This window comes from Ranitomeya imitator, chromosome 7 (assembly GCF_032444005.1).
Source record: "Ranitomeya imitator isolate aRanImi1 chromosome 7, aRanImi1.pri, whole genome shotgun sequence".
NCBI classification, from domain to species: Eukaryota; Metazoa; Chordata; class Amphibia; order Anura; family Dendrobatidae; genus Ranitomeya; species Ranitomeya imitator.
In genome coordinates, this window is record NC_091288.1 from 219,122,459 (window position 1) to 219,379,926 (window position 257,468).

General features: G+C 49.2%; 4 protein-coding genes across 5 annotated transcripts; 3 read left to right on the plus strand and 1 right to left on the minus strand.

The window, feature by feature from the left end:
• Positions 1-1,852: 1,852 nt before the first annotated feature.
• LOC138646049 (up-regulator of cell proliferation-like) lies at positions 1,853-11,030 on the minus strand. Its single transcript, XM_069735520.1, has 2 exons — positions 10,657-11,030; positions 1,853-6,561 (listed from the first exon to the last, which is right to left on the minus strand). The coding sequence occupies exons 1-2, from the start codon at positions 10,937-10,939 to the stop codon at positions 1,853-1,855; spliced, it is 4,992 nt and encodes a 1,663-aa protein (XP_069591621.1). The 5' UTR covers positions 10,940-11,030.
• A 20,864-nt stretch (positions 11,031-31,894) lies between these two features.
• On the plus strand, positions 31,895-52,694 carry LOC138646050 (uncharacterized). The gene is made up of 5 exons (XM_069735521.1): positions 31,895-32,872; positions 40,583-40,621; positions 41,295-41,477; positions 42,139-42,270; positions 52,092-52,694. The coding sequence occupies exons 1-5, from the start codon at positions 32,596-32,598 to the stop codon at positions 52,367-52,369; spliced, it is 909 nt and encodes a 302-aa protein (XP_069591622.1). The 5' UTR covers positions 31,895-32,595; the 3' UTR covers positions 52,370-52,694.
• A 14,873-nt stretch (positions 52,695-67,567) lies between these two features.
• LOC138645608 (uncharacterized) lies at positions 67,568-201,532 on the plus strand. The gene is made up of 6 exons (XM_069735038.1): positions 67,568-67,665; positions 90,846-91,141; positions 107,032-107,070; positions 107,750-107,932; positions 108,557-108,688; positions 200,919-201,532. Exons 2-6 carry the CDS (start codon positions 90,865-90,867, stop codon positions 201,194-201,196), a joined length of 909 nt encoding a protein of 302 aa, XP_069591139.1. The 5' UTR covers positions 67,568-67,665; positions 90,846-90,864; the 3' UTR covers positions 201,197-201,532.
• Positions 201,533-216,096: 14,564 nt separating this feature from the next.
• On the plus strand, positions 216,097-231,880 carry LOC138645609 (uncharacterized). 2 transcript variants are annotated; one of them, XM_069735039.1, is made up of 9 exons: positions 216,097-216,200; positions 218,645-218,958; positions 221,818-221,856; positions 223,237-223,416; positions 223,798-223,980; positions 224,198-224,338; positions 224,688-224,870; positions 225,053-225,166; positions 231,207-231,880. In XM_069735039.1, exons 2-9 carry the CDS (start codon positions 218,673-218,675, stop codon positions 231,473-231,475), a joined length of 1,395 nt encoding a protein of 464 aa, XP_069591140.1. In that variant the 5' UTR covers positions 216,097-216,200; positions 218,645-218,672; the 3' UTR covers positions 231,476-231,880. The 2 variants fall into 2 exon arrangements, with proteins under 2 accessions (XP_069591140.1, XP_069591141.1); XM_069735040.1 differs by lacking the exon at positions 218,645-218,958.
• Positions 231,881-257,468: the final 25,588 nt, after the last annotated feature.

Below are 257,468 nucleotides of genomic sequence, written 5' to 3' on the forward strand. Positions count from 1 at the left end.
GCGGATCTAGTTCATATGGGGTCGTTCTCACCTCGTATTTAGCTGTTCATGATTAAGGAAACCTCAGCTTTGCTACATCTGTCAGCCAGGGAGGCCTGCTCATGGGTCGGCACTAAAAAGCAACCCACCATGTTTAGTTACGGCCCTCTGATCGCAGCCTGGGCTCAGTTCAGAGTTCCCGTTCTCTCTTTTCCCCCCCCCCATGATAGTAGCCACAGTGTCACGTGGAGAGCAGCAGTAAGTCTAAACCACACCTTCCATGCTTGTCCTATCCCACCACACAGAAAATGGAGAGAAGGCATGGCTTCAGCTTACCGCTGCTCTCCACATTGCATTGGGGCCGAGGAAACAACCAGAGGGCACCAAGGACGGGAGAAAGCTACTAGTCAGGCCCAGAGTAGAGGATCCCTTTAGGCAATATCTTTATTATAAGGGTGTGGTATATTCAGATGTGTGTGGCTAAGCTGCCGCCGATGTAGGAATCAAAACGATGACTAATGGCGCAACTTCAGATAAAACTAATGTCAAGTGCGGTTTTCTGCTTGGGCATTGACGTAAAATGCTTGGTGATTTCTCAATGCCAACATCTTCTTCTATTCTGGATGGCCAGACCTTTAACCATCCAGTATTCGCTCATAAGAGCTTTAGTCCTAAATCCAATTTTGAAGACTGCGAAAAATTGTTGCATGGACCCAAAATAGAAATTGAAGCCAGAACATTAGTGTGAACAGCTCCAAAGGCGGAATCCCTTCCTCACCAAATTATGGCTAAGGATACGGAGAGTATCCTCCAACACTTGGAAGAAAATACATTTTAAAAAAAGAAATTATTTGGGGTTTAGGATACTGTGCCAAGCTTCAAATAACACAAACAGTGGTCACCGACCACCAAGTTCTTAAGAATGAAAAGGATGCATGAAATGAGAGTTCTTAATTATGCATTTAATACATTGGTGGGAAACCTTACATCATAGCAACATATTACAGGGTAACACCAGAAACCTTAGACAACCATCATAAAGCTTAGAACTGCATTTACTATTTTAGCAAAAATACAGAAGAGCTCTGGCTCCACGAAGGAGAAGATGTGATTAGGGGAAAGTTAAAGGTTTGGTGGAAGCTCAGATCATGTCCTGCCCCGGTATCACATTCAGAGCACCATGAGAAGAGCTGGAGGCACCAACACTGATCTTCTGACAGGGTCTTCTCCCAGCTGGGACCAGACCATTGGAGAAAGCTTGAACTTAACACAGAAGTAATAAGGAGCCTCAGAACCCCTTGATCGATGGTCACATCATTGGTCAATAACAGAACTGAGATGACTGTTTAGCAAAGAATAATCCAGGAGAAGAGTTAATGAATTCCGAGTCCAGAGGATGGCTTCATCCTGGGCTGCGAGGCAATAATACCAGCGGGTTTGTAGGATGGTCCCGTGTCCTCATCACAACATTCTTTCAGTGAGACCGATGGAGCCTAGGGAAAAAAAAAAAAAAAAGGGATGAAGTCAGTTCTTGGATTACTACATAGGAGCTCTCATTATTAGCAGTTGGATGAGCTTGATATAAAAAAGGAAAACAGGAGAGATGACTTCGTATAGAGGGCAAGACTAGGCTTAATTATCTATTGCTTTGATTTAATTGCTGGGCGGAGCCATGAGCCTGTGAGTCCTACTGTCCCCACCCACACACTGCCGATCACTCATCCGAGAGCAGCCATACATGTGACGGGTCAGCAGGACTCACAGGCTCACTAGTGGTCCTGACTGCAATTTATACTGTACATACAAGTGGATTCACCTGATTAAAGTAGTTTTTTGGCTGCGGAAACTACTTACAGTTCTTGTGTTGCTGATCCTAGGAGATATTAAAGGTTTCCTTTAAGCTGTTGAGGGCATCTTCTTGGGTCATTACCTTCCAGTCATCAGGCAGTCTTGCTGGTTCCGCATAAAATTCTTTAGCAAATTCTCTGTTAAATTTGGCAAAAATGAATTTCCAGTAATCCGAGGACTTGATGCTGGGGTCCGGTTGGATGCTCCAGTCTGGATAGTACGTGCGATAATCTTTGTACGGGTGACTTTTACAACCAGTGTATAAATTACTGAATGAGTTTTCAGACACAACACATGATGTACAAATGTCGGTCACTAATTTTTTTCCTCCTGCCCATTTGTAATGACCCAAACCTTGAGGTCTATGAACCGATGCAAAGTGTTCAGTATGGTCGGCACCTTCAGCCTCACAGGGGACTCTACAGAATGGACACTGATGTCTACATCCAATCACTTTACTGAACAGCTCATCCTGAGGCTTCAGTTTTAGTTTGGAAAGTAAATCTGAGAAAGTCATTGACTTCAGCTGTGACAAGATCTGTTGTTGTGTAGATGCAAGAAAATCCTGACTAGTCGTAGAGAACTGACGAACATTAATGGTGTTATTGAAGGCCATGATTGCCACTGCTTCCTGTGAAATCACAAGCTTATCATCCAACTTCTTCTGGACATTATCTAAAAACTGACGAATGTCTTCACTCTCCAGAATGGTCTCGTCTCTAAGGACGTCCTTCACATCTTTGAGGACCGAGCTGATGAGATCTGCCTGTAATGGTTGGAGAGCTGCTCGCTCCTCATACATTTCTTTAATTTTATTTTGGATCCATTCTTTACAAAAGGTTTCATAAAATTTTGTATATTGAACATATTTTTTGGAAGACATTTCATCCAGTAAGTCCTTCAATAGATTATACTGGAAAAAGCTCCGACTTTGGAATATTTGGTTGCTTGGATCTTCTAAAGTGTAATTGACCATCTTCTTCCCCAGATGATTGTAAACGTAATCGATTATTGCGGGGCTCAGACACTTCTCGCAGAACTGTTTGACTCTGCTTTGCGATTCATCTTTTGCTTTAAAAACATCAAGAAATACAGTCAGATAATCCGGCTTCAGGGTGTCCAAGCAAGTTCCTGGGTCGTTCCTTTCTATAAAGTGATCGTGCATCTGCTGAAATCTGGTTGATGCTTTTCTAAAAATAAAGAGCTTGATGTCCAACTCAAACTGCAATGTGAAGTGGAGATTTTTATTCTGTTCATCTTCAAGTTTTCTATTAATCATCTGCAGAATTTCCTGGCAATAAGTGTCATCATAGTCCTCATTAGTGTTCTCCATCTCGCTGACATTTCTGTCGCACATTTCTATAAGTGAGGTAGCAAGATTATCAAGCTCATCATAACATTCTTTTCTTTTCCCAACATTTTGTTCCCATATTTTTGAAAACCAGTGCAGATCTATATGGCTTTCAGAAATAATAAAGTTGGTGTGTTGATCAGCCAACGTATTCTCGGCCAATAACGCTTCATTTACATCTGGTCCTTTGTTGCTCATATCATTTCTAAGTTGTCGGCGAATTGCATCGCTCACTTTACATCTCTCCAGTTTCTCAATTTGTAAATCTGACAGGGTCTTCTCCCACATGGCATTAAATTCACGTTTTACCTCTTCATCACTCAGCTCATGGTCCTTCTCTCTGCAGGTTTTCAACAGTCCATCAATTTTCTCTTCAATCAACGCCTGGTACTTCTTCTTGATGTCCCGAATCTTTAGGTTCCCCTTTTGTATAGAGAGTAGTCTTTGATACTTGTCTATCGCATTTCTCCGGAGCTCTCTTCTTAGACCTGTAATGCTCTTTTTAAAATCCTCCCGATATCTTTCTATCAAATTAATGTTTTCTAAATCCATTTCATAATATTTCTCCAACAGGTCCATCATTTTCTTCTCTTCTTTATGCAGCAGTTGATCCAGATCTTTGATAGTCTCGTTGGCGTTTTCATCAAAGTTGTGAGTCGGTTGATTCTTAATGTTCGTTTCTTTCCTCATTACCCAATTATGGACCTCTTTAGTAAAATCCCATTCCCACTGAGAGAACTGCATCGACAGCTTATTATAAGCTTCGGCCACCAGACTGTTCCTGAAGCTAAAGATGAATTTCTCATTTTTGACTGCATTCCACAAGTTTTTCACCCACTTACAAAAGTCTGGTATTGTTAAGGCCTTGTCTAGTGTCTTGGATTGTAGGAATTCTAACAGATATTGTTTAAGTTCAGAAACGTGTTCACTGTATCCAGAATTTACAGGAGCCATTGGTGGGACCCCCTGCCACAGTCCGGGGATGTACCAGTTGTGTTTGTCCAAGTCATAGTCCATGACGTCACTGAATTTGTCAAAGCCACTTTTCTTTTCCATTTTTGCAGCCACTTTTGTCATTTCATTTAATTGTTCTAGAAGTTTCTTCCGGTCTCTAATATTCTTATCATGTGCGGACACATCACTCACGTTCTGATGGACAAACTGGCAGTTGGGTTTCTTGCCAACTTCTCTCATCCTTAGAAATGCATGGACAATTATCTGTAAAATATCCTTCATCTCTGTGGTATTTTCCATGGCCATATTGACTATCGTGATGTCACTCAGCCCAACCACTAGTGTGGCCAACTCATTGTCATGTTCATAACTGTCCTCAAGAGAAAACAATTCAGGAGCTTTCAACCCTTCAGTGTCGATCACCAGAATAAATTCACAACCCATCATCTTCTGGAAGTTCTCCGTCACTTTAATGAGAGTCATGAAGGCTCCTCGTGTGCATCGACCACTGGCCACAGGGAACTGTAGACCAAACATGGTGTTCAGGAGGGTGGACTTCCCCGTACTCTGCACTCCCAGCACAGTTATCACCCTCAACCTGCATTGTCCTCCAGTCTTCTTGTTCAGCTTAGTCAGGACATCAGTTATCCACTGTAAGGGAATGTTGGAGGCATCTCCATCAATCAGCTCCAACGGGAAACCATCTAACAGGAGATCAGCGACAATGCCTGGAAGGTGATGGAACCTTTTAGCAGATACATTTTTCACTGTAGAAAATTCAGCTTCATAAAATTGTCCTAACTCACGAAGGAAATGCTCAATACCTAATGAACACTCTGAAATTCTCTTGTCAAGCTGCTTCAGTTCTTGGGCATGGTCTGCTGCAGCAGATTGGCTGCATATCTCTTTATATTCTGCCTGTAGCTTGGATACATTTTTTCTTGCAATAGAATCAAGCTCAAACTTCATCCATTTGAGAAAATATTGTTTCTCATCTCTAGATAAATGCGCAAGAACATTGATAAATAGAGTCATGGCTCCAGGGAGAGCATGCTTATTTTGTTCAATGTGAAGTAAAGTACGTTTCACTTTTAGCTTTGACCGATATATTTCCTGATCTTCTCCACCTTGTTTTTTCATTCTGCAGAGTTCCTTTTCTAATTTAGATAGCTTTTTCCACAGATCTCCTTGCAGGGTTAAGCTTTCATTCTTAAACCTTTCTACATTTTCTATCATTGAGGTAATGTTAAGGGCATAGTCGCTTGTTCTCAGAAATTCGGGAGAAGAGTCATCGATATGGATGCTAAGATCAAAGAGTTCTACAGTAATATCTTTTACTCTTACAAGTTTAGGATTTCTCTTCAGTTGACCATTTATGATTTTTTGAACCATGTTCATGAATTCTGCATCATTCATGGTGGATGATTTTAGAACAACATTGTTTTTCTCAATCTTTAGGACAGACATTAGATTTTGCATGTGTTTCTTGCTCTCTGGGTCAACAGCTTTGTCTTTACCTGGAGTGATAATGAAATGAAACTTTGTCTCAGGGGGACTGAAGGAAGATAGTAACCTGAATTGTCTCTCACACATACTCTCAATAAATATGAAGGTGGCCGATGAGATCCGAGTGAGAAAGGTGAACTGTTCCCAGTTGGACTCCAGGTCTCCACGTAGATTACCCACAGCAATCGGCTCCGGGAAGACATCAGATTTCCCACAAGGAAAGTACCAGGACATTTCCACCAGCCCGTCAGATATCTTCCTCTCAATGTTCCCTCCATCCATGTTGTCGTGTATGAAGAACTCATGATGTTGTTGAGCTGGGTTAAGAACTTGGTTTAAGATCTTAGATTTCGATAACTTATTTGGCCCTAGCCTGACGAAAGAGAAGATCGCCATATTAATGTTCACCACGTTGTCTTCTCTGAACCCTTTACTATCTGCTAGAGACTGAGGTCTCCATTTCTTCACAATATCTCTCATTGTCCAACGCATGAAGATAGATCCTAAACCATCATCAGAGGGAAGCAAAAGAGGAACTGGAAACTGGCACATGGACATTTTGGATATGAGTTCTTGCTTAAGACATTCATCTGAGCAGCTCAGGACTGCGCACAGAACATCCAGAGGGTGAATAGATTTCGATTTCTGATTTTGCATTGATTTACTGGTGAACAAGTCAAATGACTCATCTTCTGCACTTGATCCCAGGTTTAACAGATCATCAAGTTCTGTTTTTCTTGCATTTCTGTGTAAGGCTACAAGATTCATTAGGAAATGTTCAGGAAGGTCTGCTGTGGTTTTTGGTTTTTCATGATGTAGATTCTCTGGACCAATGGTCAAAATGTTCCTCAGAGTCAACTTTGAATTTGTAGATTTCTCCAATCCCATATTAACCAAAAGCTCATTAAATGTTTTTAGTTTGCCTATAAAAGAAAAAAAAAAAAAATTTGTTAAAGAATCTAAATGTAATATTTGACGCACCAAGTATAAAAACAGTTATCCAGACCCCTATAGATTCTGTAGCTGCATTTCTGTAGCTCACAACCATTTGTCCCTTCTCTAAACCAACAGCAATTACAGGTGCAGCAAAAAGGCTCCTTGTCCCATCCATCTGCTCCGTCCAGCAGTTCTACTAATACCGGCCCATCCGTTCATTGCAATAAATACATTCAGAACCCTCCTCCACGGTGTGCAGAGTTAGGCTGTTTGTAGTTTTCTTATTTTTATTATTATTACCCATCTCCATTGCATCAGTGCAGTTTTGTCTTGAGAATCTGTGCAGGATAATTCCACAACGAAAGAAAGTGTAAAGTTTCCATCTTTTGAGATTAAGAGTCAAAACCGCTCAGTGAACAGAACCCATTTCTAATGTTTCCACAGATCAAGATGAGAGAAACATAGATCCATCTATATCTCTATAATCATGTGTACCAAAGTGAAGAGCGGCCTCCTGTCAGCTCCAGCACATTATGGCCGATCTTTCAGACCTCCCTCTGATTATATGGTCAGCAAAGTCACCCGACCATCTGTGTCTGTACACGGCAGACTCCTGCAATTTACATGAGTTAATACAGGAAATAAAATAAAGTTCTAATCTGGATATTCGCTGTGAGTCACTGCTGGTGGTGAGATCATGATCTGTGGTGATTGAGCCTTCAGGTGGACGTGCCAGTCCGGAATCGAGTGGTCACATCACTTACTAGCTTCCCGGCTGAATACTGGTTTATATGCATCAATAACGGCCATTGTTGGGTTCAGTAGATGCTGTGACCGACCTTCCTCCAGCAGGAAGGCTCACGAGTCGTCTTTTAAATGACGGCCATCAGCACAGAAGGCCGAGGCCTTGTTTCAGCCTGGAGGCCCCGAGCCTTGGGAGCGGCCCAGAGGCAGGCATCCATGTTCCCTCAATTTCCTAATCACTTTTTAACTTTTTCAAGAGAGAATGATATTGTAAGTGGATGTAGCTGAGACTTCCATTTTTGCCATGGCGGACATAGCACACGGCATCACTGAGTCAGTTGCTAGGCAGATTGCTTGGTGGGTGGAGCCTCTGGGTGAACTATAAATAGCTGGAACAGTTATTCCAGTCAGAGTTCCAGCGAGCGCCCCAGACCACAGGCACCAGCCAGCCGGGGAGCGCCCCAGACCACAGGCACCAGCAGGCCCGGGAGCGCCCCAGACCACAGGCACCAGCAGGCCCGGGAGCGCCCCAGACCACAGGCACCAGCCGGCCCGGGAGCGCCCCAGACCACAGGCACCAGCCGGCCCGGGAGCGCCCCAGACCACAGGCACCAGCCGGCCCGGGAGCGCCCCAGACCACAGGCACCAGCCGGCCCGGGAGCGCCCCAGACCACAGGCACCAGCCGGCCCGGGAGCGCCCCAGACCACAGGCACCAGCCGGCCCGGGAGCGCCCCAGACCACAGGCACCAGCCGGCCCGGGAGCGCCCCAGACCACAGGCACCAGCCGGCCGGGGAGCGCCCCAGACCACAGGCACCAGCCGGCCGGGGAGCGCCCCAGACCACAGGCACCAGCCGGCCGGGGAGCGCCCCAGACCACAGGCACCAGCCGGCCGGGGAGCGCCCCAGACCACAGGCACCAGCAGGCCCGGGAGCGCCCCAGACCACAGGCACCAGCAGGCCCGGGAGCGCCCCAGACCACAGGCACCAGCCGGCCGGGGAGCGCCCCAGACCACAGGCACCAGCCGGCCGGGGAGCGCCCCAGACCACAGGCACCAGCAGGCCCGGGAGCGCCCCAGACCACAGGCACCAGCCGGCCGGGGAGCGCCCCAGACCACAGGCACCAGCCGGCCGGGGAGCGCCCCAGACCACAGGCACCAGCAGGCACCAGCCAGCAAGCATGTGAGGGGGATTATTTTTTCCCCTTCCAGTTGGTGGAGTAGAGATAGACTGACCTGAGGAAACCTGTAGGATCGCCTGAGGACTAGGACCCTTCAGGCAGATGGCATTCCCTGGTCTGCACAGCACCCTTAGCCTACCAGAATACTACGCTGTGGACGCAGGAGACGGACGAGCCGGGAGGGTCATCCCCCATAAATGAGATGGGAACACACGAATACTACAACATAATGAAGGTCAGAGGAGGCCGAGATATGGGGGTCTGCTGGGGGAACATCACCCCGGTGGGATAGAAGAAGACAATTGTGTCAGCTTGGATATCAGGATAGGCCCTGTTCACACTTGCTGTTTATCACGCCTCATGTGCCGTTTCCTGCATTTGTCCCTAAATGTCGCCCGTCTGAGGAACTTTGTCATCTGTACATGTTATGTTCCACCATCTATGGCTGTGTTACAAGTAAAAGTTTTGTCTGTTATAAAGGTCATCTCCTTCCTCACAAACACCGTGGAGAATGCCACCATTATCACCACCCAAAGAGGAACCCGCACAAGAACCAGTGTTAACCCCCACACACCCATAGCCGTGTGCCCATTTATTCACTGTGCACCAGGCACCAAACCCCGTAACCGCAGAAGAGGATGCATCCCAGGCCCAGCATACTGGGGGCCCGGTGTGCTGGGGGCCCTGCGGACAGGGGGGGGGTCATGTTCTTTTCTTCAGCGGTCGGGAGCTTTCTAATACTGTGCATGCGTTTACTATTCTGATCAAGTTACAACATAAGCGCAATAAGTGTGTAAATAGATTAAGGAGTCTCTTTTGCTGCATTTTACAGCCCCTCAAAGGAGGATTAATTTTTTCCCCTTCTGCTCGTCCTCCACTACTGGTCTGTTCTTTACCCACAGGCTGCAGCTGAAATTACTAGTGTCCATATGACCGCTGCAGCCAATTACTGGGCTCAGTGCTAATACCCATGAGTGAGCCCCAAAACGCTGAGCTTCATTTTCAGAAAGCATTGCAGCACACCAGATCCTACCAGCATGTACCTCCCTGTAGGATGTCGCTCGGCTCACCAGTTTATCATGTGACTCTCATATTGCCGGCCACATACAGACTCGCTTTCCTTCCCGCTTCCCAGTGAAGGACGGGCTGTAGGTTTTTGAGAGAATTATGAAGAGCAGCTCATCAGCAAATGACCAAGTGTGCAGATCACATATGAGTGGTCACTTGTCTAATCAAACATGTATGGGAGGGGGCTCCAAACTGAAAACTGACCCCAGATGCTGGAAAACTTACATCTGATGGCTCCGATTCAGGACAATGGTCAAGATTAGACATTTGGCAAAAAAAAAAAAAAAAATTCAGGAACCAATTTTATTATCCTAAAAGTATTTTTTCCCCTTCATGCCATGCAAACAGAGTCCATTATTCAGGTGGAAGAATTCAAAATAATGGATGAGACAAAGGGGACCACCTTGGATGGAGGGGAGGAGGAGACGTTGGGAAGACACTTTCCCATTAAGATTGAAAAGCCCTTGAATTGTTTGGGTCAAGGGACCAGGATGATAATCAGAGGGAGCTCCAGCATCTTTTTTAGGGGGTCTAGAGCCTAAGAGTGGATGTGCCCTAATAAGAATGGTGGCTGCATGGAAGCATCAAGAAACTAACCATCATCTACAGATGCTTCAAGATCATAAATGCAGAGAAAGAAGAGCTACCAAACATTAAGAGCCCAGGTACCAAGGCAATAAAGTTGGACAAACCCTAGAGGCACCAGTAGAGATAAGCCAGAGTTCTGATGGCACGTCATCAGTAACAAGACTATGGTCGGATGGCACCTTTCCAACGTCATGGACAATTAAATCCACATTGTCCATTCAGCCTACTAGACTGATTTACTTCCATAAACTAGTTAAAAAAAATTCTTCCATCTCTCAGGAAGCAAGTTGTTTTCAGATCCCCCTTCCAGGATTTCCTTCCCCACAACCAATTTTAAAATTTTTTTTCACTTGTTTTTCCTACCTTTCTAAAAACTTACTCCCCTGCCCCCCTTAAAAAAAAAAAAAAAAAAAAAAAAAAGTTCCCCACCCATTTTTTTGCCATTAATAATGGATTGTGTAAGTGCCGCTCCCCCACCAGACACAATGGATGTACGGTACTCACTGTCCTGGAGGTGTTCATATACCGATGACAATCCTGGAAATCTGGGAATCATGTTCTCTCGGTGATTTAGGAACTTCTGGCAGGCCTCTTCTCCCTTGTGAAGAATCAGATCCATCAGGTTAAGCGTTTTCTCCACCGGACTCTCAACTTCACACAGATTTCTATGTTGTTCAGATGTTATAAGCTGGAGAGAGTTCACTTCATCCATGAAACCATCCACGTCCTTCTCAAACACCTCGGAGAATTTCCATCTCAGACGGTTGATGGCCTTGGATGCCGCCATGATAACTGAAGGTCAGCCTGCAAAAAAATGTAAGAGATCAGTTACTTCTTCTGCATGAACAGAAAGACACAGCCCTATGGAAAAAGTATAAAAACTGAGCACTGTGCAATAATATTATAAGGCATCCATGCCACAGAGCGAGCGATGAGGACCTTCGAGAAGAAACAAGCGGACAGCTAGGGAAGAACAGGGAAAATGAAGAGAAGAGTTTTCCTGGATGACCAAGGGGAAGCCTGCAAAAGAGGACACCCATGGATGGACAAGGGGGTGGGAAGAAAAAGAGTTAGAGAGGAGGACAACGGGGTGGCTGTGGAGATAAATACCAATGGAAAAGCAACATGGTGGCTCAGTGGTTACTACTGCAGTCCCGGGTTCAAATGCCACCAAGGACAACATCTGTAAGGAGTGTGTATGTTCTCCCGTGTTCTCTGGGTTTCCTCTGGGTTCTTAGATTTTCACCCACACTCCAAAGACATACTGATAAGTCATCTAGATTGGGAGCCCTAATGGGGACAGCGATGATAATGTATATAAAGCTGCGGAATTAATGGCGCTATATAAGTGAGGAAAATAAATAAAAATACAGGACAAAGATTGTGGTGAGGGGGCAAACAAGATGGTTAGAGTGGATGACAGTGAAAGACATGGGGGTGGCAACAACAAAGCAGGAGCCCCCTAGGGGAATGGGGAAAGACTGGAGAAAAGAGGCCATCACGTAGACATAAGGGGAGGCTGCAGAAGAGGACACAGGACATTTAAAAGAATGAAGAGGAAAAAAAAAAAAAAAAAATTGGGGGCAGCCAGGAGACTGCAGAACGAAGGAGAGGTTGGAAAAGAGGAAGATGCTCAGACGTTTTACCTCGGATCCGTTGAAAACTTGATTTCCAGCAGCCGGAGAAAACTGACATAGTAACGTTTTGTGTCCGTTAAAAAAAAAAAGGGACCGTGACAGATCCGGGTTTTGCTATAATGGAAGCCTATGGCGCTGGATCTGTCATATGATCGAATCCAGTGACGGATTCCTTTTTTTACACTGATCATGCACAGATTTTTTGCATTTTCCATCTCTTGTGAAAAAACGGATCCATTGCATCAGTTTTTCACAATTTCCGACGAATCTGTTTTTTTCTTCAAAAATTCGCCGGATTGTGCCTGACGGCAAAAAATCTGATGTTTGAAAGCAGCTGAAGACATCAGGAGGGTAATAGAAGAAGGAGTTCACACGAAACGGGTTTTCCCAGCAACAAAGTTCAGTTCAATCAATAACTCTTGGAATAAAATAAAGTGCCACAATTGGATAGGATTATTATAAAATAAAATGTCCCTGTGCTTTTAATGGTGCCAGTAAAAAGTGCAACCGGTCCTGTAAGATACAAGGAACGAGCTGTTGGGGATTTAGAAATTAAAATGACGGCTCTTGGAACAAGAGGAATAAAAAATAAAATAAATAAAGAGCAAAGTTGATAAATTCCCTGATCCTTTAAGGCTGAACCCATCACGACATATGATGTGCATGTACGCCACGCGTTGTGTCCCTGCCTCTGATCTGGGCTCACGTTTGTGCACATGATGGCGGATTTAATCAAATGCCTCTAAAAGCCACAGGTGGAGTGGTGCGTCGCTCGAGGATGTTACATAACGCTGTCAGTCTCTGACGGCGGCACAGGAGCACGTCAGATGGGTTGTCGTGAAAGTCAGGGGTCTGCAGATGACCCCCATGCCAGCCATTACGATCCTCCTGTGAAAGCCAGAGTCAGCGGGTGATCACAGGAGATCCTCTCTACATAGTAGGGCTGAAGCTCTGCCAGTAGAGCACAAGTGACGGGACGATTGCAGCCTAAAGTCCCGTAAGGGGACGAAAATACAGTGAAAAAAAGTTTTGTTTTTTTAGTTTCACAAAAAAAACAAAATTTTTTCCATAAAAAAAAAAAAAAAAAAAGCACACCTTTGGTATTTCTGCGTTCCAAAATAGCCAACTTCTCAAGATATAATACAAGTGAATTTAATTGGCAAGTTGTGAAAAAAAAAAACCCCCATTACAATAAGACAATCTAAACATGTAGTAGCCATATCAGATCAGGGCGCAAAAAATAAGCCATTACAGCCTCACTGACCGCGGTTACGAGTCTCAGAAGTGTTTGGCATCTGCATGCTCGTACTGACCTGGAGAATAAGGCTGTGTGCACACGATCAGGTTTTCGCGTTTTTTCGCGCTAAAAACACTATAAAAACTCATTTAAAACGCATACATTATGTATTCTATCATTTAGAATGCATTCTGCATGTTTTGTGCACATGGATGCGTTTTTTTCCACGAAAAAACGCATCGCGGTAAAAAAATTAGCATGTTCATTATTTTTGAGGAGTTTCTGCGTTTTTCCCGCAATTCTATCCATTTGGGAAAAAAACGCACCAAAATCGCGGTAAAATCGCATGCGGATTTCTGGCAGAAATGTCCGGCTTTTGTCAGGAAAATTTCTGCAAGAAATCCTGACGTGTGCACATACCCTTAGGGTATGTGCACACGTCAGGATTTTTAGAGTTTTTTTGCGGAATTTCGCCATAAAAACACTATAAATCCGGTAAAAAAAACGCTAACATTATGCATCCTATCTTTTAGAATGCATTCCGCATTTTTTGTGCAGATGTTAGCGTTGTTTTCCGCAAAAAAAAAACGCTTACCGCAAAAAAATCCGGACATGCTCTATCTTTTTCCGGATTTTTTGTGGATTTCCTATCAAAAAGGTCATTCCGGAAAAAAAAAAAAAAATTTGCAAAAAACGCGCAAATTCCGCGCGAAAAAAGCACGCGGATTTCTTACAGAATAGCCAGGAAAAAATCCTGACGTGTGCACATACCCTTAGGCTGTATGCACACGTTGCGGATTTCCTGGGGATCCGCAGCGTTTTTTTCCGTGCAGAAACGCTGCGGATTTTGCTGCGGTTTAACAGCAGTTCTCCCTGAGTTTACGGTATCATGTAAAGCTATGGAAAACTAAGTCCGCAGTGCACATGCTACAGAAAAAAACACGCCGAACCGTAGCGTTGTTTATTCTGCAGCATGTCAATTCTTTGTGTGGATTTTGCAGCGGTTTACACCTGTTCCATAATAGGAATCCGCAGGTGTAAAAGTGCACACACACACAAAAAAAAAAAAAATTGCAGGAACTTTGCAGTGCAGTTTACCAGCGGATTTACCAAAATCAGTCCGGAAAAATCCAGAGTAATCTGCGGCGTGTGCACCCAACCTTAGAGCCTTGTGTGAAAAATTGGTCTCAGCAGACACATTGATGCTAAAAAAAAAAAATAAAATAAATACATTAATTTTTTTTTTAAATGATAAAACCTAATTAGAGTGATCTTCTCAGATCTGGGATTTCTTAACGACAGATCAGCTCTGGGTCGTCTCAATTTTGTACGAATGAGAAACTCATTGAAGACTTCGTTGTTCAGTGGTTAAACCCCCAGGACGATGTTCACATGATGCTTTTTTTTTTTCAGCTTTTTTTAAAATAAAACTTAAAGGCTGCTCTTAACATCTCCACTAAAAGCTCGGATTTCAGAAGTCCTGACTGATTGAGAACTGAAGTCTGCAGCAGGAAAATAGTTATTTAAAGTTAAGTTTTTCATTTTATTTATTTTTCACCCTTAGAAAGCAATGAGAAAGTTAAGAAAAAAAAACAAAAAAAAAACCAAACCTAGCCTCAGGCGCTGTTTGCTACATTTTGGGGTGAAAAAAACATGCGCTGGAAACAATTACATAATCTAAACAAAAAATAAAAAATACAACATGTAAACATAATCCAAGGGCACCAGCAGGGGGAGCCCCCCAAGAGCCCACAATCATACTGCAGGCGAAGCCCCCACATCTCTGGGCCGCAGCGGAACCAACAGCCGGATCCATAAACCCAACACTCACCTTCTATGTGGAGTCCGGCACAGACTGAGGACAGAACAAGCAGAAGATCGCAGTCTCCTGCTAATTTATAGGCACCTGGGCCCAATGGGTGGAGAGCTGGACCCGAGGAGACAGAACATGTGCTCCACCGCTCTCATGGCTCTGTCTTGCGCTCTGCAGCTCTCCCGGCTCTGTCTTGCGCTCTCGCGGCTCTGTCTTGCGCTCTGCAGCTCTTGCGGCTCTGTCTTGCGCTCTTGCGGCTCTGTCTTGCGCTCTGCAGCTCTCCCGGCTCTGTCTTGCGCTCTCGCGGCTCTGTCTTGCGCTCTGCAGCTCTTGCGGCTCTGTCTTGCGCTCTTGCGGCTCTGTCTTGCGCTCTGCAGCTCTCGCGGCTCTGTCTTGCACTCTTGCGGCTCTTGCGGCTCTGTCTTGCACTCTTGCGGCTCTGTCTTGCGCTCTCGCGGCTCTGTCTTGCGCTCTGCAGCTCTCGCGGCTCTGTCTTGCACTCTTGCGGCTCTGTCTTGCGCTCTCACGGCTCTGTCTTGCGCTCTTGCGGCTCTGTCTTGCGCTCTTGCGGCTCTGTCTTGCGCTCTCACGGCTCTGTCTTGCGCTCTTGCGGCTCTGTCTTGCGCTCTTGCGGCTCTGTCTTGCGCTCTCACGGCTCTGTCTTGCGCTCTTGCGGCTCTGTCTTGCGCTCTCACGGCTCTGTCTTGCGCTCTTGCGGCTCTGTCTTGCGCTCTCGCGGCTCTGTCTTGCGCTCTTGCGGCTCTGTCTTGCGCTCTCACGGCTCTGTCTTGCGCTCTCACGGCTCTGTCTTGCGCTGTTGCGGCTCTGTCTTGCGCTCTCACGGCTCTGTCTTGCGCTCTTGCGGCTCTGTCTTGCGCTCTCGCGGCTCTGTCTTGCGCTCTCGCGGCTCTGTCTTGCGCTCTCACGGCTCTGTCTTGCGCTCTTGCGGCTCTGTCTTGCGCTCTCGCGGCTCTGTCTTGCGTTCTGCAGCTCTGTCTTGCGCTCTCGCGGCTCTGTCTTGCACTCTTGCGGCTCTGTCTTGCGCTCTGCAGCTCTCGCGGCTCTGTCTTGCACTCTCCTGGCTCTGTCTTGCGCTCTTGCGGCTCTGTCTTGCGCTCTCGCGGCTCTGTCTTGCGCTCTGCAGCTCTCGCGGCTCTGTCTTGCACTCTTGCGGCTCTGTCTTGCACTCTCACGGCTCTGTCTTGCGCTCCGCAGCTCTTGCGGCTCTGTCTTGCGCTCTCGCGGCTCTGTCTTGCGCTCTCGCGGCTCTGTCTTGCGCTCTCGCGACTCTGTCTTGCGCTCTCGCGGCTCTGTCTTGCGCTCTCGCGGCTCTGTCTTGCGCTCTCGCGGCTCTGTCTTGCGTTCTGCAGCTCTGTCTTGCGCTCTCGCGGCTCTGTCTTGCACTCTTGCGGCTCTGTCTTGCGCTCTGCAGCTCTCCCGGCTCTGTCTTGCACTCTCCTGGCTCTGTCTTGCGCTCTTGCGGCTCTGTCTTGCGCTCTCGCGGCTCTCCCGGCTCTGTCTTGCGCTCTCGCGGCTCTGTCTTGCACTCTGCAGCTCTCCCGGCTCTGTCTTGCGCTCTTGCGGCTCTGTCTTGCACTCTGCAGCTCTCCCGGCTCTGTCTTGCACTCTCGCGGCTCTGTCTTGCACTCTGCAGCTCTCCCGGCTCTGTCTTGCACTCTCCTGGCTCTGTCTTGCGCTCTTGCGGCTCTGTCTTGCGCTCTCGCGGCTCTGTCTTGCGCTCTCCTGGCTCTGTCTTGCGCTCTTGCGGCTCTGTCTTGCGCTCTCGTGGCTCTGTCTTGCGCTCCGCAGCTCTTGCGGCTCTGTCTTGCGCTCTCGCGGCTCTGTCTTGCGCTCCGCAGCTCTCGCGGCTCTGTCTTGCGCTCTCGCGGCTCTGTCTTGCGCTCTGCAGCTCTGTCTTGCGCTCTCGCGGCTCTGTCTTGCACTCTGCAGCTCTCCCGGCTCTGTCTTGCGCTCTCGCGGCTCTGTCTTGCGCTCCGCAGCTCTTGCGGCTCTGTCTTGCACTCTCCTGGCTCTGTCTTGCGCTCTTGCGGCTCTGTCTTGCGCTCTCGCGGCTCTGTCTTGCGCTCTCGCAGCTCTGTCTTGCGCTCTTGCGGCTCTGTCTTGCGCTCCGCAGCTCTTGCGGCTCTGACTTGTGCTCCGCAGCTCTTGCGGCTCTGTCTTGCGCTCTCGCGGCTCTGTCTTGCGCTCCGCAGCTCTTGCGGCTCTGTCTTGCGCTCTCGCGGCTCTGTCTTGCGCTCCGCAGCTCTCGCGGCTCTGTCTTGCGCTCCGCAGCTCTCGCGGCTCTGTCTTGCGCTCTCGCGGCTCTGTCTTGCGCTCTGCAGCTCTGTCTTGCGCTCTCGCGGCTCTGTCTTGCACTCTGCAGCTCTCCCGGCTCTGTCTTGCGCTCTCGCGGCTCTGTCTTGCGCTCCGCAGCTCTTGCGGCTCTGTCTTGCACTCTCCTGGCTCTGTCTTGCGCTCTTGCGGCTCTGTCTTGCGCTCTCGCGGCTCTGTCTTGCGCTCTCGCAGCTCTGTCTTGCGCTCTTGCGGCTCTGTCTTGCGCTCCGCAGCTCTTGCGGCTCTGACTTGCGCTCCGCAGCTCTTGCGGCTCTGTCTTGCGCTCTCGCGGCTCTGTCTTGCGCTCCGCAGCTCTTGCGGCTCTGTCTTGCACTCTCCTGGCTCTGTCTTGCGCTCTTGCGGCTCTGTCTTGCGCTCTCGCAGCTCTGTCTTGCGCTCTCGCGGCTCTGTATTGCGCTTTGCAGCTCTGTCTTGCGCTCTCGCGGCTCTGTCTTGTTCTCTCGCGGCTCTGTCTTGCGCTCTCGCGGCTCTGTCTTGCGCTCTCGCGGCTCTGTCTTGCGCTCTCGCGGCTCTGTCTTGCGCTCTCGCGGCTCTGTCTTGCGCTCTGCAGCTCTGTCTTGCGCTCCGCAGCTCTCGCGGCTCTGTCTTGCACTCTCCTGGCTCTGTCTTGCGCTCTTGCGGCTCTGTCTTGCGCTCTCGCAGCTCTCGCGGCTCTGTCTTGCGCTCCGCAGCTCTCGCGGCTCTGTCTTGCGCTCTCGCGGCTCTGTCTTGCGCTCTGCAGCTCTGTCTTGCGCTCTCGCGGCTCTGTCTTGCACTCTGCAGCTCTCCCGGCTCTGTCTTGCGCTCTCGCGGCTCTGTCTTGCGCTCTGCAGCTCTCGCGGCTCTGTCTTGCACTCTTGCGGCTCTGTCTTGCGCTCTCACGGCTCTGTCTTGCGCTCTTGCGGCTCTGTCTTGCGCTCTTGCGGCTCTGTCTTGCGCTCTCACGGCTCTGTCTTGCGCTCTTGCGGCTCTGTCTTGCGCTCTTGCGGCTCTGTCTTGCGCTCTCACGGCTCTGTCTTGCGCTCTTGCGGCTCTGTCTTGCGCTCTCGCGGCTCTGTCTTGCGCTCTTGCGGCTCTGTCTTGCGCTCTCACGGCTCTGTCTTGCGCTCTCACGGCTCTGTCTTGCGCTCTTGCGGCTCTGTCTTGCGCTCTCACGGCTCTGTCTTGCGCTCTTGCGGCTCTGTCTTGCGCTCTCGCGGCTCTGTCTTGCGCTCTTGCGGCTCTGTCTTGCGCTCTCACGGCTCTGTCTTGCGCTCTTGCGGCTCTGTCTTGCGCTCTCGCGGCTCTGTCTTGCGCTCTCGCGGCTCTGTCTTGCGTTCTGCAGCTCTGTCTTGCGCTCTCGCGGCTCTGTCTTGCACTCTTGCGGCTCTGTCTTGCGCTCTGCAGCTCTCGCGGCTCTGTCTTGCACTCTCCTGGCTCTGTCTTGCGCTCTTGCGGCTCTGTCTTGCGCTCTCGCGGCTCTGTCTTGCGCTCTGCAGCTCTCGCGGCTCTGTCTTGCACTCTTGCGGCTCTGTCTTGCACTCTCACGGCTCTGTCTTGCGCTCCGCAGCTCTTGCGGCTCTGTCTTGCGCTCTCGCGGCTCTGTCTTGCGCTCTCACGGCTCTGTCTTGCGCTCTGCAGCTCTTGCGGCTCTGTCTTGCGCTCTCGCGGCTCTGTCTTGCGCTCCGCAGCTCTCGCGGCTCTGTCTTGCGCTCTCGCGGCTCTGTCTTGCGCTCTGCAGCTCTGTCTTGCGCTCTCGCGGCTCTATCTTGCACTCTACAGCTCTCCCGGCTCTGTCTTGCGCTCTCGCGGCTCTGTCTTGCGCTCCGCAGCTCTTGCGGCTCTGTCTTGCACTCTCCTGGCTCTGTCTTGCGCTCTTGCGGCTCTGTCTTGCGCTCTCGCGGCTCTGTCTTGCGCTCTCCTGGCTCTGTCTTGCGCTCTTGCGGCTCTGTCTTGCGCTCTCGTGGCTCTGTCTTGCGCTCCGCAGCTCTTGCGGCTCTGTCTTGCGCTCTCGCGGCTCTGTCTTGCGCCCCGCAGCTCTCGCGGCTCTGTCTTGCGCTCTCGCGGCTCTGTCTTGCGCTCTGCAGCTCTGTCTTGCGCTCTCACGGCTCTGTCTTGCACTCTGCAGCTCTCCCGGCTCTGTCTTGCGCTCTCGCGGCTCTGTCTTGCGCTCCGCAGCTCTTGCGGCTCTGTCTTGCACTCTCCTGGCTCTGTCTTGCGCTCTTGCGGCTCTGTCTTGCGCTCTCGCGGCTCTGTCTTGCGCTCTCGCAGCTCTGTCTTGCGCTCTTGCGGCTCTGTCTTGCGCTCCGCAGCTCTTGCTGCTCTGACTTGCGCTCCGCAGCTCTTGCGGCTCTGTCTTGCGCTCTCGCGGCTCTGTCTTGCGCTCCGCAGCTCTTGCGGCTCTGTCTTGCGCTCTCGCGGCTCTGTCTTGCGCTCCGCAGCTCTCGCGGCTCTGTCTTGCGCTCCGCAGCTCTCGCGGCTCTGTCTTGCGCTCTCGCGGCTCTGTCTTGCGCTCTGCAGCTCTGTCTTGCGCTCTCGCGGCTCTGTCTTGCACTCTGCAGCTCTCCCGGCTCTGTCTTGCGCTCTCGCGGCTCTGTCTTGCGCTCCGCAGCTCTTGCGGCTCTGTCTTGCACTCTCCTGGCTCTGTCTTGCGCTCTTGCGGCTCTGTCTTGCGCTCTCGCGGCTCTGTCTTGTTCTCTCGCGACTCTGTCTTGCGCTCTCGCGACTCTGTCTTGCGCTCTCGCGGCTCTGTCTTGCGCTCTCGCGGCTCTGTCTTGCGCTCTCGCGGCTCTGTCTTGCGCTCTCGCGGCTCTGTCTTGCGCTCTCGCGGCTCTGTCTTGCGCTCCGCAGCTCTCGCGGCTCTGTCTTGCACTCTCCTGGCTCTGTCTTGCGCTCTTGCTGCTCTGTCTTGCGCTCTCGTGGCTCTGTCTTGCGCTCTCGCGGCTCTATCTTGCACTCTGCAGCTCTCCCGGCTCTGTCTTGCACTCTCGCGGCTCTGTCTTGCGCTCTCGTGGCTCTGTCTTGCGCTCTCGCGGCTCTGTATTGCGCTCTGCAGCTCTGTCTTGCGCTCTTGCGACTCTGTCTTGCGCTCTGCAGCTCTGTCTTGCGCTCTCGCGGCTCTGTCTTGCGCTCTCGCAGCTCTGTCTTGCACTCTGCAGCTCTCCCGGCTCTGTCTTGCACTCTCGCGGCTCTGTCTTGCGCTCTCGCGGCTCTGTCTTGCGCTCCGCAGCTCTCGCGGCTCTGTCTTGCACTCTCCTGGCTCTGTCTTGCGCTCTTGCTGCTCTGTCTTGCGCTCTCGCAGCTCTGTCTTGCGCTCTCGCGGCTCTGTCTTGCGCTCCGCAGCTCTCGCGGCTCTGTCTTGCACTCTCCTGGCTCTGTCTTGCGCTCTTGCGGCTCTGTCTTGCGCTCTCGCGGCTCTGTCTTGCGCTCTCGCGGCTCTGTATTGCGCTCTGCAGCTCTGTCTTGCGCTCTCGTGGCTCTGTCTTGCGCTCTCGCGACTCTGTCTTGTGCTCTGCAGCTCTGTCTTGCGCTCTCCTGGCTCTGTCTTGCGCTCTCGCGGCTCTGTCTTGCGCTCTCGCGGCTCTGTATTGCGCTCTGCAGCTCTGTCTTGCGCTCTCGCGGCTCTGTCTTGCGCTCTCGCGACTCTGTCTTGCGCTCTGCAACTCTGTCTTGCGCTCTCGCGGCTCTGTCTTGCACTCTGCAGCTCTCCCGGCTCTGTCTTGCGCTCTCGCGGCTCTGTCTTGCGCTCTGCAGCTCTGTCTTGCGCTCTCGCGGCTCTGTCTTGCACTCTGCAGCTCTCCCGGCTCTGTCTTGCGCTCTCGTGGCTCTGTCTTGCGCTCCGCAGCTCTCCCGGCTCTGTCTTGCACTCTCCTGGCTCTGTCTTGCGCTCTTGCGGCTCTGTCTTGCGCTCTCGCGGCTCTGTCTTGCGCTCTCGCAGCTCTGTCTTGCGCTCTTGCGGCTCTGTCTTGCGCTCCGCAGCTCTTGCGGCTCTGACTTGCGCTCCGCAGCTCTTGCGGCTCAGTCTTGCGCTCTCGCGGCTCTGTCTTGCGCTCCGCAGCTCTTGCGGCTCTGTCTTGTACTCTCCTGGCTCTGTCTTGCGCTCTTGCGGCTCTGTCTTGCGCTCTCGTAGCTCTGTCTTGCGCTCTCGCGGCTCTGTATTGCGCTCTGCAGCTTTGTCTTGCGCTCTCGAGGCTCTGTCTTGTTCTCTCGCGACTCTGTCTTGCGCTCTCGCGGCTCTGTCTTGCGCTCTCGTGGCTCTGTCTTGCGCTCTCGCGGCTCTGTCTTGCGCTCTCGCGGCTCTGTCTTGCGCTCTGCAGCTCTGTCTTGCGCTCTGCAGCTCTCGCGGCTCTGTCTTGCACTCTCCTGGCTCTGTCTTGCGCTCTTGCGGCTCTGTCTTGCGCTCTCGCAGCTCTGTCTTGCGCTCTCGCGGCTCTGTATTGCGCTCTGCAGCTCTGTCTTGCGCTCTCGCGGCTCTGTCTTGTTCTCTCGCGACTCTGTCTTGCGCTCTCGCGGCTCTGTCTTGCGCTCTCGCGGCTCTGTCTTGCGCTCTCGCGGCTCTGTCTTGCGCTCTGCAGCTCTGTCTTGCGCTCTGCAGCTCTGTCTTGCGCTCTGCAGCTCTGTCTTGCGCTCTGCAGCTCTGTCTTGCGCTCTCGCGGCTCTGTCTTGCGCTCTCGCGACTCTGTCTTGCGCTCTGCAGCTCTGTCTTGCGCTCTCGCGGCTCTGTCTTGCGCTCTGCAGCTCTGTCTTGCGCTCTCGCGGGTCTGTCTTGCACTCTCGCGGCTCTGTCTTGCGCTCCGCAGCTCTTGCGGCTCTGTCTTGCGCTCTCGCGGCTCTGTCTTGCGCTCCGCAGCTCTTGCGGCTCTGTCTTGCGCTCTCGCGGCTCTGTCTTGCGCTCCGCAGCTCTTGCGGCTCTGTCTTGCGCTCTCGCGGCTCTGTCTTGCGCTCTCGCGGCTCTGTCTTGCACTCTGCAGCTCTCCCGGCTCTGTCTTGCACTCTCGCGGCTCTGTCTTGCGCTCCTGTGGCTCTGTCTTGCGCTCTCGTGGCTCTGTCTTGCGCTCTGCAGCTCTGTCTTGCGCTCTCGCAGCTCTGTCTTGCGCTCTCGCGGCTCTGTCTTGCGCTCTTGCGGCTCTGTCTTGCGCTCTCGCGGCTCTGTCTTGCGCTCTCGTGGCTCTGTCTTGCGCTCTCGCGGCTCTGTATTGCGCTCTGCAGCTCTGTCTTGCGCTCTCGCGGCTCTGTCTTGCGCTCTCGCGGCTCTGTCTTGCACTCTGCAGCTCTCCCGGCTCTGTCTTGCACTCTCGCGGCTCTGTCTTGCGCTCCTGTGGCTCTGTCTTGCGCTCTCGTGGCTCTGTCTTGCGCTCTGCAGCTCTGTCTTGCGCTCTCGCAGCTCTGTCTTGCGCTCTCGCGGCTCTGTATTGCGCTCTGCAGCTCTGTCTTGCGCTCTCGCGGCTCTGTCTTGTTCTCTCGCGGCTCTGTCTTGCGCTCTCGCGGCTCTGTCTTGCGCTCTCGCGGCTCTGTCTTGCGCTCTCGCGGCTCTGTCTTGCGCTCTCGCGGCTCTGTCTTGCGCTCTCGTGGCTCTGTCTTGCGCTCTGCAGCTCTGTCTTGCGCTCTCGCGGCTCTGTCTTGCGCTCTCGCGACTCTGTCTTGGGCTCTGCAGCTCTGTCTTGCGCTCTCGCGGCTCTGTCTTGCGCTCTGCAGCTCTGTCTTGCGCTCTCGCGGCTCTGTCTTGCACTCTTGCGGCTCTGTCTTGCGCTCTCGCGGCTCTGTCTTGCGCTCCGCAGCTCTTGCGGCTCTGTCTTGCGCTCTCGCGGCTCTGTCTTGCGCTCCGCAGCTCTTGCGGCTCTGTCTTGCGCTCTCGCGGCTCTGTCTTGCGCTCCGCAGCTCTCGCGGCTCTGTCTTGCACTCTCCTGGCTCTGTCTTGCGCTCTTGCTGCTCTGTCTTGCGCTCTCGCGGCTCTGTATTGCGCTCTGCAGCTCTGTCTTGCGCTCTCGCGGCTCTGTCTTGCGCTCTCGCGACTCTGTCTTGCGCTCTCCCGACTCTGTCTTGCGCTCTTGCGGCTCTGTCTTGCGCTCTTGCGGCTCTGTCTTGCGCTCTCGCGGCTCTGTCTTGCGCTCTCGTGGCTCTGTCTTGCGCTCTCGCGGCTCTGTATTGCGCTCTGCAGCTCTGTCTTGCGCTCTCGCGGCTCTGTCTTGCGCTCTCGCGGCTCTGTCTTGCACTCTGCAGCTCTCCCGGCTCTGTCTTGCACTCTCGCGGCTCTGTCTTGCGCTCCTGTGGCTCTGTCTTGCGCTCTCGCGGCTCTGTATTGCGCTCTGCAGCTCTGTCTTGCGCTCTCGCGACTCTGTCTTGCGCTCTGCAGCTCTGTCTTGCGCTCTCGCGGCTCTGTCTTGCGCTCTCGCGGCTCTGTCTTGCACTCTGCAGCTCTCCCGGCTCTGTCTTGCACTCTCGCGGCTCTGTCTTGCGCTCTCGCGGCTCTGTCTTGCGCTCCGCAGCTCTTGCGGCTCTGTCTTGCGCTCTCGCGGCTCTGTCTTGCGCTCCGCAGCTCTCGCGGCTCTGTCTTGCGCTCTGCAGCTCTGTCTTGCGCTCTCGCGGCTCTGTCTTGCACTCTGCAGCTCTCCCGGCTCTGTCTTGCGCTCTCGCGGCTCTGTCTTGCGCTCCGCAGCTCTTGCGGCTCTGTCTTGCACTCTCCTGGCTCTGTCTTGCGCTCTTGCGGCTCTGTCTTGTGCTCCCGCAGCTCTGTCTTGCGCTCTTGCGGCTCTGTCTTGCGCTCCCGCAGCTCTGTCTTGCGCTCTTGCGGCTCTGTCTTGCGCTCCGCAGCTCTTGCGGCTCTGACTTGCGCTCCGCAGCTCTTGCGGCTCTGTCTTGCGCTCTCGCGGCTCTGTCTTGCGCTCCGCAGCTTTTGCGGCTCTATCTTGCGCTCTCGCGGCTCTGTCTTGCGCTCCGCAGCTCTCGCGGCTCTGTCTTGCACTCTCCTGGCTCTGTCTTGCGCTCTTGCGGCTTTGTCTTGCGCTCTCGCAGCTCTGTCTTGCGCTGTCGCGGCTCTGTATTGCGCTCTGCAGCTCTGTCTTGCGCTCTCGCGGCTCTGTCTTGCGCTCTCGCGACTCTGTCTTGCGCTCTCGCGGCTCTGTCTTGCGCTCTCGCGGCTCTGTCTTGCGCTCTCGCGGCTCTGTATTGCGCTCTGCAGCTCTGTCTTGCGCTCTCGCGGCTCTGTCTTGCGCTCTCGCGACTCTGTCTTGTGCTCTGCAGCTCTGTCTTGCGCTCTCCTGGCTCTGTCTTGCGCTCTCGCGGCTCTGTCTTGCGCTCTCGCGGCTCTGTATTGCGCTCTGCAGCTCTGTCTTGCGCTCTCGCGGCTCTGTCTTGCGCTCTCGCGACTCTGTCTTGCGCTCTGCAACTCTGTCTTGCGCTCTCGCGGCTCTGTCTTGCACTCTGCAGCTCTCCCGGCTCTGTCTTGCGCTCTCGCGGCTCTGTCTTGCGCTCTCGCGGCTCTGTCTTGCGCTCCGCAGCTCTTGCGGCTCTGTCTTGCGCTCCGCAGCTCTTGCGGCTCTGTCTTGCGCTCTCGCGGCTCTGTCTTGCGCTCTCGCGGCTCTGTCTTGCGCTCCGCAGCTCTTGCGGCTCTGTCTTGCGCTCTCGCGGCTCTGTCTTGCGCTCCGCAGCTCTTGCGGCTCTGTCTTGCGCTCTCGCGACTCTGTCTTGCGCTCCGCAGCTCTCGTGGCTCTGTCTTGTGCTCCGCAGCTCTCGCGGCTCTGTCTTGCGCTCTTGCGGCTCTGTCTTGCGCTCTCGCGGCTCTGTCTTGCGCTCCGCAGCTCTTGCGGCTCTGTCTTGCGCTCTTGCGGCTCTGTCTTGCGCTCTTGCGGCTCTGCCTTGCGCTCTTGCGGCTCTGCCTTGCGCTCTCGCGGCTCTGCCTTGCGCTCTCGCGGCTCTGTCTTGCGCTCTCGCGGATCTGTCTTGCGCTCCGCAGCTCTCGCGGCTCTGTCTTGCGCTCTTGCGGCTCTGTCTTGCGCTCTTGCGGCTCTGTCTTGCGCTCTTGCGGCTCTGTCTTGCGCTCTCGCGGCTCTGTCTTGCGCTCTCGCGGCTCTGTCTTGCACTCCGCAGCTCTTGCGGCTCTGTCTTGCGCTCTCGCGACTCTGTCTTGCGCTCTGCAGCTCTGTCTTGCACTCCGCAGCTCTTGCGGCTCTGTCTTGCGCTCTTGCGGCTCTGTCTTGCGCTCTTGCGGCTCTGCCTTGCGCTCTCGCGGCTCTGTCTTGCGCTCTCGCGGCTCTGTCTTGCGCTCTCGCGGATCTGTCTTGCGCTCCGCAGCTCTCGCAGCTCTGTCTTGCGCTCTTGCGGCTCTGTCTTGCGCTCTTGCGGCTCTGTCTTGAGCTCTCGCGGCTCTGTCTTGCGCTCTCGCGGCTCTGTCTTGCGCTCTCGCGGCTCTGTCTTGCGCTCTGCAGCTCTGTCTTGCGCTCTCGCGGCTCTGTCTTGCGCTCTCGCGGCTCTGTCTTGCACTCTGCAGCTCTCCCGGCTCTGTCTTGCGCTCTCGTGGCTCTGTCTTGCGCTCTCGCGGCTCTGTCTTGCGCTCCGCAGCTCTTGCGGCTCTGTCTTGTGCTCCGCAGCTCTTGCGGCTCTGTCTTGCGCTCTCGGGGCTCTGTCTTGCGCTCTCGCGGCTCTGTCTTGCGCTCCGCAGCTCTTGCGGCTCTGTCTTGCGCTCTCGCGGCTCTGTCTTGCGCTTCGCAGCTCTTGCGGCTCTGTCTTGCGCTCTCGCGGCTCTGTCTTGCGCTCCGCAGCTCTCGTGGCTCTGTCTTGTGCTCCGCAGCTCTCGCGGCTCTGTCTTGCGCTCTTGCGGCTCTGTCTTGCGCTCTCGCGGCTCTGTCTTGCGCTCCGCAGCTCTTGCGGCTCTGTCTTGCGCTCTTGCGGCTCTGTCTTGCGCTCTTGCGGCTCTGTCTTGCGCTCCGCAGCTCTCGTAGCTCTGTCTTGCGCTCTCGCGGCTCTGTCTTGCGCTCTCGCGGCTCTGTCTTGCGCTCCCGCGGATCTGTCTTGTGCTCCGCAGCTCTTGCGGCTCTGTCTTGCGCTCTTGCGGCTCTGTCTTGCGCTCTTGCGGCTCTGTCTTGCGCTCTCGCGGCTCTGTCTTGCGCTCTCGCGGCTCTGTGTTGCGCTCTCGCGGCTCTGTATTGCGCTCTGCAGCTCTGTCTTGCGCTCTGCAGCTCTGTCTTGCGCTCTCGCGGCTCTCCCGGCTCTGTCTTGCGCTCTCGCGGCTCTGTCTTGCGCTCTCGCGGCTCTGTCTTGCGCTCCGCAGCTCTTGCGGCTCTGTCTTGCGCTCTCGCGGCTCTGTCTTGCGCTCTCGCGGCTCTGTCTTGCGCTCCGCAGCTCTTGCGGCTCTGTCTTGTGCTCTCGCGGCTCTGTCTTGCGCTCCGCAGCTCTCGTGGCTCTGTCTTGCGCTCTCGCGCTTCTGTCTTGTGCTCCGCAGCTCTCGTGGCTCTGTCTTGTGCTCCGCAGCTCTTGCGGCTCTGTCTTGCGCTCCGCAGCTCTTGCGGCTCTGTCTTGTGCTCCGCAGCTCTTGCGGCTCTGTCTTGCGCTCTCGCGGCTCTGTCTTGCGCTCTCGCGGCTCTGTCTTGCGCTCCGCAGCTCTTGCGGCTCTGTCTTGTGCTCTCGCGGCTCTGTCTTGCGCTCCGCAGCTCTCGTGGCTCTGTCTTGCGCTCTTGCGGCTCTGTCTTGCGCTCTCGCGCTTCTGTCTTGTGCTCCGCAGCTCTCGCAGCTCTGTCTTGCGCTCTTGCGGCTCTGTCTTGCGCTCTCGCGCCTCTGTCTTGCGCTCCGCAGCTCTTGCGGCTCTGTCTTGCGCTCTTGCGGCTCTGTCTTGCGCTCTTGCGGCTCTGTCTTGCGCTCTTGCGGCTCTGTCTTGCGCTCTCTCGGCTCTGTCTTGCGCTCTTGCGGCTCTGTCTTGCGCTCTTGCGGCTCTGTCTTGCGCTCTCGCGCTCCGCAGCTCTCGTGGCTCTGTCTTGCTCTCTCGCGGCTCTATCTTGCGCTCTGCAGCTCTCGCGGCTCTGTCTTGCGCTCTCCCGGCTCTATCTTGCGCTCCGCAGCTCTCGTGGCTCTGTCTTGCGCTCTCGCGGCTCTGTCTTGCGCTCTCGCGGCTCTGTCTTGCGCTCTCCCGGCTCTGTCTTGCGCTCTGCAGCTCTCGCGGCTCTGTCTTGCGCTCTCCCGGCTCTGTCTTGCGCTCTGCAGCTCTCGTGGCTCTGTCTTGCTCTCTCGCGGCTCTATCTTGCGCTCCGCAGCTCTCGCGGCTCTGTCTTGCACTCTTGCGCTCCGCAGCTCTCGCGGCTCTGTCTTTTGCTCCGCAGCTCTTGCGGCTCTGTCTTGCTCTCTCGCGGCTCTGTCTTGCGCTCCGCAGCTCTCGCGGCTCTGTCTTGCGCTCTCGTGGCTCTGTCTTGCGCTCTCGCGGCTCTGTCTTGCGCTCCGCAGCTCTCGCGGCTCTGTCTTGCACTCTTGCGGCTCTGTCTTGTGCTCTCGCGGCTCTGTCTTGCGCTCCGCAGCTCTCACGGCTCTGTCTTGCGCTCTCACGGCTCTGTCTTGCACTCTCACGGCTCTGTCTTGCGCTCTCGCGGCTCTGTCTTGCGCTCCGCAGCTCTCGCGGCTCTGTCTTGCGCTCTGCAGCTCTGTCTTGCGCTCTCGCGGCTCTGTCTTGCGCTCTCGTGGCTCTGTCTTGCTCTCTCGCGGCTCTGTCTTGTGCTCCGCAGCTCTCGCGGCTCTGTCTTGCGCTCCGCAGCTCTCGCGGCTCTGTCTTGCACTCTTGCGGCTCTGTCTTGTGCTCTCGCGGCTCTGTCTTGCGCTCCGCAGCTCTCACGGCTCTGTCTTGCGCTCTCACGGCTCTGTCTTGCGCTCTCACGGCTCTGTCTTGCGCTCTCGCGGCTCTGTCTTGCGCTCCGCAGCTCTCGCGGCTCTGTCTCGCGCTTCGCCGCAGCATGTATGTGCACGTGCTGTCCGGGGAGATTTTTCCTACATAAAAGTAAATCAGACCACAAAAAATATTGTAAATCGTTCAGGGCAAATTTCTTTCACTTTTCTTTTAGCAGCAGGAGGATGTTGCCTGTGAAGGAGCCGGAGTGACGCGGCCTCTGGGGGACGGAGACCTCGTTACTGGGGACTTTTCTTCTTGACTTGAAGCCTCTGAACCTGCACACAACCCGCCGGTGATTCCAGCCTAAGGCCGTGTTCTCTGCAGTGGTTTCACCCATAGAAAGCAACGACAAAGTGGGAAAACACTGAAAAAAAACCTACAACAAATGTGTTTGTTTTTTTTTGCTGCATTTTTGACGTGTTTGTTTGTGAATAAAACAAAACTTTCCTACCGGGCGATTCTCCAGCTGCTGGATGACGTTCATAGGAGACGGTGAGGAAAACAAGTATTTGATGTTCTGCCGATTTTGCCAGTTTTCCCACCTACAAAGAATGGAGAGATCTGTAATTTTTCAAAATTCAATTTTTATTGAAAGGTTAAATGATTTTCAATCACAAAAATACAAAAAAATAAAATAAGAATAAGAATAACTTGGACAATATCAGCATCACAAGTCGGGGATTTGCTCCAGGACGACAGGCAGCAGCTTGGTGAGAAGAGAAGAAGTGTTAGAGCAATTATTAGAGAATGGAAGAAACAATAGATGACGGTCAGTCTTCCTCGGTCTGGGGCGCCATGCAGGATCTCGCCTCGTGGGGTACGGAGGATTCTGAGAAAAGGTCCAGAATCAGCCCAGAACTGCACGGGAGGAGCTGGACACTGACCTGAAGAGAGCTGGGACCACAGTGTCAAACATTACCATTGGTAACACACTGCGCCATCATGGATTACAATCCTGCAGGACACACAAGGTCCCCCGCTCACACCAGCAAATGTCCAGGCCTGTTTGAAGATCATCAGTGACCATCTGGATGATCCAGAGGAGACACGGGAGAAGGTCATGTGGTCAGATGAGACCAAAATACAACTACTTAATATCAACCCAACTCGCCGTGCTTGGAGAAAGAAGAAGGATGAGTGCAACCCCAAGAACACCATCCCAACCGTGAGGCATGGTGGGAGAAACATCATACTTTGAGGCTGCTTTTCTGCAAAGGGGACAGGACGACTGCACCGTATTGAAGGGAGGATGACTGGGGTCATATATGGCGAGATTGACTATTTCCCCTGGCGCCTCCTCCTGTTATTAGGCTCTTCGCCCGCTGTTAGTTGTGTCTGTTCAGCGCTCGTCACCCGATTTTTGCAGGAAGAGACAGAAATAACATCATCCCCGCCCCGACGGTAATCACTGTAATCAGAGCAGACGATGGCCGCCGGCGCTGCGATCACTGCGATTATCTGTGAGCACCAGGAGGCATCAACAACAAAGAAAAGCGACAAACCGAGGAGACAAAAACCACAAGTCAAAAGCAAGATAGAAAAGTGATCGATCTTACCGAAAAGCTGCAGGAAATCCACAACATCAAAAACTCATGAACGAGGCTTTATACACTAGCGAATAAAAAGGGTAATAACAAATAATCATCAACATATTACAACAATTTCTGTTGTAGTGTAAAAAAATAAAGATAATTACAAATCATTAATTAGATTAAATAAAATAGTGATCCGCGTCCTAAAACCGCCTGGGAAACTTTAATTTGCCTTAAACACTTTTTTCTATTTTCTGCTCTTCAGACCGGAGGTGGCGCCTCATAGTCCCAGTAATATCGCCCCAAAATAATGGTGGAAAGAACAATGAGCCGCAGCGTCACTGCACCGAGCGGTCACTGCTCCTAGAGGTCCAAACAAAACGGATCAGAACGTACAAGAAGAAATGACCAAAGTAACAGGAAAGCAAAACAAAACATGGGCAGATTGTGATTACAAATTTATAACAAACACAAAGTTCACAGATTATTTATTCCCACGAGTGTAAAAAACCCGGAAAAGTAGAAAAAAACAAAAAGACGCTTTAGGCTACGTGCACACGTAAGAAAAGAGGTGCAGAATTTTCTGCACAAAATCCGCATCTCCTGGCAGAATCCGCAGCTGCGCATGTGCCGCGGTTTTTATGCGGATTTAGTGCGGTTTTTGTGCGGAATTGATGCGGATTTTGTGCGGATTTTCTGCAGTTTTTCCCAAAGCGGATTTCTATCATGGAGGGGTGCAGAAAAGCTGCAGATCTGCACAAAAGAAGTGACATGCACGTCTGAAATCCGCAGCAATTCCGCACTGATTTTTCTGCACAGCTTTTTTTTTTCCATAGACTACCATTATACTGTACATCACAGTGCGGATCTGCAGCGTTTCTGCGCGGAAAAATCTGCTGTGGATCAGTACTAAATCCACATCGTGTGCACACAGCCTTAAAGTACCGTTACACTATACGATTTACCAGCGATCACGAGCAGCGATACGACCTGGCTGTGATCGTTGGTAAGTCGTTGTGTGGTCGCTGGAGAGTTGTCACTCAGCTCTCCAGCAACCAACGATGCCGAAGTCCCCGGGTAACCAGGGTAAACATCGGGTTACTAAGCGCAGGGCCGCGCTTAGTAACCCGATATTTACCCCGGTTACCATTGTAAAAGTAAAAAAAAAAAACACTACACACTTACATTCCGGTGTCTGTCACGTCCCCCGGCGTCAGCTTCCTGCACTGTGTCAGCGCCGGCCGGCCGTAAAGCAGAGCGGTGACGTCACCGCTGTGCTCTGCTTTACGGCCGGCCGGCGCTCACAGTCAGTGCGGGAAGCTGACGCCGGGGGACGTGACAGACACCGGAATGTGAGTATGTAGTGTTTTTTTTTTTTACTTTTACAATGGTAACCGGGGTAAATATCGGGTTACTAAGCGCGGCCCTGCGTTTAGTAACCCGATATTTACCCTGGTTACCAGTGAAGACATCGCTGAATCGGCGATGACAGTGGGTGATCAGCGGCCAAAATAAAGTTCTGATCATTCCCCAACGACCAACGATCTCCCAGCAGGGGCCTGATCGTTGGTCGCTATCATGCATAACGATTTCGTTAACAATATCGTTGCTACGTCACAAAAAGCAACGCTATTGTTAACTAAATCGTTATGTGTGACGGTACCTTTATTCTCTATATCTGCGAAAAAGATCCACACAAAATACACAATAACAAAAGCACAAAACCTAAGAGGAAGCGTCGTACAAAATGTCAGGAACAAACAACACAAACGCAAAAACAAAGAGACAGAACAGCAGGTGATTATGGTGCAGATGGCGCCCGCGGGACCGGAGGAGAAGGAAAGAACCTGTCACCGAGCAAAGAAAGAAATAATCCACACCGAGACTGACGCAACACAGAGGTACAGACAGGAGAGTTATCAGTGGTGTTACATAGGACTGCAGGTAAGCCAACTGATTTATCTGTACTCAGAGAGTTATCACTGTGTTATCTGTGGTGTTACATAGGACTGCAGGTGACATCTACTACGTTATCTGTACTCAGAGAGTTATCACTGTGTTATCTGTGGTGTTACATAGGACTGCAGGTGACATCTACTACATTATCTGTACTCAGAGAGTTATCACTGTGTTATCTGTGGTGTTACATAGGACTGCAGGTGACATCTACTACATTATCTGTCCTCAGAGAGTGATCACTGTGTTATCTGTGGTGTTACATAGGACTGCAGGTGACATCTACTACATTATCTGTACTCAGAGAGTTATCACTGTGTTATCTGTGGTGTTACATAGGACTGCAGGTGACATCTACTACATTATCTGTACTCAGAGAGATATCATTGTGTTATCTGTGGTGTTACATAGGACTGCAGGTGACATCTACTACGTTATCTGTACTCGGAGAGATATCATTGTGTTATCTGTGGTGTTACATAGGACTGCAGGTGACATCTACTACATTATCTGTACTCAGAGAGTTATCACTGTGTTATCTGTGGTGTTACATAGGACTGCAGGTGACATCTACTACATTATCTGTACTCAGGCAGTGATCACTGTTATCTGTGGTGTTACATAGGACTGCAGGTGACATCTACTACATTATCTGTACTCAGAGAGTGATCACTGTGTTATCTGTGGTGTTACATAGGACTGCAGGTGACATCTACTACATTATCTGTACTCAGGCAGTGATTACTGTTATCTGTGGCGTTACATAGGACTGCAGGTGACATCTACTACATTATCTGTACTCAGAGAGTGATCACTGTTATCTGTGGTGTTACATAGGACTGCAGGTGACATCTACTACATTATCTGTACTCAGAGAGTGATCACTGTGTTACAAAATAACATTTTTCTAGGATGTGAATGAGAATTTCCACCAGACGTGTACTATTTCCAATTGTTAGAACATCGGAGCTGTTGCTTCCCGCACAGATGTCTTGGGGAGCAATGTTCCTCTCTCTTCTGTGCTCCTCAGTCACTGAACTCTGATTTTTTCTTTTTTTTCCACTGATTTCAGGACTTGTAATTTTTCAACTATGAGTAAAGATACTGCAAAAATTCTGGCAAAACATCTGAAACAGTTGACTAATGCCGGCCTAGACGCCTTCATTGGGGCCCTCTGTGGTCTTCAAGCTCCTCAAGGATGTAACAAAATCCAGATGGAAGATCTCAAAGGGAAAACTGCAATGGAGGTGGCCGACATCATCATCGAGGCCTACACTGTGAGGCACGGGCCAAAAAAGGTCATAGAAGGTCTGAAGAACATGAACAAAAATCAGATGAGGATCGAACTTCAGAAAGATCTCCAAGGAGGTGAGAAGTGGTCTCCTCACTCTGATTCGATGAAGTAGATAGATGTCTGCAATAGTTCAAGTGGATTTCACTCAGTGAAAGGAAACAAATTTCTCTACACAATGTCTGCTAGAGGCAACAAGCTCCAACCAGATAACATTCAGAACACTCTCCTCACACAGACACAATCTCGTTAATGCTGGTCTTGGTCCCTTCTCATGGCCACCTCTCGGCAGCAGCACCACCTCTCTTGGCAGCAGTGCCACCTCTCCCGGCAGCAGTACCACCTCTCTTGGCAGCAGCACCACCTCTCTTGGCTGCAGCACCACCTCTCTTGGCAGCAGCACCACCTCTCTTGGCTGCAGCACCACCTCTCTTGGCAGCAGCACCACCTCTCTTGGCAGCAGCACCACCTCTCTTGGCAGCAGTGCCACCTCTCTCGGCAGCAGTACCACCTCTCTTACCTCTCTTGGCAGCAGCACCACCTCTCTTGGCAGCAGCACCACCTCTCTTGGCAGCAGTACCACCTCTCTTGGCAGCAGCACCACCTCTCTTGGCAGCAGCACCACCTCTCTTGGCAGCAGCAGCACCACCTCTCTTGGCAGCAGCACCACCTCTCTTGGTAGCAGCTCCACCTCTCTTGGTAGCAGCGCCACCTCTCTTGGCAGCTGTGCCACCTCTCTTGGTAGCAGCACCACCTCTCTTGGCAGCATCACCACCTCTCTTGGCAGCAGTGCCACCTCTCTTGGCAGCAGCACCACCTCTCTTGGCAGCAGTGCCACCTCTCTTGGTAGCAGCGCCACCTCTCTTGGCAGCAGCACTGTTGTGAATTCTGTGGCTGAGTTCACTTCTGTGGTCACAAGTGGTATTGCAGTCTCTGGGCTTCCTCCCTCAGGTGTTTTGGTGAGCTCGTTGGCTGCCTTGCTATTTAGCTCCACCTGAGTCTGTCTTCCTTGCTCCTTGTCAATGTTCCAGTGTTGGATCTGAGCTACTGCATCTTTCCTTGGGCCTGCTGCTCTGCTAGATAAGTGCTTCTAGTTTGTTTTCTGTTTTTTCTGTCCAGCTTGTTATTATCTTTTGCTGGAAGCTCTGAGAAGCAAAGGGGTGCACCGCCGTGCTGTTAGTTCGGCACGGTGGGTCTTTTTGCCCCTTTGCGTGGTTTTCGTTTTAGGGTTTTTTGTAGACTGCATAGTTCTCTTTGCTATCCTCGCTCTGTCTAGAATATCGGGCCTCACTTTGCTGAATCTATTTCATTCCTACGTTTGTCTTTTCATCTTGCTAACAGTCATTATATGTGGGGGGCTGCCTATTCCTTTGGGGTATTTCTCTGAGGTAAGTCAGGCTTGTATTTCTATCTTCAGGCTAGTCAGCTCCTCAGGCAGTGCCGAGTTGCATAGGTAGTTGATAGGCGCAATCCACTGCTGCTTCCAGTTGTGTGAGGATAGATCAGGTACTGCAGTCTACAGAGATTCCACGTCTCAGAGCTCGTCCTATTGTTTTGGGTTATTGCCAGATCTCTGTATGTGCGCTGATTACTGCACGCTGTGTTGCCTGATTGCCAGCCATAACAGTACAAGGAGCCATTCAATGATTTCCAATAGAGGGAAAAAAGAAATCCTGACATCATTTTTTTTTCTTAGCTCTGTCTTCAGTCTTTTTTTTCCCCTAGACATTAGAGTGCTTCAGGACACAGCTGTGGACATGGATATTCAGGCTCTGTGCTCCTCAATGGATAATCTCGTTGTAAATGTACAAAAGATTCAAGATACTATTGATCAGAAATCGATGCTAGAACCAAGAATTCCGATTCCTGATTTGTTTTTTGGTGACAGAACTAAGTTCCTGAGCTTCAGAAATAATTGTAAGCTATTTTTGGCCTTGAAACCTCATTCTTCTGGTAATCCTATTCAACAGGTTTTGATTATTATTTCTTTTTTGCGCGGCGACCCACAGGACTGGGCGTTTTCTCTTGCACCAGGAGATTCTGCATTGAGTAATGTTGATGCATTTTTCCAGGCGCTGGGATTGCTTTACGATGAGCCTAATTCAGTGGATCAAGCTGAGAAAAATCTGCTGGCTTTATGCCAGGGTCAGGATGATGTAGAAGTATATTGTCAGAAATTTAGAAAATGGTCAGTACTCACTCTGTGGAATGAATCTGCACTAGCGGCTTTGTTCAGAAAGGGTCTCTCTGAAGCTCTTAAGGATGTAATGGTGGGATTTCCTATGCCTGCTGGTTTGAATGAGTCTATGTCCTTGGCCATTCAGATCGGTCGTCGCTTGCGCGAGCGTAAATCTGTGCACCATCTGGCGGTATTGTCTGAGAGTAAGCCTGAGCCTATGCAGTGCGACAGGACTATGACTAAAGTAGAACGGCACGAACACAGACGTCTGAACAGACTGTGTTTCTATTGTGGTGATTCTACTCATGCTATTTCTAATTGTCCTAAACGCACTAGGCGGTTCGATAGCTCTGCCGTTATTGGTACTGTACAGTCCAAATTCCTTTTGTCCATTACCTTAATGTGCTCTTTGTCATCATATTCTGTCATGGCGTTTGTGGATTCAGGCGCTGCCCTGAATCTGATGGATTTGGATTATGCTAAACGTTGTGGATTTTTCTTGGAGCCTTTGCGGTGTCCTATTCCGTTGAGAGGAATTGATGCTACACCTCTGGCCAAGAATAAGCCTCAGTACTGGGCCCAGCTGACCATGTGCATGGCTCCTGCACATCAGGAAGTTATTCGCTTTTTGGTACTGCATAATTTGCATGATGTGGTCGTGTTGGGGTTGCCATGGCTACAAACCCATAATCCAGTATTGGATTGGAACTCTATGTCGGTAACCAGCTGGGGTTGTCAGGGAGTACATGGTGATGTTCCATTTTTGTCTATTTCGTCATCCATTCCTTCTGACATCCCAGAGTTCTTGTCGGACTTTCAGGATGTATTTGAAGAGTCCAAGTCTGATGCCCTTCCTCCGCATAGGAATTGTGATTGTGCTATCGATTTGATTCCTGGTAGTAAATTCCCTAAGGGTCGTTTATTTAATTTGTCCGTACCTGAACACACCGCTATGCGCAGTTATGTGAAGGAGTTCCTGGAGAAGGGACATATTCGCCCATCGTCGTCACCATTGGGAGCAGGGTTCTTTTTTGTAGCCAAGAAGGATGGTTCGCTAAGACCGTGTATTGATTACCGCCTTCTTAATAAGATCACTGTTAAGTTTCAGTATCCCTTGCCATTGATTTCTGACTTGTTTGCTCGGATTAAGGGGGCTAGTTGGTTTACTAAGATTGATCTTCGTGGTGCGTATAATCTGGTGAGAATCAGGCAGGGAGATGAATGGAAAACGGCATTTAATACGCCCGAGGGTCATTTTGAGTATCTGGTGATGCCGTTCGGACTTGCCAATGCTCCATCTGTTTTTCAGTCTTTTATGCATGACATTTTCCGTGAGTATCTGGATAAATTCTTGATTGTTTACTTGGATGACATTTTGATCTTCTCAGATGATTGGGAGTCTCATGTGAAGCAAGTCAGAATGGTTTTCCAGGTACTGCGTGCTAATTCCTTGTTCGTGAAGGGATCAAAGTGTCTCTTCGGTGTGCAGAAAGTTTCATTTTTGGGGTTCATCTTTTCCCCTTCTACTATCGAGATGGATCCGGTTAAGGTTCAGGCCATCCAGGATTGGACTCAGCCGACATCTCTAAAAAGTCTGCAGAAATTCCTGGGCTTTGCTAATTTTTATCGTCGCTTCATCTGTAATTTTTCTAGCATTGCCAGACCATTGACCGATTTGACCAAGAAGGGTGCTGATTTGGTTAATTGGTCTTCTGCTGCCGTGGAAGCTTTTCAGGAGTTGAAGCGTCGTTTTTGCTGTGCCCCTGTGTTGTGTCAACCTGATGTTTCTCTTCCGTTCCAGGTCGAGGTTGATGCTTCTGAGATTGGTGCAGGGGCGGTTTTGTCACAGAGAGGTTCTGGTTGCTCAGTGTTCAAACCATGTGCTTTCTTTTCCAGGAAATTTTCTGCTGCTGAGCGTAATTATGATGTGGGCAACCGAGGGTTGCTGGCCATGAAGTGGGCATTCGAGGAGTGGAGTCATTGGCTTGAGGGTGCTAAGCATCGCGTGGTGGTTTTGACTGATCATAAGAACCTTACTTATCTTGAGTCTGCCAAGCGCTTGAATCCTAGACAGGCCCGTTGGTCGTTATTTTTTGCTCGTTTTGATTTTGTGATTTCATACCTTCCGGGCTCTAAAAATGTGAAGGCGGATGCTCTGTCTAGGAGTTTTGTGCCCGACTCTCCGGGGTTATCTGAGCCGGCGAGTATCCTCAAGGAAGGAGTCATTGTGTCTGCCATCTCCCCTGATTTGCGGAGAGTGTTGCAGAAATTTCAGGCTAATAAACCTGATCGTTGTCCGGCCGAGAAACTGTTCGTCCCTGATAGGTGGACTAGTAAAGTTATCTCTGAACTTCATTGTTCGGTGCTGGCCGGTCATCCAGGAATCTTTGGTACCAGGGAGTTGGTTGCTAGATCCTTCTGGTGGCCATCTCTGTCACGGGATGTGCGTGCTTTTGTGCAGTCCTGTGGAATTTGTGCTAGGGCTAAGCCCTGCTGTTCACGTGCCAGTGGGTTGCTTTTGCCCTTGCCGGTCCCGAAGAGGCCTTGGACACATATTTCGATGGATTTCATTTCTGACCTTCCCGTTTCTCAAAAGATGTCTGTCATTTGGGTGGTCTGTGATCGCTTTTCTAAAATGGTCCATCTGGTGCCCTTGGTTAAATTGCCTTCCTCCTCTGATTTGGTGCCTTTGTTCTTCCAGCATGTGGTTCGTTTACATGGCATTCCTGAGAATATTGTTTCTGACAGAGGTTCCCAGTTTGTCTCGAGGTTCTGGCGAGCCTTTTGTGGTAGGATGGGCATTGACCTATCTTTTTCCTCGGCCTTCCATCCTCAGACTAATGGCCAGACCGAACGAACCAATCAGACCTTGGAAACATATCTGAGATGTTTTGTTTCCGCTGACCAGGATGATTGGGTGTCATTTTTGCCGTTGGCTGAGTTCGCCCTTAATAATCGGGCCAGCTCGGCTACCTTGGTCTCTCCATTTTTCTGCAATTCTGGGTTCCATCCTCGTTTCTCTTCAGGACAGGTTGAGTCTTCGGACTGTCCTGGTGTGGATTATGTGGTGGACAGGTTGCAGCAGATCTGGACTCAGGTAGTGGACAATTTGACCTTGTCCCAGGAGAAGGCTCAGCTTTTCGCTAATCGCAGACGCCGTGTGGGACCCCGACTTCGTGTTGGGGATCTGGTTTGGTTATCTTCTCGTCATATACCTATGAAGGTTTCCTCTCCTAAATTTAAACCTCGTTTTATTGGTCCGTATAGGATTTCTGAGATTCTCAATCCGGTGTCTTTTCGTCTGACCCTCCCAGACTCCTTTTCCATACATAATGTATTCCATAGGTCGTTGTTGAGGAGATACGTGGCACCTATGGTTCCATCTGTGGAGCCTCCTGCCCCTGTTTTGGTGGAGGGGGAATTGGAGTATATTGTGGAGAAGATTTTGGATTCTCGTGTCTCTAGACGGAAACTCCAGTATCTGGTCAAATGGAAGGGTTATGCTCAGGAAGATAATTCCTGGGTTTTTGCCTCTGATGTCCATGCCCCAGATCTTGTTCGTGCCTTTCATGTGGCTCATCCTGGTCGGCCTGGGGGTTCTGGTGAGGGTTCGGTGACCCCTCCTCAAGGGGGGGGTACTGTTGTGAATTCTGTGGCTGAGTTCACTTCTGTGGTCACAAGTGGTATTGCAGTCTCTGGGCTTCCTCCCTCAGGTGTTTTGGTGAGCTCGTTGGCTGCCTTGCTATTTAGCTCCACCTGAGTCTGTCTTCCTTGCTCCTTGTCAATGTTCCAGTGTTGGATCTGAGCTACTGCATCTTTCCTTGGGCCTGCTGCTCTGCTAGATAAGTGCTTCTAGTTTGTTTTCTGTTTTTTTCTGTCCAGCTTGTTATTATCTTTTGCTGGAAGCTCTGAGAAGCAAAGGGGTGCACCGCCGTGCTGTTAGTTCGGCACGGTGGGTCTTTTTGCCCCTTTGCGTGGTTTTCGTTTTAGGGTTTTTTGTAGACTGCATAGTTCTCTTTGCTATCCTCGCTCTGTCTAGAATATCGGGCCTCACTTTGCTGAATCTATTTCATTCCTACGTTTGTCTTTTCATCTTGCTAACAGTCATTATATGTGGGGGCTGCCTATTCCTTTGGGGTATTTCTCTGAGGTAAGTCAGGCTTGTATTTCTATCTTCAGGCTAGTCAGCTCCTCAGGCAGTGCCGAGTTGCATAGGTAGTTGATAGGCGCAATCCACTGCTGCTTCCAGTTGTGTGAGGATAGATCAGGTACTGCAGTCTACAGAGATTCCACGTCTCAGAGTTCGTCCTATTGTTTTGGGTTATTGCCAGATCTCTGTATGTGCGCTGATTACTGCACGCTGTGTTGCCTGATTGCCAGCCATAACACAGCACCACCTCTCTTGGCAGCAGTACCACCTCTCTTGGCAGCAGCAGCACCACCTCTCTTGGCAGCTGTGCCACCTCTCTTGGTAGTAGGGCCACCTCTCTTGGCAGCAGCCCCACCTCTCTTGGCAGCAGCACCACCTCTCTTGGCAGCAGCACCACCTCTCTTGGCTGCAGCACCACCTCTCTTGGCAGCAGCACCACCTCTCTTGGCAGCAGTGCCACCTCTCTCGGCAGCAGTACCACCTCTCTTGGCAGCAGCACCACCTCTCTTGGCAGCAGTACCACCTCTTGTCTGGCAATGTGCACGCTCTTGTCCCTCACGCTTTCAGTTATTGCACTCACACACAGGCCCTTATCTCTCAGGAATAAGCACTCAAATACTTATTGTGTGACAATTCTCACAGTCAAGAATAAGCCTCTGTGCTCCTTTCTGTGGTGGCAATCTTCACCCTTCCTCTGTAATGGCAGCGCGTTCATCCAGGAGTAATTATCGCTTCCACCCGGGCAGACAACATCAACTGCAGTGCGAGATGATAGAGCTTCTTACATGTTCCTCTTTGACCCTCACTAGTTCCCTAGAATGCCACAACCGTCGTCAAGTGTTGCCCCATACTTGCCCCATCTTTCTGTGGTGTAGACATCCTCTCCTGCTTGACAGATCATCTCCAAGTGTCTCTTCTGTCTACGAAGTAACACAAGAGAATCCAGTTCTCTGTGCAAGGCCATACATGCTATAAGGCTATCTCCACGACTCAGCAGCTCAGTGTGCTAACTGTTTAGGCTCTTCTTTCTCATCATGTCATATTCCACATCAGCTGCCCAGTGGCATCCTGTCTGGGCACGATTGACCCGGGCACTTCTCCCTGCAGGTCTTTCCATGATCTGTTGTACAGTGGTCTCGGCATATATATAAATACAGGGCAAAGTATAACATTGTAGTACAGATTACCATATTTTAACAAGGCCTCAGCTCAGTGAACCTGCAGTTTAGGTGGTTTCTCCACTGCAACGGTGTTACGGGTAATAAATGGCAGCCAGTCACCGTTAACCCAGTCCTGGACCATGTTGCATATGGCAATGGAGTTCACTTAGAAACGGTCCGTAATGTTGGTAAGAGTCTAGTGAGCCCATATACAGCCCCCCTACCGTGGGACGACTGGGGGTCCATCTGCCGGACCACAACATGGCAGTAAGGTAATGTGTTGCTTTTATCTCACCAGATAAAAATGTAATGAAGCGTCCAAAGAAATCAGAGGCCGGTAAGTGTCATAGTAGACCACTGAAATTGGGGGCAGACACCAAAGGTCCAGAAGGTGGGGAGCACGATCCATGGTGTTTCAGGGTTTAAGACTATCTTTTTTTTTTTTTAGTTACTTTTCTCTTTTTTATTTGTGTTCCTTGTTGTCATTTTTTTGCTCCAAATTCTTCAAAATGTTGCACGGTGTTGATAAATTTTGCACAAAATAAAAAAAAATGTTGTGGATTACATTTTTGTGCCTTCTTCGAGCAAATAGTTGCATGTTCTATGAAAAATATTGAATAATGTTTGCACAAAAATTTCAGGCGTACATAAAATTACACCAGGAGAAGGGAAAATGGAGTAAATTTGTGCAAAAAAAAAAAAATTGGCCATAATCAACTGGTAAACAAAAAAAAACACCCCCTTATCGATGAACATAAAAAAAAATGACAACAAATAAAAAAAACTGTAAATAAAAAGGAGAGTTTAGTGCAAATCATATGTTTCAGATTACTCTCCCGATGTGTTTAGTAGACGAAGGACTCACACGCAATGTGAACGGCGCCCAAGACTGGAACTGGGTTACGTGGATGTGCGGGACCCAGCGACAACAAGGACAAATCATGATTTGTGTGAATTGTTGATTTCTTTGTTATGACGTTTGTTGTGTTACCTCTATTTCATGCATGAAGCTTCTGGGACGAGTGGCGGATTGGTCAGCGGAGCGGATCAGAAGCAGAACGTGAAAGTAGGAAAAATCTCTAAGCCGACGGTGACCGTGAAACCTATGGAGGCTCATACGGGATGTGAGCCGGGGACGAGCCAACAACCTGGCGAACAACCCAAACCTAAGAGAAGAAGGAAACCAAAAAGCGGTAACCAGCCGTGCAGCATTGGGTGGTGCGGAATAACAAAGTGATGTAGGTCAGGACTGACTCCATTTCGACAGGCTGAGAGTCGGGAAACAGCGTTCTTAGGCTGGCCTAAACAGCTGATGGGCGGCTGTATAATGGTCACGATCACGCAGTGTTCACATTACGGAAATGTAATTTCATTCCTAGGGTCCATTTGAGAAACGAGAATTTCAAGGAATCTCCTTCCCGATTATTGGTCTTTCTAAACAAGTCGGCAGTGACCCAATAAGAGAGCAAAATGTTCATTCACCAGGCCAAAACGATTTATAAGGTGGTTTACACATCATGGTTCTTGGCAGCACGTTCTGTGTAAACAGGGGGGGGATGTACTGCCGCCAACATAAACGGGGGGGGGGAGGGGATGTACTGCCGCCAACATAATGTTCCACGCACACAGATCGACTTTCTTTATGACTATTCTGTGCACGTAGAAGTGAAGTCATACTGTCTGCACCGGCAATGAAGTGTCAGCAGATCGGTCTGCACGTAGCCGATCGCCTATCTTTTAACGGCCCTTAATATACAGGCGTTCCCCAGATGTGACCTCTTCTGCTGGACACATAACTGCAGATGACGATGTTATTCATGGAGTTATGAGCAGGTTACATTTATGTTTTTACAGAGGCAAAAGCCACTGAGCAGTCAGCAGTAAAAGCGGAAACCTCCGGTGGAGCCGCAGGCGGCAAACGAGCAACAGAGGAGCTGAGAGAGGAAGATGAGAAACCAAAAAGAGCAAGAAAATCAAAGACAAGCGGTAAATGACCTGAGCGCTAAACGGGACTGTTTCAAGGAAGAACGTCACCGTTGTGTCACTTTACATGTTTTGTGACATTGTATTAGTGTTTTTATGTTGTGTTTTGCATCTAGACCCGGGAGAGGATAAACATGGGACAGATATATCCATCAGACAAATAGGAGGACACGTTATGGTCAGAGCCCAGTCTCTTCTTAAAGTGACTGGCCGGTGTGAAGCTCTTATTACCATCTCAGCCTGTGATGGCCGAGAGGAGAATTACTTTATCCAGGCACCTAAGACGACCTACGGGAACATCTGAGCGCGGCTGAGCTACTCTGTTTAGAAATTTGACAAATGGGAGGTACGGACAGCGCAGCTCAGCCGCGCTCAGCAGCTTCCGCAGAACCATCAGTGGTCGGCAAATATCTTTGAGAAGGTCACCAAATAATGGGTCCTACAGGGTGTTGCTCTAAAACAGGGGTGAGGAACCTTTTTTCTACCAAGGGCCATTCGGATATTTGTACCATCATTCGGGGGCACAGAAAATTATTAGCTTGAATATGATCCTGCTTTATTTGGTCAAACAATTAATTACCCCCCCCCCCCATGTGAAGACTGGAGTTGCCTCTTTTTGGTGCGGCTGTGATGGTAGGTGGTATGGACTCTTTGCAATTACAAGTTTTGTAAAGGACTCGGAGCAGTAAGATGTACTGAACACAGATGTATATTACATGGCAGGTCTCCTCACAGGAGGAAAGTCATCACTGCTCATGTTACATTTGTGGATCTCAAGCAGTGGAAGATCTACTGTATACATCACATAGGAGACACTGAAAATGCTGTATACATCACATAGGAGACACCACGACTGATATACAAAACATAGCAGACACTGGGGCAGGAGCATATACATCATGTAAGAGACTCTGGGACTGGAGTATATTTGTCACATAGGAGATGCTGGGATTGCTGTATATACATCACATATGAGACAGTGGGGCTGCTGTGTATTCATCACATTGGGGACGTTGGAGCAGGAACATATACATCACAGGAGATGCTGGGACTGCAGTATATACATCACATAGGAGACGCTGGGACTGGAGCATTTATGTCACATAGGAGATGCCGGGACTTCTGTATGTACATAATATAGGACATACTGGGGCTGCAGCACATACATCACAGGAGACATTGGGCTGCAGCATATATCATAGAAGACATTGGGCTGGAGAATATACATCACAGGAGACATTGGGTTGGAGCATACATCACAGGAGACATTGGGCTGGAGCATACATCACAGGAGACATTGGGCTGAGCATACATCACAGGAGACATTGGGCTGGAGCATATACATCACAGGAGACATTGGGCTGGAGCATATATCACAGGAGACATTGAGCTGGAGCATACATCACAGGAGACATTGGGCTGGAGCATACATCACAGGAGACAGTGGGCTGGAGCATACATCACAGGAGACAGTGGGCTGGAGCATACATCACAGGAGACAGTGGGCTGGAGCATACATCACAGGAGACATTGGGCTGAAGCATACATCACAGGAGACATTGGGCTGAAGCATACATCACAGGAGACATTGGGCTGGAACATATACATCACAGGAGACATTGGGCTGGAGCATAAATCACAGGAGACATTGGGCTGAAGCATACATCACAGGAGACAGTGGGCTGGAGCATACATCACAGGAGACATTGGGCTGGAGCATACATCACAGGAGACAGTGGGCTGGAGCATACATCACAGGAGACATTGGGCTGGAGCATACATCACAGGAGACATTGGGCTGGAGCATATACATCACAGGAGACATTGGGCTGGAGCATATACATCACAGGAGACATTGGGCTGGAGCATACATCACAGGAGACATTGGGCTGGAGCATACATCACAGTAGACATTGGGCTGGAGCATACATCACAGGAGACATTGGGCTGGAACATATACATCACAGGAGACATTGGGCTGGAGCATACATCACAGGAGACATTGGGCTGGAGCATACATCACAGGAGACAGTGGGCTGGAGCATACATCACAGGAGACATTGGGCTGGAGCATACATCACAGGAGACATTGGGCTGGAGCATATACATCACAGGAGACATTGGGCTGGAGCATACATCACAGGAGACATTGGGCTGGAGCATACATCACAGGAGACATTGGGCTGGAGCATATACATCACAGGAGACATTGGGCTGGAGCATATACATCACAGGAGACATTGGGCTGGAGCATACATCACAGGAGACATTGAGCTGGAGCATACATCACAGAAGACATTGGGCTGGAGCATACATCACAGGAGACATTGGGCTGGAGCATATACATCACAGGAGACATTGGGTTGGAGCATATATCACAGGAGACATTGGGCTGGAGCATACATCACAGGAGACATTGGGCTGGAGCATACATCACAGGAGACATTGGGCTGGAGCATACATCACAGGAGACAGTGGGCTGGAGCATACATCACAGGAGACATTGGGCTGGAGCATATACATCACAGGAGACATTGGGCTGGAGCATACATAACAGGAGACATTGGGCTGGAGCATATACATCACAGGAGACATTGGGCTGGAGCATTGTTGTGAATTCTGTGGCAGAGCTCCCTCCTGTGGTCACAAGTGGTACTTCGGCTGATTCTCTCTGTGAGCTTCCGTTGGTGGAGGAAAGTGGTACTGCGGCTTCTGAGTTTCCTTCCTCAGGTGATGTGGTGAAGTCGTTAGGTGCTGCTCTATTTAACTCCACCTAGTGCCTTGATCCTGGCCTCCAGTCAATGTTCTAGTATTGGACCTGTTTCCTCCTGGATCGTTCCTGTGGCCTGCTGCTCTGCATAGCTAAGTTTTGCTTTGCTATTTTGTTTGCTGTTTTTTTCTGTCCAGCTTGTCTATTTGCTTTTTACTGCTTGCTGGAAGCTCTGGGACGCAGAGGGTGTACCTCCGTGCCGTTAGTTCGGTACGGAGGGTCTTTTTGCCCCCTTTGCGTGGTTTTTGTAGGGTTTTGTGTTGACCGCAACGTTACCTTTCCTATCCTCGCTCTGTTCAGAAAGTCGGGCCTCACTTTGCTAAATCTATTTCATCTCTACGTTTGTCTTTTAATCTTAACTCACAGTCATTACATGTGGGGGCTGCCTTTTCCTTTGGGGTATTTCTCTGAGGCAAGGTAGGCTTATTTTCTATCTTCAGGCTAGCTAGTTTCTCAGGCTGTGCCGAGTTGCATAGGGAGCGTTAGGCGCAATCCACGGCTGCCTCTAGTGTGGTTGGAGAGGATTAGGGATTGCGGTCTCAGAGCTCGTTCTATGTTTTTGGGTTATTGTCAGGTCACTGTATGTGCTCTGACCTCTATGTCCATTGTGGTACTGAATTACCTTATCATAACAGTACTGGAGGCCCAAAGTACTAATGATTCTCAATAGAGGGAAAAAAGAAGTTCTGAGACCATTTTTTTTTCTCTGCACTGTGTTTTGCCTTTTTTTCCCCCTAGACATTTGGGTGGTTCAGGACACAGGTGTAGCGATGGACATTAAAGGTCTGTCTTCATGTGTGGATCAGCTCACGGCAAGAGTACAAAATATTCAAGACTTTGTGGTTCAGAATTCTATGTTAGAACCAAAAATTCCTATTCCTGATTTGTTTTTTGGAGATAGAACTAAATTTCTGAGTTTCAAAAATTGTAAACTATTTCTAGCTTTGAAACCTCGCTCCTCTGGTGACCCAGTTCAACAAGTTAGGATCATTATTTCTTTTTTACGTGGCGACCCTCAGGACTGGGCTTTTTCTCTTGCGTCAGGAGATCCTGCATTAAGTAATATCGATGCGTTTTTCCTGGCGCTCGGATTGCTGTACGATGAACCTAATTCAGTGCATCAGGCAGAGAAAAATTTGCTGGCTCTGTGTCAGGGTCAGGATGAGATAGAGGTATATTGTCAGAAATTTAGAAAGTGGTCCGTACTCACTCAATGGAATGAAGGTGCGCTCGCAGCTATTTTCAGAAAGGGTCTCTCTGAAGCCCTTAAGGATGTCATGGTGGGATTTCCTATGCCTGCTGGTCTGAATGAGTCTATGTCTTTGGCCATTCAGATCGGTCGACGCTTGCGTGAGCGTAAATCTGTGCACCATTTGGCGGTATTACCTGAGCTTAAACCTGAGCCTATGCAGTGCAATAGGACTTTGACCAGAGTTGAACGGCAAGAACACAGACGTCTGAATGGGCTGTGTTTCTACTGTGGTGATTCCACTCATGCTATCTCTGATTGTCCTAAGCGCACTAAGCGGTTCGCTAGGTCTGCCACCATTGGTACGGTACAGTCAAAATTTCTTCTGTCCGTTACCTTGATCTGCTCTTTGTCATTGTATTCTGTCATGGCATTTGTGGATTCAGGCGCTGCCCTGAATTTGATGGACTTGGAATATGCTAAGCGTTGTGGGTTTTTCTTGGAGCCCTTGCAGTGTCCTATTCCATTGAGAGGAATTGATGCTACGCCCTTGGCCAAGAATAAGCCTCAGTACTGGACCCAACTGACCATGTGCATGACTCCTGCACATCAGGAGGTATTCGCTTTCTGGTGTTGCATAATCTGCATGATGTGGTCGTGTTGGGGTTGCCATGGCTACAAGCCCATAATCCAGTATTGGATTGGAAATCCATGTCGGTGTCCAGCTGGGGTTGTCAGGGGGTACATGGTGATGTCCCATTTCTGACTATTTCGTCATCCACCCCTTCTGAGGTTCCAGAGTTCTTGTCTGATTACCGGGATGTATTTGATGAGCCCAAGTCCGATACCCTACCTCCGCATAGGGATTGTGATTGTGCTATCGATTTGATTCCTGGTAGTAAATTCCCAAAAGGTCGACTGTTTAATTTGTCTGTACCTGAACACGCCGCTATGCGCAGTTATGTGAAGGAGTCCTTGGAGAAGGGGCATATTCGCCCGTCATCGTCGCCATTGGGAGCAGGGTTCTTTTTTGTAGCCAAGAAGGATGGTTCGCTGAGACCTTGTATAGATTACCGCCTTCTAAATAAGATCACTGTTAAATTTCAGTACCCCTTGCCGTTGTTATCTGATTTGTTTGCTCGGATTAAGGGGGCTAGTTGGTTCACCAAGATAGATCTTCGTGGTGCGTATAATCTTGTGCGTATTAAGCGAGGCGATGAATGGAAAACTGCATTTAATACGCCCGAGGGCCATTTTGAGTATCTAGTAATGCCATTCGGACTTGCCAATGCTCCATCAGTGTTTCAGTCCTTTATGCATGACATCTTCCGAGAGTACCTGGATAAATTCCTGATTGTGTACTTGGATGACATTTTGATCTTCTCGGATGATTGGGAGTCTCATGTGAAGCAGGTCAGAACGGTGTTTCAGGTCCTGCGTGCTAATTCTTTGTTTGTGAAGGGATCAAAGTGTCTTTTTGGTGTTCAGAAGGTTTCATTTTTGGGGTTCATCTTTTCCCCTTCTACTATCGAGATGGACCCTGTTAAGGTCCAAGCCATCCATGATTGGACTCAGCTGACATCTCTGAAAAGTCTGCAAAAGTTCCTGGGCTTTGCTAATTTTTATCGTCGCTTCATCTGCAATTTTTCTAGTATTGCTAAACCATTGACCGATTTGACCAAGAAGGGTGCTGATGTGGTCAATTGGTCTTCTGCTGCTGTGGAAGCTTTTCAAGAGTTGAAGCGTCGTTTTTCTTCTGCCCCTGTGTTGTGTCAACCAGATTTTTCGCTTCCATTCCAGGTCGAGGTTGATGCTTCTGAGATTGGAGCAGGGACTGTTTTGTCGCAGAGAAGTTCTGATTGCTCGGTGATGAAACCATGCGCCTTCTTTTCCAGGAAGTTTTCGCCTGCTGAGCGAAATTATGATGTGGGCAATCGAGAATTGCTGGCCATGAAGTGGGCATTCGAGGAGTGGCGTCATTGGCTTGAAGGAGCTAAGCATCGCGTGGTGGTCTTGACTGATCATAAGAACTTGACTTATCTCGAGTCTGCCAAGCGGTTAAATCCTAGACAGGCTCGTTGGTCGTTGTTTTTTGCCCGTTTTGACTTTGTGATTTCGTACCTTCCGGGCTCTAAAAATGTGTAGGCGGATGCTCTGTCTAGGAGTTTTGTGCCCGACTCTCCGGGTTTATCTGAGCCGGCGGGTATCCTCAAAGAAGGAGTAATTGTGACTGCCATCTCCCCTGATTTGCGGTGGGTGCTGCAAAAATTTCAGGCTAATAAACCTGATCGTTGCCCAGCGGAGAAGCTGTTTGTCCCTGATAGGTGGACGAATAAAGTTATCTCTGAGGTTCATTGTTCGGTGTTGGCTGTTCATCCTGGAATCTTTGGTACCAGAGAGTTAGTGGCTAGATCCTTTTGGTGGCCATCTCTGTTGCGGGATGTGCGTTCTTTTGTGCAGTCCTGTGGGATTTGTGCTCGGGCTAAGCCCTGCTGTTCTCATGCCAGTGGGTTGCTTTTGCCCTTGCCGGTCCCGAAGAGGCCTTGGACACATATCTCTATGGATTTTATTTCAGATCTTCCCATCTCTCAAAAGATGTCAGTCATTTGGGTGGTCTGTGATCGCTTCTCTAAGATGGTCCATTTGGTACCTTTGTCTAAATTACCTTCCTCCTCTGATTTGGTGCCATTGTTCTTCCAGCATGTGGTTCGTTTACATGGCATTCCAGAGAATATCGTTTCTGACAGAGGTTCCCAGTTTGTTTCGAGGTTTTGGCGAGCCTTTTGTGGTAGGATGGGCATTGACTTGTCTTTTTCCTCGGCTTTCCATCCTCAGACTAATGGCCAGACCGACCGAACCAATCAGACCTTGGAAACATATCTGAGATGCTTTGTTTCTGCTGATCAGGATGACTGGGTGTCCTTTTTGCCTTTGGCTGAGTTCGCCCTTAATAATCGGGCCAGCTCGGCTACCTTGGTTTCGTCGTTTTTCTGCAACTTTGGGTTCCATCCTCGTTTCTCTTCAGGGCAGGTTGAGTCTTCGGACTGTCCTGGTGTGGATACTGTGGTGGACAGGTTGCAGCAGATTTGGACTCATGTAGTGGACAATTTGACCTTGTTCCAGGAGAAGGCTCAACGTTTCGCTAATCGCAGACGCTGTGTGGGTCCCCGACTTCGTGTTGGGGATTTGGTTTGGTTATCTTCTCGTCATATTCCTATGAAGGTTTCCTCTCCTAAGTTTAAACCTCGTTTCATTGGTCCGTATAGGATTTCTGAGGTTCTTAATCCTGTGTCTTTTCGTCTGACCCTTCCAGATTCTTTTTCCATACATAACGTATCCATAGGTCATTGTTGCGGAGATACGTGGCACCTATGGTTCCATCTGTTGATCCTCCTGCCCCGGTTTTGGTGGAGGGGGAGTTGGAGTATATTGTGGAGAAGATTTTGGATTCTCGTGTTTCAAGACGGAAACTCCAGTATCTGGTTAAGTGGGAGGGTTCTGCTCAGGAAGATAATTCCTGGGTCTTTGCCTCTGATGTCCATGCCCCTGATCTTGTTCGTGCCTTTCATGTGGCTCATCCTGGTCGTCCTGGGGGCTCTGGTGAGGGTTCGGTGACCCCTCCTCAAGGGGGAGGTACTGTTGTGAATTCTGTGGCAGAGCTCCCTCCTGTGTTCACAAGTGGTACTTCGGCTGATTCTCTCTGTGAGCTTCCGTTGGTGGAGGAAAGTGGTACTGCGGCTTCTGAGTTTCCTGACTCAGGTGATGTGGTGAAGTCGTTAGGTGCTGCTCTATTTAACTCCACCTAGTGCCTTGATCCTGGCCTCCAGTCAATGTTCTAGTATTGGACCTGTTTCCTCCTGGATCGTTCCTGTGGCCTGCTGCTCTGCATAGCTAAGTTTTGCTTTGCTATTTTGTTTGCTGTTTTTTTCTGTCCAGCTTGTCTATTTGTTTTTTACTGCTTGCTGGAAGCTCTGGGACGCAGAGGGTGTACCTCCGTGCCGTTAGTTCGGTACGGAGGGTCTTTTTGCCCCCTTTGCGTGGTTTTTGTAGGGTTTTGTGTTGACCGCAAAGTTACCTTTCCTATCCTCGCTCTGTTCAGAAAGTCGGGCCTCACTTTGCTAAATCTATTTCATCTCTACGTTTGTCTTTTAATCTTAACTCACAGTCATTACATGTGGGGGCTGCCTTTTCCTTTGGGGTATTTCTCTGAGGCAAGGTAGGCTTATTTTCTATCTTCAGGCTAGCTAGTTTCTCAGGCTGTGCCGAGTTGCATAGGGAGCGTTAGGCGCAATCCACGGCTGCCTCTAGTGTGGTTGGAGAGGATTAGGGATTGCGGTCAGCAGAGTTCCCACGTCTCAGAGCTCGTTCTATGTTTTTGGGTTATTGTCAGGTCACTGTATGTGCTCTGACCTCTATGTCCATTGTGGTACTGAATTACCTTATCATAACAGAGCATATACATCACAGGAGACATTGGGCTGGAGCATATACATCACAGGAGACATTGGGCTGGAGCATATACATCACAGGAGACATTGGGCTGGAGCATATACATCACATGAGACATTGGGCTGGAGCATACATCACAGGAGACATTGGGCTGGAGCATATATCACAGGAGACATTGGGCTGGAGCATATATCACAGGAGACATTGGGCTGGAGCATACATCACAGGAGACATTGGGCTGGAGCATATATCACAGGAGACATTGGGCTGGAGCATATATCACAGGAGACATTGGGCTGGAGCATACATCACAGGAGACATTGAGCTGGAGCATACATCACAGGAGACATTGGGCTGGAGCATATACATCACAGGAGACATTGGGCTGGAGCATTTACATCACAGGAGACATTGGGCTGGAGCATATATCACAGGAGACATTGGGCTGGAGCATATACATCACAGGAGACATTGGGCTGGAGCATATATCACAGGAGACATTGGGCTGGAGCATACATCACAGGAGACATTGGGCTGGAGCATATATCACAGGAGACATTGGGCTGGAGCATATACATCACAGGAGACATTGGGCTGGAGCATATACATCACAGGAGACCTTGGGCTGGAGCATATATATTCTGTGACACGGGGGCTGCTGTTTCTGTCTTCTGTGCATTGTGCACTGACTCCACTCAAAGTTCCTCCTGACTCCGCCACTGTTGGCTCATGGGGACCAGTTTTAAGCAGAGACGTCGAGCAGCTGCATTGTCTTTCAGGGTCTGAGGTTTTCTGGTGGGTGCTATTGTAGTGGAAGTTACATGAGAAATGTCTCTGAAAATGCTGATGTGAACAGAGCTTAAAGTTGCAAAGTGCTTGTAAAAACAACAAACTTTGCAACTTTCCTCTTATTAAAAATCCTCTTTGTTCTCGAGAAAGTGGGATTTTTAATTTTAGAGTTTACTGTTCATTACCTAGCCTGCAATGGTAGCTATCAGAGACGGTCAGTTTCCTAGTCTAGGAGCGCAGTGCTTACAAGCTCTTTGCATCTGACGATGGTTGCACATTCTCCAATGCTGCAGAGGCAAAACTACTTCTGCCAGCTACATGGGAGAACATACAACTCAGATCATCAGTGCGACTGCGCTGCAGACCTGAGCTGTCAATCTTCAGGAGCGCACCAGTCCCCCCAGTTGGCTGTGGAGAGGCAGAGGAGTGATGTGCTCCTGAGAAAGTACATTACATAACTTATTGATCAAAAACTCACTGAACGGCGCAGAGCCCCAACATGGCGATTGGTTCCCTCCTCTCTACATGCAATGTCCTAGGGTTCACAAATTTTGAAAAATATCTATCGAAATCCTTGATAATATCAGGTCTTCTTGTAGTGACACAATCCTTGTATCTTCACTGCAGATAAGAAACATTTTGTGATTGAAAATCGAAACAAGTTAATTAGCAACATCACTGACGTGGATTCCGTTCTGGACGATCTTTTGGATGAAGGGTTACTGACAGAGGAACAATACGATATCATCCGAAAAAAAGACACCAGCCAAGAGAAAATGAGAGAACTCTACGGTTATGTGAGATCCTGGGGTCCTGGAGATAATGACGCGTTTCTCTCAATTTTGCAGAAAAATAACCCGGTAGTCATTAAGAATCTGAAAGCAAATATCAAAGGACAGAAGTAGACGGCCCAATGCCGACGCTTTCATGTGCCTGAAGCACCATTACCCCGCATTGCTGTTGCTTACGCGATCCTTTAGTACAAGACCTTCCAGAAGTTATGAGGCGGACACCATCCGAGGCACAACAGACTCTGCCCAACCTCAAATCTCTGTAGTCAGGGAGGAACGCAGAGTCTTGGGAATTCTAATAATCTGAGGGCAACAATTTTACAAAAAATCTTGTAATTACTAAGATGTGCAAACCCTTGTAATTCCATTAATTGAAGCTCATGGTTCCGTTTTATTTTTAACTTATTATCAACAGGCAAAATTCTACAATAAAAATATGAAGGAGAACAGATCGTTTGCCTTTGTGCTGTTATTTACCACCATGCTCGATACTGTCAGCAGCAGTCCCAGAAAGGATCTACACTGAGCTGCCACCCAGATCTTCGGAGAATTGAAATCACATACGCACCTACCAATTCCTTGCCGATCCTCTCATTGTTGGTCCATGACTTATGCAGCCAATCACTAGCTGCAGCGCTCATGTGTCAACCACACCAGAAGAGGAGACCAGTGAGGACCCAGGCAGCAGCTCAGTGTGGATACTTTCTGGGACTGCTGATGACCATGGGTGAAGCTTGATTGCAGCTCAGCGATGGGTGAGGACCCAGGCAGCAGTTCAGTGTGGATATTTTCTGGGACTGCTGATGACCATGGGTGAAGCTTGATTGCAGCTCAGCGATGGGTGAGGATCCAGGCAGCAGCTCAGTGTGGATACTTTCTGGGACTGCTGATGACCATGGGTGAAGCTTGATTGCAGATCAGCGATGGGTGAGGACCCAGGCAGCAGCTCAGTGTGGATACTTTCTGGGACTGCTGATGACCATGGGTGAAGCTTGATTGCAGCTCAGCGATGGGTGAGGACCCAGGCAGCACCTTAGTGTGGATACTTTCTGGGACTGCTGATGACCATGGGTGAAGCTTGATTGCAGCTCTGCACTACTTAATATTTCCAATTTCTGTTACTTTAATTCTGTACAATTTTGAGACGCTTAGCATAAAATTTGGCCAAATAATGTCTGCCCATCAACCATCGTCAGTGCCAGTCAGTTTTTTTACATTTCTACAGTATAATTTATACAGTATCTATATGCCAGTACATTAAAGGCGATGCCTAAGATAAAAAAAAATCCTGACTACTTTATTCCTGAACATCAATGGAGCTGAACTGTAATACCAGGCACAACCCATTGGCAGGAGTGGCGCTGTGTCTGGAGGAAAGCAGCCTTGCTTTTTTAATCTTAGGTAATTCCTTTCATATAACAGATGGTTGTTAAGATATACTTAAAAAAATTGACAATATAAGGAGAAATGATCAGATGTCACTGGGGTGATCCAATGGGCACTGGGCCATTGGAGGATTTAACGGGAACCTGTCACGTGCAAAAACGCTATTTACCTACAAATGTAGGGTTATTCAGCAGGTAAATAACATTAAAATGCTGTTCCGACCATCGTACTATCCTCCCAGGAGCCGCCAGCTTTCAGTCATGGGGTGTGCACGCAGCGACCACAGTAGCAGCTCAGTGTACAGTGAGCGGCTGCAGTAATCACTCCATTGACAGCTCAATGATTGACAGTACATTGATTGACAGCACATTTTACACATACACACTGCGGAGTGAGCTGTCAATCAAAGTGCCGGTGCGTACTGATAGCTGCCACTCACAGTATAGTGAGCAGTGACTGTAACTGCTCCATGCACCATTGACTGAAAGCCGGCGGCTCCCGGGAGACCAAATATTACAATCATACAAGATACTGTGGCGCCCTTGAGGTCCAGTCACCACAGAGATACTGCACCTCGGACGAGGTGTGGTGCTCCGCTCTCAGGTAAGGAGGGGGCACTACCCAGAACCCACACACTTACATCCAACACCAGACCTCTCAAGGCCAGGGAGGAACTAGGTAGAGGGTGTGGTGGAGAGATTTGAGTTGTCATGGAAACAGTAGGAGGAGTCAGGAAAGGTCTAGAAAGTTAGTCAGTCTGTGAATGGGGAGGAGTGGAGCAGAGCAGACGTGAGAAAGAGAAGCTCCTGACAGAAAGAAGAGAGAAGGGGTCCTAGGGGCACGGGTAGTGAGGAATCCACCCGTGGGACCAGAATCCACGCCAACCATAGTTGGGTGGAGGGACCAGGTCGTAGTGGGGGAACCAGCCCCCAAACTAGTGAAGAACTAAAAGGCTCAGCTAGCCAACCGGAGGCTGTGGTATCTGTACGTGCCACTACCACAACCACACACACTCGCTGAAAAGGCAGCCACATAGGGTCAAGGGGACCAAGAGGACATCGCCCAACAAGATCCGGGGCTGCTGGCTTGGGACACTGTGTGTGAAGGCTCAGGGCAGGAGAGGAGGGAGCCAGCGCAGTGAGACAGCCAGGGAAGGAACATAAGGGGGTTCTGACACGGTGTACCCCAAACTACCTGAGAGCTGACTGGACCACAAACCCGGAAGACACAGCACCCGGCTGGTGACTGCTTACAAGAAATGTGAGTAAAGTGTGGAAACTGCACCCTGCGGTGTCCTCTGAATTATTGCTGCGCCACCTGCCCTGCATTACGACCACCATCATTACATTTAACTCCTTAACTGCCCCGGGGCCTAGCTCTACCCGTGGAGAGCTGCACCATCTCTGCTACGTTGTGTATGTGATCCTCTGCGACTGCCCAAAACTATACGTGGGCCAAACAACTCGGGAGTTGAGGAGGAGAAGCCAGCAACATATCTCCAATATTACAACAGCAAAACAGGATCGGGAAAAAGGGAAAGACAATAACCTCGGTGGCGGCACATTTTTTTGGACCCTCATAAAAGTAGCATCAGAGGCCTAAGAATTATGGGACTAGAGGGTATCAATATGACTATTAGGGGTGGAACTGTAACGAAGCAACTACTGAGGTGTGAATCCAAATGGATATACAAGCTACGGAGCCTCACACCTGTTCGACAGAATGAAGAACTTCTGTTCACTGGTTACTACAAGCAACTTTAACATCATATAGGGAAGTAGTCTCCTTTCTGCCATCTTAGGCTGGTTTCACATTTGCGTTTTTTGCCGCAGCGTTTGTACCGCATATATTTTTTTTTGTTCGCGTTTTGCGGAAATGCAACATGTAGTAATTTCTAGAGGCGTCTATTTGCCGCCAGGAAACGCATGCGTTCGATTGCGCACGGTTGTGCGTAAAAAAAACGCATTGCTGTCTATGTAAACGCATGCGTTTTTAAGCACATGCGTTTGGTTGCGTTTTTGAACGCATGCATTTCAATAGAGAAAAACAAGTCTAGACACTGATAAGCCACCCCCCACCATCAAGGTGATAAAGGGATCCAAACCCTAACCCTACCCCTAAGCCACCATCAAGGTGATAAAGAGATTCTAACCCTAGCCCTAACCCTAGCTCTATCCCTAACCCTAGCCCTAGCCCTAACCCTAATGGGAAAATGGAAATAAATACATTTTTTTAATTTTTCCCTAACTAAGGGGGTGATGAAGGGGGGTTTGATTTCTATTTATAGCGGGTTTTTTAGCGGATTTTTAAGATTGCCAGCCGTCACACACTGAAAGACGCTTTTTATTCCAAAAAATATTTTTTGCGTTACCACATTTTGAGAGCTATAATTTTTCCATATTTTGGTCCACAGAGTCATGTGAGGTCTTGTTTTTTGTGGGACGAGTTGACATTTTTATTGGTAACATTTTCGGGCACGTGACATTTTTGATCGCTTTTTATTCCGATTTTTGTGAAGCAGAATGAACAAAAAACAGCTATTCATGAATTTCTTTTGGTGGGCAATTTATACCGTTCTGCGTTTCGTCATAATACACGCCTTCTGTAGTCCCATTGGCGGTGTCTGGATCTTGATTTTTTTCTTGTGAAATTTCTCATCATGCGTACCAAAAGCGCAAATGCAGGAAAAAACGCATGTAAACGCGTACAAACGTGGCGATTTTTTAACCGCATGCGACAACGCGTGCGTCTAAAAAACGCAGCGTTTGTACGCGTTTACATGCGTTTTTTTTCACCACTCGCGGATGCGTTTTAAATGCTGCGGATTTAAACGCAAATGTGAAACTAGCTTTCGAAATTACCTTGGTGACTGTATTTTCATCAATTTTCTTTGCGCCGTTACTGCACATGTCTGGGGTAAAACTAAACAAAAGGCCCTTTCTGATGTACCCTAGTTATGTTCTTTGTGTCATATTGATAGACAAACATTACAGGCAGAAGCGCTCCTTAATTCAGACGGTTGGTGCGTGGATAGCCTTAAACTGATTGGTCCCCAATGTAGGGCGTGCAGAGGGGCCCATACTACAAGCTCAAATTGATTGTGAAAATTAATTTGGGTTGTTTGGTCCTTAAAATAATAACATCTATGTAAAAACATTGGTGTAGCGGATATAAACATTATTTCTGATGGCGATGATATTTCCCTCTTTCTGGAGGGGTAAAAACTGGTCGGGTTTAAACTATTATTGGTGGCCCTTTGGTCCAACCTGTGCCCCCTCGACATATACTTTAGTATTGCTAAATGTGGTTGGGACTGTTAATGGGCTATGTGCCTAAATCTAGCATGCGTTCTGCGCCTTGAGGGGCCTTTGTTTTGGGGAAGGCATTGCACAGTCGCCAGATTCTATTCCTTTGGCAGGTGCGCGGACTTGGGTTTGTACGTGTATGTTCTATAATCTGTGAGTGTATAAATACCATATACCACACTACTTTACCCCTGATGAAGTCAATGATGTGACGACACGCGTTGGGTGGGTTACATGGCAGCCGCTTCCTGACTTTTATCCTGTCCCTTCCAGCTGAATGCACGGTGTGAGCATGTCCATTAGGTGTTTATATTGAACTAGATGGTGGCCCGATTCTAATGCATTGGGTATTCTAGAATATGTATGTATGTATAAAGCAGCGACATAGTATATAGCACAGGCCACATAGTGTATAGCACAGGCAACGCAGTATATAACACAGGCCACACAGTATATAACACAGCCCACGTAGTATATAACACAGCCCACGTAATATATAACACAGCCCACGCAGTATATAACACAGCCCATGTAGTATATAACACAGCCCACGTAATATATAACACAGCCCACGCAGTATATAACACAGCCCACGCAGTATATAACACAGGGTACGCAGTATATAACACAGCCCACGCAGTATATAACACAGCCCACGCAGTATATAACACAGGGCACACAGTATATAACACAGCCCACGTAATATATAACACAGCCCACGCAGTATATAACACAGCCCATGTGGTATATAACACAGCCCACACAGTATATAACACAGCCCACGCAGTATATAACACAGGGCACGCAGTATATAACACAGCCCACGCAGTATATAACACAGCCCACACAGTATATAACACAGCCCACGCAGTATATAACACAGCCTACGTAATATATAACACAGCCCACGCAGTATATAACACAGCCCATGTGGTATATAACACAGCCCACACAGTATATAACACAGCCCACGCAGTATATAACACAGGGCACGCAGTATATTACACAGCCCACGCAGTATATAACACAGCCCACGTAGTATATAACCCTGCCACGTAGTATATAACACTGCCCATGTAGTATATAGCAGCCACGCAGTATATAACACAGCCCACGTAACATATAGCACAGCCCACACAGTATATAACACAGCCCACGAAGTATATAACACAGCCCACGTAATATATAGCACAGCCCACACAGTATATAACACAGCCCATGCAGTATATAACACAGCCCACGTAATATATAGCACAGCCCATACAGTATATAACACAGCCCACAAAGTATATAACACTGCCCACGTAATATATAGCACAGCCCACGCAGTATATAACACAGCCCACGTAATATATAGCACAGCCCACACAGTATATAACACAGCCCACGAAGTATATAACACAGCCCACGTAATATATAGCACAGCCCACACAGTATATAACACTGGCGGCTGCAACCAATCAGCGACGTGGGATTTCTGTGACAGACAGACAGACAAACAGATGGAAGTTCCCCTTAGACAATTATATATATATATATATATATGTTTTGGGAAAATGTTTTGCTTCCTTGTAAACTGTGGTTATCTTTGCTAAGATGTATTTATTGCTATGGCATTAACTATTCGCTGTGTATTTAGTATATTTATTCCCTCCTCTTAGGCCGGCGTCACACTAGCGAGTTTTACGGACGTAAGAGCGCATAAAATACGTCCGTAAAACACGCATTACACACGGTACAATGATTCTCTATGGCCCTGCTCCTATCTGCCATATTTTACTGATCTGTATTATACGGCTTTCTACGGCCGTAGAAAATCGCAGCATGCTGCGTTTGTCACCGTATTGCGCAAAAAAAACGCCAATGAAAGTCTATGGAAGCCCCAAAAATACGGATTACACACGGACCAGCAGTGTGACTTGCGAGAAATACGCAGCGGTGTTAGAGAGAAAAGCCGGTAATTCATTGCGGTGTACAGTAAAATCACACTGACAGCTTACAGTAGAATAGGTAGAATGTGTACACATAGAATAGGTATATATATATATATATATATATATACTAGCTATTGAACCCGTTCTACGCCCGGGTGGCTAGCATCTATATTGGTATATGGTCTCCATTCTGGTATGTGCTGCTCCATCCTGCGTCCCCATCCTGTCATGAGCTGCTCCATCCTGCGTCCCCATCCTGTCATGAGCTGCTCCATCCTGCGCCCCCATTCTGACATGTGCTGCTCCCATCCTGCACCCCCATTCTGACATGTGCTGCTCCATCCTGCGTCCCCATCCTGTCATGTGCTGCACCCATCCTGCGCCCCCATCCTGCCATGTGTTTCACCCATCTTGCGCCCCCATTCTGTCATGTGTTGCATCCATCCTGCGCCCCCATTCTGTCATGTGCTGCTTCCATCCTGCGCCCCCATTGTGACATGTGCTGCTCCCATCCTGCGCCCCCATTCTGACATGTTCTGCTGCCATCCTGCGCCTCCATTCTGACATGTTCTGCACCCATCTTGCGCCCCCATTCTGTCATGTGTTGCACCCATCCTGCGCCCCCATTCTGTCATGTGCTGCTCCCATCCTGCGCCCCCATTGTGACATGTGCTGCTCCCATCCTGTGCCTCCATTCTGACATGTTCTGCTCCCATCCTGCTCCTCCATTCTGTCATTTGCTGCTCCCATCCTGTCATGTGCTGCTCCCATCCTGTGCCCCTGTTCTGTCATGTGCTGCTCCCATCCTGCGCCCGTTCTGTCATGTGCTGCTGCCATCCTGCGCCCCCGTTCTGTCATGTACTGCTCCCATCCTGCGCCCCCATTCTGTCATGTGCTGCTCCCATCCTGCGCCCGTTCTGTCATGTGCTGCTGCCATCCTGCGCCCCCGTTCTGTCATGTGCTGCTCCCATCCTGTGCCCCCGTTCTTTCACGTGCTGCTCCCATCCTGCGCCCGTTCTGTCATGTGCTGCTCCCATCCTGCGCCCCTGTTGTCATGTGCTGCCCCCATCCTGCGCCCGTTCTGTCATGTGCTGCTGCCATCCTGCGCCCCCGTTCTGTCATGTGCTGCTCCCATCCTGCCCCCGTTCTGTCATGTGCTGCTGCCATCCTGTGCCCCCGTTCTGTCATGTGATGCTCCCATCTTGCGCCCCAATTCTGTCATGTGCTGCTCCCATCCTGCGCCCCTGTTCTGTCATGTGCTGCTCCCATCCTGCGCCCCTGTTCTGTCATGTGCTGCTCCCATCCTGCGCCCGTTCTGTCATGTGCTGCTGCCATCCTGCGCCCCCGTTCTGTCATGTGCTGCTCCCATCCTTCGCCCCTGTTCTGTCATGTGCTGCTGCCATCCTGCGCCCCTGTTCTGTCATGTGCTGCTCCCATCCTGCGCCCCTGTTCTGTCATGTGCTGCTCCCATCCTGCGCCCGTTCTGTCATGTGCTGCTGCCATCTTGCGCCTGTTCTGTCATGTGCTGCTGCCATCCTGCACCCGTTCTGTCATGTGCTGCTGCCATCCTGCGCCCCCGTTCTGTCATGTGCTGCTCCCATCCTGCGCCACCATTGTATTATATGCCCCCCATAAGATGCTCCATTATATATGCCCCGTATGCTGCTGCCATATATAAAAAAAAAAAATACCATACCCACCTATCGTCGCTGGGCGCCGAGTGCTGGGGGCCTGAGCAGACGGGGACACCGGCGTGCTGTGGGGGTCAGGTGCCGGAGTCACCGCTAGCTCAGGCCCCCAGCACTTGCTATACTCACCTGTCTGTCCCGTTCCATCGCTGCGCGCCGCCATCTTCCGGCTCCTCTGGCTGTGACTGTTCAGTCAGAGGGCGGCGCCGGCGCGCATTAAGCGCGTCATCGCGCCCTCTGAACTGGGAACGTCACAGCAGAGGACCCAGGAGACGGAGCCGCACGCAGCGCTGGAACGGGGGACAGGTGAATATACTTACCCTCCTGGCGGTCCCTGACTCTCCGGTGGAGATCGCGGTGTGTGTTCAGTGTTTACGCATACCGCGATCTCCTGGGAGCGTCACTCTGTGAGGCCCAGACTGCGCCTGCGCTTGCGCAGTCTATAAAGGCTTCCGACAGAGTGACGCTCCCAGCGTTATATTATAGATATGTCAGTGAGACACATATATGTATATATATTATTACTTCATACAGCGCTAGATAGCTTTAAAGCTGGTAATTCAATTACCGGCTTTTGCTCTCTCCTTCCTAAACCCGACATGATATGAGACCTGGTTTACATACAGTAAACCATCTCTTATCACCATTTTTTTTTGCATATTCCACACTACTAATGTTAGTAGTGTGTATGTGCAAAATTTGGCCGTTCTAGCTATTAAATTAAAGGGTTAAATGGCGGAAAAAATTGGCGTGGGCTCCCGCGCAATTTTCTCCGCCAGAGTGGTAAAGCCAGTGACTGAGGGCAGATATTAATAGCCTGGAGAGGGTCCATGGTTATTGCCCCCCCCCGTGGCTAAAAACATCTGCCCCCAGCCATCCCAGAAAAGGCACATCTGGAAGATGCGCCTATTCTGGCACTTGGCCTCTCCCTTCCCATTCCCGTGTAGCGGTGGGATATGGGGTAATGAAGGGTTAATGCCACCTTGCTATTGTAAGGTGACATTAAGCCAAATTAATAATGGAGAGGCGTCAATTATGACACCTATCAATTATTAATCTAATACTAGTAAAGGGTTAAAAAAACACACACACATTAGTAAAAATTATTTTAATGAATTAAAAACAAAGGTTGTTGTAATAATTTATTCTACGCTCAATCCAATCACTGAAGACCCTCGATCTGTAACAAAAAAAAAAATAATAAACCAACAATATACATACCTTCCGAAGATCTGTAAGGTCCCACGATGTAAATCCATCTGAAGGGGTTAAAATATTTTGCAGCCAGGAGCTCTGCTAATGCAGCGGTGCTCGTGGCTGCAAAACCCCGGGGAATGAAGGTAAAGTAGGTCAATGACCTATATTTACCTTCATTCGCAGTGAGGCACCCTCTGCTGGTTGTCCTCATATGAACTCGAGCCTGGGAGCTTTCTAGGAAAGTTCCCACGCTCCATGAACAACCAGCAGAGGGCGCCTCACCGCAAATGAAGGTAACTATAGGTCATTGACCTACTTTACCTTCATTCCCTGGGGTTTTGCAGCCAGGAGCACCGCTGCATTAGCAGAGCTCCTGGCTGCAAAATATTTTAACCCCTTCAGATGGATTTACATCGTGGGACCTTACAGATCTTCGGAAGGCATGTATATTGTTGGTTTATTATTTTTTCTTTGTTACAGAGCGAGGGTCTTCAGATGGATTGAGCGTAGAATAAATTATTACAACAACCTTTGTTTTTATTTCATTCAAATAATTTTTAATAATGTGTGTGTTTTTTTTAAACCCTTTACTAGTATTAGATTAATAATGGATAGGTGTCATAATTGACGCCTCTCCATTATTAATTTGGCTTAATGTCACCTTACAATAGCAAGGTGGCATTAACCCTTCATTCCCCAATATCCCACCGCTACACGGGAATGGGAAGAGAGTGGCCAAGTGCCAGAGTAGGCGCATCTTCCAGATGTGCCTTTTCTGGGGTGGCTGGGGGCAGATGTTTTTAGCCAGGGGGGGGGGGCCAATAACCATGGACCCTCTCCAGGCTATTAATATCTGCCCTCAGTCACTGGCTTTACTACTCTGGCGGAGAAAATTGCGCGGGAGCCCACGCCAATTTTTTCCGCCATTTAACCCTTTATTTTAAGAGCTAGAACGGCCAAATTTTGCATAGACACACTACTAACATTAGTAGTGTGGAATATGCAAAAAAAATGGTGATATGAGATGGTTTACTGTATGTAACCATGTCTCATATCATGTCGGGTTTAGGAAGGAGATAGCAAAAGCCGGCAATTGAATTACCGGCTTTAAAGCTATCTCACACTGTATGAAATATTAATATATATACATATATGTGTCTACTGACATATATATATATATATATATATATATATATATACCATATATACTCAAGTATAAGCCGAGATTTTCAGCCCATTTTTTTAAGCTAAAAGTGCCCCTCTCGGCTTATACTCGAGTCATTGTCCCAGGGGTCGGAGGGGGGAGTGGCGGCTGTCACATCATACTCACCTGCTCCCGTCACGGTCTCTGCACTTCCCTGCTTCTCCGATGTGATGGTCTCTGACATCGGCAGCTTGTTCCTGTGTTCAGTGGTCACGTGGTACCACTCATTAAAGTAATGAATATGGATGCGACTCCACTCCCATAGTCGTGGAGCGCATATTCATTAGTTTAATGAGTGGTACCATGTGACCACAGAACACAGGAACTAGCTGCCGGCGCCAGAGACTATCGCATCGGAGAAGCAGGGACCGCTCCGGGAGGGTGAGTATTACGGGGGAGGGTGAGCCTGCCATGCGATATTTACCTGTCCCCGTTCCACCGCCGCACTGTGTCTTCCACGTCCTCTAGCTGTGACGTTCAGGTCAGACGGCGCGATGACGTGGTTAGTGCGCCCTCTGCCTGAACAGTCACTGCAGAGACACCTAAGACACAGCGGCGCGCGGCGGTAGAACGGTGACAGGTGAATATCGCAAGTGCCGGGGGCCTAAGCCAGCGGTGACACCGGCATTTGGCCCCCATAGCGCGCTGGTGTCCCTGTCTGCTCAGGACCCCGGCTCCTCTCCGCCATCGACGAGAGGTGAGTATGTCAGTTTTTTTAATCGCAGCAGCAGCATATGGGGCATAATATTCTATGGAGCATCTTATGAGGCCATCAACCTTTGTGCAGCATTATATGGGGCATAAAATCTATGGAGCATCTTATGGGGCCATCATTAACCTTTATGGAACATTTTTCCAGTTTTTTGTGGCAAATTTAGGGGGGTCAGCTTATACTCGAGTATATACGGTATATATATATATATATATATATATATATATATATATATATATATATATATATACAGTGGGGCAAAATAGTATTTAGTCAGTCAGCAATAGTGCAAGTTCCACCACTTAAAAAGATGAGAGGCGCCTGTAATTTACATCATAGGTAGACCTCAACTATAGGAGACAAACTGAGAAAAAAAAATCCAGAAAATCACATTATCTGTTTTTTTAACATTTTATTTGCCTATTATGGTGGAAAATAAGTATTTGGTCAGAAACAAAATTTCATCTCAATACTTTGTAATATATCCTTTGTTGGCAATGACAGAGGTCAAACGTTTTCTGTAAGTCTTCACAAGGTTGCCACACACTGTTGTTGGTATGTTGGCCCATTCCTCCATGCAGATCTCCTCTAGAGCAGTGATGTTTTTGGCTTTTCGCTTGGCAACACGGACTTTCAACTCCCTCCAAAGGTTTTCTATAGGGTTGAGATCTGGAGACTGGCTAGGCCACTCCAGGACCTTGAAATGCTTCTTACGAAGCCACTCCTTCGTTGCCCTGGTGGTGTGCTTTGGATCATTGTCATGTTAAAAGACCCAGCCATGTTTCATCTTCAATGCCCTTGCTGATGGAAGGAGGCTTGCACTCAAAATCTCACGATACATGGCCCCATTCATTCTTTCATGTACCCGGATCAGTCGTCCTGGCCCCTTTGCAGAGAAACAGCCCCAAAGCATGATGTTTCCACCACCATGCTTTACAGTAGGTATGGTGTTTGATGGATGCAACTCAGTATTCTTTTTCCTCCAAACACAACAAGTTGTGTTTCTACCAAACAGTTCCAGTTTGGTTTCATCAGACCATAGGACATTCTCCCAAAACTCCTCTGGATCATCCAAATGCTCTCTAGCAAACTTCAGACGGGCCCGGACATGTACTGGCTTAAGCAGTGGGACACGTCTGGCTCTGCAGGATCTGAGTCCATGGTGGCGTAGTGTGTTACTTATGGTAGGCCTTGTTACATTGGTCCCAGCTCTCTGCAGTTCATTCACTAGGTCCCCCCGCGTGGTTCTGGGATTTTTGCTCACCGTTCTTGTGATCATTCTGACCCCACGGGGTGGGATTTTGCGTGGAGCCCCAGATCGAGGGAGATTATCAGTGGTCTTGTATGTCTTCCATTTTCTAATTATTGCTCCCACTGTTAATTTCTTCACTCCAAGCTGGTTGGCTATTGCAGATTCAGTCTTCCCAGCCTGGTGCAGGGCTACAATTTTGTTTCTGGTGTCCTTTGACAGCTCTTTGGTCTTCACCATAGTGGAGTTTGGAGTCAGACTGTTTGAGGGTGTGCACAGGTGTCTTTTTATACTGATAACAAGTTTAAACAGGTGCCATTACTACAGGTAATGAGTGGAGGACAGAGGAGCCTCTTAAAGAAGAAGTTACAGGTCTGTGAGAGCCAGAAATCTTGATTGTTTGTTTCTGACCAAATACTTATTTTCCACCATAATATGCAAAAAAAATGATAAAAAAACAGACAATGTGATTTTCTGGATTTTTTTTTCTCAGTTTGTCTCCCATAGTTGAGGTCTACCTATGATGTAAATTACAGACGCCTCTCATCTTTTTAAGTGGTGGAACTTGCACTATTGCTGACTGACTAAATACTTTTTTGCCCCACTGTATATATAGACAGTATATATGTTTGTTGTTTTTTTTTACACATGGATCCCTTGTATATCCGTATGTCGGTTTTGCAAGCCTGCGAGAAAATCTCACAGTACGGCTGCCATACGGATTACATACAGAGGATGCCATGCGCAAAATACGCTGACACACCCTGCCTACGGAGGAGATACGGACCACTATTTTGGGGACTTTTCAACGTATTACGGCCGTAATATACGGACCGTATTGTCTTACGCTGAGTGTGACTCCAGCCTTAGGCTTCCACAGAAATTGCACTGTGCACTTTCCGGATCTATACTGGTACCAATCTGTAGTATTCGGATTGTTACATTCTCTTCAGTACAAATTGGATTAAACCAATGTGATATTGTTTATTGCACAATGGACCGGAGCCATGTGTTCTGTTCTTCTTCCCCCTATTTTTTCTTGGGTATATTTTCTTATTTGTGGTTTTACATGTTTTTAAACTTTGAGAGTTGTGTGGTCAAAAGACATTAAAAAATAAAATGTGTTAATTTTTTCATGTTGATGCTTGCGTATGTGCATGTCTCTTTTGCCTTTTTGTACTGCTTATATCTTGACATGCTGCAGGTTGAACACATGGAGTATTGTTGTTGATGGTGCCCTCTATTTCTAGTGTTTTGCATCTTTGCTACATCACCAACTGCCCCAGCGGACCGGAACCACAGCGTCGGCCATTTCCTCACAGGTGGCGTCATGAACAATCTCCCCATAAGCTCTGTTCCTCTTTAATTTCATTGACTTTTTATGGGATGCCCAGGGCCACGGACCGGGTCACCGCCCCCTTAAGAACCGTCGGACCCGGCCCGAGTACCCCACGGCTCTGGCGGGCGCTCCTATACCTAAAAACCAATCAAAATAAATGTGATTTTCTTATTTTCACGTCTCTACGTTGTAAACTTCTGTGAAGCACCTGGAGGTTCAAGGTGCTCACCACACATCTCGATAAGTTCCCTGAAGGGTCTAGTTCCAAAATGGGGTCACTTGTGTGGGCGGTTTCCACTGTTTAGGCAAATCAGGGGCTCTGCACATGTGACATGACGTTTGCCAATTAATCTACCAAATTTTACTTTCAAAAAGTCAAACGGCGCTCCTTCCCTTCCGAGCCCTGCCATGCGCCCAAACAGTAATTTACTCCCACATATGGGGTATCGGCATGCTCAGGAGAAATTGTACAGCAATTGTTGGGGGTCTATTTTTTCCTGTTATCCTTGCAAAAATAAAAAAATGTGCGGTCTAAAGTAAATTATTTGCGACAAAAAGTTAAATGTTCATTTTTTCCTTCCACATTACTTCACTTCCTGTGAAGCACCTGAAGGGTTAATAAACTTTTTGAATGTGGTTTTGAGCACCTTGAGGGGGGCAGTTTTTAGAATGGTGTCACTTTTGGCTATTTTCTATCATACAGACCCCTCAAAGTCACTTCAAATGTGAGATGGTCCCTAAAAAAAAGTTTTCATAATTTTGTTGGAAAAATGAAAAATCGCTGGTCAAGTTTTAACCCTTATAAGTCCCTAACAAAAAAAGATGTTTCCAAAATTGTGCTGATGTAACGTAGACATGTGGGAAATGTGACTTATCCTGCGGGACAGATCTCTGTGATTTAGGGGCAAAAAATTTAAAAGTTTGAAAATTGCTACATTTTCAACATTTTTGCCAAATTTCAGTTTTTTTTTTGACAAATAAACACAAGTCACATCGAAGAAATGTTACCGCTATCATAAAGTACAAAGTGTCACGAAAAAAAAAACAATGTCAGAATCAGCGCGATCCATGGAAGCTCCAGAGCTGCAACCTCATAAAGGGACAGTGGTCGGAATTGGCAAAAACAGGCTCGAGGGTGAAGGGGTTAATGTTCTTCAATCTACACAGTACAGAATGTCTCCTCTGTGTGTCCGCAGTGTAAAGACCCCGATCACAGCCTGCGGGGGTCCGACCGGCTGCTGCTCATACAGGGACAAGACACTTCTCGCTTTTTATGTTTCATGTTGTAGAAACTGCGCAGCCTCAGAAAGAATGAGGAAGTGTGAGACGCGGGAAAGTGAGCGAGAAGACCGGGACCTGGGGCCAGAGCGAGCCGCGCTGTTACATAGGACTGCAGGTGACATCTACTACATTATCTGTACTCAGGGAGTGATCACTGTGTTATCTGTGGTGTTACATAGGACTGCAGGTGACATCTACTACATTATCTGTACTCAGAGAGTTATCACTGTGTTATCTGTGGTGTTACATAGGACTGCAGGTGACATCTACTCCATTATCTGTACTCAGAGAGTTATCACTGTGTTATCTGTGGTGTTACATAGGACTGCAGGTGACATATACTACATTATCTGTACTCAGAGAGTTATCACTGTGTTATCTGTGGTGTTACATAGGACTGCAGGTGACATCTACTCCATTATCTGTACTCAGAGAGTGATCACTGTATTATCTGTGGTGTTACATAGGACTGCAGGTGACATCTACTACATTATCTGTACTCAGAGAGTTATCACTGTGTTATCTGTGGTGTTACATAGGACTGCAGGTGACATCTACTACATTATCTGTACTCAGAGAGTTATCACTGTGTTATCTGTGGTGTTACATAGGACTGCAGGTGACATCTACTCCATTATCTGTACTCAGAGAGTTATCACTGTGTTATCTGTGGTGTTACATAGGACTGCAGGTGACATATACTACATTATCTGTACTCAGAGAGTTATCACTGTGTTATCTGTGGTGTTACATAGGACTGCAGGTGACATCTACTCCATTATCTGTACTCAGAGAGTGATCACTGTATTATCTGTGGTGTTACATAGGACTGCAGGTGACATCTACTACATTATCTGTACTCAGAGAGTTATCACTGTGTTATCTGTGGTGTTACATAGGACTGCAGGTGACATCTACTCCATTATCTGTACTCAGAGAGTTATCACTGTGTTATCTGTGGTGTTACATAGGACTGCAGGTGACATCTACTACATTATCTGTACTCAGGGAGTGATCACTGTGTTATCTGTGGTGTTACATAGGACTGCAGGTGACATCTACTACATTATCTGTACTCAGGGAGTGATCACTGTGTTATCTGTGGTGTTACATAGGACTGCAGGTGACATCTACTACATTATCTGTACTCAGAGAGAGATCACTGTGTTATCTGTGGTGTTACATAGGACTGCAGGTGACATCTACTACATTATCTGTACTCAGAGAGTTATCAATGTGTTATCTGTGGTGTTACATAGGACTGCAGGTGACATCTACTACATTATCTGTACTCAGAGAGTTATCAATGTGTTATCTGTGGTGTTACATAGGACTGCAGGTGACATCTACTACATTATCTGTACTCAGAGAGTGATCAATGTGTTATCTGTGGTGTTACATAGGACTGCAGGTGACATCTACTACATTATCTGTACTCAGGGAGTTATCACTGTGTTATCTGTGGTGTTACATAGGACTGCAGGTGACATCTACTCCATTATCTGCACTCAGAGAGTTATCACTGTGTTATCTGTGGTGTTACATAGGACTGCAGGTGACATCTACTACATTATCTGTACTCAGAGAGAGATCACTGTGTTATCTGTGGTGTTACATAGGACTGCAGGTGACATCTACTACATTATCTGTACTCAGAGAGAGATCACTGTGTTATCTGTGGTGTTACATAGGACTGCAGGTGACATCTGCTACATTATCTGTACTCAGAGAGTTATCACTGTGTTATCTGTGGTGTTACATAGGACTGCAGGTGACATCTGCTACATTATCTGTACTCAGAGAGTTATCACTGTGTTATCTGTGGTGTTACATAGGACTGCAGGTGACATCTGCTACATTATCTGTACTCAGAGAGTTATCATTGTGTTATTTGTGGTGTTACATAGGACTGCAGGTGACATCTGCTACATTATCTGTACTCAGAGAGTTATCACTGTGTTATCTGTGGTGTTACATAGGACTGCAGGTGACATCTACTACATTATCTGTACTCAGAGAGTGATCACTGTGTTATCTGTGGTGTTACATAGGACTGCAGGTGACATCTACTACATTATCTGTACTCAGAGAGTTATCACTGTGTTATCTGTGGTGTTACATAGGACTGCAGGTGACATCTACTACATTATCTGTACTCAGAAAATTATCACTGTGTTATCTGTGGTGTTACATAGGACTGCAGGTGACATCTACTACATTATCTGTACTCAGAGAGTTATCACTGTGTTATCTGTGGTGTTACATAGGACTGCAGGTGACATCTACTACATTATCTGTACTCAGAGAGTTATCACTGTGTTATCTGTGGTGTTACACAGGACTGCAGGTGACATCTACTACATTATCTGTACTCAGGGAGTGATCACTGTGTTATCTGTGGTGTTACATAGGACTGCAGGTGACATCTACTACATTATCTGCACTCAGAGAGTTATCACTGTGGTATCTGTGGTGTTGCATAGGACTGCATGTGACATCTACTACATTATCTGTACTCAGAGAGTTATCATTGTTATCTGTGGTGTTACATAGGACTGCAGGTGACATCTACTACATTATCTGTACTCAGAAAATTATCACTGTGTTATCTGTGGTGTTACATAGGACTGCAGGTGACATCTACTACATTATCTGTACTCAGAAAATTATCACTGTGTTATCTGTGGTGTTACATAGGACTGCAGGTGACATCTCCTACATTATCTGTGCTCAGAGAGTTATCACTGTGTTATCTGTGGTGTTACATAGGACTGCAGGTGACATCTCCTACATTATCTGTGCTCAGAGAGTTATCACTGTGTTATCTGTGGTGTTACATGGGACTGCAGGTGACATCTACTACATTATCTGTACTCAGAGAGTTATCACTGTGTTATCTGTGGTGTTACATAGGACTGCAGGTGACATCTACTACATTATCTGTACTCAGAGAGTTATCACTGTGTTATCTGTGGTGTTACACAGGACTGCAGGTGACATCTACTACATTATCTGTACTCAGAGAGTTATCACTGTGTTATCTGTGGTGTTACATAGGACTGCAGGTGACATCTACTACATTATCTGTACTCAGAGAGTTATCACTGTGTTATCTGTGGTGTTACATAGGACTGCAGGTGACATCTACTACATTATCTGTACTCAGAGAGTTATCACTGTGTTATCTGTGGTGTTACATAGGACTGCAGGTGACATCTACTACATTATCTGTACTCAGAGAGTGATCACTGTGTTATCTGTGGTGTTACATAGGACTGCAGGTGACATCTACTACATTATCTGTACTCAGAGTTATCACTGTGTTATCTGTGGTGTTACATAGGACTGCAGGTGACATCTACTACATTATCTGTACTCAGAGAGTGATCACTGTGTTATCTGTGGTGTTACATAGGACTGCAGGTGACATCTACTACATTATCTGTACTCAGAGTTATCACTGTGTTATCTGTGGTGTTACATAGGACTGCAGGTGACATCTACTACATTATCTGTACTCAGAGAGTTATCACTGTGTTATCTGTGGTGTTACATAGGACTGCAGGTGACATCTACTACATTATCTGTACTCAGAGAGTTATCACTGTGTTATCTGTGGTGTTACATAGGACTGCAGGTGACATCTACTACATTATCTGTACTCAGAGAGTTATCACTGTGTTATATGTGGTGTTACATAGGACTGCAGGTGGCATCTACTACATTATCTGTACTCAGAGAGTGATCACTGTGTTATCTGTGGTGTTACATAGGACTGCAGGTGACATCTACTACATTATCTGCACTCAGAGAGTTATCACTGTGTTATCTGTGGTGTTACATAGGACTGCAGGTGACATCTACTACATTATCTGTACTCAGAGAGTTATCACTGTGTTATCTGTGGTGTTACATAGGACTGCAGGTGACATCTACTACATTATCTGCACTCAGAGAGTTATCACTGTGGTATCTGTGGTGTTACATAGGACTGCAGGTGACATCTACTACATTATCTGCACTCAGAGAGTTATCACTGTGTTGTCTGTGGTGTTGCATAGGACTGCATGTGACATCTACTACATTATCTGTACTCAGAGAGTTATCATTGTTATCTGTGGTGTTACATAGGACTGCAGGTGACATCTACTACATTATCTGTACTCAGAAAATTATCACTGTGTTATCTGTGGTGTTACATAGGACTGCAGGTGACATCTACTACATTATCTGTACTCAGAAAATTATCACTGTGTTATCTGTGGTGTTACATAGGACTGCAGGTGACATCTCCTACATTATCTGTGCTCAGAGAGTTATCACTGTGTTATCTGTGGTGTTACATAGGACTGCAGGTGACATCTCCTACATTATCTGTGCTCAGAGAGTTATCACTGTGTTATCTGTGGTGTTACATGGGACTGCAGGTGACATCTACTACATTATCTGTACTCAGAGAGTTATCACTGTGTTATCTGTGGTGTTACATAGGACTGCAGGTGACATCTACTACATTATCTGCACTCAGAGAGTTATCACTGTGTTATCTGTGGTGTTACATAGGACTGCAGGTGACATCTACTACATTATCTGTACTCAGAGAGTTATCACTGTGTTATCTGTGGTGTTACATAGGACTGCAGGTGACATCTACTACATTATCTGTACTCAGAGAGTTATCACTGTGTTATCTGTGGTGTTACATAGGACTGCAGGTGACATCTACTACATTATCTGTACTCAGAGAGTTATCACTGTGTTATCTGTGGTGTTACACAGGACTGCAGGTGACATCTACTACATTATCTGTACTCAGAGAGTTATCACTGTGTTATCTGTGGTGTTACATAGGACTGCAGGTGACATCTACTACATTATCTGTACTCAGAGAGTTATCACTGTGTTATCTGTGGTGTTACACAGGACTGCAGGTGACATCTACTACATTATCTGCACTCAGAGAGTTATCACTGTGGTATCTGTGGTGTTGCATAGGACTGCATGTGACATCTACTACATTATCTGTACTCAGAGAGTTATCATTGTTATCTGTGGTGTTACATAGGACTGCAGGTGACATCTACTACATTATCTGTACTCAGAAAATTATCACTGTGTTATCTGTGGTGTTACATAGGACTGCAGGTGACATCTACTACATTATCTGTACTCAGAGAGTTATCACTGTGTTATCTGTGGTGTTACATAGGACTGCAGGTGACATCTACTACATTATCTGCACTCAGAGAGTTATCACTGTGTTATCTGTGGTGTTACATAGGACTGCAGGTGACATCTACTACATTATCTGTGCTCAGAAAATTATCACTGTGTTATCTGTGGTGTTACATAGGACTGCAGGTGACATCTCCTACATTATCTGTGCTCAGAGAGTTATCACTGTGTTATCTGTGGTGTTACATAGGACTGCAGGTGACATCTCCTACATTATCTGTGCTCAGAGAGTTATCACTGTGTTATCTGTGGTGTTACATGGGACTGCAGGTGACATCTACTACATTATCTGTACTCAGAGAGTTATCACTGTGTTATCTGTGGTGTTACATAGGACTGCAGGTGACATCTACTACATTATCTGCACTCAGAGAGTTATCACTGTGTTATCTGTGGTGTTACATAGGACTGCAGGTGACATCTACTACATTATCTGTACTCAGAGAGTTATCACTGTGTTATCTGTGGTGTTACATAGGACTGCAGGTGACATCTACTACATTATCTGTACTCAGAGAGTTATCACTGTGTTATCTGTGGTGTTACATAGGACTGCAGGTGACATCTACTACATTATCTGTACTCAGAGAGTTATCACTGTGTTATCTGTGGTGTTACATAGGACTGCAGGTGACATCTACTACATTATCTGTACTCAGAGAGTTATCACTGTGTTATCTGTGGTGTTACATAGGACTGCAGGTCACATCTACTACATTATCTGTACTCAAAGAGTGATCACTGCGATATCTGTGGTGTTACATAGGACTGCAGGTGACATCTACTACATTATCTGTACTCGGAGAGTTATTACTGTGTTATCTGTGGTGTTACATAGGACTGCAGGTGACATCTACTACATTATCTGTACTCAAAGAGTGATCACTGCGATATCTGTGGTGTTACATAGGACTGCAGGTGACATCTACTACATTATCTGTACTCGGAGAGTTATCACTGTGTTATCTGTGGTGTTACATAGGACTGCAGGTGACATCTACTACATTATCTGTACTCAGAGAGTTATCACTGTGTTATCTGTGGTGTTACATAGGACTGCAGGTGACATCTCCTACATTATCTGTACTCAGAGAGTGATCACTGTGTTATCTGTGGTGTTACATAGGACTGCAGGTGACATCTACTACATTATCTGTACTCAGAGAGTTATCACTGTGTTATCTGTGGTGTTACATAGGACTGCAGGTGACATCTCCTACATTATCTGTACTCTAAAATATCTTCTAGAACGTGAATAATTTCCACCAGACGTGTATGCAAATTGCCTCTTTAGAGAAAAAGAGGACTTGAACTCTGTAGCGCCACCTGTTGGAAGTAGCGATCCTACAAGTCACAATCAACCCTGACTGGTGTCAGAAACCTTACCCCTTAGACCCCAGTCCAGAGCCTCTCACCTAGCCAAATTAGTTCTCATGCTTTGCACTGACGAGGGCCAACAGCCCGAAACACCGTGTCTGCGAATTGAGATACTGATTTGGTTCTTATCCTAAGTCATATTGCACAACTCGTTAAAGGGTTGATTGTGACTTGTAGGATCGCTACTTCCAACAGGTGGCGCTACAGAGTTTAAGGCTTCTTTCACACTTCAGTTGTGTGGCGTCAGTTAGGTCCGACATCGTGGCGGATCGATGGATCCGTCAAATTTGTTGAGAAAACGGTTCTAACAGATCCGTTTTTTTGACGGATCAGCTGCCCTGATCTGTTAAAAATACGGATCCGTTAGAACCGTTGCGTCCGTTTTCACATCCGTTGTAACCGTTTTTTGACGGATCCGTTTTTTAAAAGGGGAGGATTTCTATGTGATTGACTACTGGAAACTACTGGAAAACTATATATAGCGTGTATTTACACCACATCTTTGAAAGGTTGTAGAGAAAGTGGCAGAGATGGAAGGAGTCCTGGCGAACATTGCAAAGATCTATGCGGATTTTACTTTTGAGGCAAATCGTTTGGCAGTCAGCGTTCGAGAGAGGGAGGAACAAAGACTGCGCATCCTACGGCAGCGGCGGAAGAGAAGGCTGTGGATCCATCACAGCACAGCACAACGCATCAAATTTGCCAGTTCCCAAATTGTGTTGGAGCAGTTGATGGGAAGCACATCAGGATCGTCAAACCTTCCGGCTCTGGATCACAGTTTTATAACTATAAGAAGTACTTCTCTATTGTGTTGATGGCCATAGCCGACGCACAATGCAAGTTCATCGCTGTGGATATCGGTGCGTATGGACGCGCAAATGACTCACAGATCTTTAAGGGTATGTGCACACGTCAGGATTTTTAGCGTTTTTTTTTGCGGAATTTCGCCATAAAAACACTATAAATCCGGTAAAAAAAATGCTAACATTATGCATCCTATCTTTTAGAATGCATTCCGCATTTTTTGTGCAGATGTTAGCGTTTTTTTCCGCAAAAAAAAACGCATACCACAAAAAATCCGGACATGCTCATTCTTTTTGCGGATTTTTTGCGGATTTCCTATCAGAAAGGACATTCCTGAAAAAAAAAAAAAATCCGCAAAAATTCCGCGCAAAAAAACGCGAAATGTCAGGATTCTGTCAGGAAAAAAACCTGACGTGTGCACATACCCTAAAAGTTCACCAATGGGGCGTCGTTTATATGGAGAGACATTTGACTTTCCGCCCCCTAGACCTCTCCCTGGAACCACCGGTCCACCATTACCATTTGTTTGTGTTGGAGATGATGCCTTCCAGCTTTCCCCACATTTGCTGAAACCCTTTGGAAGTAGTGGACTGACCCAGAGGAAGAAAATTTACAATTACCGCTTAACCAGAGCACGAAGAGCAAAACTGGCAAATGGAGAGTCCTGCTAACTGCAATTAAACTGCAGACTGAAACTGTCGATGATGTGGTGAAAGCATGCGTGGTCCTGCACAAGTTTCCCTGGAGGATAATGTGTCACTAAGCACCTTGCGGGATTACCACAACACAACTTTTCGCAGTCCAGTAGCAGTCTCCAGAATGCGGGACAGTTTTGCAGACTACTTCATGTCTCCTGCAGGATCAGTTGACTGGCAGTATGAAATGGTGTAAAAAATTTTTGTTTTTTACACTTGTAAAAATACCATTTTTTGTTTGCTTACAAAACCTTTGTACTTTAATGCAGCATCGTATGTTTTGAACTGGTACCCTTTAAACACTGTTTATTGTTACTATTACCATAACCTTGGTGGCTTTAAAACAGGTTTGTTTGTTTTTTTTTAAAAAAAAGAGAAACACAATAAAATTGTTTTTAAACCAAAAAAAGTTTATTTATTGAATTTTACAGGTTCTCATAATTTTGGGTGGAGATAGTAGCGGAGGGGCTGACAGGTTGGACCACGTCGAGAGTGGGGGACAGGACATCACGGGGAGGAACAGAAGTAGAATGGGTGGTGAAAACATGAGGTTGTGTAGAGAGTTGAGGTGCTGATGTGGTGTGTGGGAGGTATGAAGGTGTTGGTGGGATTGGGAACGGAGAAGTTAAAGGGGAAGAATGGAAGGGGGACGGTAAAAACTGGGAAAGACTAAGGGGGGAAGGAACGAATGACGAAGGAGTAGAATGGACGGGAGGAGGACGGACAGGAGGAGGACGGACGGGAGGATAGACGGTGGATTGAGAGGGGAAAGGTGTTGACACATGAAGGGTAGGTGGAGGGGCATGGGACATCGCCTGCGCTAGAGCAGTGTGGCAGCCTTGCATCACATGCATCTGCAGGTCAGGAGTTAGATTTTCCATGTGCCTGAGGACCGACTGAAAAATCCAGTGTCTTGGTGACTGGTTTGCATCTGATTGCATCCTATCCAGACGACGGCTGAGTTCAAGTATGCTTTTGTTAAGCATATTGTACCCAGCAGACGTTTGCTCACTCAAAAGCTTGATGGCACTGTGAAAGGATGCATTCAGCTGCAAAAACTCAGGCGCATAGCTCCTTTCCTGACCTCTCTGGCGCTGCCGTCCTGACCACAAAGGTGGTCTAGATGTTGCGGCACTGGCAGAGGGGTGGGGTAAAGGGATCTCTAACTCATCACCTGCAGCTTCAACTGACGAAGTCCGCCCTGCTGCTCCAGCGCTGGTGGATGAGGCTGAGGGATCAAACGAAAGGGAAGGTGCAGAAACAGAGGGGTCGACGTGGTCCCCGGTGGCGGACTCTTGAGGGATCGCTCCAGAGGGGTGCAACTCTGATGCAGGCTCCCGAGTGCTGCAGAAAGTGCTGTTAACCCCTTCCCGACCTGTGACACAGCGTATGCGTCATGAAAGTCGGTGCCAATCCGACCTGTGACGCATATGCTGTGTCACAGAAAGATCGCGTCCCTGCAGATCGGGTGAAAGGGTTAACTCCCATTTCACCCGATCTGCAGGGACAGGGGGAGTGGTAGTTTAGCCCAGGGGGGGTGGCTTCACCCCCTCGTGGCTACGATCGCTCTGATTGGCTGTTGAAAGTGAAACTGCCAATCAGAGCGATTTGTAATATTTCACCCATTATAACGGGTGAAATATTACAATCCAGCCATGCCCGATGCTGCAATATCATCGGCCATGGCTGGAAATACTAGTGTGCCCCCACCCCACCCCACCGATCGCCCCCCCAGCCCCCCGATCTGGCCGGTACACTGCTCCGGCTCCCCTCCATCCAGTGCTCCGCTCCCCCCCGTGCTCTTTTCCGCTCCCCCCGTGCTCCAATCACCCCCCCGTGCTCCAATCACCCCCCCCTGCATTCAGATCCACCCCCCCGTGCTCCGTTCCACCCCCCCCATGCTCCGTTCCAGCCCCCCCGTGCTCCGTTCCACGCCTGCCGCGCTCCGATTCCCCCCCGTGCTCCGATCCCCCCCCCGTGGTCCCCCCCCACCCCGTGGTCCCCCCCCACCCCATCATACTTACCGATCCAGCCGGGGTCCCGTCCGTCTTCTCCCTGGGCGCCGCCATCTTCCAAAATGGCGGGCGCATGCGCAGTGCGCCCGCCGAATCTGCCGGCCGGCAGATTCGTTCCAAAGTGCATTTTGATCACTGAGATAGATTATATCTCAGTGATCAAAATAAAAAAAATAATACATGACCCCCCCCCCTTTGTCACCCCCATAGGTAGGGACAATAAAAAAATAAAGAAATTTTTTTTTTCCACTAATGTTAGAATAGGGTTAGGGTTAGGGTTAGGGTTAGGGCTAGGGTTAGGGTTAGGGGTAGGGTTAGGGCTAGGGTTAGGGCTAGGGGTAGGGTTAGGGGTAGGGTTAGGGGTAGGGCTAGGGTTAGGGCTAGGGTTAGGGTTAGGGCTAGGGTTAGGGCTAGGGTTAGGGCTAGGGTTAGGGGTAGGGCTAGGGTTAGGGGTAGGGCTAGGGTTAGGGTTTCGGTATGTGCACACGTATTCTGGTCCTCTGCGGATTTTTCCGCTGCGGATTTGATAAATCCGCAGTGCTAAACCGCTGCGGATTTATGGCGGATTTACCGCGTTTTTTCTGCGCATTTCACTGCGGTTTTACAACTGCGATTTTCTATTGGAGCAGTTGTAAAACCGCTGCGGAATCCGCACAAAGAAGCGACATGCTGCGGAATGCAAACCGCTGCGTTTCCGTGCAGTTTTTCCGCAGCATGTGTACAGCGATTTTTGTTTCCCATAGGTTTACATTGAACTGTAAACTCATGGGAAACTGCTGCGGATCCGCAGTGTGTGCACATACCTTTAGAATTAGACTATGTGCACACGGTGCGGATTTGGCTGCGGATCCGCAGCGGATTGGCCGCTGCGGATTCGCAGCAGTGTTCCATCAGGTTTACAGTACCATGTTTCCCGTAGGTTTACATTGAACTGTAAACTCATGGGAAACTGCTGCGGATCTGCAGCGTTTTCCGCAGCGTGTGCACATACCTTTAGAATTAGGCTATGTTCACACGGTGCGGATTTGGCTGCGGATTGGCCGCTGCGGATTCGCAGCAGTATTCCATCAGGTTTACAGTACCATGTAAACATATGAAAAACCAAATCCGCTGTGCCCATGGTGCAGAAAATACCGCGCGGAAACGCTGCGTTGTATTTTCCGCAGCATGTCAATTCTTTGTGCGGATTCCGCGGCTTTTTACACCTGTTCCTCAATAGGAATCCGCAGGTGAAATCCGCACAAAAAACACTGGAAATCCGCGGAAAATCCGCAGGTAAAACGCAGTGCCTTTTACCCGCGGATTTTTCAAAAATGGTGCGGAAATATCTCACACGAATCCGCAACGTGGGCACATAGCCTTAGGGTTAGGGTTGGAATTAGGGTTGTGGTTAGGGTTGTGATTAGGGTTATGGCTACAGTTGGGATTAGGGTTAGGGGTGTGGAGGGGTTAGTGTTGGAGTTAGAATTGAGGGGTTACCACTGTTTAGGCACATCAGGGGTCTCCAAACGCAACATGGCGCCACCATTGATTCCAGCCTATCTCGTATTCAAAAAGTCAAATGGTGCTCCCTCACTTCCGAGCCCTGAAGTGTGCCCAAACAGTGGTTTACCCCCACATATGGGGTATCAGTGTACTCAGGATAAACTGCGCAACAATTACTGGGGTCCAATTTCTCCTGTTACCCTTGTGAATCTAAAAAAATGCTTGCTAAAACATCATTTTTGAGGAAAGAAAAATGATTTTTTATTTTCACGGCTCTGCGTTGTAAACGTCTGTGAAGCACTTGGGGGTTCAAAGTGCTCACCACATATCTAGATAAGTTCCTTGGGGGGTCTAGTTTCTAAAATGGGGTCACTTGTGGGGGGTTTCTACTGTTTAGGCACACCAGGGGCTCTGCAAACGCAATGTGACGCCCGCAGACCATTCCATCAAAGTCTGCATTTCAAAAGTCACTACTTCCCTTCTGAGCCCCCACGTGTGCCCAAACAGTGGTTTACCCCCACACATGGGGTATCAGCGTACTCAGGAGAAACTGGACAACATCTTTTAGGGTCCAATTTCTCCTGTAACCCTTGGGAAAATAAAAAATTCTGGGCTAAATAATTATTTTTGAGGAAAGAAAACGTATTTATTATTTTCACGGCTCTGCATTATAAACTTCTATGAAGCACTTGGGGGTTCAAAGTGCTCACCACACATCTAGATAAGTTCCTTTCGGGGTCTAGTTTCCAAAATGGGGTCACTTGTGGGGGGTTTCTACTGTTTAGGCACATCAGGGGCTCTGCAAACGCAACGTGACGCCCGCAGAGCATTCCATCAAAGTCTGCATTTCAAAACGTCACTACTTCAATTCCGAGCCCCGGCATGTGCCCAAACAGTAGTTTACCCCCACATATGGGGTATCACCGTACTCAGGAGAAACTGGACAACAAATATTGGGGTCAAATTTCTCCTGTTACCCTTGGGAAAATTAAAAAATTCTGGGCTAAATAATTATTTTTGAGGAAAGAAAACGTATTTATTATTTTCACGGCTCTGCATTATAAACTTCTATGAAGCACATGGGGGTTCAAAGTGCTCACCACACATCTAGATAAGTTCCTTTCGGGGTCTAGTTTCCAAAATGGGGTCACTTGTGGGGGGTTTCTACTGTTAAGCCACATCAGGGGCTCTGCAAACGCAACGTGACGCCCACAGAGCATTCCATCAAAGTCTGCATTTCAAAGCGTCACTACTTCACTTCCGAGCCTCGGCATGTGCCCAAACAGTGGTTTACCCCCACATATGGGGTATCAGCATACTCAGGAGAAACTGGACAACAACTTTTGGGATCCAATTTCTCCTGTTACCCTTGGGAAAATAAAAAATTCTGGGCTAAATAATTATTTTTGAGGAAAGAAAACGTATTTATTATTTTCACGGCTCTGCATTATAAACTTCTATGAAGCACTTGGGGGTTCAAAGTGCTCACCACACATCTAGATAAGTTCCTTTCGGGGTCTAGTTTCCAAAATGGGGTCACTTGTGGGGGGTTTCTACTGTTAAGCCACATCAGCGGCTCTGCAAACGCAACGTGACGCCCACAGAGCATTCCATCAAAGTCTGCATTTCAAAATGTCACTACTTCACTTCCGAGCCCCGGCATGTGCCCAAACAGTGGTTTAACCCCACATATGGGGTATTATTGTACTCAGGAGAAACTGGACAACAACTTTTGGGGTCAAATTTCTCCTGTTACCCTTTGTAAAATAAAAAATTGCAGGCTAAAAGATCATTTTTGAGAAAATAATTTTTTTTTTTTATTTTCATGGCTCTGCGTTATAAACTTCTGTGAAGCACTTGGGGGTTCAAAGTCCTCACCACACATCTAGATTAGTTCCTTTGGGGGTCTAGTTTCCAAAATGGGGTCATTTCTGGGGTATCTCCAATGTTTAGGCACACAGGGGCTCTCCAAACGTGACATGGTGTCCGCTAATGATTGGAGCTAATTTTCCATTTAAAAAGCCAAATGGCGTGCCATCCCTTCCGAGCCCTGCCGTGCGCCCAAACAGTGGTTTACCCCCACATATGGGGTATCAGCGTACTCAGGACAAACTGGACAACAATATTTGTGGTCCAATTTCTCCTATTATCCTTGGCAAAATAGGAAATTCCAGGCTAAAAAATCATTTTTGAGGAAAGAAAAATTATTTTTTATTTTCATGGCTCTGCGTTATAAACTTCTGTAAAGCACCTGGGGGTTTAAAGTGCTCAATATGCATCTAGATAAGTTTCTTGGGGGGTCTAGTTTCCAAAATGGGGTCACTTGTGGGGGAGCTCCAATGCATAGGCACACAGGGGCTCTCCAAACGCGACATGGTGTCCGCTAACAATTGGAGCTAATTTTCCATTCAAAAAGTCAAATGGCGCGCCTTCCCTTCCGAGCCCTGCCGTGTGCCCAAACAGTGGTTTACCCCCACATATGAGGTATCGGCGTACTCGGGAGAAATTGCCCAACAAATTTTATGATCCATTTTATCCTACTGCCCATGTGAAAATGAAAAAATTGAGGCGAAAAGAATTTTTTTGTGAAAAAAAAGTACTTTTTCATTTTTACAGATCAATTTGTGAAGCACCTGAGGGTTTAAAGTGCTCACTAGGCATCTTAATAAGTTCCTTGGGGGGTCTAGTTTCCAAAATGGGGTCACTTGTGGGGGAGCGCCAATGTTTAGGCACACAGGAGCTCTCCAAACGCGACATGGTGTCCGCTAACGATGGAAATAATTTTTCATTCAAAAAGTCAAATGGCGCTCCTTCCCTTCCGAGCCTTACCATGTGCCCAAACAGTGGTTTACCCCCACATATGAGGTATCGGCGTACTCAGGAGAAATTGCCCAACACATTTTAGGATCCATTTTATCCTGTTGCCCATGTGAAAATGAAAAAATTGAGGCTAAAAGAATTTTTTTGTGAAAAAAAAGTACTTTTTCATTTTTACGGATCAATTTGTGAAGCACCTGGGAGTTCAAAGTGCTCACTATGCATCTAGATAAGTTCCTTGGGGCGTCTAGTTTCCAAAATGGGGTCACTTGTGGGGGAGCTCCAATTTTTAGGCACACGGGGGCTCTCCAAACGTGACATGGTGTCCGCTAAAGAGTGGAGCCAATTTTTGATTCAAAAAGTCAAATGGCGCTCCTTCCCTTCCAAGCCCTGCCGTGCGCCCAAACAGTGGTTTACCCCCACATATGAGGTATCAGCGTACTCAGGACAAATTGCACAACAACTTTCGTGGTTTAGTTTCTCCTTTTACCATTGGGAAAATAAAAAAATTGTTGCTAAAAGATAATTTTTGTGACTAAAAAGTTAAATGTTCATTTTTTCCTTCCATGTTGCTTCTGCTGCTGTGAAGCACCTGAAGGGTTAATAAACTTCTTGAATGTGGTTTTGAGTACCTTGAGGGGTGCAGTTTTTGGAATGGTGTCACTTTTGGGTATTTTCAGCCATATAGACCCCTCAAACTGACTTCAAATGTGAGGTGGTCCCTAAAAAAAATGGTTTTGTAAATTTCGTTGTAAAAATGACAAATCGCTGGTCAAATTTTAACCCTTATAACTTCCTAACAAAAAAAAATTTTGTTTCCAAAATTGTGCTGATGTAAAGTAAACATGTGGGAAATGTTATTTATTAACTATTTTGTGTCACATATGTCTCTGGTTTAACAGAATAAAAATTCAAAATGTGAAAATTGCAAAATTTTCAAAATTTTCGCCAAATTTCCGTTTTTATCACAAATAAACGCAGAATTTATTGACCTAAATTTACCACTAACCTGAAGCCCAATATGTCACGAAAAAACAATCTCAGAACCGCTAGGATCCGTTGAAGCGTTCCTGAGTTATTACCTCATAAAGGGACACTGGTCAGAATTGCAAAAAACGGCCAGGTCATTAAGGTCAAAATAGGCTGGGTCATGAAGGGGTTAAAGAAGAAAAATAATAATTTCTGGATATTACAATTGCCCTTGCTGCAAAAAAAATTGAAGGTTACACATTTTTACAGTTTGACTGATAATATGTGGTGTTGAATATTTACCTTCTGCTCAGCAGCGTCGACCGGAGGAACGACAGGGCTCTGGCATGTTTGTATCTGCTCCTGCGTCCTCTAGAGCAGGGGTCCCCAACTCCAGTCCTCAAGGCCCACCAACATGTCATGTTTTCAGGATTTCCTTAGTCTTGCCCAGGTAATAATTGCATCACCTGTGCAATGCAAAGGAAATCCTGAAAACATGACCTGTTGGTGGGCCTTGAGGACTGGAGTTGGGGACCCCTGCTCTAGATCCACTCGGGGCCCGCGTCTCCTTATTAAACTCCCTCTTGAAGCGATCCCTGAGTGACCGCCACCGCACGATAATCCTGTTACCTGGAAAGAGAAAGCAAAAATTGGTTACTATACACCACATTAAATCATGCCTAACATAAGGTTATGAAGTGTGAATACTTACGCGCTAGATCCTGGGCCCCAGCATCGAGTTCCTCCCAGTTATCCAGAACAGCACTGCACACTCCCTCCCATAGCCGTCGGGTGATTAACTGGTCAGCATGGCGGCGGTCCGACATGTTCCACAGCGGCTCCCGAATTTGTACCGCTTGGATGAGGGTGTTCACATCGATGCCCTCCTCTTCGTCATCCTGTTCGGGAGCACGCTGTGAAGCCTAACAAAAAGATGAGAATAAAAAGGGAAAGATTACAACACATGAATTTTACAGTTTACTAAAAACCAAAACAAAAAGGAACTTACTCTTCGGCGACCGCCGCAATTATCATTCCAACGACTATGGGAGGTGCTTTGAGGAACTCTACGTCGAGCCCCGGATTGTGAAGACTAATAAAATAAATAAATAAATTAATTAATAATGTGCTTGGATGGAGGCATATGTATTGTGTGCTGTGCTGAATGTTTGTGTTGGGTGTAGTGCATTGTATGTGAGGATCGGTCTGTTCAAAACTTACACTATGCGCTCCCGCTCCTTGTATTTCTCCACCCTGTCCGTCTCCTTCTGTAAGCCCCTCTGCTTCATCTTCCTGTGAATACAGACTAAACACATAAAGGGTTAAAATACAATTACCATAGTTGTACCCCCCCAAAAAAATTTATTAAGAAAAAAAAAATAGACACCTCAGTTTGCTGATGATGTGCTGGGGGGCTCTCAGAAGAAGACATGGTCTTTCAATAATCTTGGGTTGGTCGGTCCCTTGCGTCCCTCTTGGTCGCAAGCTACTATACAAAAGGATGGATGCAGCTTTAGGGAAGGATAGATTGATAGATGCAGCTGGGACTTTACATCTTTTTCCAAAACTTGGGGAGCCTGCCTGTGTACGTCTTGGGTCAGTACCTACTACAGTACCTACAGCGCCAACTTACTTTTAGATTTCCCCCACCACAAAAGAAAAAAAATTTCTTAACCGTCAAACTTGATATGCTAGATATGCTTGATGCACAAGCTGCCAAACCCTCTACCTCCTGTTTCCCCACAAAAAAACCCCCAAAAAATCCCTTTAAAGCAACACCAAAACTACTTAACTTGATATGCGCAATGCGCATGCTGGTAAAACCCACCTAAACAAAGTTTAACCTTATAAAAAATGTTTCTCATTCAAAATTAAAATACCAATTCCAAAAATTGTTATTTATGATTAACCTACAGTTTGTATTTTCTAAAACCAGATAACATTTTCTGTAGCAAAGATTTGCATTACGCATTTGTATATATAACCTTTACTGCATGTATACCCAATATTACATTTATCTGTAAATGAGACTACTGACAGTTTTGTGAAATTTTTATTACTATATTTTTTAAAATTTACTTTTTTTTAGGGTACAGTAGGAGCTACACTGCTCTTTATTTGAAATACAAAGTTGGAAACTTGGGCTGAAAGGTGGCAGATGAGGTTTAACAATGATAAATGTAAGGTTATACACATGGGAAGAGGGAATCAATATCACCATTACACACTGAACGGGAAACCACTGGGTAAATCTGACAGGGAGAAGGACTTGGGGATCCTAGTTAATGATAAACTTACCTGGAGCAGCCAGTGCCAGGCAGCAGCTGCCAAGGCAAACAGGATCATGGGGTGCATTAAAAGAGGTCTGGATACACATGATGAGAGCATTATACTGCCTCTGTACAAATCCCTAGTTAGACCGCACATGGAGTACTGTGTCCAGTTTTGGGCACCGGTGCTCAGGAAGGATATAATGGAACTAGAGAGAGTACAAAGGAGGGCAACAAAATTAATAAAGGGGATGGGAGAACTACAATACCCAGATAGATTAGCGAAATTAGGATTATTTAGTCTAGAAAAAAGACGACTGAGGGGCGATCTAATAACCATGTATAAGTATATAAGGGGACAATACAAATATCTCGCTGAGGATCTGTTTATACCAAGGAAGGTGACGGGCACAAGGGGGCATTCTTTGCGTCTGGAGGAGAGAAGGTTTTTCCACCAACATAGAAGAGGATTCTTTACTGTTAGGGCAGTGAGAATCTGGAATTGCTTGCCTGAGGAGGTGGTGATGGCGAACTCAGTCGAGGGGTTCAAGAGAGGCCTGGATGTCTTCCTGGAGCAGAACAATATTGTATCATACAATTATTAGGTTCTGTAAAAGGACGTAGATCTGGGGATTTATTATGATGGAATATAGGCTGAACTGGATGGACAAATGTCTTTTTTCGGCCTTACTAACTATGTTACTATGTTACTATGTTACAAATACATTATTAAAAACAACAAAAATGCAGAACACATCACACAACATTTATACACACACAAAACACATGTTACAGCACACAGCTATTCAAAATACCAGCATAGTATGAAAAACATATATAAACAGGGCAGGCAGGCGCACGCACACACACGCACGCACGCACGCACACACACGCACACACACACACGCACACGCACACGCACGCACCATACTGGATGGCAGTACTCACATGGCTGTCTCAGGCAGGGTCTGGCTGGCAGGGTCTCTCTTGCTGGCAGGGCCTCTCTTGCTGGCAGGGTCTCTCTTGCTGGCAGGGCCTCTCTTGCTGGCAGGGTCTCTCTTGCTGGCAGGGCCTCTCTTGCTGGCAGGGTCTCTCTTGCTGGCAGGGCCTCTCTTGCTGGCAGGGTCTCTCTTGCTGGCAGGGTCTCTCTTGCTGGCAGGGCCTCTCTTGCTGGCAGGGTCTCTCTTGCTGGCAGGGCCTCTTTTGCTGGCAGGGCCTCTCTTGCTGGCAGGGTCTCTCTTGCTGGCAGGGCCTCTCTTGCTGGCAGGGTCTCTCTTGCTGGCAGGGCCTCTTTTGCTGGCAGGGCCTCTCTTGCTGGCAGGGTCTCTCTTGCTGGCAGGGCCTCTCTTGCTGGCAGGGTCTCTCTTGCTGGCAGGGCCTCTCTTGCTGGCAGGGTTTCTCTTGCTGGCAGGGTTTCTCTTGCTGGCAGGGTCTCTCTTGCTGGCAGGGTCTCTCTTGCTGGCAGGGTCTCTCTTGCTGGCAGGGTCTCTCTTGCTGGCAGGGTTTCTCTTGCTGGCAGGGTTTCTCTTGCTGGCAGGGTCTCTCTTGCTGGCAGGGTTTCTCTTGCTGGCAGGGCCTCTCTTGCTGGCAGGGCCTCTCTTGCTGGCAGGGTCTCTCTTGCTGGCAGGGTCTCTCTTGCTGGCAGGGTTTCTCTTGCTGGCAGGGTCTCTCTTGCTGGCAGGGTCTCTCTTGCTGGCAGGGCCTCTCTTGCTGGCAGGGCCTCTCTTGCTGGCAGGGTTTCTCTTGCTGGCAGGGTCTCTCTTGCTGGCAGGGCCTCTCTTGCTGGCAGGGCCTCGCTTGCTGGCAGGGCCTGGCTGACTGGCAGGGCCTCTCTTGCTGGCAGGGCCTGGCTGGCTGGCAGGGCCTCTCTTGCTGGCAGGGCCTCTCTTGCTGGCAGGGTCTCTCTTGCTGGCAGGGCCTCTCTTGCTGGCAGGGTCTCTCTTGCTGGCAGGGCCTCTCTTGCTGGCAGGACCTCTCTTGCTGGCAGGGTTTCTCTTGCTGGCAGGGTCTCTCTTGCTGGCAGGGCCTCTCTTGCTGGCAGGGCCTCGCTTGCTGGCAGGGCCTGGCTGACTGGCAGGGCCTCTCTTGCTGGCAGGGCCTGGCTGGCTGGCAGGGCCTCTCTTGCTGGCAGGGCCTCTCTTGCTGGCAGGGTCTCTCTTGCTGGCAGGGCCTCTCTTGCTGGCAGGGTCTCTCTTGCTGGCAGGGCCTCTTTTGCTGGCAGGGCCTCTCTTGCTGGCAGGGTCTCTCTTGCTGGCAGGGTTTCTCTTGCTGGCAGGGTCTCTCTTGCTGGCAGGGTCTCTCTTGCTGGCAGGGTCTCTCTTGCTGGCAGGGTTTCTCTTGCTGGCAGGGTCTCTCTTGCTGGCAGGGTCTCTCTTGCTGGCAGGGCCTCTCTTGCTGGCAGGGCCTCTCTTGCTGGCAGGGTTTCTCTTGCTGGCAGGGTCTCTCTTGCTGGCAGGGCCTCTCTTGCTGGCAGGGCCTCGCTTGCTGGCAGGGCCTGGCTGACTGGCAGGGCCTCTCTTGCTGGCAGGGCCTGGCTGGCTGGCAGGGCCTCTCTTGCTGGCAGGGCCTCTCTTGCTGGCAGGGTCTCTCTTGCTGGCAGGGCCTCTCTTGCTGGCAGGGTCTCTCTTGCTGGCAGGGCCTCTCTTGCTGGCAGGGCCTCTCTTGCTGGCAGGGTTTCTCTTGCTGGCAGGGTCTCTCTTGCTGGCAGGGCCTCTCTTGCTGGCAGGGCCTCGCTTGCTGGCAGGGCCTGGCTGACTGGCAGGGCCTCTCTTGCTGGCAGGGCCTGGCTGGCTGGCAGGGCCTCTCTTGCTGGCAGGGCCTCTCTTGCTGGCAGGGTCTCTCTTGCTGGCAGGGCCTCTCTTGCTGGCAGGGTCTCTCTTGCTGGCAGGGCCTCTTTTGCTGGCAGGGCCTCTCTTGCTGGCAGGGTCTCTCTTGCTGGCAGGGCCTCTCTTGCTGGCAGGGCCTCTCTTGCTGGCAGGGTCTCTCTTGCTGGCAGGGCCTCTCTTGCTGGCAGGGTCTCTCTTGCTGGCAGGGCCTCTCTTGCTGGCAGGGTTTCTCTTGCTGGCAGGGTTTCTCTTGCTGGCAGGGTCTCTCTTGCTGGCAGGGTCTCTCTTGCTGGCAGGGTCTCTCTTGCTGGCAGGGTCTCTCTTGCTGGCAGGGCCTCTCTTGCTGGCAGGGCCTCTCTTGCTGGCAGGGTTTCTCTTGCTGGCAGGGCCTCTCTTGCTGGCAGGGCCTCTCTGGCTGGCAGGGCCTGGCTGGCTGGCAGAGCCTCTCTTGCTGGCAGGGCCTGGCTGGCTGGCAGAGCCTCTCTTGCTGGCAGGGCCTCTCTTGCTGGCAGGGCCTCTCTTGCTGGCAGGGCCTCTCTGGCTGGCAGAGCCTCTCTTGCTGGCAGGGCCTGGCTGGCTGGCAGAGCCTCTCTTGCTGGCAGGGCCTCTCTTGCTGGCAGGGTCTCTCTTGCTGGCAGAGCCTCTCTTGCTGGCAGGGCCTCTCTTGCTGGCAGGGCCTCTCTTGCTGGCAGGGTCTCTCTTGCTGGCAGGGCCTCTTTTGCTGGCAGGGCCTCTCTTGCTGGCAGGGTCTCTCTTGCTGGCAGGGTCTCTCTTGCTGGCAGGGTTTCTCTTGCTGGCAGGGTCTCTCTTGCTGGCAGGGTCTCTCTTGCTGGCAGGGTTTCTCTTGCTGGCAGGGTCTCTCTTGCTGGCAGGGCCTCTCTTGCTGGCAGGGTCTCTCTTGCTGGCAGGGCCTGGCTGACTGGCAGGGCCTCTCTTGCTGGCAGGGCCTCTCTTGCTGGCAGGGTCTCTCTTGCTGGCAGGGCCTGGCTGACTGGCAGGGCCTCTCTTGCTGGCAGGGCCTCTCTGGCTGGCAGGGCCTCTCTTGCTGGCAGGGTCTCTCTTGCTGGCAGGGTCTCTCTTGCTGGCAGGGCCTCTCTTGCTGGCAGGGTCTCTCTTGCTGGCAGGGCCTGGCTGACTGGCAGGGCCTCTCTTGCTGGCAGGGCCTCTCTTGCTGGCAGGGCCTCTCTTGCTGGCAGGGTCTCTCTTGCTGGCAGGGTCTCTCTTGCTGGCAGGGCCTGGCTGACTGGCAGGGCCTCTCTTGCTGGCAGGGTCTCTCTTGCTGGCAGGGTCTCTCTTGCTGGCAGGGTCTCTCTTGCTGGCAGGGCCTGGCTGACTGGCAGGGCCTCTCTTGCTGGCAGGGCCTCTCTTGCTGGCAGGGTCTCTCTTGCTGGCAGAGCCTCTCTTGCTGGCAGGGTCTCTCTTACTGGCAGGGTTTCTCTTGCTGGCAGGGTCTCTCTTGCTGGCAGGGTTTCTCTTGCTGGCAGGGTCTCTCTTGCTGGCAGGGTTTCTCTTGCTGGCAGGGTTTCTCTTGCTGGCAGGGTCTCTCTTGCTGGCAGGGTCTCTCTTGCTGGCAGGGTTTCTCTTGCTGGCAGGGTCTCTCTTGCTGGCAGGGTCTCTCTTGCTGGCAGGGTCTCTCTTGCTGGCAGGGCCTCTCTTGCTGGCAGGGTTTCTCTTGCTGGCAGGGTCTCTCTTGCTGGCAGGGTCTCTCTTGCTGGCAGGGTTTCTCTTGCTGGCAGGGTCTCTCTTGCTGGCAGGGTCTCTCTTGCTGGCAGGGTCTCTCTTACTGGCAGGGTCTCTCTTGCTGGCAGGGTTTCTCTTGCTGGCAGGGTCTCTCTTGCTGGCAGGGTCTCTCTTGCTGGCAGGGTCTCTCTTACTGGCAGGGTCTCTCTTGCTGGCAGGGTTTCTCTTGCTGGCAGGGTCTCTCTTGCTGGCAGGGTCTCTCTTGCTGGCAGGGTCTCTCTTGCTGGCAGGGTTTCTCTTGCTGGCAGGGTCTCTCTTGCTGGCAGGGTCTCTCTTGCTGGCAGGGTTTCTCTTGCTGGCAGGGTTTCTCTTGCTGGCAGGGTCTCTCTTGCTGGCAGGGTCTCTCTTGCTGGCAGGGTCTCTCTTGCTGGCTGGCACATTTGGGAATGACCTGTCCTCTTTATATAGTTTTGGGGTTGTCTGGGCAAAGTATCCACTTTTTGGAGCATGCTCAATTAAAAAAAGCGGATTGGGGCGACGGATCCGCCAAATTACGGATCGCGACGGATCCATTGCCCATAGGCGCCCATACTAGAAAGTGGCGGACGCGACGGATCCGCCGCGGTCTGCCATTTCGGCGGCGACAAAAAACGTTACCAAGTCCGTCAATGTCTAGACAACGTACGCCAAATCTCAACGCATCCGTCGCATGGCGGATGGGACGGACGACCATCCACCACAATCCGTCGCTAATGCAAGTCAATGGGGAAATAGCGGATCCGCCAAAAAAAAAAAACGGATCCGCTATTTGACGAAAATGGCGGTTTGAAACTGACAACAAAAAACTGAAGTGTGAAAGAGGCCTAAGTCCTCTTTCTCTCTGAAGAGGCAATTTGCAAATTATATTTCCCAGAGGAGCATTGCATGTGGGGAATAAGCCTCCTTACCTTGACAAGCCAGAGCTGGTATGTCACTCTCCATAAGGAGAAACCTTACCCCTTACACCAGACATGTAGTAATTCCAATTGTTAAAACATCGGAGCTTTTCCCTCTTGTTCCTCTCTCTTCTGTGCTCCTCAGTTACTGAATGCTGATTTTTTTTTTTTTTTTTTACTGATTTCAGGAGTTGTAATTTTTCAACTATGGGTAAAGATACTGTAAAAATCCTGGCAAAACATCTGAAACGGTTGACTAATGCCAGTCTACGCCCCTTCATTGGGGCCCTCTGTGGTCTCAAAGCTCCTCGAGGATGTAACAAAATCCAGATGAAAGATCTCAAAGGGAAAACTGCAATGGAGGTGGCCGACATCATCATAGAGGCCTACACTGTGAGGCACGGGCCAAAAAAGGTCGTAGAAGTTCTGAAGAACATGAACAAAAATCAGATGAGGATCGAACTTCAGAAAGATCTCCAAGGAGGTGAGAAGTGGTCTCCTCACTCTGATTCGATGAAGTAGATGATGTCTGCAATAGGTGGAGTGGATTGCACTCAGTGAAACAAATTTCTCTACACAATGTCTGCTAGAGGCAACGAGCTCCAACCAGATAACATTCAGAACACTCTCCTCACACCGACACAATGTCAGTAATGCTGGTCTTGGTCCCTTCTCATGGCCACCTCTCTTGGTAGCAGTGCCACCTCTTGTCTGGTAATGTGCACGCTCTTGTCCCTCACACTTTCAGATACTGTATTCACACACACAGGCCCTTATCTCTGCCTGTAATACTTGTTACACTCAGGAATAGAAAAATATTTAGAATTGAGAGTCCTCAGTGGTTGATGCCTTTTAATGGCTAACTGAGAAGATGGTAACAAATTGCAGCTTTCGAGACTACACAGGTCTCTTCATCAGGCAAAGACTAATACAAAATTTGCAGAAACACATATTTATATACAACACAGCAGAAAGATAATGCAATGAATAAGACAAGTGACATGAAGCAGAAAAATCATGGGAGAGGGGGATAAACAGTTGTGTACATAAATATTGGAACAGTTCATAAATAAGGAGCGTGAAAGTTTTATTGTCCTCTGAATGGGTCTGGTTCTGTGTGGTGATTCCCCCACAAGGTCTGAGGAGCAAATTCCTTAACTGATGTAAAAAGATATAAATCCATGCAATACATTCATTCCTGCACTGAGAAAGTCAAAGGTCATCATCAGTTCATTCTCCCAGACTCTTCGGTCCCACTGAGATTTGAAGTTACCTTTTAATACTAGTAATCTCATGTCCATGGTGCTGTGATCTGGGAGACAAAAATGTTTTGCCACAGGTAGATCCATTATTTTTTCGCTTATTGTATGGCAATGAGAGTTCATCCTTGTTCTCAGTTTTTGCCCTGTCTCCCCCACATACAGACCCCCAGCTGGACATTTGGCACATATACCGTAATTAAGTACACCACATTAGATGTGATGCAGCTGAAAGTACCTGGTATCTTGTAGTCCTGAAATGAGGAATAAGCACTCAAATACTTCTTGTGTAACAATTCTCACAGTCAAGAATAAGCCTCTGTGCTCCTCTCTGTGGTGGCAATCTTCACCCTTCCTCTGTAATGGCAGCGCTTTCATCCAGGAGGAATTATCTCTTCCACCCGGGCAGACAACATCAATTGCAGTGCGAGATGATAGAGCTTCTTACATGTTCCTCTTTGACCCTCACTAGTTCCTTAGAATGCCGCAACAGTCGTCAAGTGTTGCCCCATACTTGCCCCATCTTTCTGTGGTGCAGACATCCTCTCCTGCTTGACAGATCATCTCCAAGTGTCTCTTCTGTCTACGAAGCAACACAGGAGAATCCAGTTCTCTGTGCAAGGCCATACATGCTATAAGGCTATCTCCACGACTCCGCAGCTCAGTGTGCTAACTGTTTAGGCTCTTCTTTCTCATCATGTCATATTCCACATCAGCTGCCCAGTGGCATCCTGTCTGGGCACGATAGACCCGGGCACTTCTCCCTGCAGGTCTTTATACAGTACAGACCAAAAGTTTGGACACACCTTCTCATTTAAAAATATTTCTGTATTTTCATGACTATGAAAATTGTACATTCACACTGAAGGCATCAAAACTATGAATTAACACATGTGGAATTATATACTTAACAAAAAAGTGTGAAACAACTGAAATTATGTCTTATATTCTAGGTTCTTCAAAGTAGCCACCTTTTGCTTTGATGCCTGCTTTGCACACTCTTGGCATTCTCTTGATGAGCTTCAAGAGGTAGTCACCGGGAATGGTCTTCCAACAATCTTGAAGGAGTTCCCAGAGATGCTTAGCACTTGTTGGCCCTTTTGTCTTCTCTCTGCGGTCCAGCTCACCCCAAACCATCTCAATTGGGTTCAGGTCTGGTGACTGTGGAGGCCAGGTCATCTGGTGTAGCACCTCATCCCTCTCCTTCTTGGTCAAATAGCCCTTACACAGCCTGGAGGTGTGTTTGGGGTCATTGTCCTGTTGAAAAATAAATGATGGTCCAACTAAACGCAAACCGGATGGAATAGCATGCCGCTGCAAGATGCTGTGTGTTATGGTCTGGTGATTAAGGAGCGACATGCGTCTAGCTCTGAGCAGGTGGCAACTATACTGACCGCAGTCCCTAAGCTCAACACAACACTAGAAGCAGCCGTGGAATGCTCCTAACGCTGCCTATGCATCTTGTCACAGCCGGAGAACTAACTAACCCTAAAGATAGAAGCAGGAAAACTATCTTGCCTCAGAGAAAATTCCCAAAGGATAGATTAGCCTCCCACAAATAATGACTGTGAGAGGAGAAGGAAATGACATACGTAGTATGAAACAAGATTGAGCACAGGAGGCCACTTCTAGCTAGATAGAAAAAAGTACAGGACAGAGCGCTGTGCGGTCAGTAATAAAAACTAGAAAAAGTCCACCGCAGAGAAATGCAAAAATCTCCACACCTGACTAAAGGTGTGGAGGGCAAACTCTGCTGCCCAGAGCTTCCAGCCTAGCTGAAACGATCAATACTGATAAGCTGGACTAATGAACAAAACATAGAAAGTAGAAAACAACAAGTAAACAACTGAAGAACCGATATCAAATCTTTGTAGAGGATGAAGATGGCACACCTAAGAATGAAGCAATACCAGCAAGCAAAAAAGAAAAGGGCACACAGCAACAAGTGACAGCAAAAAGTACAGCCAAGAAGCAACGAAGAGTGGTGGTGGTGGGAGACTCACTACTGAGAGGCACAGAAGCAGCCATCTGCAGACCGGACATAACTGCAAGAGAAGTATGCTGCCTTCCAGGTGCGATGATCAAGGATGTGACCGATAGGATACCAAAGCTCTTCAGCTCCAAGGACGTCCACCCATTTCTTCTGATACATGTTGGCTTTCACAATTGGTGCAGAATCCAACCAGAGGAGCAGCACTTTTAGACCTAATACTATCTAATAGACCTGACAGAATAACAAATCTGCAGGTGGTCGGGCATTTAGGAAATAGCGACCACAATATTGTGCAGTTTCACCTGTCTTTCACTAGGGGGACTTTTCAGGGAGTCACAAAAACATTGAACTTTAGGAAGGCAAAGTTTGACCAGCTTAGAGATGCCCTTAATCTGGTAGACTGGGACAATATCCTCAGAAATGAGAATACAGATAATAAATGGGAAATGTTTAAGAACATCCTAAATAGGCAGTGTAAGCGGTTTATACCTTGTGGGAATAAAAGGACTAGAAATAGGAAAAACCCAATGTGGCTAAACAAAGAAGTAAGACAGGCAATTAACAGTAAAAAGAAAGCATTTGCACTACTAAACAGGATGGCACCATTGAAGCTCTAAAAAACTATAGGGAGAAAAATACTTTATCTAAAAAACTAATTAAAGCTGCCAAAAAGGAAACAGAGAAGCACATTGCTAAGGAGAGTAAAACTAATCCCAAACTGTTCTTCAACTATATCAATAGTAAAAGAATAAAAACTGAAAATTTAGGCCCCTTAAAAAATAGTGAGGAAAGAATGGTTGTAGATGACGAGGAAAAAGCTAACATATTAAACACCTTCTTCTCCACGGTATTCACGGTGGAAAATGAAATGCTAGGTGAAATCCCAAGAAACAATGAAAACCCTATATTAAGGGTCACCAATCTAACCCAAGAAGAGGTGCGAAACCGGCTAAATAAGATTAAAATAGATAAATCTCCGGGTCCGGATGGCATACACCCACGAGTACTAAGAGAACTAAGTAATGTAATAGATAAACCATTATTTCTTATTTTTAGGGACTCTATAGCGACAGGGTCTGTTCCGCAGGACTGGCGCATAGCAAATGTGGTGCCAATATTCAAAAAGGGCTCTAAAAGTGAACCTGGAAATTATAGGCCAGTAAGTCTAACCTCTATTGTTGGTAAAATATTTGAAGGGTTTCTGAGGGATGTTATTCTGGATTATCTCAATGAGAATAACTGTTTAACTCCATATCAGCTTGGGTTTATGAGAAATCGCTCCTGTCAAACCAATCTAATCAGTTTTTATGAAGAGGTAAGCTATAGGCTGGACCACGGTGAGTCATTGGACGTGGTATATCTCGATTTTTCCAAAGCGTTTGATACCGTGCCGCACAAGAGGTTGGTACACAAAATGAGAATGCTTGGTCTGGGGGAAAATGTGTGTAAATGGGTTAGTAACTGGCTTAGTGATAGAAAGCAGAGGGTGGTTATAAATGGTATAGTCTCTAACTGGGTCGCTGTGACCAGTGGGGTACCGCAGGGGTCAGTATTGGGACCTGTTCTCTTCAACATATTCATTAATGATCTGGTAGAAGGTTTACACAGTAAAATATCGATATTTGCAGATGATACAAAACTATGTAAAGCAGTTAATACAAGAGAAGATAGTATTCTGCTACAGATGGATCTGGATAAGTTGGAAACTTGGGCTGAAAGGTGGCAGATGAGGTTTAACAATGATAAATGTAAGGTTATACACATGGGAAGAGGGAATCAATATCACCATTACACACTGAACGGGAAACCACTGGGTAAATCTGACAGGGAGAAGGACTTGGGGATCCTAGTTAATGATAAACTTACCTGGAGCAGCCAGTGCCAGGCAGCAGCTGCCAAGGCAAACAGGATCATGGGGTGCATTAAAAGAGGTCTGGATACACATGATGAGAGCATTATACTGCCTCTGTACAAATCCCTAGTTAGACCGCACATGGAGTACTGTGTCCAGTTTTGGGCACCGGTGCTCAGGAAGGATATAATGGAACTAGAGAGAGTACAAAGGAGGGCAACAAAATTAATAAAGGGGATGGGAGAACTACAATACCCAGATAGATTAGCGAAATTAGGATTATTTAGTCAGAAAAAAGACGACTGAGGGGCGATCTAATAACCATGTATAAGTATATAAGGGGACAATACAAATATCTCGCTGAGGATCTGTTTATACCAAGGAAGGTGACGGGCACAAGGGGGCATTCTTTGCGTCTGGAGGAGAGAAGGTTTTTCCACCAACATAGAAGAGGATTCTTTACTGTTAGGGCAGTCAGAATCTGGAATTGCTTGCCTGAGGAGGTGGTGATGGCGAACTCAGTCGAGGGGTTCAAGAGAGGCCTGGATGTCTTCCTGGAGCAGAACAATATTGTATCATACAATTATTAGGTTCTGTAAAAGGATGTAGATCTGGGGATTTATTATGATGGAATATAGGCTGAACTGGATGGACAAATGTCTTTTTTCGGCCTTACTAACTATGTTACTATGTTACTATGTTACAAGTAAACAACAAGAAACTGCAAAAGAACAAGCAAGGACTTAGCTTTTGCTGAATTGGTCAGAGAGTCAGGAAAATCCTAGGAGCAAAGACTCCAGGCAGGAACAATGACAACTGGCATTGAATGAGGGAAAAGGCCAGACTAATAAAGCCGAGCCAGAAAGACGATCAGTGAAAACAGCTGCTGAAGCTAAATCCAAGAAGCAGCCATACCACTCAAAACCACAGGAGGGAGCCCAAGAACGGAATTCACAACAGTACCCCCCCCTTGAGGAGGGGTCACCGAACCCTCACCAGAGCCCCCAGGCCGATCAGGACGAGCCAAATGAAAAGCACGAACCAAATCGGCGGCATGAACATCGGAGGCAACAACCCAAGAATTATCTTCCTGGCCATAACCCTTCCACTTGACAAGATACTGAAGCTTCCGCCTCGAAAAACGAGAATCCAAAATTTTCTCAACCACATATTCCAACTACCCCTCAACCAACACCGGAGCAGGAGGATCAACAGATGGAACAACGGGCACCACATATCTCCGCAACAAAGATCTATGGAAAACATTGTGGATGGAAAAAGAGGCTGGAAGGGCCAAACGAAAAGACACAGGATTGATAATCTCAGAAATCTTATAAGGACCAATAAATCGAGGCTTGAACTTAGGGGAAGAAACCTTCATAGGAACATGATGAGAGGACAACGAGACCAAATCCCCCACACGAAGCCGAGGACCAACACACCGACGGCGGTTAGCAAAACGCTGAGCCTTTTCCTGGGACAACGTCAAATTGTCCATCACATGTTTGCATCTCGGCTTTGGGAAAATGGCCGCCGCGATCTCTTCTGCGCACGCGCGGCATCCCGCGGCCATTTTCCTGAAGCCCCGTGCAGCAGAGCACTCCATTTGCGCATGCGTGGCCCCAGGAAGATGGCCGCCCCCACCGATGAAAGGGATAACAGCGCAGATCGCGCGCTGTTTCTTCACGTGCGCGCAGGGAATTCGGAACTCGGACATGCGCACACTACTACGCCACCAACGGAAAGCTGGGGAAGAAAAGAGCGATGTCACCACGCCCACCTGACCAGACCAGCCTGATTGACAGGCGAAAACGGCGACTTTGGTAATGTATTTCTCAGCATAGGTGGGGAATCAGGGTACACTACATACACTATAGTAACGCACAGCGCAGGCCCTATTTAACAGTATTTATATCTCAATATGAAAAAACGGGGTGACAGGTTCCCTTTAACATAGCTCCGCATGGCGGCATGCTCTGGCACAGACAGATTGAAAAGTCGGCCCTTAGGGAACTTACAGCCAGGAATCAAGTCAATAGCACAATCACAGTCCCTATGTGGAGGAAGGGAACTGGACTTGGGCTCATCGAATACATCCTGGAAATCTGACAAAAACTCAGGAACATCAGAAAAGGGGGAAGAGGAAATTGACATTAAAGGAACGTCACTATGTACCCCTTGACAACCCCAACTAGTCACAGACATCGATTTCCAATCCAGCACTGGATTATGTTCCTGTAACCATGGGAAACCCAGTACAACAACATCATGCAGGTTATGCAACACCAGAAAACGGCAATCATCCTGATGTGCAGGAGTCATGTACATAGTCAGCTGAGTCCAATACTGAGGTTTATTCTTGGCCAGTGGTGTAGCATCAATGCCCCTCAAGGGTATGGGACTCTGCAAAGGCTGCAAAGAAAAACCACAGCGCCTGGTGAATTCTAAGTCCATTAAGTTCAGAGCAGCGCCCGAATCCACAAATGCCATGACAGAAAAAGATGACAATGAGCAAATCAGGGTCACAGACAGGAGAAACTTAGGCTGCACAGTACTAATGGTAACAGATCTAGCGACTGTCTTAATACGCTTAGGGCAATCAGAAATAGCATGAGTAGAATCACCACAGTAAAAACACAGCCCATTCTGACGTCTGTATCCCCTCTGTTCCGCTCTAGTCAAAATCCTATCACATTGCATAGAGTCAGGACTTTGCTCAGAGGACACTGCCATATGGTGCACCACTTTGCGTTCGCGCAGACGCCGATCAATCTGAATGGCCAGAGACATAGATTCGCTCAAACCAACAGGCGTGGGAAACCCCACCATAACATCTTTAAGGGCTTCAGAAAGACCCTTTCTGAAAATTGCTGCCAGAGCATCCTCATTCCATTTAGTGAGCACAGACCATTTTCTAAATTTCTGGCAGTATAATTCTGCCGCTTCCTCACCCTGACACAAGGCCAACAGTGTTTTCTCAGCATGCTCTACAGAGTTAGGTTCGTCATACAATAATCCGAGCGATTGAAAGAATGCATCTATATTGAGCTATCTTTACTTGCTGAATGGGGTCACCAGAGGAACGAGGTTTAAGAGCAAAAAACAATTTGCAGTTATTTTTAAAGTTCAAAAACTTAGATCTATCCCCGTAAAACAAATCTGGAGTAGGAATTCTAGGCTCTAAGGCCGGAGTCTGAACCACATAATCTTGAATACTCTGTACTTGTGCAGCAAGGTGCTCCACACGAGAACATAAACTCTGAACATCCATGCCTGCATCCAAATCCCGAATCACCCAGAGATCAAGAGGAAGGAAAAAGACAAAACAAACTAAAGAGAAAAAAAAATGGCTCAGAACTCTTTTTCTCTTCCTTCTTTTGAGAGGCAATCAGCTCATTTTTGGCCAGTTGTACTGTTATGATCTGGTGATTAAGGAGCGACATGCGTCTATGTTGTGAATTCTGTGGCTGAGTTCACTTCTGTGGTCACAAGTGGTATTGCAGTCTCTGGGCTTCCTCCCTCAGGTGTTTTGGTGAGCTCGTTGGCTGCCTTGCTATTTAGCTCCACCTGAGTCTGTCTTCCTTGCTCCTTGTCAATGTTCCAGTGTTGGATCTGAGCTACTGCATCTTTCCTTGGGCCTGCTGCTCTGCTAGATAAGTGCTTCTAGTTTGTTTTCTGTTTTTTCTGTCCAGCTTGTTATTATCTTTTGCTGGAAGCTCTGAGAAGCAAAGGGGTGCACCGCCGTGCTGTTAGTTCGGCACGGTGGGTCTTTTTGCCCCTTTGCGTGGTTTTCGTTTTAGGGTTTTTTGTAGACTGCATAGTTCTCTTTGCTATCCTCGCTCTGTCTAGAATATCGGGCCTCACTTTGCTGAATCTATTTCATTCCTACGTTTGTCTTTTCATCTTGCTAACAGTCATTATATGTGGGGGGCTGCCTATTCCTTTGGGGTATTTCTCTGAGGTAAGTCAGGCTTGTATTTCTATCTTCAGGCTAGTCAGCTCCTCAGGCAGTGCCGAGTTGCATAGGTAGTGATAGGCGCAATCCACTGCTGCTTATAGTTGTGTGAGGATAGATCAGGTACTGCAGTCTACAGAGATTCCACGTCTCAGAGCTCGTCCTATTGTTTTTGGTTATTGCCAGATCTCTGTATGTGCGCTGATTACTGCACGCTGTGTTGCCTGATTGCCAGCCAGAACAGTACAAGGAGCCACACCAATGATTCCCAATAGAGGGAAAAAAGAAATCCTGACATCATTTTTTTTTCTTAGCTCTGTCTTCAGTCTTTTTTTTCCCCTAGACATTAGAGTGCTTCAGGACACAGCTGTGGACATGGATATTCAGGCTCTGTGCTCCTCAATGGATAATCTCGTTGTAAATGTACAAAAGATTCAAGATACTATTGATCAGAAATCGATGCTAGAACCAAGAATTCCTATTCCTGATTTGTTTTTTGGTGACAGAACCAAGTTCCTGAGCTTCAGAAATAATTGTAAGCTATTTTTGGCCTTGAAACCTCATTCTTCTGGTAATCCGATTCAACAGGTTTTGATTATTATTTCTTTTTTGCGCGGCGACCCACAGGACTGGGCGTTTTCTCTTGCACCAGGAGATTCTGCATTGAGTAATGTTGATGCATTTTTCCAGGCGCTGGGATTGCTTTACGATGAGCCTAATTCAGTGGATCAGGCTGAGAAAAATTTGCTGGCTTTGTGCCAGGGTCAGGATGATGTAGAAGTATATTGTCAGAAATTTAGGAAGTGGTCAGTACTCACTCTGTGGAATGAATCTGCACTAGCGGCTTGGTTCAGAAAGGGTCTCTCTGAAGCTCTTAAGGATGTAATGGTGGGATTTCCTATGCCTGCTGGTTTGAATGAGTCTATGTCCTTGGCCATTCAGATCGGTCGTCGCTTGCGCGAGCGTAAATCTGTGCACCATCTGGCGGTATTGTCTGAGAGTAAGCCTGAGCCTATGCAGTGCGACAGGACTATGACTAAAGTAGAACGGCACGAACACAGACGTCTGAACAGACTGTGTTTCTATTGTGGTGATTCTACTCATGCTATTTCTAATTGTCCTAAACGCACTAGGCGGTTCGATAGCTCTGCCGTTATTGGTACTGTACAGTCCAAATTCCTTTTGTCCATTACCTTAATGTGCTCTTTGTCATCATATTCTGTCATGGCGTTTGTGGATTCAGGCGCTGCCCTGAATCTGATGGATTTGGATTATGCTAAACGTTGTGGATTTTTCTTGGAGCCTTTGCGGTGTCCTATTCCGTTGAGAGGAATTGATGCTACACCTCTGGCCAAGAATAAGCCTCAGTACTGGGCCCAGCTGACCATGTGCATGGCTCCTGCACATCAGGAAGTTATTCGCTTTTTGGTACTGCATAATTTGCATGATGTGGTCGTGTTGGGGTTGCCATGGCTACAAACCCATAATCCAGTATTGGATTGGAACTCTATGTCGGTAACCAGCTGGGGTTGTCAGGGAGTACATGGTGATGTTCCATTTTTGTCTATTTCGTCATCCATTCCTTCTGACATCCCAGAGTTCTTGTCGGACTTTCAGGATGTATTTGAAGAGTCCAAGTCTGATGCCCTTCCTCCGCATAGGAATTGTGATTGTGCTATCGATTTGATTCCTGGTAGTAAATTCCCTAAGGGTCGTTTATTTAATTTGTCCGTACCTGAACACACCGCTATGCGCAGTTATGTGAAGGAGTCCCTGGAGAAGGGACATATTCGCCCATCGTCGTCACCATTGGGAGCAGGGTTCTTTTTTGTAGCCAAGAAGGATGGTTCGCTAAGACCGTGTATTGATTACCGCCTTCTTAATAAGATCACTGTTAAGTTTCAGTATCCCTTGCCATTGATTTCTGACTTGTTTGCTCGGATTAAGGGGGCTAGTTGGTTTACTAAGATTGATCTTCGTGGTGCGTATAATCTGGTGAGAATCAGGCAGGGAGATGAATGGAAAACGGCATTTAATACGCCCGAGGGTCATTTTGAGTATCTGGTGATGCCGTTCGGACTTGCCAATGCTCCATCTGTTTTTCAGTCTTTTATGCATGACATTTTCCGTGAGTATCTGGATAAATTCTTGATTGTTTACTTGGATGACATTTTGATCTTCTCAGATGATTGGGAGTCTCATGTGAAGCAAGTCAGAATGGTTTTCCAGGTACTGCGTGCTAATTCCTTGTTCGTGAAGGGATCAAAGTGTCTCTTCGGTGTGCAGAAAGTTTCATTTTTGGGGTTCATCTTTTCCCCTTCTACTATCGAGATGGATCCGGTTAAGGTTCAGGCCATCCAGGATTGGACTCAGCCGACATCTCTAAAAAGTTTGCAGAAATTCCTGGGCTTTGCTAATTTTTATCGTCGCTTCATCTGTAATTTTTTTAGCATTGCCAGACCATTGACCGATTTGACCAAGAAGGGTGCTGATTTGGTTAATTGGTCTTCTGCTGCCGTGGAAGCTTTTCAGGAGTTGAAGCGTCGTTTTTGCTGTGCCCCTGTGTTGTGTCAACCTGATGTTTCTCTTCCGTTCCAGGTCGAGGTTGATGCTTCTGAGATTGGTGCAGGGGCGGTTTTGTCACAGAGAGGTTCTGGTTGCTCAGTGTTCAAACCATGTGCTTTCTTTTCCAGGAAATTTTCTGCTGCTGAGCGTAATTATGATGTGGGCAACCGAGAGTTGCTGGCCATGAAGTGGGCATTCGAGGAGTGGCGTCATTGGCTTGAGGGTGCTAAGCATCGCGTGGTGGTTTTGACTGATCATAAGAACCTTACTTATCTTGAGTCTGCCAAGCGCTTGAATCCTAGACAGGCCCGTTGGTCGTTATTTTTTGCTCGTTTTGATTTTGTGATTTCATACCTTCCGGGCTCTAAAAATGTGAAGGCGGATGCTCTGTCTAGGAGTTTTGTGCCCGACTCTCCGGGGTTATCTGAGCCGGCGAGTATCCTCAAGGAAGGAGTCATTGTGTCTGCCATCTCCCCTGATTTGCGGAGAGTGTTGCAGAAATTTCAGGCTAATAAACCTGATCGTTGTCCGGCCGAGAAACTGTTCGTCCCTGATAGGTGGACTAGTAAAGTTATCTCTGAACTTCATTGTTCGGTGCTGGCCGGTCATCCAGGAATCTTTGGTACCAGGGAGTTGGTTGCTAGATCCTTCTGGTGGCCATCTCTGTCACGGGATGTGCGTGCTTTTGTGCAGTCCTGTGGAATTTGTGCTAGGGCTAAGCCCTGCTGTTCACGTGCCAGTGGGTTGCTTTTGCCCTTGCCGGTCCCGAAGAGGCCTTGGACACATATTTCGATGGATTTCATTTCTGACCTTCCCGTTTCTCAAAAGATGTCTGTCATTTGGGTGGTCTGTGATCGCTTTTCTAAAATGGTCCATCTGGTGCCCTTGGTTAAATTGCCTTCCTCCTCTGATTTGGTGCCTTTGTTCTTCCAGCATGTGGTTCGTTTACATGGCATTCCTGAGAATATTGTTTCTGACAGAGGTTCCCAGTTTGTCTCGAGGTTCTGGCGAGCCTTTTGTGGTAGGATGGGCATTGACCTATCTTTTTCCTCGGCCTTCCATCCTCAGACTAATGGCCAGACCGAACGAACCAATCAGACCTTGGAAACATATCTGAGATGTTTTGTTTCCGCTGACCAGGATGATTGGGTGTCATTTTTGCCGTTGGCTGAGTTCGCCCTTAATAATCGGGCCAGCTCGGCTACCTTGGTCTCTCCATTTTTCTGCAATTCTGGGTTCCATCCTCGTTTCTCTTCAGGACAGGTTGAGTCTTCGGACTGTCCTGGTGTGGATTATGTGGTGGACAGGTTGCAGCAGATCTGGACTCAGGTAGTGGACAATTTGACCTTGTCCCAGGAGAAGGCTCAGCTTTTCGCTAATCGCAGACGCCGTGTGGGACCCCGACTTCGTGTTGGGGATCTGGTTTGGTTATCTTCTCGTCATATACCTATGAAGGTTTCCTCTCCTAAATTTAAACCTCGTTTTATTGGTCCGTATAGGATTTCTGAGATTCTCAATCCGGTGTCTTTTCGTCTGACCCTCCCAGACTCCTTTTCCATACATAATGTATTCCATAGGTCGTTGTTGAGGAGATACGTGGCACCTATGGTTCCATCTGTGGAGCCTCCTGCCCCTGTTTTGGTGGAGGGGGAATTGGAGTATATTGTGGAGAAGATTTTGGATTCTCGTGTCTCTAGACGGAAACTCCAGTATCTGGTCAAATGGAAGGGTTATGCTCAGGAAGATAATTCCTGGGTTTTTGCCTCTGATGTCCATGCCCCAGATCTTGTTCGTGCCTTTCATGTGGCTCATCCTGGTCGGCCTGGGGGTTCTGGTGAGGGTTCGGTGACCCCTCCTCAAGGGGGGGGTACTGTTGTGAATTCTGTGGCTGAGTTCACTTCTGTGGTCACAAGTGGTATTGCAGTCTCTGGGCTTCCTCCCTCAGGTGTTTTGGTGAGCTCGTTGGCTGCCTTGCTATTTAGCTCCACCTGAGTCTGTCTTCCTTGCTCCTTGTCAATGTTCCAGTGTTGGATCTGAGCTACTGCATCTTTCCTTGGGCCTGCTGCTCTGCTAGATAAGTGCTTCTAGTTTGTTTTCTGTTTTTTCTGTCCAGCTTGTTATTATCTTTTGCTGGAAGCTCTGAGAAGCAAAGGGGTGCACCGCCGTGCTGTTAGTTCGGCACGGTGGGTCTTTTTGCCCCTTTGCGTGGTTTTCGTTTTAGGGTTTTTTGTAGACTGCATAGTTCTCTTTGCTATCCTCGCTCTGTCTAGAATATCGGGCCTCACTTTGCTGAATCTATTTCATTCCTACGTTTGTCTTTTCATCTTGCTAACAGTCATTATATGTGGGGGCTGCCTATTCCTTTGGGGTATTTCTCTGAGGTAAGTCAGGCTTGTATTTCTATCTTCAGGCTAGTCAGCTCCTCAGGCAGTGCCGAGTTGCATAGGTAGTTGATAGGCGCAATCCACTGCTGCTTCCAGTTGTGTGAGGATAGATCAGGTACTGCAGTCTACAGAGATTCCACGTCTCAGAGCTCGTCCTATTGTTTTTGGTTATTGCCAGATCTCTGTATGTGCGCTGATTACTGCACGCTGTGTTGCCTGATTGCCAGCCATAACACGTCTAGCTCTGAGCAGGTGGCAACTATACTGACCGCAGTCCCTAAGCTCAACACACAACTAGAAGCAGCCGTGGAATGCTCCTAACGCTGCCTATGCATCTCGTCACAGCCAGAGAACTAACTAACCCTAAAGATGGAAGCAGGAAAACTATCTTGCCTCAGAGAAAATTCCCAAAGGATAGATTAGCCCCCCACAAATAATGACTGTGAGAGGAGAAGGAAATGACATACGTAGTATGAAACAAGATTTAGCACAGGAGGCCAGTCTAGCTAGATAGAAAAAGTACAGGACAGAGCGCTGTGCGGTCAGTAATAAAAACTAGAAAAAGTCCACCGCAGAGAAATGCAAAAATCTCCACACCTGACTAAAGGTGTGGAGGGCAAACTCTGCTGCCCAGAGCTTCCAGCCTAGCTGAAACGATCAATACTGATAAGCTGGACTAATGAACAAAACATAGAAAGTAGAAAACAACAAGTAAACAACAAGAAACTGCAAAAGAACAAGCAAGGACTTAGCTTTTGCTGAATTGGTCAGAGAGTCAGGAAAATCCTAGGAGCAAAGATTCCAGGCAGGAACAATGACAACTGGCATTGAATGAGGGAAAAGGCCAGACTAATAAAGCCGAGCCAGAAAGACGATCAGTGAAAACAGCTGCTGAAGCTAAATCCAAGAAGCAGCCATACCACTCAAAACCACGGGAGGGAGCCCAAGAACGGAATTCACAACAGCTGTGGTAGCCATGCTGGTTCACTATGCCTTCAATTTTGATTAAATCTCCAACAGTGTCACCAGCAGAGCACCCCCACACCATCACACCTCCTCCTCCATGCTTCACGGTGGGAACCAGGCATGTAGAGTCCATCCGTTCACCTTTTCTGCATCGCACAAAGACACGGTGGTTGGAACCAAAGATCTCAAATTTGGACTCATCAGACCAAAGCACAGATTTCCACTGGTCTAATGTCCATTCCTTGTGTTCTTTAGCCCAAACAAGTCTCTTCTGCTTGTTGCCTGTCCTTAGCAGTGGTTTCCTGGCAGATATTTTACCATGAAGGCCTGCTGCACAAAGTCTCCTCTTAACAGTTGTTGTGGAGATGTGTCTGCTGCTAGAACTCTGTGTGGCATTGACCTGGTCTCTAATCTGAGCTGCTGTTAACCTGCGATTTCTGAGGCTGGTGACTCGGATAAACTTATCCTCAGAAGCAGAGGTGACTCTTGGTCTTCCTTTCCTGGGGCGGTCCTCATGTAAGTTTCTTTGTAGCACTTGATGGTTTTTGCCACTGCACTTGGGGACACATTCAAGGTTTTCCCAATTTTTCGGACTGACTGACCTTCATTTCTTAAAGTAATGATGGCCAATCATTTTTCTTTACTTAGCTGCTTTATTCTTGCCATAATACAAATTCTAACAGTCTATTCAGTAGGACTATCAGCTGTGTATCCATCAGACTTCTGCTCAACACAACTGATGGTCCCAACCCCATTTATAAGGCAAGAAATCCCACTTATTAAACCTGACAGGGCACACCTGTGAAGTGAAAACCATTCCCGGTGATTACCTCTTGAAGCTCATCAAGAGAATGCCAAGAGTGTGCAAAGAAGTCATCAAAGCAAAAGGTGGCTACTTTGAAGAACCTAGAATATAAGACATATTTTCAGTTGTTTCACACTTTTTTGTTAAGTACAAAATTCCACATGTGTTAATTCATAGTTTTGATGCCTTCAGTGTGAATGTACAATTTTCATAGTCATGAAAATACAGAAAAATCTCTAAATGAGAAGGTGTGTCCAAACTTTTGGTCTGTACTGTATATATATATAAACACAGGGCAAAGTATAACATTGCAGTACAGATTACCATATTTTAACAAGGCCTCAGCTCAGTGAACCTGCAGTTTAGGTGGTTTCTCCACTGCAACGGTGTTACGGGTAATAAATGGCAGCCAGTCACCGTTAACCCAGTCCTGGACCATGTTGCATATGGCAATGGAGTTCACTTAGAAACGGTCCGTAATGTTGGTAAGAGTCTAGTGAGCCCATATACAGCCCCCCTACCGTGGGACGACTGGGGGTCCATCTGCCGGACCACAACATGGCAGTAAGGTAATGTGTTGCTTTTATCTCACCAGATAAAAATGTAAAGAAGCGTCCAAAGAAATCAGAGGCCGGTAAGTGTAATATTAGACCACTGAAATTGGGGTCAGACACAAGAAAGGTCCAGAAGGTGGGGAGCACGATCCATGGTGTTTCGGGGTTTGAGACTATCATTTTTTTTTTGGCACTTTTCTCTTTTTTATTTGTGTTCCTTGTTGTCATTTTTTTTTCCTCCAAATTCTTCAAAATTTTGCACAGTGTTGATAAATTTTGCACAAAATCAAAAAAATGTTGTGGATTAAATTTTTTGTGCCTTCTTCAAGCAAATAGTTGCATGTTCTATGAAAATATTGAATAATTTTTGCACAAAAATTTCAGGCGTACATAAAATCACTCCAGGAGAAGGGAAAATTGAGTAAATTTGTGCAAAAAAAAAATTGGCCATAATCAACTGGTAAACAAAAAAAACACCCCTTTATCGATGAACATAAAATAAATGAGAACACATGAAGTAGACTTTAAAAGAGGAGTAAATAGAAAGGAGAGTTTAGTGCAAATCATATGTTTCAGATTACTCTCCCGATGTGTTTAGTAGATGAAGGACTCGCACGCAATGTGAACGGCGCCCAAGACAGGAACTGGGTTACGTGGATGTTCGGGACCCAGCGACAACAAGGACAAATCATGGTTTATGTAAAGTGTTGATTTCTTTGTTATGACGTTTGTTGTGTTACCTCTATTTCATGCATGAAGCTTCTGGGACGAGTGGTGGATTGGTCAGCGGAGCGGATCAGAAGCAGAACGTGAAAGTAGGAAAAATCTCTAAGCCGACTGTGACCGTGAAACCTATGGAGGCTCATACGGGATGTGAGCCGGGGACGAGCCAACAACCTGGTGAACAACCCAAACCTAAGAGAAGAAGGAAACCAAAAAGCGGTAACCAGCCGTGCAGCATTGGGTGGTGCGGAATAACAAAGTGATGTAGGTCAGGACTGACTCCATTTCGACAGGCTGAGAGTTGGGAAACAGCGTTCTTAGGCTGGCCTAAACAGCGGATTAGCGGCTGTATAATGGTCACGATCACACAGTGTTCACATTACGGAAATGTAATTTCATTCTTAGGGTCCATTTGAGAAACGAGAATTTCAAGGAATCTCCTTCTCGATTATTGGTCTTTCTAAACAAGTCGGCAGTGACCCAATAAAAGAGCAAAATGTTCATTGATCAGGCCAAAATGATTTATAAGCTGGTTTACACATCATGGTTCTTGGCAGCACGTTCTGTGTAAACAGGGGGGGGGTGTACTGCCGCCAACATAATGTTCCACGCACACAGATCGACTTTCTTTATGACCATTCTGTGCACGTAGAAGTGAAGTCAGACTGTCTGCACCGGCAATGAAGTGTCAGCAGATCGGTCTGCACGTAGCCGATCGCCGATCCTTTAACGGCCCTTAATCTACAGGCGTTCCCCAGATGTGACCTCTTCTGCTGGACACATAACTGCAGATGACGATGTTATTCATGGAGTTATGAGCAGGTTACATTTATGTTTTTACAGAGACAAAAGCCACTGAGCAGTCAGCAATAAAAGCAAAAACCTCCGGTGGAGCCGCGGGCGGCAAACGAGCATCAAAGCAGCTGAGAGAGAAAGATGAGAAACCAAAAAGAGCAAGAAAATCAAAGACAAGCGGTAAATGACCTGAGCGCTAAACGGGACTGTTTCAAGGACGAACATCACCGTTGTGTCACTTTACATGTTTTGTGACATTGTATTAGTGTTTTTATGTTGTGTTTGCATCTAGACCCGGGAGAGGGATAAACATGGAAAGGCTTCCCGGACAGATTTGTCCATCAGAGCCGGGAGTCTCATGCTATGTGCACACATATAATGGTCCACTGCGGATTTTTCCGCAGCGGATTTGATAAATCTGCAGGGCAAAAACGCTGTGTTTTTGCTGCAGATTTATTGCGGATTTACCGCGGTTTTTCTGCGGATTTCACTGCGGTTTTACAACTGCGGTTTTCTATAGCAGCAGCTGTAAAACCGCAGCGGAATCCGCAGAAAGAAGTGACATGCTGCAGAATGTAAACCGCTGCGTTTCCACGCGTTTTTTTCCCGCAGCATGTGCACAGCGTTTTTTGTTTCCCATAGGTTTACATTGTACTGTAAAGTCATGGGAAACTGCTGCGGATCCGCAGTGTTTTCCGCGTCGTGTGCACATACCCTTAGCCTCATGATGGGACAACAGAGTAGTCAGATAAATAGGAGGACACGTTATTGTTAGAGCCCAGACTCTTCCTAAAGTGACTGGCCGGTGTGAAGCTCTTATTAACATCTCAGCCTGTGATGGCCGAGAGGAGAATTACTTTATCCAAGCACCTAAGACGAGCTACGGGAACATCTGAGGGCGGCTGAGCTACTCTGTTTAGAAATACAACAAATGGGAGGTACGGACAGCGCAGCTCAGCCGCGCTCAGCAGCTTCCGCAGAACCATCAGTGGTCGGCAACTGGACGAACTTGTTCCCGTGTCAGGCATGAAAGACCGAGATGGGATTATGACTTTTACCCTTTTACAAATATATTTGATAAGGTCACTAAAATGTGCACGGTGTTGCTCTAAAACAGGGGTGAGGAACCTTTTTTCTACCAAGGGCCATTCGGATATTTGTACCATCATTAGGGGGCACAGAAAATTATTAACTTGAATATGATTCTGCTTTATGTGGTAAAAATATTAATTCCCCCCCCCCCCCAATGTGAAGGCTGGAGCTGCTTCTCTTGGTGTGGCTGTGATGGTAGGTGGTATGGATGATGTCGCTACTTGCAGCCGCTTTTGCATTGGTCTGGGGCACAGGGACTCATTGCGATTACAAGTTTTGTAAAGGACTCAGAGCAGTAAGATGTACTGAACACAGATGTATATTACATTGCAGGTCTCCTCACAGGAGGAAAGTCATCACTGCTCATGTTACATTTATAGATCTCAAGCAGTGGAAGATCTACTGTATACATCACACTGGAGACACTGAAAATGCTCTATACATCACATAGGAGACACCGAGACTGATATACTATACAAAGGAGCATATATCGCAGTAGACATTGGGCTGGAGCATTTACATCACAGGAAACAGTGGGCTGGAGCATATATCACAGGAGACATTGGGCTGGAGCATATATCACAGGAGACATTGGGCTGGAGCATATATCACAGGAGACATTGGGCTGGAGCATATATCACAGGAGACATTGGTCTGGAGCATATATCACAGGAGACATTGGGCTGGAGCATATATCACAGGAGACATTGGGCTGGAGCATATACATCACAGGAGACATTGGGCTGGAGCATATATCACAGGAAACATTGGGCTGGTGCATACATCACAGGAGACATTGGGCTGGAGCATACATCACAGGAGACATTGGGCTGGAGCATACATCACAGGCGACATTGGGCTGGAGCATACATCACAGGAGACATTGGACTGGAGCATACATCACAGGAGACATTGGGCTGGAGCATACATCACAGGAGACATTGGGCTGGAGCATACATCACAGGAGACATTGGGCTGGAGCATACATCACAGGAGACATTGGGCTGGAGCATACATCACAGGAGACATTGGGCTGGAGCATATATCACAGGAGACATTGGGCTGGAGCATACATCACAGGAGACATTGGGCTGGTGCATATATCACAGGAGACATTGGGCTGGAGCATACATCACAGGAGACATTGGGCTGGAGCATACATCACAGGAGACATTGGGCTGGAGCATACATCACAGGCGACATTGGGCTGGAGCATACATCACAGGAGACATTGGGCTGGAGCATATACATCACAGGAGACATTGGGCTGGAGCATACATCACAGGAGACATTGGGCTGGAGCATACATCACAGGAGACATTGGGCTGGAGCATATATGACAGGAGACATTGGGCTGGAGCATACATCACAGGAGACATTGGGCTGGAGCAGGGCCGGCGTCAGCACCCGGTGCATCTGGGCAAGTGACAAGGCCCTAGCGAGATGGAGGGGCCCATTTGGACAAGTGTGACCAACTTTTTACTATTGATGCTGCGTATGAAACATCAATCATAAAAAGATATAATGTTAAAAAATAATAAAAAAAAATAAAAAATCGTGCTATTCTCACCTTCCGGCGGCCCCCGCAGCCTTCCCCATCCTCGCGATGCTCTCGGCAGCTCCGTTCACAGTAATGCCTTGCAAAGTGACCCCAGATGACATAGCATCACGTGAGACCGCTACGTCATCACGGGTTATTGCTGCAAAGCATCACTGGAAAATGGACCTGGCGGGAGTATCGCTAAGGCCTGGGCTGGATTCGGGGGCCGCCGGAAGGTGAGTATATAACTATTTTTTATTTCAATTCTTTTTTTAACAGGGATATGGTGTCCACACTGCTATATACTACGTGGCTGTGCTATATACTACGTGGGCTGTGCTATATACTACGTGGGCGGTGTTATATATTATGTGGCTGTGCTATATACTACGTGGCCGTGCTATATACTATGTGGACTGTGCTATATACTACGTGGGCTGTGCTATACACTATGTGGCTGTGCTATATACTACATGGACTGCTATATACTACGTGGGCTGTGCTATATACTACATGGCTGTGCTATATGCTATGTGAGGTGTGCTATATACTATGCAGGCTGTGCTATATACTACATAACTGTGCTATGTACTACCTAGCTGTGTTATATACTATGTGGCTGCGCTATATGCTACGTGGCTGTTATATACTACGTGGCTGTGTTATATACTACATGGTTCTGCTATATACTATGTGGCTGTGTTATATACTACGTGGCTGTGCTATATGCTACATGGCTGTGTTATATACTACATGGCTGTGCCATATACTAAGTGGCTGTGCTATATACTTCGTGGACTGTGCTATATACTACGTGGGCTGTGTTATATACTACATGGGCTGTGTTATATACTATGTGGCTTTGCTATATGCTACGTGGCTGTGCTATGTGCTACGTGGGCTGTTATATGCTACGTGGCTGTCCTATGTATTATGTGGGCTGTGTTATATGCTACGTGGGCTGTGCTCTATACTATGTGGGCTGTGGGATATGTTACATGGCTGTGCTATATACTACCTGGGCTGTGTTATATACTACATGACTGTGTTATATGCTACATGGCTATGCTATATGCTACGTGGGTTGTGTTATATACTACGTAAGCTGTGTTATATGCTACGTGGCTGTGCTATATTTCTCTGCTACATCTCTGCATCTTGAATCGTGGTATGTATTAAAGGATAAAGCATATATCACAGGAGACATTGGGCTAATGCATACATCACAGGAGACATTGGGCTGTAGCATATATCACAGAAGACATTGGAGCTGGAGCATATATCACAGGAGACATTGGGCTGGAGCATATATCACAGGAGACATTGGGCTGGAGCATATATCACAGGAGACATTGGGCTGGAGCGTATACATCACAGGAGACATTGGGCTGGAGCATACATCACAGGAGACATTGGGCTGGAGCATATATCACAGGAGACATTGGGCTGGAGCAAACATCACAGGAGACATTGGGCTGGAGCATATATCACAGGAGACATTGGGTTGAAGCATATATCACTGGAGACATTGGGCTGGAGCGTATACATCACAGGAGACATTGGGCTGGAGCATACATCACAGGAGACATTGGGCTGGAGCATATATCACAGGAGACATTGGGCTGGAGCAAACATCACAGGAGACATTGGGCTGGAGCATATATCACAGGAGACATTGGGTTGAAGCATATATCACTGGAGACATTGAGCTGGTGCATACATCACAGGAGACATTGGGTTGAAGCATATATCACTGGAGACATTGAGCTGGTGCATACATCACAGGAGACATTGGGCTGGAGCATATATCACAGGAGACATTGGGCTGGAGCATACATCACAGGAGACATTGGGCTGGAGCATATACATCACAGGAGACATTGGGCTGGAGCAAACATCACAGGAGACAGTGAGCTGGAGCATATATCACAGGAGACATTGGGTTGAAGCATATATCACTGGAGACATTGAGCTGGAGCATATATCACAGGAGACATACGGCTGGAGCATATACTTTGCTATATGCTACGTGGCTGTGCTATGTGCTACGTGGGCTGTTATATGCTACGTGGCTGTCCTATGTATTATGTGGGCTGTGTTATATGCTATGTGGGCTGTGCTATATACTATGTGGGCTGTGGTATATACTACATGGCTGTGCTATATACTACCTGGGCTGTGTTATGTACTACATGACTGTGTTATATGCTACGTGGCTATGCTATATGCTATGTGGGTTGTGTTATATACTACGTAAGCTGTGTTATATGCTACGTGGCTGTGCTATATTTCTCTGCTGTATCTGTGCATCTTGAATCGTGGTATGTATTAAAGGATAAAGCATATATTACAGGAGACATTGGGATGGTGCATATATCACAGAAGACATTGGAGCTGGAGCATATATCACAGGAGACATTGGGCTGGAGCATATATCACAGGAGACATTGGGCTGGAGCATATATCACCGGAGACATTGGGCTGGAGCATACATCACAGGAGACATTGGGCTGGAGCATACATCAAAGGCAACATTGGGCTGGAGCATATATCACAGGAGACATTGGGCTGAAGCATACATCACAGGAGACATTGGGCTGGAGCATATATCACAGGAGACATTGGGCTGGGGCATATATCACAGGAGACATTGGGCTGGGGCATATATCACAGGAGACATTGGGCTGGGGCATATATCACAGGAGACACTGGGCTGGAGCAAACATCACAGGAAACATTGGTCTGGAGCATTTATCACAGGAGACATTGGGCTGGAGCATATATCACAGGAGACATTGGGCTGGAGCATACATTACAGGAGACAGTGGGCTGGAGCAAACATCACAGGAAACATTGGTCTGGAGCATTTATCACAGGAGACATTGGGCTGGAGCATATATCACAGGAGACATTGGGCTGAAGCATACATCACAGGAGACATTGGGCTGGTGCATATATCACAGGAGACATTGGGCTGGGGCATATATCACAGGAGACATTGGGCTGGGGCATATATCACAGGAGACATTGGGCTGGGGCATATACATCACAGGAGACACTGGGCTGGAGCAAACATCACAGGAAACATTGGTCTGGAGCAATTATCACAGGAGACATTGGGCTGAAGCAAATATCACAGGATACATTGGGCTGAAGCATATATCACAGGAGACATTGGGCTGGAGCATATATCACAGGAGACATTGGGCTGGAGCATATATCACAGGAGACATTGGGCTGGAGCATATATCACAGGAGACATTGGGCTGGTGCATACATCACCGGTGACATTGGGCTGGAGCATATATCACAGGAGACATTAGGCTGGAGCATATATCACAGGAGACATTGGGCTGGAGCATATGTCACAGGAGACATTGGGCTGGTGCATATATCACAGGAGACATTGGGCTGGAGCATATGTCACAGGAGACATTGGGCTGGAGCATATATCACAGGAGACATTGGGCTGGAGCATACATCACCGGTGACATTGGGCTGGAGCATATATCACAGGTGACATTGGGCTGGAGCATATATCACAGGAGACATTAGGCTGGAGCATATGTCACAGGAGACATTGGGCTGGAGCATATGTCACAGGAGACATTGGGCTGGTGCATATATCACAGGAGACATTGGGCTGGAGCATATATCACAGGAGACATTGGGCTGGAGCATATATCACAGGAGACATTGGGCTGGAGCATATATCACAGGAGACATTGGGCTGGAGCATACATCACAGGAGACATTGGGCTGGAGCATACATCACAGGAGACATTGGGCTGGAGCATATATCACAGGAGACAGTGGGCTGGAGCATATATCACAGGAGACATTGGGCTGGAGCATATACATCACAGGAGACATTGGGCTGGAGCATATACATCACAGGAGACATTGGGCTGGAGCATACATCACAGGAGACATTGGGCTCGAGAATACATCAAAGGAGACATTGGTCTGAAGCATATATCACAGGAGACATTGGGCTGGAGCATACATCACCGGTGACATTGGGCTGGAGCATATATCACAGAAGACATTGGAGCTGGAGCATATATCACAGGAGACATTGGGCTGGAGCATATATCACAGGAGACATTGGGCTGGAGCATATATCACCGGAGACATTGGGCTGGAGCATACATCACAGGAGACATTGGGCTGGAGCATACATCAAAGGCAACATTGGGCTGGAGCATATATCACAGGAGACATTGGGCTGAAGCATACATCACAGGAGACATTGGGCTGGAGCATATATCACAGGAGACATTGGGCTGGTGCATATATCACAGGAGACATTGGGCTGGGGCATATATATCACAGGAGACATTGGGCTGGGGCATATATCACAGGAGACATTGGGCTGGGGCATATATCACAGGAGACACTGGGCTGGAGCAAACATCACAGGAAACATTGGTCTGGAGCATTTATCACAGGAGACATTGGGCTGGAGCATATATCACAGGAGACATTGGGCTGGAGCATATATCACAGGAGACATTAGGCTGGAGCATATGTCACAGGAGACATTGGGCTGGAGCATATGTCACAGGAGACATTGGGCTGGTGCATATATCACAGGAGACATTGGGCTGGAGCATATATCACAGGAGACATTGGGCTGGAGCATATATCACAGGAGACATTGGGCTGGAGCATATATCACAGGAGACATTGGGCTGGAGCATACATCACAGGAGACATTGGGCTGGAGCATATATCACAGGAGACATTGGGCTGGAGCATATATCACAGGAGACATTGGGCTGGAGCATACATCACAGGAGACATTGGGCTGGAGCATACATCACAGGAGACATTGGGCTGGAGCATACATCACAGGAGACATTGGGCTGGAGCATACATCACAGGAGACATTGGGCTGGAGCATACATCACAGGAGACATTGGGCTGGAGCATATACAGTATCACAGGAGCTGGAGCATATATCACAGGAGCTGGAGCATATATCACAGGAGACATTGGTCTGAAGCATATATAACAGGAGATATTGGGCTGGAGCATACATCACAGGAGACATTGGGCTCGAGAATACATCACAGGAGACATTGGTCTGAAGCATATATCACAGGAGACATTGGTCTGAAGCATATATCACAGGAGACATTAGGCTGGAGCATATATCACAGGAGACATTGGTCTGAAGCATATATAACAGGAGATATTGGGCTGGAGCATACATCACAGGAGACATTAGGCTGGAGCATATATCAGAGGAGACATTGGGCTGGAGCAAACATCACAGGAGAAATTGGGCTGGAGCATATATCACAGGAGACATTGGGCTAGAGCATACATCACAGGAGACATTGGGCTGGAGCATACATCACAAGAGACATTGGGCTAGAGCATATACATCACAGGAGACATTGGGCTAGAGCATATACATCACAGGAGACATTGGGCTGGAGCATACATCACAGGAGACATTGGGCTGGAGCATATATCACAGGAGACATTGGGCTAGAGCATACATCACAGGAGACATTGGGCTGGAGCATATATGACAGGAGACATTGGGCTGGAGCATATATGACATGAGACATTGGGCTGGAGCATACATCACATGAGACATTGGGCTGGAGCATATACATCACAGGAGACATTGGGCTGGAGCATACATCACAAGAGACATTGGGCTGGAGCATACATCACAGGAGACATTGGGCTGGAGCATACATCACAAGAGACATTGGGCTGGAGCATATATGACAGGAGACATTGGGCTGGAGCATACATCACAGGAGACATTGGGCTGGAGCAGGGCCGGCGTCAGCACCCGGCGCATCTGGGCAAGTGACGAGGCCCTAGTGAGACGGAGGCGCCCATTTGGACAAGTGTGACCAACTTTTTACTATTGATGCTGCCTATGAAACATCAATCATAAAAAGATATAATGTTAAAAAATAATTAAAAAAAAATAAAAAATCGTGCTATTCTCACCTTCCGGCGGCCCCCACAGCCTTCCCCATCCTCGCGATGCTCTCGGCAGCTCCGTTCACAGTAATGCCTTGCAAAATGACCCCAGATGACATAGCATCACGTGAGACCGCTACGTCATCACGGGTTATTGCTGCAAAGCATCACTGGAAAATGGAGCTGGCGGGAGTATCGCTAAGGCCTGGGCTGGATTCGGGGGCCGCCGAAAGGTAAGTATATAACTATTTTTTATTTCAATTCTTTTTTTTAACAGGGATATGGTGTCCACACTGCTATATACTACGTGGCTGTGCTATATACTACGTGGGCTGTGCTATGTGCTACGTGGGCTGTTATATGCTACGTGGCTGTCCTATGTATTATGTGGGCTGTGTTATATGCTACGTGGGTTGTGCTCTATACTACGTGGGCTGTGGAATATGCTACATGGCTGTGCTATATACTACCTGGGCTGTGTTATATACTACATGACTGTGTTATATGCTACGTGGCTATGCTATATGCTACGTGGGTTGTGTTATATACTACGTAAGCTGTGTTATATGCTACGTGGCTGTGCTATATTTCTCTGCTGTATCTCTGCATCTTGAATCGTGGTATGTATTAAAGGATAAAGCATATATCACAGGAGACATTGGGCTAATGCATACATCACAGGACACATTGGGCTGTAGCATATATCACAGAAGACATTGGAGCTGGAGCATATATCACAGGAGACATTGGGCTGGAGCATATATCACAGGAGACATTGGGCTGGAGCATATATCACAGGAGACATTGGGCTGGAGCATATATCACAGGAGACATTGGGCTGGAGCATATACATCACAGGAGACATTGGGCTGGAGCATACATCACAGGAGACATTGGGCTGGAGCATATATCACAGGAGACATTGGAGCTGGAGCATATATCACAGGAGACATTGGGCTGGAGCATATACATCACAGGAGACATTGGGCTGGAGCATATATCACAGGAGACATCGGGCTGGAGCATATATCACAGGAGACATTGGGCTGGAGCATATACATCACAGGAGACATTGGGCTGGAGCATACATCACAGGAGACATTGGGCTGATCATACATCACAGGAGACATTGGGCTGGAGCATATATGACAGGAGACATTGGGCTGGAGCATACATCACAGGAGACATTGGGCTGGAGCATATACATCACAGGAGACATTGGGCTCGAGCATACATCACAGGAGACATTGGGCTGGAGCATATATGACAGGAGACATTGGGCTGGAGTATACATCACAGGAAACATTGGGCTGGAGCAGGGCCGGCGTCAGCACCCGGCGCATCTGGGCAAGTGACGAGGCCCTAGCGAGACGGAGGGGCTCATTTGGACAAGTGTGGCCAACTTTTTACTATTGATGCTGCCTATGAAACATCAATCATAAAAAGATATAATGTTAAAAAATAATTTAAAAAAATAAAAAATCGTGCTATTCTCACCTTCCGGCGGCCCCCGCAGCCTTCCCCATCCTCGCGATGCTCTCGGCAGCTCCGTTCACAGTAATGCCTTGCAAAATGACCCCAGATGACATAGCATCATGTGAGACCGCTACGTCATCACGGGTTATTGCTGCAAAGCATCACTGGAAAATGGACCTGGCGGGAGTATCGCTAAGGCCTGGGCTGGATTCGGGGGCCGCCGGAAGGTGAGTATATAACTATTTTTTATTTCAATTCTTTTTTTTAACAGGGATATGGTGTCCACACTGCTATATACTACGTGGCTGTGCTATATACTACGTGGGCTGTGCTATTTACTACGTGGGCGGTGTTATATATTATGTGGCTGTGCTATATACTATGTGGACTGTGCTATATACTACGTGGGCTGTGCTATACACTATGTGGCTGTGCTATATACTACATGGACTGCTATATACTAAGTGGGCTGTGCTATATACTACGTGGCTGTGCTATATACTATGTGAGGTGTGCTATATACTATGCAGGCTGTGCTATATACTACATAACTGTGCTATATACTACGTGGCTGTGTTATATACTATGTGGCTGCGCTATATGCTACGTGGCTGTGTTATATACTACGTGGCTGTGTTATATACTACATGGTTCTGCTATATACTATGTGGCTGTGTTATGTACTACGTGGCTGTGCTATATGCTACATGGCTGTTATATACTACATGGCTGTGCTATATATTAAGTGGCTGTGCTATATACTTCGTGGACTGTGCTATATACTACGTGGGCTGTGTTATATACTACGTGGCTTTGCTATATGCTACGTGGCTGTGCTATGTGCTACGTGGGCTGTTATATGCTACGTGGCTGTCCTATGTATTATGTGGGCTGTGTTATATGCTACGTGGGCTGTGCTCTATACTACGTGGGCTGTGGGATATGCTACATGGCTGTGCTATATACTACCTGGGCTGTGTTATACACTACATGACTGTGTTATATGCTACGTGGCTATGCTATATGCTACGTGGGTTGTGTTATATACTACGTAAGGCTACGTTCACACTAGCGTTCGGCTAGTGTGCGTCGCGCTAGCGTCGGGCGACGCAGCGGCGACGCACGCGTCATGCGCCCCTATGTTTAACATGGGGGACGCATGCGTTTTTGCTTGTTGCGTTTTCCGACACGTGCGTCTTTTTTGACGCTAGCGTCGGACCAAGAAAACGCAACAAGTTGCATTTTTCTTGCGTCCGATTTTCGTCAAAAAAAGACGCACGCGTCAAAAAACGCAGCGTTTTTGCGTGCGTTTGCACGTGTTTTTTGGTGCGTTGTGCGTCGCGTCGCCGATGCAGCGGCGCACAACGCTAGTGTGAACGTAGCCTAAGCTGTGTTATATGCTACGTGGCTGTGCTATATTTCTCTGCTGTATCTCTGAATCTTGAATCGTGGTATGTATTAAAGTATAAAGCATATATCACAGGAGACATTGGGCTAATGCATACATCACAGGAGACATTGGGCTGTAGCATATATCACAGAAGACATTGGAGCTGGAGCATATACATCACAGGAGACATTGGGCTCGAGCATACATCACAGGAGACATTGGGCTGGAGCATATATGACAGGAGACATTGGGCTGGAGTATACATCACAGGAAACATTGGGCTGGAGCAGGGCCGGCGTCAGCACCCGGCGCATCTGGGCAAGTGACGAGGCCCTAGCGAGACGGAGGGGCTCATTTGGACAAGTGTGGCCAACTTTTTACTATTGATGCTGCCTATGAAACATCAATCATAAAAAGATATAATGTTAAAAAATAATTTAAAAAAATAAAAAATCGTGCTATTCTCACCTTCCGGCGGCCCCCGCAGCCTTCCCCATCCTCGCGATGCTCTCGGCAGCTCCGTTCACAGTAATGCCTTGCAAAATGACCCCAGATGACATAGCATCATGTGAGACCGCTACGTCATCACGGGTTATTGCTGCAAAGCATCACTGGAAAATGGACCTGGCGGGAGTATCGCTAAGGCCTGGGCTGGATTCGGGGGCCGCCGGAAGGTGAGTATATAACTATTTTTTATTTCAATTCTTTTTTTTAACAGGGATATGGTGTCCACACTGCTATATACTACGTGGCTGTGCTATATACTACGTGGGCTGTGCTATTTACTACGTGGGCGGTGTTATATATTATGTGGCTGTGCTATATACTATGTGGACTGTGCTATATACTACGTGGGCTGTGCTATACACTATGTGGCTGTGCTATATACTACATGGACTGCTATATACTAAGTGGGCTGTGCTATATACTACGTGGCTGTGCTATATACTATGTGAGGTGTGCTATATACTATGCAGGCTGTGCTATATACTACATAACTGTGCTATATACTACGTGGCTGTGTTATATACTATGTGGCTGCGCTATATGCTACGTGGCTGTGTTATATACTACGTGGCTGTGTTATATACTACATGGTTCTGCTATATACTATGTGGCTGTGTTATGTACTACGTGGCTGTGCTATATGCTACATGGCTGTTATATACTACATGGCTGTGCTATATATTAAGTGGCTGTGCTATATACTTCGTGGACTGTGCTATATACTACGTGGGCTGTGTTATATACTACGTGGCTTTGCTATATGCTACGTGGCTGTGCTATGTGCTACGTGGGCTGTTATATGCTACGTGGCTGTCCTATGTATTATGTGGGCTGTGTTATATGCTACGTGGGCTGTGCTCTATACTACGTGGGCTGTGGGATATGCTACATGGCTGTGCTATATACTACCTGGGCTGTGTTATACACTACATGACTGTGTTATATGCTACGTGGCTATGCTATATGCTACGTGGGTTGTGTTATATACTACGTAAGGCTACGTTCACACTAGCGTTCGGCTAGTGTGCGTCGCGCTAGCGTCGGGCGACGCAGCGGCGACGCACGCGTCATGCGCCCCTATGTTTAACATGGGGGACGCATGCGTTTTTGCTTGTTGCGTTTTCCGACACGTGCGTCTTTTTTGACGCTAGCGTCGGACCAAGAAAACGCAACAAGTTGCATTTTTCTTGCGTCCGATTTTCGTCAAAAAAAGACGCACGCGTCAAAAAACGCAGCGTTTTTGCGTGCGTTTGCACGTGTTTTTTGGTGCGTTGTGCGTCGCGTCGCCGATGCAGCGGCGCACAACGCTAGTGTGAACGTAGCCTAAGCTGTGTTATATGCTACGTGGCTGTGCTATATTTCTCTGCTGTATCTCTGAATCTTGAATCGTGGTATGTATTAAAGTATAAAGCATATATCACAGGAGACATTGGGCTAATGCATACATCACAGGAGACATTGGGCTGTAGCATATATCACAGAAGACATTGGAGCTGGAGCATATACATCACAGGAGACATTGGGCTGGAGCATACATCACAGGAGACATTGGGCTGGAGCATACATCACAGGAGACATTGGGCTGGAGCATATATCACAGGAGACATTGGGCTGGAGCATATATAACAGGAGACATTGGGCTGGAGCATATATCACAGGAGACATTGGGCTGGAGCATACATCACAGGAGACATTGGGCTGGAGCATATATCACAGGAGACATTGGGCTGGAGCATATATAACAGGAGACATTGGGCTGGAGCATATATCACAGGAGACATTGGGCTGGAGCATATACATCACAGGAGACATTGGGCTAGAGCATACATCACAGGAGACATTGGGCTGGAACATATACATCACAGGAGACATTGGGCTGGAGCATACATCAGAGGAGACATTGGGCTGGAGCATATACATCACAGGAGACATTGGGCTGGAGCATATAACACAGGAGACATTGGGCTGGAGCATACATCACAGGAGACATTGGGCTGGAGCATACATCACAGGAGACATTGGGCTGGAGCATATATCACAGGAGACATTGGGCTGGAGCATACATCACAGGAGACATTGGGCTGGAGCATACATCACAGGAGACATTGGGCTGGAACATGTACATCACAGGAGACATTGGGCTGGAGCATATACATCACAGGAGACATTGGGCTGGAGCATACATCACAGGAGACATTGGGCTGGAACATGTACATCACAGGAGACATTGGGCTGGAGCATATACATCACAGGAGACATTGGGGAGATATCGGGCTGGAGCATATATCACAGGAGACATTGGGCTGGAACATATACATCACAGGAGACATTGGGCTGGAGCATACATCACAGGAGACATTGGGCTGGAGCATATATCACAGGAGACATTGGGCTGGAGCATATACATCACAGGAGACATTGGGCTGGAGCACATACATCACAGGAGACATTGGGCTGGAGCATATAACACAGGAGACATTGGGCTGGAGCATATATCACAGGAGACATTGGGCTGAAGCATACATCACCGGAGACATTGGGCTGGGGCATATATCACAGGAGACATTGGGCTGGAGCATATACATCACAGGAGACATTGGGCTGGAGCATATAACACAGGAGACATTGGGCTGGAGCATATACATCACAGGAGACATTGGGCTGGAGCATACATCACAGGAGACATTGGGCTGGAGCATATATCACAGGAGATATTGGGCTGGAGCATACATAACAGGAGACATTGGGCTGGAACATATACATCACAGGAGACATTGGGCTGGAACATACATCACAGGAGACATTGGGCTGGAGCATATACATCACAGGAGACATTGGGCTGGAGCATATATCACAGGAGACATTGGGCTGGAGCATATATCACAGGAGACATTGGGCTGGAGCATATATCACAGGAGACATTGGGCTGGAGCATACATCACAGGAGACATTGGGCTGGAGCATATACATCACAGGAGACATTGGGCTGGAGCATACATCACAGGAGACATTGGGCTGGAACATATACATCACAGGAGACATTGGGCTGGAGCATATAACACAGGAGACATTGGGCTGGAGCATATATCACAGGAGACATTTGGCTGGAGCATACATCACAGGAGACATTGGGCTGGAGCACATACATCACAGGAGACATTGGGCTGGAACACGTACATCACAGGAGACATTGGGCTGGAGCATACATCACAGGAGACATTGGGCTGGAGCATATACATCACAGGAGACATTGGGCTGGAGCATACATCACAGGAGACATTGGGCTGGAGCATATATCACAGGAGACATTGGGCTGGAGCATACATCACAGGAGACATTGGGCTGGAGCATACATCACAGGAGACATTGGGCTGGAGCATATACATCACAGGAGACATTGGGCTGGAGCATACATCACAGGAGACATTGGGCTGGAACATATATCACAGGAGACATTGGGCTGAAGCATACATCACCGGAGACATTGGGCTGGGGCATATATCACAGGAGACATTGGGCTGGAGCATATACATCACAGGAGACATTGGGCTGGAGCATATAACACAGGAGACATTGGGCTGGAGCATATACATCACAGGAGACATTGGGCTGGAGCATACATCACAGGAGACATTGGGCTGGAGCATATATCACAGGAGATATTGGGCTGGAGCATACATAACAGGAGACATTGGGCTGGAACATATACATCACAGGAGACATTGGGCTGGAACATACATCACAGGAGACATTGGGCTGGAGCATATACATCACAGGAGACATTGGGCTGGAGCATATATCACAGGAGACATTGGGCTGGAGCATATATCACAGGAGACATTGGGCTGGAGCATATATCACAGGAGACATTGGGCTGGAGCATACATCACAGGAGACATTGGGCTGGAGCATATACATCACAGGAGACATTGGGCTGGAGCATACATCACAGGAGACATTGGGCTGGAACATATACATCACAGGAGACATTGGGCTGGAGCATATAACACAGGAGACATTGGGCTGGAGCATATATCACAGGAGACATTTGGCTGGAGCATACATCACAGGAGACATTGGGCTGGAGCACATACATCACAGGAGACATTGGGCTGGAACACGTACATCACAGGAGACATTGGGCTGGAGCATACATCACAGGAGACATTGGGCTGGAGCATATACATCACAGGAGACATTGGGCTGGAGCATACATCACAGGAGACATTGGGCTGGAGCATATATCACAGGAGACATTGGGCTGGAGCATACATCACAGGAGACATTGGGCTGGAGCATACATCACAGGAGACATTGGGCTGGAGCATATACATCACAGGAGACATTGGGCTGGAGCATACATCACAGGAGACATTGGGCTGGAACATATACATCACAGGAGATATTGGGCTGGAGCATACATCACAGGAGACATTGGGCTGGAGCATATAACACAGGAGACATTGGGCTGGAGCATATATCACAGGAGACATTGGGCTGGAGCATATATCACAGGAGACATTGGGCTGGAACATACATCACAGAAGACATTGGGCTGGAACATGTACATCTGGGGAGACATCGGGCTGGAGCATATATCACAGGAGACATTGGGCTGGAACATACATCACAGGAGACATTGAGCTGGAGCATACATCACAGGAGACATTGGGCTGGAGCATATAAATCACAGGAGACATTGGGCTGGAGCATATACATCACAGGAGACATTGGGCTGGAGCATATACATCACAGGACACATTGGGCTGGAGCATATACATCACAGGAGACATTGGGCTGGAGCATATACATCACAGGAGACATTGGGCTGGAGCATATATAACAGGAGACATTGGGCTGGAGCATATATCACAGGAGACATTGGGCTGGAGCATATACATCACAGGAGACATTGGGCTAGAGCATACATCACAGGAGACATTGGGCTGGAACATATACATCACAGGAGACATTGGGCTGGAGCATACATCACAGGAGACATTGGGCTGGAGCATATACATCACAGGAGACATTGGGCTGGAGCATACATCACAGGAGACATTGGGCTGGAACATATACATCACAGGAGACATTGGGCTGGAGCATACATCACAGGAGACATTGGGCTGGAGCATATACATCACAGGAGACATTGGGCTGGAGCATATATCACAGGAGACATTGGGCTGGAGCATATATCACAGGAGACATTGGGCTGGAGCATATATCACCGGAGACATTGGGCTGGAGCATACATCACAGGAGACATTGGGCTGGAGCATACATCACAGGAGACATTGGGCTGGAGCATATACATCACAGGAGACATTGGGCTGGAGCATATATCACAGGAGACATTGGGCTGGAGCATATATCACAGGAGACATTGGGCTGGAGCATATATCACCGGAGACATTGGGCTAGAGCATACATCACAGGAGACATTGGGCTGGAACATATACATCACAGGAGACATTGGGCTGGAGCATACATCACAGGAGACATTGGGCTGGAGCATATATCACAGGAGACATTGGGCTGGAGCATATATCACAGGAGACATTGGGCTGGAGCATATATCACAGGAGACATTGGGCTGGTGCATACATCACCGGTGACATTGGGCTGGAGCATATATCACAGGAGACATTAGGCTGGAGCATATATCACAGGAGACATTGGGCTGGAGCATATGTCACAGGAGACATTGGGCTGGTGCATATATCACAGGAGACATTGGGCTGGAGCATATGTCACAGGAGACATTGGGCTGGAGCATATATCACAGGAGACATTGGGCTGGAGCATACATCACCGGTGACATTGGGCTGGAGCATATATCACAGGTGACATTGGGCTGGAGCATATATCACAGGAGACATTAGGCTGGAGCATATGTCACAGGAGACATTGGGCTGGAGCATATGTCACAGGAGACATTGGGCTGGTGCATATATCACAGGAGACATTGGGCTGGAGCATATATCACAGGAGACATTGGGCTGGAGCATATATCACAGGAGACATTGGGCTGGAGCATATATCACAGGAGACATTGGGCTGGAGCATACATCACAGGAGACATTGGGCTGGAGCATACATCACAGGAGACATTGGGCTGGAGCATACATCACAGGAGACATTGGGCTGGAGCATACATCACAGGAGACATTGGGCTGGAGCATACATCACAGGAGACATTGGGCTGGAGCATATATCACAGGAGACAGTGGGCTGGAGCATATATCACAGGAGACATTGGGCTGGAGCATATACATCACAGGAGACATTGGGCTGGAGCATATACATCACAGGAGACATTGGGCTGGAGCATACATCACAGGAGACATTGGGCTCGAGAATACATCACAGGAGACATTGGTCTGAAGCATATATCACAGGAGACATTGGGCTGGAGCATACATCACCGGTGACATTGGGCTGGAGCATACATCACAGGTGACATTGGGCTGGAGCATATATCACAGGAGACATTAGGCTGGAGCATATATCACAGGAGACATTGGGCTGGAGCATATGTCACAGGAGACATTGGGCTGGTGCATATATCACAGGAGACATTGGGCTGGAGCATATATCACAGGAGACATTGGGCTGGAGCATATATCACAGGAGACATTGGGCTGGAGCATATATCACAGGAGACATTGGGCTGGAGCATACATCACAGGAGACATTGGGCTGGAGCATATACATCACAGGAGACATTGGGCTGGAGCATACATCACAGGAGACATTGGGCTCGAGAATACATCACAGGAGACATTGGTCTGAAGCATATATCACAGGAGACATTGGTCTGAAGCATATATCACAGGAGACATTAGGCTGGAGCATATATCACAGGAGACATTGGGCTGGAGCATATACATCACAGGAGACATTGGGCTCGAGCATACATCACAGGAGACATTGGTCTGAAGCATATATCACAGGAGACATTGGGCTGGAGCATATATCACAGGAGACATTGGGCTGGAGCATACATCACAGGAAACATTGGGCTGGAGCATATATCACAGGAGACATTGGGCTGGAGCATACATCACAGGAGACATTGGTCTGGAGCATTTATCACAGGAGACATTGGGCTGGAGCATATACATCACAGGAGACATTGGGCTGGAGCATATATCACAGGAGACATTGGGCTGGAGCATATGTCACAGGAGACATTGGGCTGGAGCATATATCACAGGAGACATTGGGCTGGAGCATATATATCACAGGAGACATTGGTCTGAAGCATATATCACAGGAGACAATGGTCTGAAGCATATATCACAGGAGACATTAGGCTGGAGCATATATCACAGGAGACATTGGGCTGGAGCATATACATCACAGGAGACATTGGGCTCGAGCATACATCACAGGAGACGTTGGACTGAAGCATATATCACAGGAGACATTGGGCTGGAGCATATATCACAGGAGACATTGGGCTGGAGCATATACATCACAGGAGACATTGGTCTGGAGCATTTATCACAGGAGACATTGGGCTGGAGCATATACATCACAGGAGACATTGGGCTGGAGCATATATCACAGGAGACATTGGGCTGGTGCATATATCACAGGAGACATTGGGCTGGGGCATATATCACAGGAGACATTGGGCTGGGGCATATATCACAGGAGACATTGGTCTGGAGCATATATCACAGGAGACATTGGAGCTGGAGCATATATCACAGGAGACATTGGGCTGGAGCATATACATCACAGGAGACATTGGGCTGGAGCATACATCACAGGAGACATTGGGCTGATCATACATCACAGGAGACATTGGGCTGGAGCATATATGACAGGAGACATTGGGCTGGAGCATACATCACAGGAGACATTGGGCTGGAGCATATACATCACAGGAGACATTGGGCTCGAGCATACATCACAGGAGACATTGGGCTGGAGCATATATGACAGGAGACATTGGGCTGGAGCATACATCACAGGAGACATTGGGCTGGAGCATATATCACAGGAGACATTGGAGCTGGAGCATATATCACAGGAGACATTGGGCTGGAGCATATATCACAGGAGACATCGGGCTGGAGCATATATCACAGGAGACATTGGGCTGGAGCATATACATCACAGGAGACATTGGGCTCGAGCATACATCACAGGAGACATTGGTCTGAAGCATATATCACAGGAGACATTGGTCTGAAGCATATATCACAGGAGACATTAGGCTGGAGCATATATCACAGGAGACATTGGGCTGGAGCATATACATCACAGGAGACATTGGGCTCGAGCATACATCACAGGAGACATTGGTCTGAAGCATATATCACAGGAGACATTGGGCTGGAGCATATATCACAGGAGACATTGGGCTGGAGCATACATCACAGGAGACATTGGGCTGATCATACATCACAGGAGACATTGGGCTGGAGCATATATCACAGGAGACATCGGGCTGGAGCATATATCACAGGAGACATTGGGCTGGAGCATATACATCACAGGAGACATTGGGCTGGAGCATACATCACAGGAGACATTGGGCTGATCATACATCACAGGAGACATTGGGCTGGAGCATATATGACAGGAGACATTGGGCTGGAGCATACATCACAGGAGACATTGGGCTGGAGCATATACATCACAGGAGACATTGGGCTCGAGCATACATCACAGGAGACATTGGGCTGGAGCATATATGACAGGAGACATTGGGCTGGAGCATATATCACAGGAGACATCGGGCTGGAGCATATATCACAGGAGACATTGGGCTGGAGCATATACATCACAGGAGACATTGGGCTGGAGCATACATCACAGGAGACATTGGGCTGATCATACATCACAGGAGACATTGGGCTGGAGCATATATGACAGGAGACATTGGGCTGGAGCATACATCACAGGAGACATTGGGCTGGAGCATATACATCACAGGAGACATTGGGCTCGAGCATACATCACAGGAGACATTGGGCTGGAGCATATATGACAGGAGACATTGGGCTGGAGTATACATCACAGGAAACATTGGGCTGGAGCAGGGCCGGCGTCAGCACCCGGCGCATCTGGGCAAGTGACGAGGCCCTAGCGAGACGGAGGGGCTCATTTGGACAAGTGTGGCCAACTTTTTACTATTGATGCTGCCTATGAAACATCAATCATAAAAAGATATAATGTTAAAAAATAATTTAAAAAAATAAAAAATCGTGCTATTCTCACCTTCCGGCGGCCCCCGCAGCCTTCCCCATCCTCGCGATGCTCTCGGCAGCTCCGATCACAGTAATGCCTTGCAAAATGACCCCAGATGACATAGCATCATGTGAGACCGCTACGTCATCACGGGTTATTGCTGCAAAGCATCACTGGAAAATGGACCTGGCGGGAGTATCGCTAAGGCCTGGGCTGGATTCGGGGGCCGCCGGAAGGTGAGTATATAACTATTTTTTATTTCAATTCTTTTTTTTAACAGGGATATGGTGTCCACACTGCTATATACTACGTGGCTGTGCTATATACTACGTGGGCTGTGCTATATACTACGTGGGCGGTGTTATATATTATGTGGCTGTGCTATATACTATGTGGACTGTGCTATATACTACGTGGGCTGTGCTATACACTATGTGGCTGTGCTATATACTACATGGACTGCTATATACTAAGTGGGCTGTGCTATATACTACGTGGCTGTGCTATATACTATGTGAGGTGTGCTATATACTATGCAGGCTGTGCTTTATACTACATAACTGTGCTATATACTACGTGGCTGTGTTATATACTATGTGGCTGCGCTATATGCTACATGGCTGTTATATACTACATGGCTGTCCTCTATATTAAGTGGCTGTGCTATATACTTCGTGGACTGTGCTATATACTACGTGGGCTGTGTTATATACTACGTGGCTTTGCTATATGCTACGTGGCTGTGCTATGTGCTACGTGGGCTGTTATATGCTACGTGGCTGTCCTATGTATTATGCGGGCTGTGTTATATGCTACGTGGGCTGTGTTATATACTACATGGTTCTGCTATATACTATGTGGCTGTGTTATGTACTACGTGGCTGTGCTATATGCTACATGGCTGTTATATACTACATGGCTGTGCTATATATTAAGTGGCTGTGCTATATACTTCGTGGACTGTGCTATATACTACGTGGGCTGTGTTATATACTACGTGGCTTTGCTATATGCTACGTGGCTGTGCTATGTGCTACGTGGGCTGTTATATGCTACGTGGCTGTCCTATGTATTATGCGGGCTGTGTTATATGCTACGTGGGCTGTGCTCTATACTACGTGGGCTGTGGGATATGCTACATGGCTGTGCTATATACTACCTGGGCTGTGTTATATACTACATGACTGTGTTATATGCTACGTGGCTATGCTATATGCTACGTGGGTTGTGTTATATACTACGTAAGGCTACGTTCACACTAGCGTTCGGCTAGTGTGCGTCGCGCTAGCGTCGGGCGACGCAGCGGCGACGCACGCGTCATGCGCCCCTATGTTTAACATGGGGGACGCATGCGTTTTTGCTTGTTGCGTTTTCCTACACGTGCGTCTTTTTTGACGCTAGCGTCGGACCAAGAAAACGCAACAAGTTGCATTTTTCTTGCGTCCGATTTTCGTCAAAAAAACGACGCACGCGTCAAAAAACGCAGCGTTTTTGCGTGCGTTTGCACGTGTTTTTTGGTGCGTTGTGCGTCGCGTCGCCGACGCAGCGGCGCACAACGCTAGTGTGAACGTAGCCTAAGCTGTGTTATATGCTACGTGGCTGTGCTATATTTCTCTGCTGTATCTCTGAATCTTGAATCGTGGTATGTATTAAAGTATAAAGCATATATCACAGGAGACATTGGGCTAATGCATACATCACAGGAGACATTGGGCTGTAGCATATATCACAGAAGACATTGGAGCTGGAGCATATACATCACAGGAGACATTGGGCTGGAGCATACATCACAGGAGACATTGGGCTGGAGCATACATCACAGGAGACATTGGGCTGGAGCATATATCACAGGAGACATTGGGCTGGAGCATATATAACAGGAGACATTGGGCTGGAGCATATATCACAGGAGACATTGGGCTGGAGCATACATCACAGGAGACATTGGGCTGGAGCATATATCACAGGAGACATTGGGCTGGAGCATATATAACAGGAGACATTGGGCTGGAGCATATATCACAGGAGACATTGGGCTGGAGCATATACATCACAGGAGACATTGGGCTAGAGCATACATCACAGGAGACATTGGGCTGGAACATATACATCACAGGAGACATTGGGCTGGAGCATACATCAGAGGAGACATTGGGCTGGAGCATATACATCACAGGAGACATTGGGCTGGAGCATATAACACAGGAGACATTGGGCTGGAGCATACATCACAGGAGACATTGGGCTGGAGCATACATCACAGGAGACATTGGGCTGGAGCATATATCACAGGAGACATTGGGCTGGAGCATACATCACAGGAGACATTGGGCTGGAGCATACATCACAGGAGACATTGGGCTGGAACATGTACATCACAGGAGACATTGGGCTGGAGCATATACATCACAGGAGACATTGGGCTGGAGCATACATCACAGGAGACATTGGGCTGGAACATGTACATCACAGGAGACATTGGGCTGGAGCATATACATCACAGGAGACATTGGGGAGATATCGGGCTGGAGCATATATCACAGGAGACATTGGGCTGGAACATATACATCACAGGAGACATTGGGCTGGAGCATACATCACAGGAGACATTGGGCTGGAGCATATATCACAGGAGACATTGGGCTGGAGCATATACATCACAGGAGACATTGGGCTGGAGCATATACATCACAGGAGACATTGGGCTGGAGCATATAACACAGGAGACATTGGGCTGGAGCATATATCACAGGAGACATTGGGCTGAAGCATACATCACCGGAGACATTGGGCTGGGGCATATATCACAGGAGACATTGGGCTGGAGCATATACATCACAGGAGACATTGGGATGGAGCATATAACACAGGAGACATTGGGCTGGAGCATATACATCACAGGAGACATTGGGCTGGAGCATACATCACAGGAGACATTGGGCTGGAGCATATATCACAGGAGATATTGGGCTGGAGCATACATAACAGGAGACATTGGGCTGGAACATATACATCACAGGAGACATTGGGCTGGAGCACACATCACAGGAGACATTGGGCTGGAGCATATACATCACAGGAGACATTGGGCTGGAGCATATATCACAGGAGACATTGGGCTGGAGCATATATCACAGGAGACATTGGGCTGGAGCATACATCACAGGAGACATTGGGCTGGAGCATACATCACAGGAGACATTGGGCTGGAGCATATACATCACAGGAGACATTGGGCTGGAGCATACATCACAGGAGACATTGGGCTGGAACATATACATCACAGGAGACATTGGGCTGGAGCATATAACACAGGAGACATTGGGCTGGAGCATATATCACAGGAGACATTGGGCTGGAGCATACATCACAGGAGACATTGGGCTGGAGCACATACATCACAGGAGACATTGGGCTGGAACACGTACATCACAGGAGACATTGGGCTGGAGCATACATCACAGGAGACATTGGGCTGGAGCATATACATCACAGGAGACATTGGGCTGGAGCATACATCACAGGAGACATTGGGCTGGAGCATATATCACAGGAGACATTGGGCTGGAGCATACATCACAGGAGACATTGGGCTGGAGCATACATCACAGGAGACATTGGGCTGGAGCATATACATCACAGGAGACATTGGGCTGGAGCATACATCACAGGAGACATTGGGCTGGAACATATACATCACAGGAGATATTGGGCTGGAGCATACATCACAGGAGACAATGGGCTGGAGCATATAACACAGGAGACATTGGGCTGGAGCATATATCACAGGAGACATTGGGCTGGAGCATATATCACAGGAGACATTGGGCTGGAGCATACATCACAGAAGACATTGGGCTGGAACATGTACATCTGGGGAGATATCGGGCTGGAGCATATATCACAGGAGACATTGGGCTGGAACATACATCACAGGAGACATTGGGCTGGAGCATACATCACAGGAGACATTGGGCTGGAGCATATAAATCACAGGAGACATTGGGCTGGAGCATATACATCACAGGAGACATTGGGCTGGAGCATATACATCACAGGACACATTGGGCTGGAGCATATACATCACAGGAGACATTGGGCTGGAGCATATACATCACAGGAGACATTGGGCTGGAGCATATATCACAGGAGACATTGGGCTGGAGCATATACATCACAGGAGACATTGGGCTGGAGCATATACATCACAGGAGACATTGGGCTGGAGCATATACATCACAAGAGACATTGGGCTGGAGTATATACATCACCGGAGACATTGGGCTGGAGCATATACATCACAGGAGACATTGGGCTGGAGCATATATCACAGGAGACATTGGGCTGGAGCATATACATCACAGGAGACATTGGGCTAGAGCATACATCACAGGAGACATTGGGCTGGAACATATACATCACAGGAGACATTGGGCTGGAGCATACATCACAGGAGACATTGGGCTGGAGCATATACATCACAGGAGACATTGGGCTGGAGCATACATCACAGGAGACATTGGGCTGGAACATATACATCACAGGAGACATTGGGCTGGAGCATACATCACAGGAGACATTGGGCTGGAGCATATAACACAGGAGACATTGGGCTGGAGCATATATCACAGGAGACATTGGGCTGGAGCATACATCACAGGAGACATTGGGCTGGAGCATACATCACAGGAGACATTGGGCTGGAACATGTACATCACAGGAGACATTGGGCTGGAGCATACATCACAGGAGACATTGGGCTGGAGCATATATCACAGGAGACATTGGGCTGGAGCATACATCACAGGAGACATTGGGCTGGAGCATACATCACAGGAGACATTGGGCTGGAGCATATACATCACAGGAGACATTGGGCTGGAGCATACATCACAGGAGACATTGGGCTGGAACATATACATCACAGGAGATATTGGGCTGGAGCATACATCACAGGAGACATTGGGCTGGAGCATATAACACAGGAGACATTGGGCTGGAGCATATATCACAGGAGACAGTGGGCTGGAGCATATATCACAGGAGACATTGGGCTGGAGCATATACATCACAGGAGACATTGGGCTGGAGCATATACATCACAGGAGACATTGGGCTGGAGCATACATCACAGGAGACATTGGGCTCGAGAATATGTACATCACAGGAGACATTGGGCTGGAGCATACATCACAGGAGACATTGGGCTGGAGCACATACATCACAGGAGACATTGGGCTGGAACATGTACATCACAGGAGACATTGGGCTGGAGCATACATCACAGGAGACATTGGGCTGGAGCATATACATCACAGGAGACATTGGGCTGGAGCATATAACACAGGAGACATTGGGCTGGAGCATATATCACAGGAGACATTGGGCTGGAGCATACATCACAGGAGACATTGGGCTGGAGCATACATCACAGGAGACATTGGGCTGGAGCATATACATCACAGGAGACATTGGGCTGGAGCATACATCACAGGAGACATTGGGCTGGAGCATATACATCACAGGAGACATTGGGCTGGAGCATACATCACAGGAGACATTGGGCTGGAACATATACATCACAGGAGACATTGGGCTGGAGCATACATCACAGGAGACATTGGGCTGGAGCATATACATCACAGGAGACATTGGGCTGGAGCATATAACACAGGAGACATTGGGCTGGAGCATATATCACAGGAGACATTGGGCTGGAGCATATATCACAGCAGACATTGGGCTGGAGCATATACATCACAGGAGACATTGGGCTGGAGCATATAACACAGGAGACATTGGGCTGGAGCATATATCACAGGAGACATTGGGCTGCAGCATACATCACAGAAGACATTGGGCTGGAACATGTACATCACAGGAGACATTGGGGAGACATCGGGCTGGAGCATATAACACAGGAGACATTGGGCTGGAGCATATATCACAGGAGACATTGGGCTGGAGCATATAACACAGGAGACATTGGGCTGGAGCATATATCACAGGAGACATTGGGCTGGAACATACATCACAGGAGACATTGGGCTGGAGCATACATCACAGGAGACATTGGGCTGGAGCATATACATCACAGGAGACATTGGGCTGGAGCATACATCACAGGAGACATTGGGCTGGAGCATATATCACAGGAGACATTGGGCTGGAGCATATACATCACAGGAGACATTGGGCTGGAGCATATACATCACAGGAGACATTGGGCTGGAGCATATACATCACAGGAGACATTGGGCTGGAGTATATACATCACAGGAGACATTGGGCTGGTGCATATATCACAGGAGACATTGGGCTGGAGCATACATCACAGGAGACATTGGGCTGGAGCATACATCACAGGAGACATTGGGCTGGAGCATACATCACAGGAGACATTGGGCTGGAGCATACATCACAGGAGACATTGGGCTGGAGCATACATCACCGGAGACATTGCGCTGAGGCATATATCACAGGAGACATTGGGCTGGAGCATATACATCACAAGAGACATTGGGCTGGAGCATATAACACAGGAGACATTGGGCTGGAGCATATATCACAGGAGACATTGGGCTGGAGCATACATCACAGGAGACATTGGGCTGGAGCATACATCACAGGAGACATTGGGCTGGAGCATATGTCACGATTCCCCTGACCGCTGTCACCACTGGGTCAGGATTCACACCGTGACCGTCACCCCTACGTCACGGATCAGGGTGACTTTAGGCCAACAGACGGCTATCACATGTGCAGGGGGGCTTATCTTAGTTATCCCTCCACTGCTAACAATGTGATGAAAAACCACACACAAGGCTATTGACCTCTTAGTTTACAGCAGGGGCTTATTCTAGGTATCCCACTGCTTTTCTATATACCACGAACTGCAGGGATTTATGTATATCCCGCTTACAGTTCCACTTAACACTTGCAGCTCTCTGGCGCCCCCCTTACTCTCAGGTCAGATTAGGTACTGCACCCTGGGTAATTAGTCGCCAGAAAGGCTGCCTGCTATGTACTGGCTATTGGGCACGCTGCAGCGACGCGATAACTACTCCCACACAGGCAGGAACAATAATTACCAAACCCGCAGTTGCTTCAGCATAATCCAACCGTCAGCACACTTTCGCTGCCACCAGCTTCGATTAAACGGGTCCGAAGCTAACCCAACACAACAGTAACAGTAGCGTATTTTCCCTTCAAGAGACTTAGGGTACGGTTTAGAGCGGGAGAACGAACTAATATATAATAGTATATCCCATTCAAAATAACTAGGCAGTGCGTTATTAAAAATAGTTTATAAAGATGTTATACATGAGACAATTGCAAATATGTACAAGGGTAATTATAACATAAAGGGAATAAATGAGAAAAGATAACACTCACATATTAAAAGCATTGCAGGCATCCAGGCTAGTGCAGTTTCCATACATCCCAGTCCATGGGATGTACCAGCTCTTCCAGGACAATAGGACAAAGCAGTCCAGAGGGAGAAATCAGCAAAAAGTGACTCCTCAGAGCCTGCCAGACACTTAAAACATTAAGGCTGTGACATCACAGAAAGGCTGGCTTATCCAGACCCTCCTCTCTCTACATTCTGCCTAAACTTTAAACTATTCTCTCTAATTTCTATAACTTCACTACAAAACATGACAGAGTCATACCAAACCCATAATTCATCTCGGATTAACGTGAGCATTCTAATGAGATCAAATATGTCCTATCTGGGATACATATTTACAGAGAAAACCCTACTTCTTTACCAGATGGAGTTAGAAGCCCGAGTGTCATGAGATGTGTAGCTACACCGAGTGAGACTACGAATATATATTTTCGTATTTCTAGCTTAAATCGTTTGCCTAATATCTAACAAAAACTAAACAAAGAATCTTTCATGAATTTTTGGAGCCATTTTTCCTGTTCTAGCTGGACAAGAGCTTACACAGGAAATGCCAGTCGTAAATTCCGTTCGGCAATAAAACCTCTCTTCCCCCATACTCTCAGAGAAGGAAAGCCAGGAATTTGCAGCTACAAACTGTTCTCCAAGAAGGGGGCTTAGCCCACTCAGGCTAGCAAGAGACCTACTTATGAAATTTCATACCATATCGTGACACCTCCCCCTTTTGGTGTGCGCTAGGGAGGCAGGACCTGATGGTTCTCCTCCATGCGCACCTCAGCAGGTTCACCCTGGTGGGCCAACCCATCACCATTGCCATGATCTGGTTCCATGGTGCCTTCGCCTACCCGGTTTCCCAGGTAGTGAACCTCCCTCATGCCCATCTGACACTTTCCCGGCTTGATAGTCAGTCCTGCTTGGTGAATTCGCCTGAGCACCTCCTCGAGATGCTGCAGGTGTTCCTCCCAGGAGGAACTGAAGATGGCAATGTCATCCAAGTACGCCACGGCGTACGTCTCCAGTCCCTGAAGCAGGCGGTTGACCATCCGCTGGAAAGTGGCAGGGGCATTCTTCATGCCGAAGGGCATGACCGTGGACTCGTACAGTCCAAAGGGTGTGATAAAGGCGGACTTCTCCTGCGCCTCGGGGCTCAGGGGAATCTGCCAGTATCCTCTACTCAAATCCATTATTGTCAGGTATTTTGCGCCAGCTAACTTCTCAAGCAGCTCCTCGATGCGCGGCATCGGGTGCGCATCCGAGGCTGTGATGGCGTTGAGCCCCCTGTAGTCCACGCAGAACCGTGTGGTCCGGTCCTTCTTTGGCACGAGAACTACAGGCGATGCCCACGCGCTCTTTGACCGTCGAATCACCCCCAGCTGTAACATCTCATCGATCTCTTGGCGCATAGTCTGCTGCACCTGGTCAGAGATTCGATAGGGTGTTCGCCGTAGTGGGGCGTGATTCCCGGTGTCCACCTCGTGGACTGCTAACTCAGTCCTCCCAGGTCGGTTGGAGAACACGACCCGGAAAGGTTCCAGGGTGGTTTGCAACTGCACCCGCTGGGGTTCAGTTAACGAGGCGCTTACCTCCACATCCTCGATGGACCCATTGGCCTTGGCTTGGGCCAGCAAGTCCAGGAGGGTGTCTTCCTCACCGTCTTCGGGCAAGCTGCAGACCGGTAGGACGAAAGGTTCACGTTCGTGATGAGCCTTCATCATGTTGACGTGAAAGGCCTTTCGCCTACCCCGAGCGTGGTCAAGCGTGACCACGTACGTGACCGGGTTGAGCTGTTGGTGGACGACGTACGGGCCCTCCCAGGCTGCCTGAAGCTTATCCGTTGGTACGGGGACCAGCACCCACACCTTTTGACCCACGTGGTAGGTCCGCTCCCGGGCGTTCTGGTCGTACCAGTGCTTCTGATCAGCCTGAGCCTGCGTCATGTTGTCATGCACCAACTGCGTCAAGGTCTGCATCTTGTCACGGAAGTGCATGACATACTCCACTATGGACACTTCAGAAGGGTTCGGCTCCTCTTCCCAGGATTCTCTTACCAACCCAAGGGGTCCCCGAACTCGCCTGCCGTACAGGAGCTCGAAGGGGGAGAACCCCGTCGAGGCCTGCGGAACCTCTCGGTAAGCGAACAGCAGGTGTGGGAGGTACCGCTCCCAGTCGCGCCCTTGAGTCTCAACCAGCATGCGTAGCATCTGTTTGAGGGTACCATTGAAGCGTTCACACAAGCCATTGGTCTGTGGGTGGTACGCACTCGATACCAGGTGCTTCACCTGCATTTTCTTACAGAGAGCCTCCATTAGGCGAGACATAAATTGGGTCCCTTGATCAGTAAGCATTTCCCTGGGAAATCCTACACGTGAAAAGATGGCCAACAGGGCATCCGCCACCTTATCTGCCCTAGTTGACGACAGAGCTACTGCCTCTGGGTACCGGGTAGCATAGTCTACCACAGTAAGGATGTATTGCTTTCCAGAGCTGCTGGGGACGGCCAGCGGGCCCACAATGTCCACCGCGATCCTCTGGAAAGGCTCCTCTATCACTGGCAAAGGGATCAGGGGAGCCTTAAGAGCAGGCCCCGCCTTCCCCACTCTTTGACAGGTGACACAGGAGCGGCAATAGTTTGACACATCTGTCCCCATCTTAGGCCAATAGAAGTGTTGAGACAGCCGGGCCTTAGTTTTGCTGATCCCCAAGTGTCCAGCTAGCGGGATCTCATGGGCAATCCGCAACAACTCACCCCGGAATTGCTGCGGGACGACCAGCTGTCTTTCCCTCAACCACTCCTTTTGTGATTCTCCGGGTACTGTCTCCCGGTACAACCTTCCTTGTTCCCAGAACACCTTCTCCTTATCAGTCTCGGAGAAGCGCGTCCCGGCGAGTTGTCTCAAACTCTCTAGGCTCGCATCTGTGTGCAGAGCGGCCTGAAACTCCTGGCTAGGGGAAGCCAGAAGCGACGTCAGGGTCCCTTCCCCACGGGAACCCTCTTGGACCTGCTCTGGGTCCACCTCTGGTTCAGTCACAGTGATGACTGAGGAGGGTCCGGAAGGCAGACAGTTATCTGCGTTCCGGGCACTCTGACTGCGGGTGACAGCAGCTACATAGGCTGTCTCCCCGGGGGTTTCTACAGGCCCATCAGCCGGCGCTGCTATGGGCTCTACCTCCCCATCCACCCCCAACACTCCAGGGGCAGTGCTACTTATGGGCCAGTTACCTTCCTCGGTGGCACTGGTCACTTTCATGGCGTCACCTTCCTCACGGTTCCCATGCATCTCCCCATTTCCTGTAGCACCGACACTTGCCCCTGTTAGGGGTTCCTCAGCCGTCTCACTCCGCAGAGCGACGTGGCTGGGCACGCCTGTACCTATGGACACATTAACCTTCACAGAAAAATCATTATCAGGTTCCGCTGGCACAGGTACAACATTTTCACCATCAATCCTAGGGAAAAAATGGTTATTAGATGCATCATTACAAGATAAAGCATGGTCAGGTAACACATGCAATTTCCCATCATCATCATCATCAGGGTTAGCGTTACCCTTATTAGTAGATTGGGGAGGGGTGTCAGGGACGTAGTATGCAAACATCCTCCCCAAATCAGTTCCCAACAAAACATCAGTGGGCAAATTATCCGACAGCCCCACTTCCTTCACCCCGCTCCCAGCACCCCAATCAATAAAAACCCGGGCCATCGGTAAGGGACAGCTGATGCCCCCAATCCCAGTGACAGTTAGGGTTTTCCCCGGAATGATTTCTTCAGGGGCCGCCAGTTCGGGTCGGATGAGGGTTCGTTCAGCCCCGGTGTCCTTGAGGCCTGTAGCAACATGGCCTCCCACAGTGACGGGCTGTACGTTGTCACACACCCTCCCAACCACACCACCCACCAAAAGAACTGCTGCATTAGGCCCTGGGGCCTTGGCTGGGGGGTTCTTCGGCCTGTCTGGACAGAAGGTACTGATATGCCCAGGCCGCTTGCAGGTGTAACACGCGCGAGGTTCGGTGGTAGGTCTGGTGCTGTTGGCCACAGGGCCAGGACCTCGGGTGTGCTGGCTGGCAGGGGTACTGGCGTTGGTTGCAGGCTTACCCCCTCTCCAGCTGGTGGTGACTGGCTTCCGCACTTCCGATCTACGGTTGGCCTCATAGGCATCGGCAATCTGCGCTGCTTTCGTCACGTCTTTGGGTTCTCTGTCCATCACGAACTGTCGCACCTCAGCTGGGCAAAGATGAAAGAACTGGTCTTTGATCATCAGGTCTCGCAGCTGCGCAAAGGTGGTCACTGACAGTCCTTGGGTCCACTGGTCAAAGTGGATCCCCAGTCCATGCACCACATCACTGTAACTGTCGTGTGGGCCACGTTGGAGGGTCCGGAACTTTCTACGGTACACCTCGGGTGTAAGCTGGTACTTGGCTATCAAAGCCTTTTTGATGGCCTCATAGTCACCATCTTGTTCTTGAGGGAGGGCAGCAAACGCCTCCAGAGCTTTACCTTTCAGCCCTGGTGTCAGGTATCGGGCCCATTCATCTGTAGGCAGCCGGTACTGTCTGCAGGCTTTCTCAAAGGCCCGCAGAAAAGTGTCCAAGTCCCCGTCCTTCTCCATAACAGGAAAGTGATCGGGTCGGGGCTTAGGTATCTGAGCGATGCGGGGCTCACATCTCTGGGCGGTGGAGGGCATCCCCCCCTGCCGGAGCATCTCCAGTTCATGTTCTCGCTGGGCTTGGCGCTCGGCTCTCTCAGCCTCCCGCTCCGCTCGCTGGGCCTGGGCCTCTCGCTCAGCTCGCTCCTGGTATTGCTGGATTAGGTGCAGACGTCTCTCTAGGTCATCTGCGGAGCCTTGATGCAGAGCCAGCTGCAGGAGGAGGTCTGCGCCCCCCTGGTTGCCAGTAGGGCCCATATTCAGTGGTTGGACCTCTGCTGCAGCACCATGTTCGCTTGTGCTGGCTTCTGCGGCCTCTGAGCTCTGAGATTGGTCTCGAGCGGCTTCCCATTGCACCAGATCTGCGACCAGTTGGGCTTTGTTTTTGCTTGCAGAGTCAATGTGCTGTGACTTGCATAAGGCGACAAGGGTGTCTCTGGTCTGCTGCTCATAGAAGGTTTCTCCCAGCACAACCATGGTTGCCAAATAAAAGATAGGATAGAAAAACGAAGAGAAAGGGAGGGGATAATTACCAGTACGCAATTGTCTCACAACTAAAAAGCACTGAGTTCGTTCTCCAAACTTATTTGCGCAGAGTCCTCGCAAGAACTTTCTGCAAGTTTTTAGTGAGAGGAATGATTACTCAAACCAAATCACTAATGCTCTAAGATATCCCACCGCCTTGCCACCAATTGTCACGATTCCCCTGACCGCTGTCACCACTGGGTCAGGATTCACACCGTGACCGTCACCCCTACGTCACGGATCAGGGTGACTTTAGGCCAACAGACGGCTATCACATGTGCAGGGGGGCTTATCTTAGTTATCCCTCCACTGCTAACAATGTGATGAAAAACCACACACAAGGCTATTGACCTCTTAGTTTACAGCAGGGGCTTATTCTAGGTATCCCACTGCTTTTCTATATACCACGAACTGCAGGGATTTATGTATATCCCGCTTACAGTTCCACTTAACACTTGCAGCTCTCTGGCGCCCCCCTTACTCTCAGGTCAGATTAGGTACTGCACCCTGGGTAATTAGTCGCCAGAAAGGCTGCCTGCTATGTACTGGCTATTGGGCACGCTGCAGCGACGCGATAACTACTCCCACACAGGCAGGAACAATAATTACCAAACCCGCAGTTGCTTCAGCATAATCCAACCGTCAGCACACTTTCGCTGCCACCAGCTTCGATTAAACGGGTCCGAAGCTAACCCAACACAACAGTAACAGTAGCGTATTTTCCCTTCAAGAGACTTAGGGTACGGTTTAGAGCGGGAGAACGAACTAATATATAATAGTATATCCCATTCAAAATAACTAGGCAGTGCGTTATTAAAAATAGTTTATAAAGATGTTATACATGAGACAATTGCAAATATGTACAAGGGTAATTATAACATAAAGGGAATAAATGAGAAAAGATAACACTCACATATTAAAAGCATTGCAGGCATCCAGGCTAGTGCAGTTTCCATACATCCCAGTCCATGGGATGTACCAGCTCTTCCAGGACAATAGGACAAAGCAGTCCAGAGGGAGAAATCAGCAAAAAGTGACTCCTCAGAGCCTGCCAGACACTTAAAACATTAAGGCTGTGACATCACAGAAAGGCTGGCTTATCCAGACCCTCCTCTCTCTACATTCTGCCTAAACTTTAAACTATTCTCTCTAATTTCTATAACTTCACTACAAAACATGACAGAGTCATACCAAACCCATAATTCATCTCGGATTAACGTGAGCATTCTAATGAGATCAAATATGTCCTATCTGGGATACATATTTACAGAGAAAACCCTACTTCTTTACCAGATGGAGTTAGAAGCCCGAGTGTCATGAGATGTGTAGCTACACCGAGTGAGACTACGAATATATATTTTCGTATTTCTAGCTTAAATCGTTTGCCTAATATCTAACAAAAACTAAACAAAGAATCTTTCATGAATTTTTGGAGCCATTTTTCCTGTTCTAGCTGGACAAGAGCTTACACAGGAAATGCCAGTCGTAAATTCCGTTCGTCAATAAAACCTCTCTTCCCCCATACTCTCAGAGAAGGAAAGCCAGGAATTTGCAGCTACAAACTGTTCTCCAAGAAGGGGGCTTAGCCCACTCAGGCTAGCAAGAGACCTACTTATGATATTTCATACCATATCGTGACACCTCCCCCTTTTGGTGTGCGCTAGGGAGGCAGGACCTGATGGTTCTCCTCCATGCGCACCTCAGCAGGTTCACCCTGGTGGGCCAACCCATCACCATTGCCATGATCTGGTTCCATGGTGCCTTCGCCTACCCGGTTTCCCAGGTAGTGAACCTCCCTCATGCCCATCTGACACTTTCCCGGCTTGATAGTCAGTCCTGCTTGGTGAATTCGCCTGAGCACCTCCTCGAGATGCTGCAGGTGTTCCTCCCAGGAGGAACTGAAGATGGCAATGTCATCCAAGTACGCCACGGCGTACGTCTCCAGTCCCTGAAGCAGGCGGTTGACCATCCGCTGGAAAGTGGCAGGGGCATTCTTCATGCCGAAGGGCATGACCGTGGACTCGTACAGTCCAAAGGGTGTGATAAAGGCGGACTTCTCCTGCGCCTCGGGGCTCAGGGGAATCTGCCAGTATCCTCTACTCAAATCCATTATTGTCAGGTATTTTGCGCCAGCTAACTTCTCAAGCAGCTCCTCGATGCGCGGCATCGGGTGCGCATCCGAGGCTGTGATGGCGTTGAGCCCCCTGTAGTCCACGCAGAACCGTGTGGTCCGGTCCTTCTTTGGCACGAGAACTACAGGCGATGCCCACGCGCTCTTTGACCGTCGAATCACCCCCAGCTGTAACATCTCATCGATCTCTTGGCGCATAGTCTGCTGCACCTGGTCAGAGATTCGATAGGGTGTTCGCCGTAGTGGGGCGTGATTCCCGGTGTCCACCTCGTGGACTGCTAACTCAGTCCTCCCAGGTCGGTTGGAGAACACGACCCGGAAAGGTTCCAGGGTGGTTTGCAACTGCACCCGCTGGGGTTCAGTTAACGAGGCGCTTACCTCCACATCCTCGATGGACCCATTGGCCTTGGCTTGGGCCAGCAAGTCCAGGAGGGTGTCTTCCTCACCGTCTTCGGGCAAGCTGCAGACCGGTAGGACGAAAGGTTCACGTTCGTGATGAGCCTTCATCATGTTGACGTGAAAGGCCTTTCGCCTACCCCGAGCGTGGTCAAGCGTGACCACGTACGTGACCGGGTTGAGCTGTTGGTGGACGACGTACGGGCCCTCCCAGGCTGCCTGAAGCTTATCCGTTGGTACGGGGACCAGCACCCACACCTTTTGACCCACGTGGTAGGTCCGCTCCCGGGCGTTCTGGTCGTACCAGTGCTTCTGATCAGCCTGAGCCTGCGTCATGTTGTCATGCACCAACTGCGTCAAGGTCTGCATCTTGTCACGGAAGTGCATGACATACTCCACTATGGACACTTCAGAAGGGTTCGGCTCCTCTTCCCAGGATTCTCTTACCAACCCAAGGGGTCCCCGAACTCGCCTGCCGTACAGGAGCTCGAAGGGGGAGAACCCCGTCGAGGCCTGCGGAACCTCTCGGTAAGCGAACAGCAGGTGTGGGAGGTACCGCTCCCAGTCGCGCCCTTGAGTCTCAACCAGCATGCGTAGCATCTGTTTGAGGGTACCATTGAAGCGTTCACACAAGCCATTGGTCTGTGGGTGGTACGCACTCGATACCAGGTGCTTCACCTGCATTTTCTTACAGAGAGCCTCCATTAGGCGAGACATAAATTGGGTCCCTTGATCAGTAAGCATTTCCCTGGGAAATCCTACACGTGAAAAGATGGCCAACAGGGCATCCGCCACCTTATCTGCCCTAGTTGACGACAGAGCTACTGCCTCTGGGTACCGGGTAGCATAGTCTACCACAGTAAGGATGTATTGCTTTCCAGAGCTGCTGGGGACGGCCAGCGGGCCCACAATGTCCACCGCGATCCTCTGGAAAGGCTCCTCTATCACTGGCAAAGGGATCAGGGGAGCCTTAAGAGCAGGCCCCGCCTTCCCCACTCTTTGACAGGTGACACAGGAGCGGCAGTAGTTTGACACATCTGTCCCCATCTTAGGCCAATAGAAGTGTTGAGACAGCCGGGCCTTAGTTTTGCTGATCCCCAAGTGTCCAGCTAGCGGGATCTCATGGGCAATCCGCAACAACTCACCCCGGAATTGCTGCGGGACGACCAGCTGTCTTTCCCTCAACCACTCCTTTTGTGATTCTCCGGGTACTGTCTCCCGGTACAACCTTCCTTGTTCCCAGAACACCTTCTCCTTATCAGTCTCGGAGAAGCGCGTCCCGGCGAGTTGTCTCAAACTCTCTAGGCTCGCATCTGTGTGCAGAGCGGCCTGAAACTCCTGGCTAGGGGAAGCCAGAAGCGACGTCAGGGTCCCTTCCCCACGGGAACCCTCTTGGACCTGCTCTGGGTCCACCTCTGGTTCAGTCACAGTGATGACTGAGGAGGGTCCGGAAGGCAGACAGTTATCTGCGTTCCGGGCACTCTGACTGCGGGTGACAGCAGCTACATAGGCTGTCTCCCCGGGGGTTTCTACAGGCCCATCAGCCGGCGCTGCTATGGGCTCTACCTCCCCATCCACCCCCAACACTCCAGGGGCAGTGCTACTTATGGGCCAGTTACCTTCCTCGGTGGCACTGGTCACTTTCATGGCGTCACCTTCCTCACGGTTCCCATGCATCTCCCCATTTCCTGTAGCACCGACACTTGCCCCTGTTAGGGGTTCCTCAGCCGTCTCACTCCGCAGAGCGACGTGGCTGGGCACGCCTGTACCTATGGACACATTAACCTTCACAGAAAAATCATTATCAGGTTCCGCTGGCACAGGTACAACATTTTCACCATCAATCCTAGGGAAAAAATGGTTATTAGATGCATCATTACAAGATAAAGCATGGTCAGGTAACACATGCAATTTCCCATCATCATCATCATCATCAGGGTTAGCGTTACCCTTATTAGTAGATTGGGGAGGGGTGTCAGGGACGTAGTATGCAAACATCCTCCCCAAATCAGTTCCCAACAAAACATCAGTGGGCAAATTATCCGACAGCCCCACTTCCTTCACCCCGCTCCCAGCACCCCAATCAATAAAAACCCGGGCCATCGGTAAGGGACAGCTGATGCCCCCAATCCCAGTGACAGTTAGGGTTTTCCCCGGAATGATTTCTTCAGGGGCCGCCAGTTCGGGTCGGATGAGGGTTCGTTCAGCCCCGGTGTCCTTGAGGCCTGTAGCAACATGGCCTCCCACAGTGACGGGCTGTACGTTGTCACACACCCTCCCAACCACACCACCCACCAAAAGAACTGCTGCATTAGGCCCTGGGGCCTTGGCTGGGGGGTTCTTCGGCCTGTCTGGACAGAAGGTACTGATATGCCCAGGCCGCTTGCAGGTGTAACACGCGCGAGGTTCGGTGGTAGGTCTGGTGCTGTTGGCCACAGGGCCAGGACCTCGGGTGTGCTGGCTGGCAGGGGTACTGGCGTTGGTTGCAGGCTTACCCCCTCTCCAGCTGGTGGTGACTGGCTTCCGCACTTCCGATCTACGGTTGGCCTCATAGGCATCGGCAATCTGCGCTGCTTTCGTCACGTCTTTGGGTTCTCTGTCCATCACGAACTGTCGCACCTCAGCTGGGCAAAGATGAAAGAACTGGTCTTTGATCATCAGGTCTTGCAGCTGCGCAAAGGTGGTCACTGACAGTCCTTGGGTCCACTGGTCAAAGTGGATCCCCAGTCCATGCACCACATCACTGTAACTGTCGTGTGGGCCACGTTGGAGGGTCCGGAACTTTCTACGGTACACCTCGGGTGTAAGCTGGTACTTGGCTATCAAAGCCTTTTTGATGGCCTCATAGTCACCATCTTGTTCTTGAGGGAGGGCAGCAAACGCCTCCAGAGCTTTACCTTTCAGCCCTGGTGTCAGGTATCGGGCCCATTCATCTGTAGGCAGCCGGTACTGTCTGCAGGCTTTCTCAAAGGCCCGCAGAAAAGTGTCCAAGTCCCCGTCCTTCTCCATAACAGGAAAGTGATCGGGTCGGGGCTTAGGTATCTGAGCGATGCGGGGCTCACATCTCTGGGCGGTGGAGGGCATCCCCCCCTGCCGGAGCATCTCCAGTTCATGTTCTCGCTGGGCTTGGCGCTCGGCTCTCTCAGCCTCCCGCTCCGCTCGCTGGGCCTGGGCCTCTCGCTCAGCTCGCTCCTGGTATTGCTGGATTAGGTGCAGACGTCTCTCTAGGTCATCTGCGGAGCCTTGATGCAGAGCCAGCTGCAGGAGGAGGTCTGCGCCCCCCTGGTTGCCAGTAGGGCCCATATTCAGTGGTTGGACCTCTGCTGCAGCACCATGTTCGCTTGTGCTGGCTTCTGCGGCCTCTGAGCTCTGAGATTGGTCTCGAGCGGCTTCCCATTGCACCAGATCTGCGACCAGTTGGGCTTTGTTTTTGCTTGCAGAGTCAATGTGCTGTGACTTGCATAAGGCGACAAGGGTGTCTCTGGTCTGCTGCTCATAGAAGGTTTCTCCCAGCACAACCATGGTTGCCAAATAAAAGATAGGATAGAAAAACGAAGAGAAAGGGAGGGGATAATTACCAGTACGCAATTGTCTCACAACTAAAAAGCACTGAGTTCGTTCTCCAAACTTATTTGCGCAGAGTCCTCGCAAGAACTTTCTGCAAGTTTTTAGTGAGAGGAATGATTACTCAAACCAAATCACTAATGCTCTAAGATATCCCACCGCCTTGCCACCAATTGTCACGATTCCCCTGACCGCTGTCACCACTGGGTCAGGATTCACACCGTGACCGTCACCCCTACGTCACGGATCAGGGTGACTTTAGGCCAACAGACGGCTATCACATGTGCAGGGGGGCTTATCTTAGTTATCCCTCCACTGCTAACAATGTGATGAAAAACCACACACAAGGCTATTGACCTCTTAGTTTACAGCAGGGGCTTATTCTAGGTATCCCACTGCTTTTCTATATACCACGAACTGCAGGGATTTATGTATATCCCGCTTACAGTTCCACTTAACACTTGCAGCTCTCTGGCGCCCCCCTTACTCTCAGGTCAGATTAGGTACTGCACCCTGGGTAATTAGTCGCCAGAAAGGCTGCCTGCTATGTACTGGCTATTGGGCACGCTGCAGCGACGCGATAACTACTCCCACACAGGCAGGAACAATAATTACCAAACCCGCAGTTGCTTCAGCATAATCCAACCGTCAGCACACTTTCGCTGCCACCAGCTTCGATTAAACGGGTCCGAAGCTAACCCAACACAACAGTAACAGTAGCGTATTTTCCCTTCAAGAGACTTAGGGTACGGTTTAGAGCGGGAGAACGAACTAATATATAATAGTATATCCCATTCAAAATAACTAGGCAGTGCGTTATTAAAAATAGTTTATAAAGATGTTATACATGAGACAATTGCAAATATGTACAAGGGTAATTATAACATAAAGGGAATAAATGAGAAAAGATAACACTCACATATTAAAAGCATTGCAGGCATCCAGGCTAGTGCAGTTTCCATACATCCCAGTCCATGGGATGTACCAGCTCTTCCAGGACAATAGGACAAAGCAGTCCAGAGGGAGAAATCAGCAAAAAGTGACTCCTCAGAGCCTGCCAGACACTTAAAACATTAAGGCTGTGACATCACAGAAAGGCTGGCTTATCCAGACCCTCCTCTCTCTACATTCTGCCTAAACTTTAAACTATTCTCTCTAATTTCTATAACTTCACTACAAAACATGACAGAGTCATACCAAACCCATAATTCATCTCGGATTAACGTGAGCATTCTAATGAGATCAAATATGTCCTATCTGGGATACATATTTACAGAGAAAACCCTACTTCTTTACCAGATGGAGTTAGAAGCCCGAGTGTCATGAGATGTGTAGCTACACCGAGTGAGACTACGAATATATATTTTCGTATTTCTAGCTTAAATCGTTTGCCTATTATCTAACAAAAACTAAACAAAGAATCTTTCATGAATTTTTGGAGCCATTTTTCCTGTTCTAGCTGGACAAGAGCTTACACAGGAAATGCCAGTCGTAAATTCCGTTCGTCAATAAAACCTCTCTTCCCCCATACTCTCAGAGAAGGAAAGCCAGGAATTTGCAGCTACAAACTGTTCTCCAAGAAGGGGGCTTAGCCCACTCAGGCTAGCAAGAGACCTACTTATGATATTTCATACCATATCGTGACACCTCCCCCTTTTGGTGTGCGCTAGGGAGGCAGGACCTGATGGTTCTCCTCCATGCGCACCTCAGCAGGTTCACCCTGGTGGGCCAACCCATCACCATTGCCATGATCTGGTTCCATGGTGCCTTCGCCTACCCGGTTTCCCAGGTAGTGAACCTCCCTCATGCCCATCTGACACTTTCCCGGCTTGATAGTCAGTCCTGCTTGGTGAATTCGCCTGAGCACCTCCTCGAGATGCTGCAGGTGTTCCTCCCAGGAGGAACTGAAGATGGCAATGTCATCCAAGTACGCCACGGCGTACGTCTCCAGTCCCTGAAGCAGGCGGTTGACCATCCGCTGGAAAGTGGCAGGGGCATTCTTCATGCCGAAGGGCATGACCGTGGACTCGTACAGTCCAAAGGGTGTGATAAAGGCGGACTTCTCCTGCGCCTCGGGGCTCAGGGGAATCTGCCAGTATCCTCTACTCAAATCCATTATTGTCAGGTATTTTGCGCCAGCTAACTTCTCAAGCAGCTCCTCGATGCGCGGCATCGGGTGCGCATCCGAGGCTGTGATGGCGTTGAGCCCCCTGTAGTCCACGCAGAACCGTGTGGTCCGGTCCTTCTTTGGCACGAGAACTACAGGCGATGCCCACGCGCTCTTTGACCGTCGAATCACCCCCAGCTGTAACATCTCATCGATCTCTTGGCGCATAGTCTGCTGCACCTGGTCAGAGATTCGATAGGGTGTTCGCCGTAGTGGGGCGTGATTCCCGGTGTCCACCTCGTGGACTGCTAACTCAGTCCTCCCAGGTCGGTTGGAGAACACGACCCGGAAAGGTTCCAGGGTGGTTTGCAACTGCACCCGCTGGGGTTCAGTTAACGAGGCGCTTACCTCCACATCCTCGATGGACCCATTGGCCTTGGCTTGGGCCAGCAAGTCCAGGAGGGTGTCTTCCTCACCGTCTTCGGGCAAGCTGCAGACCGGTAGGACGAAAGGTTCACGTTCGTGATGAGCCTTCATCATGTTGACGTGAAAGGCCTTTCGCCTACCCCGAGCGTGGTCAAGCGTGACCACGTACGTGACCGGGTTGAGCTGTTGGTGGACGACGTACGGGCCCTCCCAGGCTGCCTGAAGCTTATCCGTTGGTACGGGGACCAGCACCCACACCTTTTGACCCACGTGGTAGGTCCGCTCCCGGGCGTTCTGGTCGTACCAGTGCTTCTGATCAGCCTGAGCCTGCGTCATGTTGTCATGCACCAACTGCGTCAAGGTCTGCATCTTGTCACGGAAGTGCATGACATACTCCACTATGGACACTTCAGAAGGGTTCGGCTCCTCTTCCCAGGATTCTCTTACCAACCCAAGGGGTCCCCGAACTCGCCTGCCGTACAGGAGCTCGAAGGGGGAGAACCCCGTCGAGGCCTGCGGAACTTCTCGGTAAGCGAACAGCAGGTGTGGGAGGTACCGCTCCCAGTCGCGCCCTTGAGTCTCAACCAGCATGCGTAGCATCTGTTTGAGGGTACCATTGAAGCGTTCACACAAGCCATTGGTCTGTGGGTGGTACGCACTCGATACCAGGTGCTTCACCTGCATTTTCTTACAGAGAGCCTCCATTAGGCGAGACATAAATTGGGTCCCTTGATCAGTAAGCATTTCCCTGGGAAATCCTACACGTGAAAAGATGGCCAACAGGGCATCCGCCACCTTATCTGCCCTAGTTGACGACAGAGCTACTGCCTCTGGGTACCGGGTAGCATAGTCTACCACATTAAGGATGTATTGCTTTCCAGAGCTGCTGGGGACGGCCAGCGGGCCCACAATGTCCACCGCGATCCTCTGGAAAGGCTCCTCTATCACTGGCAAAGGGATCAGGGGAGCCTTAAGAGCAGGCCCCGCCTTCCCCACTCTTTGACAGGTGACACAGGAGCGGCAGTAGTTTGACACATCTGTCCCCATCTTAGGCCAATAGAAGTGTTGAGACAGCCGGGCCTTAGTTTTGCTGATCCCCAAGTGTCCAGCTAGCGGGATCTCATGGGCAATCCGCAACAACTCACCCCGGAATTGCTGCGGGACGACCAGCTGTCTTTCCCTCAACCACTCCTTTTGTGATTCTCCGGGTACTGTCTCCCGGTACAACCTTCCTTGTTCCCAGAACACCTTCTCCTTATCAGTCTCGGAGAAGCGCGTCCCGGCGAGTTGTCTCAAACTCTCTAGGCTCGCATCTGTGTGCAGAGCGGCCTGAAACTCCTGGCTAGGGGAAGCCAGAAGCGACGTCAGGGTCCCTTCCCCACGGGAACCCTCTTGGACCTGCTCTGGGTCCACCTCTGGTTCAGTCACAGTGATGACTGAGGAGGGTCCGGAAGGCAGACAGTTATCTGCGTTCCGGGCACTCTGACTGCGGGTGACAGCAGCTACATAGGCTGTCTCCCCGGGGGTTTCTACAGGCCCATCAGCCGGCGCTGCTATGGGCTCTACCTCCCCATCCACCCCCAACACTCCAGGGGCAGTGCTACTTATGGGCCAGTTACCTTCCTCGGTGGCACTGGTCACTTTCATGGCGTCACCTTCCTCACGGTTCCCATGCATCTCCCCATTTCCTGTAGCACCGACACTTGCCCCTGTTAGGGGTTCCTCAGCCGTCTCACTCCGCAGAGCGACGTGGCTGGGCACGCCTGTACCTATGGACACATTAACCTTCACAGAAAAATCATTATCAGGTTCCGCTGGCACAGGTACAACATTTTCACCATCAATCCTAGGGAAAAAATGGTTATTAGATGCATCATTACAAGATAAAGCATGGTCAGGTAACACATGCAATTTCCCATCATCATCATCATCATCAGGGTTAGCGTTACCCTTATTAGTAGATTGGGGAGGGGTGTCAGGGACGTAGTATGCAAACATCCTCCCCAAATCAGTTCCCAACAAAACATCAGTGGGCAAATTATCCGACAGCCCCACTTCCTTCACCCCGCTCCCAGCACCCCAATCAATAAAAACCCGGGCCATCGGTAAGGGACAGCTGATGCCCCCAATCCCAGTGACAGTTAGGGTTTTCCCCGGAATGATTTCTTCAGGGGCCGCCAGTTCGGGTCGGATGAGGGTTCGTTCAGCCCCGGTGTCCTTGAGGCCTGTAGCAACATGGCCTCCCACAGTGACGGGCTGTACGTTGTCACACACCCTCCCAACCACACCACCCACCAAAAGAACTGCTGCATTAGGCCCTGGGGCCTTGGCTGGGGGGTTCTTCGGCCTGTCTGGACAGAAGGTACTGATATGCCCAGGCCGCTTGCAGGTGTAACACGCGCGAGGTTCGGTGGTAGGTCTGGTGCTGTTGGCCACAGGGCCAGGACCTCGGGTGTGCTGGCTGGCAGGGGTACTGGCGTTGGTTGCAGGCTTACCCCCTCTCCAGCTGGTGGTGACTGGCTTCCGCACTTCCGATCTACGGTTGGCCTCATAGGCATCGGCAATCTGCGCTGCTTTCGTCACGTCTTTGGGTTCTCTGTCCATCACGAACTGTCGCACCTCAGCTGGGCAAAGATGAAAGAACTGGTCTTTGATCATCAGGTCTCGCAGCTGCGCAAAGGTGGTCACTGACAGTCCTTGGGTCCACTGGTCAAAGTGGATCCCCAGTCCATGCACCACATCACTGTAACTGTCGTGTGGGCCACGTTGGAGGGTCCGGAACTTTCTACGGTACACCTCGGGTGTAAGCTGGTACTTGGCTATCAAAGCCTTTTTGATGGCCTCATAGTCACCATCTTGTTCTTGAGGGAGGGCAGCAAACGCCTCCAGAGCTTTACCTTTCAGCCCTGGTGTCAGGTATCGGGCCCATTCATCTGTAGGCAGCCGGTACTGTCTGCAGGCTTTCTCAAAGGCCCGCAGAAAAGTGTCCAAGTCCCCGTCCTTCTCCATAACAGGAAAGTGATCGGGTCGGGGCTTAGGTATCTGAGCGATGCGGGGCTCACATCTCTGGGCGGTGGAGGGCATCCCCCCCTGCCGGAGCATCTCCAGTTCATGTTCTCGCTGGGCTTGGCGCTCGGCTCTCTCAGCCTCCCGCTCCGCTCGCTGGGCCTGGGCCTCTCGCTCAGCTCGCTCCTGGTATTGCTGGATTAGGTGCAGACGTCTCTCTAGGTCATCTGCGGAGCCTTGATGCAGAGCCAGCTGCAGGAGGAGGTCTGCGCCCCCCTGGTTGCCAGTAGGGCCCATATTCAGTGGTTGGACCTCTGCTGCAGCACCATGTTCGCTTGTGCTGGCTTCTGCGGCCTCTGAGCTCTGAGATTGGTCTCGAGCGGCTTCCCATTGCACCAGATCTGCGACCAGTTGGGCTTTGTTTTTGCTTGCAGAGTCAATGTGCTGTGACTTGCATAAGGCGACAAGGGTGTCTCTGGTCTGCTGCTCATAGAAGGTTTCTCCCAGCACAACCATGGTTGCCAAATAAAAGATAGGATAGAAAAACGAAGAGAAAGGGAGGGGATAATTACCAGTACGCAATTGTCTCACAACTAAAAAGCACTGAGTTCGTTCTCCAAACTTATTTGCGCAGAGTCCTCGCAAGAACTTTCTGCAAGTTTTTAGTGAGAGGAATGATTACTCAAACCAAATCACTAATGCTCTAAGATATCCCACCGCCTTGCCACCAATTGTCACGATTCCCCTGACCGCTGTCACCACTGGGTCAGGATTCACACCGTGACCGTCACCCCTACGTCACGGATCAGGGTGACTTTAGGCCAACAGACGGCTATCACATGTGCAGGGGGGCTTATCTTAGTTATCCCTCCACTGCTAACAATGTGATGAAAAACCACACACAAGGCTATTGACCTCTTAGTTTACAGCAGGGGCTTATTCTAGGTATCCCACTGCTTTTCTATATACCACGAACTGCAGGGATTTATGTATATCCCGCTTACAGTTCCACTTAACACTTGCAGCTCTCTGGCGCCCCCCTTACTCTCAGGTCAGATTAGGTACTGCACCCTGGGTAATTAGTCGCCAGAAAGGCTGCCTGCTATGTACTGGCTATTGGGCACGCTGCAGCGACGCGATAACTACTCCCACACAGGCAGGAACAATAATTACCAAACCCGCAGTTGCTTCAGCATAATCCAACCGTCAGCACACTTTCGCTGCCACCAGCTTCGATTAAACGGGTCCGAAGCTAACCCAACACAACAGTAACAGTAGCGTATTTTCCCTTCAAGAGACTTAGGGTACGGTTTAGAGCGGGAGAACGAACTAATATATAATAGTATATCCCATTCAAAATAACTAGGCAGTGCGTTATTAAAAATAGTTTATAAAGATGTTATACATGAGACAATTGCAAATATGTACAAGGGTAATTATAACATAAAGGGAATAAATGAGAAAAGATAACACTCACATATTAAAAGCATTGCAGGCATCCAGGCTAGTGCAGTTTCCATACATCCCAGTCCATGGGATGTACCAGCTCTTCCAGGACAATAGGACAAAGCAGTCCAGAGGGAGAAATCAGCAAAAAGTGACTCCTCAGAGCCTGCCAGACACTTAAAACATTAAGGCTGTGACATCACAGAAAGGCTGGCTTATCCAGACCCTCCTCTCTCTACATTCTGCCTAACCTTTAAACTATTCTCTCTAATTTCTATAACTTCACTACAAAACATGACAGAGTCATACCAAACCCATAATTCATCTCGGATTAACGTGAGCATTCTAATGAGATCAAATATGTCCTATCTGGGATACATATTTACAGAGAAAACCCTACTTCTTTACCAGATGGAGTTAGAAGCCCGAGTGTCATGAGATGTGTAGCTACACCGAGTGAGACTACGAATATATATTTTCGTATTTCTAGCTTAAATCGTTTGCCTAATATCTAACAAAAACTAAACAAAGAATCTTTCATGAATTTTTGGAGCCATTTTTCCTGTTCTAGCTGGACAAGAGCTTACACAGGAAATGCCAGTCGTAAATTCCGTTCGGCAATAAAACCTCTCTTCCCCCATACTCTCAGAGAAGGAAAGCCAGGAATTTGCAGCTACAAACTGTTCTCCAAGAAGGGGGCTTAGCCCACTCAGGCTAGCAAGAGACCTACTTATGATATTTCATACCATATCGTGACAGCATACATCACAGGAGACATTGGGCTGGAGCATACATCACAGGAGACATTGGGTTGGAGCATACATCACAGGAGACATTGGGCTGGAGCATACATCACCGGAGACATTGCGCTGGGGCATATATCACAGGAGACATTGGGCTGGAGCATATACATCACAGGAGACATTGGGCTGGAGCATATAACACAGGAGACATTGGGCTGGAGCATATATCACAGGAGACATTGGGCTGGAGCATACATCACAGGAGACATTGGGCTGGAGCATATATCACAGGAGACATTGGGCTGGAGCATACATCACATGAGACATAGGGCTGGACCATATACATCACAGGAGATATTGGGCTGGAGCATACATCACAGGAGACATTGGGCTGGAGCATATACATCACAGGAGACATTGGGCTGGAGCATATAACACAGGAGACATTGGGCTGGAGCATATATCACAGGAGACATTGGGCTGGTGCATACATCACAGGAGACATTGGGCTGGAGCATACATCACAGGAGACATTGGGCTGGAGCATACATCACAGGAGACATTGGGCTGGAGCATATATCACAGGAGACATTGGGCTGGAGCATATACATCACAGGAGACATTGGGCTGGTGCATACATCACAGGAGACATTGGGCTGGAGCATATATCACAGGAGACATTGGGCTGGAGCATACATCACAGGAGACATTGGGCTGGAGCATATATCACAGGAGACATTGGGCTGGAGCATACATCACAGGAGACATTGGGCTGGAGCATACATCACAGGAGTCATTGGGCTGGAGCATATATCACAGGAGACATTGGGCTGGTGCATATACATCACATGAGACATTGGGCTGGAGCATATAACACAGGAGACATTGGGCTGGAGCAAACATCACAGGAGACATTGGGCTGGAGCATACATCACAGGAGACATTGGGCTGGAGCAAACATCACAGGAGACATTGGGCTGGAGCATATACATCACAGGAGACATTGGGCTGGAGCATATATCACAGGAGACATTGGGCTGGAGCATATATCACAGGAGACATTGGGCTGGAGCATACATCACAAGAGACATTGGGCTGGAGCATATACATCACAGGAGACATTGGGCTGGAGCATATATCACAGGAGACATTGGGCTGGAGCATATATCACAGGAGACATTGGGCTGGAGCATACATCACAAGAGACATTGGGCTGGAGCATACATCACAGGAGACATTGGGCTGGAGCATATATCACAGGAGACATTGGGCTGGAGCATACATCACAAGAGACATTGGGATGGAGCATATACATCACAGGAGACATTAGGCTGGAGCATATACATCACAGGAGACATAGGGCTGGAGCATACATCACAGGAGACATTGGGCTGGAGCATATATCACAAGAGACATTGGGCTGGAGCATATACATCACAGGAGACATTGGGCTGGAGCATATACATCACAGGAGACATAGGGCTGGAGCATACATCACAGGAGACATTGGGCTGGAGCATATATCACAAGAGACATTGGGCTGGAGCATATACATCACAGGAGACATTGGGCTGGAGCATATATCACAGGAGACATTGGGCTGGAGCAAACATCACAGGAGACATTGGGCTGGAGCATATATCACAAGAGACATTGGGCTGGAGCATATACATCACAGGAGACATTGGGCTGGAGCATATACATCACAGGAGACATTGGGCTGGAGCATACATCACACGAGACATTGGGCTGGAGCATACATCACAGGAGACATTGGGATGGAGCATATACATCACAGGAGACATTAGGTTGGAGCATATACATCACAGGAGACATAGGGCTGGAGCATAGATCACAGCAGACATTGGGCTGGAGCATATACATCACAGGAGACATTGGGCTGGAGCATATATCACAGGAGACATTCGGCTGGAGCATATATCACAGGAGACATTGGGCTGGTGCATATACATCACAGGAGACATTGGGCTGGAGCATACATCACAGGACATATTGGGCTGGAGCATATATCACAGTAGACATTGGGCTGGAGCATACATCACAGGAGACATTGGGCTGGAGCATACATCACAGGAGACATTGGGCTGAGCATACATCACAGGAGACATTGGCCTGAGCATATATCACAGGAGACATTGAGCTGGAGCATATACAGTATCACAGGAGACATTGGGTTGGAGCATATATCACATGAGACATCGGGCTGGAGCATATATCACCGGAGACATTGGGCTGGAGCATACATCACATGAGACATTGGGCTGGAGCACATACATCACAGGAGACATTGGGCTGGAGCATATACATCACAGGAGACATTGGGCTGGAGCATATATCACAGGAGAAATTGGGCTGGAGCATATACATCACAGGAGACATTGGGCTGGAGCATATATCACAGGAGACATTGGGCTGGAGCATATACATCACAGGAGACATTGGGCTGGAGCATATACATCACAGGAGACATTGGGCTGGAGCATATATCACAGGAGACATTGGGCTGGAGCACATACATCACAGGAGACATTGGGCTGGAGCATATACATCACAGGAGACATTGGGCTGGAGCATACATCACAGGAGACATTGGGCTGGAGCATATAACACAGGAGACATTGGGCTGGAGCATACATCACTGGAGACATTGGGCTGGAGCACACATCACAGGAGACATTGGGCTGGAGCATACATCACAGGAGACATTGGGCTGGAGCACACATCACAGGAGACATTGGGCTGGAGCATAGATCACAGGAGACATTGGGCTGGAGCAAACATCACAGGAGACATTGGGCTGGAGCATATACATCACAGGAGACATTGGGCTGGAGCATATATCTCAGGAGACATTGGGCTGGAGCATATATCACAGGAGACATTGGGCTGGAGCATACATCACAGGAGACATTGGGCTGGGGCATACATCACAGGAGACATTGGGCTGTAGCATACATCACAGGAGACATTGGGCTGGAGCATACATCACAGGAGACATTGGGCTGGAGCATATAGATCACAGGAGACATTGGGCTGGAGCATATATCTCAGGAGACATTGGGCTGGAGCATATATCACAGGAGACATTGGGCTGGAGCATACATCACAGGAGACATTGGGCTGGGGCATACATCACAGGAGACATTGGGCTGGGGCATACATCACAGGAGACATTGGGCTGGAGCATACATCACAGGAGACATTGGGCTGGAGCATATAGATCACAGGAGACATTGGGCTGGAGCATATAGATCACAGGAGACATTGGGCTGGAGCATATATCACAGGAGACATTGGGCTGGAGCATATATCACAGGAGACATTGGGCTGGAGCATACATCACAGGAGACATTGGGCTGGAGCATACATCACAGGAGACATTGGGCTGGAGCATACGTCACAGGAGACAGTGGGCTGGAGCATATATCACAGGAGACATTGGGCTGGTGCATACATCACAGGAGACATTGGGCTGGAGCATATATCACAGGAGACATTGGGCTGGAGCATATATCACAGGAGACATTGGGCTGGAGCATAGATCACAGGAGACATTGGGCTGGAGCAAACATCACAGGAGACATTGGGCTGGAGCATATACATCACAGGAGACATTGGGCTGGAGCATATCTCTCAGGAGACATTGGGCTGGAGCATATATCACAGGAGACATTGGGCTGGAGCATACATCACAGGAGACATTGGGCTGGAGCATACATCACAGGAGACATTGGGCTGGAGCATATAGATCACAGGAGACATTGGGCTGGAGCATATAGATCACAGGAGACATTGGGCTGGAGCATATAAATCACAGGAGACATTGGGCTGGAGCATATAGATCACAGGAGACATTGGGCTGGAGCATATATCACAGGAGACATTGGGCTGGAGCATATACATCACAGGAGACATTGGGCTGGAGCATATATCACAGGAGACATTGGGCTGGAGCATATATCACAGGAGACATTGGGCTGGAGCATATATCACAGGAGACATTGGGCTGGAGCATATAGATCACAGGAGACATTGGGCTGGAGCATATAGATCACAGGAGACATTGGGCTGGGGCATACATCACAGGAGACATTGGGCTGGAGCATATATCACAGGAGACATTGGGCTGGAGCATATATCACAGGAGACATTGGGCTGGAGCATACATCACAGGAGACATTGGGCTGGAGCATACATCACAGGAGACATTGGGCTGGAGCTTACATCACAGGAGACATTGGGCTGGAGCATATATCACAGGAGACATTGGGCTGAAGCATATACATCACAGGAGACATTGGGCTGGAGCATATATCACAGGAGACATTGGGCTGGAGCATATATCACAGGAGACATTGGGCTGGAGCATATATCACAGGAGACATCGGGCTGGTGCATATATCACAGGAGACATTGGGCTGGAGCATACATCACAGGAGACATTGGGCTGGAGCATATATCACAGGAGACATTGGGCTGAAGCATATACATCACAGGAGACATTGGGCTGGAGCATATATCACAGGAGACATTGGGCTGGAGCATATATCACAGGAGACATTGGGCTGGAGCATAAACATCACAGGAGACATTGGGCTGGAGCATATACATCACAGGAGACATTGGGCTGGAGCATACATCACAGGAGACATTGGGCTGGAGCATACATCACAGGAGACATTGGGCTGGAGCATATATCACAGGAGACATTGGGCTGGAGCATATATCACAGGAGACATTGGGCTGGAGCATACATCACATGAGACATTGGGCTGGAGCATATACATCACAGGAGACATTGGGCTGGAGCATACATCACAGGAGACATTGGGCTGGAGCATTTATCACAGGAGACATTGGGCTGGAGCATATATCACAGGAGACATTGGGCTGAAGCAAACATCACAGGAGACATTGGGCTGGAGCAAACATCACAGGAGACATTGAGCTGGAGCATATACATCACAGGAGACATTGGGCTGGAGCATATATCACAGGAGACATTGGGCTGGAGCATATATCACAGGAGACATTGGGCTGGAGCATATACATCACAAGAGACATTGGGCTGGAGCATACATCACAGGAGACATTGGGCTGGAGCATACATCACTGGAGACATTGGGCTGGAGCATACATCACAGGAGACATTGGGCTGGTGCATACATCACCGGAGACATTGGGCTGGAGCATATACATCACAGGAGACATTGGGCTGGAGCATACATCACAGGAGACATTGGGCTGGAGCATATATCACAAGAGACATTGGGCTGGAGCATATACATCACAGGAGACATTGGGCTGGAGCATATACATCACAGGAGACATAGGGCTGGAGCATACATCACAGGAGACATTGGGCTGGAGCATATATCACAAGAGACATTGGGCTGGAGCATATACATCACAGGAGACATTGGGCTGGAGCATATATCACAGGAGACATTGGGCTGGAGCAAACATCACAGGAGACATTGGGCTGGAGCATATATCACAAGAGACATTGGGCTGGAGCATATACATCACAGGAGACATTGGGCTGGAGCATATACATCACAGGAGACATTGGGCTGGAGCATACATCACACGAGACATTGGGCTGGAGCATACATCACAGGAGACATTGGGATGGAGCATATACATCACAGGAGACATTAGGCTGGAGCATATACATCACAGGAGACATAGGGCTGGAGCATAGATCACAGCAGACATTGGGCTGGAGCATATACATCACAGGAGACATTGGGCTGGAGCATATATCACAGGAGACATTCGGCTGGAGCATATATCACAGGAGACATTGGGCTGGTGCATATACATCACAGGAGACATTGGGCTGGAGCATACATCACAGGACATATTGGGCTGGAGCATATATCACAGTAGACATTGGGCTGGAGCATACATCACAGGAGACATTGGGCTGGAGCATACATCACAGGAGACATTGGGCTGAGCATACATCACAGGAGACATTGGCCTGAGCATATATCACAGGAGACATTGAGCTGGAGCATATACAGTATCACAGGAGACATTGGGTTGGAGCATATATCACATGAGACATCGGGCTGGAGCATATATCACCGGAGACATTGGGCTGGAGCATACATCACATGAGACATTGGGCTGGAGCACATACATCACAGGAGACATTGGGCTGGAGCATATACATCACAGGAGACATTGGGCTGGAGCATATATCACAGGAGAAATTGGGCTGGAGCATATACATCACAGGAGACATTGGGCTGGAGCATATATCACAGGAGACATTGGGCTGGAGCATATACATCACAGGAGACATTGGGCTGGAGCATATACATCACAGGAGACATTGGGCTGGAGCATATATCACAGGAGACATTGGGCTGGAGCACATACATCACAGGAGACATTGGGCTGGAGCATATACATCACAGGAGACATTGGGCTGGAGCATACATCACAGGAGACATTGGGCTGGAGCATATAACACAGGAGACATTGGGCTGGAGCATACATCACTGGAGACATTGGGCTGGAGCATACATCACAGGAGACATTGGGCTGGAGCATACATCACAGGAGACATTGGGCTGGAGCACACATCACAGGAGACATTGGGCTGGAGCATAGATCACAGGAGACATTGGGCTGGAGCAAACATCACAGGAGACATTGGGCTGGAGCATATACATCACAGGAGACATTGGGCTGGAGCATATATCTCAGGAGACATTGGGCTGGAGCATATATCACAGGAGACATTGGGCTGGAGCATACATCACAGGAGACATTGGGCTGGGGCATACATCACAGGAGACATTGGGCTGTAGCATACATCACAGGAGACATTGGGCTGGAGCATACATCACAGGAGACATTGGGCTGGAGCATATAGATCACAGGAGACATTGGGCTGGAGCATATATCTCAGGAGACATTGGGCTGGAGCATATATCACAGGAGACATTGGGCTGGAGCATACATCACAGGAGACATTGGGCTGGGGCATACATCACAGGAGACATTGGGCTGGGGCATACATCACAGGAGACATTGGGCTGGAGCATACATCACAGGAGACATTGGGCTGGAGCATATAGATCACAGGAGACATTGGGCTGGAGCATATAGATCACAGGAGACATTGGGCTGGAGCATATATCACAGGAGACATTGGGCTGGAGCATATATCACAGGAGACATTGGGCTGGAGCATACATCACAGGAGACATTGGGCTGGAGCATACATCACAGGAGACATTGGGCTGGAGCATACGTCACAGGAGACAGTGGGCTGGAGCATATATCACAGGAGACATTGGGCTGGTGCATACATCACAGGAGACATTGGGCTGGAGCATATATCACAGGAGACATTGGGCTGGAGCATATATCACAGGAGACATTGGGCTGGAGCATAGATCACAGGAGACATTGGGCTGGAGCAAACATCACAGGAGACATTGGGCTGGAGCATATACATCACAGGAGACATTGGGCTGGAGCATATATCTCAGGAGACATTGGGCTGGAGCATATATCACAGGAGACATTGGGCTGGAGCATACATCACAGGAGACATTGGGCTGGAGCATACATCACAGGAGACATTGGGCTGGAGCATATAGATCACAGGAGACATTGGGCTGGAGCATATAGATCACAGGAGACATTGGGCTGGAGCATATAAATCACAGGAGACATTGGGCTGGAGCATATAGATCACAGGAGACATTGGGCTGGAGCATATATCACAGGAGACATTGGGCTGGAGCATATACATCACAGGAGACATTGGGCTGGAGCATATATCACAGGAGACATTGGGCTGGAGCATATATCACAGGAGACATTGGGCTGGAGCATATATCACAGGAGACATTGGGCTGGAGCATATAGATCACAGGAGACATTGGGCTGGAGCATATAGATCACAGGAGACATTGGGCTGGGGCATACATCACAGGAGACATTGGGCTGGAGCATATATCACAGGAGACATTGGGCTGGAGCATATATCACAGGAGACATTGGGCTGGAGCATACATCACAGGAGACATTGGGCTGGAGCATACATCACAGGAGACATTGGGCTGGAGCTTACATCACAGGAGACATTGGGCTGGAGCATATATCACAGGAGACATTGGGCTGAAGCATATACATCACAGGAGACATTGGGCTGGAGCATATATCACAGGAGACATTGGGCTGGAGCATATATCACAGGAGACATTGGGCTGGAGCATATATCACAGGAGACATCGGGCTGGTGCATATATCACAGGAGACATTGGGCTGGAGCATACATCACAGGAGACATTGGGCTGGAGCATATATCACAGGAGACATTGGGCTGAAGCATATACATCACAGGAGACATTGGGCTGGAGCATATATCACAGGAGACATTGGGCTGGAGCATATATCACAGGAGACATTGGGCTGGAGCATAAACATCACAGGAGACATTGGGCTGGAGCATATACATCACAGGAGACATTGGGCTGGAGCATACATCACAGGAGACATTGGGCTGGAGCATACATCACAGGAGACATTGGGCTGGAGCATATATCACAGGAGACATTGGGCTGGAGCATATATCACAGGAGACATTGGGCTGGAGCATACATCACATGAGACATTGGGCTGGAGCATATACATCACAGGAGACATTGGGCTGGAGCATACATCACAGGAGACATTGGGCTGGAGCATTTATCACAGGAGACATTGGGCTGGAGCATATATCACAGGAGACATTGGGCTGAAGCAAACATCACAGGAGACATTGGGCTGGAGCAAACATCACAGGAGACATTGAGCTGGAGCATATACATCACAGGAGACATTGGGCTGGAGCATATATCACAGGAGACATTGGGCTGGAGCATATATCACAGGAGACATTGGGCTGGAGCATATACATCACAAGAGACATTGGGCTGGAGCATACATCACAGGAGACATTGGGCTGGAGCATACATCACTGGAGACATTGGGCTGGAGCATACATCACAGGAGACATTGGGCTGGTGCATACATCACCGGAGACATTGGGCTGGAGCATATACATCACAGGAGACATTGGGCTGGAGCATATATCACAGGAGAAATTGGGCTGGAGCATATACATCACAGGAGACATTGGGCTGGAGCATATATCACAGGAGACATTGGGCTGGAGCATATACATCACAGGAGACATTGGGCTGGAGCATATACATCACAGGAGACATTGGGCTGGAGCATATATCACAGGAGACATTGGGCTGGAGCACATACATCACAGGAGACATTGGGCTGGAGCATATACATCACAGGAGACATTGGGCTGGAGCATACATCACAGGAGACATTGGGCTGGAGCATATAACACAGGAGACATTGGGCTGGAGCATACATCACTGGAGACATTGGGCTGGAGCATACATCACAGGAGACATTGGGCTGGAGCATACATCACAGGAGACATTGGGCTGGAGCACACATCACAGGAGACATTGGGCTGGAGCATAGATCACAGGAGACATTGGGCTGGAGCAAACATCACAGGAGACATTGGGCTGGAGCATATACATCACAGGAGACATTGGGCTGGAGCATATATCTCAGGAGACATTGGGCTGGAGCATATATCACAGGAGACATTGGGCTGGAGCATACATCACAGGAGACATTGGGCTGGGGCATACATCACAGGAGACATTGGGCTGTAGCATACATCACAGGAGACATTGGGCTGGAGCATACATCACAGGAGACATTGGGCTGGAGCATATAGATCACAGGAGACATTGGGCTGGAGCATATATCTCAGGAGACATTGGGCTGGAGCATATATCACAGGAGACATTGGGCTGGAGCATACATCACAGGAGACATTGGGCTGGGGCATACATCACAGGAGACATTGGGCTGGGGCATACATCACAGGAGACATTGGGCTGGAGCATACATCACAGGAGACATTGGGCTGGAGCATATAGATCACAGGAGACATTGGGCTGGAGCATATAGATCACAGGAGACATTGGGCTGGAGCATATATCACAGGAGACATTGGGCTGGAGCATATATCACAGGAGACATTGGGCTGGAGCATACATCACAGGAGACATTGGGCTGGAGCATACATCACAGGAGACATTGGGCTGGAGCATACGTCACAGGAGACAGTGGGCTGGAGCATATATCACAGGAGACATTGGGCTGGTGCATACATCACAGGAGACATTGGGCTGGAGCATATATCACAGGAGACATTGGGCTGGAGCATATATCACAGGAGACATTGGGCTGGAGCATAGATCACAGGAGACATTGGGCTGGAGCAAACATCACAGGAGACATTGGGCTGGAGCATATACATCACAGGAGACATTGGGCTGGAGCATATATCTCAGGAGACATTGGGCTGGAGCATATATCACAGGAGACATTGGGCTGGAACATACATCACAGGAGACATTGGGCTGGAGCATACATCACAGGAGACATTGGGCTGGAGCATATAGATCACAGGAGACATTGGGCTGGAGCATATAGATCACAGGAGACATTGGGCTGGAGCATATAAATCACAGGAGACATTGGGCTGGAGCATATAGATCACAGGAGACATTGGGCTGGAGCATATATCACAGGAGACATTGGGCTGGAGCATATACATCACAGGAGACATTGGGCTGGAGCATATATCACAGGAGACATTGGGCTGGAGCATATATCACAGGAGACATTGGGCTGGAGCATATATCACAGGAGACATTGGGCTGGAGCATATAGATCACAGGAGACATTGGGCTGGAGCATATAGATCACAGGAGACATTGGACTGGGGCATACATCACAGGAGACATTGGGCTGGAGCATATATCACAGGAGACATTGGGCTGGAGCATATATCACAGGAGACATTGGGCTGGAGCATACATCACAGGAGACATTGGGCTGGAGCATACATCACAGGAGACATTGGGCTGGAGCTTACATCACAGGAGACATTGGGCTGGAGCATATATCACAGGAGACATTGGGCTGAAGCATATACATCACAGGAGACATTGGGCTGGAGCATATATCACAGGAGACATTGGGCTGGAGCATATATCACAGGAGACATTGGGCTGGAGCATATATCACAGGAGACATCGGGCTGGTGCATATATCACAGGAGACATTGGGCTGGAGCATACATCACAGGAGACATTGGGCTGGAGCATATATCACAGGAGACATTGGGCTGAAGCATATACATCACAGGAGACATTGGGCTGGAGCATATATCACAGGAGACATTGGGCTGGAGCATATATCACAGGAGACATTGGGCTGGAGCATAAACATCACAGGAGACATTGGGCTGGAGCATATACATCACAGGAGACATTGGGCTGGAGCATACATCACAGGAGACATTGGGCTGGAGCATACATCACAGGAGACATTGGGCTGGAGCATATATCACAGGAGACATTGGGCTGGAGCATATATCACAGGAGACATTGGGCTGGAGCATACATCACATGAGACATTGGGCTGGAGCATATACATCACAGGAGACATTGGGCTGGAGCATACATCACAGGAGACATTGGGCTGGAGCATTTATCACAGGAGACATTGGGCTGGAGCATATATCACAGGAGACATTGGGCTGAAGCAAACATCACAGGAGACATTGGGCTGGAGCAAACATCACAGGAGACATTGAGCTGGAGCATATACATCACAGGAGACATTGGGCTGGAGCATATATCACAGGAGACATTGGGCTGGAGCATATATCACAGGAGACATTGGGCTGGAGCATATACATCACAAGAGACATTGGGCTGGAGCATACATCACAGGAGACATTGGGCTGGAGCATACATCACTGGAGACATTGGGCTGGTGCATACATCACAGGAGACATTGGGCTGGAGCATACATCACAGGAGACATTGGGCTGGAGCATATATCACAGGAGACATTGGGCTGGAGCATACATCACAGGAGACATTGGGTTGGAGCATATAGATCACAGGAGACATTGGGCTGGAGCATATACATCACAGGAGACATTGGGCTGGAGCATATATCACAGGAGACATTGGGCTGGAGCATATATCACAGGAGACATTGGGCTGGAGCATACATCACAGGAGACATTGGGCTGGAGCATACATCACAGGAGACATTGGGCTGGAGCATACATCACAGGAGACATTGGGCTGGAGCATACGTCACAGGAGACAGTGGGCTGGAGCATATATCACAGGAGACATTGGGCTGGTGCATACATCACAGGAGACATTAGGCTGGAGCATATATCACAGGAGACATTGGGCTGGAGCATATATCACAGGAGACATTGGGCTGGAGCATAGATCACAGGAGACATTGGGCTGGAGCAAACATCACAGGAGACATTGGGCTGGAGCATATACATCACAGGAGACATTGGGCTGGAGCATATATCTCAGGAGACATTGGGCTGGAGCATATATCACAGGAGAGATTGGGCTGGAGCATACATCACAGGAGACATTGGGCTGGAGCATACATCACAGGAGACATTGGGCTGGAGCATATAGATCACAGGAGACATTGGGCTGGAGCATATACATCACAGGAGACATTGGGCTGGAGCATATATCTCAGGAGACATTGGGCTGGAGCATATATCACAGGAGACATTGGGCTGGAGCATACATCACAGGAGACATTGGGCTGGGGCATACATCACAGGAGACATTGGGCTGTAGCATACATCACAGGAGACATTGGGCTGGAGCATACATCACAGGAGACATTGGGCTGGAGCATATAGATCACAGGAGACATTGGGCTGGAGCATATATCTCAGGAGACATTGGGCTGGAGCATATATCACAGGAGACATTGGGCTGGAGCATACATCACAGGAGACATTGGGCTGGGGCATACATCACAGGAGACATTGGGCTGGGGCATACATCACAGGAGACATTGGGCTGGAGCATACATCACAGGAGACATTGGGCTGGAGCATATAGATCACAGGAGACATTGGGCTGGAGCATATAGATCACAGGAGACATTGGGCTGGAGCATATATCACAGGAGACATTGGGCTGGAGCATATATCACAGGAGACATTGGGCTGGAGCATACATCACAGGAGACATTGGGCTGGAGCATACATCACAGGAGACATTGGGCTGGAGCATACGTCACAGGAGACAGTGGGCTGGAGCATATATCACAGGAGACATTGGGCTGGTGCATACATCACAGGAGACATTGGGCTGGAGCATATATCACAGGAGACATTGGGCTGGAGCATATATCACAGGAGACATTGGGCTGGAGCATAGATCACAGGAGACATTGGGCTGGAGCAAACATCACAGGAGACATTGGGCTGGAGCATATACATCACAGGAGACATTGGGCTGGAGCATATATCTCAGGAGACATTGGGCTGGAGCATATATCACAGGAGACATTGGGCTGGAACATACATCACAGGAGACATTGGGCTGGAGCATACATCACAGGAGACATTGGGCTGGAGCATATAGATCACAGGAGACATTGGGCTGGAGCATATAGATCACAGGAGACATTGGGCTGGAGCATATAAATCACAGGAGACATTGGGCTGGAGCATATAGATCACAGGAGACATTGGGCTGGAGCATATATCACAGGAGACATTGGGCTGGAGCATATACATCACAGGAGACATTGGGCTGGAGCATATATCACAGGAGACATTGGGCTGGAGCATATATCACAGGAGACATTGGGCTGGAGCATATATCACAGGAGACATTGGGCTGGAGCATATAGATCACAGGAGACATTGGGCTGGAGCATATAGATCACAGGAGACATTGGACTGGGGCATACATCACAGGAGACATTGGGCTGGAGCATATATCACAGGAGACATTGGGCTGGAGCATATATCACAGGAGACATTGGGCTGGAGCATACATCACAGGAGACATTGGGCTGGAGCATACATCACAGGAGACATTGGGCTGGAGCTTACATCACAGGAGACATTGGGCTGGAGCATATATCACAGGAGACATTGGGCTGAAGCATATACATCACAGGAGACATTGGGCTGGAGCATATATCACAGGAGACATTGGGCTGGAGCATATATCACAGGAGACATTGGGCTGGAGCATATATCACAGGAGACATCGGGCTGGTGCATATATCACAGGAGACATTGGGCTGGAGCATACATCACAGGAGACATTGGGCTGGAGCATATATCACAGGAGACATTGGGCTGAAGCATATACATCACAGGAGACATTGGGCTGGAGCATATATCACAGGAGACATTGGGCTGGAGCATATATCACAGGAGACATTGGGCTGGAGCATAAACATCACAGGAGACATTGGGCTGGAGCATATACATCACAGGAGACATTGGGCTGGAGCATACATCACAGGAGACATTGGGCTGGAGCATACATCACAGGAGACATTGGGCTGGAGCATATATCACAGGAGACATTGGGCTGGAGCATATATCACAGGAGACATTGGGCTGGAGCATACATCACATGAGACATTGGGCTGGAGCATATACATCACAGGAGACATTGGGCTGGAGCATACATCACAGGAGACATTGGGCTGGAGCATTTATCACAGGAGACATTGGGCTGGAGCATATATCACAGGAGACATTGGGCTGAAGCAAACATCACAGGAGACATTGGGCTGGAGCAAACATCACAGGAGACATTGAGCTGGAGCATATACATCACAGGAGACATTGGGCTGGAGCATATATCACAGGAGACATTGGGCTGGAGCATATATCACAGGAGACATTGGGCTGGAGCATATACATCACAAGAGACATTGGGCTGGAGCATACATCACAGGAGACATTGGGCTGGAGCATACATCACTGGAGACATTGGGCTGGTGCATACATCACAGGAGACATTGGGCTGGAGCATACATCACAGGAGACATTGGGCTGGAGCATATATCACAGGAGACATTGGGCTGGAGCATACATCACAGGAGACATTGGGTTGGAGCATATAGATCACAGGAGACATTGGGCTGGAGCATATACATCACAGGAGACATTGGGCTGGAGCATATATCACAGGAGACATTGGGCTGGAGCATATATCACAGGAGACATTGGGCTGGAGCATACATCACAGGAGACATTGGGCTGGAGCATACATCACAGGAGACATTGGGCTGGAGCATACATCACAGGAGACATTGGGCTGGAGCATACGTCACAGGAGACAGTGGGCTGGAGCATATATCACAGGAGACATTGGGCTGGTGCATACATCACAGGAGACATTAGGCTGGAGCATATATCACAGGAGACATTGGGCTGGAGCATATATCACAGGAGACATTGGGCTGGAGCATAGATCACAGGAGACATTGGGCTGGAGCAAACATCACAGGAGACATTGGGCTGGAGCATATACATCACAGGAGACATTGGGCTGGAGCATATATCTCAGGAGACATTGGGCTGGAGCATATATCACAGGAGAGATTGGGCTGGAGCATACATCACAGGAGACATTGGGCTGGAGCATACATCACAGGAGACATTGGGCTGGAGCATATAGATCACAGGAGACATTGGGCTGGAGCATATGGATCACAGGAGACATTGGGCTGGAGCATATAGATCACAGGAGACATTGGGCTGGAGCATATAGATCACAGGAGACATTGGGCTGGAGCATATATCACAGGAGACATTGGGCTGGAGCATATACATCACAGGAGACATTGGGCTGGAGCAGATATCACAGGAGACATTGGGCTGGAGCATATATCACAGGAGACATTGGGCTGGAGCATATATCACAGGAGACATTGGGCTGGAGCATATAGATCACAGGAGACATTGGGCTGGAGCATATAGATCACAGGAGACATTGGGCTGGGGCATACATCACAGGAGACATTGGGCTGGAGCATATATCACAGGAGACATTGGGCTGGAGCATATATCACAGGAGACATTGGGCTGGAGCATACATCACAGGAGACATTGGGCTGGAGCATACATCACAGGAGACATTGGGCTGGAGCTTACATCACAGGAGACATTGGGCTGGAGCATATATCACAGAAGACATTGGGCTGAAGCATATACATCACAGGAGACATTGGGCTGGAGCATATATCACAGGAGACATTGGGCTGGAGCATATATCACAGGAGACATTGGGCTGGAGCATATATCACAGGAGACATCGGGCTGGTGCATATATCACAGGAGACATTGGGCTGGAGCATACATCACAGGAGACATTGGGCTGGAGCATATATCACAGGAGACATTGGGCTGAAGCATATACATCACAGGAGACATTGGGCTGGAGCATATATCACAGGAGACATTGGGCTGGAGCATATATCACAGGAGACATTGGGCTGGAGCATAAACATCACAGGAGACATTGGGCTGGAGCATATACATCACAGGAGACATTGGGCTGGAGCATACATCACAGGAGACATTGGGCTGGAGCATACATCACAGGAGACATTGGGCTGGAGCATATATCACAGGAGACATTGGGCTGGAGCATATATCACAGGAGACATTGGGCTGGAGCATACATCACATGAGACATTGGGCTGGAGCATATACATCACAGGAGACATTGGGCTGGAGCATACATCACAGGAGACATTGGGCTGGAGCATTTATCACAGGAGACATTGGGCTGGAGCATATATCACAGGAGACATTGGGCTGAAGCAAACATCACAGGAGACATTGGGCTGGAGCAAACATCACAGGAGACATTGAGCTGGAGCATATACATCACAGGAGACATTGGGCTGGAGCATATATCACAGGAGACATTGGGCTGGAGCATATATCACAGGAGACATTGGGCTGGAGCATATATCACAGGAGACATTGGGCTGGAGCATATAGATCACAGGAGACATTGGGCTGGAGCATATAGATCACAGGAGACATTGGACTGGGGCATACATCACAGGAGACATTGGGCTGGAGCATATATCACAGGAGACATTGGGCTGGAGCATATATCACAGGAGACATTGGGCTGGAGCATATATCACAGGAGACATTGGGCTGGAGCATATAGATCACAGGAGACATTGGGCTGGAGCATATAGATCACAGGAGACATTGGACTGGGGCATACATCACAGGAGACATTGGGCTGGAGCATATATCACAGGAGACATTGGGCTGGAGCATATATCACAGGAGACATTGGGCTGGAGCATACATCACAGGAGACATTGGGCTGGAGCATACATCACAGGAGACATTGGGCTGGAGCTTACATCACAGGAGACATTGGGCTGGAGCATATATCACAGGAGACATTGGGCTGAAGCATATACATCACAGGAGACATTGGGCTGGAGCATATATCACAGGAGACATTGGGCTGGAGCATATATCACAGGAGACATTGGGCTGGAGCATATATCACAGGAGACATCGGGCTGGTGCATATATCACAGGAGACATTGGGCTGGAGCATACATCACAGGAGACATTGGGCTGGAGCATATATCACAGGAGACATTGGGCTGAAGCATATACATCACAGGAGACATTGGGCTGGAGCATATATCACAGGAGACATTGGGCTGGAGCATATATCACAGGAGACATTGGGCTGGAGCATAAACATCACAGGAGACATTGGGCTGGAGCATATACATCACAGGAGACATTGGGCTGGAGCATACATCACAGGAGACATTGGGCTGGAGCATACATCACAGGAGACATTGGGCTGGAGCATATATCACAGGAGACATTGGGCTGGAGCATATATCACAGGAGACATTGGGCTGGAGCATACATCACATGAGACATTGGGCTGGAGCATATACATCACAGGAGACATTGGGCTGGAGCATACATCACAGGAGACATTGGGCTGGAGCATTTATCACAGGAGACATTGGGCTGGAGCATATATCACAGGAGACATTGGGCTGAAGCAAACATCACAGGAGACATTGGGCTGGAGCAAACATCACAGGAGACATTGAGCTGGAGCATATACATCACAGGAGACATTGGGCTGGAGCATATATCACAGGAGACATTGGGCTGGAGCATATATCACAGGAGACATTGGGCTGGAGCATATACATCACAAGAGACATTGGGCTGGAGCATACATCACAGGAGACATTGGGCTGGAGCATACATCACTGGAGACATTGGGCTGGTGCATACATCACAGGAGACATTGGGCTGGAGCATACATCACAGGAGACATTGGGCTGGAGCATATATCACAGGAGACATTGGGCTGGAGCATACATCACAGGAGACATTGGGTTGGAGCATATAGATCACAGGAGACATTGGGCTGGAGCATATACATCACAGGAGACATTGGGCTGGAGCATATATCACAGGAGACATTGGGCTGGAGCATATATCACAGGAGACATTGGGCTGGAGCATACATCACAGGAGACATTGGGCTGGAGCATACATCACAGGAGACATTGGGCTGGAGCATACATCACAGGAGACATTGGGCTGGAGCATACGTCACAGGAGACAGTGGGCTGGAGCATATATCACAGGAGACATTGGGCTGGTGCATACATCACAGGAGACATTAGGCTGGAGCATATATCACAGGAGACATTGGGCTGGAGCATATATCACAGGAGACATTGGGCTGGAGCATAGATCACAGGAGACATTGGGCTGGAGCAAACATCACAGGAGACATTGGGCTGGAGCATATACATCACAGGAGACATTGGGCTGGAGCATATATCTCAGGAGACATTGGGCTGGAGCATATATCACAGGAGAGATTGGGCTGGAGCATACATCACAGGAGACATTGGGCTGGAGCATACATCACAGGAGACATTGGGCTGGAGCATATAGATCACAGGAGACATTGGGCTGGAGCATATGGATCACAGGAGACATTGGGCTGGAGCATATAGATCACAGGAGACATTGGGCTGGAGCATATAGATCACAGGAGACATTGGGCTGGAGCATATATCACAGGAGACATTGGGCTGGAGCATATACATCACAGGAGACATTGGGCTGGAGCAGATATCACAGGAGACATTGGGCTGGAGCATATATCACAGGAGACATTGGGCTGGAGCATATATCACAGGAGACATTGGGCTGGAGCATATAGATCACAGGAGACATTGGGCTGGAGCATATAGATCACAGGAGACATTGGGCTGGGGCATACATCACAGGAGACATTGGGCTGGAGCATATATCACAGGAGACATTGGGCTGGAGCATATATCACAGGAGACATTGGGCTGGAGCATACATCACAGGAGACATTGGGCTGGAGCATACATCACAGGAGACATTGGGCTGGAGCTTACATCACAGGAGACATTGGGCTGGAGCATATATCACAGAAGACATTGGGCTGAAGCATATACATCACAGGAGACATTGGGCTGGAGCATATATCACAGGAGACATTGGGCTGGAGCATATATCACAGGAGACATTGGGCTGGAGCATATATCACAGGAGACATCGGGCTGGTGCATATATCACAGGAGACATTGGGCTGGAGCATACATCACAGGAGACATTGGGCTGGAGCATATATCACAGGAGACATTGGGCTGAAGCATATACATCACAGGAGACATTGGGCTGGAGCATATATCACAGGAGACATTGGGCTGGAGCATATATCACAGGAGACATTGGGCTGGAGCATAAACATCACAGGAGACATTGGGCTGGAGCATATACATCACAGGAGACATTGGGCTGGAGCATACATCACAGGAGACATTGGGCTGGAGCATACATCACAGGAGACATTGGGCTGGAGCATATATCACAGGAGACATTGGGCTGGAGCATATATCACAGGAGACATTGGGCTGGAGCATACATCACATGAGACATTGGGCTGGAGCATATACATCACAGGAGACATTGGGCTGGAGCATACATCACAGGAGACATTGGGCTGGAGCATTTATCACAGGAGACATTGGGCTGGAGCATATATCACAGGAGACATTGGGCTGAAGCAAACATCACAGGAGACATTGGGCTGGAGCAAACATCACAGGAGACATTGAGCTGGAGCATATACATCACAGGAGACATTGGGCTGGAGCATATATCACAGGAGACATTGGGCTGGAGCATATATCACAGGAGACATTGGGCTGGAGCATATACATCACAAGAGACATTGGGCTGGAGCATACATCACAGGAGACATTGGGCTGGAGCATACATCACTGGAGACATTGGGCTGGTGCATACATCACAGGAGACATTGGGCTGGAGCATACATCACAGGAGACATTGGGCTGGAGCATATATCACAGGAGACATTGGGCTGGAGCATATATCACAGGAGACATTGGGCTGGAGCATATACATCACAGGAGACATGGGGCTGGTGCATATACATCACAGGGGACATTGGGCTGGAGCATATATCACAGGAGACATTGGGCTGGAGCATATACATCACAGGAGACATTGGGGTGGAGCATATATCACAGGAGACATTATTAGGCTGGAGCATATATCACAGGAGACATTGGGCTGGAGCATATATCAAGGGAGACATTGGGCTGGTGCATACATCACAGGAGACATCGGGCTGGTGCATACATCACAGGAGACATCGGGCTGGTGCATATATCACAGGAGACATTGGGCTGGAGCATACATCACAGGAGACATTGGGCTGGAGCATATATCACAGGAGACATTGGGCTGGAGCATACATCACAGGAGACATTGGGCTGGAGCATATATCACAGGGGACATTGAGCTGGAGCATATATCACAGGAGACATTGGGCTGGAGCATACATCACAGGAGACATTGGGCTGGTGCATACATCACAGGAGACATTAGGCTGGAGCATACATCACAGGAGACATTGGGCTGGAGCATACATCACAGGAGACATTGGGCTGGAGCATATGTCACAGGAGACATTGTGCTGGAGCATACATCACAGGAGACATTGGGCTGGAGCATATACATCACAGGAGACATTGGGCTGTAGCATATACATCACAGGAGACATTGGGCTGGAGCATACATCACAGGAGACATTGGGCTGGAGCATATACATCACAGGAGACATTGGGCTGGAGCATATACATCACAGGAGACATTGGGCTGGAGCATACATCACAGGAGACATTGGGCTGGTGCATACATCACAGGAGACATTAGGCTGGAGCATACATCACAGGAGACATTGGGCTGGAGCATACATCACAGGAGACATTGGGCTGGAGCATATATCACAGGAGACATTGGGCTGGAGCATATATCACAGGAGACATTGGGCTGGAGCATATATCACAGGAGACATTGGGCTGGAGCATATATCACAGGAGACATTGGGCTGGAGCATACATCACAGGAGACATTGGGCTGGAGCATATACATCACAGGAGACATTGGGCTGGAGCATATACATCACAGGAGACATTGGGCTGGAGCATATACATCACAGGAGACATTGGGCTGGAGCATACATCACAGGAGACATTGGGCTGGTGCATACATCACAGGAGACATTGGGCTGGAGCATACATCACAGGAGACATTGGGCTGGAGCATACATCACAGGAGACATTGGGCTGGAGCATATATCACAGGAGACATTGGGCTGGAGCATATATCACAGGAGACATTGGGCTGGAGCATATATCACAGGAGACATTGGGCTGGAGCATATATCACAGGAGACATTGGGCTGGAGCATATATCACAGGAGACATTGGGCTGGAGCATACATCACAGGAGACATTGGGCTGGAGCATACATCACAGGAGACATTGGGTTGGAGCATATAGATCACAGGAGACATTGGGCTGGAGCATATACATCACAGGAGACATTGGGCTGGAGCATATATCACAGGAGACATTGGGCTGGAGCATATATCACAGGAGACATTGGGCTGGAGCATATATCACAGGAGACATTGGGCTGGAGCATATATCACAGGAGACATTGGGCTGGAGCATACATCACAGGAGACATTGGGCTGGAGCATATACATCACAGGAGACATTGGGCTGGAGCATATACATCACAGGAGACATTGGGCTGGAGCATACATCACAGGAGACATTGGGCTGGAGCATACATCACAGGAGACATTGGGCTGGAGCTTACATCACAGGAGACATTGGGCTGGAGCATATATCACAGAAGACATTGGGCTGAAGCATATACATCACAGGAGACATTGGGCTGGAGCATATATCACAGGAGACATTGGGCTGGAGCATATATCACAGGAGACATTGGGCTGGAGCATATATCACAGGAGACATCGGGCTGGTGCATATATCACAGGAGACATTGGGCTGGAGCATACATCACAGGAGACATTGGGCTGGAGCATATATCACAGGAGACATTGGGCTGAAGCATATACATCACAGGAGACATTGGGCTGGAGCATATATCACAGGAGACATTGGGCTGGAGCATATATCACAGGAGACATTGGGCTGGAGCATAAACATCACAGGAGACATTGGGCTGGAGCATATACATCACAGGAGACATTGGGCTGGAGCATACATCACAGGAGACATTGGGCTGGAGCATACATCACAGGAGACATTGGGCTGGAGCATATATCACAGGAGACATTGGGCTGGAGCATATATCACAGGAGACATTGGGCTGGAGCATACATCACATGAGACATTGGGCTGGAGCATATACATCACAGGAGACATTGGGCTGGAGCATACATCACAGGAGACATTGGGCTGGAGCATTTATCACAGGAGACATTGGGCTGGAGCATATATCACAGGAGACATTGGGCTGAAGCAAACATCACAGGAGACATTGGGCTGGAGCAAACATCACAGGAGACATTGAGCTGGAGCATATACATCACAGGAGACATTGGGCTGGAGCATATATCACAGGAGACATTGGGCTGGAGCATATATCACAGGAGACATTGGGCTGGAGCATATACATCACAAGAGACATTGGGCTGGAGCATACATCACAGGAGACATTGGGCTGGAGCATACATCACTGGAGACATTGGGCTGGTGCATACATCACAGGAGACATTGGGCTGGAGCATACATCACAGGAGACATTGGGCTGGAGCATATATCACAGGAGACATTGGGCTGGAGCATATATCACAGGAGACATTGGGCTGGAGCATATACATCACAGGAGACATGGGGCTGGTGCATATACATCACAGGAGACATTGGGCTGGAGCATATATCACAGGAGACATTGGGCTGGAGCATATACATCACAGGAGACATTGGGGTGGAGCATATATCACAGGAGACATTGGGCTGGAGCATATATCACAGGAGACATTGGGCTGGAGCATATATCAAGGGAGACATTGGGCTGGTGCATACATCACAGGAGACATCGGGCTGGTGCATACATCACAGGAGACATCGGGCTGGTGCATATATCACAGGAGACATTGGGCTGGAGCATACATCACAGGAGACATTGGGCTGGAGCATATATCACAGGAGACATTGGGCTGGAGCATACATCACAGGAGACATTGGGCTGGAGCATATATCACAGGGGACATTGAGCTGGAGCATATATCACAGGAGACATTGGGCTGGAGCATACATCACAGGAGACATTGGGCTGGTGCATACATCACAGGAGACATTAGGCTGGAGCATACATCACAGGAGACATTGGGCTGGAGCATACATCACAGGAGACATTGGGCTGGAGCATATGTCACAGGAGACATTGTGCTGGAGCATACATCACAGGAGACATTGGGCTGGAGCATATACATCACAGGAGACATTGGGCTGGAGCATATACATCACAGGAGACATTGGGCTGGAGCATACATCACAGGAGACATTGGGCTGGAGCATATACATCACAGGAGACATTGGGCTGGAGCATATACATCACAGGAGACATTGGGCTGGAGCATACATCACAGGAGACATTGGGCTGGTGCATACATCACAGGAGACATTAGGCTGGAGCATACATCACAGGAGACATTGGGCTGGAGCATACATCACAGGAGACATTGGGCTGGAGCATATATCACAGGAGACATTGGGCTGGAGCATATATCACAGGAGACATTGGGCTGGAGCATATATCACAGGAGACATTGGGCTGGAGCATATATCACAGGAGACATTGGGCTGGAGCATACATCACAGGAGACATTGGGCTGGAGCATATACATCACAGGAGACATTGGGCTGGAGCATATACATCACAGGAGACATTGGGCTGGAGCATATACATCACAGGAGACATTGGGCTGGAGCATACATCACAGGAGACATTGGGCTGGTGCATACATCACAGGAGACATTGGGCTGGAGCATACATCACAGGAGACATTGGGCTGGAGCATACATCACAGGAGACATTGGGCTGGAGCATATATCACAGGAGACATTGGGCTGGAGCATATATCACAGGAGACATTGGGCTGGAGCATATATCACAGGAGACATTGGGCTGGAGCATATATCACAGGAGACATTGGGCTGGAGCATATATCACAGGAGACATTGGGCTGGAGCATACATCACAGGAGACATTGGGCTGGAGCATACATCACAGGAGACATTGGGTTGGAGCATATAGATCACAGGAGACATTGGGCTGGAGCATATACATCACAGGAGACATTGGGCTGGAGCATATATCACAGGAGACATTGGGCTGGAGCATATATCACAGGAGACATTGGGCTGGAGCATATATCACAGGAGACATTGGGCTGGAGCATATATCACAGGAGACATTGGGCTGGAGCATACATCACAGGAGACATTGGGCTGGAGCATATACATCACAGGAGACATTGGGCTGGAGCATATACATCACAGGAGACATTGGGCTGGAGCATACATCACAGGAGACATTGGGCTGGAGCATACATCACAGGAGACATTGGGCTGGTGCATATATCACAGGAGACATTGGGCTGGAGCATACATCACAGGAGACATTGGGCTGGAGCATACATCACAGGAGACATTGGGCTGGAGCATATATCACAGGAGACATTGGGCTGGAGCATATATCACAGGAGACATTGGGTTGGAGCATATAGATCACAGGAGATATTGGGCTGGAGCATATACATCACAGGAGACATTGGGCTGGAGCATATATCACAGGAGACATTGGGCTGGAGCATATATCACAGGAGACATTGGGCTGGAGCATATATCACAGGAGACATTGGGCTGGAGCATATATCACAGGAGACATTGGGCTGGAGCATATATCACAGGAGACATTGGGCTGGAGCATATATCACAGGAGACATTGGGCTGGAGCATATATCACAGGAGACATTGGGCTGGAGCATACATCACAGGAGACATTGGGCTGGAGCATACATCACAGGAGACATTGGGCTGGGGCATATATCACAGGAGACATTGGGCTGGAGCATATGTCACAGAATACATTGGGCTGGTGCATATATCACAGGAGACATTGGGCTAGGGCATATATCACAGGAGACATTGGGCTGGAGCATATACATCACAGGAGACATTGGGCTGGAGCATACATCACAGGAGACAGTGGGCTGAGCATACATCACAGGAGACATTGGGCTGGAGCATACATCACAGGAGACATTGGGCTAGAGCATATACATCACAGGAGACATTAGGCTGGAGCATACATCACAGGAGACATTGGGCTCGAGCATACATCACAGGAGACATTGGTCTGAAGCATATATCACAGGAGACATTGGTCTAAAGCATATATCACAGGAGACATTGGGCTGGAGCAAACATCACAGGAGAAATTGGGCTGGAGCATATATCACAGGAGACATTGGGCTAGAGCATATACATCACAGGAGACATTAGGCTGGAGCATACATCACAGGAGACATTGGGCTGAGCATACATCACAGGAGACATTGGGCTGGAGCATACATCACAGGAGACATTGGGCTGGAGCATATATGACAGGAGACATTGGGCTGGAGCATACATCACAGGAGACATTGGGCTGGAGCATATACATCACAGGAGACATTGGGCTGGAGCATACATCACAGGAGACATTGGGCTGGAGCATATATGACAGGAGACATTGGGCTGGAGCATACATCACAGGAGACATTGGGCTGGAGCAGGGCCGGCGTCAGCACCCGGCGCATCTGGGCAAGTGACGAGGCCCTAGTGAGACGGAGGGGCCCATTTGGACAAGTGTGACCAACTTTTTACTATTGATGCTGCCTATGAAACATCAATCATAAAAAGATATAATGTTAAAAAATAATTAAAAAAAATAAAAAATCGTGCTATTCTCACCTTCCGGCGGCCCCCGCAGCCTTCCCCATCCTCGCGATGCTCTCGGCAGCTCCGTTCACAGTAATGCCTTGCAAAATGACCCCAGATGACATAGCATCACGTGAGACCGCTACGTCATCACGGGTTATTGCTGCAAAGCATCACTGGAAAATGGACCTGGCGGGAGTATCGCTAAGGCCTGGGCTGGATTCGGGGGCCGCCGAAAGGTAAGCATATAACAATTTTTTATTTCAATTCTTTTTTTTGACAGGGATATGGTGTCCACACTGCTATATACTACGTGGCTGTGCTATATACTACGTGGGCTGTGCTATATACTACGTGGGCGGTGTTATATACTATGTGGCTGTGCTATATACTACGTGGCCGTGCTATGTACTATGTGGACTGTGCTATATACTACGTGGGCTGTGCTATATACTTCCTAGTTGTGCTATATACTATGTGAGGTGTGCTATATACTATGCAGGCTGTGCTATATACTACATAACTGTGCTATATACTACGTGGCTGTGTTATATACTATGTGGCTGCGCTATATGCTACATGGCTGTGTTATATACTACGTGGCTGTGTTATATACTACATGATTCTGCTATATACTATGTGGCTGTGTTATATACTACGTGGCTGTGCTATATGCTACATGGCTGTGTTATATACTACATGGCTGTGCTATTTACTAAGTGGCTGTGCTATATACTTCGTGGACTGTGCTATATACTACGTGGGCTGTGTTATATACTACATGGGCTGTGTTATATACTACGTGGCTTTGCTATATGCTACGTGGCTGTGCTATGTGCTACGTGGGCTGTTATATGCTACGTGGCTGTCCTATGTATTATGTGGGCTGTGTTATATGCTACGTGGGCTGTGCTCTATACTACGTGGGCTGTGGGATATGCTACATGGCTGTGCTATATACTACCTGGGCTGTGTTATATACTACATGCCTGTGTTATATGCTACGTGGCTATGCTATATGCTACGTGGGTTGTGTTATATACTACGTAAGCTGTGTTATATGCTACGTGGCTGTGCTATATTTCTCTGCTGTATCTCTGCATCTTGAATCGTGGTATGTATTAAAGGATAAAGCATATATTACAGGAGACATTGGGCTGTAGCATATATCACAGAAGACTTTGGAGCTGGAGCATATATCACAGGAGACATTGGGCTGGAGCATATATCACAGGAGACATTGGGCTGGAGCATATATCACAGGAGACATTGGGCTGGAGCATATACATCACAGGAGACATTAGGCTGGAGCATATACATCACAGGAGACATTGGGCTGGAGCATACATCACAGGAGACATTGGGCTGAGCATACATCACAGGAGACATTGGGCTGGAGCATACATCACAGGAGACATTGGGCTGGAGCATATATGACAGGAGACATTGGGCTGGAGCATACATCACATGAGACATTGGGCTGGAGCATATACATCACAGGAGACATTGGGCTGGAGCATACATCACAGGAGACATTGGGCTGGAGCATATACATCACAGGAGACATTGGGCTGGAGCATACATCACAGGAGACATTGGGCTGGAGCATATATGACAGGAGACATTGGGCTGGAGCATACATCACAGGAGACATTGGGCTGGAGCAGGGCCGGCGTCAGCACCCGGCGCATCTGGGCAAGTGACGAGGCCCTAGCGAGACGGAAGGGCCCATTTGGACAAGTGTGACCAACTTTTTTCTATTGATGCTGCCTATGAAACATCAATCATAAAAAGATATAATGTTAAAAAATAATTAAAAAAAATAAAAAATCGTGCTATTTTCACCTCCCAGCGGCCCCCGCAGCCTTCCCCATCCTCGCGATGCTCTCGGCAGCTCCGTTCACAGTAATGCCTTGCAAAATGACCCCAGATGACATAGCATCACGTGAGACCGCTACGTCATCTTGGGTTATTGCTGCAAAGCATCACTGGAAAATGGACCTGGCGTGAGTATCGCTAAGGCCTGGGCTGGATTCGGGGGCCGCCGGAAGGTGAGTATATAACTATTTTTTATTTCAATTCTTTTTTTTAACAGGGATATGGTGTCCACACTGCTATATACTACGTGGCTGTGCTATATACTACGTGGGCTGTGCTATATACTACGTGGGCGGTGTTATATACTATGTGGCTGTGCTATATACTACGTGGCCGTGCTATATACTATGTGGACTGTGCTATATACTACGTGGGCTGTGCTATACACTATGTGGCTGTGCTATATACTACATGGACTGCTATATACTACGTGGGCTGTGCTATATACTACGTGGCTGTGCTATATACTATGTGAGGTGTGCTATATACTATGCAGGCTGTGCTATATACTACATAACTGTGCTATATACTACGTGGCTGTGTTATATACTATGTGGCTGCGCTATATGCTACGTGGCTGTGTTATATACTACGTGGCTGTGTTATTGTCACGATTCCCCTGACCGCTGTCACCAATGGGTCAGGATTCACACCGTGACCGTCACCCCTACGTCACGGATTGAGGTGACTTTAGGCCAACAGTCGGCTATCACATGTGCAGGGGGGCTTATCTTAGTTATCCCTCCACTCCACGATGTGATGAGAAAACACACACAAGGCTATTGACCTCTTAGTTTACAGCAGGGGCTTATTCTAGGTATCCCACTGCTTTCAATATACCACAAACTGCAGGGATTTATGTATATCCCGCTTACAGTTCCACTTAACACTTGCAGCTCTCTGGCGCCCCCTTACTCTCAGGTCAGATTAGGTACTTCACCTAGGGTAATTAGTTGCCAGAAAGGCTGCCTGCTATGTACTGGCTATTGGGCACGCTGCAGCGACGCGATAAACTACTCCCACTCAGGCAGGAACGATAATTATCAACGCCGCAGTCACTACAGCATCACTCAACAGTCTGCACACTATCGGTATCCCTGCCACCAGCTTCGATTAAACGGGTCCGAAGCTAACCCAACACAACAGTAGCGTATTTCCCTTCAAGAGACTTAGGATACGGTTTAGAACAGGAGAACGAACTAATATTAAATATTATATTCCATAAAAATTAGGCAGTGCTTTATCAAAAATATTTTATAAAGATGTTACAAATGAGACAATTGCAAATATGTACAAGGGTAATTATAACATAAAGGGAATAAATGAGAAAAAAGCAACACTCACATGTTCAAAGCATGACAGGCAACCAGGCTAGGGCAGTTTTCCATACGTCCCAACTCATGGGATGTACTCAGCTCTTCCAGGAAAATAGGACAAGAAAACGCTGGGGATGTGTGCAGACAGTTATAGCTTAAGCCTGTAACATCCCAGAAAGGGGTTGGATCACCTCGTCCCTCCTACCTCTTAAGTTTACTGATTTTACCCTAACCTATATTTTTATTTTCTATAATTCTGCTACAAAACGTCTCATAGTCCTAACCAACCCATCATTCATCTCGGATTAACGTGAGCATTCTAATGAGATCAAATATGTTCTATCTGGGATACATATTTACAGAGAAAACCCTACTTCTTTACCAGACGGAGTTAGAAGCCCGAGTTTCAAGGGGTGGGTAGATACACCGAGTGGGAATACGAATATATATTTTCATGTTCCTAACGTAAACATGGTGCATAATATCGTCCAAAAACCAAACAAAGAATATTTCATGAATTTTGGAGCCACTTTTCCAGTTTCTGCTAGTGCAGGTGGGAGGGGTGAGGGACTTTCCTCGAGCCTGGAATTTATGACCCCAGGGCAATAAAACCCCGTTCTAGCATACAGTCCGTAGCCCAGAGAGAAACAAGGAGAGTCAGCTAGTGAAGGGGTGGGGGTTTAGCCCACCTCATGAGCTGAAGAGCAACTAAACTTATGATATTTCATACCATATCATGACAGTTATATACTACATGGTTCTGCTATATACTATGTGGCTGTGTTATATACTACGTGGCTGTGCTATATGCTACATGGCTGTGTTATATACTACATGGCTGTGCTATATATTAAGTGGCTGTGCTATATACTTCGTGGACTGTGCTATATACTACGTGGGCTGTGTTATATACTACATGGGCTGTGTTATATACTACGTGGCTTTGCTATATGCTACGTGGCTGTGCTATGTGCTACGAGGGCTGTTATATGCTACATGGCTGTCCTATGTATTATGTGGGCTGTGTTATATGCTACGTGGGCTGTGCTCTATACTACGTGGGCTGTGGAATATGCTACATGGCTGTGCTATATACTACCTGGGCTGTGTTATATACTACATGACTGTGTTATATGCTACGTGGCTATGCTATACGCTACGTGGGTTGTGTTATATACTACGTAAGCTGTGTTATATGCTACGTGGCTGTGCTATATTTCTCTGCTGTATCTCTGCATCTTGAATCGTGGTATGTATTAAAGGATAAAGCATATATCACAGGAGACATTGGGATAATGCATACATCACAGGCGACATTGGGCTGTAGCATATATCACAGAAGACATTGGAGCTGGAGCATATATCACAGGAGACATTGGGCTGGAGCATATATCACAGGAGACATTGGGCTGGGGCATATATCACAGGAGACATTGGGCTGGAGCATATACATCACAGGAGACATTGGGCTGGAGCATATATCACAGAAGACATTGGGTTGAAGCATATATCACTGGAGACATTGAGCTGGTGCATACATCACAGGAGACATTGGGCTGGAGCATACACATCACAGGAGACATTGGGCTAAAGCATATACATCACAGGCGACATTGGGCTGGAGCAAACAGTCACTCTCCATAAGGAGAAACAATACCCCTTAGACACCAGTCCAGAGCCTCTCACCTAGCCAAATTAGTTCTCATGCTTCGCACTGACGAGGGCCAACAGCCCGAAACACCGTGTCTGCGAATTGAGATACTAATTTGGCTTTTATCCTAAGTCATATTGCACGACTCGTTAAAGAGTTGATTGTGACTTGTAGGATCGCTACTTCCAACAGGTGGCGCTATAGATTTTAAGTCCTCTTTTTCTCAGAAGTGGCAATTTGCATATTACATCACAGGAGACATTGGGCTGGAGCATACATCACAGGAGACATTGGGCTGGTGCATACATCACCGGAGACATTGGGCTGGAGCATATACATCACAGGAGACATTGGGCTGGAGCATATACATCACAGGAGACATTGGGCTGGAGCATATATCACCGGAGACATTGGGCTGGTGCATACATCACCGGAGACATTGGGCTGGAGCATATACATCACAGGAGACATTGGGCTGGAGCATATACATCACAGGAGACATTGGGCTGGAGCATATATCACCGGAGACATTGGGCTGGAGCATATATCACAGGAGACATTGGGCTGGAGCATATACATCACAGGAGACATTTAGCTGGAGCATATAACACAGGAGACATTGGGCTGGAGCATATATCACAGGAGACATTGGGCTGGAGCATATACATCACAGGAGACATTGGGCTGGAGCATATACATCACAGGAGACATTGGGCTGGAGCATACATCACAGGAGACATTGGGCTGGAGCATATACATCACAGGAGACATTGGGCTGGAGCATACATCACAGGAGACATTGGGCTGGAGCATACATCACAGGAGACATTGGGCTGGAGCATATACATCACAGGAGACATTGGGCTGGAGCATATACATCACAGGAGACATTGGGCTGGAGCATATATCACAGGAGATATTGGGCTGGAGCATATACATCACAGGAGACATTGGGCTGGAGCATATAACACAGGAGACATTGGGCTGGAGCATATATCACAGGAGACATTGGGCTGGAACATATACATCACAGGAGACATTGGGCTGGAGCATATATCACAGGAGACATTGGGCTGGAGCATATACATCACAGGAGACATTGGGCTGGAGCATATAACACAGGAGACATTGGGCTGGAGCATATATCACAGGAGACATTGGGCTGGAGCATACATCACAGGAGACATTGGGCTGGAGCATACATCACAGGAGACATTGGGCTGGAGCATATAACACAGGAGACATTGGGCTGGAGCATATACATCACAGGAGACATTGGGCTGGAGCATATACATCACAGGAGACATTGGGCTGGAGCATATACATCACAGGAGACATTGGGCTGGAGCATATATCACAGGAGACATTGGGCTGGAGCATATACATCACAGGAGACATTGGGCTGGAGCATACATCACAGGAGACATTGGGCTGGAACATATACATCACAGGAGACATTGGGCTGGAACATATACATCACAGGAGACATTGGGCTGGAGCATATACATCACAGGAGACATTGGGCTGGAGAATACATCACAGCAGACATTGGGCTGAAGCATACATCACAGAAGACATCGGGCTGGAGCATATACATCACAGGAGACATTGGGCTGGAGCATACATCACAGGAGACATTGGGCTGGAGCATACATCACAGGAGACATTGGGCTGGAACATACATCACAGTAGACATTGGGCTGGAGCATACATCACAGGAGACATTGGGCTGAGCATATATCACAGGAGACATTGGGCTGGAGCATACATCACAGGAGACATTGGGCTGAGCATATATCACAGGAGACATTGGGCTGAGCATATATCACAGGAGACATTGGGCTGGAGCATACATCACAGGAGACATTGGGCTGGAGCATACATCACAGGAGACATTGGGCTGAGCATATATCACAGGAGACATTGGGCTGGAGCATATACAGTATCACAGGAGACATTGGGTTGGAGCATATATCACAGGAGACATTGGGCTGGAGCATATATCACAGGAGACATTGGGCTGGAGCATATACATCACAGGAGACATTAGGCTGGAGCATATATCACAGGAGACATTGGGCTGGAGCATATATCACAGGAGACATTGGGCTGACCATATATCACAGGAGACATTGGGCTGGAGCATATATCACAGGAGACATTGGGTTGGAGCATATATCACAGGAGACATTGGGCTGAGCATATATCACAGGAGACATTGGGCTGGAGCATATATCACAGGAGACATTGGGCTGGAGCATATACATCACAGGAGACATTGGGCTGGAGCATACATCACAGGAGACATTGAGCTGTAACATATATCACAGGAGACATTGGGCTGGAGCATATACATCACAGGAGACATTGGGCTGTAACATATATCACAGGAGACATTGGGTTGGAGCATATATCACAGGAGACATTGGGCTGGAGCATTGTGAGGAAAATGTATATCATAAGTTAGTTTTCTTGCTAGCCTGCGTGGGCTAAGCCCCCCTTCTTGGAGTGATACTGCAACAGTTGTAGCTTCTCTTGCTCAAGGCTGTGGGCTAACAAACCCCTCTTCCCTTTCACCCAGCCAAGAGCTGATCTGCCAATGTATGGGGGAAGAGAGGTTTTATTGCCGAAAGGAATTTACGACCGACATTTCCTGTGTAAGCTCTTGTTCAGCTATAAGTGAAGTAGAAACTGCGAGGATCCATGAAAGATTCTTTGTTTAGTTTTTGTTAGATATTAGGCAAACGATTTAAGCTAGACATACGAAAATATATATTCTTATTCTCACTCGGTGTACCTACCCATCCCTTGAAACTCGGGCTTCTAACTCCATCTGGTAAAGAAGTAGGGATTTCTCTGTAAATATGTATCCCAGATAGGACATATTTGATCTCCTTAGAATGCTCACGTTAATCCAAGATGAATGAGGAATATGTTAGGACTCTGACATGTTTTGTAGTGAAGTTATAGAAATTAGAGAAAATAGTTTAAAGTTTAAGCAGAATGTAGAGAGAGGAGGGTCTGGATAAGCCAGCCTTTCTGTGATGTCACAGCCTTAATGTTTTAAGTGTCGGGCAGGCTCTGAGGAGGTCTTTTTCTGCTTGATTTCTTGTCTTCTCCTGGAAGAGCCCTGCACACGTCCAAATGAGCTGGGACGTATGGGAAAAACTCCAATAGCCTGGTTGCCTGCAATGCTTTGAACATGTGAGTGATACTTTTCTCATTTAATCCCTGTTTATTTCATGATTACCCTTGTACATATTTGCAATTGCCTCATTTGTAACATCTTTATAAAATATTTTTGATAAAGCACTGCCTAATTATTTTTATGGGATATAATATTTAATATTAGTTCGTTCATCCTGCTCTAAACTTACCCTGTCTTCTGAAGGGAAATACGCTACTGTGTTGGGTTAGCTTCGGACCCGTTTAATCGAAGCTGGTGGCAGCGAGAAGTGTGCAGACTTTTGGGTTATGTTGTAGCGGCTGCGTCGTTAATAATTATTGTTCCTGCCTGAGTGGGAGTAGTTATCGCGTCGCTGCAGCGTGCCCAATAGCCAGTACATAGCAGGCAGCCTTTCTGGCGACTAATTACCCTAGGTGCAGTACCTAATCTGACCTGAGAGTAAGGGGGGTGCCAGAGAGCTGCAAGTGTTAAGTGGAACTGTAAGCGGGATATACATAAATCCCTGCAGTTTGTGGTATATTGAAAGCAGTGGGATACCTAGAATAAGCCCCTGCTGTAAGCTAAGAGGTCAATAGCCTTGTGTGTGGTTTTTCATCACATCGTGGAGTGGAGGGATAGCTAAGATAAGCCCCCCTGCACATGTGATAGCCGTCTGTTGGCGTAAAGTCACCTCAATCCGTGACGTAGGGGTGACGGTCACGGTATGAATCCTGACCAATTGGTGGCAGCGGTCACGGGGAATCGTGACAATTGGTGGCAAAGCGGTGGGATATCTTAGAGCATTAGTGATTTGGTTTGAGTAATCATTCCTCTCACTAAAAACTTGCAGAAAGTTCTTGCGAGGACTCTGCGCAAATAAGTTTGGAGAACGAACTCAGTGTTTTATTAGTCTTGAGACAATTTTGTACGGGTAATTATCCCCTCCCTTTCTCTTCGTTTTTCTATCCTATCTTTTATTTGGCAACCATGGTTGTGCGGAGAGAAACCTTCTATGAGCAGCAGACGAGAGACACCCTTGTTGCCTTATGCAAGTCACAGCACATTGACTTTGCAAGCAAAAACAAAGCCCAACTGGTCGCAGTTCTGGTGCAATGGGATGCCGACCAAGCCAGGTCACAGAGCCCAGAGGCCGGAGAAGCCAGCACCAGCGAACATGGTGCTGCAGCAGAGGTCCAACCACTGAATGCTGGCCCTGTTAGCAATCCGGGCGAATTGGACCCCCACCTGCAGGCGGCCTTGAAAGAATTCCCCACTGACGACCATGAGGGACGTCGGCAGCTGATTCAGCAATACCGGCAGGAGACCCAGGCCTAGCAAGCCGAGAGAGAGGCCCGAGCCGAGCGGCAAGCGGAGCGGGAGTACCAGCTGCAGATGGCCCGGCTGCAAATGCAGGGGTCGTCCCAGTCCAGCCGTGAGCCCAGCAGCGCTCAGATACCTAAGCCCCGGCCCGATCACTTCCCTGTTATGGAGAGGGACGGGGACTTGGACACTTTTCTGCGGGCCTTTGAGAAAGCCTGCAGACAGTACCGGCTGCCTACAGATGAATGGGCCCGATACCTGACACCAGGGCTGAGAGGTAAAGCTCTGGAGGCGTTTGCTGCCCTCCCTCAAGAACAAGATGGTGACTATGAGGCCATCAAGCAGGCTCTGATAGCCAAGTACCAGCTTACACCCGAGGTGTACCGTAGAAAGTTCCGGACCCTCCAACGTGGCCCACACGACAGTTACAGTGATGTGGTGCATGGACTGGGGACCCACTTTGACCAGTGGACCCAAGGACTGTCAGTGACCACCTTTGCACAGCTGCGAGACCTGATGATCAAAGACCAGTTCTTTCATCTTTGCCCAGCTGAGGTGCGACAGTTCGTGATGGACAGAGAACCCAAAGACGTGACGAAAGCAGCACAGATTGCCGATGCCTATGAGGCCAACCGTAGATCGGAAGTGCGGAAGCCAGTCACCACCAGCTGGAGAGGGGGTAAGCCTGCATCCAACGCCAGTACCCCTGCCAGCCAACACACCAGAGGTCCTGTCCCCGTGGCCAACAGCACCAGACCTACCACCGAACCTCGCAAGTGTTACACCTGCAATCAGACTGGTCATCTCAGTCCCTCCTGCCCAACCAAGCAGAAGAACACCCAAGCCAAGGCCCCAGGGCCTAATGCAGCAGTTCTTTTGGTGGGTGGTGTGGTTGGGAGGGTGTGTGACAACGTACAGCCAGTCACTGTGGGGGGCCATGTTGCAACAGGCCTCAAGGACACCGGGGCTGAACGAACCCTCATCCGACCCGAACTGGCGGCCCCTGAAGAAATCATTCCGGGGAAAACCCTAACTGTCACTGGGATTGGGGGCATCAGCTGTCCCTTACCAATGGCCCGGGTTTTTATTGATTGGGGTGCCGGGAGCGGGGTGAAGGAAGTGGGGCTGTCTGATAATTTGCCCACTGATGTTTTGTTGGGGACTGATTTGGGGAGGTTGGTTGCCCACTACGTCACTGATACCCCTCCCCAATATACTAATAAGGGTAACGTTAACCCTGATGATGATGATGATGATGATGGGAGATCGCATGTGTTACCTGGCCATGCTTTATCTTGTAATGATGCATCTATTAACCATTTTTTTCCTAGGATTGATGGTGAAAATGTTGTACCTATGCCAGCTGAACCTGATAATGATTTTTCTGTGAAGGTTAATGTGTCCATAGGTACAGGCGTGCCCAGCCACGTCGCTCTGCGGAGTGAGACGGCTGAGGAACCCCTAACAGGGGCAAGTGTCGGTGCTACAGGAAATGGGGAGATGCATGGGAACCGTGAGGAAGGTGATGCCATGAAAGTGACCAGTGCCACCGGGGAAGGTAACTGGCCCATAAGTAGCCCTGCCCCTGGAGTGTTGGGGGTGGATGGGGAGGTAGAGCCCATAGCAGCGCCGGCTGATGGGACTGTAGAAACCCCCGGGGAGACAGCCTACGGAGCTGCTGTCACCCGCAGTCAGAGTGCCCGGAACGCAGATAACTGTCAGCCTTCCGGACCCTCTTCAGTCATTACTATGACTGAACCAGAGGTGGACCCCGAGCAGGTCCAAGAGGGTTCCCGTGGGGAAGGGACCCTGACATCGCTTTTGGCTTCCCCTAGCCAGGAATTTCAGGCCGCTCTGCACACAGACGCGAGCCTAGAGAGTTTGAGACAACTTGCCGGGACGCTCTTCTCCGAGACTGATAAGGAGAGGGTGTTCTGGGAACGAGGAAGGTTGTACCGGGAGACAGTACCCGGAGAATCACAAAAGGAGTGGTTGAGGGAAAGACAGCTGGTCGTCCCACAGCAATTCCGGGGTGAGTTGTTGCGGATTGCCCATGAGATCCCGCTAGCTGGACACTTGGGGATCAGCAAAACTAAGGCCCGGCTGTCTCAACACTTCTATTGGCCTAAGATGGGGACAGATGTGTCAAACTACTGCCGCTCCTGTATCACTTGTCAAAGAGTGGGGAAGGCGGGGCCTGCTCTTAAGGCTCCCCTGATCCCTTTGCCAGTGATAGAAGAGCCTTTCCAGAGGATCGCGGTGGACATTGTGGGCCCGCTGGCCGTCCCCAGCAGCTCTGGAAAGCAATACATCCTTACTGTGGTAGACTATGCTACCCGGTACCCAGAGGCAGTAGCTCTGTCGTCAACTAGGGCAGATAAGGTGGCGGATGCCCTGTTGGCCATCTTTTCACGTGTAGGGTTTCCCAGGGAAATGCTTACTGATCAAGGGACCCAATTTATGTCTCGCCTAATGGAGGCTCTCTGTAAGAGAATGCAGGTGAAGCACCTGGTATCGAGTGCGTATCACCCACAGACCAATGGCCTGTGTGAACGCTTCAATGGTACCCTCAAACAGATGCTACGCATGCTGGTTGAGACTCAAGGGCGCGACTGGGAGCGGTACCTCCCACACCTGCTGTTCGCTTACCGAGAGGTTCCTTAGGCCTCGACGGGGTTCTCCCCCTTCGAGCTCCTGTACGGCAGGCGAGTTCGGGGACCCCTTGGGTTGGTAAGAGAATCCTGGGAAGAGGAGCCGAACCCTTCTGAAGTGTCCCTAGTGGAGTATGTCATGCGCTTCCGTGACAAGATGCAGACCTTGACGCAGTTGGTGCATGACAACATGACGCAGGCTCAGGCTGATCAGAAGCACTGGTACGACCAGAACGCCCGGGAGCGGACCTACCATGTGGGTCAAAAGGTGTGGGTGCTGGTCCCCGTACCAACGGATAAGCTTCAGGCAGCCTGGGAGGGCCTGTACGTCGTCCACCAACAGCTCAACCCGGTCACGTACGTGGTCACGCTTGACCACGCTCGGGGTAGGCGAAAGGCCTTTCACGTCAACATGATGAAGGCTCATCACGAACGTGAACCTTTCATCCTACCAGTCTGCAGCTTGCCCGAAGACCGTGAGGAAGACACCCTCCTGGACATGCTGGCCCAAGCCAAGGCCAATGGGTCCATCGAGGACGTGGAGGTAAGCACCTCGTTAACTGAATCCCAGCGGTTGCAGTTGCAAACCACACTGGAACCCTTCCGGGTCGTGTTCTCCAACCGACCTGGGAGGACTCGGTTAGCAGTCCACGAGGTGGACACCGGGAATCAAGCCCCACTACGGCGAACACCCTATCGAATCTCTGACCAGGTGCAGCAGACTATGCGCCAAGAGATCGATGAGATGTTACAGCTGGGGGTGATTCGACGGTCAAAGAGCGCGTGGGCATCACCTGTAGTTCTCGTGCCAAACAAGGACCGGACCACCCGGTTCTGCGTGGACTACAGGGGGCTCAACGCCATCACAGCCTCGGATGCGCACCCAATGCCGCGCATCGAGGAGCTGCTTGAGAAGTTAGCTGGCGCAGATTACCTAACAATAATGGATCTGAGTTGAGGATACTGGCAGATTCCCCTGAGCCCCGAGGCGCAGGAGAAGTCTGCCTTTATCACACCCTTTGGACTGTACGAGTCCACGGTCATGCCCTTCGGCATGAAGAATGCCCCTGCCACTTTCCAGCGGATGGTCAACCTCCTGCTTCAGGGACTGGAGAAGTACACCGTGGCGTACTTGGATGACATTGCCATCTTCAGTTCCTCCTGGGAGGAACACCTGCAGCATCTCGAGGAGGTGCTCAGGCGAATTCACCAAGCAGGACTGACTATCAAGCCGGGAAAGTGTCAGATGGGCATGAGGGAGGTTCACTACCTGGGGCACCGGGTAGGCGGAGGCACCATGGAGCCAGAGCATGGCAATGGTGATGGGTTGGCCCACCAGGGTGAACCTGCTGAGGTGCGCATGGAGGAGAACCATCAGGTCCTGCCTCCCTAGCGCACACCTGAAGGGGGAGGTGTGAGGAAAATGTATATCATAAGTTAGTTTTCTTGCTAGCCTGCGTGGGCTAAGCCCCCCTTCTTGGAGTGATACTGCAACAGTTGTAGCTTCTCTTGCTCAAGGCCGTCGGCTAACAAGCCCCCCTTCCCTTTCACCCAGCCAAGAGCTGATCTGCCAATGTATGGGGGAAGAGAGGTTTTATTGCCGAAAGGAATTTACGACCGGCATTTCCTGTGTAAGCTCTTGTTCAGCTATAAGTGAAGTAGAAACTGCGAGGATCCATGAAAGATTCTTTGTTTAGTTTTTGTTAGATATTAGGCAAACGATTTAAGCTAGACATACGAAAATATATATTCTTATTCTCACTCGGTGTACCTACCCATCCCTTGAAACTCGGGCTTCTAACTCCATCTGGTAAAGAAGTAGGGATTTCTCTGTAAATATGTATCCCAGATAGGACATATTTGATCTCCTTAGAATGCTCACGTTAATCCAAGATGAATGAGGAATATGTTAGGACTCTGACATGTTTTGTAGTGAAGTTATAGAAATTAGAGAAAATAGTTTAAAGTTTAAGCAGAATGTAGAGAGAGGAGGGTCTGGATAAGCCAGCCTTTCTGTGATGTCACAGCCTTAATGTTTTAAGTGTCGGGCAGGCTCTGAGGAGGTCTTTTTCTGCTTGATTTCTTGTCTTCTCCTGGAAGAGCCCTGCACACGTCCAAATGAGCTGGGACGTATGGGAAAAACTCCAATAGCCTGGTTGCCTGCAATGCTTTGAACATGTGAGTGATACTTTTCTCATTTAATCCCTGTTTATTTCATAATTACCCTTGTACATATTTGCAATTGCCTCATTTGTAACATCTTTATAAAATATTTTTGATAAAGCACTGCCTAATTATTTTTATGGGATATAATATTTAATATTAGTTCGTTCATCCTGCTCTAAACTTACCCTGTCTTCTGAAGGGAAATACGCTACTGTGTTGGGTTAGCTTCGGACCCGTTTAATCGAAGCTGGTGGCAGCGAGAAGTGTGCAGACTTTTGGGTTATGTTGTAGCGGCTGCGGCGTTAATAATTATTGTTCCTGCCTGAGTGGGAGTAGTTATCGCGTCGCTGCAGCGTGCCCAATAGCCAGTACATAGCAGGCAGCCTTTCTGGCGACTAATTACCCTAGGTGCAGTACCTAATCTGACCTGAGAGTAAGGGGGGTGCCAGAGAGCTGCAAGTGTTAAGTGGAACTGTAAGCGGGATATACATAAATCCCTGCAGTTCGTGGTATATAGAAAAGCAGTGGGATACCTAGAATAAGCCCCTGCTGTAAGCTAAGAGGTCAATAGCCTTGTGTGTGGTTTTTCATCACATCGTGGAGTGGAGGGATAGCTAAGATAAGCCCCCCTGCACATGTGATAGCCGTCTGTTGGCCTAAAGTCACCTCAATCCGTGACGTAGGGGTGACGATCACGGTGTGAATCCTGACCAATTGGTGGCAGCGGTCACGGGGAATCGTGACAAGCATACATCACAAAAGACATTGGGCTGGAGCATACATCACAGGAGACATTGGGCTGGAGCATATACATCACAGGAGACATTGGGCTGGAGCATACATCACAGGAGACATTGGGCTGGAGCATATACATCACAGGAGACATTGGGCTGGAGCATACATCACAGGAGACATTGGGCTGGAGCATACATCACAGGAGACATTGGGCTGGAGCATACATCACAGGAGACATTGGGCTGGAGCATATATCACAGGAGACATTGGGCTGGAGCAAACATCACAGGAGACATTGGGCTGGAGCATATATCACAAGAGACATTGGGCTGGAGCATATACATCACAGGAGACATTGGGCTGGAGCATATATCACAGGAGACATTGGGCTGGAGCATACATCACAGGAGACATTGGGCTGGAGCATACATCACAGGAGACATTGGGCTGGTGCATACATCACAGGAGACATTGGGCTGGAGCATACATCACAGGAGACATTGGGCTGGAGCATACATCACAGGAGACAATGGGCTGGAGCAAACATCACAGGAGACATTGGGCTGGAGCATACATCACAGGAGACATTGGGCTGGAGCATACATCACAGGAGACATTGGGCTGGAGCATATATCACAGGAGACATTGGGCTGGAGCATACATCACAGGAGACATTGGGCTGGAGCATACATCACAGGAGACATTGGGCTGGAGCATATATCACAGGAGACATTGGGCTGGAGCATATACATCACAGGAGACATTGGGCTGGTGCATACATCACAGGAGACATTGGGCTGGAGCATACATCACAGGAGACATTGGGCTGGAGCATACATCACAGGAGACAATGGGCTGGAGCAAACATCACAGGAGACATTGGGCTGGAGCATACATCACAGGAGACATTGGGCTGGAGCATACATCACAGGAGACATTGGGCTGGAGCATATACATCACAGGAGACATTGGGCTGGAGCCTATATCACAGGAGACATTGGGCTGGAGCATATACATCACAGGAGACATTGGGCTGGAGCATATACATCACAGGAGACATTGGGCTGGAGCATACATCACAGGAGACATTTGGCTGGAGCATATACCTCACAGGAGACATTGGGCTGGAGCATATATCACAGGAGACATTGGGCTGGTGCATACATCACAGGAGACATTGGGCTGGAGCATATACATCACAGGAGACATTGGGCTGGAGCATATACATCACAGGAGACATTGGGCTGGAGCATATACCTCACAGGAGACATTGGGCTGGAGCATATATCACAGGAGACATTGGGCTGGTGCATACATCACAGGAGACATTGGGCTGGAGCATATACATCACAGGAGACATTGGGCTGGAGCATACATCACAGGAGACATTGGACTGGAGCATATATCACAGGAGACATTGGGCTGGAGCATACATCACAGGAGACATTGGGCTGGAGCATACATCACAGGAGACATTGGGCTGGAGCATACATCACAGGAGACATTGGGCTGGAGCATACATCACAGGAGACATTGGGCTGGAGCATACATCACATGAGACATTGGGCTGGAGCATATACATCACAGGAGACATTGGGCTGGAGCATATATCACAGGAGACATTGGGCTGGAGCATATACATCACAGGAGACATTGGGCTGGAGCATATACATCACAGGAGACATTGGGCTGGAGCATACATCACAGGAGACATTGGGCTGGAGCATATACATCACAGGAGACATTAGGCTGGAGCATACATCACAGGAGACATTGGGCTGGAGCATATATCACAGGAGACATTGGGCTGGAGCATATATCACAGGAGACATTGGGCTGGAGCATACATCACATGAGACATTGGGCTGGAGCATATACATCACAGGATACATTGGGCTGGAGCATATACATCACAGGAGACATTGGGCTGGAGCATATATCACATAAGACATTGGGTTGGAGCATACATCACAGGAGACATTGGGCTGGTGCATATACATCACAGGAGACATTGGGCTGGAGCATACATCACAGGAGACATTGGGCTGGTGCATATACATCACAGGAGACATTGGGCTGGAGCATACATCACAGGAGACATCGGGCTGGTGCATATACATCACAGGAGACATTGGGCTGGAGCATACATCACAGGAGACATTGGGCTGGAGCATATATCACAAGAGACATCGGGCTGGAGCATATACATCACAGGAGACATTGGGCTGGAGCATATACATCACAGGAGACATTGGGCTGGAGCATACATCACAGGAGACATTGGGCTGGAGCATATACATCACAGGAGACATTAGGCTGGAACATACATCACAGGAGACATTGGGCTGGAGCATATATCACAGGAGACATTGGGCTGGAGCATATATCACAGGAGACATTGGGCTGGAGCATACATCACATGAGACATTGGGCTGGAGCATATACATCACAGGATACATTGGGCTGGAGCATATACATCACAGGAGACATTGGGCTGGAGCATACATCACAGGAGACATTGGGCTGGAGCATATATCACAGGAGACATTGGGCTGGAGCATACATCACAGGAGACATCGGGCTGGTGCATATATCACAGGAGACATTGGGCTGGAGCATACATCACAGGAGACATTGGGCTGGAGCATATACATCACAGGAGACATTGGGCTGGAGCATATATCACAGGAGACATCAGGCTGGAGCATACATCACAGGAGACATCGGGCTGGTGCATATACATCACAGGAGACATTGGGCTGGAGCATATACATCACAGGAGACATTGGGCTGGAGCATATACATCACAGGAGACATCGGGCTGGTGCATACATCACAGGAGACATTGGGCTGGAGCATATACATCACAGGAGACATTGGGCTGGAGCATATATCACAGGAGACATCGGGCTGGAGCATACATCACAGGAGACATCGGGCTGGTGCATATACATCACAGGAGACATCGGGCTGGAGCATATATCACAGGACACATTGGGCTGGAGCATATATCACAGGAGGCATTGAAATGTCTCTGAAAATGCTGATGTCAACAGAGCTTAAAGTTGCATTATGCTTGTAAAAACAACAAACTTTGCAACTTTACTCTTATGACAAATCCTCTTTGTTTTCGAGAAAGGAGGTTTTTTTTAAATTTTAGAGTTTACTGTTCATTACCGAGCCTGCAATGGTAGCTATCAGAGAAGGTCAGTTTCTTAGTCTAGGAGTGCAGTGCTTACAAGCTCTTTGCATCTGACGATGGCTGCACATTCTCCAATGCTGCAGAGGCAAAACTACTTCTGCCAGCTACATGGGAGAACAAACAACTCAGATCATCAGTGCGACTGCGCTGTAGACCTGAGCTGTCAATCTTCAGGAGCGCACCAGTCCCCCCAGTTGGCTGTGGAGAGTCAGAGGAGCGATGTGCTCCTGAGAAAGTACATTACATAACTTATTGATCAAAAACTCACTGAACGATGCAGAGCCCCAACATGGCGATTGGTTCCCTCCTCTCTACATGCAATATCCTAAGGTCCACAGGTTTTGAAAAATATCTATCGAAATCCTTGATAATATCAGGTCTTCTTGTAGTGACACAATCCTTGTATCTTCACTGCAGATAAGAAACATTTTGTGATTGAAAATCGAAAGAAGTTAATTAACAACATCACTGACGTGGATTCCGTTCTGGACGATCTTTTGGATGAAGGGTTACTGACAGAGGAACATTACGATATCATCCGAAAAAAAGACACCAGCCAAGAGAAAATGAGAGAACTCTACACTTTTTTGAGATCCTGGGGTCCTGGAGATAACGACGCGTTTCTCTCAATTTTGCAGAAAAATAACCCGGTAGTCATTAAGAATCTGAAAGCAAATATCAAAAGACAGAAGTAGACGGCCCAATGCCGACGCTTTCATGTGCCTGAAGCACCATTACCCCTCATTGTTGTTGCTTACGCGATCCTTTAGTACAAGACCTTCCAGAAATTATGAGGCGGACACCATCCGAGGCACAACAGACTCTGCCCAACCTCAAATCTCTGTAGTCAGGGAAGAACGCAGAGTTTTGGGAATTCAAGTAATCTGAGGGCAACAATTTTACAAAAAATATTGTAATTACTAAGATGTGCAAACCCTTGTAATTCCATTCATTGAAGCTCATGGTTCCGTTTTGTTTTTAACTTATTATCAACAGGCAAAATTCTACAATAAAAATACGAAGGAGAACAGATCGGTTGCCTCTGTGCTGTTATTTACCACCGTCCATGATCGATACTGTCAGCAGCAGTCCCAGAAAGGATCTACACTGAGCTGCCACCCAGATCTTCGGAGAATTGAAATCACATACGCACCTACCAATTCCTTGCCGATCCTCTCATTGTTGGTCCATGAGTTATGCAGCCAATCACTAGCTGCAGCGCTCATGTGTCAACCACACCAGAAAAGAAAAAGAGGAGACCGGTGAGGACCCAGGCAGCAGTTCAGTGTGGATACTTTCTGGGACTGCTGATGACCATGGGTGAAGCTTGATTGCAGCTCAGCGATGGATGAGGACCCAGGCAGCAGTTCAGTGTGGATACTTTCCGGGACTGCTGATGACCATGGGTGAGGACCCAGGCAGCAGCTCAGTGTGGATACTTTCTGGGACTGCTGATGACCATGGCTGAGGACCCAGGCAGCAGCTCAGTGTGGATACTTTCTGGGACTGCTGATGACCATGGGTGAAGCTTGATTGCAGCTCAGCGATGGATGAGGACCCAGGCAGCAGTTCAGTGTGGATACTTTCCGGGACTGCTGATGACCATGGGTGAGGACCCAGGCAGCAGCTCAGTGTGGATACTTTCTGGGACTGCTGATGACCATGGGTGAGGACCCAGGCAGCAGCTCAGTGTGGCTACTTTCTGGGACTGCTGATGACCATGGGTGAAGCTTGATTGCAGCTCAGCGATGGATGAGGACCCAGGCAGCAGTTCAGTGTGGATACTTTCCGGGACTGCTGATGACCATGGGTGAGGACCCAGGCAGCAGCTCAATGTGGATACTTTCCGGGACTGCTGATGACCATGGGTGAGGACCCAGGCAGCAGCTCAGTGTGGATACTTTCTGGGACTGCTGATGACCATGGGTGAAGCTTGATTGCAGCTCAGCGATGGGTGAGGACCCAGGCAGCAGTTCAGTGTGGATACTTTCTGGGACTGCTGATGACCATGGGTGAAGCTTGATTGCAGCTCAGCGATGGATGAGGACCCAGGCAGCAGTTCAGTGTGGATACTTTCTGGGACTGCTGATGACCATGGGTGAAGCTTGATTGCAGCTCAGTGATGGGTGAGGACCCAGACAGCAGCTCAGTGTGGATACTATCTGGCACTGCTGATGACCATGGGTGAAGCGTGATTACAGCTCAGCGATGGATGTGGACCCAGGCAGCAGCTCAGTGTGGATACTTTTTGGGACTGCTGATGACCATGGGTGAAGCTTGATTGCAGCTCAGCGATGGGTGAGGACCCAGGCAGCAGCTCAGTGTGGATACTTTCTGGGACTGCTGATGACCATGGGTGAAGCTTGATTGCAGCTCAGCGATGGATGAGGACCCAGGCAGCAGTTCAGTGTGGATACTTTCTGGGACTGCTGATGACCATGGGTGAAGCTTAATTGCAGCTCAGCGATGGGTGAGGACCCAGACAGCAGCTCAGTGTGGATACTTTCTTGGACTGCTGATGACCATGGGTGAAGCTTGATTGCAGCTCAGCGATGGGTGGGGATCCAGGCAGCAGCTCAGTGTGGATACTTTTTGGGACTGCTGATGACCATGGGTGAAGCGTGATTACAGCTCAGCGATGGGTGAGGACCCAGGCAGCAGCTCAGTGTGGATACTTTTTGGGACTGCTGATGACCATGGATGAAGCTTGATTGCAGCTCAACAATGGGTGAGGACCCAGGCAGCAGCTCAGTGTGGATACTTTCTGGGACTGCTGATGACCATGGGTGAAGCTTGATTGCAGCTCTGCACTACTTAATATTTCCAATTTCTGTTACTTTCATTCTGTACTTTTTTTCTCCTTCATGTATTCATTCATTAACTACAGTATAATTTACAAAAAAAGACGGGTTGCACTCTATCGTGCTAAGGGATGTCAATGTGAAATATATGAAAATATGAATAGCAATACGGCTTTTGAATATTAGGAAAACAATTTTGAGACGCTTAGCATAAAATTTGGCCAAATAACGTCTGCCCATCAACCATCGTCAGTGCCAGTCAGTTTTTTTACATTTCTACAGTATAATTTATACAGTATCTATATGCCAGTACATTAAAGGCAATGCCTAAGATAAAAAAAAATCCTGACTACTTTATTCCTGAACATCAATGGAGCTGAACTGTAATACCAGGCATAACCCATGGGCAGGAGTGGCGCTATGTCTGGAGGAAAGCAGCCTTGCTTTTTTAATCTTAGGTACCGTATATACTCGAGTATAAGCCGACCCGAGTATAAGCCGACCCCCCTAATTTTGCCACAAAAAACTGGGAAAACTTATTGACTCGAGTATAAGCCTAGGGTGGAAATGCAGCATTTACCGGTGAATTTCAAAAATAAAAATAGATCATTATTTCCCCATAGCTGTGCCATATAGTGCTCTGCACCGTTCATATTTCCCCATAGCTGTGCCCCATACAGTGCTCTGCACCGTTCATTTTGTCCCATAGCTGTGCCCCATATAGTGCTCTGCACCGTTCATTATTGTCCCATATCTGTGCCCCATATAGTGCTCTGCACCGTTCATTATTGTCCCATATCTGTGCCCCATATAGTGCTCTGCACCGTTCATTATTGTCCCATATCTGTGCCCCATATAGTGCTCTGCACCGTTCATTATTGTCCCATATCTGTGCCCCATATAGTGCTCTGCACTGTTCATTATTGTCCCATATCTGTGCCCCATATAGTGCTCTGCACCGTTCATTATTGTCCCATATCTGTGCCCCATATAGTGCTCTGCACCGTTCATTATTGTCCCATATCTGTGCCCCATATAGTGCTCTGCACCGTTCATTATTGTCCCATATCTGTGCCCCATATAGTGCTCTGCACCGTTCATTATTGTCCCATATCTGTGCCCCATATAGTGCTCTGCACTGTTCATTATTGTCCCATATCTGTGCCCCATATAGTGCTCTGCACCGTTCATTATTGTCCCATATCTGTGCCCCATATAGTGCTCTGCACCGTTCATTATTGTCCCATATCTGTGCCCCATATAGTGCTCTGCGCCGTTCATTATTGTCCCATATCTGTGCCCCATATAGTGCTCTGCACTGTTCATTATTGTCCCATATCTGTGCCCCATATAGTGCTCTGCGCCGTTCATTATTGTCCCATATCTGTGCCCCATATAGTGCTCTGCACCGTTCATTATTGTCCCATATCTGTGCCCCATATAGTGCTCTGCACTGTTCATTATTGTCCCATATCTGTGCCCCATATAGTGCTCTGCACCGTTCATTATTGTCCCATATCTGTGCCCCATATAGTGCTCTGCGCCGTTCATTATTGTCCCATATCTGTGCCCCATATAGTGCTCTGCACCGTTCATTATTGTCCCATATCTGTGCCCCATATAGTGCTCTGCGCCGTTCATTATTGTCCCATATCTGTGCCCCATATAGTGCTCTGCACCGTTCATTATTGTCCCATATCTGTGCCCCATATAGTGCTCTGCACCGTTCATTATTGTCCCATATCTGTGCCCCATATAGTGCTCTGCACTGTTCATTATTGTCCCATATCTGTGCCCCATATAGTGCTCTGCACCGTTCATTATTGTCCCATATCTGTGCCCCATATAGTGCTCTGCGCCGTTCATTATTGTCCCATATCTGTGCCCCATATAGTGCTCTGCACCGTTCATTATTGTCCCATATCTGTGCCCCATATAGTGCTCTGCGCCGTTCATTATTGTCCCATATCTGTGCCCCATATAGTGCTCTGCACTGTTCATTATTGTCCCATATCTGTGCCCCATATAGTGCTCTGCGCCGTTCATTATTGTCCCATATCTGTGCCCCATATAGTGCTCTGCACCGTTCATTATTGTCCCATATCTGTGCCCCATATAGTGCTCTGCGCCGTTCATTATTGTCCCATATCTGTGCCCCATATAGTGCTCTGCACTGTTCATTATTGTCCCATATCTGTGCCCCATATAGTGCTCTGCACCGTTCATTATTGTCCCATATCTGTGCCCCATATAGTGCTCTGCACCGTTCATTTTGTCCCATATCTGTGCCCCATATAGTGCTCTGCACCGTTCATTATTGTCCCATATCTGTGCCCCATACAGTGCTCTGCACCGTTCATATTTCCCCATAGCTCTGCCATATAGTGCTCTGCACCGTTCATTTTGTCCCATAGCTGTGCCCCATATAGTGCTCTGCACCGTTCATATTTCCCCATAGCTGTGCCCCATATAGTGCTGTGCACCGTTCATTATTGTCCCATATCTGTGCCCCATATAGTGCTCTGTGCTGTTCATTATTGCCCCATAGTTGTGCCCCATATAGTGCTCTGCACCGTTCATTATTGTCCCATATCTGTGCCCCATATAGTGCTCTGCACCGTTCATTATTGTCCCATAGCTGTGCCATATAGTGCTCTGCGCCATTCATTATTGTCCCATAGCTGTGCCCCATATAGTGCTCTGCACTGTTCATTATTGTCCCATAGCTCTGCCCCATATAGTGCTCTGCACCGTTCATTATTGTCCCATAGCTGTGCCATATAGTGCTCTGCACCGTTCATTATTGTTCCATAGCTGTGCCCCATATAGTGCTCTGCACTGTTCATTATTGTCCCATAGCTCTGCCCCATATAGTGCTCTGCACCGTTCATTATTGTCCCATATCTGTGCCCCATATAGTGCTCTGCACCGTTCATTTTGTCCCATATCTGTGCCCCATATATGCTCTGCACCGTTCATTGTGCCCCATAGATGCTCTGCACCGTTCATTGTGCCCCATATAGTGCTCTGCACCGTTCATTGTGCCCCATATAGTGCTCTGCACCGTTCATTGTGCCCCATATAGTGCTCTGCACCGTTCATTGTGCCCCATAGATGCTCCACATAGATCTCTGCCGCCGCTGCTGCAATAAAAAAAAAAAAAAACACATACTCACCTCTCTTGATTGCAGCTCCCAGCGTCCGGTCCCGGCGTCTCCATCTTCCCGGCGCCTCCATCTTCCCGGCGTCTCTGCTCTGACTAATCAGGCAGAGGGCGCCGCGCACACTATATGCGTCATCGCGCCCTCTGACCTGATCAGTCAGAGCGCAGACGCCGGGAAGATGGAGGCGCCGGGAAGATGGAGCGACGCCCGGCGGCTGGAACGCGGACAGGTGAATATAAAATACCTAGTCCCACCGCTCCTGACGCTGCCCCCGCCTGTCACAGCTGGTCTTCGGTGCCGCAGCTTTCTCTATCAGCAGTCACCGTCACCGTTGATTAGAGAAATGAATAGGCGGCTCCGCCCCTATGGGAGGTGAAGCCGCCTATTCATTCCTCTAATGAGCGGTCCCACGTGACCGCTGATAGAGGAAGAACTGCAGCACTGAAGACTGTGGGACGGCAGGGACAGCGCGAGGATCGCTGGGACTAGGTAAGTATGCCTCAGCGCCCTCTCCCCCTCACCCGCCGACCCTGCCGCCCACCTTGACTTGAGTATAAGCCGAGAGGGGCACTTTCAGCCCAAAAATTTGGGCTGAAAATCTCGGCTTATACTCGAGTATATACGGTAATTCCTTTCATATGACAGATGGTTGTTAAGATATACTTAAAAAAATTGACAATATAAGGAGAAATGATCAGATGTCTCTGGGGTGATCCAATGGGCACTGGGCCATTGGAGGATTTAACGGGAACCTGTCATGTGCAAAAACGCTATTTACCTACAAATGTAGGGTTATTCAGCAGGTAAATAACATTAAAATGCTGCTCCAACCATCGTACTATCCTCCCAGGAGCCGCCAGCTTTCAGTCACGGGTTGTGCACAGAGCAGCCACAGTAACTGCTCAGTGTACAGTGAGCAGCTGCAGTAATCACTCCATTGACAGCTCAATGATTGACAGTACATTGATTGACAGCACATTTTACACATACACACTGCGGAGTGAGCTGTCAATCAAAGTGCCGGTGCGTACTGATAGCTGCCACTCACAGTATAGTGAGCAGTGACTGTAGCTGCTCCATGCACCATTGACTGAAAGCCGACGGCTCCTGGGAGACCAAATATTACTGCAGCGCCCCAGAGTCCTGGTCGTTGCAGTAATGTTGTTCTCCCACCAGGGGGAGTGATGTTACATCTGATGGCACCAAAGGAGTTCACCCTGCCAGGTATCACAAAACACACAACACACTTCACACTCCAGCCACCAGGGGGAGCAAAAGGTTCTGTCTATTAGGCCACTCCTCACATTTAGGTAAAACTGGTAGTTGGATAGGAAGTTAGGGAGTTCCTGGCTGGAGACTGAAGCAGAAAGGTCTCCAGGTTGAGCTGGCTGGGGCGATCCCCAGTCAGATCCAGACTGCGGTCTGAGGAGGACAGAAAGACACGGAGCTGCGCCTGCAACCCATGCGGCAGCATCCTAAGAAAGGACACAAAAGGAATTGTGTTGTAGGGAGTGAGCCACGAAGTCACGGCAGGAGAATAGAAAACAAGAAGGAGTTCTGTCTAAAGAGAGACTGCCTCCTTCTGGAGTGCGGGCCGGTGGCCGGAACACTGAGGGAGTAATAGACTCTACGCTTTACTTCAGAGACCGGCAGGGCAGTCAATTCCAAGTTGGCTGTCCGACCTAAACACCTAAGCAGACACGGTGGCAATTGCGGAGGAGGTGCGTCTCTAGGGTCCCTATAAAATAGCCTCAGGCCACCACCATCATACGGGTTTGTCCTATCCATCTGGGGGACAGAGAAAGAAAAGATAACATCCACGAAAGTTGTGATGACCTTACCGAGTTGCTCAGCAGGGGGGTACTACAACGCACGAGCGCTAGAAGGAAGGCTACTGATTTCCACATGGATAAGGGGACTCTGGAATTGCCATCAGACCGGCCGGACCCTGCCTGCCCTGTCATCCGGCACTATGGACTGTGGATGCTGAAGCCTTCAGTAAAGGTAAAGAGACTGCACCCATTGTGTCCTCGTTATTCACCGTGCCTCACACCATCCACCATCACCGTCTACACTTCTGGGAAGCCCTGGGGATATACTTTACCTGTGGGAAGGTATACCATCTAGCTGCCATAACATCACCCCAGCGGACCGCTGAGCAGCGTCAGTCACCCTGACCGAATACCACAGGTGGCGTCACGAACACTACCGATATCTACGAACTCTGCCTTTTATTGGGCGCCCCTCATAGGGCCACGGTCCGGGTCGGGCCACCGTGACATCCTCGCAGAAGGACCCGGTACCGAGTACCCCATTGCCCTTACGTGGGGGTGATCCATTACAGTCATACAAGATTCTGTCGCGCCCCTGAGGTCCAGTTGCCACAGAGGTACTGCACCTCAGACGAGGTGTGGTGCTCCGCTCTCAGGTAAGGAGGGGGCACTATCCAGAACCCACACACTTAAATCCAACACTAGGCCTCTCAAGGCCAGGGAGAAACGTGTGGGTGGAGAGATTTGAGTTGTCATGGAAACAGTAGGAGTCAGGAAAGGTCTAGAAAGTTAGTCAGTCTGTGAATGGGGAGGAGTGGAGCAGAGCAGACGTGAGAGGAAGAAGCTCCTGACAGAAAGAAGAGAGAGAAGGGGCCCTAGGGGCACAGGTAGTGAGGAATCCACTAGTGGGACCCGAATCCACACCAACCATAGTTGGGTGGAGGGACCAGGTCGTAGTGGGGGAACCAGCCCCCAAACTAGTGAAGAACTACAAGGCTCAGCTAGCCAACCAGAGGCTATGGTATCTGTACGTGCCACTACCATAACCACACACTCACTGAAAAGGCAGCCACATAGGGTCAAGGGGACCAAGAGGACATCGCCCAACAAGATCCGGGGCTGCTGGCTTGGGACACTGTGTGTGAAGGCGCAGGGCAGGAGAGGAGGCAGCCAGTACAGTGAGACAGCCAGGGAAGGAACATAAGGGGGTTCTGACACGGTGTACCCCAAATTACCTGAGAGCTGACTGAACCACAAACCCGGAAGACACAGCACCCGGCTGGGGACTGCTTACAAGAACTGTGAGTAAAGTGTGGAAACTGCACCCTGCGGTGTCCTCTGAATTATTGCTGTGCCACCTGCCCTGTACTACGACCACCATCATTAAATTTAACTACTTAACTGCCCTGGGGCCTAGCTCTACCCGTGGAGAGCTGCACCATCTCTGCTACGTCACCAACTGCCCCAGTGGACCTGAACCACAGCGTCGGCCATTTCCTCATTGCCGAACACCACGGGTGGTATCACAACAATCTCCCCAGAGACTTTATTCCCCTTTAAGTTCGTTGACTTTTTATTGGATGCCCAGGGCCACGGACCAGGTCACTGCTGCCGTGACCGCCCCCTTAAGAACCGTCGGACCAGGCCCTAGTACCCCACGGCTCTGGCGGGCACCCCAATACCTAAAAAACAATCAAGATAAATGTGATTTTCTTCTTTTCACGGCTCTACGTTGTAAACTTCTGTGAAGCACCTGGAGGTTCAAGGTGCTCACCACACATCTAGATAAGTTCCCTGAAGGGTCTAGTTCCAAAATGGGGTCATTTGTGGGTGGATTCCACTGTTTAGGCAAATCAGGGGCTCTGCAAATGTGACATGGCGTCCGCCAATTAATCTACCAAATTTTACTTTCAAAAAGTCAAATGGCGCTCCTTCCCTTCCAAGCCCTGCCGTGCGCCCAAACAGTAATTTACCCCCACATATGGGGTATCGGCATGCTCAGGAGAAATTGCACAGCAATTGATGGGGGTCTATTTTTTCCTGTTATCCTTGCAAATATAAAAAAATGTGCGGTCTAAAGTAAATTATTTGTGACAAAAAGTTAAATGTTCATTTTTTCCTTCCACATTGCTTCACTTCCTGTGAAGCACCTGAAGGGTTAATAAACTTTTTGAATGTGTTTTTGAGAACCTTGAGGGGTGCAGTTTTTAGAATGGTGTCACTTTTCGCTATTTTCCATCATATAGACCCCTCAAAGTCACTTCAAATGTGATGTCGTCCCTAAACAAAACAGTTTTCAAAATTTTGCTGGAAAAATGAAAAATCGCTGGTCAACTTTTAACCCTTATAAGTCCCTAACAAAAAAGATGTTTCCAAAATTGTGCTGATGTAAAGTAGACATGTGGGAAATGTGACTTATCCTGTGAGACAGATCTCTGTGATTTAGGCTGGAGTCACACTCAGCGTAAGACAATATGGTCCGTATATTACGGCCGTAATACGCTGAAAAGTCCCCAAAAAAGTGTTCCGTAGCTCCTCCGTAGGCAGGGTGTGTCAGCGTATTTTGTGCATGGCATCCTCCGTATGTAATCCGTATGGCAGCCGTACTGCGTGTTTTTATCGCAGGCTTGCCAAACCAACATACGGCTGTACAAGGGATCCATGTGTTAAAATATATATATATATATATATATATATATATATATATATATATATATATATACTGTCTATATATATATATATATATATATATATATATATATATATATATATATGTCATTAGACACACATCTTATATATAATTGCCTAGAATACTACTTCCTGCAATTTGTGCCAACTTCCGTGGCTTTGTCCGGAGCTAATGTCCGGAGCTAATGTCCGGAGCTAATGTCCGGAGCTAATGTCCGGAGCTAATGTGCGGAGCTAATGTCCGGAGCTAATGTGCGGAGATAATGTCCGGAGCTAATGTCCGGAGATAAGTGACGTCAACAGTGTCCAGTGTCTGATTGGTTGCCGCCTGCTGCGAGCGACGAATCAGAAACGTGCCGTACTGTGACACACTCCGCCCGCCATTTTGGTGTGATTTTTGAATTTTTACCTCACAGCAAGTTTCTACTGCGTGGAGGCGGGCCCAGTGACGTTGCTCTTCAAGCTCCTGCCGAATTTCAAGTATATATGGATTCTAGACTCCCGATTCTTTAGAATCGGGCTGCCATCTAGTATGTATATATTATTACTTCATACAGCGCTAGATAGCTTTAAAGCTGGTAATTCAATAACCGGCTTTTGCTATCTCCTTCCTAAACCCGACATGATATGAGACCTGGTTACATACAGTAAACCATCTCATATCACTTTTTTTTTTGCATATTCCACACTACTAATGTTAGTAGTGTGTATGTGCAAAATTTGGCCGTTCTATCTACTAAATTAAAGGGTTAAATGGCGGAAAAAATTGGCGTGGGCTCCCGCGCAATTTTCTCCGCCAGAGTAGTAAAGTCAGTAACTGAGGGCAGATATTAATAGCCTGGAGAGGGTCCATGGTTATTGCCCCCCCCCCCCGTGGCTAAAAACATCTGCCCCCAGCCATCCCAGAAAAGGCACATCTGGAAGATGCGCCTATTCTGGCACTTGGCCACTCTCTTCCCATTCCCGTGTAGCGGTGGGATATGGGGTAATGAAGGGTTAATGTCACCTTGCTATTGTAAGGTGACATTAAGCCAAATTAATAATGGAGAGGCGTCAATTATGACACCTATCCATTATTAATCCAATAGTAGTAAAGGGTTAAAAAAACACAAACACATTAAAAATTATTTTAATGAACTAAAAACAAAGATTGTTGTAATAATTTATTCAACGCCCAATCCACTCACTGAAGACCCTCGCTCTGTAACAAAGAAAAAATAATAAACCAACAATATCCTTACCTTCCGCAGATCTGTAAAGTCTAACGATGTAAATCCATCTGAAGGGGTTAAAATATTTTGCAGCCACGAGCTTTGCTAATGCAACGTTGTTCGTGGCTGCAAAACCCCGGGGAATGAAGGTAAAGTAGGTCAATGACCTATATTTACCTTCATTTGTGGTGAGGCGCCCTCTGCTGGCTGTTCCTAGATCGTGGGAACTTTCCTAGAAAGGTCCCAGGCTCAAGTTCATATGAGGACAACCAGCAGAGGGCGCCTCACCGCGAATGAAGGTAAATATAGGTCATTGACCTACTTTACCTTCATTCTCCGGGGTTTTGCAGCCACGAACAGCGTTGCATTAGCAGAGCTCGTGGCTGCAAAATGTTTTAACCCCTTCAGATGGATTTACATCGTGGGACTTTACAGATCTTCGGAAGGTAAGGATATTGTTGGTTTATTATTTTTTCTTTGTTACAGAACGATGGGTCTCAGTGACTGGATTGGGCGTTGAATAAAATATTACAACAACCTTTGTGTTTATTTCATTAAATTAATTTTTAATAATATGTTTGAGTATTTTTTAACCCTTTACTACAATTGGATTAATAATGGATAGGTGTCATAATTGACGCCTCCCCATTATTAATTTGGCTTAATGTCACCTTACAATAGCAAGGTGACATTAACCCTTCATTACCCCATATCCCACCGCTACACGGGAATGGGAAGAGAGTGGCCAAGTGCCGGAATAGGCGCATCTTCCAGATGTGCCTTTTCTGGGGTGGCTGGGGGCAGATGCTTTTAGCCAGGGGGGGGCCAATAACCGTGGACCCTCTCCAGGCTATTAATATCTGCCCTCAGTCACTGGCTTTACTACTCTGGCGGAGAAAATTGCGCGGGAGCCCACGCCAATTTTTTCCGCCATTTAACCCCTTAATTTACTAGCTAGAACGGCCAAATTTTGCACATACACACTACTAACATTAGTAGTGTGGAATCTGCAAAAAAAAATGGGGATATGAGATGGTTTACTGTATGTAACATGTCTCATATCATGTCGGGTTTAGGAAGGAGAAAGCAAAAGCCGATAATTGAATTACCGGCTTTAAAGCTATCTAGCGCTGTATGAAGTAATAATATATATACATATATGTGTCTCACTGACATATATATTATATATATATATATATATATATATATATATACCTATTCTATGTGTAGACATTTATTCTACCTATTCTACTGTAAGCTGTCAGTGTGATTTTACTGTACACCGCACTGAATTACCGGCTTTTCTCTCTAACAGCGCTGCGTATTCCTCGCAAGTCACACTGCTGGTCCGTGTGTAATCCGTATTTTTCTCACCCCCATAGACTTTCATTGGCGTATTTCTTGCGCAGTACGGTGACAAACGCAGCATGCTGTGATTTTCTACGGCCGTAGAAAGCCGTATAATACTGATCAGTAAAATACGGCAGATAGGAGCGGGGGCATAGGGAATAATTGTGCCGTATGTTTGGCGAGTTTTACGGACATATTTTCTGCGCTCTTACGTCCGTAAAACTCGCTAGTGTGACTCCAGCCTAAGGCTGTGTTCAAACGTTGCGGTTTTGTTGCGGTTTTTTCCCGATAAAAACGCTATAAAACCGCAAAAAAAACGCATACAATAAGCATCCCATCATTTAGAATGAATTCCGCATGTTTTGTGCACATGATGCGTTTTTTTCCGCAAAAAAAACGCATACCGCACAAAATCCGGACATGCTCTATCTTTTTGCGTTTTTTTTGCGGATTTCCCACTGCAAAATGCATTGGGAAGTGTCCGGAAAAAACTGCGGTAAAACCGCGGCAAAAACGCGTCAAAACCGCGGCAAAAACGCATGCGGTTTTCTTGCAGAAAATGTCCGGAATTCTCAGGAATTTTCTGCAACAAATCCTGAACGTGTGCACATAGTCTTAGGGGCAAAAAAATTCAAAGTTTGAAAATTGCTAAATTTTCAACATTTTTGCCAAATTTCTGATTTTTTTTTCACAAATAAACACAAGTCATTTCAAAGAAATGTTACCGCTATCATAAAGTACAAAGTGTCATGAAAAACAATGTCAGAATCAGCGCGATCCGTGGAAGCTCCAGAGCTGCGACCTCATAAAGGGACAATGGTCAGAACTGGGCGGTCAGGAAGGTGAAAACAAACATAAGGATGAATGACCTCGGGGAGACCCCATCACGTGAATACAGGCCCGAGGGTGAATACAGGCCGGAGGGTGAATACAGGCCGGAGGGTGAATACAGGCCCGAGGGTGAATACAGGCCCGAGGGTGAATACAGGCCGGAGGGTGAATACAGGCCCGAGGGTGAATACAGGCCCGAGGGTGAATACAGGCCGGAGGGTGAATACAGGCCCGAGGGTGAATACAGGCCCGAGGGTGAATACAGGCCCGAGGGTGAATACAGGCCCGAGGGTGAATACAGGCCGGAGGGTGAATACAGGCCCGAGGGTGAATACAGGCCCGAGGGTGAATACAGGCCCGAGGGTGAATACAGGCCCGAGGGTGAATACAGGCCCGAGGGTGAATACAGGCCGGAGGGTGAATACAGGCCCGAGGGTGAATACAGGCCCGAGGGTGAATACAGGCCCGAGGGTGAATACAGGCCCGAGGGTGAATACAGGCCCGAGGGTGAATACAGGCCCGAGGGTGAATACAGGCCCGAGGGTGAATACAGGCCCGAGGGTGAATACAGGCCCGAGGGTGAATACAGGCCCGAGGGTGAATACAGGCCCGAGGGTGAATACAGGCCCGAGGGTGAATACAGGCCCGAGGGTGAATACAGGCCCGAGGGTGAATACAGGCCCGAGGGTGAATACAGGCCCGAGGGTGAATACAGGCCCGAGGGTGAATACAGGCCCGAGGGTGAATACAGGCCGGAGGGTGAATACAGGCCCGAGGGTGAATACAGGCCCGAGGGTGAATACAGGCCCGAGGGTGAATACAGGCCCGAGGGTGAATACAGGCCCGAGGGTGAATACAGGCCCGAGGGTGAATACAGGCCCGAGGGTGAATACAGGCCCGAGGGTGAATACAGGCCCGAGGGTAAATACAGGCCCGAGGGTGAATACAGGCCGGAGGGTGAATACAGGCCCGAGGGTGAATACAGGCCGGAGGGTGAATACAGGCCCGAGGGTGAATACAGGCCCGAGGGTGAATACAGGCCCGAGGGTGAATACAGGCCCGAGGGTGAATACAGGCCGGAGGGTGAATACAGGCCCGAGGGTGAATACAGGCCGGAGGGTGAATACAGGCCCGAGGGTGAATACAGGCCCGAGGGTGAATACAGGCCCGAGGGTGAATACAGGCCCGAGGGTGAATACAGGCCCGAGGGTGAATACAGGCCCGAGGGTGAATACAGGCCCGAGGGTGAATACAGGCCCGAGGGTGAATACAGGCCCGAGGGTGAATACAGGCCCGAGGGTAAATACAGGCCCGAGGGTGAATACAGGCCGGAGGGTGAATACAGGCCCGAGGGTGAATACAGGCCGGAGGGTGAATACAGGCCCGAGGGTGAATACAGGCCCGAGGGTGAATACAGGCCCGAGGGTGAATACAGGCCCGAGGGTGAATACAGGCCCGAGGGTGAATACAGGCCCGAGGGTGAATACAGGCCCGAGGGTGAATACAGGCCCGAGGGTAAATACAGGCCCGAGGGTGAATACAGGCCGGAGGGTGAATACAGGCCCGAGGGTGAATACAGGCCGGAGGGTGAATACAGGCCCGAGGGTGAATACAGGCCCGAGGGTGAATACAGGCCCGAGGGTGAATACAGGCCCGAGGGTGAAGGGGTTAATATTCTTCAGGGTCCGACCGGCGGATGCTCATAAAGGGGCGAGACAGTGAGGAGAGCAGACACTTCTCGTTTTTCTTGTTTCATGTTGTAGAAACTGCGCAGCCTCAGAAAGAATGAGGAAGTGTGAGGAGCGGGAAAGTGAGCGAGAAGACCGCCTGCAACACCGGGACCTGGGGCCAGAGCGAGCCGCGCTGTTACATAGGACTGCAGGTGACATCTGCTACATTATCTGTACTCAGAGAGTTATCACTGTGTTATCTGTGGTGTTACATAGGACTGCAGGTGACATCTGCTACATTATCTGTACTCAGAGAGATATCACTGTGTTATCTGTGGTGTTACATAGGACTGCAGGTGACATCTGCTACATTATCTGTACTCAGAGAGTTATCACTGTGTTATCTGTGGTGTTACATAGGACTGCAGGTGACATCTGCTACATTATCTGTACTCAGAGAGTGATCACTGTGTTATCTGTGGTGTTACATAGGACTGCGGGTGACATCTACTACATTATCTGTACTCAGAGAGTGATCACTGTGTTATCTGTGGTGTTACATAGGACTGCAGGTGACATCTGCTACATTATCTGTACTCAGAGAGAGATCACTGTGTTATCTGTGGTGTTACATAGGACTGCAGGTGACATCTGCTACATTATCTGTACTCAGAGAGTTATCACTGTGTTATCTGTGGTGTTACATAGGACTGCAGGTGACATCTGCTACATTATCTGTACTCAGAGAGAGATCACTGTGTTATCTGTGGTGTTACATAGGACTGCAGGTGACATCTGCTACATTATCTGTACTCAGAGAGTTATCACTGTTATCTGTGGTGTTACATAGGACTGCAGGTGACATCTACTACATTACCTGTACTCAGAGAGAGATCACTGTGTTATCTGTGGTGTTACATAGGACTGCAGGTGACATCTGCTACATTATCTGTACTCAGAGAGAGATCACTGTGTTATCTGTGGTGTTACATAGGACTGCAGGTGACATCTGCTACATTATCTGCACTCAGAGAGTTATCACTGTGTTATCTGTGGCGTTACATAGGACTGCAGGTGACATCTACTACATTATCTGTACTCAGAGAGTTATCACTGTGTTATCTGTGGTGTTACATAGGACTGCAGGTGACATCTACTACGTTATCTGTACTCGGAGAGATATCATTGTGTTATCTGTGGTGTTACATAGGACTGCAGGTGACATCTACATTATCTGCACTCAGAGAGTTATCACTGTGTTATCTGTGGTGTTACATAGGACTGCAGGTGACATCTACTACGTTATCTGTACTCGGAGAGATATCACTGTGTTATCTGTGGTGTTACATAGGACTGCAGGTGACATCTACATTATCTGTACTCAGAGAGTTATCACTGTGTTATCTGTGGTGTTACATAGGACTGCAGGTGACATCTACTACATTATCTGTACTCAGAGAGTTATCACTGTGTTATCTGTAGTGTTACATAGGACTGCAGGTGACATCTACTACATTATCTGTACTCAGAGAGTTATCACTGTGTTATCTGTGGTGTTACATAGGACTGCAGGTGACATCTGCTACATTATCTGTACTCAGAGTTATCACTGTGTTATCTGTGGTGTTACATAGGACTGCAGGTGACATCTACTACATTATCTGCACTCAGAGAGTGATCACTGTGTTATCTGTGGTGTTACATGGGACTGCAGGTGACATCTACTACATTATCTGTACTCAGAGTTATCACTGTGTTATCTGTGGTGTTACATAGGACTGCAGGTGACATCTACTACATTATCTGTACTCAGAGAGTTATCACTGTGTTATCTGTGGTGTTACATAGGACTGCAGGTGACATCTGCTACATTATCTGTACTCAGAGTTATCACTGTGTTATCTGTGGTGTTACATAGGACTGCAGGTGACATCTACTACATTATCTGTACTCAGAGAGAGATCACTGTGTTATCTGTGGTGTTACATAGGACTGCAGGTGACATCTGCTACATTATCTGTACTCAGAGTTATCACTGTGTTATCTGTGGTGTTACATAGGACTGCAGGTGACATCTACTACATTATCTGTACTCAGAGTGATCACTGTGTTATCTGTGGTGTTACATAGGACTGCAGGCGATATCTACTACATTATCTGTACTCAGAGAGATATCACTGTAATCTGTGGTGTTACATAGGACTGCAGGCGATATCTACTACATTATCTGTGCTCAGAGCGTTATCACTGTAATCTGTGGTGTTACATAGGACTGCAGGTGACATCTACTACATTATCTGTGCTCAGAGAGTTATCACTGTGTTATCTGTGGTGTTACATAGGACTGCAGGTGACATCTACTACATTATCTGTGCTCAGAGAGTTATCACTGTGTTATCTGTGGTGTTACATAGGACTGCAGGTAGTATCTATTACATATCTGTGCTGAGTACTGTAACTATGGATACCTGTGCGGCCATGAAGGATCACATATAGTGAGATTCCCAGGCCCAGATTTTACCTCCTCGTGAACTTGAATTTCCACCGGAGATGGATCACTTCCACCTTAGACATCGGAGTTTTCTCCTCTCGCTGAGATGTTGTTCCTTGGATTTCTCGATCCTTCAATAACTGAATGTCAATCTTTATTTGTAAGGGATTTCGGGATCTGTGATTCTACAACTATGGGGACAGAAACTACAAATATCATAAAAATCTTGGGAAACCGTCTGAGTGTCTTGTCCAAGGCCCGTCTAGAAGCCTTCATTGGGGCCCTCTGTGGTCTCCAGGCTCCTCGAGGATGCAACCAAATCCAGACGGACCGACTAAAAGGAAAAACTCCAATGGATGTGGCCGACATTATCATAAATTCCTACACGGTAAAACACGGGCCAGTGAAAGTCAGAGAAGCTCTGAGGAACATCAACGAAAATCAGATTCGGGTTGACCTAGAGAAAGATCTCCGAGGAGGTGAGCAGATTAATAGATCCATTGATTTTATATTATTAGTCATCTTACGCAGGAGCCTTCACTGTTCATACTAGTGACACAGAGGAGGGGACACTCGGAGAAGCCTTCTCCTTCGGAGGGGACACTCGGAGAAGCCTTCTCCTTCGGAGGGGACACTCGGAGAAGCCTTCTCCTTCGGAGGGGACACTCGGAGAAGCCTTCTCCTTCGGAGGGGACACTCGGAGAAGCCTTCTCCTTCGGAGGGGACACTCGGAGAAGCCTTCTCCTTCGGAGGGGACACTCGGAGAAGCCTTCTCCTTCGGAGGGGACACTCGGAGAAGCCTTCTCCTTCGGAGGGGACACTCGGAGAAGCCTTCTCCTTCGGAGGGGACACTCGGAGAAGCCTTCTCCTTCGGAGGGGACACTCGGAGAAGCCTTCTCCTTCGGAGGGGACACTCGGAGAAGCCTTCTCCTTCGGAGGGGACACTCGGAGAAGCCTTCTCCTTCGGAGGGGACACTCGGAGAAGCCTTCTCCTTCGGAGGGGACACTCTGAGAAGCCTTCTCCTTCGGAGGGGACACTCTGAGAAGCCTTCTCCTTCGGAGGGGACACTCTGAGAAGCCTTCTCCTTCGGAGGGGACACTCTGAGAAGCCTTCTCCTTCGGAGGGGACACTCGGAGACGCCTTCTCCTTCGGAGGGGACACTCGGAGACGCCTTCTCCTTCGGAGGGGACACTCGGAGACGCCTTCTCCTTCGGAGGGGACACTCGGAGACGCCTTCTCCTTCGGAGGGGACACTCGGAGACGCCTTCTCCTTCGGAGGGGACACTCGGAGACGCCTTCTCCTTCGGAGGGGACACTCGGAGACGCCTTCTCCTTCGGAGGGGACACTCGGAGACGCCTTCTCCTTCGGAGGGGACACTCGGAGAAGCCTTCTCCTTCGGAGGGGACACTCGGAGACGCCTTCTCCTTCGGAGGGGACACTCGGAGAAGCCTTCTCCTTCGGAGGGGACACTCGGAGAAGCCTTCTCCTTCGGAGGGGACACTCGGAGAAGCCTTCTCCTTCGGAGGGGACACTCGGAGAAGCCTTCTCCTTCGGAGGGGACACTCGGAGAAGCCTTCTCCTTCGGAGGGGACACTCGGAGAAGCCTTCTCCTTCGGAGGGGACACTCGGAGAAGCCTTCTCCTTCGGAGGGGACACTCGGAGAAGCCTTCTCCTTCGGAGGGGACACTCGGAGAAGCCTTCTCCTTCGGAGGGGACACTCGGAGAAGCCTTCTCCTTCGGAGGGGACACTCGGAGAAGCCTTCTCCTTCGGAGGGGACACTCGGAGAAGCCTTCTCCTTCGGAGGGGACACTCGGAGAAGCCTTCTCCTTCGGAGGGGACACTCGGAGAAGCCTTCTCCTTCGGAGGGGACACTCGGAGAAGCCTTCTCCTTCGGAGGGGACACTCGGAGAAGCCTTCTCCTTCGGAGGGGACACTCGGAGAAGCCTTCTCCTTCGGAGGGGACACTCGGAGAAGCCTTCTCCTTCGGAGGGGACACTCGGAGAAGCCTTCTCCTTCGGAGGGGACACTCGGAGAAGCCTTCTCCTTCGGAGGGGACACTCGGAGAAGCCTTCTCCTTCGGAGGGGACACTCGGAGAAGCCTTCTCCTTCGGAGGGGACACTCGGAGAAGCCTTCTCCTTCGGAGGGGACACTCGGAGAAGCCTTCTCCTTCGGAGGGGACACTCGGAGAAGCCTTCTCCTTCGGAGGGGACACTCGGAGAAGCCTTCTCCTTCGGAGGGGACACTCGGAGAAGCCTTCTCCTTCGGAGGGGACACTCGGAGAACCCTTCTCCTTCGGAGGGGACACTCGGAGAACCCTTCTCCTTCGTAGGGGACACTCGGAGAAGCCTTCTCCTTCGGAGGGGACACTCGGAGAAGCCTTCTCCTTCGGAGGGGACACTCGGAGAAGCCTTCTCCTTCGGAGGGGACACTCGGAGAAGCCTTCTCCTTCACATCGTCCATCCAGTGAAAGGTGCAGAATATTTTGAGGTCCTTAAATCACTAAGTAATTCAGTGAGTAATGATTGATTGGAGGGAAGAATGGAGATGACTTTTCCTCGTCTCCCCAATGTCAGAGACTAAAGCCCCACAAACACAATAGATAGCCGTTAGCCGAATGTTTCGTAGCCAGGAACGTTCGGCCCAGATCTCCTATATTCTCTGTTATCTCCAGGAAACAAAAATATCGGCAGCTGAAAATCAGACATGATGGATATTCTCTCCCTCAACCTCACCTGTTGGGGCTGAGTTGGGACCGTCAGCCGACCCCTCTGATATCGACAAGCTTGGCTGACCGTAGTCTAACGTGCATGGGAGGCCTATAGACATATTTCCTAAAAGGGTGATTTATGCAAGAATGGCCCAAAATGGAAGTTAATGAAGACGTTTCGAGTTGTTCATGGGCAGGACTCAAAATGAGTCCACAACCATGAGGAGCAAACGCTATAACTGAACATTTTACTGGAAATTGTAAATCTTTTTTTAGCATTTTTTCCACCTACTATTGAACGCTTCCTACTATGAGGAATACGCGCAATAGATTGTCAGTTCATTCTTCTGCCTACACCGATATCATCAGAGCTCGACCTCACCACATTGGGTTATCCGATAATATGGCTGACTTCATTTTATTAATTGAAGGGATTGTCCAGAAATTGATATCTCGCAAACGTCAATCAAACATGCGGACGTGGAGGAGGTACTCCCTGCTCTTCTTCGGATGTTTTACGACTTCTACATGTGCAGCCACTTTTCCTTTGCAGATCCGGATGACTGGAAGTCCGACTGCTGGACCACAGCTTGTCGGTGACATGATGTGTTTCTTTTATCTTAACAGATAAAAATGAAAAGAAAAACCCAAAAGAAGCTGAGCCAGGTGAGTGTAATATCAGACTGATGAAGCTGATGATTAAACTGATTCAGTCCAGGGGCAGACAGTAGAAAGGTCCTAGATGTGGTGACCACCATCCATGGTCGTTGGGGCAGACAGTAGAAAGGTCCTAGATGTGGTGACCACTATCCATGGTCATTGGGGCAGACAGTAGAAAGGTCCTAGATGTGGTGACCACCATCCATGGTCATTGGGGCAGACAGTAGAAAGGCCCTAGATGTGGTGACCACCATCCATGGTCATTGGGGCAGACAGTAAAAAGGTCCTAGATGTGGTGACCACCATCCATGGTCATTGGGGCAGACAGTAGAAAGGTCCTAGATGTGGTGACCACCATCCATGGTCATTGGGGCAGACAGTAGAAAGGTCCTAGATGTGGTGACCACCATCCATGGTCTGTAGGGGTCGGTGCTAAAATCTAGAGAAGTAGTCAATAGATCAGGGTTGTCGGAAGTCAGATATTAGCTACACTCTTCTCAGTACAAAGTTGGAGTTGGCTCAGTAAAGGAGAACGCTTTGGGTTGTCAGGTTTCAATCACATCATCTATGAGTCTGTTATCAAACATTAAAAGAGAAGGTTACGGCAAAGGTTCCCCTGGGTATTGACCTTATGAGACTGCGGTGGGGCTGGTAACAGTGGTCTCCTTAAGGGCGTAAACGAGGGTGGACGGACAAATTGGCAGATCTCCTTTTTTTACTAAATACCAGTGATCTTACTGAAAAAATGCGCTGGAGCAAACTACGTCATATTTCCTACGAAGGACGGGAATCGTAAAAACAGACCGATATCTGATATAAATGATAAGACATGTGCTTCGGCATAGGAGGTCACTCCTCCACCACTAAGGCTACGTTCAGACTAGCGTTGTGCGCCGCTGCGTCGGCGACGCAACGCACAACGTACGCAAAAACGCACGCAAAAACGCAGCGTTTTGCGACGCGTGCGTCGTTTTTTGCCGAAAATCGCACGCAAGAAAAATGCAACTTGTTGCGTTTTCTTAGTCCGACGCTTACGGCAAAAAAGACGCATGCGTCGCAAAACGCAACAAACAAAAACGCATGCGTCCCCCATGTTAAACATAGGGGCGCATGACGCGTGCGTCGCCGCTGCGTCGCCCGACGCTAACCCGACGCACACTAGCACAACGCTAGTCTGAACGTAGCCTAAGCCCTATTTACTTAAAATAAACTGCAGAAGGGAGCAGATTCTTAGGCAAATGTAAAATTTGCTAAAGTTTTATAATTTTTGCCCAATTTATATCTCAAGTCGTCCAGTCGCCGTCCCCAAGCTCATGGCTTCTTCATCATTCTTCCCGCTATGAAATTTGTTTTGCATTTTTTTTTTTTTCTGTTTCATGTATGAAGCTCCTCGGACGAGCGGTGGACAGGTCAGTGCCGAGGAGCCGGAGAAGATTATAAAAGCCGGATATAGACCTAAGCCGACTGTGACCGTACAACCCACGGTGGTCGAGACAGAATGTGAATCGGGGACAAGCCAACAAACTGAAGAAATCAAACCCAAAAGAGGAAGAAAGCCAAAAAACGGTAAACAGCCGTAGAGCGTTGGGTGGTGTGGAGCGGCATAATGTTGGCATTGGATGGGGTCTATGAGCAAATTTCATATTCATTTAAAAGTGTTCTCCAGATGTGACCTCTTCTGCTGGACGATCGCGGCCACATAACTGTGGATGACAGTGTTATTAGTGGAGTCATGAGCAGGTTACACCTATGTAACCTAAATAAGTAATACCATTAAAAAGTGGGAAAAAAAATCCAAACCGAATTCTCCAACGCTTCCATTTTAATCATTCGCTTAAATGTTGTCCAAGTTACATATCAGTAATAGTTGCCGCCCAGTAGATCCCACTCACATTCGGGACGTCTCCGTCGTTCTTTGTGTTACTTTTTTCTGTTTCATGTATGAAGCTCCTCGGACGAGCGGTGGACGGGTCAGTGCCGAGGAGCCGGAGAAGATCACAGGAGCAGGAGATAGTCCTAATCCGGCCATGACCGTACAACCTGCGGGGGCCGATACGGGGTGTGAACCGGGGACAAGACAACGACCTGGTGAAGAAATCAAACCTAAAAGAGGATGGAAGCCAAAAACTGGTAAACGGCCGAGTAGCATCGGGTGGTACACAATGATATTTTATTGGATGGGGGGAGTGTTATTGAGTAAAGGTCACATTTTGGAAGTTTGGTTATATTCTTAGTCCATTAGTGTTCCCCAGACGTGACCTCTTCTGCTGGACGATCGCGGCCACATAACGGCAGATGACGATGTTATTCAAGGAGCCCTGAGCAGGTTACACTTTTGTCTGTGCAGAGCCAACAACCACGGAGAAGTCACCTGTGAAAGCCCAAACCTCCGGTGGAGCTGCGGGAGGCAAACGTGCGAGAGAGGAGCCAAGAGAGGAAGATGGGAAACCAAAAAGAGCAAGAAAGCCACCGACGAGCAGTCAGAAATGTATGGAGAAGACAGTCATGTGCGGGGAAGCAGGAGGGCGGCAGCACAGGAGTAACGAGGGGAGAAGATTGGGGGCACAAGAGTGTTCGGTGGGAGGCTGTGGAGAAGGATAATGCGGCAGTCTGTTGAAGAGTCTCGTAAGGGTGTAAATGAGATTCTGGCCGGACTACGGAATAAAAAGTGGATTTTTTTTTTACCAAACCGTATTCTCCACAAAGTTTTCCATTTTATTCTTTCACCTAAATTTTGTCCAAGTTACATAATAGTTGCCCCCCAGGAGATCCCACTCACATTCGGGACGTCTCTGTCATTCTTTATGTTCCTCTTTCTTTCTGTTTCATGTATGAAGCTCCTCGGACGAGCGGTGGACGGGTCAGTGCCGAGGAGCCGGAGAAGATCACAGGAGCAGGAGATAGTCCTAAGCCGGCCATGACCGTACAACCCGCGGGGGCCGATACGGGGTGTGAACCGGGGACAAGACAACGACCTGGTGAAGAAATCAAACCTAAAAGAGGACGGAAGCCAAAAACTGGTAAACGGCCCAGTAGCATCGGGTGATACTAATTAACATTCTGTTGGTTTTTAAGTAAAGGTCACATTTTGGAAGTTTGGTTATATTCCTAGTCTATTAGTGTTCCCCAGACGTGACCTCTTCTGCTGGACGATCGTGGCCACATATGGAGTCCTGAGCAGGTTACACTTATGTCTGTGCAGAGCCAACAACCACGGAGAAGTCACCTGTGAAAGCCCAAACCTCCGGTGGAGCTGCGGGAGGCAAACGTGCGAGAAAGGAGCCGAGAGAGGAAGATGAGAAACCAAAAACAGCAAGTAAGCCTCCAACGAGCAGTAAAGGAACTGTCGGATTTGTGACCAGTCTGCTGAAAAATCACCTATTATTGAAATCAGGCTACAAATCTTTGTTAATGTTTTTTTTTTTCCTATATCACAAGCTTAATTAAAAAAAAGAAATTTAGCAATTTTCTCACTGGCCACCTGGGTTATTTTAGACTCATACTTCATATTCATTCCAGAAGAGTTTTCAGCAGACTCCTTATCATCAGAGGCAGGTTTCCAATGACTGATTATCTCCATACACAGCTAATAACACGGGATCCATGAATCATAGTAGGCGACGTCACAGCTCCCCTGCTCCTCCTCCCTTCACATTGACCTTTGCACATGCTCATCAGATGCTACAATACAAAAGATAGAATCACAGTCTGTTCATTGCTGCTAATGTTCATGTTGTATACTGAAAACCCAGGAGGTTAGAGTCTAAAAAAGCCCCATTGGCCGGTGTGAAAATTGCAAGATTTTTATTTTTTAGATTTAATACAGATTGTGATTTAGAAAATAAAACACTGTAAAAAAGAAAAAAAAGCAAAAAACAAAAACGTTTCATTAAAAAACCTGATTTATACAATAGGTAATTTTCTGATGGCAGCTTCCCCTCAAGGGGTTGTCCAAGAATTATTCTCTTTGCTAAAAAGGCTTGTCTGGGGTAAAAATGACCAACTGAGCCTTACTGATTGCTGACAGGCTGCTGCGGTGATGTCACTACTACAGCACATGTCACCGCTGCAGCCTGTCAGCGAACACCGGGGCAGTGGAGGAAAGCCGGAACTGGGGCAGCGGAGGAGCGCTAGCAACAAGGGAGAGCGAACACCGGGGCAGTGGAGGAGAGCCGGCACTGGGGCAGCAGAGGAGCGCTAGCAACAAGGGAGAGCGAACACCGGGGCAGCGGAGGAAAGCCGGAACTGGGGCAGTAGAGGAGCGCTAGCAACAAGGGAGAGCGAACACCAGGGCCGCGGAGGGAAGTCGGCAGTGGGGGAGAGCCGGAACTGGGGCAGCAGAAGAGCGCCAGCAACAAGGGAGAGCGAACACCGGGGCCGCGGAGAAGAGCCGGAACTGGGGCAGGAGAGGAGCGCTAGCAACAAGGGAGAGCGAACACCGGGGCCGCGGAGAAGAGCCGGAACTGGGGCAGGAGAGGAGCGCTAGCAACAAGGGAGAGCGAACACCGGGGCAGCGGAGAAGAGCCGGAACTGGGGCAGCAGAGGAGCGCTAGCAACAAGGGAGAGCGAACACCGGGGCAGCGGAGAAGAGCCGGAACTGGGGCAGCAGAGGAGTGATAGCAACAAGGTAGAGCGAACACTGGGGCAGTGGAGGAAAGCCGGCACTGGGGCAGCAGAGGAGTGATAGCAACAAGGGAGAGCGAACACCGGGGCAGTGGAGGAAAGTCGGCAGCGGGGGAGAGCCAGCTCTGGGGCAGCAGAGGAGCGCCAGCAAAGAGGGAGAGCGAACACTGGGGCCGCGGAGGAAAGCCGGCAGCGGGGGAGAGCCAGCTCTGGGGCAGCAGAGGAGCGCCAGCAAAGAGGGAGAGTCGGCACTAGGGCAGCAGAGGAGAGCTAGCAACAAGGGAGAGCGAACACTGGGGCCGTGGAGGACAGCTGACAATGGGGCAGAAGAGGAGCGCCAGCAGAGAGGGAGAGTCGGCACTGAGGCAGCGGAGGTGAGCAGGCACTGGGGCAGCAGAGGAGCGCCAGCAAAGAGGGAGAGTCGGCACTGAGGCAGTGGAGAAGTGGTAGCAACAAGGGAGAGCAAACACTGGGGCAGCGGGGGAGAGTCGGCACTGGGGCAGTGGAGGAGAGCCACCTCTGGGGCAGTGAAGGAGCACTGGCAATGAGGGACAGCCAACACTGGGGCAGCAGAGGAGCGCTAGCAACAGGGGAGAGCAAACACTGGGGCAGCGGGGGAGAGTCGGCACTGGGGCATTGGAATAAAGCCGGCAGCGAGGGAGAGTCGGCACTGGGGCATTGGAATAAAGCCGGCAGCGAGGGAGAGTTGGCACTGGGGCATTGGAGGAAAGCCAGCAGCGAGTGGGAGTCGGCACTGGGGCATTGGAGGAAAGCCAGCAGCAGGAGAGAGCCGGCTCTGGGGCATTGGAGGAAAGCCAGCAGCGAGGGAGAGTCGGCACTGGGGCATTGGAGGAAAGCCAGCAGCAGGGGAGAGTCGGCACTGGGGCATTGGAGGAAAGCCAGCAGCGAGGGAGAGTCGGCACTGGGGCATTGGAGGAAAGCCAGCAGCGAGGGAGAGTCGGCATTGGAGGAGAGTCGGCACTGGGGTATTGGAGGAAAGCCAGCAGCGAGGGAGAGTCGGCACTGGGGTATTGGAGGAAAGCCAGCAGCGAGGGAGAGTTGGCACTGGGCAGCGGAAGAGCACTAGCAACAAGGGAGAGCAAACACTGGGGCAGCGGAGGAAAGCCAGCAGCAGGGGAGAGCCGGCTCTGGGGCAGTGAAGGAGCGCTAGCAGCGGGAAATTGTCAGCATTGGGGCAGTGGAGGAGCGCTAGCAACAAGGGAGAGCAAACACTGAGGAAGCGGAGGAGAGCCGGCTCTGGGGCAGTGAAGGAGTGCTAGCAGCGAAGGAGAGCCGCATCTGGGGCAGTGAAGGAGCACTAGCAGCGGAGGAGAGCTGGCTCTGGGGCAGTGAAGGAGAGCTAGCAGCGAAGTGAAGGAGAGCTAGCAGCGAAGTGAAGGAGAGCTAGCAGTGGGAAATTGTCAGCATTGGGGCAGTGGAGGAGCGCTAGCAACAAGGGAGCGCAAACACTGAGGAAGCAGGGGAGAGTTGGCACTGGGGCAGAGGAGAGCCGGCAGCGGAGGAGAGCCGGCTCTGGGGCAGTGAAGGAGCGCTAGCAGCGGGAAAGGGTCAGCACTGGGGCAGTGGAGGAGAGCCGTCAACGGGGCAGGGGTGGGTGAGCCAAGCTCTGTTTGCCATTTTGTTCCTAGGCAAATTAACAGGTCATATTCTACCAGTTCTTGAACCATGGTGCCTACAGTCCAAAGGATAAAAGGACAAAATAATAAATGACCTTGACAGACAAGCCGCGGCGACTTGTTCCAGGAATTTACGTGCTTATAAATGTTGCTAGTATTCGGTCATTATATTTTCTAATGCAGCCTCAATATCTGGCAGAGAACAGCGATAAATCTTTTATAAATTAGTGACCAGGACCGCCGAGAACAAGGTGAAGTTGTTGGAAGATGCAGAATTTGGTAAATCCTCTACTTGATGAGAGATTGAGAACATCCAAGTCTGCATCTTTTCTTGCTCGGGGGGATTTTGTCCAATCTCTGTCTCTCTCGTGGTGCTTTTGGGATTTTGCAGGGTTTTTTAATGATGGGAAGGTGTCCTTAGATATTGTGGAGGCTGCTTCACCCTCCGAACTCCTCACCTTTGTTACTCTCTGGAGCTGCTCGGCACAAGAGCTCACAATCTGATAAACCAAGGCTGGTTTTGCAATTCAGGAATGCGAGGAAAATAATGGGTTTATTGAAAGTCAACGCAGAAGAATCTTCTGCAGAGTCTGGGATTTAATGTCAAAACATTTAATGTCTAACACACTTAAGATATTTCCACAGGATAAGCCATAAATGTATGATGGTTCCATGGCCGGGATCCACATCTGCTTTCGAGAACATGGTTGACAGTAGAGAAGGAGCTGGGCGTGCGCATCTTTCTTCATTCATTGTCGGGATTCCTCCCATACCGGTGAATAGAGAGAGCCATGGAAATGCAGCCAACTCCTCACTAGCGAGCACATGACCCGGCCCCGCAGGTCCCAGAGGTGGATATACCTCGGTGCCTAAACATGTGGGTCCATCATCACTAGCGAGCACAAGACCCGGCCCCGCAGGTCCCAGGGGTGGATATGCCTCGGTGCCTAAACACGTGGGTCCATCATCACTAGCGAGCACATGACCCGGCCCCGCAGGTCCCAGGGGTGGATATGCCTCGGTGCCTAAACACGTGGGTCCATCATCACTAGTGAGCACATGACCCGGCCCCGTAGGTCCCAGAGGTGGATACGCCTCGGTGCCTAAACACGTGGGTCCATCATCACTAGTGAGCACATGACCCGGCCCCGCAGGTCCCAGAGGAGGATGTGCCTCGGTGCCTAAACACACATGAGTCCATCATCACTAGCGAGCACATGACCCGGCCCTGCAGGTCCCAGAGGTGGATATGCCTTGGTGCCTAAACACGTGGGTCCATCATCACTAGCGAGCACATGACCCGGCCCTGCAGGTCCCAGAGGTGGATGTGCCTCAGTGCCTAAACACACATGGGTCCATCATCACTAGCGAGCACATGACCCGACCCCGCAGGTCCCAGAGGTGGATGTGCCTCGGTGCCTAAACACACGTGGTTCCATCATCACTAGCGAGCACATGACCCGGCCCCGCAGGTCCCAAAGGTGGATACGCCTCGGTGCCTAAACATGTGGGTCCATCATCACTAGTGAGCACATGACCCGGCCCCGTAGGTCCCAGAGGTGGATACGCCTCGGTGCCTAAACACGTGGGTCCATCATCACTAGCGAGCACATGACCTGGCCCCGCAGGTCCCAGAGGTGGATACGCCTCGGTGCCTAAACACATGGGTCCATCATCACAAGTGAGCACATGACCCGGCCCCGCAGATCCCAGAGGTGGATGTGCCTCAGTGCCTAAACACACATGGGTCCATCATCACTAGTGAGCACATGACCCGGCCCCACAGGTCCCAGAGGTGGATGTGCCTCGGTGCCTAAACACGTGGGTCCATCATCACTAGCGAGCACATGACCCGGCCCTGCAGGTCCCAGAGGTGGATGTGCCGCGGTGGGTCCATCATCACTAGCGAGCACATGACCCGGCCCCGCAGGTCCCAGAGGTGGATATGCCTCGGTGCCTAAACACACATGGGTCCATCATCACTAGCGAGCACATGACCCGGCCCCGCAGGTCCCAGAGGTGGATATGCCTCGGTGCCTAAACACGTGGGTCCATCATCACTAGCGAGCACATGACCCGGCCCCACAGGTCACAGAGGTGGATATGCCTTGGTGCCTAAACACGTGGGTCCATCATCACTAGTGAGCACAAGACCCGGCCCCGCAGGTCCCAGAGGTGGATACGCCTCGGTGCCTAAACACATGGGTCCATCATCACAAGTGAGCACATGACCCGGCCCCACAGGTCCCAGAGGAGGATGTGCCTCAGTGCCTAAACACACATGGGTCCATCATCACTAGTGAGCACATGACCCGGCCCCACAGGTCCCAGAGGTGGATGTGCCTCGGTGCCTAAACACATGGGTCCATCATCACAAGTGAGCACATGACCCGGCCCCGCAGGTCCCAGAGGAGGATGTGCCTCAGTGCCTAAACACACATGGGTCCATCATCACTAGTGAGCACATGACCCGGCCCCACAGGTCCCAGAGGTGGATACGCCTCGGTGCCTAAACACACATGGGTCCATCATCACTAGCGAGCACATGACCCGGCCCCGCAGGTCCCAGAGGAGGATGTGCCTCAGTGCCTAAACACACATGGGTCCATCATCACTAGCGAGCACATGACCCGGCCCCGCAGGTCCCAGAGGTGGATGTGCCTCGGTGCCTAAACACGTGGGTCATCATCACTAGCGAGCACATGACCCGGCCCCGCAGGTCCCAGAGGTGGATATGCCTCGGTGCCTAAACACGTGGGTCCATCATCACTAGCGAGCACATGACCCGGCCCCGCAGGTCCCAGAGGTGGATATGCCTCGGTGCCTAAACACGTGGCTCCATCATCACTAGCGAGCACATGACCCGGCCCCACAGGTCCCAGAGGTGGATGTGCCTCAGTGCCTAAACACACATGGGTCCATCATCACTAGCGAGCACATGACCCGGCCCCGCAGGTCCCAGAGGTGGATATGCCTCGGTGCCTAAACACGTGGGTCTATAGTTGGGTTTTTATAGATGCAGCTTTAATGAAATACCTTAAAAAAATTCTTCATCAGCTCTTTTTTTTGTAATGATATTTTCTTCATTTTCCACAGATAAGAATAATTTTGTGAATGAAAATCGAAACAACCTAATAAAGTTAATCACACAAGTGGATCCAGTTCTGGATGATCTTCTGGAGGAAGGATTCCTTACACGGGAGCAATACGACAGCATCTGGAGAAAAGGCAGCAGTCAGGAGAGGATGAGACTACTCCTTAACTCTGCGGATCACGAAGATAATGATAAATTCCTGCCTGTTTTGGAGAAGCATTATCCCACCGTCATTAAGACTCTGAAAAAAAAATTCTACTTGGAAAAGTAGTAGTCAGCTAAATAAGAAAGTGTCATGAGACCCGGCTGTAAGTCATCGTGTACTGACCTCGGGCTACGGCTTAATCTTTAAAGGATTTGTCACACAAAGTCTAGAAGAAAAATTCCAGATCTTCCAGAAGTCGTTGGAAAGTCACCAACGCGACCAATATAGACTCATCCCAACAGCAAATCTTTGTAACTCCGAATCTTGACCACATGGATCATTGGTTTGATAAATGCCCCAACTGGCTGAAACGTTCCCAGTTATGCAACTTGTCCCAATTTATAAGAAATTCCACTTCCTCTCAAAAAGAATTTTCCAAAATTTCTTCTTTAATAATTGAAAACTTTTTTTAATGTTTTTTTTTTTTTTTTTAAATTAAAACTGTGCTCGTTCCTTGGCTCAAAAAAAGAGTCTTTGATGTTGAGTGTGGTATTTAACTCAATGATGTCGTTAAGGTCCCAGTTCGTCATTTTCTTTTTTACCGAAAACGTTTGCCAAAAAAAAAATCAGAAAATGAACCGTAATTGTGGAGGAAATAGCGACTTTATTGAAAGTAAAAAATCTTCGTACGTTCAGAATCTGGGATCTAATATCAACTTTGTTTTGGACATTTTCCTTAAAGCAGTTGCTCTTTCTAATATATTTCCACAGGATAAGCCATAATTGTGTGATGGGTCCATGGCCGGGATCCACATCCGCCTTCGAGAACATGGTTGACCGTAGAGAAGAAGCCGGGCGCGTGCGTGTCGGGATTCCTCCCATATAGCTGAATAGAGAGCACATGACTCGGCCCCGCAGGTCCCAGAGGTGTCACTTATAACATCCCTTGGATAGGCCAGCTTAGGATCTCTCCAGTCAAATTGTCGAAAAAGGTTTACGACAATTCTTGGCTTCTCTTTTTTCCAGTCCTATAAAGAGATCATTAATATAATGATATAAATAGAGTTACTCTATAATCAGAGATTAAGGAGATGGAACATACAGCGGCCTGTGAGATTATTCACCCCCTCGGCTATTTAACTATTTTATTACATTTCAACCTGTGTGTAAATATTTTTCTAATATGATTTGTGTGTGATGCGTCAGCACGAAACAGTCTAAGCGAGCAAAACATCGGCATAAATTAAATTTATGGGATGAAATAACTAAAAATTGGCACGTGCCTATGTATTCACCCCTTTGACTATGAAGCCCCTACAAATTTCAGCTGCAACAATTCCCTTCATAAGTCCCATGCGTAGTGACAGGACGTCCCCCTCGCGGCACGTGACTAGGGATCAGCTGGCGCGGCGCGCAGTCTGAAGAAGGCGGAGGGAGATGAGTGAGAGGCGAAGATACGCACTGCGCATGCGCAGGAATCCCAGCCCCGCAGTGAGAATAAATCAGAAGACACTGCGGAGCGGGATCTCGGGCAGCGCGACCGCACAGGCGCAGTCAGCGAGACTGCATATGAGGACAGATGGGCAGCGCTCACTGCACATGCCCAAGGCATGAGAAAAGCGCAGGCGCCGGCTAATTTGAAAACAGCGCGGCGCCAAGAGGACATGAGTGACGGCGGGGCTGCGTGTGCAGCAGGGGGGGGGAAAGGCCTGCCTCCAGGACTGATTCAAGGTATTTGGGACAAATTATAAAACGGATTATTTCTGAAGTTACAGCACCAATAACTAAAAGAGCCACCTTGTCAGAATGCTGCATTAGTGCTGCGCAAGGTGGCTCTTTTAGTTACAAACACCTGGCTCCTCTGTGTCAAACCCGTGACACTTATCCAAAATTACTGTAATTGCCGCAAAAGGAAGCTGTAGAAAATACTAACTTTAGGGGGGTGAATAGTTCTGCACACTGAAGTTTTCGGTTATTTTGTCCTATGTGTTGTTTGCTTCACGTAAAAAAGAAAAGCAGATGTTCACAGCTGTCGGCACGTTCTTTCCCCAGTGAGACATGAGGTTGTGAAGACTTTCACGAACCGCTGTGTTTGTCTATGTTGTGTTAGCACGTCATAGATCCTGACCCAGTATCCTGAAACAAGATGGACTTACACTATGTTCTTAGATGATTCCTGTGATTTCTGCTAGTTGTATTTGATGCTTTTGGGATCTGGTGGTTAACCCAACGTTTGCTGTAGGCATCACCAATTGTTATTAGGATATGTCCTCACGATCAGGAATAGCAACGTTTTGGACGCAGCTAATGCTCGCTGCGTTCTAATTGCCGCACTTGTCAGCAGATAAGGAAGCACAGCACGTTATAACATTCAATTGGTCAAAATCCGCTGCTACAGAAATTGATATGTTGCGACTCGTAAATACGCACCGCGGGTGAATTTATGCATCAGTAAATAGAAGCACAGTGGGCATGAGATTTCTATAAATGCCATCTACTGAGCATCTAATGTAGGCACATTGCCCTGGTGTCTCTTTACATTATGCTGCAATCTACTGTGGATTCTATAACCTGCATGAGCTGCTTCTGTGACCTGCTGGATAACCCATTGTTTGCTGTAAGCATCACTGTTATTCAGGACTGTTCACATTCTGCTACCTATATCTGCGGTTTTACTCTTCGCCTGCCCTCCGGGGTATGTGGGTTTCCTTGCGCCTGCCTCATTGGTTATTCTGCCTTCCAGCATGGCCCTTACTGTTTCACGTGCCATCAAACCTATTGTGGATGTAGCGGTCGGGCTCATCTGTCACTACACCAGACACAGAGCCGTACACCGTCCTGCTGAAAATCAGCGAGAATCCGAGGGCACAACATCTCAGGTGGGCTCATGGAGACCCTGCGATGGATCCTATGGGGTATGTGAAGGGGGTAAGAGCAGAAGACACAGGCAGGAGCCGAAATGCAACAATTCTATGTCCCCATCGCGACTCCTATGGAAGAACAGAATATTGGACATGTTGAAATCCAATCTGCCTGATCCTTTACCCCGACCTATAAGGATAGTCAGATGCCCCCTTCATAATAGATCACTATCTGTGACCGGATTCACAACAGGCATGGATCCCCAATGTCATGACAGCCCCATGACTGATCGCTGTCTAAGAGGAAGAGTCATAGAACGCCGATAATCTCTCCCTGACACACCGGCTGGATCAGAAGATCAGAACATTATAAAGGGGACAAAAAATCCACCTTATTGAGGAAAACTAAAATAATAGTAGGGGATCCTCCAGGCAGGAGCCTCTAGGGATGCCGGTGAGACCTGTGTAATGCTTCTTTTCTCCTGTGGGTGCACTGCAGGGAAATACAACACTTTCTTCTGGTTCCCCCACAGATTCCAGCTGGTCACTGAGGGTCCGGATACCCCTGTAACAAGATCAGAGGTCGCCTTCATGACCACTAAGTGATCTGTTCGCAGGTGATTGATCTCCTTGACGACGTCATGTAATATCAGATTTGTCCACTAGATGGCGGTACAGGGCCATCATGTCACATCAGATGCTGGATCTGTAGGGGGCGCTCTCCCAGATTGCTTTGGTCTCTATAAGTGTAGTTCTATAGAACCTTCACTTTGAGGATGGAAAATACTAAAACCCTATGTGTCATACCCTATGCCTATGGTAGATTTTTTAGTCATATTTGTCTGTACCTACGCACCTTTGAGGACCGCCCCTTTAAATGTGTCCAATCCTACAAATCCCAATGATTGGGAGTATACAGATCCCACATGCAGGAGAAGACCCCTGAGATGTCATTGGCTGCAGAGTGCGCCCCCATATACCGGCCCAGACCTACGGTCTCTTCTGAGAACATTTATGAATTAAAAGTAATGGTTTTCTTGAATGTTATTTCCTTCTGGTTGCTGCCATCTTGTGGCCAGGATGACTCATTACATGCACAGACACCTCCATATAAGATCATGTCACCCGCTGCTGTCGCTGGGATGAGGCTCCTGCACCGGGCGGCGGGCCAGGCCTGACGTCTGCACCTTCTCTCAGCACATGGGGGGCTCGCGGGTCCGGTGCGGGGTCCGCCATAGTCCCGGGAGTAGGATCGGGGTGACGTTCCCTCATGAAGGCTTCCTCATCACACACCTGCTAATTACATCACTCGTCTCCCTCCTTCGTGTCCATTTCTTAGACCGTAGAATATGGCGAGTGCTGTGTGAGAAAACATCGCAGCGCTCGGCCCAGTGTTACTCTATGGGGCAGCTCACATCACCGGTTATTTTCTCCGGCATATTCGGCGTGCGTGTAAAATCGTAGCATGCTGCAATTGTCACCGAGACTCGCCAATGCAAGCCTATGGGTGCAAGAAAAAAATACAGCACTCGGGCCATGTGACTGCTGTCCAATCTTTATGCAACGGTGTCCTTCGAAAAGCCGGCAAATAATGTGCCGCATACAGTAAAATCACACTGACAGGTTAGAATAGCATGTGAGCTGATGTTAATAGCCTGGGAAGCTCCATGGGCATTACCCCCTTCCCAGGCTATAAACATCTGCCCCCAGCTGTCCGCTTTCCCTCTGCTGGTTACGAAAATTATGTGGGAACCCATGCCATTTTTGGGGGGGTCCCCCATTTTAATAGCCAGTAAAGGCTTAATTATACAGCTGTGAGCTGATATTAATAGCCAGGGAAGCTCCATGAGTATTACCCCCTTCCCAGGCTATAAACATCTGCCCCCAGCCATCGGCTTTCCCTCTGCTGGTTACGAAAATTATGTGGGAACCCACGCCATTTTTTGGGGGGTCCCCCATTTTAATAGGGGGTAAAGGCTAATTATGCAGCTGTGAGCTGATATTAATAGCCTGGGAAGCTCCATGGTTATTACCCCCTTCCCAGGCTATAAACATCGTCCCCAACCGTCAGCTTTCCCTCTGCTGGTTACGAAATATTGCACGGCAGCCCACACCATTTTTTTCCGTAAAATAATCTATTAACCCTCCGTCACATACAACTGATCTGACAGGCGCTTCTCTTTTACTTTCATTTCTCCTTCCTCACCAGATTGTGAGGAAACCCCCTCCCTCCAGGTAGTCTCCTGTCTCTTGAAGGTCTGTGAAACCTGATATCACAGTTGGATTTCAGAGCTTCAGGGGAGAGGATATAGCTGCACAGATCTCTCAGGCTCATTGTATGTGAATACGTCACATTCAGTAAGGTTGGTATTTTATGTTTTTATTCATCACAATAGTTTATTTAGCTTGTTTTATGAATGTATAGCACAAAATGAGGATATTTCATAGAAATAAGGGAGATTTTATAAAAGAAAGTGTGCTGCTCAGGCATATACAGTAGTTCCCTAACATATTCCTTCTCTTGCTTCAGATTATCTGCTGAAATGGAGAGGAAAATGTACAATTTATCCAAACAACTTGATGTTGAGGAAGTAACAAACATGCTGTTAGATAATAGAGACCTCACACTGAATGAGGATTTAGGAGAGGAAAGTGAGATTGATTCTCATGATGAGGTGGAAGAATGTGTCCTGGATTCTGAAACAGAGCAAGATGGTGACAGTGGTGAGGATGAAGAAGTTGGATCATATTATATTGGAAAAGATAAAAATACTAAATGGAACAAGAAGCCATTCCAGAAAAAACGTAGGGAACCTTTAAACATTATTACTCACCTTCCTGCAGTAATAGGAACTGCACGTAATGCAAAAACTGCAGTTGAATGCTGGAACAGTATATTTACAGATGACATTCTGGACTCTATTGTCACATATACCAACCAATATATAGACATTATAAAGGACAAGTACATCTGCAACAGAACCATCAAGCCCACAGATGAAATAGAACTGCGTGCTTTTTTTGGATTACTGTACCTTGCAGGAGCTTATAGGGCAAATAGACAAAGTTTGGAGGAACTTTGGGGTAAAGATGGGGATGGAGTTGAAAAATTTAGCCTTGTTATGTCCATAAACAGATTCAAGATTCTAATTCGTTGCCTTCGGTTTGACGACAGAACTACCCGAACCGAACGCAAAACACATGACCGACTTGCTCCAATTCGTGATATATTTCAAAGATTTGTTGTAAACTGTAAACAAAGTTATTACCCTGGAGAGAATCTCACTATTGACGAAATGCTCCCTGGTTTTCGTGGTAGATGTGCCTTTCGTCAATATATTCCATCAAAGCCAAACAAATATGGAATAAAAATGTATGCCCTTGTTGATGCCAGTAAGGCCTACACTTACAACCTGGAAGTTTATGCAGGAAAACAACCAGAAGGTCCTTACTGTGTGAGCAACAAACCCATTGATGTTGTAAAAAGACTGGCTGAACCCTTATTTGGATCGGGTCGCAATATTACAGCTGACAATTGGTTTACAAGTTGTGATCTGATTGATTATCTGAAAATTCAGAAGCTGTCATATGTGGGAACTGTAAGAAAAAACAAAAGGGAATTGCCGCCATAGTTTGTAAGTGTGAAAGAGAGACAACAGTACAGCAGTATGTTTGCATTCCATAATGGAAAGGCTTTAGTTTCCTATGTACCACATGCCAAAAAAATCGTACTTCTTCTATCAACACTTCATGATGATGCTGCCATCGATCCTGGGACTGGGGCAGAAAAAAACCCGGAGATAATTACATTTTACAATGCCACCAAAGGGGGTGTGGATACAGCAGATCAGATGTGCTCCACTTTCAACGTCAGCAGAAACATCAAACGCTGGCCAATGGTCATATTTTTTGCTATGTTGAATTTGGGTGGTATAAATTCACAAGTAATTTATCTTGAAAACAAGGTTGAACCACTCCGTAGACGATTGTATCTGAAAAAATTGGCCCATGAACTAGTACTTGGAGAGCTACGCAGGAGAAGCGTGAAAACAATCGGTATCCCCTCTCGCCTTCAAGTTCAGCTCAAAAGGTTCCGCCCAGAAGATGATGGTGAAAAGTCACCATCTGCACCACCTCACAAAAGAAGGAGATGCACCACCTGCCAAACGGAAAGCGGAACCAGAAGGCTTTCAAATTATGAATGTCTCAAATGTCATAAAGCAATTTGCCTGACACATGCAAAAATGGTGTGTAATTCTTGCTATTTGCTCTGCAAGTGTGACTTTTCTGGGGAAACCTCAGCATCTACTTCTGATTGTTTTTAATAGTACTTAAGGTACCTTAAAATTAAGTTTGTGTTCAAAAATTTTCTTTGTACATTTTTTTGAGAGAGTCGAACTGGGGACTATTTGGCGGAAGTTTTGAAAAGTTTGTATTTCATAGTTATTAGTTTTATGTTAAGTAAATGTTTTTTTTTGCAACTGATTATGTGTAGTCTCTTTTATTACATCCCTATGAAGGTCACTGATCACTTTTAGAGCACTGAAATTGCAAACATTAGATATTATAGGTATTTTTCCAGCAGGCGCCTGACAGGCACATTGTATGTGAACTCGTTAGTCCGAATATTGTATGTGACGGAGGGTTAATTAAATACATGTCTCATAATTTGCACACACACACACTATTAATTGGATTGGTCACTGACATCTATATACCTATTCTATGTGTATTTACTGTATGTCATCCATCGCTTCTATCCTGTCGGCTCCTGCACACCGCACATGAACTGCCGGCTTTTCTTCAATTATCTAATTATATACATATATGTATGTGTGTTTTGATGAATATTGCCTTTAAAAACGATGTGTAAATGACAGAATCGCTCTATGTTAAAATCACACTGCATTCGGCTATAAATGGGACGTTAGGTGTGAAAAATCGGATTGTACTCGCATTACGCCCGTGCGACTCTCGTCAGGGAGACTCGGAGCGATCTCTCATCTGTTGTGTGACGCCGGTGTTACCCAAATCCTCCATCCCTCGTCATTTCCAGCCGAGTCCAAAGTTTCTGGATAATCCAAATTCTCAGCTGATAAAGCAATGATTGTACTGAGATGAATGTACGATCCCTGCCAGGAACATGAGCGATGGAGGGGAGCCATCACTGCCCCCACACCGGCCGACATCCCACAATCCTCTGGGTGTAATTAAAGGAGAACTCCACTATGTGAGGCGATATTACGTGTCATCATTGTGGACGCTCAGTCAGCTGTGGATGTGTCCAGGGAAATGCCAGTAATGTGGCTTCAGAAATTCCCAAATATTAGATAATAATAATAATAATAATAATTTTTATTTATATAGCGCCAACATATTCCGCAGCGCTTTACAAATTATAGAGGGGACTTGTACATACAATAGACATTACAGCATAACAGAAATACAGTTCAAAACAGATACCAGGAGGAATGAGGACCCTGCTGCTCGCAAGCTACAAACTATGGGGAAAAGGGGAGACACGAGAGGTGGATGGTGACAATTGCTATAGTTATTCGGACCAGCCATAGTGTAAGGCTTGGGTGTTCATGTAAAGCTGCATGAACCAGTTAATTAATTTTTTTTTTTTTTAATATAGGCCACACAGGGATCGTTAGGTTAATGCATTGAGGCGGTAGGCCAGTCTGAACAAATGAGTTTTTAGGGCACGCTTAAAACTGTGGGGATTGGGGATTAATCGTATTATCCTAGGTAGTGCATTCCAAAGAATCGGCGCAGCACGTGTAAAGTCTTGGAGACGGGAGTGGGAGGTTCTGATTATTGAGGATGCTAACCTGAGGTCATCAGCGGAGCGGAGGGCACGGGTAGGGTGGTAGACTGATACCAGGGAGGAGATGTAGGGTGGTGCTGAGCCATGGAGTGCTTTGTGGATGAGGGTAGTAGTTTTGTACTGGATTCTTGAGTGGATGGGTAACCAGTGTAATGACTGGCACAAGGTAGAGGCATCGGTGTAACGGTTGGTGAGGAATATGATCCTGGCAGCAGCATTCAAGACAGATTGGAGCGGGGAGAGTTTGGTAAGAGGGAGGCCGATTAGTAGAGAGTTACAATAGTCCAGACGAGAATGAATAAGTGAAACAGTCAGAGTTTTTGCAGAGTCGAAAGTAAGAAAAGGGCGAATTCTAGAAATGTTTTTGAGATGCAGGTAAGAAGAGCGAGCCAGTGATCGGATGTGGGGGGTGAATGAAAGGTCAGAATCAAGGATGACCCCAAGGCAGCGGGCATGTTGCTTTGGAGTAATGGTGGAACCGCAAACGGAGATGGCAATGTCAGGCAAAGGTAGGTTAGTAGAGGGAGAAAACACGAGGAGTTCAGTTTTTGACAGGTTTAGTTTCAGATAGAGGGAGGACATGATGCTAGAGACAGCGGTAAGACAATCACTGGTGTTTTCTAATAAGGCAGGCGTGAGATCAGGAGAAGAAGTGTATAGTTGGGTGTCGTCAGCATAGAGATGGTACTGGAAGCCAAATCTACTGATTGTTTGTCCAATAGGGGCAGTATAATTAGATATATATGATCGGAAGTTCAGACACATGAAGATATATAGGCTGCTCCACCATATGGGTCTCCATGCTGCAACGCTGTATGTGCCTCCCTGGCATGGGAGCATTGTGGCATCACCAGGCGCCACCACCCAGCATAACAGACATGCAGCCGCGGGGACTCAAACATATTTTTCGAGCATGTTGAAGACACTGTTACCACACGAGCATGCGCTGATAACACCTTATCCGACCACGTTCACTCATCACTACTAGAGACCCATCACTCCTGCCACCAGAGACCCATGACACCTGCCACCAGAGACCCATGACTCCTGCCACCAGAGACCCATCACTCCTGCCACCAGACACCTACAGGCCCATCACTCCTGCCACCAGAGACCCATCACTCTTGTTATGAGACTCATTCATCATTCGTGCCACCAGAGACCCATCCATCACTCCTGCCACCAGAGACCCATCACCCCTGCCACCAGAAACACATCCATCACTTCTGCCACCAGAGACCCATCACTCCTGCCACCAGAGACCCATTCATCACTTCTGCCACCAGAGACCCATCACTCCTGCCACCAGAGACCCATCCATCACCCCTGCCACCAGAGACCCATCCATCACTCCTGCCACCAGAGACCCATCCATCACCCCTGCCACCAGACACCTACAGGCCCATCACTCCTGCCACCAGACACCTACAGGCCCATCACTCCTGCCACCAGAGACCCATCACTCCTGCAACCAGAGACCCATCCATCACCCATGCCACCAGAGACCCATCCATCACTCCTGCCACAGACCCATCACCCCTGCCACAGAAACACATCCATCACTTCTGCCACCAGAGACCCATCACTCCTGCCACCAGAGACCCATCCATCACCCCTGCCACCAGAAACACATCCATCACTTCTGCCACCAGAGACCCATCCATCACCCCTGCCACCAGAGACCCCTCATTCTTGCCACCAGAAATGCATCCATCACTCCTGCCACGAGAGACCCATCACTCTTGTTATGAGACTCATTCATCATTCGTGCCACCAAAGACCCATCCATCACTCCTGCCACCAGAAACGCATCCATCACTCCTGCCACCAGAGACCCATCCATCACTCCTGCCACCAGAGACCCATCCATCACCCCTGCCACCAGAAACGCATCCAGCACTCCTGCCACCAGAGACCCATCCATCACTCCTGCCACCAGAGACCCATCCATCACTCCTGCCACCAGAAACACATCCATCACTCCTGCCACCAGAGACCCATCCATCACTCCTGCCACCAGAGACCCATCCATCACTCCTGCCACCAGAAACGCATCCATCACTCCTGCCACCAGAGACCCATCCATCACTCCTGCCACCAGAGACCCATCCATCACTCCTGCCACCAGAGACCCATCCATCACCCCTGCCACCAGAAACACATCCATCACTCCTGCCACCAGAGACCCATCCATCACTCCTGCCACCAGAGACCCATCCATCACCCCTGCCACCAGAAACACATCCATCACTCCTGCCACCAGAGACCCATCCATCACTCCTGCCACCAGAGACCCATCCATCACTCCTGCCACCAGAAACGCATCCATCACTCCTGCCACCAGAGACCCATCCATCACTCCTGCCACCAGAGACCCATCCATCACCCCTGCCACCAGAAACGCATCCATCACTCCTGCCACCAGAGACCCATCCATCACTCCTGCCACCAGAGACCCATCCATCACTCCTGCCACCAGAAACGCATCCATCACTCCTGCCACCAGAGACGCATCCATCACTCCTGCCACCAGAGACCCATCCATCACCCCTGCCACCAGAAACGCATCCATCACTCATGCCACCAGAGACCCATCCATCACTCCTGCCACCAGAAACGCATCCATCACTCCTGCCACCAGAGACCCATCCATCACTCCTGCCACCAGAAACGCATCCATCACTCCTGCCACCAGAGACCCATCCATCACCCCTGCCACCAGAAACGCATCCATCACTCCTGCCACCAGAGACCCATCCATCACTCCTGCCAGCAGAGACCCATCCATCATTCATGCCACCAGAGACCCATCCATCACCCCTGCCACCAGAAACGCATCCATCACTCCTGCCACCAGAGACCCATCCATCACTCCTGCCACCAGAGACCCATCCATCATTCATGCCACCAGAGACCCATCCATCACTCCTGCCACCAGAGACCCATCCATCACTCCTGCCACCAGAGACCCATCCATCATTCCTGCCACCAGAGACCCATCCATCACTCCTGCCACCAGAGACCCATCCATCACTCCTGCCACCAGAGACCCATCCATCACTCCTGCCAACAGAAACACATCCATCACTCCTGCCACCAGAGACCCATCCATCACTCCTGCCACCAGAAACGCATCCATCACTCCTGCCACCAGAGACCCATCCATCACTCCTGCCACCAGAGACCCATCTATCACTCCTGCCACCAGAGACCCATCCATCACCCCTGCCACCAGAAACACATCCATCACTCCTGCCACCAGAGACCCATCCATCACTCCTGCCACCAGAGACCCATCCATCACCCCTGCCACCAGAAACACATCCATCACTCCTGCCACCAGAGACCCATCCATCACTCCTGCCACCAGAGACCCATCCATCACTCCTGCCACCAGAAACGCATCCATCACTCCTGCCACCAGAGACCCATCCATCACTCCTGCCACCAGAGACCCATCCATCACCCCTGCCACCAGAAACGCATCCATCACTCCTGCCACCAGAGACCCATCCATCACTCCTGCCACCAGAGACCCATCCATCACTCCTGCCACCAGAAACGCATCCATCACTCCTGCCACCAGAGACCCATCCATCACCCCTGCCACCAGAAACGCATCCATCACTCATGCCACCAGAGACCCATCCATCACTCCTGCCACCAGAAACGCATCCATCACTCCTGCCACCAGAAACGCATCCATCACTCCTGCCACCAGAGACCCATCCATCACCCCTGCCACCAGAAACGCATCCATCACTCCTGCCACCAGAGACCCATCCATCACTCCTGCCAGCAGAGACCCATCCATCATTCATGCCACCAGAGACCCATCCATCACCCCTGCCACCAGAAACGCATCCATCACTCCTGCCACCAGAGACCCATCCATCACTCCTGCCACCAGAGACCCATCCATCATTCATGCCACCAGAGACCCATCCATCACTCCTGCCACCAGAGACCCATCCATCACTCCTGCCACCAGAGACCCATCCATCATTCCTGCCACCAGAGACCCATCCATCACTCCTGCCACCAGAGACCCATCCATCACTCCTGCCACCAGAGACCCATCCATCACTCCTGCCAACAGAAACACATCCATCACTCCTGCCACCAGAGACCCATCCATCATTCCTGCCACCAGAGACCCATCCATCACATCCATCACTCCTGCCACCAGAGACCCATCCATCACCCCTGCCACCAGAGACCCATCCATCACTCCTGCCACCAGAGACCCATCCATCACTCCTGCCACCAGAAACGCATCCATCACTCCTGCCACCAGAGACCCATCCATCACTCCTGCCACCAGAGACCCATCTATCACTCCTGCCACCAGAGACCCATCCATCACCCCTGCCACCAGAAACACATCCATCACTCCTGCCACCAGAGACCCATCCATCACTCCTGCCACCAGAGACCCATCCATCACCCCTGCCACCAGAAAAACATCCATCACTCCTGCCACCAGAGACCCATCCATCACCTCTGCCACCAGAAACGCATCCATCACTCCTGCCACCAGAGACCCATCCATCACTCCTGCCACCAGAGACCCATCCATCACTCCTGCCACCAGAAACGCATCCATCACTCCTGCCACCAGAGACCCATCCATCACCCCTGCCACCAGAAACGCATCCATCACTCATGCCACCAGAGACCCATCCATCACTCCTGCCACCAGAAACGCATCCATCACTCCTGCCACCAGAGACCCATCCATCACCCCTGCCACCAGAGACCCATCCATCACTCCTGCCACCAGAAACGCATCCATCACTGCAGCCACCAGAGACCCATCCATCACTCCTGCCACCAGAGACCCATCTATCACTCCTGCCACCAGAGACCCATCCATCACCCCTGCCACCAGAAACACATCCATCACTCCTGCCACCAGAGATCCATCCATCACTCCTGCCACCAGAGACCCATCCATCACCCCTGCCACCAGAAACGCATCCATCACTCCTGCCACCAGAGACCCATCCATCACTCCTGCCACCAGAGACCCATCCATCACTCCTGCCACCAGAAACGCATCCATCACTCCTGCCACCAGAGACCCATCCATCACCCCTGCCACCAGAAACGCATCCATCACTCATGCCACCAGAGACCCATCCATCACTCCTGCCACCAGAAACGCATCCATCACTCCTGCCACCAGAGACCCATCCATCACCCCTGCCACCAGAGACCCATCCATCACTCCTGCCACCAGAAACGCATCCATCACTCCTGCCACCAGAGACCCATCCATCACTCCTGCCAGCAGAGACCCATCCATCATTCATGCCACCAGAGACCCATCCATCATTCCTGCCACCAGAGACCCATCCATCACTCCTGCCACCAGAGATCCATCCATCACTCCTGCCACCAGAGACCCATCCATCACCCCTGCCACCAGAAACGCATCCATCACTCATGCCACCAGAGACCCATCCATCACTCCTGCCACCAGAAACGCATCCATCACTCCTGCCACCAGAAACGCATCCATCACTCCTGCCACCAGAGACCCATCCATCACCCCTGCCACCAGAAACGCATCCATCACTCCTGCCACCAGAGACCCATCCATCACTCCTGCCAGCAGAGACCCATCCATCATTCATGCCACCAGAGACCCATCCATCACCCCTGCCACCAGAAACGCATCCATCACTCCTGCCACCAGAGACCCATCCATCACTCCTGCCACCAGAGACCCATCCATCATTCATGCCACCAGAGACCCATCCATCACTCCTGCCACCAGAGACCCATCCATCACTCCTGCCACCAGAGACCCATCCATCATTCCTGCCACCAGAGACCCATCCATCACTCCTGCCACCAGAGACCCATCCATCACTCCTGCCACCAGAGACCCATCCATCACTCCTGCCAACAGAAACACATCCATCACTCCTGCCACCAGAGACCCATCCATCATTCCTGCCACCAGAGACCCATCCATCACATCCATCACTCCTGCCACCAGAGACCCATCCATCACCCCTGCCACCAGAGACCCATCCATCACTCCTGCCACCAGAGACCCATCCATCACTCCTGCCACCAGAAACGCATCCATCACTCCTGCCACCAGAGACCCATCCATCACTCCTGCCACCAGAGACCCATCTATCACTCCTGCCACCAGAGACCCATCCATCACCCCTGCCACCAGAAACACATCCATCACTCCTGCCACCAGAGACCCATCCATCACTCCTGCCACCAGAGACCCATCCATCACCCCTGCCACCAGAAAAACATCCATCACTCCTGCCACCAGAGACCCATCCATCACCTCTGCCACCAGAAACGCATCCATCACTCCTGCCACCAGAGACCCATCCATCACTCCTGCCACCAGAGACCCATCCATCACTCCTGCCACCAGAAACGCATCCATCACTCCTGCCACCAGAGACCCATCCATCACCCCTGCCACCAGAAACGCATCCATCACTCATGCCACCAGAGACCCATCCATCACTCCTGCCACCAGAAACGCATCCATCACTCCTGCCACCAGAGACCCATCCATCACCCCTGCCACCAGAGACCCATCCATCACTCCTGCCACCAGAAACGCATCCATCACTGCAGCCACCAGAGACCCATCCATCACTCCTGCCACCAGAGACCCATCTATCACTCCTGCCACCAGAGACCCATCCATCACCCCTGCCACCAGAAACACATCCATCACTCCTGCCACCAGAGATCCATCCATCACTCCTGCCACCAGAGACCCATCCATCACCCCTGCCACCAGAAACGCATCCATCACTCCTGCCACCAGAGACCCATCCATCACTCCTGCCACCAGAGACCCATCCATCACTCCTGCCACCAGAAACGCATCCATCACTCCTGCCACCAGAGACCCATCCATCACCCCTGCCACCAGAAACGCATCCATCACTCATGCCACCAGAGACCCATCCATCACTCCTGCCACCAGAAACGCATCCATCACTCCTGCCACCAGAGACCCATCCATCACCCCTGCCACCAGAGACCCATCCATCACTCCTGCCACCAGAAACGCATCCATCACTCCTGCCACCAGAGACCCATCCATCACTCCTGCCAGCAGAGACCCATCCATCATTCATGCCACCAGAGACCCATCCATCATTCCTGCCACCAGAGACCCATCCATCACTCCTGCCACCAGAGACCCATCCATCACTCCTGCCACCAGAGATCCATCCATCACTCCTGCCACCAGAGACCCATCCATCACCCCTGCCACCAGAAACACATCCATCACTCCTGCCACCAGAGACCCATCCATCACTCCTGCCACCAGAGACCCATCCATCACCCCTGCCACCAGAAACACATCCATCACTCCTGCCACCAGAGACCCATCCATCACTCCTGCCACCAGAGACCCATCCATCACTCCTGCCACCAGAAACGCATCCATCACTCCTGCCACCAGAGACCCATCCATCACTCCTGCCACCAGAGACCCATCCATCACCCCTGCCACCAGAAACGCATCCATCACTCCTGCCACCAGAGACCCATCCATCACTCCTGCCACCAGAGACCCATCCATCACTCCTGCCACCAGAAACGCATCCATCACTCCTGCCACCAGAGACCCATCCATCACCCCTGCCACCAGAAACGCATCCATCACTCATGCCACCAGAGATCCATCCATCACTCCTGCCACCAGAAACGCATCCATCACTCCTGCCACCAGAGACCCATCCATCACCCCTGCCACCAGAGACCCATCCATCACTCCTGCCACCAGAGACCCATCCATCACCCCTGCCACCAGAAACGCATCCATCACTCCTGCCACCAGAGACCCATCCATCACTCCTGCCAGCAGAGACCCATCTATCACTCCTGCCACCAGAGACCCATCCATCACCCCTGCCACCAGAAACACATCCATCACTCCTGCCACCAGAGACCCATCCATCACTCCTGCCACCAGAGACCCATCCATCACCCCTGCCACCAGAAACACATCCATCACTCCTGCCACCAGAAACGCATCCATCACTCCTGCCACCAGAGACCCATCCATCACTCCTGCCACCAGAAACGCATCCATCACTCCTGCCACCAGAGACCCATCCATCACTCCTGCCACCAGAAACGCATCCATCACTCCTGCCACCAGAGACCCATCCATCACTCCTGCCAGCAGAGACCCATCCATCATTCATGCCACCAGAGACCCATCCATCACCCCTGCCACCAGAAACGCATCCATCACTCCTGCCACCAGAGACCCATCCATCACTCCTGCCAGCAGAGACCCATCCATCACTCATGCCACCAGAGACCCATCCATGACTCCTGCCAGCAGAGACCCATCCATCATTCATGCCACCAGAGACCCATCCATCACCCCTGCCACCAGAAACGCATCCATCACTCATGCCACCAGAGACCCATCCATCACTCCTGCCACCAGAGACCCATCCATCACTCCTGCCACCAGAGACCCATCCATCACTCCTGCCACCAGAGACCCATCCATCACTCCTGCCACCAGAGACCCATCCATCACCCCTGCCACCAGAGGCCCCATCATTCCTGCCACCAGAGGCCCCTTATGACTGACACCAGAGATCCATCGCCACTGCTGCCATGTTTCTCTAATCCTGGACAATCCCGTTAAGAAAAAGACCCTTCTAGCTGTAAGTGATCATCTCCCCAAACTATAACTCCTCATCCGAGTCCACATATGTCGGTGTTTTCCTAGAACCTGGGTCCACACGTCAGCCGTCACCTCCATGTGGACTGTTTTCCCTCAATCCTCCGTATTTCTCAGTATTACAATGAGCGGCTTCAGCTTTAAAGGGATTAACTGGAACCTGGGTCTGAGTGAGACGTTTTCAGTCTGACCACAAGCAGACGCCGCCGGCCGATAAGGAGCGCTCACTTCCTGCCGCGTCGTGGTCCAGGATACATGGTGGCTCCACTAGGACTGAGCAATGAGGTTATCAGAGGAATTCATCACCTTCCGTAAGGAGTGGCGCAATATTCCAGCTCCGATCGTGACCGCGGACGTCTCACTGACGGGGCAAAATTCCTAGAAAGGCACAAGATCTGGCGCAAAGTCTCGCTTCCGCCCTGGTTCTTTCATTATCGTCCCTATGACCGTGGAAAAAAAAGCACCAGAACAACAGAAAAATTCTCGCGGTTTTTGACCGTGCAGGAAAATCATGTAAAATAAACGCGTTCACCTGTAAAAACCGCATAAAAAATCTCCGCCGAGAAGCATGTTCACAAGACGCCCTCACGCCGCTTTGTTTTTCACAGTTTTCCTGACTTCACTGTAAAATTCTGCGCGGTTTTTACCACAATTTTTGAAGACTGCGACAAAAAATGGCACAAATTTCACAAATTGTCCAAAAACATGAAACAGCGGAAAGTGTCTCCTAATGTGATTTCTGCAAACTCTTTTTGAAAATTGCAGCAAAATCCTGTGAGGCAACGACTAAGAATTTAGCATCACTTTTCGGTTACGTTCACACGTTGCGGCTGCAGCGCAGATTGATTTTCAGCAATTTTCGATTATCTGGTGTAAATTATTGGGTCACCAGCGCTGCGCACGTGCCAATAAAAGAAAGTGAGCGGAGCAGAAGAATAGCTTAGATTTTAGGACTGAAAATCGTGCAAAAAGAACTAAAAAACTGCAAACGCCTCTTACATTTGGTGCCTGAATGAAATCCTGTAAGTAGAAGCTGAGTGAAAACTCCAACATTGACCTGGAGGAATTTGGAGAATTTCTGCTCTAAAAATGATCAGCCCTCGCCCCCCATGATCAGCTCTCGCCCCCATGATCAACTCTCGCCCCCCATGATCAGCTCTCGCCCCCATGATCAACTCTCGCCCCCCATGATCAGCTCTCGCCCCCATGATCAACTCTCGCCCCCATGATCAGCTCTCCCCCCATGATCAGCTCTCGCCCCATGATCAGCTCTCGCCCCATGATCAGCTCTCGCCCCCATGATCAACTCTCGCCCCCATGATCAGCTCTCCCCCCCATGATCAGCTCTCGCCCCCATGATCAACTCTCGCCCCCATGATCAGCTCTCGCCCCCATGATCAGTTCTCGCCCCCCATGATCAACTCTCGCCCCCCATGATCAGTTCTCCCCCCCATGATCAGTTCTCGCCCCCCATGATCAGCTCTCGCCCCATGATCAGTTCTCCCCTCATGATCAGTTCTCCCCCCCCATGATCAGCTCTCGCTCCCCATGATCACTTCTCCCCCCCATGATCAGCTCTCGCCCCCCATGATCAGTTCTCCCCACCATGATCAGCTCTCGCCCCCCATGATCAGTTCTCGCCCCCCATGATCAGTTCTCCCCCCATGATCAGTTCTCGCCCCCATGATCAGTTCTCGCCCCCCATGATCAGCTCTCGCCCCCCATGATCAGCTCTCGCCCCCCATGATCAGCTCTCGCCCATGATCAGTTCTCGCCCCCCATGATCAGTTCTCCCCCCATGATCAGTTCTCGCCCCCCATGATCAGCTCTCCCCCCATGATCAGCTCTCACCCCCCATGATCAACTCTCGCCCCCCATGATCAGTTCTCCCCCCCATGATCAGTTCTCGCCCCCCATGATCAGCTCTCGCCCCCCATGATCAGCTCTCGCCCCCCATGATCAGTTCTCCCCGCATGATCAGTTCTCGCCCCCCATGATCAGCTCTCGCCCCCCATGATCAGCTCTCGCCCCCCATGGTCAGTTCTCGCCACCCATGATCAGTTCTCGCCCCCCATGATCAGTTCTCCCCCCATGATCAGTTCTTGCCCCCCATGATCAGCTCTCGCCCCCCATGATCAGCTCTCCCCCCCATGATCAGCTCTCCCCCCATGATCAGCTCTCGCCCCCCATGATCAGCTCTCCCCCCATGATCAGCTCTCACCCCATGATCAGTTCTCCCCTCATGATCAGTTCTCCCCCCCATGATCAGCTCTCGCCCCTCTTGATCAGTTCTCCCCCCCCATGATCAGCTCTCCCCCAATGATCAGCTCTCCCCCCATGATCAGTTCTCCCCCCATGATCAGCTCTCCCCCAATGATCAGCTCTCGCCCCCCATGATCAGCTCTCCCCCCCATGATCAGCTCTCCCCCCATGATCAGCTCTCGCCCCCCATGATCAGCTCTCCCCCCATGATCAGCTCTCACCCCATGATCAGTTCTCCCCTCATGATCAGTTCTCCCCCCATGATCAGTTCTCGCCCCCATGATCAGTTCTCGCCCCCCATAATCAGCTCTCCCCCAATGATCAGCTCTCCCCCCATGATCAGTTCTCCCCCCATGATCAGCTCTCCCCCAATGATCAGCTCTCCCCCCATGATCAGCTCTCCCCCCATGATCAGCTCTCCCCCCCCATGATAAGTTCTCCCCCCCCATGATCAGCTCTCGCCCCCCATGATCAGTTCTCTCCCCCCATGATCAGCTCTCGCCCCATGATCAGCTCTCCCCCCATGATCAGCTCTCGCCCCCATGATCAGCTCTCGCCCCCATGATCAGCTCTCGCCCCATGATCAGCTCTCCCCCCATGATCAGCTCTCGCCCCCATGATCAGTTCTCTCCCCCCATGATCAGCTCTCGCCCCATGATCAGCTCTCCCCCCATGATCAGCTCTCGCCCCCATGATCAGCTCTTGCCCCCATGATCAGTTCTCCCCCCATGATCAGTTCTCCCCCCATGATCAGTTCTCCCCCCATGATCAGCTCTCGCCCCCCATGATCAGCTCTCCCCCCATGATCAGTTCTCGCCCCCATGATCAGTTCTCCCCCCATGATCAGTTCTCCCCCCATGATCAGCTCTCCCCCCATGATCAGCTCTCGCCCCCCATGATCAGCTCTCCCCCCATGATCAGCTCTCCCCCATGATCAGTTCTCCCCCCATGATCAGCTCTCCCCCCATGATCAGTTCTCGCCCCCATGATCAGTTCTCCCCCCATGATCAGTTCTCCCCCCATGATCAGCTCTCCCCCCATGATCAGTTCTCCCCCCATGATCAGTTCTCCCCCCATGATCAGCTCTCGCCCCCATGATCAGCTCTTGCCCCCCATGATCAGCTCTTGCCCCCCATGATCAGCTCTCGCCCCCCATGATCAGTTCTCCCCCTCATGATCAGCTCTTGCCCCCATGATCAGCTCTCCCCCCATGATCAGTTCTCCCCCCATGATCAGCTCTCCCCCCCATGATCAGCTCTTGCCCCCATGATCAGCTCTCGCCCCCCATGACCAGCTCTCGCCCCCATGATCAGTTCTTGCCCCCCATGATCAGTTCTCGCCCCCCATGATCAGCTCTCGCCCCCCATGATCAGTTCTCGCCCCCCATGATCAGCTCTCGCCCCCATGATCAGCTCTCGCCCCCCATGATCAGTTCTCGCCCCCATGATCAGTTCTCGCCCCCCATGATCAGTTCTCGCCCCCCATGATCAGCTCTCGGCCCCCATGATCAGCTCTCCCCCCATGATCAGCTCTCCCCCTATGATCAGTTCTCGCCCCCCATGATCAGCTCTCGCCCTCCATGATCAGTTCTCGCCCCCTATGATCAGCTCTCGCCCCCCATGATCAGCTCTCCCCCCATGATCAGCTCTCGCCCCCATGATCAGCTCTCCCCCCATGATCAGCTCTCACCCCCCATGATCAGCTCTCCCCCCATGATCAGCTCTCGCCCCCATGATCAGTTCTCCCCCCATGATCAGTTCTCCCCCATGATCAGTTCTCGCCCCCCATGATCAGCTCTCGCCCCCATGATCAGCTCTCACCCCCCATGATCAGCTCTCCCCCCATGATCAGCTCTCGCCCCCATGATCAGTTCTCCCCCCATGATCAGCTCTCCCCCCCATGATCAGTTCTCGCCCCCCATGATCAGCTCTCGCCCTCCATGATCAGTTCTCGCCCCCCATGATCAGCTCTCCCCCCCATGATCAGTTCTCGCCCCCCATGATCAGCTCTCGCCCTCCATGATCAGTTCTCGCCCCCCATGATCAGTTCTCGCCCCCATGATCAGTTCTCCCCCCCATGATCAGCTCTCGCCCTCCATGATCAGTTCTCCCCCCCATGATCAGCTCTCGCCCCCCCATGATCATTTCTCGCCCCCCATGATCAGCTCTTGCCCCCCATGATCAGCTCTCCCCCCATGATCAGCTCTCGCCCCCATGATCAGCTCTCACCCTCCATGATCAGCTCTCCCCCCATGATCAGCTCTCGCCCCCATGATCAGTTCTCCCCCCATGATCAGTTCTCCCCCATAATCAGTTCTCGCCCCCATGATCAGCTCTCGCCCCCATGATCAGCTCTCACCCCCCATGATCAGCTCTCCCCCCATGATCAGCTCTCGCCCCCATGATCAGTTCTCCCCCCATGATCAGCTCTCCCCCCCATGATCAGTTCTCGCCCCCCATGATCAGCTCTCGCCCTCCATGATCAGTTCTCGCCCCCCATGATCAGTTCTCTCCCCCATGATCAGTTCTCCCCCCATGATCAGCTCTCGCCCTCCATGATCAGTTCTCCCCCCCATGATCAGCTCTCGCCCCCCCATGATCATTTCTCGCCCCCCATGATCAGCTCTCGCCCCCATGATCAGCTCTCGCCCCCATGATCAGCTCTCGCCCCCCATGATCAGTTCTCGCCCCCATGATCAGCTCTCGCCCCCCATGATCAGCTCTCCCCCCATGATCAGCTCTCCCCCCCATGATCAGTTCTCGCCCCCCATGATCAGTTCTCGCCCTCCATGATCAGTTCTCGCCCCCATGATCAGTTCTCGCCCCCCATGATCAGCTCTCACCCCCCATGATCAGCTCTCCCCCCATGATCAGCTCTCGCCCCCCATGATCAGCTCTCCCCCCATGATCAGCTCTCGCCCCCCATGATCAGCTCTCCCCCCATGATCAGTTCTCGCCCCCCATGATCAGTTCTCGCCCTCCATGATCAGTTCTCGCCCCCCATGATCAGTTCTCGCCCCCCATGATCAGCTCTCGCCCCCCATGATCAGCTCTCCCCCCATGATCAACTCTCCCCCCCATGATCAGTTCTCGCCCCCCATGATCAGCTCTCGCCCTCCATGATGAGTTCTCGCCCCCCATGATCAGCTCTCCCCCCCATGATCAGTTCTCGCCCCCCATGATCAGCTCTCGCCCCCCATGATCAGCTCTCCCCCCATGATCAGTTCTCGCCCCCCATGATCAGCTCTCGCCCCCCATGATCAGCTCTCCCCCCCATGATCAGTTCTCGCCCCCCATGATCAGCTCTCCCCCCATGATCAGCTCTCGCCCCCCATGATCAGTTCTCGCCCCCCATGATCAGTTCTCGCCCCCCATGATCAGTTCTCACCCCCCATGATCAGCTCTCCCCCCCATGATCAGTTCTCTCCCCCATGATCAGCTCTCCCCCCCATGATCAGCTCTTGCCCCCATGATCAGTTCTCGCCCCCCATGATCAGCTCTCCCCCCATGATCAGTTCTCGCCCCCCATGATCAGTTCTCGCCCTCCATGATCAGTTCTCGCCCCCCATGATCAGTTCTCGCCCCCCATGATCAGCTCTCGCCCCCCATGATCAGCTCTCCCCCCCATGATCAGTTCTCGCCCCCCATGATCAGCTCTCGCCCTCCATGATGAGTTCTCACCCCCCATGATCAGCTCTCCCCCCCATGATCAGTTCTCGCCCCCCATGATCAGCTCTCGCCCCCCCATGATCAGCTCTCCCCCCCATGATCAGTTCTCACCCCCCATGATCAGCTCTCGCCCCCCATGATCAGCTCTCGCCCCCCATGATCAGCTCTCCCCCCCATGATCAGTTCTCGCCCCCCATGATCAGCTCTCCCCCCCATGATCAGTTCTCGCCCCCCATGATCAGCTCTCGCCCCCCATGATCAGCTCTCCCCCCCATGATCAGTTCTCGCCCCCCATGATCAGTTCTCGCCCCCCATGATCAGCTCTCGGCCCCCATGATCAGCTCTCCCCCCATGATCAGCTCTCCCCCTATGATCAGTTCTCGCCCCCCATGATCAGCTCTCGCCCTCCATGATCAGTTCTCGCCCCCATGATCAGCTCTCACCCCCATGATCAGCTCTCCCCCCATGATCAGCTCTCGCCCCCATGATCAGCTCTCACCCCCCATGATCAGCTCTCCCCCCATGATCAGCTCTCGCCCCCATGATCAGTTCTCCCCCCATGATCAGTTCTCCCCCATGATCAGTTCTCGCCCCCCATGATCAGCTCTCGCCCCCATGATCAGCTCTCACCCCCCATGATCAGCTCTCCCCCCATGATCAGCTCTCGCCCCCATGATCAGTTCTCCCCCCATGATCAGCTCTCCCCCCCATGATCAGTTCTCGCCCCCCATGATCAGCTCTCGCCCTCCATGATCAGTTCTCGCCCCCCATGATCAGCTCTCCCCCCCATGATCAGTTCTCGCCCCCCATGATCAGCTCTCGCCCTCCATGATCAGTTCTCGCCCCCCATGATCAGTTCTCGCCCCCATGATCAGTTCTCCCCACCATGATCAGCTCTCGCCCCCCATGATCAGTTCTCGCCCCCCATGATCAGCTCTCGCCCCCATGATCAGCTCTCGCCCCCCATGATCAGTTCTCGCCCCCATGATCAGTTCTCGCCCCCCATGATCAGTTCTCGCCCCCCATGATCAGCTCTCGCCCCCCATGATCAGCTCTCCCCCCATGATCAGCTCTCCCCCCCATGATCAGTTCTCGCCCCCAATGATCAGTTCTCGCCCTCCATGATCAGTTCTCGCCCCCCATGATCAGTTCCCCGCCCCCCATGATCAGCTCTCGCCCCCCATGATCAGCTCTCCCCCCATGATCAGCTCTCCCCCCCATGATCAGTTCTCGCCCCCCATGATCAGCTCTCGCCCTCCATGATGAGTTCTCGCCCCCCATGATCAGCTCTCCCCCCCATGATCAGTTCTCGCCCCCCATGATCAGCTCTCGCCCCCCATGATCAGCTCTCCCCCCATGATCAGCTCTCGCCCCCATGATCAGCTCTCACCCCCCATGATCAGCTCTCCCCCCATGATCAGCTCTCGCCCCCATGATCAGTTCTCCCCCCATGATCAGTTCTCCCCCATGATCAGTTCTCGCCCCCCATGATCAGCTCTCGCCCCCATGATCAGCTCTCACCCCCCATGATCAGCTCTCCCCCCATGATCAGCTCTCGCCCCCATGATCAGTTCTCCCCCCATAATCAGCTCTCCCCCCCATGATCAGTTCTCGCCCCCCATGATCAGCTCTCGCCCTCCATGATCAGTTCTCGCCCCCCATGATCAGCTCTCCCCCCCATGATCAGTTCTCGCCCCCCATGATCAGCTCTCGCCCTCCATGATCAGTTCTCGCCCCCCATGATCAGCTCTCGCCCTCCATGATCAGTTCTCGCCCCCCATGATCAGTTCTCGCCCCCATGATCAGTTCTCGCCCCCATGATCAGTTCTCGCCCCCCATGATCAGTTCTCGCCCCCCATGATCAGCTCTCGCCCCCCATGATCAGCTCTCCCCCCATGATCAGCTCTCCCCCCCATGATCAGTTCTCGCCCCCCATGATCAGTTCTCGCCCTCCATGATCAGTTCTCGCCCCCCATGATCAGTTCTCGCCCCCCATGATCGGCTCTCCCCCCCATGATCGGCTCTCTCCTCCCCATGATCAGCTCTCTCCCCCCATGATCGGCTCTCTCCCCCCCATGATCAGTTCTCCCCCCATGATCGGCTCTCTCCCCCCCATGATCAGTTCTCCCCCCATGATCGGCTCTCTCCCCCCCATGATCAGTTCTCCCCCCATGATTGGCTCCCCCCCCCATGATCAGCTCTCTCCCCCCCATGATCGGCTCTCCCCCCCATGATCAGTTCTACCCCATGATCGGCTCTCTCCCCCCCATGATCAGTTCTCCCCCCATGATCGGCTCCCCCCCCATGATCAGCTCTCTCCCCCATGATCAGCTCTCGCCCCCCATGATCAGCTCTCCCCCCATGATCAGCTCTCCCCCCCATGATCAGCTCTCGCCCCCCATGATCGGCTCTCCCCCCCATGATCAGCTCTCGCCCCCCATGATCGGCTCTCCCCCCATGATCAGCTCTCGCCCCCCATAATCAGTTCTCCCCCCATGATCAGCTCTCTCCCCATGATCAGCTCTCCCCCCCATGATCAGCTCTCCCCCCCATGATCAGCTCTCTCCCCATGATCAGCTCTCCCCCCAATGATCAGCTCTCGCCCCATGATCAGCTCTCCCCCCATGATCAGTTCTCCCCCCCATGATCAGCTCTCTCCCCCCCATGATCAGCTCTCCCCCCATGATCAGCTCTCCCCCCCATGATCAGCTCTCGCCCCCCATGATCAGTTCTCTCCCCATGATCAGCTCTCCCCCCATGATCAGCTCTCTCCCCATGATCAGCTCTCCCC

Coding starts and splice junctions, on each gene's coding strand:
- LOC138646049 (XM_069735520.1), bottom strand. CDS start 10,939: ATGGCGGCATCCAAGGCCATCAACCGTCTGAGATGGAAATTCTCCGAG. Junction 6,562..10,656: donor ATATGAACACCTCCAGGACA/GTGAGTACCGTA, acceptor TTTCTTTTATAG/GCAAACTAAAAACATTTAAT.
- LOC138646050 (XM_069735521.1), top strand. CDS start 32,596: ATGAGTAAAGATACTGCAAAAATTCTGGCAAAACATCTGAAACAGTTG. Junction 40,622..41,294: donor TCCAAAGAAATCAGAGGCCG/GTAAGTGTCATA, acceptor TCATGCATGAAG/CTTCTGGGACGAGTGGCGGA. Junction 42,271..52,091: donor AAGAAAATCAAAGACAAGCG/GTAAATGACCTG, acceptor TCTTCACTGCAG/ATAAGAAACATTTTGTGATT.
- LOC138645608 (XM_069735038.1), top strand. CDS start 90,865: ATGGGTAAAGATACTGTAAAAATCCTGGCAAAACATCTGAAACGGTTG. Junction 91,142..107,031: donor TCAGAAAGATCTCCAAGGAG/GTGAGAAGTGGT, acceptor TTATCTCACCAG/ATAAAAATGTAAAGAAGCGT. Junction 107,071..107,749: donor TCCAAAGAAATCAGAGGCCG/GTAAGTGTAATA, acceptor TCATGCATGAAG/CTTCTGGGACGAGTGGTGGA.
- LOC138645609 (XM_069735039.1), top strand. CDS start 218,673: ATGGGGACAGAAACTACAAATATCATAAAAATCTTGGGAAACCGTCTG. Junction 223,417..223,797: donor AGGAAGAAAGCCAAAAAACG/GTAAACAGCCGT, acceptor TCATGTATGAAG/CTCCTCGGACGAGCGGTGGA. Junction 223,981..224,197: donor AGGATGGAAGCCAAAAACTG/GTAAACGGCCGA, acceptor TTGTCTGTGCAG/AGCCAACAACCACGGAGAAG.